Raw genomic sequence first — 243,793 nt, forward strand, 5'->3', positions numbered from 1 at the left:
CTTTTTAGATATATAGTGAAGAGTTTTGGTCAATGATCCACATGCTTGAAATCTTTTCAGAATGAAGGAAATATTAAGAGATAAAGACAAACATTAATGCAGAAGTATACAAAAAACAAAATCATGCTGGAGAAAGGCATCTGTTAAGCAAACAATACTACTGATAACACATGACTGGAAAACAATTGAACAATTAGAAAATGGACTACAAGCTGCATCTTTAAAAGTTGTGTAACTGTATGGTGTTTTGTGGTTGTAGATCAGCACAAACACTTATGTACAGTATATGGTTCTTGTTTTGTCAGCATGTTTCCAAATTAAAGCTGCATTTCCACCCAAACTGTAAAGGCCACTCCAGAGTTGGAACTCAACAGTTTTTATTTAATAATTAAACTGAGAAACACAATGTTTCTATAAACACCACTGAAACCTAGTCAGCTAATCGAAGCCTAGTGTTAAGCTTTTAAGTCCCACACAAACCATGTCTATTTTGGTGGAAAGAATTCCAGAGGATTTTTTTCTGATTTTGTTTTTTTCTGTTTTGTGCTTACTGTTTAGGTTGAAATTAGTTATTTCAACAGGCAGCTTCAAAATTTGCCCCAGATAGTGATACCCAGGCATAATGAAGGATTTTTTTTTTTGTGATTTATTTTCAGAGTGTGACTTACAAATCATTTTAACTCTGAAATTCATTATGATCTTAGACTGAAAAAAAAGTTTCTCATACAGAGCAGTATGAAAGAAAATACCACAAATATATGAGCTAATATCAAATCAAATACTGAAATATCCATACTTTTTCTTACACTGAAAGGCACTTATTTATATTACCACACAAAGTTTTTAGCTAATTGTGAAATATTCCTGTTTGTTGTTCAAGAAATTTAAACAAGAATCCACACCTGTGTGATGAAAACATTAAGAAGTACCATAGTGTGAGATACAAAAAATAGCCGTTGGGTAGTGAAGTGACAGCATGTACAGTATATACATAGACTTGTAATGTACAAGCATGGATATGGATACCCTACAAGAAATGGACATCTGTATTTTGCTATTGTAATATGATTACACTTGGTCAAATCCACCACAGAGAGAAGTGAACTTTATCACTGCCACAAGTCCAATTATAAAACAGACAAGAGCTGTTTTTTCTTTGCTGAGAGAAGCCTGTGTAGAGCAGAAAGGCTACCCTGGGGGGCAGTAGTCTATTAAACAATCAAAGTGCTAAATATATGAACAGAAATGAAGGAGTTTATCTAACTCAAACATCTAATGTTGGAAAAAAATAAACAAGTAACATACTGTATGAAGTCCACAATAAATCATAAGATATTTCATATCAGTGCCTCAAAATACCACGTAGACAGGTCTCTCTCTAGGTTAAGGGCAGCAGAGACTGCTCATCTTTACAGTAAGATCAGCTCTGCCTGTGAGATAGAATCAACAGAGACAGAATCTCCTCTAAGGCAAGATTGCTGGAGTTCACTCACCCTCTAACACAGGATCACTAGAGACAAGTCTGTATTGAAGAATCAACACAGAACAGCACCTCCAAACTATGTCACTGGAGACAGACGATAAACCACAGTAATTGCACCTCAAGTGAGGTTGCTCTCAGGCACACATGGTCAGATGTAACTTAGGTATAATGATCATAAATATTACTGCCAGAATAATTAATACACAGGCTAGTGGTTTTTATACATTGATTTATACAATAAGCCAAAGGCCTATCATATTACAACAGGTAAACATTAAAATGATATACCTCAATTCTTTAAAAACATGCACTATTGAAATAATGGTAAAACCAGAGCAACTGTAACTCTAGCAACAGGCGTTGAATAAAAAGTAATTTAAAAGGTCTTTTTTTACAGCAGGGGTCAACAACTTTTCAGACGGGTCGTGCAGAAAGTAAAAAAGTAAAAAAAGTAAAAATTCATGTACTAGTTCTTTTGCATTTGAATGCAATTGATACATGTCAATAATAGCCCTACCTACAGTTTGACTAATACAGATTATATATCAAAATATAATATAATACATATGATGCACCACGGATATGTAATTCTGAACCATGTCTGGGTGGAATCAAACCTGACAATGTTCAAAGTAATCACCTCAGTGGTTGCTGAGACTTTGAGAATTTCAGTTTTACAGCCAGATATACATTAAAGTTTATGCAAGAACCTCATTTTCATATGTTGTATGTTAATCTTTTCATAAGAGGCTGTATTTCACCAAACAGTGGCCTTGTATTTGTTTAAAAAAAAGCCACAGCAGTTTGTGCAATCAGAATCGACTTGACTAGATGCCTAACTTAACTAGACAACTGTCAACTGTTTTATGGACTATGGAAAAGCACAAGAGTGAATTTCAAGGAAAAGGGATTAATATCAAATTTAAACCTGCAATTCTGAAACAGATTTTAGTGTTTTGAAATGTGCCAAATTTCTAGACAATCGACATTGTTGTTCCTATGATAGCTAAACTTTGGAGTTTGGCAAGATGATGAGGCAGAAATTGCTTTAAATAGGAACCCAATTTTTCCTATGTTAGTCATTACCACTACATGGAAATCTATATAGAAAACTCTAGTTTGAGTGATATATCTCAAGTTTCAATGTCACTGATCAAAGTGTTTATGAAAGAGAGCAGTAACAATATACAGTATGTCAAGTTTCACCAAGTTTCAAATCAATAGGTCAGCTGGTTCTTTTTATGGCAATTTAGGAATATAATTTATTGCATTTGAATACTGTATGTAGAACCAGAAAGGTGGTCAGGCAGTTTGTGTAAGTAGGAGCTACAATTCTATACATACCAAGACAGCTTCTACACAGAAGCACTTTTTGCCAAGGGATGTGTGTCAAGAAGAAAACATGACTGATATCTACAACATGTGGCACCAAAATTGTGACCACACCTTTTTGGAGAAGGGCAGCTGTTGATTCAGAGCATGTTTCACCTGGTGTTGGTGTATAATCCCACAAGATAGATATCTGAAGCAAGCCTAGGAGTGACCAAACTTGCCAAGGTTTTTTTCAGGTCAGTTGGTATAGCTCTTCCCAAGACAATAAACATTTAAGTTCTGAAAACAAATTGGCATCCATACTGCCAGTGTTGGTTCTTCAGGAACCTATTTAATCTAATATGAACCATATTGTCAATAAAATGATACACACTAAATGTTGAGCTAATTGGTCAAACAGTTCTTGAACAGGACCAGTCTGCATAAGAGGCTACATTTTCCAAGTGGTTGATAACCTGGTGTTAGAGGGAAAATTACAATAGCAGCTTGTGAGGTGCAATCCAGTTGCACAAAGCATTTAGACCAATTTAGTTTCAGGAAATCAGCCAAATTCTGATTCAATTGCTGTAGCGGTTGCCAAGACAGTGGCAGTTTAAGTTGTGAGAATAAAATGGAGGTCATGCTGCCATCTTGAATATACAGGAACAACAATGTGTCAGATGTTAATGGAATGCTAAATAGAATGATATCAACCATGTTTGAAGATAAAAGGCCAAATGTTGTTTTAAACAGTGGGAGTTACTGTTAGGAACCGCATATAGAAAATGTTTGAAAGGTTAAGTCCTAATAGTTCATGTAGGAGCTCCATTTTCATACTTGCTGTATGTATTCGCTTGGTACTAGAGTTTGGACTCCATTGTCCAAACAGATGTCCAAACAGCTGAAGCAGCTTAAATGTTTGTATTATGATTCTCAGAACAGTTTGTTGGAATCTGCCAAGTGTCATTTTGGGACTCAAGTTTTTGTCTTCAAACATGCATTTTCAAAAGTGATCCATCCAGCTTCTAACCACTTTATCTAATACAGGGTGGTGGGGGAGCCAGAGTTCATACAGGCAAGCAACAGGCACAAGGTGAGATACACCCTGGACAGGATGCCAGTCCATCACAGGGCTACACAGAAACAGGCACAGACACGCACACACTCACACCAGGGCCAATTTTACCATAAGCCAACTAACTTACCAGTATCTCTTTTGTCTGTGGGAGTAAACATAGCACACAAGAAACCAATTACTAAAACTGCTAGTTAGATGAGGTAGAATGTTTTAATAAATTGTTATGTTTTTTAGATTTAAAATACTGATGTGCCCCTGCTAATATTATTAACGCATGAAAATAGCATCCAGTTATTTGTGAAATGTGATTTCTCATCTCCATGCACTAACCATGAAAGTAATTTGATGAAAACCAATGGGCTACCTGCCAGCATACAAAACCAAGCTGTTCCCAAGGAACTACACAAACCATCACCGTTGGATACTTCATTATTTATAATTCATGAAGCAGATATCCTCTGACAACATAATCTTTTTTTATATTCATCTTTTCTTTCCTCATTTTTTTCTTATTTGCTTTGTGGAAATACAGTGGATTTGCAATGCACTTGAGAGTATAATGGTTTTGAAAGTTTTATTTGCTTGCCGTTTTATTATTATGTGATATTTTGAGCTCAGGTCCGGGGAAATTCTCGAATGTCAGAAGCATTTGTTTTCCTATGCAAATAGGAAGAACATTGTTCATGTAAAAGATGTGACTGAGTCTTTCTTGACTATAGTACAATACCTGGCATTATCAGGATTTCCTGATACATGCATGCCATTATTTTATGATAATTTGCACAATAATGTAGAAGCTGTCTACAGGCACTGGTACTCTATGCATATATTTGTAAAATAACAACTTCTGTGATTCTCAGATTGAAATCTCTGCTTGCAATACTATTTTATAATATTAACATTAAAATGTTTCTTTTACAGAATAGGTTGACACCTTTAAGTGTTAGTTAGGAATGAATGATAGACTGTAACCTAAATGTAAGCAACAGATTGACTAGGTATGTTTTACTTTTTTCAGTATTAAATATTACATACCCTTTTATTTCACTAATAAGACGTACTGTATCAGGCCTTTAATAGAACTCAAGAAGGTATGTTTCAGCTATAATGATTTCCTACTCTGGGGTGCTATTTTTTGTGTATATTTGTGCATGGGCATCTTTAATAAAACTCTTTTTATTCTGTATCCCCTTAACTTACATACTGTTGCAATTGTGCTGCTTTAACCTACAGAAAGACTGTTACAGAAGCTAATGTTTTATGACATAATAATGTAAAATCATGATGTATTTTATACAACAATCCATTAATATCCAAAATCAGGGTTCTTGAAATAATGCCTCCCTGAAAGGGCTGATATAAACATTTGGTTACATCTGAAACAAAACAAATCTCAGTTTGTCTGAAATAAATAAGGCAAAATGAGTTGATAATGGGTACTGAAACCAAATTGCAGATAATCCGTAAAAAAATCTGCTAAATAATTTTGTGTGATGCCATTTGGTCCAGATAGAACCAATACTGAATAAGCTGGAGAACTCATAGACCTGTAGCTTGCTAGATTGATCATGTGCTACATGTGTGAGATGTAAGTTCAGTATGCACAAGAGTGTGAGAAGCCATGCTTCAGTGGCTGTCTTGTCAGTTAGCCCTGATGTTTGTTGTTGCTGGTGACTGGTTCTACTGTGTCAATAAAGAAATTTTACATCCCAGCGTGAGGTTGTCATCTGTTCACTTTGAGCATTGATGTATTAAAAGAATGGTATTCAATATAACTTAAGCTTGTTACATATTGTATGAAGTGCATTATAACTACACTTTAAGAGAAAGTTAATAAATGAACTCCCCATCCACATCTCTTCATTTCTGACTTTTATCTTCCTTCATAGGTGTCACAAACTGCATTCCTACATGTACCTCTCGCCCCCAACACCCACTAATTAATTACTTCTCACGCTCTTCCCTATTTACTGTATACCCTCTCACTCCACTCAGTCCCCGCTCACTATTGAGAATAACTTTTGGCTTTCTCTTGTGCGCGTTTAATACTCTCGACCTGATTTCGGCTACCCAACCTTGTTTTTTCTATGGCTTCGACTTCGTCTCGCGTTTTGGATTTGGATACTCTCAACCTGACTCTTCTGTTACCCGACCTAGCCTTCCAACCTCGACCACGACTTATGCCTTTCGCCCTTGGAATTTGGATGCCAAACACTAGCCGCCTACAGTTTCAGCGCCTCATAGAGTCCAACCTGGTACTCCTAAACCTCACTCTTGACAATAGGCATCCCCCATTCTCACCCCCTCTTTCCTTCCATTCCTGCAGCAGTCAGCACTGTCGTTACACTCCCACTCCATTCTCTCCTCACCCTTTCCTGATGTTCTGGCATGCCCAGATCCAACAATCCCCAAAACATCTGCCACCTCCAAGTCAATTAAACCAGTCTGTTCATCTCCAACTTTTAGTTTTCTTGCCCCACCTTAGACAAGCATCTTTTCAAACGCATCCCCCCGACATCCAACCATTGTTGGCCCCTGACTCTTTTTTTACTTCAATTCAGTTCAAGCATTATTATCCTCTGGAAGAAATACAACAATAACAAACAAATATCACCAACAAGAAACTCAGTAGAACAGTGTTTCAGAGAGTTATTCTACATTGTTTAGGAAAGAGATTGCAGGGGGGATGAAAGATTTGCTATGTCTATCACTATTACAACTGGGGAAAAGTTGGAACTACTAGAAAATAGCTTGTTGAACATCCAATACTTTTCCTTTCTTTGAGATAAAAAAATCTTAGTAGTCTTTTAATCCTAAGAGCTTTTGCTAAACCAGAAGAATGAAATAATATTTTTATTCATACAGTGCCACTAGGCTTGCTAACAAATTTCATAAAACACACATTCAGTGCAATGCAGTTTAGACAACATAAATAAAATCTTCTTTTCAGTCCTTTCCCACAATGATAAAAAGTGCTTTGACACACTCTTTAATTCATTGGAGGGCAGTACCTGAGGCACTAAAAAGAGCAGCATTCGTCTCTCTAGCTTTTGTACATAAAGCAGAATCCAAGGATCCAATTTTCATTTATTTTTATTTTTTTATTGTCTTCATTTGGAATAGTATTTGGAATAGTAGTTAAATTATACACTAGATTTCCACCTTCACTACACTACTAACAGTTCAAGGTGAGAGACAACAGAACTTTATACAATCTTCTTGATTAAAAAAATGAGGTAATATTTGTACCACCATTGTCCTATAAAAGCTATCCAGGTTTAGTTAGGATAATGTCAGAATGAGTGCAAATCTTAAATCAATTTTTGGTCTGCAAGTGTGTGATTGAATGTTCGGTTTTGTTTACAAAATATAGATGACGTTAATTACTATTTGGTTTCAAAGGAGATAATATGATAATTGTTTATTATCTCTCATAAATGTACTGTGTCTTCATGGATGGCCACTTTAACTACCAAATCTTTCTTATCAGAAGGCATACACTACCATATAAGAGTGCTGTGGAAACATTTTTTGCCTAGCCAGGGGTAAGCTACTGCTAGAGTGATTAACTCAGCTGGTGCTTGTTGAGGTACCCAGGCTGGATACTTGCAGCCTGTTTTAGGAGGGATCAGACAGCACAATTGTTAAATGTAGTAGCTTTTGACTGAAACCAAGACCGAGCGAAGTAGACAGAAATAATTCAGAGAAATGTTTGGAAAAACAATACAAGAGAACGGCACCTTTCTAGCACAATTAGTACCCGAGTAATGTAACAACTGCCACTGCCACTCATATTTCCACTGTCACTCATCCAAAGCTCACCACTCCATCAGAGCAACAGAGTCCCACCGTGTGGACATTTTCTTTCCTTTCTGCTTACTGGCTTTTTACTTGATTGCACTCATCCTTTTTCCTTGGCCATCTTGGTGTGTGTCATTCCTTAGAAAGATATTCAGGTAAGCTGTTTCATTTCTGTTTTGGGGCACCTGTAGATACAAGCTTCCATTAAGTTGTAGTAAATTATCAAAAAATATACATGTATGTAACAGGCCTTTTTCTGCCCAATTATGTCTGAACCCTATATTCCTGAAATCTAAGACAGGCAATGGGCGTTAATGCTCTCAGAGTCCTTTCAAAACTCCAAGGTGCCTGTATTGTTGTGAGAGATAAAGAGTAATGCATTTGTCGTCCTTATCAAAAAAAGATGAGAACTATCATCTGATAACAATAGGTCTTCTTTCCAAATGCACCCTTATTCTGTGTGGTGACACTAGGCTTTGGAAGCCAAACAGCTGTTACAAATGGTTTAATAATAATTCATCCCTCAGGCAAAGAAAACCTCTTATTTTTTCCATTATATAAATTGTCACAAAAGCTCTGTTTTTATTTTTTTTCATCGTAGCATAGGATTTTCTGAGGGGTGCTGCATTTTGAAGGTATAAAGAAACCTGACAGCTTGTCAAGTTGCTTTTACAATGTCACAGAGGGATGGTTTTGAAAGCATCTGCTTTGATCAGCTTTCTAATTTAATGATAAAAGTGCAGTCCCCTTTTACAATGATGTTACCATACTTCTATGGTAGGGCATTGTGACAAAAGGGAAAGATGCAACCCAGTCATCTATTACATTCTGTTGCTACATTACATAATTCTAGATTGAACTCTGTAGTACAGTGCTGGATATATAATGCACAGTCCTGAAAGTCTTGAATTGTGGGATAAAAAACCATGGAGGGTTCAAGAGGCCATTTCTTTGTGTATTGCAACTGTGTTTTGCAGATGTTTAATTACAGAAGCAGGGCTTCTCTAAATGTGAAAGGATTAACTGTATTACAAAAAGAGGCCTAGATCAACACCTTGAAAGAAATCAACAATAACATAATAATGTTTATGTCTTGCTCAACAGTAGAGTTTAACAGGTGGGAGAGAGCAATGACAATCAACCGGTAAGTAACCATTCACCATATGTATAAACCTGCAACATAATTGCAGTTTAAGGTGGGATAAGTAAAATTGAAACAAGTATGGATTTGACACTTAGTTTAAATAAGTGGCTATAATTTTTAATTCAAGTAATGCTTCATTTTACTGGAATGAGAAGATCATAGGATATGAAATTACAGCACATTCACAATCAATAAAACTGGATGCTGACATCTTTATAACACAGCAGTATATAACAATATTTGCTTTTGATTACAGGGGACTAAGAGCTGCAGTCTTTATTGATGCCTTTGTACATGTAAGCATTCCCTCTCTACAGTTCCCCGCTGTCACCTGCCAGCCAGCCAGACTATTTGCTGATGTATGCTGTAAATGGGAATTCAAGCTACATTACAAACATCATAAATGTGGTAGGAAATTACCCAATTAAGGGCTGCATTAGTCATTGTGGCTGACAGTGAGAAATGCCAAGATAAAATACTATTTTAAATGCATTTTTGTATCTCCTGTTGTAACTGAAGTATTCTATAAAGTGCAAAGCACATAACTTTAAAAAGTACTATACAATGAAATTGAAATAGTTGAAATAATATTATCTTTATGTATAGTATGTACTGTAGATGGAGACTTCAATAGTGACAATAATACTGTTCTACTATGTAACAACTAAGAATACTAAAGCACTAACCCATCATGGTGATCATAAAAACAATGTAGCAGTATAGTGAAAGAACAGCACAATCATGGAAAATATATCAGGCTAAACTAGTATAAATGTTCATTGAAAGCACTTTAGTGAATTCCTGTTTGTGCCACAGTTTTCATTTTAGTAATTAACATTTTATCATATAGAAAAGTTGTATGAAACTTTCACTCTATTGCTCCTCTGAGAAATATTGCAAATCACAAAACAAATGTAATGCTGGTATCCTGTCTGAAAATTCGAACCTCAGCTTTTGCTGCAATATCACCATACATGTGCTCTTCAAAAGCAAATTTGCACTTCCTTGACAGCCAGGGTTCTTCAGAGCCTGCAGACTGTAAGTGGGTAGGAAGCACATCTCCTGGACAGCAGGCTGAGTTGTTTGGATGAAATGCAGCAGAGAATAATGGAAGAGAACCAAGACATCTACCTATGTTGGAGTTCTAGAACCCTTTTCTCATTCCAGATTTCCCAGGTTAGTCTCCTATGCAATAAAACAGGAGGAAAAAATGGGTGTACATTCTGTCTTTCTGTTTATATGATCTTACATTTACATGTTTCCATGTTTCTATTGCATCATCTTTCCATTGTTGTTTGTTTTTTTATGCACATAACAAAAATTTAGGAACATATAAAGGAAAGAAATATAATTATTTATGCTATTACTAAATATTATTTAAAATGTTAATTAATAAAATAGTATAATGTTAAGGAACAAGTAATTCCATGCTGAAAAGAGAAGACAGAAAACACAACATTTTGGCTGTGGTGCCTTCTTTGTTGACGCAACTAGCCACCTGAACTAATGTTATTAAATATTATTATATGCATATTTATTAAACAATCATGTTTTATTGCCAGCAGCCATATCACCCTGCAACTCACAACTGGCAACCCACTGAAGCTAAGCAGGTGTGAGCCTGGTCAGTACCTGGATGGGAGACCTCCTGGGAAAAACTAAGGTTGCTGCTGGAAGAGGTGTTAGTTAGCAGGGGGCGCTCACCCTGTGGTCCATGTGGGTCCTAATGCCCCAGTATAGTGATGGGGACACTGTACTGTAAACAGGCGCCGTCCTTCGGATGAGACGTAAAACCGAGGTCCTGACTCTCTGTGGTCATTAAAAATCCCAGGGCGCTTCTCGAAAAGAGTAGGGGTGTAACCCCGGTGTCCTGGCCAAATTTCCAATTGGCCCTTACCAATCATGGCCTCCTAAAAAAAAAAAACTCCCCCTCTATGAATTGGCTACATCACTCTGCTCTCCTCCCCACTGATAGCTGATGTGTGGTGAGCGCTCTGGCGCACTATGGCTGCTGTCGCATCATCCAGGTGGATGCTACACATTGGTGGTGGTGGAGGGGAGTCCCCATTACCTGTAAAGCGCTTTGAGTGGAGTGTCCAGAAAAGCTATATAAGTATATAAGTGTAAGCAATTATTATTATTATTATTATTATTGCATTTGCTTGTGGAAAAGTAAATGATTACTAGTCATCCGGAGCCTAAGATTTGAGGCACACTTTATTTACTCTCATTAACAAAACTGCTAGTCATAGATTGCTCTTGGTAGCCTGTATCCCCAGCATGGAAATCATAGAAAACATTAAGTACTGATTCTCACAGTCCAAGGAATTTCTTTTTAATGATCTTAACGTGTATGTGTAATACTATAGCCTGTGGCATGGTGCATTTCGTACATGCTGTTTATCTCTGTGTAAAGCTCTGGACAGAGCTCAAATTAAATTATCACCTGAAGGAAAATAAAGGTAAATTATCACAAGATGTCCATTTTTAAAAGGGTCAACTACTTCAAATAAAAATTATGATTTCTAATCCATTTGATTTCCTGCAGCTACTGTATGTGCAAGAATTAAAATCTACTGACTTATTTCTTGATAATACATTTTTCTTTAACACAAGATGTTAAAGATATACATACACATTTGTTTTTTCTTAAAACAGAGTTCATTTTTCAGTACTCTTTTCTCATTATTACATGTTGTTAAATGCAAATGTATTTCAGACATTGTAATTTTGGACCTGAACAGTCTGTGATTATGTTCCTTCATTGTCCTAAATTGTGTTGTGGTGTCAGAGTCATGTTTCTGTGGCCATTCTGATGAGAACAAAAGAATGTGGACTAAGCGATTTGAAATTTAAATGGACAAAGACCTTTGCACTTAATCAGAATACAATTACATCATTAGAATTTTAAGTAGTAAACAGGCTTTGCTGGTGAATGGTAATTCATGTAAATTTCATTTTGTCATCTACCATAGTTCTCTAAATTAACATTAAAGAATGAACATAACAGAAGCATTGATAACAGGATTACTAATAAATACAAATTTTAGGAATGATCTCTCAATCTAAAATAGGGAAATGCATTTTCATTAAATAACTAAATGAGAAGCCAATTTCTGCTCAGCTATGCCAACATCCTCATTAACAACTTCTAACCTGTATAAGATTTCCTTACACAATCATGGCCTGTCTGAAATTATCTGGAATTCTCAAATGAGAAGCACTTCCTGGAGAATACAGAAACATTTGCTATTTTTAATAACCTGACCCATCTGTCAAAGTTTTTACACTGTTCTTGTTGACAGAAAACGAAACAAGTTTAATTATAACTACTGTATCTCAATTGTTCACACAATTTGTTATCTCAGGATGCAACCATAGTTAAGAACACCAGTCATGTTATAAACATCTTTAACTACTGTATGTATATCAGATCTTGAGAACACACATCTGTTGTCACAGTCTCAAAGCCTGTAGTAAACTGACAATCTGCTCTCTGTAATAGAGCGGAGAGAAAAATTAGTGCTTTAACTAGCATAAAACATACAGTACAGTATAAGCAGGCAAATACATACAGTAATTAATGTAAAAGTAAAATAGGAAAACCTGTTAAAAGCTGTAGAAAACCTAAATTAATTAAGGTGCACAAATGGCAATTACCTTAACAAGCCACACAATTAGTTGAGTGGGCTCTGTCTTATAGTTCTGCACATGTTTCTGGAATAAATACATCTATCTCTGTAAATTTGCTTAGTTAGGCAACGCATTTCAAGAAAATATTCAATCATGAAGAGAAAGGAGATTTCAACACATCTGAGAGATAAAGATGTATAAAGTAATAGATCAGGAAAAGGGTATGAAAACATTTCAAAGACCATCAATTTCTCTGAGCATTTAAAACTCAATCATTCAGAAAGGCATGGGGATCATGACTTCAAACTGAGCATCCAGGTAACTGGTCAAGGATGCAACTGTGAAGCAAACAATGACTTTTAAAGAGCTACAAATTTCAATGGCTACACATAAGAGTCCCACATGCAGTTTGCAACAAAGTGCTTAAGGTTACAGTACTTTAATTGCAAAATTGTAACTTTTTTATCTAAATGCAAAGCATTACATCAGACACAAGACCAACAGAGTAACCCAAATTACAAAGTCAAAGTTAACAGGAGTGGTTTAAGAAAAATGAATGTCCCTGAGGATCATTCAGTCCTAAGATGAGTCTTACTGAGAATCTGTAGAAAAATGTGAAATCTGTTGTTCACAAATAATCCTCCAGCAACTTGAGAGAGCTTGAGCAAATCTGCCAGATAGAATGGGCAAGAATAGTACTAAACTGGTATGCAAAGTTGACACTTAACCCTTTGAAAAAATGATTTTTTTTCCAAAAGTGTTTCCACCAAATTTTATTTGCATGTATCTAAATGCTTATGCAATCATTATATTTCAGGTTTATGTTTTATTTAGTTTTGTAGTTCTATTTAGACATTTACTATAAATGTTCTTATTCTTACAAGTCTTCAGTTTGAACATACATGTTTGAATAAAATATTAATTTGACAAAATGTGTATGCATCATTTTTTAATTTCACAAAATGTGCGACCATAGGAAGGGTATGAATATTTTTGCAGGACATTGAAGGTATAAATATAGTCTGACTTCAACATTCCAAAACAGGTTTTATTTACACTGAAACGTACATAAAGAAACAGTTATCAGGGAAGATTTTATTTTTTCTCACATAGAATAGTGAAAATCATCAGGGATGTCAACTGCTGAGACAGAAATGGTACCACTGAAGCACTTGGAAGAAATATAAACAATAGCATTGGACATCAGATTTAGAGATATCTGAGTGAATATTGCTTGGTCTTAAATAATGCACTACTTATAATAGCAAACAAAGTGAGCTGAACAGTGTTTTAAATACTGCAAGCAATGAAAAAGGATATCAGATTGATTAAACAAACTATTTCAAATCAAGCCATACAGTTTGAGTGCAGCTCCTGGCTCATAAGTGTATCTCTTTTCTGGTGACAGAATTAGTTAAAACACCTTCCATTACTGACAAAGCGTAAAATTAAATTTCAGACTGAGGAAATAACCGCATGAATGTTTTTTTTCATTGATTAAAGACTAAACAAAGTACTGGATGTGTCACCACATCAGTTAATGCTACTATAAAATGGTAACCACCAAAATCAATTAAATATGATATTGTTTACCATATTCATTAAAAGAACAAAATATTCTGTTCTTGTCTGGTATCAAATCAATTACGGAAACTTCAGCACTTCATATATACTGTATAAATATTAATTCCATGAGTGTTGTACAGGAAAAGCAACCAGTGAAAATTGCCTGAGGGGAGGGAATCACACAATCCTGGAGGCAGGGTTTGTAAATATCAGATTTAAAGTAGCCAATCAGGATATGGCTGACAGGAAACTATAATGTCTTTTTGTGAAACCGATAAAAAGCATGAACACAAAAATTAAGTTTGAGGTAGCTGTACAACAATGAAATAATGTTAACAAATATTAGAAGCAGTGTGATTGAACCCAGGTCCCCAGTGCAGCAAGACAGCAATGTCAACCACTGTGCAATCATGCCACCCCAATATAGGCTTATAGCTTGGAAAAGTATAAAATATTGCAATTACAGATAAAATTCTGATATAAACCTGATTTCTTTCTGTGTATAAGTAATTTATTGTTGAGTTTTTCTTTTCCTTAGGAAGTCACAACTCATCTCACAGCTGTAACTCTCAATATTCTAATTCCTTCTGTGTAAACATTTCTTTAACCTTTTTTCACACTTTGTTTATAATCTGTTCATCACAATAAACCTATCTCTCAATAAAACAATGCAATCATGAAGTGCATTTTGATTTTCTTGTGTTAAGTATTGTGCTAATTATCATATTAGCCTTATCATTACAGAATCATTTAAAAGGTGGTGTGGTAATTATCTCTAGACTGCAGGACCATTATCATACCAGGTCTCTGTTTAAATTGGTTTTCAGTCTCTGCATATAAAAACCCCATGATGTAGTTCTTGTGTTTGAAAATGCTTGCAATGGGATTTAATGTTCTAATCAAATGTGGTACCCCCTAGAATATGTAAATAATCGACTGCAGATTCAAGCCATTCATTCTAAAATACATCAGATCCACAGTAACCTGAAAAGAGTTTTAATCCCAAAAGAATCAGAAGAAGGCCAGCTTTCTCTGTTGCAAAATTTAAAGTCAGTAGTGTTGATTTTGATCAAAACTGATAGTGCACCAAAATAATCAAAAACAGGATTAGAAAAGTTTGAGAACATATAACTGAGACAGTTTATAGATATGCAATGTTGAGTCTGTTCAATGAAACAGGGTTAGATTGAGAGATAATTTAAGACAGTGGTTCCAAAGACAAGGCAAACAACAGAGTTGAAACTGCAAACTCAAAAGAACACTTTCTGTTAACCCAACTGATGAACGATTTTCTTAAAGAATTTAGTCATAGTAATGAAACCTGATCTCAAGTCCATATAATCTAGAAAGAGCCTTAGGTATTCTGATTTACCCAATGAAAAGCATTTTTAGAGTCCAATGAAATGTCCTTTAATTCCTGAAGTCTGTCTGACTATGGTGTGCTTACGAAGGTCTGCTGTCAGAATGATATCACCTTAAGATACAATTAGGTGTCATATCAAAAAGACTAAATATTATGTCAATAATATAATATGAAATAATATTATTTCAATAATATAACAGTATATTAACATTCCTCCAAAAAGAGCTTTCATTGATGATCATATATACTGTATCACTTCAATAAATCAGACTAAACAGGGCATAATAATCAGCTAAAAGTCAGGAAGAATACCATAAATACAAAGAGATTTATATGATATTATATATATATATGATAATATATATGCTCATTTCTAAATCAGTAGCATCAAAGTGAGTTGTTGAGTACATGTACTGTATGTTCTAAGAATGCCAAATTGGTTTAAATTTCCATTATTTTAATAGGATGTTAATCCTAGATTACATCCAATAGAAGGCAGGGGGCAGAGTATGAGCCATGTTAAAAACAGGAATCTCCAATTTGGCTTGAAACTTGCACAGGAAATGCCAATATGTGTACTGTATGGCACAATAGTAATAGTGAAATGGGTTGCATATCTGTGGATAAAATATGTGTGTCAGAGAAATCTCCAGTGAGATGGTCACTCTGCCTATATACTCTTGTTCATAAAACCTGAACAAGACAGGCAGTGTCACTCCAAGTCTCAGGTGAGGCAACACAAGAGCTACTCAGAGTTACTACCCCTGTCTGTCATCCCGACCTTACCTCGCTGTGCCTTCCCTGATGTCATTCTCCAGACACTTCGGGTTATACCATCACGCGTAGGGTCCTTAAGAACGGGCTCCATGGGAGTCACATTCGGCCCTTGTGAACAGGTGAACTGGCCCTCACCACCTTCATCACAAATGGCTTTCAGAAAAGCCGGAAGACAGGCATAGTGTTGCTGGAACTCACGGCAACCAACAACACAGCCTGGCACTCTGGTCTTATGTTGAAGCAGTCATAGGCCCTTCCCCACTGGCAACTGGAATAATCTAAACACTGATGTACAGCAGATGATCCAAAGTTCATCTCAGACAGGAAGCTAGTGCATGGAAAAAACAAATGGCTCTCATTCTGTTTAATCCGCACGTCTGTCCGACCTCTCAGAATTTTTTTTCTGTCTTCAAAGATACTTTTTTAAAATGTTTTGGGTCTGCCAAATGGATGAGAATGCTTGTAGGCCTTGCCCTAGGTGTCTACTAGCTTGGTTAAAAATCTGGGACAAATTGATCAATTTTTTAAAAGTTCTACATAATTTTTTGTGAGGACTGAACATGGAATGAAATTTCCCCCCTTCAATTTTAAAAAATATTGAAAGTCAATAAAAATGTGTAAAAGCTATTGCAATTGCTATAAAAGACTTTAGGCACTGCTAAAGAGCCTTTTCTGCTGTTACGCATTGAAAAAAAAACTCTAGAGTGGCCTTCAGGTGTGAAAAAATGACCACTGATAAGAATCTGATTGATTACCACCTGCCGTGTCAATAATTGACAGCAGGATTACAGCCAGAACAGAGCCAGAGGCTCCCAGAGGAAGTCCCATCCCTTAAGGGCTCTGAATGGTTGAAATTATAATGATTGACAGCGTTTTTCACCAATCAGACCAGCCTTTTCGAGGCGGTCAGTTTCAAAGTTCAGTTCCTATAGCCCATACCTCTCGGTTTCCTCCAGGTCTGGAGATGAGTAAGGTTGGCGTTTTGTGGATATATTTCTGGTCTTGCGGATGCCTCAAACAAGGTAAAAACTTGGGATGTATTCTTTTTTTTATTTGTTGGTTTTTGCCTTTTTTGGTCATGTTTTGCTGGGTTATTGATTGCTTATCGACGCACTTTTGGAGTTTGCTGAAGTGTGTCATCAAATAAAATACTGTTATTGTGCTCGATTGCCTCGGTGGATTTCGGTTCTGAAAATGGTTTTTTGAAGCTCTGGTTGGTTTTTTTTCGATTGGTATAAGGTTTTCTTAAAGATTTGTGGGTTTTGTTGGTGAAATAGTATTAAATATGCATGTTGTCATAAGTAAATATTGACTCGCCCCGTCCCTCGGGCGGGTCCTGGGACAGCTAGGAAGAACCTTCCTCTGCACTATAAAATAATATGAGACATAAAGGTTTATAGATCGGTAGCTACAGTAATTAATTAATAATATACCGGATTCACATAAAAGTTGTTGCTGGTGATAAGGCAAAACGACTCAGGAAAGCAAACCTGTAAAACAATTCTGTGAAAAATTCCTTAGCCAATACAGGCATATACAAACAACGTACACACTTCAAGACACTGTTTTACTCAAATCAATAAAAAAAAAGCTAAACGACTGCAAATCATACTCTGAAGCGGCCAAATGTAAGAACAATCTTCAAGTTTGTGCTGACAAGAAAGGTGAAACCATTATCCATTAGACTAATGTTTAAGTGAAAACTAACTTGAACTCCGTGAAAGTTTTATGCCTGAAGGAATAAAAACGTACAAGAGAGACCAAAAACTCATAAAACGTCAAGCAAAGCTAGATAAAAAATAGCTCATGTATAGCCGTTTGTGAGCTTCCCTGCTGTCCGCACAGCCTCTTAAGAGCAGAGTGTCAGCACCACCGAAAAGGGAGCAGCATGGTCTGAGCGACCCCAGCCATTTGTACACCTTTAGTAATATCACTGTCACTAGATCCTGTGCTATGAATGGCCGCTTTTTCTCTTACATTGATGACTGAGTGGAGTGTTTTCCATCTGCTGTAGTGTGAGGAGAGACAGTACCTTTTATTCTTCAGGTCATTGTGCAGTGGAGGTAAGTGAAAGAAAAAGCCATCTCCCATTGCACATCCTGTGACTTTTTCGAAGATATGTTTGTACATAACATTAACTAATTTGTGCCTGAGTTATTTCTCTATTCCTACTGATTTGTGTTTTTTGAACTTTGAATGATTGGAGAAGTAATTCTATGTTGCAGACTCAAGCTGCCAATACAGTGCCATTGTAAATGAAACATCCCCCCAGAACTGTTTGGGTGGAGCAGTGGCTCTGTGGCTAAGGATCTGCACCTGTGGCTGGAAGGTTGCCGGTTCAAATCCCGCAGCCGGCAGAGGAATCCTACTCCGTTGGGCCCCTGATCAAGACCCTTAATCCCAACTGCTCCAGGGGCGCTGTACAATGGCAGACCCTGCGCTCTGACCCCAGGCTCTCTCCCTGTCTGTGTGTCTCATGGAGAGCAAGCTGGGGTATGCAAAAAGACCATTTCTAATGCAAGAAATTGTAAAGGGTTAATAAAGTGATGTACATAATATATATAAATATAAATTATTATTATTATTATTAATCAGCTCAAAAAAATTGGAAAAATTAAGCAAGAAATATGCCAAAAGGCATTGATGTAGGCAATAAACTATTTAAACTGTACAAGGCAGTAGCTTCACCTTGCAGAACAGGACTTGTCCTGATTAAATGCACCTTTGAAGCAGAGTTCTGTTTGTAGTTAGCTCTAGAAAGATAAATGTATATACTGTAGGACGACTTTCCTTTTTGCTGACCATAAAATTTTGGGAGTACTTTTTGCAATGGCTGGAATTGATAATTAGCTGTTTTGGGGGCAAAAAAGCTAAAAAAAAAAAGTATCTCATTAAAATATATGGGGATTTGAAGAATTAAATATAATTTAATCAGTGACAACTTTTTAAATTGAAATTTAAAATATTTTCAGAAAAGGTTCGTCTTAGTAATTCTTTAAGGTATACCTGTCTTGTTAATCAGAATTATTCATTCTAATTTTGAAAATACTCGTATCGCCTTTCGGATATGTCTGTCATGAAAGTTTTTTTTAAAGTTCTGTGATGCCTATATATTCAACATTTGTTGAACTTTCATTTGTTCAAATATGTCGATTGTTTTTATGTTTTCTTGTGCAGTTTATCTAGGAATTATGTAGAAACCACATGGGTGTAGACATTTTTGCTACTAGAAAGATAAAGATATTCTGATTTTACAACAGTATGTTTCCTAATTTTCAAGTACTATTGACCATCTGTATCCATAAAATGATAAATTTCAGGAAAATTTATTATTTTTTCGATATTATTTCTGTACATAAGTAAAAAAGGTTTACGTGCATATTTTATTTGCTAGAGTCCCACTGATAATGTTAAAAGCGTCTGTTAAAATAACTGAAAAACAGCTGATGGATCTCAGCTAAGATGGCAACAAAGTTAGCATGTTTTCACACTTTTTAATTTCTTTTGTAATTAAACTGAAGTTCAGTGTTCATGGCTGAATTGCATGATTCAAGTCTGTGAGAAGTACTGTGTGACTCGCCAGCAGTGGAGCCCGGTGTCCCTCCCTCCAGGGCAGTTCTCACCTCACAGACACCATGACTCACGGGGGGAAGTTCCCTTTCTTATTCACAGTTCAGCTCACTGAGGCATTTTATCTCCCGTTGCCTGAGGGACTCTGAAAACTCATGTCTTTGCTGACATTAAATCTATGCGTACCACTCTGGGGACCATCCAGCCTTCCCTTCCACAGTTGGAGGGAGGATTGCAGCTGCCCTGTCGTCAGTTGACAACAAAGCAAACTGGTGTCTATTCTACAAGTGACATACAGTAGCACCAGACCCCTGAGACCATCGGAGTCAGAGGAGCTCCTGGCCCAGACACCTGCTACCTGAATAAGAGGTGAAAAGCCATCAAAATGGCTTCTACTGTATGTGGTGACCAGGCATAGGTTGCAGAGGAGGACAGTCATATTAATGGCGAGCCTCACTGGCCAGCTCCAGGATCTCTAAAGATCATTCATCTATAAACTATTTTTGCATTTTAAAATTTCTAAACCAGTGACAAAAAGAGTACAATTTAAAGTGGTCCTGAAAACATGCCTCGTTATTTATGCAGGGTTACTAAATGGTTTGGTTAGCGACTATGTATTGCTTATGCTTTAAATTGAAAGAAAAACATAACATAAGATATACCACAGGTCCTGCTAAGAAACTACTATTCTGCAGTTAGACAAAGAACAAAAATGTAACTTCCAGATGATTAAGACTTGACATGTGGCTGCTCTGAAATGACAAATGAAATCCTCATTGGTGTTGGTGCAGAGTTATTAATGCACAAAACTGTAGCTGATCATTTTTCACTGTAAAATCATTATATTACATAATCTTTAGCAAATTATATTGCACTTTTTCCTTGCAAATTGTGAGGTACCCATATTGAAGTCATGTCTGATAAGCACCCAAATGATTTTATTATCCATCCATCTATTTTCTGACTGCTTTGTCCAACACAGGATGAGCTGGAGCCTGTTCGGCAAACAACAGGTGCAAGTCGGGGTACACCCTGGACGGGACACCACTCCATGGCAGGGTACAGATAGAATTAAACATGCACACACTTACTCCAGGACGCCAGTTAAACTACAAGTCTGTCTTTAGACAGTTTGAGGAAGACAGAAACACCTGGAGGAAACACTTGAACACAGGTAGAATGCAACCTCAATGGAGACAGCACCCCAGGATGAAAACCCCAGAGCTGCGAGGCAGCAATGCTAACCACTGTGCCACTGTGTCTTAAAGTTTGTGTTTAGTTACTGTACAATTAAGTGTAGGGTAATAAATGAATACAGGTTTTATACATTTGTTAAAAGTTAACTATCTTTCACTAAGATTTAATGTGCTGTGTATTTTTATGTGTATTGTACTGTATGTTTGGTGCAAATGAACAAGTAAAGGTTTATTCTTTGCGGAATATTCAGCACACGGATGAACACAAGTACTGTTAAAGGTTCAATAAACCCTGCTGAACCTTTTGCTTTCCTGTTCCTCCTTCCTACCTCAGCAACGCGTTTAGGGAATAAGGGAGGATGGCTGCAGTATCATGAGTGGTAATCCTCTGCATGTGATCGCACAACGGCTTAGAAAAGGTGACTTCAAATGCATGTAATATTCAGGTTACGTAAAAACCTGCGGAACAGAACTCTTATGTAACCCAGAAGTGTAAATTAACATTCTCTAATATGGATCTTTTTTTAGAAAGAGCAGTATTTCACAAAATTCAGGCAGCACCACCTCAGGCATGATCATTGTGTTCCATCTTCAGCAGTACTTGTGGGAACATTGCCTCTTCTTTACATTCCAGGCATTTTGAAAATACTTTAGCAGAACATAAAAAGGTGATAAAAACCTTGCTAAAAATGTAATTATTTTGATCTGGTTTACATCAAGGGACAAGAGAGACTTCTAGTTCACAACGTTTTGCAATGATTGCAAGTCATGGTTATTTTTCCCAAAGCACTGCTGTAGGAATTCAGAATAAAACATCTTGCCAAAACAAACTACATGGGCAGCATAATTACTGAGATGAGCATTTGAATCATTGGTACCTTACTGCTTGTAAAGTGAAGCATAAGCTACCTAAAAGAGAATTTGAAATATTCTTCCTTTTAAACACGTGAACCTATACAATATCACTTAAATGAAAAGAACCCTGCTGAAGATGTTTTAATTACAAAACTAGTTTTTCTGCCATTAAATTAATTTTCACTCTATATGCTATTTTCAATGTAGTCACTGATGGGAGAACACTATATGATAATGAGAAATTTAACTCATCACTGGGGAAGCTGTCACTGTTTGTTTCTCTAATGGGATACTGGAATTGAATCTTTGTATTTAAACGTGTTTACTCCAAAGCTGCATTTTCACATTGAAACAACAAGCAAAGAAATCTCTACTCCATGATCTGGGAACAGGCTCGGATGATCAAGCCAGGACACTAACATTACTGACCTTGAACTTCAGAAAAGGCACACATTCAGAGATTGTGCTATCCAAAATGTAAAAAGATGTATTCTTAGGAACACGGCGCCTCTAGTATGCATCACGGTGTGGAGAAACATCAGCATGCGGTTTCCGTGAAGCTGAGGTGACTGACATTGTTTGACAGGTTGGATAGGCTCCTAGTGTGATGGTACAACTCTGCTTATTATACCAGCAAAACAGGAAATCTTGTCAGATTCAAACAGTTTGAAAACAAACTTAAGAATAGGGCATATGTGGTCTTATAAGGAATCCTAACTGTACATTCCAACAATAAATGTGTTAATTCATCAACACAACTCATAGCTTAGGACATGGTGAGTTAAAGATGGCTTCAGCTTTCTTGTGCACAGAGGAAACCTTTCTACAACAGATGATGGATTGCATCTAGGTGAGGAGAGCAGTAATCTGGGGAGCTCCTAAACCAACACTGCGATGCAAAAGCGTTTAAACTAGAATGGAAAGAGAAAATCCAAAGAAAAAAAAAATCAAAGATTTCCACAGAATAAAGCCTAAAAAGAGCCAAAGGAAAACATATAGGACCTGATAATGTCCCACAGTAAATGCGAGGACTTTTAAACAAAATACATGAGATGTAAGTGGAAGCAAGACTAACAAAGTGATAGTAAAAAAAAAAATACAATATTATTGGATACACTGTTCTGGAGAGACAGGGAAGATGGAGACAGGATTCAGTAGCATTACACATAAAAATGAGTACTCAGGCAAAATAATTAATACTAGAATTAAACACTCAAAAGGTACAGTGTTAGGAATATGCTGCAGGACTATGCTATCAAATTGAGATAATTCATTTAATTTAGAATTAAATTAAGAAAATATTTTAAAGCCTCAAATGCCAGAAGCAGAAACTGACATGGCAGGCATGACTAAAGACTGCTTGTTTGAACAGTTTCTCAGAGTATCTACAAGAGGGAAAACTTGTATTGATCTAGTCTTTTCAAACATAGAAAATAAGAATAGTTCACAGACATTGCAAACGTCCTGTACATTTAGAGGAAACCAAACTGCTTTCAAAACAGACCGCTGGCTCATAGAATGTGCACAAGCCAGTATCGGCCAATACTGATGCAGATTGTTTCTGGTCGTCTCTGTCGCAGATGCGTGTTTTGGGAGCATTCTGATTTCTAGAGTAGTTTTGGGTACGAGTTAAGAAATGTACTTTGAAATATGAGTGGTGTGACTGTGCTCGTTTTTATTTACAGTTCCCACGTTAATATGCAATAATCTTCAGGCAAAACCTAGATCTTTAACAAGGGTGATGTTTTAACTACATATCCTTAAATTTGTCCTTATTTGCATTTGTCTACAAAAAATATCTTATGGAAACAGTGTGTCTGGGCTAAATTGTGGTATTGAAAAATGTTTTCTCATTTTTGGTACTTATCCCCTTTTTTACGTCAGCACCCCCTTGTCTTAAAATGTAGATGAGAAAATGTTAAAATGAGTCTCTTTATGTTGTTAAATTGTTGTAAATGGGGAGATTACATTACAAACAGTAATGTAACTTCTTAAGTGTCAACCTTGTTCCAAATCTCACAGTATGTAGAGCTATAAAGAATATCAAAACTAAAAGAAAAGTACCTGAGTACTTCTCGTCTTTCGAGGCAAGGTACGCCCTACTGTAGATGGGAGGCCAATCGGCTGCAGTGGTGACGTATTGTTTAAGCTAAGTACAGATGTAAGGGTCTAAGAGTGCATGTGAAGTATGTTTTTGCACAACTCTAATCCTGTCGTTGCTATACAGTATGTTAGCACAAACTGCAGTTTTCCTTTGAAAAAAAGAAAATTAAAGATCTGTTCTGATGAGATCTGATGAGCGAATAGCGCACTAGTATATACGACAGGTGTTGCATTGTCTTGGCAAATGAAACTGAATCTTGCAAAGCAATCTGTGCCCAAGGTGCTTAGAATGCTCAAATGTATGCCATATGTTTTACCTGCTGCATCTCCAGTTGTTATAGAAATGACCTAAAATAAAAGGTTTAGCCTCCTACCAATTTATTAAGAGTTATACAGCTGTCCCTGCCTGGTTGCTTAGAAATCCAATTATAATAGACTATTAGAATATAGGCTCTTGAATGCAATTTATTGAGCATAGTAGTATCTATCACTGTAAGAGTAAATCCTCACCATCACACATGTATATTAAAATAACATTTACAGTCTTTTTACTATTAAAAACAATAAGTAAAATGGAGTACCTTATCACTATTATCATTAAACTCTACTAAAAGCTTAAATTTAGCTTAGCTTTACCTTCGCTTCTTTACAGAAAACAGCTGGATGAGACTTTTTAATATTTTGTATTAAGTAGTTACTAGCAACCAGACAAGCTAGTACTGTATCTCTCCTTTGTAATATTTCTTTTTCTTTGTTCTTGCATATTAAATAGTCTGTACGGAGAGCAGAGATTATCTATTTTTTTCAGTATCCTACAAATAAAAGCTCTGTAATCTTATAGAAAAGTTGGAAAAAGTAGAGAAAGAATTGTGCATAAAATATAAGGAACATGATTTGGAAAAATTATCTGCTAATAAAACATTTAGATAATAAAAATACTTGGAGGCACAGTGGTTAACATTGCTGCCCAGCAGTGCTGGAGCCCTGGGTTTGTTCCTCCCAGTCCCACATGGTCCAAAGACATGCTTGGAAGTCAGTTGGCTCATGGGAATTTGGGTCTTGGTATGTGTCTGTGCGGGACTGGTGTCCAATCCAGTGTGTCCTGCCTTGGGCCTGTTACTTGCCAGGATAGGCTCCAGCTCCCCTGTGACCCTATAATGGATAAAGCAGTTAGAAAATGGATGAATGGATTAAACTTTTATCCACATGCATTGCTTTTGGATGGATATAATACATCTCATTTATTAAGTGCAATTTTTTTGGTCTGAATGTAATCAATTATTTCAGAGTTTGCGTAAGTTGGTTGATGGTGAAAAACAACAAATGTTACTGGTTCCAATACTGATCTGTTGCATTTATGTCACTTCTCAGCATATAAGCATTCACAGCAGTCAATCTGATTGTTAGCGTTTCTTTGTGGCAATGTTTATAGCAAAAGGAGTATACTTACTAATACTTCCCCTGACCGCCCTCAACAACCATCCAGACCAGGCACTTTCCCTTGCAACAGAGCTTGCTGTATCACCTACAAGTACACATCCACCACCACACTCATTCAAGGCCCCTCAGGACAATTCCGGATCACCCAGACAGCATCTTGTACCTCTAGCAATCTTATTTACTGTATCTCTTGCAGTAAATGCCCAGCCATCTACATTGGAGAAACAGGAAGGAGACTCAGAGACCGCTTCAGAGAACACGTCAGGGCTGTGAAGATTAAAGATCTCTCCAAGCCCATTGTTTCTCATTTCACCTCTGATGGCCATGACCACTCTAATCTCTCCGTCTGTGCTCTCAAAGACGGTTTTCCAAACTCATACATCAGAAAGACCACCGAAACCAAATTTATTCTGCAGCTAGGATCACACATTCTCCCTTCTCTAAAGACAGACTACTGTTCTTTTAAAGTTTCTCCATTCATTGGAAGTTTCATTTCACACCTCTACACCTATTCTGACTTCACACCTCTTGATTGGCCTCTCTTTCTGTCCCCTGCTCCCACCTCTCACTCCTCCTCCCTCCCAGCCTTTGTTCTCCTGCTACTTTACCTTTGCCTACTGCCCTGTCTCTCTCACACCTGAAGAAGGCTCCACGGCTGAAACGTTGTGTTCTCTTTCTTCTTTTTTTCAGCATGGAATAAACCTATTACTTGTTCCTTAACTTACTAATATTCTCTGTTCCTATTTGACAAATTAACATATTAGCACCTGCTAAGATTAATTCACTGAACTGAATCCCAGGACTTCCCTGAATACAACAAGGACTTCTTATGATTGTTTCAAGCTGTTAGTGTGTATGATGGGTGATAATCTTCTCCTTCACTCTTTTCAAACTGATGAGTAAACACATCAACATCACCTTAAGGCTACATTACATCCCTGTAGAGTAAAAACCTTTCATTCCTTTGTTTTATTATTAAAACATTTATTCATTTCATGTTGGAGGGACATTTAACATTATTATTGCTTGTTGTGTTAGTCTGTTAAAATATGGTCAAGGCTGCAAAAGGCTGGTCTTAAATAACATAAGACACAATAACTGTTTACATTACAGTTCGGATTGTGAATGGGATATTGGCAGATTGTCAATGCCAGTGTTTTAAATTATTCATAAACTGCTCCTAACAATGAATATATGGTTGATTCTGAAAATCCATCATGTACTAGTGACTGATGCAATGACTATATGTCTCAAAAAGAAACTACATCCATGACATCACAAATCTACAGACTTGCCATTTTACCAGCACAAACTGAAATGCAACATCATATTGTTGTCCAGCCCCAGAAAGGCTTTATAGGGGTATTTGACCAGCAGATGAAAATCACATTAATCTTAATTGATTAAACCCATAATTTTAATTGAATAACTGTGAGACTGGTTGGAATGAGAACCAGATGACTCTAACTCTTCAGCATCAGATCTACAGCCCATACTGGATCGAGTGACAGTGTATTTTTAAAAGCATCTTAAAAACAGCATTGTTTTTAGACTCAGGTATTCACTAGTGTCTTTATTACAGTTTTCCTTGGGTGATTCTTTTTCATTAAATAAAATCACACCTTTTCACAGCTGTACATGGATACTGCTGACTCAGTGCAATAAGCTAGACTGACGTGAAAAAGGATTAACATCACACATTATTTGACTCCAAAGAGATTGGATTCTTAAATGCTGACTTGTTTTCTTATCTGCTAATTTGAGTGATTAGAATAGCAGATTTTCTTAGTATTGTGTGCAGCTGAAACTAATTATTTTAACATTGGAATTTTAATTAGCTATATCCAAAAATTTCACATACAGCTGCAAGTTTCTTTCAGTAACTGCTTACTGTTAATTTCATATTTGTATCAGAACCTGGAGACAAAATTTTTTTCTCTTTAAATATTTATCAATATTTCATCTTCACACCTTTGTGTACTTGTACTTGTAGAGAATATCTAAGTATAGAACCCTGTCCCTGTCAGTCCTGCGCCAGCACATATGACAGGTGTTGTCAGATAAGAGATGTTCAAATGAATTTCAGTTCAAGATTTTGGAACAACCAGCTCTTTTGTGATTTAATTCATTGATCTTTGTTTCCGACAGTTACAGTATATAGTCAAGCAGATGGATGTAGTACTGATCTGCACTAGAATGGATCTGATATTTGACTATGCCCACCCTATGTGAGATAGACCCAAGGGAAGTTTGTCTGTAATATCCTGGCTCAATTTAATTTTCTTTTTTACAAGCGAGTAGCCTAAAATGTCTGTGAGGGTCCATATTTATATCCCCAGACATTTGTGATTTATTAAAAAACACGTCATTTTTTGAAGATACGAGGTGAAATCGGCAATATGTTTAATCTACAGTAGGTGCCTCTGGATACTCCACATGCTTGTGTTTTTGATCTTGTGTGATCACTTCCAATCCTCTTTTAAGATAAAACATTTCATATTTGATTATTTTACAGCGTTGTCTCAGGCTTCTACTCTTTAAATAATTACTTTGTCCTGTAAATGATGGGTTACAACACACAAATGTTAATCAATCTCCATTGTGTCCACATTAAATAGCTGTTTATATATTCACAAATGTACTTGATACTCATTAATAGATTTATTAATGCTCTACCCTACTTTCTGTGATGGACTGTGACTAATTGGACAGCCTAATTAATCTTTTAATAGCCTCTAATGAGAAGGACTAATATCCCTCAAATTAATATTTTACCATATACATGCTTGTTTTTAATTTTATTGTTTCAGATTAGTTTTACTCCAAGTTCACTTAACATAAAGAAAAACTATGGATCATCTTGACATTAGAGTTGATTTTGGAATATATTATCCAATGCGGGGTCGCAGTAGCCTGGAGCTTATCCTGGCAAGCATTTGGGACAAGGCAGGATACACCCTGGACGGGGCACCAATCCATCACAGAATAATATGAAATGTGGGTAAAATATATAAATATATCACACTCTGTCATTGTATTTTTTATGTTTGTTTATGTTGTTTCAGATGGTAATGCAGTATTGTTCCACATGGAATGTTCTTCAGGACAAGTTCCTCCCTGTTTTCAGGCCAGTTTATTTTATTCTCTAGGTTTGATTGAATTGAGATTCAGACTCTTTGGAAGCCTCAGCATTAGTTTTAATTTTTCACCCTCCATCTTGCTTATTGTTGAATAAAGAGTACTTCCCATTATGTCATAGTGCTTTGAATTATTGCAATTTTTAGTTCCTGTGGGTTTAAGATATGGTAGAGTGTCAATACCACACAATAGTGAATCATGCACTGCAGCTCTCTCTCCAATAGGTCTCCAAATAACTTCTACTTTTCCCCAACAACTCCTAGTGCCCTTCCCCCCTTCTCCCGGCAACAGTTAAAACAGATCATGCCCATAAAGTTAACAGAAGGCCTCTCATGCTTGTTAAGGTCCCACCAATCATGGATTTCCTTGTTATTATTCAAACCTGAAGCAACCCAAGGTCAGTACCATTGACATTACAAGACTTGATCAGTACTTTACCAGTAAAATAACACATCAATGGGGATATGTTTGTGTACAGGTGCAGTTTTTGTCACTGATTATGTGCCTTCCTCCTTTTTCCACACATGGCATCTGCCAGCAACGAATCTGTGATGACAGTGTGACTCAGGAATCAGGTGAGGATGAATTTATTCAGGTGTTTTTCTAAACTTTACTCATATTTCCCCCTTTAGGTAGCTCAGCCAGGGAGTCCGTACATAGACTTCACCCTCAAATGGAGGAGATAACACGGCCCAGGAAACAGCGCAATGTTAATCCTTTTCACTTTCTGTGCAGCAGTAGAAGTTCCCAAGCTGGTCGATTCCATTGGGCCAGTCTCACTCTTAACCATCTTCCTTCTTACCGGCGAGCCGACATTGAAACGACCGAGGCTGTTACTGGACTACCGAGTTGTGTTTTTTCCTTGCGTTTTATTAAGGATCTCACCCTGAGATCTTTTAAGAGCTCACTACCTAAAGTAGCTGTGAGGGTCTTCTTAGACAACCACTGACTTTTTCCTTCATGCTTTTATAGGGAGTTGGCGTCCCCAGGTGCAGCCAATTTCCTAATTCCCTTGTGGGAATGCGAAGTATGAATTCCTGGAACTGGCCCAACGCCGCTCTCTGGCGGTTCGGGCTGGTTATAACTCTTCCGGCTCGTTCGCTTTGCTGCTAAGTATCTTCACATTTCTACTACTTGAGAAACTGTATCTTAGATCCATCTGCCCATAGGTCTTCATTTCAGGCAGAAATGTATGCATTTTCTCATACAAGTTTATAACCCACCCATCAGGCCTATGAAATGGGTTCTTCTCAGCATGACTATGTTGTCCAGTTTCTTTTAGTCTATAATGAACTGTAAAAGCAGATGTCGCGGTTCCATTCAGTCAGATAATTTATAAAACTCTTCTGAGTTTCCTTCTAACTTTGAAACTTAAAGCATTCAGAAATTGTTTTTGAGATTTAGTGGGTTTCCTCAGGCTTTCATCTTTATGGTAATGCTTCAGGATGAGACCATGACTTTAAAAGAACATTTTCTGGGTTTTTTTGTCAACTTTTGTGCAATGTTCTTCTAAAAGGTTTTATGTCTCCATAGCCATTTCTTCAAATATTTGACTTTGGAGCCAAGATTCTTATAGTCTGGAAAACTTTTACTTTAAAGCAACAGTTTGTGTTGAACCTGATTACCTTATCTGATTTGTTAGTTGTTAGTTGTTAATTGTTAAGTAATTATTTTTAAGCATTCCATTCATTACCAATTGCTCATTTTATCCAAATAAAATTTAGCTCAAAAGCTCATTTTCTTTTGTAATTAATAAAGAATGGCTATTTGATCTATGAGTACATGAAATTAATGAATATACTGCATATTGAAATCTATTTTATATACTCTATTATTGCTGATGGTGGCATGATAATGTGTTGCTTACCTGTTAAACAGGATGTGATTTGAAAATAATTAACGAGAAAGGGAATATTCTGGACAAGGGGAAGCAAGAGCTCCAAGCTTATTTCTGGATGTTACACACAATTGAAAGACACCATTTAGTTTAACCAACATGTCTATGTTGGTTAAAAATCCAGAGCCACCAGAAAAAATGACATGGCCACTGGAAAAGCATGCAAGCTCCACACAGAAGACTCAAGGACTGAAATCCAGAAGCCTAGAGCTGTGAGACTGTAGTGCTCAACATCATGCCAAAGCACAGACATGTAATATATATACTGCAAAGGAACAAGTAAAAGTTTATTCCATGCTGAAAAGAGAAGAAAGGAAATGCAACATTTCGGCTGTGGAGCCTTCTTGTCGTTGAGACCCTCTGCTCTCGCCTCCTAGATGTCACACCTGACAGGCTTGGGCCAGACAGAGGCTGCGATGGACTCGTCAGCAGTGGCATCAGGTCCTCTTCACGGGTGAGTCACTCTTCAGCCTGTTCCATGCTGACGGGAGGGCCAGAGTGTGGAGGAGGAGGTGTTGCGTTTTGTTTCCGTTAGTATATATCCTTTACAAACAAATATTATTATGAAATGAAAATTGGACCCAGTCTTTCTGCACAGAAAAAACATCTTATTAGACAAGAAATGAAAAGCCATCTATGAAAATTGATTTCCATGCTTAGTTATCCTGTCATTGGTTAATAATTTCTAAGCACTTTCTTTTTGCTGTACCGTATATACAAGATTATCAGGCTTTGCTTTCCTTTTACTTTAACTTCTCTGTCATGGAAAGAATAAATTATAAAAGCTAAAATGAAAGGCTGGCATGCGATTTGTCGAAAAGATAATTTGTTATTGTGTGCATCCTGAAATGATGATCACAAAGGTGACCTCTGATCTCCTTGATTAACAAGAACCTTCATTTTCTTCAGCAAGCCTGCCAGCTGCCATAACGATATTTCAAACTACATGTTCAGCATAAATCGTGTGCCCTTCAAAAATGCCTTTTCTAAACGCTGAGAGTAAAGAAGAAAATTGACAAAACCTGGGTTGTCCAACACCTGATTTTTTTTAGTAGTAATGCATCATAATTCATAATTCTTTTCCACAAGATTGTGTAATTCTTGTGTTTTTTTGGCAATATTACCACATTAACTAATTAAATTAAGGCAAATTCCCTTTTCCTTTTCATAAATACATTTATAACCCAATAGATAATTAGGCAATTATCTTTTCTCGTGTAAATTTTAATGAGATTGTGTTAATGATATACACCCATTGCCATGTAATGATGAACACATTCAACATGATTCAACACCGTTTGATGGCTAACCTTAGCAAAATGTCTTTATAATCAATTTTTCAAAAATTAACAGAAATATGTGGGACTGTCTGCAAATAGAGAGGAGCTTTGGGTAACAGATTTTTTCTAGTTTAATAACCTTTTTTATTGTGATTTATTTTTTTCTAGTACAAAAAGTGAAATACAAAATTGAGAACCTAGACCATAGTACTAAATTGAGAACAATACGCTAGCTACTAATAATATATATATAATTCTAAATAATATCATATTTGTAGAAAATATGCCTTTAATTTTTGATTAATTTGAGCAGATTATCCGTTTCCTAGAAAACGTCATACAGTTACAGAGCTTTATATTTTCTAAAGTGTAAGGTTTTAAAGCATATTGCACGTGTAAGGCATTAAAAGCAGTCAATGTGTATTTGTATTGAATATTGTGACAAGTTTAGCCATAAAAACATGATTTAGTTTTACTTTGTGAAGTTTTTTTAGTGACTGAAAGGTCAGACTTATAATCAATGAGCTTGTAGAGATTACTTGTCTGGGGAAACATGTCCTCTCTGATGATCAGTCAAAGTTTCAGCCATTTGACTGCAAAACATTTCATTTTGTTACTTCACAGAGAGAAATGTCCTTTCTTTTTTCTCCAGCTTTGTGATTCTTTTACTTCCAGTCCCATTTGGTCTGTCTTAACAAATCCCAAAGTAAAAACTGCCTAAATATAGAGGCAAAAACATGATTTAAAGATTAGTTCCACATTTTGAGAGTTAAGCTGTCTAGTAACGGGTATGTTCCTATTTGAGTCTGGAAGAGATAATGGACTGGCGTTAACTGACTGTAAATCGGAAGGATGGGATGATCTTACCTCAGCATTTCTAGAAAGTCATCCACAAAGGTCTTAGGACATATCAAGTCTGAAGACTTGTGTTCCATACAATGAAACATTACAAAATGGGTACATTCCATCAGGTTTGGGAATGAGGACAGCACTAGAACAAATTTCATTGGCAAATTTAATCTTGTTTAGCTTCCCATTTCTCAGTACAGTGGTACATAAAAAGGGCTCTAGGTGCAGTCTCAATATGATCCTCAGTCATTTAGGTAATGACAGTATGTCAGTATTGTGTTGTAAGAAATGGAGGACCATCTCTCTTCATCCAGCAATTGTGGTAATACCTCCGCTGCTACTACTACAAGGACAGCCTAAGTACGGAGAGGTGAGAATTTGGTGTTGTTGTTGGATTGGAATCTTTCAGGATATTGAAGTGGTTGATTTCTTCCTTCCTATCCCATTTCGGCCTTCCTTGATCTTTAGCACATTGCTGGGAATTCCTGGTCTTGAGAAAAGCCATAAAAGCTCCTTACCAATGTTTTGCTATACATGTTCTGAATAGGGAAAATTTCAGGATAGTTGTTAGTGTAGAATAAATGTATGACATTGGAGTGTTTTCAGTAATTGACCTACCACTTCTATGCTTATGTTAGTACATTTTCTCAATAAGTGGTGGTTGGACAGGATGGCACAATTTCGGTTTTGGGCAGGTTGGATGGGAATCAGTTCTCTGTTTTGATACTCAAGAACACTTGTTCCTGCTATCTGGCTTCTTACAGTACTCCTTTATTCTTTTCCACACAAAATAGTTTTTTACCACAGTACAATTTAACCCTTTAACTGCTCTGCTTTCCTGAAACCATTAAAATGCTTTTAATGATTTTGAATACTTTCTCCTAGTTTTCTCTGTGTAAGAGTAAAAAGGTTCAGTTCATTCATCCTATCAATTATAGGACATTTCCTTAAGCCCCATAATATCTCGTTGTTCTTCTCATTTTTCTTGGGAAAAGTAAGGTTATTGGCTTAAACGTCATGGCAGGGCAGCTTCTTCAATACTCCCACAACACTGGGTCGAGAGCCGACTATTCTTGGATTTAAATATACTTCCATTTGTTTTCCTTCATCTAGACACATCTGAACTTGACAGCTTTCAGGGGAACTATATCTCTGTCACTTTAATGTGAATTTTTAATTAGTAATTTTAATTTTTAATTACTTTCTGCTTTGCCCTTCTCTGGAGGAGGTTCCCTGAGCATGAGGTGGCTTAGGGTGTGGTTTCCTAATTTGTTCCCGTGAAAATGCCTATGACAGGCTGAACAGAGAGGGATCAATATTGCATTGACTCTCTTCTGTTGTTGCCAAGATTGACGGGTGTCTTTTATTGAAATTTATTAAAACTCACAGACTGGGGAAAAAAACTGAGGTTTTGTCCCAAGCTGTGGACTGTCTGTCTGATGTTGGTGGTCTGGCTAAACCTGTCTGTGCAGCATTTCTGCTCCCCTGCATCCTCACAATGCAGGTAAAGCATGTGTTTTAAGTAGACGAGGGCCCATCTTTGGCTTGTCAGGGGGCTTTAATTACCCACAGCTGTGGCCCTTCTGACAGGTGTGATGTCACAATGCCCCATAAGGACTCCCATCTCCCCCATCTCCATGGGTTAAAGAGTGCTGCGGTTAGCATTCCTGGAGTCTGATGCACTGGGGAAACAGAACAGGGCCACCACCCTTTGCTAGCAGTACAGACAGGCATATGTCTCTGGCTAATAGTTGCCTTTCCAGAAGCAACATAACTTTATCAGCTCTCTTTGCATCTATTTGGGCAACACTTAGTCTTGGTTTTGCTGGAAAGTGACATAAATAATGCAATTTCAACCATTCCAGAAATTGGGCAGATGTCTGATTTAATCAATAAAATTTAATTTAATAGTAAAAATTTTACGCAATGGATACTTTCTTTCTATCAGATGTTTTTGCTTTACACTATTTTTGAATACCTATAGCATAAGTAACATAACTTAATAGTTATTTATTCTGCTCATTTTCAGATTTGAGTATATTGTCTATCTTTATATAAAGCACAACTATTCAATTGACACATTATATGTATGTTTCTGATTATTATTTTATTTCCACATTGTCTGTGGTACCATTAAATAAAACAGAAGCGTGATTAAGTTTCAATAGCCATGCTAACATACATTACTGTTAATCTACATGCTTATGCACATACATTGTAGTAAAGAACTGGATAATTGAAATAATTAAAATATTGTAATGGGATGATTGTTTAATAATTATCTTTAGATGACGGTATATTGACATCTTGTCCTGGTGGACTGAAATACGTGTTAGAAAATTGTCAAGAAAAACTTCAAGCCCTAAATGTAATAACATTAGAAAGGTTACATATCAGAGAAGGCCATTAAGCACATCTCGTTTGATTGGCTGCTAGTAGTTGACAGGAGGATATCATCCAGGTTTCTGTCAATTTTTCTTGAAGACTGATTCAGGTACTTCCCTTTACTGTCTGTCTGTCTGTCTGTCTGTCTACAATATAAAGACAGGGAGGAAAACATCAAGGGATCCAAGAGAATAATACAAGAAAACAATAATATTTAATAGTTAAGAATCGGAAAAACAAGGTGCAAGACAGCTTGGGTTCGAATGTGACAACTGCTCAGGATGTTAGTGGTGTCTGGCCTGAAGCTGGAGTTTGCCTGTTACAGGCTCTCTCATCAGATTGACATGTTTCAGGAGGTGTGGGCAGAGGGGAAGGAGCTTTTTGTGTTTTAGTAGAATAATGGCCTTTTTGAAACCTCAAACCTTTTACTGATGCTTAGCAGCTGTTTGGGTAGTATGAAAACTAAGTGCACATTCAACAAATCTTTCTTATTATGGTAAACATTCATTTGCTGAAGGCACAACCAGAGCAGTCAGCTGTAGTCAATCCTTGCAGCAATCTTAAAGAATGTGCTGAATCCAGCAGTTTGTGATGCAGCAAGAGCAGACATATTGATTGTAATTGAATCTGACATTTGTGTCTTGTAATATTTCATTAAAACAAATATGTTAAAAAAGGTTTATACATTGTTTTATAAACTGGGTCTGACTTTGCAAAGCTCTATTTTTTATTCACATTGCTTCAATTGATAGTTTGGTTGGTATTTTGTTTGCACCAGTTTCCTTTTTAATTTACCATATTTTATTTCTTGAACTTAACATAAACCATTCATTGCTGCTTCTGATTTCGTTACTCTCAACAAACATTGTCTGTTGCTTTTTGGGTTGTTTGAATTTTGTGTATTTTATGTCTGAATTAAAGGTCCATCTATGTGTTAATCCTATTTGCATATGTGGGTTAAATTTGTTTTATAAGGCACGGGGGTAGTTTTTCATTTGAAATTAATCTCCTTAAATCTCCTAAACACCTCAAACAATTTTCACTATTAGCTTTCTTTTTGAAAATACAATTTCATTTTTCATGTAATGACAATTGTTCAAACATATTACAGTACAGTTTAAGGTGTGATTTAAGAACCAAGGGTATGATTATGAATAAGATGTTCCTCGAATCGCACAGCTACAGGACATAGCTGTAAATGGCTCCCAACTTTGACTTATGTGCAAGAATGGAGAAAGAAGGTGTAAGGTAGTTCAAACGCCTGTAACATTGTATTTGGACAAATAACTAATTCAATTTTACACCCATGAAAGATACTCCAGTGTGTTTGCGATCTTTTCTCTTCATGTTCTAGGACAGTTTCGGATTACCTTTGGGAAGATTTGAATGGAATTGAGCTAATAATTGTTTAACATTTATAAGATGATGGTTTCCCTCCAAAACGAACATTTTTTACTGTTATTTATTATATGAATATGCTGTACTAAAGAAGCAAGCAGGTTACAACTCTTTCAATGCTACACACTCAAGGAGAAATATCAAATCAAGGAATTAGTTATTCTAAAGACAAGTGACCCTCAAAAAAGAAATGGAAAAACAATTAGTCTTCTCCAGAGGAATGAGACTTTTCAGTTCTTTATTCTGATGTGCTGAAATAGATCTACACTACTGCAGGTGTAAATTTAAATACACCAACTTATAACTGATCATTTGTAGAAGTGTGAGATTGATCAGGGTATACAGTGACTTTGGACAAGGCACAGCAACTATGCCTTCTTTTTTATTGTGATTGGAAGATGGCTAATTAAGAGTTAGAGAGGGGAAACAAAGACAGCTTCAGACAAATGCAGGGAAATGTTTTATGAGGGAAAAAAGTAAATACTATTACAATTCTTTACAGTGTAAGACCTAAATAACTGCAGGATCACATCATTTTAATCTAATGCCACAAATCAGTGGATATGCAAATTAAGAATGCATCCCACTCTATAGTCTTTCTCAGCCATGTTCATTCACATTCCCACATCGTGATTCTGTTTGTTTTGTATTATTTTTATGATATTAGCAGAAGTAGCTCTACAGTCAATCCCATGGTCCAAAATCCACCTGAATTCAAAGATTCATTCTAAATGTAAACTTGAAAATAAAACTTTAATCTTTAATCATAGAGCACAATCAAATATGTATGTTAAAAATGTTTGTATTGGAAAAGAGTCTCTTGGAATATTTACAAACCTGAAGAAAAGGGTCTGGAGAAAGCTGGGCTTTGTAAGTTTGCATTGTGATCAAAGGCAAAAATGAAGGCCCATGGGATTCACACAGGGCAATGCAACATCCTTTCTGAGAAAGAAGCACTGCTAGGTATGAAACACCTTGATTTAAAATTCAGTTATTCATTCTCAGGAAAAAAAGCAAGCAGAGATGCGAATGGAATAAAAGGGAGGATTGAAGGAAGTCTGCTTGATGAACAAGATGTCTTTATTAATATATTTGCGTAGGTCAGAAATTATAATGTCAGAGCGAGGAAAGGCCATGGGAATGTAAATTGTTGTTACAGGTGACAGTGACTAGGTACTAATTATTAATATGAACAGTGAGGAGATTAAAAGTATGTTTTTTGAATTGAGCAAAACATGCATCACAGTGAGCAACATCCTTGAGAATTTCAAAGCCTACACGTGGTACAAAGAAGATGGGAAAATTGGAGGGGGATAGTGATGTCAATAATAGTCCCCATGGTACTGCTCTAGCTTCTAGAAGGACTCGGCAGCCATTTCTAACCAGTTTGGATTTTTGGTTTTATTATAATTATCTCTGAATGAAATAGCAGAATTTGTATGTGATTTAGACTAAAAATAAGTAAATTATTCTGAAGATATGGTAAAGTACAGGAAAGTAAGGTGCGCTACCCTTATCCGTTCTTCACTGGAAAAGCAAAGTATGAGCATTGCTTTTTCTGTAGGCAAATGTTCATAATAGCAGTAGTATTTAATTTATAAGAAACATCTTGAAAGAACTTTGTTTTCTACACCTTTTGATAAATACTGTGTCCAGTTGCTTGGGAGACAACTTTACCCTATTTTTATTGCAACTGTGCATCCATTTCTGACATAACTGCTTTAAATTTGTGATACTCTTTGAAAACTAAATATGTGTAATATCTTTGTTAAAGATATCACTTCTTTTTCTGATATTCACCAGGACTAGCAGACCAAGAATGGATTGGTGTACATTCATTGTACTGAATCTAATTGTTACAGGTTGGAGTTACAACAGCTTAGATATATTTTAAGAACAGTTACAGGGTAGCTATACTCTTTTTAGTTTTGAATGAAGAGAAAAACAATAAAGTCAAATTACTTTTGTACAAAAAAGGAAGGTTTCCTTATCAGTCCTTGATCGATGGACTGTGGTCACAAAATGGATCTTTTGTCATGCTCATTGATCTCAGAGGTTCAGTCTCCATCTCTAGAACTCTGGCTCTCCTGCAGAGTCCTGGTGTGAGGTCTCACTGCGGTCTCTCTGGCTACCTGACACACCTGCTGAGAAGACTCAAGCCATTTTAATAAGGAGGAGCTCTGCTGTCAGTTATCAGGAACATGACTGGAAGCTGGCTTCTCTTAGGGAGTGACACACAATTTATAAGCATTGTAAGTTATTAATTACAAGAGCAACCTGTGTTTATTGTAGAAGACTCCCTAAAATCAATTTTCATGTGAAATGGGACACAATGTTTCCGTCCAAACTGCAAGTGTGACTGCTCTAAACAACACACAGAACCATCTGTCAAGACAGCCTGCTTATGAAAAGTTTTGTGTGCAAGTAAAGTGAGTTTGATTGTGTGCAAAATTCGCCTATAAATTGGGAAAAGTTTCTGATCCATTAAAATGTTTCCGCAAATAAGTTAATAGCTTTAGAGAGGCCGAGATAGTTTGGTTAGCACTATATATGGAATATGAAAACGGAGTTAGAAAAAAGAATTTTACACACTTGTATGAATGACCTTGATCATACAGTATGTCATTGTTTAAGTAATGCAATAAATACAAGAAATTGTATTTAGTGAGAAATAATTTTCAATGACAGTAGTTTCAATAGTGAAAATATCTGATAGTGTTTTTTATTAATTGTATGTTTTTATTTACCTATATTTTTTACTTACTGTATAAGCAGAAAAACAAATGTCAGTCAATTTATATAATTTCTGCTGGAAAGTCTGGCTTCGCATAAGTTGTTAAAAACTATGCTTTGTAAAAAAACACATTGGAAAAATTATTTAAAAGATATGCAGACACGCTACAGAAATGAGAAGAGAGTTGAAAGTGGTATCTTAGTATTCCTTTCTGAAGTGGAACTGTAGCTGTTGCTTTATGGACTTTTCAATATGGCTGTTTGCTGTATTGTATTCAAGTTAAGCAGTAAGCAACAATATTGCTCATTAATTCCAAAAGGGAAAGAGGTTAACTGTATGAATATACTGTAGGTGCATACATTCCTGAATGAAACAAACTCTCCATTCACATTTCTGTGGGAACAGAGAGGCATGAACAAAGGGTTTCACCAAGAGCTGAAAGGCTGAAAATAATAGAAGTGAAGGACACAAATTCCAGAGCCATGAAAGCACTTCAGATAAAGGGAGGGTGCTGAGAAGGTATCCACAACGCTAGTGGCAAAACAAGTCAAGGTAGCTTATTGTTGCACTTGAGCAGGATAACAGTGACTGTCATGAGCACACTGATGGCATGTGGGGCTGCTCATCAGGTATCATCTGTATCCAAAGGCCAGACGCAGCGCAGGGCTGAGTCAGTGTTCTTCATGGCACAATGGGCTGACAGCATGTGTGCTGGTGTGGACAGTGATGACTGTGAATCCACTTGCCAATTGTGCTTGTTGACTAAACCTAGACTGGTTGACCATATTTCAAGTTACAGCTAGTGGGATATAACAAAAAATAAAGGTTATACAGTTGTGTGAAAAAGTGTTTGCCCCCTTCCTGATTTCTTATTTTTTTGCATGTTTGTCACACTGAAATGTTTCAGATCATCAAACAAATTGAAATATTAGACAAAGATAACACAAGTAAACACAAAATGCAGTTTTTAAATGAAGGCTTTTATTATTAAGGAAAACAAAATCCAAACTTACATGGCCCTGGGTGAAAAAGTGATTGCCCCCTAAACCTAATAACTGGTTGGGCCACCCTTAGCAGCAACAAATGCAATCAAGCGTTTGTGATAACTGGCAATGAGTCTTTTACAGCGCTGTGGAGGAATTCTGGCCCACTCATCTTTGCAGAATTGTTGTAATTCAGCCACAAATCAACTGTGGTTTATCACATCTTTGGAAAGCTGAGTTCAATTTCTCTAGCCACACCCAGGCCTGATTACTGCCACACCTGTTCTCAATCAAGAAATCACTTAAATAGGACCTGCCTGACAAAGTGAAGTAGACCAAAAGATCCTCAAAAGCTAGACATCATGCTGTGATCCAAAGAAATTCAGGAACAAATGAGAAACAGAGTAATTGAGATTTATCAGTCTGGAAAAGGTTATAAAGCCATTTCTAAAGCTTTGGGACTCCAGCGAACCACAGTGAGAGCCATTATCCACAAATGGCGAAAACATGGAACAGTGTTGAACCTTCCCAGGAGTGGCCGGCCGACTAAAATTACCCCAAGAGCGCAGTGGCGACTCATCCAAGAGGTCACAAAAAAACCCACAACAACATCCAAAGAACTGCAGGCTTCACTTGCCCCAGTTAAGGTCAGTGTTCATGACTCCACCATAAGAAAGAGACTGGGCAAAAATGGCCTGCATGGCAGAGTTCCAAGACGAAAACCACTGCTGAGCAAAAAGAACAAAGGCTCGTCTCAGTTTTGCCAGAAAACATCTTGATGATCCCCAAGACTTTTGGGAAAATACTCTGTGGACTGACGAGACAAAAGTTGAACTTTTTGGAAGGTGTGTCCCATTACATCTGGCGTAAAAGTAACACAGCATTTCAGAAAAGGAACATCATACCAACAGTAAAATATGGTGGTGGTAGTGTGATGGTCTGGGGCTGTTTTGCTGCTTCAGGACCTGGAAGACTTGCTGTGGTAAATGGAAACATGAATTCTGCTGTCTACCAATAAATCCTGAAGGAGAATGTCCGGCTATCTGTTCGTGACCTCAAGCTGAAGCGCACTTGGGTTCTGCAGCAGGACAATGATCCAAAACACACCAGCAAGTCCACCTCTGAATGGCTTAAGAAAAACAAAATGAAGACTTTGGAGTGGCCTAGTCAAAGTCCTGACCTGAATCCGATTGAGATGTGGCATGACCTTAAAAAAGCGGTTAAGGCTCGAAAACCCTCCAATGTGGCTGAATTACAACAATTCTGCAAAGATGAGTGGGCCAGAATTCCTCCACAGCGCTGTAAAAGACTCATTGCCAGTTATCGCAAACGCTTATTTGCATTTGTTGCTGCTAAGGGTGGCCCAACCAGTTATTAGGTTTAGGGGGCAATCACTTTTTCACACAGGGCCATGTAGGTTTGGATTGTTTTTTTCCTTGAATAATAAAAACCTTCATTTAAAAACTGCATTTTGTGTTTACTTGTGTTATCTTTGTCTAATATTTCAATTTGTTTGATGATCTGAAACATTTCAGTGTGACAAACATGCAAAAAAAATAAGGGGGCAAACACTTTTTCACACCACTGTAGTTTATAATCTGCAAACTGTGTGTGTTCTATTTTACTAAAATAGTATGAGGTAAGTTGGAGTTTAAATTGCAAGGGCTTGGAGAAATCTTTTTGTTGATTTAATTCATGCACACATTCAAACCCAATGTGAGATGTGATCTAAAGAGGTCTGGTACACAGCATGTTGTTTTTATCTAATACACCATGTAACTTAAAGCTGCAACACATTTTACAAATGAGTTAATAGTTATGTTTTATTCTGTCTTGAAAGCTCTGTCTGACTTTTCAAATTGTCATAAGTGTTTTATGGCATGCTCTGTTTCTTATTTTATTTATACGGTATGGTTTTCCTTCACATGACAATGATGCTATATAGTAGCTTAGCTGGTGATAGACGTTTGTGTTGTACATCTAAATAAAGACACCTCAATTGTGTTTTTGTAAAATAAACTATAGCCTACATCTCTCCTTTATTGTACTGAGAAATAATAAAATGGTCTGTCAGAATAGTTTGCTCCCTTGTTCAGACATTCTTATTGCACTGGCAGCCTTTGCTTCAGTGTAAAAAACAAAACCATTGTTTTAATGGATAAACCTTAATATTTAAAGACAGAAAAATACATAATCACAATAGCAGGTTAAATCTTGAAAAACACTTCATTTACAATGTGAAACAAACAGAAAACTTACAGAAAAAAATTACTACAGAAAAAAAGTATTCTAGAATGAATTTGTGCTGATAAAATAAATTTTAATAAAATGTTTTTTCCCAGTTACCAAAAATGAAGAAAAAACATTGATCCTTATGGTAAATTTGGGGTCTATCTCAAATATTAAATTGTAAATTATATTTTAAAACATTGGATACATTCTCAAACCACTTATTTCAGATTAACTTTTGAAATAAACTAAAACTCAAGTTAATGTGTATTCTGTGCACAGTCTTAGTTTTACGACTACACAATTCTCCTTTAAGATGAAATCACTGTAATCCACTGGTTGTCTTTATCCACCTGTAGTACACAGAAACAAATTGAGTATTGTAAGTAGCGTGTACTTGCTAGATTTTTATTTGTATTTAGTCGGGTAAATGCCGACTTATGACACAAAAGTGATAAAAAGCAGTCCATTAAATGAAGTATACCTAAACATCAGAATACCCCTTTCTTTGAACTTGACCCTGTTTTGAATGTTTTGAAAGTCATGTGTTTGAAGTTTAACTGTCTTGCTTCTATTGACCACTGCTTTTCTAAATTTATACAGTATAACTGAATTTTCAACTCAGTCGTTAAAGGTTTAAAGGATATTTGAAAAGTTAATTTATTAAGGTCACAATCACACAATAATTATATTATATCTATTCCCTCAATTTTACCCAGGTTGTTTGATACTATCTCTCAAACAGGATTAAGTAATCTTAATGCATTTTAATCCTATTACTTCCAGGTTCTTTACTTTCCATTGCAATACAGTATCTCAATTTGTGTTGAGAATTGAAATACGCTAATAGTATTATGTAATGTTTGCTATATACAGTAAAGCATTTCATCATCTTATAGTAAACTATTATGCCTAATTTCCACTATGAACAAAATAGATTCTAAAGTGCTTCTACTCTGTTGCTTAAATTCCCCATCTTGCAGGTTATTTTTGACGTATAGACATACCCTTACCTGTAGCAGCAAAGCATATTGTCACACTATAAATAAAGTATTATTAAAGATTTCTGATGCTCTTGCTTCAACCAGACAGTAACCCAAGCAGGTTAGGTCTTTGTGAAAATCAATAGAAATGCAGCTGAAAGAGGCCTCTCTGATGAGCAGCACATCCTGGTCGTCTGTAACTCAGACTCCCACAAGATGGAAGTACTAAACCATAACAGATACGACACCATGTTTTAGGAATAGGCAGTGTGGGCTGAAGGGTTCCTTTTGCTTTCTTCAAACATAAACCAGTCCAGATGCAGGAAAGAGTAAAAAAACAATTACTCATTATACCAGGACTGCTGCTGCAGTTTGACCTTAGTTAAAATTGGTTTCTGAATGGCAGCCCTACCATAAATACCAGCTTTGTGAAGCTCACGATATACTGTTTTTGTTGAGACTGAATCACAGAGCTGTAGGTTATTAGTTAATTCATGAAACTATTGTTTTATGGTTTTATCCACTATCCTGCTAAATGCTTTCCCTAATGATGTACTAACTTGTGACCACTCTTGCTGTTTTCCCTTGTTTGGCATATGTAATGTCATGATTCTCAACAGTTTCCCTTGACGCTTTAAATGTGCTGATTCTGTGACTGACCCACCTGCACTTTAGGGCACCAACTATTTGATGTTTTTCCAAATCTTTTCCATCTCTCATGTTGCTTTAGGAACGTGCATTTTAAAGTGTTGATTTTAAGACAAATTAAATAGTGAAAACATAGTAATCAGTTTTAATATGAAATGCATGGCATCCTTTCAAATGTCAATTTATCCACCCATCTATTTTCTAAATGGTTTATCAAATACAGGGAACTGCAATTCAGTTACTTCAAAATATGAGTCCCTTTTCCATAGGTGTTTGTATCTTTGTGTCCACCTCATGTGAGTAACAAATAAATCAGTATAACTTGGAGTTATAGAGAAGAAAACAACACCAAAGATGCTGCTGTAAATTTAGAAGAAGAGAGTGTTGTTGCTGTTATCATTATAGACTGCTAGCTTTATGTGCGATCTTTCTCCATAGCAAAAACAGTTCAGACAGAGAACATGGACTAGCCTTGTCTGGCATATAATTCATGACTGATCTTTAACTTAATATTTGTCTTTGACTAAAGATCAGTTTTTAATCAAATTAAGACCATCAATGATTCATTTTGATGATGAAGCAGAAGAACCCAACTGAATACATTTATTAAGGATTGCAGTTTTTCAATTTGATGTCTAATGGGTATAGGCAGAAGGCTATAATTGTACATTAATTGGTAAGTGGTGTGGTGTGCTGTTTTTTCCTTCCTCCTTTGTTTTCCTCTGTCACTCTATTTCAGTATTCACTCTATATCTGCCCTGTACCCCTACTCAGCTTATGCACCACTCCTGTTTCTGTATTTAACATCTCAACTGTGAGAGCACAGAAGAGCACACAGAAATGTGAAAGAACATAGTTTGTACAACCCTAGGAACAGGCATATAATTTTATCTTTGCTTTTTCTATGGAACAAGTGTCTTTTGCTAAATAACTTTCATTCAAGTATCACTGGGAAACCAACAAAAAGACCCTTTTGCAGACTGTATGGGATATCCTGGATTGCCATTTATTTTTGGTAAATTTACATGTTTGCCCTCTACTCTGCAAAGTGCTTTTAGGTCATGGAAGTAGGCCTGTTTTAGATTTGAGAGGTTTTATCCGTATTTAGATGTCATCTTTGTGAGATTGTTAGAATTATCTTTATCTGATGTTTAGTGGTACTGTAGTACATTTTATTACTAAGGCAATATTGGTTTACACTTAAATTATCTGTACATTTTTTTTTCTTACTGGAGAAAAATGCCTGTGGGTCTGAATGCTTTGTTCCTTACCTGCTGATGACACCAAATAGTAAGATGACACTGATACATAAATCATGAATTGCAGTTCTTAGCCAGCATCACTTTGAATTTTTTGTGTTTTAGTGGAATAAACCCCTGTGGGTGCCTAGATCTTCCAGTGATCTACTTTCAGGAGAACCTGCAGGGTCCACTGTTAAGCTGTTCTTCACTCAGTTTTTCATGTTACCTTGAAATTTACTTAACCTTTTCATACTCGCCTTCCATAATGAAACAATGGAGCATAATACCCAAGTTCTGCAAATCACTTTATCTTACTTTCTTTAATTGCTTCCTAATCATAATCCTCACTAGTCTTGACTCTTGACACTAATCTGTCTTCCCAAAATCAAGATCTTCAAAACCACCATTTACTTATCATTCGACTAGACCTGCTGATCCTGTTTAGCCAAGGACACAGTTTTCGGACTTCATTAAAAGCCAGTTGCGCCCCTGACACGGCAGTCGCCAGTCTGATTGCTCAAACATGTCACACTTTCTCCCCCATAGAGGGTTCATACCAGTCGGCTGGTGCTACAGTACAGGGAACAGGGAACCATACTATCAAGACTATTTACTCATTACTTTCTAGAGCCTGGTCACAGACCCATTACCTTTTTACTGCTAACTGCTTATATACCATACACCATCTCACTAATCCTTGTATGGAAGTTCACTAACTCTGGTTACCAGTTATTTAATTACACCAGGTGTCTCATTTCAACCTACTTTTGTTATGACATGTCTCACGGCTGCTGACAGCCATGTCTCAATGTTTGCAAGGAATCCAATTGGAGGAGCCCTGCGTTTTCTGGAGGCAGGCGGGGTTTGCCGAGGAAAAGTGAGATGGCTAGCCGGGAAAATACTGACAGGATCAAGAGACAGGGCTGGACAGGCAGGTAAGAACACTACAGGAAAGGTTCTGGTAGGACAGGATGCAAGTAGGTTTTGGTCTTCAGATCTTGGGTTTCACATTTACAGCAAGTGTCTTAACTGGTTGAGGCACTGTAGAACTCTTTTATTATCAGTTTTCATGTATCAACAAATGTCTAATTTCCATTTTGTTGAAATGCCTCACTATCAAAAGCTGAGTAGTATACAATTTCCTCCATCTCGGTATACATTTAAATGTGCTGTTGGGTAGCATGGATGTGTGAAGATTAGTACAGGTGCGTCACAACTCCAGGATCATGTGTTTTTTTTTCCCAGTTGTGAGCATCTATGCAGAGCTTGCATGTTTTCTACAAGGTGAAACAGGTTTTTCTGTATTTCCAAAGATATGCTAACTAGGTTTAATTGGTTATACAGTATTATCTCTCTCTCTCTACAGTCTTGCAATGGACTAATATCCTGTCCAGGCTGAGAGCAGTTATGTGCTCATAGTCCCACCTTGCATGTCTGGAATAGACTGTTTCATTTAGACACTATTCAGGATAAACTGCTTACTGATAAAGGATTATTAATTAATAGTATGTTTATTTTAATCAGAGTAGTGTACATTTTTAACAAATTATTAAAAAGTGTTTGATCAATACTAAATATGAATAAATGTCATGTATTTCAAATGGTTACACTAATTTAAATGAAAGATCACATTCAGTTTAAATACAAAATGATGTTAAGTTTTTCAGAAACTACATATACAATTTTTCAGAAGTTTTAAATACTAGTTATTTTTCTCTTATAACCCCCCTTAGTTAGCAATATAGTTTACAGTTAATCCATTTGAACAATCTGAACACTGCAAAGACCATTGTACAGTATATTTCCAAAATGTGCCTCTTAATAACCTTTCAAATTCCAACAAGACACAGGGGTCTGTATGATAAACCAAAGCTAAGTCACTGGACTCCAATTACGCTTGGAAAATTCTAGGGAATCCTGGTCAGTCTGCTTATAACAATACTCCGACTGCACCATGGGGTCAGCCTGAAATCTGAATGACCAGCTTTACTGGTTGAACAGTTGGAGAGCACAAGGTTAATACTTTATTTCTGATTCTGGTTCTTGATCTCTACATTCGTTAATGAATATCTTTCACCTCTTGAGGAAATCTTACAGGTTTTCACTTTGTAATAAGAATTGTGTAAACAAATGTTTTCTGTTAATTGTTGCACTAAATTGATAATACTCAGACTAATGTATTTTATAATTGTAACCCTGACTGCATTGGTAAGTGTGTCAACAAGTCATTAACGGAAGATAAATGATGTACCTCATTCCCTTTATTATATTGGAAACGAATACTTGAAAACATCGATTCCCAGGAATGTGAAATAGTTGCTGTAAGCTGGACATATTACCCTTTTAATTAGGACTGACTTTTTTTTCCACAATTTGAGTTACAAATATGCTGAGGTCCCACATAGACCTAAAAATAATGTAAGAGAACACATTTTTAAGATGCAAATCTTTGAGCAATGGAGGATATAAAATTAGTTAAAAGTACAGTGCACAAAAGTTTCAATCATTGGCTTTTGAGATGAATAACGAAAATGTTATATCTAATTATTTTGTGCTACTATACTATTTCATATACATGAAATTTTTCTTTGTGATTGGTAAAGAAGTCAAAAGCAGTCTGAAGCAAATGTACCAACACTATGTGTTATTCACATAAACCTAATTTAAATCAGTATCTGTGAATGATTTCTCTAACAATCAGATTACAATAAGATGCATTGCAGGTAGCCACTGAAAATAAGTAGTTCTTAGTATTGTTTGGTTAATTTAGATTGGGTTTCTCTATATTGTAACGCAATGGGGTTCAGGGGGGCGCCTTTGCCGCATTAGGTCGGCCCCGCACCGTCGGGGGCTCGAACCCGGGACTCCCGCGTCACTCAAAAGGGACCCAGCCCGGTGAGCCAAAGAGAGATCTCTCCACAGCCCAGGGGCTGTGGTCCTGCTATTACAGGGAAAGGTGGTGGCGTCACCGCTCTGGTAAGCCGGCTCTTACACAGTGCCTGTCGGCCATAAGCGTTACAATATATTACTGGCTTTGCTGTATTTTTGTGTTCTGCTTTGAATCGTCTCCAGTTTGTCTGCATCGCGGCAGCTGGTGACGTCATCGTGAACCCGTCTCCCTTTGCCGCCCGCTGCCGAATCTGATCAGCGGGAGAGCCGGAGCACCCAGAGTCAGTTTACGAGCTGTTCCAGGTGCTCTTCAGAATAAATACTAGGACCTGAGAGAGTCTGGGGCTCTGTCATTGAGTTTGAGCTCTGGGCCCTTCGAGCCTCGTCTCCGGGTTTGTTCCTGTGTTTAGCTTTGTTTGTGACGCCTGCTTTGACTCATGACGGTGTTCCCAGGTCACCCCCTCAGCTTCGTTGCTGTGTGTCTCTCAGCTTCGACCCTGGCTTTGAACTTAAACCGGCTCTCGACCTGTCTCCCCCGACATCCCTTTGTGCATTCCTACAGTGTCTCTCCAGTTACAACCCTTGCTTGTTCTGGAGCCTGGGCTGTGTTTGCTGCTACTAGTCCCCAGAGTGCGTGTCCCCCACTCCCTCCGGTCTCAGTAACGCACAGCTCAGTGCAATTCCCTGATTTCTTGTGTGCTGTTGTGCAGGCTCCCCAACACACCTGCTTTCTTGTCCAGTAAGTGGGTTTTCTGACACTTCTGATGCACGTTTTTGCATCATGCAACATGTTTGTTTTATAAATTAAGCATCTCCCCAGTGCTTTATGAATGTTAACATGATGTAAAATACATATTTTGTCTCTCCACACAGTTGTATATTTCCCAGTGCCTTTATTTTAAAATAAAGTTTATTAAAGGTTATTTAACCGTCACAAGGTTTGTGATATATTTAGCACCAGTTTTATTAAATAAAAATTGTTTAATTGTCAACAAAGAATGAGCAATTAATCCCATCTCCTCTGAAAAGCATCAAAGTGTCAGAGATAATTCTGCAGACATCCACAGAGCAGGAGAATTAGATCACAGAGAACGAAGCCTCAGGTGAGAGCCCAGTAGACATCCTTCTGCAAATAAGGCACAGATATTCATGTCTAAGTACGTTATATGCTTTGCTAGTACAGATGATGGTTTTACTCTCATGGAAGTCACCCTATGCTGAGGTGTAATCTCTGACTGCAGTTATACATCACCAAGGTTGTATGATTAATTGTTGTTTAAGTTTGTGTTGTCCTTACTGTGTAGTGCTGTAGGAGGCAGTAAAAACAGGTTACCCTTTTTGTAATTGCTCGCTATCCAAAGAGCCACAACATCTTGCCCTGACAATCACAATTAACCTTTTGACTGTAGAAAATGATCAATAATCTTGATAAAATATAAATTATCAAAGGCATTGCCATATCTTTTTCGTCTTATTTTTGTTTTTTAACATTGATGGTGTTATGTAATCAGGAACAACTACAGTATATACCTAAACAATTAAAAAGACACTGCAGTTTCATATCTTATTTCTTATTTTTACAGATTTTCCTTAAGGTTAATTTCATATGAAACTAGCTATTCTTACACTGAAATGGCTGTGACCAAACTGCCCATCCAAGCAGATCTTTTTATGACTGTGATGTCCATTCACCATTAAGGCAGCTTGCTTTGTGAGCAGAAGTTTTGCAGTCAAGAGAGGCAATGCAGTGAGTGCAGTTCTTTCTTCGAGTCCTCACTTCATTGTCTAAGTGGCTATGGAGTAGCTTTTGTGCATTCAGTGACTGTCAGGAAATTAATTCCACATGACTGAATCGCCACTGAAGCTTGGAAGGCACTTTCCCTTTAACACTTATTTGATACAATGATAAAAGTAACAATGCTAGAAAACAAAGGCAGAAAGTCATTTAGTTATACTTTTTTTTTTGGAAAACCATTCCCTTGCTTTTCCACATGTATACTGTTCTTTGTGTCCATAGCTTCTGATCACTTTAATCTGCTTTCTGAAGAAATACCTATCCATGTATCCAGTAAATCTATCTATCCATCACAAGTCTGTGTGTCCACCTACAAATCTGTCAGATGTGATTACAAACATGTAGCAGAAGGCTGGAAGTACTTCAGTGGAAGAATGTTTAATGAGTGACTTGTCCAGATCTTGAAATGGTGTTATCAATCAATGCATGCTGATGTCGTGGGAGCTCAGCCTCACTGAAGCATGAACAACAGAAGTACACACAAGCATTGTAGGCGAACATATTGGAAAACTCTACAGTGAAGAGTTCATAAATTTAATATTTTACTGCTTATTTTATAACGTGTGTTTTTGCTGTATTTTATTATATCCCAGAAGAAAACCTGAAAAGGGGCAAGGAGTTTTTAGGAATAATAAGAAAATTGTTTTTAAAAACTGACTTCTGTTGAAATAATAAACTAAAGCCTTGTTTACTTGAAACGGAACCTCTTTTAAATAACAAACCATAACAGTAAGAAAATGCTTCTTTCAGACATGTTAATTCTGCAGAAAAAAGGCAATCATCACATTGTAATTGGTCATGTTTTAAAATTTACAACAGTGTAATTTAATTGGTTAATGTTTTGTTTTAAGTGAAGAATTTGTTTCTATCTGCTGTATTAATAAAATCAAGTGTAATCAATTTAAAGGATAACCCAGTGGCAGTAAAAAGCTGTGCAAGAGGCTCACAGAGGTTCAGTACACCACATTGATTGTGTTCATTCATTTACAGAGGCAAGTCCGACAGCAGTAATAATTAATCTTTTCAGACACCAGCTCATTCTTTATTTCACTACCCGCTTTCTTCCCATTGGTCTACACAGTGTATGCTGGAATATTATCTCAAGCAGAGCTGTGATGGAATGTCAAAGTTGCCCTTACATTGACTTCACTTAAATGCATTGCCGGTCCCATGTATGGTGCAATTTTCATTGTAATTTTTCACTTATTGGACAAAGAAATCTGCAGGCTGTTTAAAATGATTCATCACTAGATGCTATAACCTATTAATATGTTAAGAGAATTAAGCCACAGTGGAAGGAGAAAACTAACAAAAGTCTAAACAGCCTGTTGTGATTCAGTCTAGAAGATTTTCAAGAGCATGAGAAGGGAAACAGTCCCCACTTGAAGGTAATATTCAAGAAGATGATTTCTCCTCACTATACACCAGGTGAGAACTACCATAAGCAATAATCTGTCCAGGAGGAGCTGACTCTGATCCTCTCACAACCGTATTTATTCATAATCATTATATATAAATAGGCTACATAACTCTGTAGCACAAAGGATGACAAAGGTTTTTGGGTCTACTTGGCATTAAGACCTTGTCAAGATGCATTCAATATTTTCCTTATTTACCCTGCAGTGTCAAGGGTCAGATACAGAAGTTAAAATCTTTTATTTTAGTCTCCTGTAGAAGTGAATAGTACTTGGGGAGTGCACTCTGGTTTGATTCTCTCTGCATGAGTATCCACAGGGATAACATGAATACAGTTGTAAACAATGTTTTTTACAGGTTATCTGGACAGTAGAAAAGCTCATTAAATCCTTTTAGTTTGGAAACCTGGTAGACCTTCACTGTGCTTTGCATTTTAGAATCAAGGGATGTGTAAGATTAGCTGGATTGGGGCTCTTCCAGATCTCAGATGGAGACTTGTTATTGTATTGTTCATTTCCCCATGTAAAAAAATCAGAGCTTCTTATAAATCGATTGTTCATTAATCACATTTCTTAATGTAAAATAAAGTTCTTGATGTGAAGGCAAAAACTGATACAAATTTAATTCATACATAAAGCTGTTCAGTGAAGTTAGTAATTTTATGTGAGCCATAACTCTGCCAGATAAGCATCATTATGTTTTCTTTCAATAAGGAAAAAAATGGGTATTAACCTATATATCCTAATTTAGGTTGCCTTTTCTATTCATTATCAACATTGAATACAAGATGTAAATATCAGCATAAACACCTAAGCTTTTCTCATAAGTAACCTATTGTAGCACAGCATTTCCAATTTGTATTTTTGCTACCTGAATTCAAAACCAAAACCACTTGTCTGCAATAAGTCTCCTACCAGGTGTTTACATAGCATTTAATTTTATCTAAATCATTTTGAATTTTATTGACTTGTTTTAGTGTTTGCTTATACTTCTATTTTCATATCTTCTGCAAACTTGAGTCAACTATAGGAGCTATGTCAGAATCCAAATAATTGATATAAATCAGGAAGACTAGTGGTCCTAGTACAAATACTGTACCTCCAATGGTACTCCATTAACTAAATCACCAAGAGCACAAACCCCTTATCTGTGATCTCTCTCCAAAAGCCTTCTGAAAATCTCCACCATATTGTGTGGGTACTCTGTGTTGCTTGTTTAAAGAACTATGACACATTATTTAGGCAGGATCTCCATAAAGGGTGTTATTTTTATAAATCCGATCCTGTAATTTAGTTCTGATTATATTTCAATAACTTTACATTATTAGTAAATTTGAAGTCAAACGTTTTGGGCTATAATTATTTATTTTAGTTTGGCTACCCTTTTTATGGATGAGTACCACATTAGCAATTTCCCTATTCCATGGATATTTCCCCTGTCTTGAGTGACTTTTGGAAGAGTTACTTCAATGACTTAAAAACATGTCTTCTTTACTTCAGTGGAATGGGTAAGATACCATCAGGCCCCTGGGATTTATTAACCTTAAGTGCTTGAATGCCTGAAACACTTCTGCCTCTTCTATACTAATGCTATTTTCTAAGGAACTTTGTCCTTCCATTGCCTGAGGCATGTTGTTGACTTCTTTCTTAGTGAATACCTGAGTGAAATACTCATTTAGTATATCAGTCATTTCTTTTACTTTACTGTCCTGGAAACTGAAGAGATGCTTGTGTACTGCAACTCATGCAAACAGGGAAAATGTAGAGATACCAGGTAACCAAACTGGCATGTCTTTGGAAGGTTGAAGTTAATCAGACCACCCAGTGGAAACCCATCCAATGTGAATGAACATGCAAACTCCACACCGAACACAATGGACCCAGCCTGGAATCAAATCCAGGACCATTAGACCATTCAGAATTGAGCACTGTTCAAAGGAGAGGATGGACGTGTTCTTAAGACACAGTACAATGCAAAGACACACTAACATAACAGAGTGAAGCAATTTTTGCTTGGAAGTTAAATGTATGTTTTGCTGGGAGCCTGAATGCAGTCATGGCCTAAGATCATGTGATTAATGGTCTTTCACCCTTGAAAAAAGAGACGGTATCATGAGGCAATACAAAGCATGTTGGCTCTTTTACAGTCTGAGCAGCTCTTTCATTCATAAAATCAGGATAATTCTCAAGACCCAAGTAAGATTTTAAAATATTGATTTCATAATACTATTTGACTATTTTAATACTATTTAGGTTTATTTTAGATTAAAAATACTACTTCAAGAATGGGAACTTTTGTTTGTCTGGTATAATCATTTGAAATAATTTATAATTTGTTAAATATTGTACAAACAGCTAAAAGATAATTAATTCCAGGATTTTGTCTAAAGCAGGTTATGGATTATCATATTTTATTCTTGCGTTCTCTTCCTTTTTTGAGATGAGGGCCTCCATTAGCAGACTAGAGATTATTTTGGTATGGAAATACACCATGTTTATAAGTAGCTGGTTATATAAAAGTGACAGTCGCAGTTTATAAAGCAGGGCTGAGGCAAGGAGACTGTTATTTGTTTGAATATGATTTATTTAGCAATGAATAATTCAGCAATCATGAACTCTAAAATGTCACATTCTTGAGATGTCAGATTGAAAATCTACTGAAAGATCTACTGTGTTGCTAGGTGGGAGACATGACTAATATATTAATTTATAGAACTTGTCTTAATAGAAATCAATGGTCAGTAGTGTATGCTTTCATTTGTATTTGGAAATATTCAAATTGTCATTTTTGGTTGGCTATGTACACATAGGTCTGTTTCCTTTGCAAGCTCTCAACAGGTAACAGATAAACAAGTAACGTCTTGCGGGTCTCAGTTCAAAAGAGCAAGAACTTGTCATGATGAAGCAAGGGGCTTAGGTAGTAATAGAATACAATAAATTAAATTATCTACTGTAACTAAACTATTTTTAATCCAATAAGTATTACAAAGTCAGTTACTGCCATATTACATCATAATAATTAAATATAATTTGTTTCAGAATATTTTGGTCAAAATTGGTCAGAAGGAAATGTATACACATAAAACGTTAAAAAATTACCTTAACATGAAAGATTCAGGTAAACCGACACGTTACAGTAGATAATTTAATATGGTAAACACAGCTGCTAATTTTAACATCCTGTATGAAGGGAAGGAGACCTCTGTCCAGAGTCAGCCATACAGTACCACTTACTGTACAGGGAGCTCATAATGGTCTTTGAACGGAGTCCACAGCTGCTCAGTGGGACTGCATTCGGTACTTTGCATCATACATCTCCATTATCCCTTGCCTAATTCATGTGGATGGAAGACACAACTAGACAGGTAATAGAAAAGAGTAATGTAACCTGCACAATATGCTTCAAACACTGCCCAGATAGGTAAGGCATCCATGAGAACCACAAGGTGTTTTCCCCACAGTATGACACATACTGTATGTGAGACCCCAGATGAGAGCCTGTGCAAAGAGTATCTTTATCTGAACATCCAACTTTAGACCACTAATTGTTATAAGAATGTAAGGATAGACGACACTACTATGTTAGAAGACAAGGCCACTGTGCTCATTATATTGTTCGGTAACTAGACAATTGGTAAATCTCATACAAAGTATACAGTAATTCAGCATTTCAGTGTTGTGTGTGGTTCCCAAATAAGACCCATTTCAGTTTTTATTTACTTAAGTCAGATGTCTGTGTACATAAAGCCACATGCATTAGAAAAAATCTGAGTTCAATGGAATTCTATGCACATACCTGCAAACCAACCACACTCTAGAGCTCTGCTCCACTGTGTGTGAGACACACTGTTCACAAGGGGAGGCTCAACTGCAATTAAACGCCTGTCTTCCTGCAGACGAAAGGCAATATCCTGAGACCTCTTGGTTCTGACTCTCTGGCCCTTTCTCAGCGGTTATACCACATTTACTAGTAAATCACACCAATAAATATCAGGAGTATCGGGAGAGTTTTCAAAAATAAAAAAGTCAATTTTCAAGAGAAATCTGCCCACAGGTAACATTATTGACCCCAGTCTTCTGTAGATTAAAGGGAAGGATAAACTTGTTTAACTTCACATTTTATCTGATCTACTTAGAAAGAAACCACAATAACATTTAATGTATTACTAATTAAACGTAAGCATAGGGAATAAATAACTATCAGCAGCAATTAGCAAGTTTTGTGATCAATAATGCATACACTATCCTGGAAGGTTTTTTTTAAGAGACTCATTAAAGAAAATGAAAATATAGTATTTTATAATAATTTTCAAGTCAAACCCTGAGTTTCACATAGCTTGATTCAATTTTGAATATTTTAATTTTGCTATTTTCATATACATCCATTCTTTCATATTTTGAATTGACTAATTCTCAGTTAAATTACTTTTTATATTTATGATTTGTTCTAAAATTATAGAACTCCTAAGGCCTTAATCAACCCTGCAACATCTCTGGATCCTGATCTTTTAACTTTTGCTTTTCATCTCGAGGAGTACTGACAAGGGTGAAGTTGTTAGAAGTAAAATCTTTTGGCTTGTGCAAGAGAAGATCATTCATTTTCAAGAGAAACCAAGTGTAATTCTGTTGTTGTTTGATCTTTTGTGGATAAGTAAGAGTTCAGAGTTGTTGGTGAACTTTTTATGGACATTTTTTTTCATATACTCAAGAAGTCTTATTTTTAACAAATTAATGACAAATAATATACAATAACTATGGAGTCCCTTAAATAGAGCAGATTTCATTTAAAAGCTTGCAAAATCTCTGAATCATAGTTCTGCTTTTGTAAAAACGTTTTTAGTTTTAATGTAATGAAACCTGCCATATTTTATTTGAAGTTGATCAGTTGACTTAATTTGAAGTCTAGCAGTTGCTTATATCGCAGGACTCTGTCATCACAGTCAGGTATCCGTCTTGGTCTCAGCAGGAGCTCCTTTTCTACATACTGTATGCCTATGACTATGTATGGTAATTACATATTGTCACTACTTAACTGACACATTTGTGTAGTTAATTGACCAAACAGTTTTTGTACAGATGTTTTTTGTCATAAGGGATGTGTATCGGGAAAAGAAGACAATGGTGATAAGGCACTAATCCTGGGATATTTCACTATGTTGTTATTAAAATGATACCTACCAAGTTTGGCTTTATTTGGCCAAACAGTTTTTAAAGAACTGAAGCTATAGGGTGGGCATGTTTCACATAGGCAGCGATGATCTAGTGCTGTTGTACAATTCTGGATCAGGACTGGGTGTAAGAAAACTTGCCAAGACTTGCATCAACTCCCAAGACAATGAAAGTTTAAATTTTTAAAACAAAATGGCAGCCTTTGTTGTCTTGTGCAGCAAACACATGTGACTATGCATTGTCACTATAAAACTAGTTTTGGAGCTAATTGGTCAAACAGACCTTTAACAGGATGCTGCTTTTACCAAGAATTCGACCCAGTGTGTGTTGGAAAATTATTATGGCATCTTGTGAGCTTGCAAATCAGAGGTAGATCTATGCACAGTCCATCTTCAATTTAGTCAGTGCAGGGGTTGCCTAGTAATCTTCATATATTCAAAAAAAAATGAATGTTATTTAAATCTAATGTTAAAACCTATTGAAATTGGGTTAATCTATCCACCCTTACACCCACATCACTTACACATCACAAAAGTAAGGATGTTAAACAATCAATAAACTAAATTCCAAGAGTCTTTTCAAGAATGTTGGGATCTGGCATTTTCTTTGATGTCTTGATGAATCATGGCAACCTCTTTGTTAAGATTCATGTGGGAAAGTTCAAATAAATCTCTTGTATGATAATTATGCAATTGTTCTTCTTGAAAAAATAAAAAAATGGGACGGTTTCTTCAAGAATACACAAACTATGAGTTAAACTCTTTACAAGCTTTAAGATTTATTGATGCGGATTTAAATTTAGATGGTGAATTTAGTGGCAGACTGTTAAAATAACATTTCTACTGATACTGTAGTTGTTCTCTCGCATACCATGCATCACTAAAAATAAGAGCAATGTGTTCTGTCTATTGCTTTCACACAGTTACCATTGAAAGGAAAAAAATAAATTCAAAGAAGATTGATATCTTGTCTGACATCTGAAATGTGAAAGAAAATCAGGTGTAAAACTTTTAAAACCACATAATACAGTATAATGTTCTATATGACACAAGCCTCATCTTCTTATGTCACTAATAAGCTTTTAATGAATGAACTATTTTAAGTAATATTGTTTGTGTGTAATTGATTGGTCTTACTTGACTTTGAAATATGACATGATGTAGCCCCAATTGATTCTGGAAAGGGAATAACCAAAGGGCTACCCAAACCTCCAATCAATCATCAAGCCAATTTCTGCCCTATAATGTTAACTAGGTGATAATTAATATGAATCTCACAAAATAATTTTGGCTAGAGGTAGGCTATCGCAGGAGTGGAATAAAATTGAGGCTCCGTGTTTGGGAAAATTCATGAAGTAAAATATGGTTATTGAGATTATATGCAAATATAACATGACAGCCTATTTATTTCTTCTTATGAGTACAGACAATTACTCATTTTCCATTCAGATTACACTATGTCTCTAAATTAATATTTCATATTTATATTCCATTTGGGTTTCAAGAGATTGACCCAATTTATTCAGCAATATAGCGTTTATGATACACTGAAAAAATGTTCTACATCTCTGTCTGTTTCACTTCATTTTAGAAACCATTTGCTCAGTTTGGTGAAGACGTCTACAGTTCATCTATAAGCTTCATAATATAAAGATTTCTAACAAACTAACAATTTCTGAATGTTCCCAGGTGCTGATAAAAATCCTAATTGTGCTGCAATTGGAACATTTTAAGTTGTACTAGACTTGTGCCCAAATAGCACATTCAACAGATACACTGCACTTGCAAATATTTTCACAAAGGACAGGCACACAGTATCATTTTTAAAACAATAATTTGGTAGAGAGGTACTTAAAGTAATTTAATTTCTCAATAAAGCTTACCAAGCAGATAGTGCTCTCGTTCCAATTTATTTGGCTAAGCCGAGCAGTCCCTGAGCACCCAGCCCTTCATTATGGACACAGCATGTGGGATGGCTGTAAGTCAGAGATGCTCCACTGTGAGAGTGAGGCAAGAGATTCTGACACAGACTATACCAAAATAATATCCTGCAAAGAATGAGTAAGATAGTCAGAAATATCTTAAACACTATAAAACTTGCATGATTTAAATTGATACACTTTCATGTATAAGATTTTAATGATATTCTCCAAATGAAACATCAGCTGCAAAACCTACTACAAATAATGCAGACATTTGTCCCACTGAAAAACCTTTCCAGTGAACCTCTGACTATTTCAGCCTAGATATACAGTATTTTAAAGAAAAACCCCATCATGGTTACAAAAGCATTGAATTAAAGTTCTTCATCCAATCGCATTTCTCTACGTGGAATGCAAAGCTGGTAAGAGTTATATTTGCTGTCATGTTTTGATCGGATATAGAATCTAATTGAATTCTAATTGAATGTTTTTTTGCTGTTGAAAAACATTTAGGTTTAGAAGCATTAGTATAGCTAGTTAGATATCTCTAAGCATAGGCCTTGTACACTTGTTATGCTTGCAATTGCAAAATGTGATGTTAGTTGACTCCGATGACTGAAAAAACAGGCTCATGTGTGGAATGGTCTGAGTCTTCTGTCTTTTGTGACTGTGGGATTTGGCATTGATTTCTGTATTTTTTTTAAAAGCCATCATAACTGCCAACTCATGTTCTCTGTTTTGTGATTCAATGTGATGGACCAGTGCTGTTCAGCCTTGTCAGGTGTTGCACTCCAGCTCTGAATAATGACAATTGGAGACACAGGCGCTGTCCTGTGAGGCATGTTATCAGTTCTCAGACAAAATGTAAAACTACCTTTTAAAAATATATTCAAACGCAATAATATAAATGTTACCATGTTGAAAACATGGTAGAAAATAATGTGACCATCAAACAGAGTAATAATATTTTCCTTTACAATACTTAGCATAATTGGCTCCTCATTATCCTCTACAGTCATGAAAAGTGAATTTGAAAGATGAGAATTTCTAAATTGTCTAAAGGTGTAACAGGCAGCTACTGGAGTCACTGGAATCTGGCAAAACAAGGAAACCCCAGCTAACTCTGCTTTCACGCAAACTTGACACCAGTCTGCTGGATGTCACCCCTTCTGTCATTCTTGCATAATGACACAGACTCAATTCAAATTCAATCAGGAATGCACTGAACTGCAGGGCTTAGCTCCTGTTCCTTTTAGAGAAAACGCATCCCATATTACATACATACGTATCTCAGTACTACAGGGACTTCGTTCTCAAGGCTGGACCACTTTCCTGAGAACAAACATTTTAAGGATTTTAAAGATAAATTTTGCAAAATTATGTTGCACAAAATGATTTTCTTGCTGAATAAACATAAACAACCAACACTTCTAATTGCATTGCTCTGATTACTAAAGGTGTACATGCTCCAAGGGTCTGGATGAAATAAAAAATATATTGGTGCCGTAGCATTATTAAGTATCAACTTTACAAAACGGTTAAAATCAAATGTCTAAATTATGTTTACTTTGTAGAAATTAACCTTATTTGTAGAGATAAGTGAAGAAGGAAATGTATTTAATTTGTTTTTTTTGACTGAGACTATAAAGAACAATGGTGACTGGACATTGGAAGATGGATTTTAGATACCAAATTTACAATACCTTTTACTTTGTTTGTTTCAGAGTTTCTTTCAAAATAAGTAGTATTCCATACATGCATTACATTATAGATACACCTTCAAACCATGAAAAAAGTCAAACTGAGGGATAATAAATATTTAAACTTGCTTGGAGGAAAAGGTTTTCATGTACCATACTTTTCTTCATTGGTTTTACTCAGATCTTAGATTTCCCTAATTAATTAAACCCCAGATTATCTGCAAAATACTGTATACACAGTATCTGAGGAAATAACTCTTGTTTACAAACATATGGAACAGTATTTTTAATTTACCCTAACTCTAAAAATAAAAATGCACTTTTTTTTGCTTATTTGATCAACAGCTGTGCAAATCAAAGTGTGCATGTTATTAATTTGTTTAAGGCCGGATAAATAAAAATACTGTAGCTACCTCACATTATGACTAAAAAAATGTTTAGACTACAAGTGGTATGCTGTTTACTTGCCAAACATCTGTAATCAAACCTGCCAGAATAATGCAGTACAGTTAGTACTGAAACAAACACAGACATATGTTTGATCGTAGGTGCAACATACTGTATGTCTCTTACTGCACATGTACTGTAGGTCTTCCTTATAGTGTGGTTCCTGCATTACCTCAGCAGATCCTGTACTTGATTACAGCCTCAAAATGAAAGACATCTCCAGAACCATTTTCCCCAAATCTCATAGTTTGAAAAAAGTGCATGAATCTTTAGCATAAATCCTAGAAAAATATCAAAGACCATTAGATATGCGATTCCATATTACATTAGCAGAAAAGCTTAAAACTACCACTTTTTTACACGCTATTTCACATGTTAGTTAAAGACTTTGATGCTTAAATGTTTAGGGAGAAATGGAATACTGGTGTGTATTTTTTCTTTCAAGTACTGATTCCTGGAATCTGACTGGCTGACACCCTTCTGAAGTGGTTCCATAATATCTGGTATACAGAAAAGAAAGCGTAGATCTGATACAAGTATCTTTTAATATAGTCTTTGTTGTGCTCTTGAGGATCCTTGTGATATTTTGAGCTCTAGTTGAATGATAAGTGTCGCAGTTTAAATAATTTTCGTAGTTAGAAATTATGAAACGCTCTGTTAAAAGCAGGGGAGTAAATGTGCTAAAGAAATTAGCAAAAAAAAAGTAATTCCTTTATCGTATTGGCTAGCTAATGTCCTGTCCTCGTTAGTTAGATCAACGAAATGCTGTGGTGTTTGTCAAAGAAAAAACTAAAAGTATTTTCGTTTAAAATGACGGTTAGAAAGAATGTGGACCAGCGTAATACTTTGAGTTTACAGCTTGTCCAAAGTCATTCATTATTTATACTATTAGTAATATCTTCGGTAAAGGCTTTGATGCATAAAATATTTCTGCAGAATTCAAATATTTCTGATAAAGGTAGGTTGTGTACTTTTGTCCAACTGAGCAATCTTGCTTTCATAAAATATACCAACTTTTTAATGACTGATGATTAACATGCTGTAATACACAGTTTAAATTTAAAAGCTCAAATGCTGTACATGAGAGGTTAAGCTTTATTGGCTCCTCTTGGCGGTTTTACAAGGTGATTCTGGATACTTTCCGGCATGGCGTCAAATGACGCGATATGCATCTGTATTAATACATAAGCATTTAAGCTTGTATGAAAATGTTTATGTTTTGGAACTATTCACAACGCTAGCAGAATGAAAAGACTGTAATACTGCACTACTGCAATTATGCAAAGCAGCAATGAGTTCACAGATGATCTGACAAACAAACACAGTCTTTGGGATGGTAGGTCATATTGTGACGATGTGTGCATGACAAAAGTCAGGTCCAAGGGTATGGATGGAGGTACTGACCATGGCCCAGGTAACCCGCAGGACTGGTAATTAATCTCTGGTAATTAAACCAGTAAGATTACTGGTACATAATCTCTAGACTACGGTGAAGACCAGAAAACCCTGTATAACCTCGACTCTCTATCTAACTTTGTACTGCACTGGCAGTGTGAGTTGAGGGTATTGTCTCCCATAAAAATACTGCCCTCTGTGGATGGATGCCAATAGGCACATACTGTACAGACAGAAGCCCCTTCTAAACTACCTAGATGTCCTGAAATAATGATTTTCCAATGGTCCCATGATAGATCAATCTGTTCTGTAGGGGGTACAGATGTTTTATTCACAATTCTTACATATACTGAATGTGCTTCCACATATACAAAGACAAGCATATCTACATATCAATCATTTCGAAAATGCACAATTTTGGAAAAGCACATGTGGTAATGAAAACATGGAAACGCAGGTGTCATTAATAGTGTTTAATGTCATGTTATTAGGTCACCGTTAGAACAATAAATTCGCGACTTGAACTGCTGTAATGACTTATGTTACTTGAGAAAGCGCACAAAAAGAAAGGTTACGAGTTCATTCATTAATAAAAATTAAATGGTCACTTTTGTTTTTCTTTAATACTTTCGATATTTAAGTACATTGTAAGTGAAGAATGGAGGAAATAGCTAAAGAGAAGCAATACTTGCGAACGATTGTAAACTGTGTCGTTCAGATAAGACCTTCCCATGCATATAAAGCATTCTGTCTAAAAACTCCAACTGAAAAGCATATATGTACACATTTTGAAGAAAAGAATCAAGATATTTATAGGTTTTCAAAAATGTAACAGCTCATGACACGACTAATGTTATTCCAGATAGAAGCAGCTATCTGGAACAATCACCGGCACGTATGTGACGCCTTCTGTACGAGGAGAACACCGATCAGCAATAATCAATGCCATTGTTCCGTGTTACAGGATTTCCAGGAGCAATCAGTATTTCGTGACTGATATTAATGCACGTGTTGAGCCTCAGTGTTACACACTCTTGACTAGACAGGCAGTTACACGTTTGCCAACCGCACAGCTGAATGACAATTTTGTTTTATACTGAATCAAGAAAACTGGAAAAAGCGCTAGAATTTGGTGAAGACAGTACACGGTGAGGATATTTTGCACTGAGTTAATAGCATTTGACTGACTTGTAAACTATTTCATTTTCCACAATCAATGTTATTAAAAATTAAAGTTTTATAAGTTATTTATTTTGTACAAATTCCTAAATTAAAATAATTATCATCTTGGATTGTAAGTATTCCACATCTGTTCTAGCACAAATTAAGCTCCTTTTCGCAGACCAAAGTGTTCTTTTCAGGGTGCACCAGCACAGGGGAATGAGATAAAACCTTCATGTCTCACCCTTTGCTAACCTCATGTCTCACCCTTTGCTAAAAAAATTTGTTTGTAAGCCTGTGTTTCGCATATTCTGAGATGCGTAAAGTGCAAAATAAATAACGTCCGTACTATTTTATGGGCATGGAAAATTTCACGTTGAGATAAGAAAAGGAGCTCTCCTTTCGTGGCATAAATCTGCTCTTTCCAATTGAGAAGTCTACATACCTTGTCACAATGTCAAAATGTATAAGACCTGCATTGAGTAATGTAAACCTGCCCGACATTAAACACAGCAGCACAAATATTCATATTTTACTCACAGAGAACACTGAATGCTGATAAAGCGCAATGTGGAATAAAATTAAAGTGGCATTTTTTAAATTAAAGCCTTCTTCACGAAATTCCAACAAAACGGGAAAAAACACATAACCATAACCTTTGCCAAGTGAACTGAGCCTTGAATCCCATTCCAGGTCTCATTAAAACTGAAGGATATCACAAATCCCGCACACCGTCTGCAAACCTTATCTGAAATACTGTACACCAAAATAGTCCAGTCCTTTAGGGCGACCATGAAGGTACCGATGCTCATTTAGGTTCCAGAACCGGCAGGTCTGAGGGCGCATACCTCTGCCTTCTACAAAATAAAATGAAAACGCTGAATGAGTGGCAAAAGGGGGAAAAGAAGTACCAGACGCAGCAAGTAACGTCCATGCGTGCTTTATCTCACTGGCTGTGACGTGATATTGCAGCCCCGGTCCCGGAGCCCGGAGAGCGAGCTGGCGAGAGCGGTTCCCTGTCTCACTCCACACCACAGCATTCAAACATCTCCCCTCCGTCAGCCAGGGGTTTCTCCTACCTGCTGCCCGTCTCCTCATTTCTCTGGAGAAAATCGGAGAGAAAACAAGCGGGGATAAAAGGTCCATCCCTTTTAGTTTCATATCATTGTCTGTATCTTTTGGTGAAGCCGAATGATGTTCTCATTCTAATCACTTTTAATTCGAGGCGCAGTTTTTTTTGTTGCCTTTTTTGTGTCGGGTGATTCCTTTTACTTGTGTTGGTGGCGTTTTGGGTGAAAACGTTAAAGGAAATGTGCCAGACTGGAGTCTAACGCATTTTTCGCCTCCTGACCGTCTTCTTGTTGGCACTGGACTTTTATTGTGGGCAATGGGAAGTATTCATTCGCACGAAGGCTGCTTATTTTGTTTTTATTTCTGAAGATTGTGTGCAAGTATGTTGGAGAAATAGCCATAGCTTCCGGAGTGCAAGGTAACATTATTATTATTATTATTATTATTATTATTATTATTATTATTATTGTCGGCCGTATGCGTTACATTATTATAGAAAGCGAAAACCTTAAGCTTCAGACAAATGTTTAGGCTCTCAGTCGTGCCAGTAGATTCAGACGTAGTTTGAAAGTTCAAAGTCTGCAATAAAGGAAAAAAAACACCTTCAGAAACTGGACCTCTTTCTTCTCTGTGCAGATAGTTTAAAACTAACAACTGCGATGCAGCCTATGGTCACAAAATGTACTCAGGCTAATGGGAAGTTAAGAGGTGAAATTCTGTGCGTATTCTGTTCAGAATTCGCTAGGAATGGAGTTATGGCGCCGTCTAGGTTCCATTCAATCCTCCTCTGCCAGGCAGGAGAAATTATCACTTTTATTCTTGTGATACAGTTTTCTGGAAAACTTACCTTCGATTAACAACTCACCATAATTTTACATTAGACTTTTTTCTGCATCGGTAAAACAATAGACCTGTATTAATGAAGTAAAATATTTTTAAAAATGAGCATATCTTTATTAAAACGTAACTACATCTAAATGAAGCTAGCCGAATCTTTTTTAGATTCCGTACGGGATATTGTGTGCTGCGTCCCAGATAAACTAACCTCGCAATACACGCAGAAAATTGTCGGCCTTATAGTGTGATAGTAAATGTTCTGCCCGTGCTGTAGATGATGAAAGCCAGCTCCTTCCAGTAGAGATAAAGATGCAATTTTGAGGATTTGACGAGTCTCAAGACACCATCTTCTTTGCATTGGATTTCAACGCCTACACACCACTGTGACACTGCATACAACTGCATTGCCTGCAGGATTAATACAATCAGGGCATCGCATTACTATTTTTTTATCCGGCCAGATTTGTTTTTTTTTTACTCAGGAATATTGTTGAGCCAATATGCACATATGGATCCAGCTAAAGGACGATGTCCAGTGACAACTAACACAACGAGCTTCACAATCCGAGTTCCTGGTTATTTAGCGTTGGGCGTACTCCGGGGCCCGGCGGATTAAAACGTGAAGCTACTGTATCATTGAACTCTTCCCACTGCAATAATTTCCATTATCTCAGAAATAAAACGAAATTAGACAACGCTGTGCTGCGACATTGAACCAGACAGTCAAGCTGTGTTATTTCTTGAGTTTTCTCAAAGATACATGTTGCGGGGGCCTCAACATTTGTTCTGCATCATGGAGCAGTTAACAGCTGTTTAGAAACCCCATCTCTTAGCTCCAGGCAGTTTTAACATTTTTAACAGACAACTCATTTATATTATTACTTATTAGTGTGGATGCGTTCACTTACAGACTTCTAGAATGACGCTTCTTAGCTGTTTCCTGTACGTGTGATGCTGTATGCGTGTGTCTGTACAGGCACCTTTCCATTTTTACCTCGTGCGATGTTCAGATGAAGTTCAACGCTAGTCCGAGAATGATTCAAACTGGAATGCCCTTTTCAGCAAAAATATGGAAGCAGTTGGTAAAAATTCTTATTTTAATGTGTGCGAGCTCGTCCCATTCGATTAAAATTCCTCACAGAATGATATCCTATACTTAGACTGATTCTCAGTGCTTCTGTCTAGCGTATTATCAAGGTTAAGAAACACAAGTTGTTAAGATATTGACATGTTTTTGACAAGCAAAGTGATACAGTACGTGACCAGTTTTCCAGATTACATAAACCATTTCTGATGGAACCTACAGATAACTCGTTACCTGCCGATTTTTACATTCTAGATTTTGCTCCCTGCGCAATCTAGTCTATTCAAAAACTCTTGAACTCCTAATTACTTCACGGTGATATAATGCAATTGCAGATTCATACTCGTTCTGGTCTATTTTAGGCAGTGAAATGAAAGGTGTTAGAAGTCGGGATTAATACAATAGCAGGACAAAAAGAACCCTCAAATGCAGCATTTTTTAGCTAAGCAAATCACACATTTTAACTCGGATGCTTTTGATTTATTTAAATATATATTTTTAACCAACGCATAACATTCAGTTTAACAACCAATATCTCATAAAAAAATTACACAACTTTCCTTATGTGGTATTCGGAGACTGAAGTTTTAAATGACAAACCTAATTTTACATTTTTTAAATTAATTATAGGGAAGCTTACATAACAAACATTTAAAACGAGTCTCATGGATCTTTTAAATCAAATTCTTTATGAAGTGATTTTTTTAAGAATAGGGTCCACGAGGTGGCACTGCTTGCCCAAAATTAGTTTTATCTTTTTGAAAAAAATCTATATTAAAATAGTGTTCAAACATTGTATTACATTGGAAGCATTCGGGGAAGATAGTTTTTTTTGTTGTGTTTTCCTGGAATGAAGCCTAAAGATATTAGCTCTCTTAAGGAAATAGGATGCTCAGCAAAATAAACTCCAATCTGAAAAAAGGACCAAATATTCCGTTTAGTGCGATGTCTAAGATTAGGTTTCTTGAAATCCGTTAGTGTGTTACTTGCATTTTTATTTCCATCTTGCAGGCCAAATGACATAGGATGAAGGCTATTCGTAACCTGCTGATTTATATATTTTCCACCTATCTCCTGGTTATGTTTGGATTAACTGGTGCCCAAGACTTCTGGTGTTCCACTTTGGTCAAGGGGGTCATTTATGGATCTTACTCTGTAAATGAGATGTTTCCCAAGAACTTTACCAACTGTACTTGGACGTTGGAAAACCCAGATCCTACCAAATACAGCATCTACCTGAAATTTTACAAACGCGACATGAGCTGCTCGAACTACGCTCTGTTGGCTTATCAGTTTGATCATTACTCGCACGAGAAGATAAATGATCTTTTGAGGAGCAACGAGTCTATCGTGTACCTTTGCGATTCCAAGAATATCTACATATTTTTGCAGTACGACAAGAATTTTGTCCAGCTTCGCCGGGTTTATCCTTTTGATTATCCTGGAGTGACACACAAGAGAGCGGAAGATCAGAGGTCAGAGCTGGAGTTTTTGGTTTTGAACAAGGTGAGCCCCAGCCAGTTCGGCTGCCAGGTGTTATGTTCGTGGCTGGAGAACTGCCTAAAAGCGGAGAAGGGAACCGTGGAGTCGTGTGGGATAGTGTACACAAAATGCAGCTGCCCTCAGCATTTAGGAGATGGCGAGTCGGAAAATGCACTTGTGCTGAATAACGTGGTCCTGCCCTTGAACGCCCAGACTGAGGGGTGCCTCACTCCGCAGCTCCGAACTGCGCAAGTTTGCAACCTTAGCGCTGAAGTGAAACGACCGTCTAAGGAGGGTAAGTGTGATTACGTTGATATGTTCAACATCAAGTGAGAACTTAAGTCATTTTTAATTTATATTAATACATAAGCTTTGTTTTTCTTTTAAATATACAGTACACAATCTACTAGTATCTGAACGCAAAGTTTTATATTGCTGTTTTTCTTTCCATCTCTACTACCCTTCCTGCCGCCGAGTGTGTGCTGAGTGCTTTTGAAAAAGAAAAAATGCGTCATTAGTAGAGCAGATCTGTCGCTGAGAAGAGGAGCAGATCTCAAATTCCTCCTGTTTCCTTATACAGTGCTGTGCACAGAAACCCAATTGGAATCGAACAAGATGAATTCTTTGGTGTATACAGAAGAATGTCACGACGTCTCAGTGTGGTCTTGAAGCTATGCATCCTATTCAGTGTAGCTGGACTGATGTTGTTGCACCTCCTCAAAATTATGATGCCCGCTGTGCCTTTTGAAAGAGTTTTCTTAAAGTCATTATTTGTATAAAGGGTCATTGCGGTGCATGGCTTTTAGATCACATTAACATTATCATTTAAAATGGCAACAACAATTTAACAAGCCTCTCTCTCATGGATTTGTTGTTGGCTTATTTTAATGGCTTGTTTCTTACAGCCTTCTTGCTAGAACATGAACATGAAATCTGAAAAATATGTATGCAAACTTTCTATTATAAAAGCCTTAAACAAATATACAGTATTTGATAAAAAAATATTTTTTGCCTACCAAAGATATACTGTAGAATACTCCCACTCTGTCAGAAATGTTGGAAAATAAGAGGATTTTAGACTATTATGATGCATTCTTTATTATTAGCAGTTACTCATTCTTTCTGACTGTGCAGACACGTTTATTTTCTATTTCCCCCGATAAGCTCATCGTTCTCTTGCTGCTGTTGAAAAAGGGCAAGCCACCATACTGGAACAATACAACATCCCACTGACCTCCCTTCTAGAGGAAGGCACAGTACAATAGGCGGTAGGACTGGGACTAATGCTTTGTTATATAATACCAGATTTAATTAAACCATTAAGACCGAGTTTATGAGGTAGAGCCTGCGAAAAGTCCAGACCTGTCTGTCCCCACCAGCTGTGCTTTCCCCTCTAGCCTGCGAAGCTCAGGGAGTCTTTGGACATCACATTAGCATCTTCCCTCCCTTTTCATTTTGTTTTGGAGTATCCTTTAAGCTGAACCGGTCAATTTAAATTAGATTTAAAAGCACTTTATTACTTTTTATTAATTGGTTCCAAGAATTCCTTCAGAGAGACAGATGGAAATGGCGTCTCATTTAATGATGTGCACTCTTGAGTACTTGTGCTTGTATCACCTGTAACCACTTCCATGCTCTAGAATGCGGTTTAATAAGCCCAAAATGGAAGAGCCCACATATATATTTTTTAAATTCCAGTACAATCAGCCATAGATAATAAAACACTTAATAATTACTTGCTGCCAAGCAATGACTCTGGAATTTTGTTTCCATACATTTGCTCACAGTTGTGAAATTAAGGCACTCTTGGGAGTAGTTCAAGTCCTCTGATCAGATGGAACAAGGGCATCACAATTACTCAGGTTCACTTGAGCTTAGCCTCCTAAGCTTTCTCTGTATCTGTCACATTCAAATTCAGCATTTAGAGTGACTGGCAGAATGAATTATATTTTCAGAAATACCTACAGCAAACATCAATCCAGGGTTTGGAGATTTTCACTTTTTTTACAGTAGAATCATCAGATATAATCTCTTTTCATTCTGTGGTAGAGCTGGAGTTAAAGTTAACATTTTGCAGTCTTTTCCATAATGCTATCAGGGTTTTAAGAACAATCTGTCATGTGATGTGACATACAGTATGAATGTAAGTGATGTAGCTTTTGATCGTACATTAAAACTATGTGTTGGAAAAAAAACAAAACAAGATACCTGAAGGCCTCTTTTTTATCATTTTCACTGTAAAATAACTGTAAAATAGTAATGTATTTTCTAATATGGAGTATTGTTATAGCATTCTTGTTCATATGCTACTGGCAGCTTATGGGGTCCAACAGTAGCTTATTTATTTTATAAAGACTTTACTCCAAGCTTCTATTTTTAGCTGAAGGTTTTAAATCCTTGTTTTTATCTGGATAACCACTAGATCACCAGCAGCTGAAATGAACACTCTATCTCTTACTGCATCACAGTTTCAGCATAGAGTTTTTCTGATTAGAAGGCTGTGACTGCTAACAGTTCACAGGACTGCTGCTTGATAAAATGGTTGACTTTGATCTCTGTTAAGCATAGCAACAGAACCTGCCTTCAAAAGCCCAACAACGAGATCACTATGGGTCACTCAAGTTTTTTTGCATGTGAAATCCTTATTTAGGCAATCAAGATTTAGCCTTAAAATTTACCAATGTCTTACGAGTGTGATTTGAGTAAAACATCAGTCACAGCCTTTTGTTTGTACTCTTGTGTTCAGCTGCAGGCGAAATGCAACACAGTGACCAGTCCAGCCAAGCGTAGTTCAGCCATTTTTCATTGCTACTTTACCTTTGAGTTCTGTATAATTTATTTTGTGTATAAATGCATATATAATATGTACTGCAATTATACACAACTGTACTCAGTTATTATTAATAATTTTTGAGTTGCTTGCACTGACAGTAAGCATGGATTTAGTCAAACTATGACTTAATATGTAACAAAACAAATTAAATGAAATATGGGAAGTTATAAAGCAAATTAATAAAAACCTACATTACTACTGAATAAATCTACCTTGTGATGAAGATCACAAAAGCTGTTTGTTCTTGTGAAATTAGTCCATTTATTGACAGAGATGGGCCTTTATGAGAAATGAAAGCAATGCATTTCCATTTTGGACATTGGTGTCGGTGACTGGATTTTGAATAACATTAAGTTAATTAATTCCCAAGTATTCAGGATTTTTAATGGCTTTTAAAATGCATATTTTGTCACATTTTATTAAATCGGTTGTGACTTTTCATGAATTATGATCTTAAAAGGCGGAAATAATTTAAATAAATTTATGATAAAAACACAAAATTCCCCATGAATTAATTTTGGTTATGTTAGTAAACATATTTTTTTCTTTTGAGTTTGTAGCCACAGTGTGTTTTAAATAAAGCTAAAAAACATGCTAAAAAGTGTTTTTAGATAAAGACTTATAGTAGCGTCTTTCAGCAGTGTGATTTGGTCTTGCAAATACCATATTGTGGAAAACTGTAATATTCAGACATGTTTTTGACTTCTTTGGCAAAGCACATGGTATACAAGCAGGGGATCTCAAGTCAATGTTAATAAACCTTTAAGCAGACACACCTACAGGTACATAGCTGTACCTTATGCTGCTGTCTCTAGCACTGCATTGCAAGAGGCAATTATTCAATTACTTGGCTTGATAGCCCAAGGGTAACCAGCTCTGACACCAGTCTGGAGCTCAGTGGAATTGACTTCTGTTTCGAATTGGTATTGATTCCTGACAGAAGGGTTTGAAGAAAAGATACTATCCTGTGGTACATGATTTATTTATATAATGTTTAATATAAAATTGAGACAAAAACCCTACTGAATTTTCAAACAAACAAAATCACCAACTCACTGAGTTGCTTTCAATATCCATAGAATTTGTATCAACACAGTGAACCCTGTCTTGCCCCAAGCAGGAGTTTATATTCAACAATTATAAAAGTGTTTGTGTAGTAATGTTTTCAGCAAGCAGATAGAGCAGAGGTGCTGCTGTTCTTGCATTATTGTTTAACGCAGCTGGTGCAGAGCAGCAGTCAGAGGATCACTGTTTATTACTGCTCCCCTCAAGTTCCTCTCCGATGCTGCCCAAATGGATTTAATCATTGCTGATAGACTCTGACGATCGATGTCTTGGAGCAACCTAACAACATGACTGGCCTTGTTAGTCTGCCATCTGCAGCATTATCATTTCTCTTCTGAACATTGTTAGACCCTCGCCTGTCGCTCTGTCTCTTAAACCTGTTTGTTTTTGAGGATTACACTGCTTTATCATGCTGGATTGACATGTCACATCACATGATCAGTGCTATTTTCATTAGGGTTTTGCCAGACTCGACAGGAGGACAGGCCGTCCTTATAACATCTAATTTCTCTGGCAACGCGTGGTTTGGCCAGGAGCAGGACAGGTCTTTCCCTGAAAAGTGTTTTGTTTTAGCAGGTAATGTAAAAGGGTGAATATTTAAAATTAACACATAAACTCAAGTCCCGTATAAAACCTTTTTTTTAATTACAAGCCATGGATTATCTTTTCTATTGTGTTTTATGTATCAAGGAACTATTTTACAAGTCTTAAAACAAGACTGGTAAATGATTTTGAAGGACAGTTATCCATTATGCAGGGTTCTTCTTATTATATTGTTTTGTTCTTTTGCCTGGTTGCAACTTGTTAAAAATATAGTCTTAATGGAAAACTACAGTGCACTGCATTGCCAAATGAAGAGTGTGATCAGATTTCTGATAGCTTGTCACATAGTATGGACGTTTCCCTATTGCGCCTTGCACAAAGTCAGGGCTTGTTTTCAGGGTGGGCCACTGGTAAGCCCAATAGTTACACTGCATTAAATACAACCATATTGACTCAGAGGCCATCTTAGTTTCATTAACACATTCAGGAGAGGAGGAGGTAGTTGAAAATTAAAGGCTTAGTGAATGGGACATTTTTTTGGGGTGATTTTCTTCTAGACTTGCCACGGATGGTTCTTTTCTCTTAAAAGAGTGACTGTTATATTACATGGCCTTTTTTACTTTTAAAATTATTAGAACAATTAATATTATACTGTATATATATTTCACATCCTGAATTTCTTGTGATTGTCTTTCTAGAGTTGTAGATGAAGGCTGAGGTTAAAGTAATTTCTCAAGGCGTTAGATTCCATTACAGCACCAGCCTTATCTTGGATGCTTTTGATTAACATGTCAGAATTACAGAACTCCATTCATTATTTAATGAATGTTGTATAACGTGTACAGAATTTACAGTTTCATTATGTGCCCTGAAATCAATTAGTTGAATTCACAAGCACATTTATGAATGGCATGAAACCTATGCAGATCTGTGTTGAAATATGACACTCCATTACCATAACAAGCATTTCTGTTTATTCTTTGAGCCATGCAACACAAAGCTCATTTACAAAATCAACCAGTTGTGCACTTTGTGAATTGCTTAATGTATGCACAGCGCAGACAAAGCCTGCAGTGCCTTATCAATGTGATTCAGCCCTGTCCTGAACATACCATCCAGCAGGGAGTTATAGAAGATCCATTCCTTGCAGTTATTAATATTTGAAAAAACACAACTGAAGCTGCCCCAGTTCACTCAAATGTGAACTGCTTTCTGCAGTGGTGAACTGTGTCTAGAGCTAAGATGGGAGCACTTAAGTCATTTCGCCAGTGACCTTAAGTACATTTAAACCATTTATGCAAGTTCAAAGAATTAAATGGATAATGAGCTCAACAACAGGACTATGTTAATCCTTTCCAATGTGCTTTCTCTTTATGTTTTCTCTCAAACACCTAGTTGGATTTTTGGTCTCTATATCACAGTTTATTGTGTTTTATTTTAAGTATGTGGAATGCAAATTAATTTAAAATATTCCCTCTTTAACAATAATTGTATGTAGTACCTGTTTATGCAAATCTGTCACAGAGGTGCATCTCAGTTATCTAAATCCCCAGCTGTTGGGTAGATAATAGTGGTTTATTTTGTTGAAATCCTCTTCCAGATTACATAATTTCTCAGGGGCAAAAGAACGGCTTTTACTTCTGTGCATGACAAAACATGAAACCTACTGTACTTTACCTCTGTGACTGAATTCATGGAGGTTATTATTATCCTTAATAATAATAATAATAATACATTTTTTAAGTTATACCAAAACTAAATCTAGCATACCTAAAAATGGTTTGGTTTCAAATACCTTTGCTTGAAAAAACAAATCATCTTAAATATGAATATTAAGATGGGTTTTCTCATTTTTGTAGTTTTTTTTTTAGTTTTTCATTTTCTCACTATGAGCTAAAAATGCAAAGCACATATTTTTGTGACTCTCTTGGTAAATGATTTAAATTACAGTAATTTAGCAGTCCAGCAAAGAAAATACCAGAACTTGCTCTGATTCACCCAAAGGATGTTCTTCTGAGCCCTGGGTGTTTTATAAACATTTCCATTAACAGGTGATTACAGCTTAGTGGAGTGACGCACTGTGTTTGATCATTTTTCTGTGGATAGTGCGCATTGTGGGTCTGTTTGTGCCAATACATTCCAGGTAGATAAACATGTTTAAATGTCAATTATTTGAAAGGGGAGTTACATGTCTCTTGAAGAAAGTTACAGTTACATATTACACTGAACGTGTAATGAAGTAAATGTTTGAAGTAAATGTTTAACAGATGATTGCTATCAAACAGCATGCGCTTTAAATCTGGCAGCTGCCCAGGACTGAAATTGTGCACTACTGCACTGTGTGTGCATGCATAGAGGTGCTTTAATTTGCAGATAGGGGTGGTATGTATCTGCAAAGTTGAGCATTGTGATGTGATTGCCACCTGCTTCTATGGATGGTAGAAAGGAGCATGCTTCTGCTTTGTCAGGTGATCCAGGTCTCCTGTTGTTAACAGATCTTTGGAGGCAGTCTTTGAGGTTGCATTTGCTGGCTTAGATTACCATACCTATTTCTCTAGCATTATGTTACTCTTATACTGACAACGATTGCTGTCATTCCTGTAACCAAAATATCTCACACACATACTGTACAATACTTAATGCTGTATGTTTAAAGTGGCATGTTGGTTTTCACAAACTGTTCTTTATTCTTCCATGATCTTGTATAAAACCGCACATTAAAATACAAACACGTTGGTATTAATTGCAGCATTTACTTGAAACTTTATGGTTTGTTCATTTTTATAGGTATCTTAAAAATTCATAGATCTTGCCATATTACAGAGGAGAAGGCTGATTTGTGTACAGAGAGTTGAGTTTTGACTTCAGTATTAACACTTCTAAACTAAACTTCTTTAATCAAATCTAACCTAAGCAAGGTCAAGCCTGGTCTGTACTGGGAGAGGAAACCTCTAAGACTAACCATGATGCTGATGCATGATGCTGTGAGCCATAAAGGGTCATCCATCTGATCCAGAATTTCTCCAGTGTGCTGACAGGGGTACTGGGCTACTGGGGTACTAGGAGGTGCCGTACTTTGAGATGCTGAACAGTATGTGAGAGCAGAGGTGTAAAAGTTGACTAAATTCCAAATCGTGTGTATACAATCTGGCATTCCTAAATTTCCCCGTAAATTCCAGGAGTAACGTCACTTTACAACCTGATCTGCTGGGTACAGGGACTGCTGTAGAATAATAGCTGCTACATGCCATCTAAGTGGGTGCTGTACCTCATTAGTAGTTGAAGTAGATTCCTTCATAGACCTCAAAGACTCTGTGATCCTTTGAGATAAAAAAAAATCAAATCACACTTAAAAGCACAAGGTATTTATTTTATAATGGAAATGTCACAGCTCAGAATCAGCAGTGTTGAACAGGGCCAACATCTGCCATTAGTGGCTTATGACCTGTAGTGTGGTGCTGAAATAGGCCAAACAAGCAGGCAGGATAGATCTGCACACGTGTCACACAAATTGAATCATCATTATTTTCTGATGACAGATTTAGTATGTTAACTTAAGAAAGGTTACAAACGAGAAGAGGCCTTTCAACCTAACATGCTTGCTTGGATGCCAGTGGTTTATTCAACCAAGAACCTCATCCAGTTGTTTCTCGGTGCATCTCAGGGGAGCTTCAACAACATGATGGCAGCTTCGTTTTCTGAAGGGATGTTTTCCACCAAATGGCTACGTGTTACAGCCAGTGGAACTGTAGGAACCCCCACTGCCTGCTTTGGCATCATGAAAATTTGCTGCTGGGTTTTGCTAAGGTTTTCTTAGTTCCAATTCTAGTTGTGTGCAAATGCATTTCAGCCATTACCTTTATTGTGGCTCATCTGCAAATAGAAGAACATTTCGTTATTTGTAACAATCATACCTGCCACCCTTGATTGATGGTTCACTTAGGGACACTGCATGGCACAAACTACAGGATCAGTTAGGACACGTTTTCACAGCATGGGCACGGATGACAAAGTATTATGAATAGCTTCCCTTTTGTGAGTTTACAGGTGATTTTTCTTCTAAGATGTTCTCTTCGCAAGAAAATATTTATTAATTCCAAACTTTCTCTGCACATCCGATGTAGATTTTATGCTCATTTAAAATTAACCTCAAAGTATGTGATTCAAAATTTGGATTACTCTAAAAAATTAAGCCTACGTAAAAATGCATTAATGTCTTTATTTTTCAGACTTTTCTTTTTTTCTTTACAGATTTACAGTTTGATTAAAAAAGCTTAGATTTTGTGGGAGCACAAAACAGAAAACCCAGACAAACACAGGGAGAATATGCAAACTCCTAAAAATGCCCATCTAATGTATTTACTGTGGAGTGTGAAGCTAGCCCACTAGTAAGAAAGTATAATTCATGAACAACACTAAGCAGTAAACAGATACTGTAAAAAATAGTCAATATGCCATGGCTTCAGGAAGGATTTTTTTGTGCATATACATTGAAACGTATATCAGTAGCAAATAAATGCATGTGATCAGAATATTTGTGTTGGCACATCAGAGGGTTTCTGACATGCTTGCATTAGCATGAGTTATGTAAACAGTATGACAGTTACTGTAAATACTGTGCTGTATTAATACAGTGTATGTTTTTCTGTTGTATCTCTATATGTAATAAATGTGAAAGCGATTCTGGTTTCAGTGATGTTACAGATAATTTCACTTTGGTTGGTATCTTTTGTGTAATAACAATTACAACAGTTTTCAAATTTCAGAGATATTGGTCAATCAGTCATTTCTATTAGCAGAATCTGAAAACATTTTACTTGTTGTGTATGTGAAGGTGGAGCTTAATTATCAGTGTAACAACGTACTAATGTATGAAAAAAAGGAAATTAAAAAGACTGAAATATTCAGTAGTTGTACGAAAAGAAAACTTCTAAATTATTTTTCTTAGTTATGCAATCCAATAAAAATCAAATCATCAGATTTTAAGCTTGATGCATTTACTTTCAATTTTATTTCTGAACAAGCTATCATATAAGTAATTCAAATTAAAAAATGAATAAGCACTAGACGTCCTCAGATATGAAAGAAAATGCTGTATTGTATGTATATTGCTACAGTTTGCTATGAAGGCAAAGTGCGGACATAGTCAAATTCGAATACTCTCTATTTACCTTTTCTTTTGCTGAAGAAAGATAATAGTTTACAGTATAAAAGCATAGATGATGCAGCTGTGTGACGCCATCTAGAAGCACCTTAGATATGGTTGTTCTTGATGGTATTCTGTTAATTATACTAAATTATAAAGGGAATGGTATTTATAGACAAACTCCCTGCAAGAGACACTCTACTGTAGATCAGGGTAATATTCATAGACTTTCAATTTGCTAATGTATCACCCTTCCATAAAAATTATATGAAAATTAAACCAACAAATCATAGACCAATAGGTTCTATAGTCTTGAAGAGACAATAATTAGAATCGAACTAGAGCATTTTATGTACTGCAATAGGATTGTAGGGGATGCATAGCATGGATTTAGAAAATGTACAGTAGGCCTTGCAGCAAAGATGGATACAAACAATATATTTCATATGGATTATTTCAATTTTAAGAAGTCATTTTATACAGGATAAAAGGTATTTGGTCTGAGAATTAGGTAATGTAGATTAGAAAGAAAAAGGGGTGAATGCTTAGATTGTGGTGGAGTATTTCTTCCCTAATTTGTTTCAATGATCTAGATAAGAATACAGTTAGTAACTTAACTTTTCTAATGAACAAAAATAGGATTAATTAATTGCAATTACTTAATATGTTTTATACAAAAATAATTGTTCCCTAATACTTCAATGTCATAGTGGTCAGGAAATCCATTCGTTTCTGTTACCTACTGTATACAACTTCTTCTTTTGTAGGCCATGATATCACATTGTGACTGACAACCAGTGACATTGTTGCATGTTATTTTAACTGTATTGAGTAACATTTTATTTTTATACAAATGCTATTGATTTATGATGCAGAATTTGTAATGTTATACAAAGTCTTTCTTTTGTCTCCCTAACTATTTCCAAAACTGTTATGCGATGTAAGCAGACTTTCAACTTCTCACAGATTCACACTCAATTTTATGTCTTAATTAGCTTAAATACATTTTGAGAATGTTATGCATTTGCTACTGTTCTGGTGTGAATCATAGTTCTGGGTCAGATGAAGCTGGGGTTATTCCTTTATATGAATTATTCAGTTTGCAGAGCAGTACAAGAGATTACAGTAATGTATAATTTAATAGGTTAAACATTTTTATTCATCAATAAATAAAATATATGAACCAGATGTGAACTCTCTGTGTTTTAAAATGAGCTTAAGTTGGTTTGAGTTCGCTATCCAATTGATAAACTATTTTACTGATTTTAAAAAAAATGTTGTATTCATAAGGTAGCTCTTGTATTTCTTTCTTCCATGTGTCTTTTAAATATAATTAATGTTTAAATTAATATAACCTATGTCTGATCATTGTTATTTGTTTGTTCAAGGACATTGTTTAAATAAGGCTTGTCAAATTTGATTTTTGTTTCTCAGTGATATTTTGGAATTTTCTAGATTCATTAATTTGTTAAAAATAAATGGTAAAGTTGTTTGAGACCTTTAATTTAATTTATAGACTGTTACTTTGCTGTAATTGATGCATTTGGAAAGATTACCTGTTTCTAAAGCAGAATTAAAGATGCCCCCACAAATACTCCAATACTTCGCTGTGTTGCTCATCTGCTATGAAGCACTATACTCGGCTGATTGATTTGTGGGTGTCTTGGTTGTTATTTGGGGATGTAGATCTACTTTTAGCACTGTTTTTCATTTCCAAGAAAATCTCCTACTGTTCAGCAGTTAGTACTGCCCTCTAGTCTTGCTTTAGATTGAAACAATGCACCCATGTGGATTTCACCAACGTGGTATTTGAGTGTTTGTTGGTGCAAAGCTCTGAAGAGGTCCTTTCAATCCTTCATGTTTATTTAATACTGGAGCTGTGCTTAAAAATATTAGGGTTTTTCTATTGAAACATGTTCAAACATTTTAATGCTATTAGAATTGCTAGAAATGTTAACATAACAACTAGAAATGTTAACATAAATATGAGATAAAACAGCATATAATGTCTTAAGATACCAAAAATATACATTTCATTGGAAATATACTGGGAAGCACAAATTAGAAGAGGAATGTCATGTCACTTGCTAAACCTCTTTAGACCATATGGTGTCACGGGAAGCCAGAGCCTACCCGGCAAGCAACGAACGCAGGGCGGGGTACACCCTGGACAGGACACTAGTCCATCGCAGGGGAAATACGAGCCAGTCACACATAGGGACAATTTGGAGGCCACGGTAAAGGTTGAGGGGGGAAATTTGGCCTGGACACCAGGATAACTCCCTCACTCTTATTGAGAAATGCCCGGGGATCTTTAATGACCACAGAGAGTCAGGACCTCGTCTAACGTCTCATTTGAAAGACAGAACCCACTACAGTATAGTGTCCCTGCCACTATACTGGGGCATTAGGACCCATACAGACCGCAGGGTAGGTATCCCACTGGTCCCAATAGCACCACTTCCAGCAGCAACCTTACCTTCCCAGGAGTTTCCCATTCTGGTACTGACCAGGCTCAACGCTACAGCTTCAGTGGGTCCAGTTGAGAGCTGCAGGGTGATGCCAGCTGAGCAGATGAGGAATGTAATCTAATCCCTGTGTAAAACTATGTAAAAATGTAAAACTGATCCCTAAACTCCAGATGTGCTTTATCTTTCATTAGAAATACATGTCTAAGAACAGACCCAGCTTTGAAACAACACTGAATTTTTTAAAAATATTTGTTAAAACTAAAGTGTTAAATTCTGTAAATTAACATCACAATGACATTACAATGATGAGTTAGCGCTGTGATTTTTGAAGTGACTGGGGCTGTTACAGTGTGTGAAGTTATGGATAAGTGGACATTCAGAATCTAAGCAACAGTCAGGGCTGCTTTGTTCTCATTTGTTTCCCACTTCAAAGACAAAATGAAGTGAATATATTCAATTCAATTCAGTTTATTTTTATATAGCTCCTTTCACAACAAGGTTGCCCCAAGGCGCTTAACAATACAATTGATGATACATTTTGTCAATACAGAACAGAAGTCCAGAAGACAACGGAGGAGAGGCACCAAAAACTCCTTATTTAGGAGAGAAAAAACCTCTAGGGGTCCAAGGTCAGCTGGTTGCCCAACCCCTTTGGGCATGCTAACATTATATAATTTAGAGAAGGAAACGATGAGGGTATTAATCCATCCAGCCATCATGTCTTCTGTGTGCAGATCTCTGTAGACCAGTAAATTCCTCCTAAATGATAGGTATATCCACGATGTCCCTCTTGGATCCATGGCAGTGATGCAGCATCCAACTCAGATGGTGCCCGGACATGTGGGGAGGAGAATAGGATAGTATACAATATACAATCATTTATATTAAGCAGGCTTCTGCTTCTTTATTATACAAGTAACAGTTTATACCATAAGGTTTCTAACGTAAGGGAAATGCCCTTCCTATGTATTTAGCTAAATATATGTATATATATCACTTTTCCAAACAGGAAAGATGAATATAAAAAAAAAGGAATCATTTATAGAATTCTACATAGGCCACTGTCTTTTTTTTTGTATCTTTTGCATGAGTTACAGGTTTTTTAAATTCCTTAGTCACGAACCAGTTCTCATTTACAATGGAGACTCTCTGGACTAGAGACAAATTTACACAGAAGGGCATTTACTGCGGCAATTGGAGTGAAGTACCTTGCTTAAATGCAGAACAGCCGAAGCATCCCTCCCACAATGCTCTGGTCATGGTCTGGCCAGATCCCCAATCACTACTCTTCATTGCTGCCTAAAGCTAGTTTTCACAATACAGTCCTGTTAGTTACCTCTCTCCTGTGCAAGCCACAGTTGCAGTGTCTGTTGATTCAGCTGATCCATCAGAAGCGGATATGCTGCAGAGAACAGAAAATATTGTGATGGTCTCTCAGGCTGTTCTCCTTTCAGATAGGTGGCTTGGGGTGTTTGTCTTGCACACTGCACTGGTCATTGTGACTCCACTTTGTGTGAAGTGAGCAAGGAGTGGTCTGTATAGTATAGATATGCCCTTTTCAATTGCTGCCTCTTTACACTCTTAAAGACCATCTCCAGGGTAGAAAATTCACACAACGATAACAAGTTTCAACTGGTCATTCAACTGTTGCTCTATACAATAGAAATTGTATAAAAAGAGTTGTTGGGTATCATATGTTGCAGGGCAGGATACTGTGTATAAAAGTGCTACAGTCCAATGTATGACTCCTAGCTGATGGTTTAATTATGAATTTTCTTTATTTTCTGAAATGCCATTATGTACAGTACTCATTGTGTGAGTGGGATAAGCTTCAAGACTAACTTTAAAGATTCTATGCCAGACTGGCATTTTATAGTCCAGAACTCCTGATCTCACCACACACACACGATGGAAATGTGTTTCTGCCTTTATGTAACATAAACTACCTATATGTAACATGTTTGTTACAATAAAGAATTACTTAAGGGCAGCATTTGCTTCTTTTAAGTAAGTTTGACATTGTGAGACACTACAAATACTGCATTTGTCTGCTGCCCTTTAGGAGCCCCATAGTAATTATTATTGTATCAGTCTGTTCATTGCTGATATTGGCACATCAGCTTAATAAAGATTCATCTGACAGGCACTGAAAACAGAGACCTTCCTTTTGCAACATATACACCTATGCGATTGTAATTTATTCTTCTAGATTTTACACGTTTCCATCTTAGTGGAAGTCACACTATCCAGTTTCAGGGACAAGGGGATTTGGCTGAATGCTATCAGGCTTTACTCAGATCTTGTGACATTTGGTAAGGATCATGTTGTTTGTGGTATACAATATTCATTCTGCTGCAAGAAAAAGCATTCCTACAGTGTAATTCACTGAAGTTCATACCTGAAGTGAACTTCAAAAGTCTTGAGCCAGAAGTTGGAAAGATTTGTGTGCAGTGATGTAGTAGCAACACTCTGTCTCCCACCCCTGTAAAATGTGTTAAATGTTTTGGGAGTGTACCGCAAATGAGTTATTGATGCTTTATGTCCTTTGAATACTTCTGGAGCGGTACTGCAAAATGATGTATTATATTCACTCTTGCCATTTTGCAGGTTTACTCAGTAAATAGTGTGAAATAGGTAAACATTAGTAACAGGAGAGCATGTACACAATACTTGTAGCAACAGAAGGTTTTTGTGTTTACATCTGTTGATTTCTTGAGATACAGTACCTTTTTGATAGTGACTTAAAACTGCAAAAGATACTAAATAGTGTATTGCACATCTGCTGTTTATACTGTATGAATTTATAATCATGTATACAATTTTTAATCAAAAGCTTCTTAAGATTACTAAGGTTATGAACTAGAGGTGACCATTTATTGCCTTTGATGAGCAATGTGTCAGGCAAAAGCATTCCACACAAAAGATTTGAGTGTTAATTTTTTTATGTGATCTGTAAGTAGTAATTATACAAGCTGACAACAGTAGAAAAAAAATGAATAGTTCTCCTAAGTGTCTTGTCTGTACTTTAATTGGCATCCAAACAATTTAGAAACAGTATTTGTTAATATAATATGAGATCTTGAAGGAAAACTGAAATGGACATAAAGTAATGAATACCATATAGATATTGACTTTCATAACAGATTAGTTTAGTATTAGTGTGATTTATTATTTTTTTATCACAAAAGCAGCAAGAGCTCATTCTGTCTCAAGCTTATTTTGTTACTTTTTTTAATACAGTATGATGTCCACAATGAGGACAACCTACCAAAAAACAACACTTGAAACAGTGTTTCACCATTAATAAAGAAAGGTAAAAAGGGAAACTAAAAAATAAATTGGATCTGAATTTAACTTTTATATTCATATTTTTCATAGATTTACAAGTATACCTTTATAAAAATACTCAATTCATCTGCATAAATATAATGCATACATATTCATAACGTTTACAGTGTATTATGGGAGTCATAATAAATTAAACCCAGTAATTAAATTAAAGTTACAACACAGGGACAGACACACAATGCAATTCTTCAAGCTCTCTGTTGCTATAAACTTCAGAAAGGATAAGCAACTTACTAATATTAGATGAATAATTATATATACACTGGCATATGTACATTTACATATATAAGAAACATCTCAAATATATGAGTCATGCAGAATATAACAAATATAACCGCGAAACATTTACAAAATATGAGAAAAATCGCAAACATTTTTATAGCAGATACATTGACATTTTGTTGAACAGACATAATACAGGTTCATTATACTTAGTAACATGATCCAAAAGCAGTGATGGGGGTCTACAGTAAAAGTCACAGACTGGAACCATGTATGGCCACTGTTTGTCACAATCATCATCCCTCTAGAGGACGCTCCTACCCTTTTTCGTTGTGTTCCCAGCTTTATTTGTCCCAGCTGTGTCCTTTCCCCTTTTCCCTATTTAAGCCCGGCGTCTCCGTAGTTCTAGGCTCAGCTTTGGAAAACGGACGCCCGGAAGCCCGCCTACCACCGGACACAGGAGTGGCCCGAGGGCACAGGCTTCACCACGGCGTCCTGACCTACTGAGTCCGGGGCTCAGAGCGCCTGTCCCGCTTAGCTTTTAACTATCCATGTTCCTAGTTCCCTTTTCCCGAGTTCGTCTTGGATGGATCTCCCGGCACCTGGACCTTGGACTGCGCCCTGATTTTCCCTATTGGACTTCCTTTGGACTCGTTCACCTGCGCTCCCCCCTGCACCAGTTCACTGCCGTCACCACCCCAGTGTTTCTACTGACCCGATCCTGCTGTGTCTTCCCTGATGTCCTCCTCCAGTCACTTCTGGATCATACTGTCTCGCATAGGGTCTTTAAAAACGCATTTCACGGGAGTCAGAACCGGCTCTTGTGACTCTGTTGGCTGTACATCTGTGACACATAGTTTGGATCAGGTTGTAGATGCTGTCTTGTGAGGTTCTGTCCCATTGCTCTCATACAGCCTTTTCACAGCTCTCTGAGCCACAGCCTCTACATGCTGTTCCAGCTTATCTCACCTCATGGAAACCTGTCGTAACACAAGCAGCAGGAGGAAGTGTGCTGGCCTGCAGGAGGGGCAGCGAGTGGGCGAGTTGGATTAATGTAGAGCTGTGCAGTCAGGTTGCCATCAGTCACTACAAGTGCAGTTCCCTCCCAGTCCTGCCCAGTCCAAACACTTGGACCAACTGATTGCTCTTTTGTAAAGAAGAAACAAAAATGGTTTTGAATGTCCATGCCACGCTTACTGGTGTCCATCAAGGTCTTGATTCATCACTGATGGAGAATTCACCTTTCATATAGATTGGTGGACACAAATAGCACATTAACCAGAGTTTCAAGGTCATTGCTGGGGACACAAATTAGGAAGGATTGGAAAAATACATGCAGCATTATTGTGACCCTAATCTGAAACAAGCCTCTAAGAATGTCTTTGGACTGGGGGAGGAAACTAGAGCACCCGGGAGAAATCCATGCAAACACAGGGAGAACATGCAAACTCCACAAGAATTGAACCCAGTGCCCCAGTGCTGCGAGGCAGCAATTCTAACCACCCCCTGCATGTACAAGTGTGTTTAATAAAATACCAGTTATTTATTGAGATGTGCTATATATAGATACTGTATGTACCATTCAATATCTTGTATCAGAAGATGGTCGTCACTGCAGCTAACTCAGAGATATCACCCACTGAGCATTTTTTCATGCACTTCTTCCTCCACCCAATATTCAGCCTTGCATTGGATCTCTTTCCCCTCAAAATTACTTCACATAAACTTTAAATGAGCTGTCCTAGTATCCCAATAAATCTCACTGCTCCGATTAATGCTTGACCAAGCTACTGAACTCAAAGTTATTATCAGGAGAATGTAAGGTTACAGCATGACCGCATTCAACTGGACACAAAGTCAGGATGGGATTTTAAAACTGACCTTACATTGAAGAACGTTAATTTGTGAATTTCAACACCTTTAATGATTGGCAATTGCCTGTCTAGTAAATGTGTGATACTGATCAGTTGTTCGCTCTCAGTTCCAGCTAACAGGCCATGTGGGCAGCTGAATAGTGTTACTCATTGGTTTGAAAAAGTTTCATAGTTTTATTGTATTAGGTTTCATAGAGAGCAGTAGATCAGAATTACAGCATATTGCCAATAATGACTATTTTAAAAGCTTGAAAATAAAATTACAGATTAATGCAATTTAAGGCCTGTTTTAAAATCCATTCCTGTTTCAAAGTCCCAGTGAGAACAAAGTCAATTTTGTAGTACGTACAAGGACATTTAAACAGACGTGACATGAGTGAAAACATTCTGCTGATTAACATTTTTCATGGACAGGTGGACTAATGTGAAAGTAAGACTGGGGCTGCCATAGGGAGCAATGCCAACAAGACATATTTTTCCTGCAGGAATATAATCTCATTGGGAGAACATTCTAGCATGTAGAAAGGCCCCAGAACATGTAGGAGTTTGCAGTCAGACTGCAGTCAGTCCTACAAATACAGATCTGAAGAGACGAAAGACTCCTGCCCAGACTGGTACACTTATACCTCGTCACTACGTGGTCTTATACAAAAACAATTAGTGTTTCATTCTACAGATCTGTGCCACCTTCAAGTTCCATCAGGTTGGTCTACACAAAAGCTTGATTCATTCCTGAAGAGCTGCTGCTGAACCTACCTGAGACCATGGTGTCAGTGAACATTGGTCAGTAGTCGTCATCTAGACTGTAAATGACCATTTAGCTGCCTCCTCAAAGATTAACTGCTGATGCAAGGATTGTTGTAACTTTGTGTTTCTGATAGTTGAGCTGGCAGTGCAAAAACAATCACAAAGATGGAACATGATTATGTGTCAATCTTGTTTATGTGTCACAGATTGTAGCTTACTGTATATTGATTGACCATTTGGCTACAACATCTTTCCATTTTACAAATTGTTAGCTGCGAACACCCTAGGTAGTGAGTGAGGGTGCACAAATTTAGCCCAGCCTCTAACACATTAATGGCACAAAGGCATTGTTCTCTTGTTAAGCAGGGAATATTGGTTCCTTTCTACATTTTTAACCCTTTGAATGTCAAGTTTGGTGAAATGACTTCATCACCTCTTAGTACTTAGACATACTTTTTCATGGTCAGTCATGATCAATTTATGATCAATTAATCAAAATTGTGCCAAACATTGATCAATATTAATGTTCTGAATTTTATTTTTCTGGGAACATCGCTATTTATGTATGTACAAGTTTCTTTTGATGCCGATTATATAACAATACATTAAAAACCTAAATTAGCTTTGAAACTAATGACACTTATTGCATTTTTTATTCCTCTCATCATATATAAATGTTCTTTTTTCTTTTGGAGTCTCAGAGGAGATTATGATTAGCATTAGTAACAAGTTCTCAATATCATTAAATATACTCACATTCTCTTGGAAAGGGTGAGAGATTTTGGGTTACAGTTCCCCAGAGATGTGAAAGGACAGAACCTCAAAAACAAACCCAGCTGCAGGTACTGTAAACCAAAAAACCAAAATCCTAAAATTAGTGGTGTGAACCTCTGGTTAAATGACACAAAAAATGGCACAGAAGCTAGCTCCGTTACAAATGTATTTAAAATTCCCAAAGCACTGATAAAATCAGTCTAGTGGACTTCTTTAGAACCTAACATGAAACACAAACCCAAGGATACAAGAGAAAACTATGTGGGAGTGAATTTAAAAATGGGAACAGGAGGCACTTACACAAAAGCTTTTTTATGTTTTAATGGACTGATAACCTGAAGACAAGCATCCCTTACAGATTTGTGAAACATAGTACAGATGTTTTGCTCAACATACTGTATATTAAAGAATTCATAATAACCCATGTTGCTGTAATCTACATTTCAGTTAATTGTAACACCAAATTAGTTGCATCTTTCTGCAAATTTGAATTGTCCACTTTAACTGGAAGTTTATGTAATCTGGTTGAAAAGCTGTTACTCTGCCGCAGACTATAAAGTCACATGCTTGAGCTCCACCTATTGGTTCAGTAGTTTGGCCAATAAATGTGAAGACTTCTCCTAAATCCGTGACTCGCATTAGTTAAATCGGAGTTAATTCACTTGGCTGAGGGAACAGTTGTAAAGACGAGGTTGGCAGAACACCAGATTTTGTGAGGAATGAGCTAAGGAGCAGCTGCAAGGGTGGTAATGGTGTGGAGGTAAGGGTGTAAGGGAAGATGCTTGAATGGGAGCTCTGAAGTTGAGATATTTTTGAGCAAGTGGAAGAAGGCAAGATTTAGGTTTGGCTTTCTCCTGAACTTTTGTTTAAAACTCCTTGAGTACTAATAAAACATGAAAAGAAGATGTTTTTAATTGTGACATTGGATCAAAGAATCGGATACATTGCTGAATATTTTTGAAGTTCTTTTTTAAATAGGCAGATAATTACATTCAGAGACTTCAGCAGTTGTAATGTTTTTTTGCTTTTAACTAACTCCTAAATCTATAGTACTTGAATTTTTGAAAGATATGCTATTGAAGTCTTAATCACCATTGACAAGTATGTTGAGATTTGGTAAACTCATTTTAATATTCTGAGATGGCAATGTTAAGGTGATTTTTATACAAAAATATCTTTTTGTGGAAAGGAAGTGAATTTTTTGAGTAATGTAACAGAGCAAAACATTGAAATATGAAATATTTTTACATAAAATGTTCTATAGCCAGCAATTGCTTAACATAAATTCATCTGATGAAGTATTTTATTGGAAAATGATTACAACTGACTAATTAATGGAACTAATCACAAGTGATTGATGACATAGTATTTGCTTTTTTCATCTGCAAATTAAAAAAACCTTAAGCACCCCAAATCCTGGCTTTCTCAAAACTGTCTTTTACAATTGTCCATTGTTAATAGTTTAGACAACCCTGATTAATGTTTCAGTCTTATACATCTCTAGATCTAGTCATACATATCAGCATCCACACATTTATTGAGTTAAATAAGCCATCTTTGGAAACTAAATTATATTGCGCACACTTTATTTTAAAGAATCATTTCCTATTTACATTTTTTCCTGAAAGTGTCTGTTTTTCTAAACTTTAATTAGAGAAAATTGAAAGTGGAAGGCTCTACCTCATAAGTTGCCTGACACAGAGCTGCCTTTCATCTACACCACTTTGTATCTCTTGTTTCACTGCATAAATGAGTTTGAATTTGAAAGGAAGTGCATTTAATTCTCTGCTGCGGTAATCAGCTGCCATTTGAAGAGAGAACAAACAGATGTAGCTTTGATTACTGTTCTCAGATTTATGAAGTACAATATTTTATCCATTCATCAGGCTCTCTCATCTGTTGTCCCCCTGTGTAACACCAGGGAGTGCAGTGTAAAGACATGCAATTTGAGAATCAGTTAAACTAATCAGATTATTTGAAATAGTTTGTTCCAAATGACATATTCTGAATTTTCTGTATTGTTAATACTAAAGACATGCATGTTATGACAGTTTTGCAGTGTTCTGCCAAAGTCTGTGTTCTGTAGTCCTTTAAATGTGTAACTTAAAGTGGCTAAGGAAGTCTTCATTCACCCATTTATTTCAGCAAATCTGAGTTTCTTCACATGTACATGAGGTTTTGTTTGTTTTTTAAGGTATTGGTTTTAAGTAAAGTGTTGATCTTGAGTAGAATATAGAGTTGCTTTAGTATTATAGGATTTAATCTGTTTAAATTTTGTTCTCTGTAAAACTTACTGTATGTACAGTATGCTGTATTCAATAAAGTTTTTTTTAATTATGTCACATGAGGTCCAAAAAGCAAAGGCAAACAAATGCATATATTCTGATTATTCTCATTTAATAAAAGATGCCCTGTAGCTTGTCATATATGGAAAAATATCATGATCTTATTTTTTGCCTTCCTTTTATTTTTCCATTAACTTTTTTTAAATTGTTTATTTTATACATTTTGCTAAGTGGAATACTGGTCACATCAATAACTCTTGCTTTGACAAGTCTCTGCACAGCTAGAAAAAGCCTTTACCATAAAAGCACTTCAAGTCTTGAGGCAGTATAATATAAAGTACTGTGCTGTGCTGAAACACCTTCCCTGTTCAGCATTCTTTTTCAACTCTTCAGCAATTTCAATTAATAACTTAAAGAGGTGTTATACATCACCTAAACTAATGCTGTTGCACTGTGTGTTATCTGTTGTCATGTCCTTTTTTCTAAAAAGCTTTTGTAAATATATACAGTATGTACTCCTTTTAGTCTGTATGTGTGCTGAATGTGTGTGTGTGTTTGGTGGGGGTCATAAGTATTACATGTATTGTTTAAAGGCCAGTGATAATCTAGCTTTTGCTACTGCTTCTTATTTAAAAATATTTCTTTACTCATACAAGCTGACTTTCACCAAGAAAGTAATGTCTATTTAATGTCCCCATTAAATTTGCTATCTATCAGTTAATAGATTGATAAATAATAGTATAAAGGAATTAAAACAGAGGGTGTGTTGATGGATATACATGGATAGTAGTGAATGTGTCCTGCAGCAAATGCCTGGTTTTATATACACTATGATATTCCGGATGCTTGCTTCCTGCCTGATGTCATTCAGCAGGAGTTTATTTAGTTGGATGAAGCTATATTTTCACTCAGACCTCCCCTGAAGTCCTGGCTGGTATAAATATCCATATGCCCAGCTACACTGTAAGGTTTTGTAATTATTTGCATAGAAATAAGAAGAATGTAGCTGACAGCCTGTCTAAATTGACTGAGAGTGACAGAAAAAATCAAGCAGTTTCTTGTGCAGTATTTCGGCAGAGTGCAAGATGTTTCCAACAAGAAAATGTAATGTAATGTGACAGACAACTCTGAAGTATTCTGGAGTTGGACCCAGCCCACGGAATCAATATGGTACCCCCCTCCCACCCCCAGACTGATGCTGCTCTTTATGCCCTTAGCCTTTGCATCCTGAAAAGGATTAAACACTGTATATAATGATTTCCTTTGAGGTGTCTGGGAACTGTAATTACTTTGTTTGTCAATGTGTGTTGTCATGCTGTGTTTCTGTAGGTCGTATCTGTTGCTTTACATAACCTTATGAATCTGCAGGTTTCACAGCTTAGACACTTTTTCCAGGACCTGTTAATAAATTTAAACCTTTAGAAATTCATTTTTAATAATCTCATTAAATTAATTAGATTAAATACAAGCCATTCGCTTCGTAAGATTTACCGATACTAACTGTAACATTTTTTTAATTGTTACATCAGCCAATCCTTGTCTGACTGGCTTCAGAGAAAATGCTTGTGGTCACTACATTCCTGATGCATATGACTAATTAGAGTACAGGAGAAGGCATTTGGATTGAAGAAGATGGTCATGATAATAACCATAAGAACCATACAAAATGGAGGAGAGAAAAGCACCTTTTAAAAAAGGCAGTTAAGAAGATATTATATTTATTCCTTAGTGTTGCTCTTCAGAAACGCTTTGAAGTATTTTCTAGCCTGGTACTGTATCTGCATAGTTCATTGTAGTGACCAGAGCTGTCATAAAGAATTAAAACTTGTCATTTTTGTCAGTAGGGGGATTCCAAGGACAAGATAAATGATTCATTCAAACCACATTTTCACTTAGAAAGGGACAGAGGGGAGAGCACTCACAGAAAATATTGCCAGTCTATGAGGAAATACCACAGAAAAAATAATTGACCAGGATAACTGCATTTTTTATAGCATATTTTACTAAATGGTTTCTCTATTTTAAAGATTCTTCAATTATTCTGATTTTGAAAATTAAAAATGCTTTCCAGTTTCAGATTGAGTGTTTTCTCTCAGTTATTCATGTTATTGTCAGCCTATGCTAGATCTCTTCCTTAAAGACACGTTTTATGCTCAATTGTTTTTAGAGCTGGAATATTCAATCTCATTGCTGCATTACTCCCTTTCTGTTTTCCTCTAAACCTCAAGTGACAACTCATTAAAAATAAAAGATGAGGCTGCCGAGAAAGCCTAGTTGCACAAAGATTGACAATATTTTTTTCTAATTTAACCCCGTTTCACATTAATGCAGCTCCATTTCACCACAAGAGCCACAGTTAAATAGCTCTGAGTTACTATTAATATCCGTGTTTGATATACTGATAGAATTCACTGAGATTGTATTGTAAGTTATTACAGCTCTCAATTTTGTGTGTTGTAAAGATTGTTAAACGTGCTAAGCATTTTATAAGTTGGTATCTAAATTTAGAGTATTTTCATTTGATGTGCCTTTTATTTTGTTGCTGTGCTGTTGCATAAAAGCTCACTTCAAGCTCACATCATTTCTTCTTTCAAAAAATGGCTGGCCGAGATCAATTAGGTACAAACAACCTAATGTGCCAGATGGGCTGAATGCCCTCCTCTTGTTTGCAGCTTTTCTTATGATCAAAATGTTGGGCCCCTGTGGATCATATCAGAAACAAGATCTGTAGCAGTTATTTTTCAGCCAATGAATGTGGCAAACACATCAATCAGTGTTGTGCCGAAGAGCTTTTAATAAACTCAAAAGTATTTTCAGAATAAGCGAAGACACAAGAAAATAATTTTTTTTTGAGGACACAGTAACACAACCTCATAGCAGCTCAGTAGCAGAGGGCTGCTACAGCCAGTGTGCAATTATGTTAACAGCAGTTTAATTTGCAGCTCCTATCAATCCATTAGCACAGGGCGCAAGGCAGGACTGCACTGTGGATGGGTCGCCAGAAGAGCACAGGCACCATGTAGACATATTGATTAACCTAACTGGCATGTCTGTGGTTGGTGAGAGGAGCACTCTGCAAAACTGCTTGCTAACACCTTGTACCCTAGTTCACACTGGAAACCAGGACCCAGGAAGTGTGAAGCAGCAGTGCCAAACCAAAGTCACTGCGCAGCTCTAATCTGCAGCCTGCCAGCTACTGTAAAAATCCATCGATGATGCTGAAGGCTGGCGAAACACTGCTGATCCCAGGTGCTCTTCTACCGTGCACATCTTGCCAGGGGTATTTTATGCTATATTGTCATTCTGTCTTGAAATGCAGTCATTCGCATGTCTAGGGATCGGAGGCTTCTGGTGTGCGTGCTGCTCTTCATCATTGAGAACTTCTGCTGCCTCTCTGAATATATGCTTTTCAATAACAAAACAAATCGGCAAGGTCTTTGAAGCCAGTTCTTCTACATTTTATTCAAATTCTTTTAACTATAGAAGTTACTCTAGCAAAGACTCTTACCTCATTGGCATTCACTGTCATTATGAATTTTGTTAACAAGTCTACTTAGTTATATGTACATTTGAATTCAGTTCTACATAATGCTGTTTTTTACTTCTGCAATACAATAAACACTTGAATTTTCTATACACTATTCATGCTATACATGTTCTATAAGGGTTTCGAGTAATAATTGAGTATGAATTAAAAGAAATATAACCTAAAGCTTCAATGTGAATTTCCACATAATTATGATTCATTTTATTAAACAGAATCTTTTTAAAATCCATCTGTGTTTTATTTCACTCTATAGAGATGTGTAATTTATGGTTAGTTTATTATCAATTTCTGGTGGTAAACATTACAATTGAGTCAAATATCTTTTCATCATCTAGCTATATAGATATAAATGTGTGGAGATAAATATTTTTAATGATTATATTAAATATATTTTAAGACATGCCACCATGTACAGTAGCTCCCTGCTGTGGCATTAGATATGAAATACATTATGCTCAAACTGGTATAGCTGAACAGCAAAACAGGCTTTTTTCATCTGCTGTTCCACACTGCTGCCCAGAAGCTACAAAATTAAGTAGAACTGCTCTTCAATGATTCAAGAGTCTGGCAACCTGGCTTTCCTACATGTGTCAGAGCCAGGAGAGAGAAAGCAAGTTGACAGTGTCTGGAAAATCACACAGGCGTGACGAGAAAAAGAGAAGACAATGAGGAGGAAAAAACAAAAGAGTGATAGTTAAGAAAATGCAGATAAAAGCAATTCCATGTGTATTTTGTGCACTTATCAAGTAACTGAATACTGGTAAGTGGTTACTTTTAAACTTAACAGGAGAACCAGCCTTACTAAATCAAGAGGTTAGCCTTTCCTTTAACTGATCATGTGTGATATTCTGTTCAACCAAAGAGCTAAAGCAAACTCCCTTATATCTCACACTGTTTGGTGGCCTGAGGTTTTATCTGCTGTGTAGGGGGGCTGTACGTAATATCTCCACATACTCAAGGTGGGCACCACACTTCAGTGGAAAGACTGTGTGTGAAGGCCCATGGGTACAATAAGGTCTCCATTGATGTAATTATTCAAATAGAGGACAGTCATGATGCATGGAGAACATGTGCTGCTTATTTAACTAGAGTTCTTTGAAAAAACAACATCAGTAATAAACACACAGAGCATACAATGTGGCATTATTTAGATATTCAGAAGGATTTTGATAAAGTCCCTCATAAAATATTGATTATTCACAGGTGATAGGCATTTAGCAACAGGTGATAGTGTTTGTACTGAAACTCTGTTAATGGAAAACAGAGCACAGATAACAAGTGACTGCTGAAATTGCGCTGATTTAATTAGAGAAGTACCACATTTAAGTACAAAAGAATCATAATTAAGAAATAGTTAAAGTCTGCAGCTCATATCAAAACAAGATAAATTTTGATTACTTTTTGAGAAAAAGATGTTGCTCTACTGGAATCAGTCCGTGCTGGAGGTGAAATGTGGTGACCAAAGTTGTGTACAATATCCGTAATCTAGTGAATTAGAAGATCCTAGAAGATGTAACAGATTTGTCAACTTAAACACCTTTTTCATGTGCAGCCTCTTGTTGAACAGACACTTTCGAGTTCCAATATTGACAGAACTATTAAAAATATTGAAAGGTATTGACAAAGTCAATTCAGTGGAATTCTTAGGAGTGAAATGTGATTTTGGAAATGTAGATATAAAAATATACAATTTAGGGCTATTTTCATATTAATATCAAAGAATGAAATGTAAAACCAGTTCACATAATCGGTTTATGTTTATTCTGGGATAAAATGCTTTGTCTGGATTTGGTTCCTTTGCTCCTGTTTTTATTTTTGAATAACTCCTTTTGCTTCATGAACCTTTCAGTGTTCCCTTATTGCATTGTATGAGCAATGCTTTCTGTAACACTGGTCTGAGAAAATAATAAAGGAAAGCCATGTTTCACAACTTCTCATGGCTTTTACTTACGGTATGATTGTTTAGTATTGTTCTAATAAACCCACTTACTGTATACACTATATTTTTTATTGTTTTTTTTAAGTTTGAAATAATTTGTTATATATAGGGCACAGAAAGAGAGAAATCGGTAACATGTCCTGTTTCATATTCCTCATATTGCTTATTATTATTGCAATATAGCTACAACTATAATTCTATAATATATGATATAATATTGTATTATACAATTATCGTTATAGTATTGTTATATACTGTATTGTGTTATATAACTATAATTGTATAAATACAGAGGATTTTATTAAATGTTTGTGCATTGTCTTCAGATTTTTTTTTTCTTCTCATTTGATACTACACAGGAAACTGATGGTTTGCATATTGATTTCAGACTCTTAATTCTGTAAATTGTTACTGAAAGAAGTTGCAAAAAAAGACCAACAAATATATCTTCCATCATTGCAATGCATGTGTTACTGAAGAACGCGCTTACAGTACATGTGTTCTGTTAAAGTACGGCTTTCTTCCCACTCTTTCCATTTGCTATTTTTATTTCAATATGGTTCTTAAACAGGCATCTATTAAGCATATTTCTGCAAGCCAATCATTACATGTTTACAATCTTGCAATCAAGTTGATGCAGTGGTTGAAGGCTTTAGTGTTTATATAATGTGAGTTGGGTGCCAGTGGAGCACAGTAATTTGCAGTATTTTATTGTGAGTTATGGTAATAAGAAATGGGAATAAAAGATTAAAGCTGACTGCGATTTCTAGTTAATACTATGCCATTTGGTGTGATTAGCACTAAATACAGTATGTTGTGTGGGTAAAACATACGGTATGACTTGAACTCTTAGAACATAGACCTTTTATATGAATTTATATATCATTTTAAGTTGTAGATCTTCACCATAGTTTGGTTCTCAGATGTTGGTAGCACCCTTCTTTCTCAGCTAAAGAGGTGATGTAGATAGCACTCTGACCGTACCGTACCCAGAAACACACACCTGAAAGACTTATTTGGAATTATGGTTTTCAACCAGCACTAGTCTGTCTGGAATATTTAAAGTGGATTTTATCCTCCATTTGACAGCGTGGCTTATCTGCGTCTGTTTAGGTGCACTCCTTTAAATTATATCGGGTGTGACATATGTTGCTGGCACAGCAGTAAAATATGTGTTATGGAAAGTAATGAATTACAGCTTATTGGAGTGTTGGTTAAGCACAGCAGCGGGATGAGGTGGCTGTATTAAAGGAGAGAAATCAAGACACTGTAGATGACGAGCTGTGATGCACTACCCTTACTTCCACCACTTCTTCTGGTACTTTTTAAAAGCACTCTGGAAAATTTATGTTTTTTAGTGTGTCCTTTGTTCCTATCTGTATCTGCACATAAAAGAACAGACCTTGTTGTTAGTGAAAAGTTTACCAACGGTTGTCTTTTTTTACTGAAAAGCATAAATTCTGTTCTTTAGAAATGGCTAGTTACTGTAGTTTTAATTTATTTTCTCATACTAGCAATCCTTGCCAACTAATTCAAAGATAGTGTCAATTCTTTCTCAGTAGACATATGGAGAACCAGCAAACCCCTAGAAATGTAGAATAATACAGAATTCATAATGTTTGTTTTGTTTCTTCATGTCTCGGACAGGTCTGATTTGCCTTCAAAACCATCTTTGTGTGCCTTGCATCTCACAGTTGTGAAAAAGAGAGCGTCTCGTGAAGAGAGAACACTGTTCGTGTTGTTTGCTCATTGCTATGCACCATAGCAACCTGTAACTGGTGAACCTTACTAAAAGCCTTTTCAGAGGCGCAGTGAATAGTGGCTCATTTTAAATTCTTCTGCCATGCTGCTCAAGAAGTATCCACCCTCCTTTGTTGTGCTGTGTTTGTGCAAATTTATACTCTCACAAAAATTACCTAAAGATTTCTAAAGAAATGTCTTAATTATGTACCCAGGTCATCTGTAGGTTAGTTTCATAAGGATTTACTGTCACCATGGGAAAAAAAAGTTAACACTTATTTTCTTTTTAATAGAATATAGAACACTATTTGTACATTTCTTATCAGGAATGTGGTAAGGGCTGTGGCAAACTGAATAATGTGCAAGGCAGGACTGAGAGTACATGGATGCTCTCCCCCAGACGAGACCCCAGTACTTCACAGGCTAATAGAGATCATGCCAGCTCCACAGGGACTGGTGTTGAAGGACATAGTCAAACAGAGGACCCTGGAGCTCTGAGGCAGCAATGCTAAGAGTCACACCACTGCACTGCAGTATTGACTGTATAAAGTATTAACTCGCCCATGTGTGTAAAGGCAGATTGTCCTGCGGAATATCTTGGGTAAAGCATGGTAACTGTTAACTAGTTGGGTACCTGGTTCCAAAGGTTTGTGTGGGTCCTAATGCCCCATTATATGGATGGGGACACTATCCTATAAAAAGGCGCCGTCCTTCGATTGACACATAGAATGGAGGTTTTGACTCTCTCTGGTCATTAAAAATGTTTCGAAAAGAGTAGGGGGTGTTACTTTCGGTGTCCAGGCCAAATTTCCCATTGGCTTTTACTAATCATGACAATCCCCATCTATGAACTGGTTCTCCTTCCCATTGATAGTCTGTGTGTGGTGAGTGTACTGGTGCACTATGGCTGCTGTGGCATCATCCAGGTGGATGCTGCACATTGGTGGTGATGAAGGGGAATCTCCATTACCTCTAAAGCTCTTTGAGTGGAGTGTCCAGAAAAGCATTATGTAAGTGTAAGGAATTATTATCATTGATACTAACTTTCTGTTTGTGTGACTGTGCGAGTTTGCTTGTTCTCCCTGTTTGTGTGGCCTTTGGCGGAGCGTAAAAATTGGGTGTTCTGGGTGTTCTGTCATCCATGCTATGTGCTTCACTTGGTATCCTGCCTAGAGGAAGGCAACTGAATACACTTCATCCCGCTGCTAGCAGGACAGACTGCAGCTTACTATGATCTTCAGCCAGTGGCTGCCTGGATGTTAAATTGCAAGAAATATATTATTTTCCCTCGCAACAAAAAGAAAAACATACAGATATCACAAAATAAAATGATAACTTATTCTTATTTTACTTTTGGCAATGAATCAGCTCAAGTTGCAAAGATGAGACCTGATTTATAGCTGCCATGATTCAGAAGAACAGTGAAATTGTGTTTTAATGCAGAGTTAGCCATGCCTTTTCATAATGTTCTCTGTGGAGAAGCTGTTTGCCCGTATAGTATTTATGAACGTGTTTTATTGTGTGCTGACAACTTCTCAATATAACTAATATTGCAGGTATAAAAACGGATATGTTTTCAATAAACTCTGTATGTGTGGATTCCCAGGTGAATCTTCTTGAAATCCTCCGTGCACATTTCTTATTGAAATAATTCAGGCCTGTCACTTAGGCTTTTTTTTAATTTACAGCATTTTGAAATGTACGGTGAAGGATAGTGAATAGGGATTGTTTTCCTGAATATTTCCAAGTAATCTGTAGTAAGAACCAAACATTGTTACATGCTGTCAATCGTTGCTCTTCATATTATTTTCGCCTCTGAAAGAAAATGCATGTTGATGGGAAATGGTTGTGAGGGTTTTTAAGTTATCTGTTTAGATAACCTACAGATGAAATGAAAAAGGCTGCATGTTTTTTTTTCTTTCATGCTGGGGATTCTGTTTAAATCAATACACCTCCGAGAATACACCTTTTTACTTTTTCTTCCAAAGAAGTAGTATTTCATTCAGTTATTATATAATAAAAAAAAGTTTTTCATAATAGACTACAAAATGTATCTGGAAAAAAATGTTTTATACTTTTCTGTTAGTACTGGTCATTTATATCTCTGATTGCTTAGAAACATTTTTTTTAGTAGGAGTGACATATTTCAAAGCAGATTATCCCCATTTAATATCTCCCCACTCAGTTGTTTTGCTGGGCATTTTTGATACATTGAGGTACGTGATCTAAAAGTCCCCAGACAAAACACCTGGGGAGAACTGTGTGATATGAGATTGTCAGTAATGAAGTGTACAGAATTGTTTAAAAAGTTGTTTACGAAATGCTGTCGCCCAGAATAATGCCGATCAAGTTTGAACTTTGCGCCACAAGCTGCTATGTGAACTACATTGCAATGACATGTCCTAAGCATGTCTCCAGTGTGTTCAGGTTCATCCCCAGAGTCTCAGTGTTGTGTGTTTATCTTGAAATATCTGTCCAATCCTTGAAGTAATGAGTGGGAAGAAGTGCCAGTGATAGTGCTGGTGCTAAAAGTGAAAAGGCATCTTAGTATGGATGTCAAATTAGATTGATAAAGAGAAATATACAGTACATGTAAAAGGTGAACTGTGTAATATGAAATTGTCAATAATAAAGGGCATAACTATATTAAATGTTGTTTACTAAATGATTGTATTTAAACTATGTGTTTTTCAAGGTGTAAGTGACAATTCTTACCAAAACCATTTCATATTTATGATCTTTAATACATTTCCATGATGATACAGAAACTGAAGTAATGGTTTTAAATGTATTGATGTACAGTACTTTACCCTATGTACTGTAATTGATACAAGCACTGCATTACTATCTACACTGTTCATGTTTTACATTCAGGAGCAAAAACCTGCTATATTCCATTATCCCATGGTAAAAACATTCCCGTTTAAGGTGTATTTGGCACAATTTATGTCTATATGGTCCCTAACTCCACTTTATTACTTTATTTCTTATGGGACAAAATTACCAGATTAGTGTTGTTTCGATTAGCATCACAATTTTCTGGTCCCTAACCCTGATGCTTAACAGGAACCCCCTGTACATTTACACATACTGAAAGGTATTAAAATGCAACATGACTTTTAAATAAAAAAAAATCTAAACTAGAACATATTATATTCTTGTAAATTTGGTATAATGTGAGGGATAAGAATATTGTTTGTACGGCGTTCTCTGAAACATCTATAAACTATTTTTAACTGTGAATTCCATCCAAAATGTATTGCAGCCTACAGTACTGTATACCACCTATATGTGTTTGGCAAGTTTCTGTTGGAATGTGCTCAAACATAACACATTGCCCTATGTCAGTTATTCAGCACCAAGTCGATGTGTATGGTAGGCTCTGATGTCCTCATGGTGAAGTTGTTTTTTTATTATATGGGAGCCGATCTGGTTATGGCAACGTCTAGGTGTGCCTGCAGCAGTCTGGATACAAGACGATGGGAATCCCAAAGATGCATTAATAAGATAGACCAGTCTTGTGCAGGAGTGATTGACATATGTCTGTCTTAACCACTTCATGAGAGGAACCCTGTCTGCATGTATTGTGTCGGCAGGTGTGACTGTCAGCTGGTACACACCAAAATCTCTGTGACTCCAGTCACCAAGACCTGTCGCACTTTCTTCTTCCTGCTCCATCGCTTCTTCCTCCTGTTCATTCACCAGAGTCTAAGAACACTGTACATATTCTGGCACAGAGGGCAAATTGTCATCACCTTTCACCCCCTCTTTTTCACTACTGGGGGTATGTTAGGCAACCCCTCACCCTCTTCCTTTGTTGATACAGGGTCCTCTAGTCTGTGGCAGTTGTGCCGGCCTCAGAGGGTTTTGCTTCAATCATTCTGGTGCCAGGGTCTTGGCAAGGCAGTAGTGTTCAGTATTCCTTTGTCATTCTGGTTCTTCTCAACTGTTGGTTCATCAATCCCTTCTTCAGCGTTGCTTAACCTCTTTTAGCTCTGTCCTTTCATGTACAACAAAGATACTGACACAATGAACTCATTTAACCCTAACACATGGTACATTATATCTATTATAAGCATAAATAATTTTTTTTTTTTAAATCCTCTTGAAACTCTAAGTCTTTGAAACCCCAAGAAGACATTCTCACTTTTGTTGGCTTTCTTGTGCTTTTTTGATCTCTCACAGAAGCCTGCAATTAATCGCTCCACAGTTAATCAGGTGATAGAAGGTGCCAAGTCATTCTTCACCATTTCCTGGGTATATAGTAAAGATCAGATTTATTATCTTGTTTGACCCTAATGTACTCTTACAATATATGAATGAATGGAATGAATGAAATGATCTTGCTCTTTTGTATGCAAAGGTGAATTAGATGCTTCACCCCACATTTGCAAAGAGAATACACAAACTCATAATGTTTCAAAATAATGTAAAATAATTTAAATTACTCCTAATTAATCATAGATTAGTATGCTTAAAGATCACATGCCACCTTTTTATTGTTTGTTTTAAGGAGAAAACAGGTGTTCAATTAGTACAACCATAACATAAAACAGTTGTGTATGTTGAACCCATCTCTGGTATTTTTATTAAAAATTGTAGCCATTTCTTTAATACAGAAGACAACAAACAGGATCCTCTCAGCTTCTTCTGTTGACGCATTCATTACTGATAAAAAATACAGTTCCTCCTCCATGGACAGGATAGTTTTTGAGCACTTTCCTGGTCGCAGAGTGCCTGAATGAACCAGCTCAGCAGCAAAACCAGCCAACCATGAACACGTGCGGAAACAGATATGGGCTCTTCACAAATCAAACTAACTGGCTTTCCAATAAGGCCATTCAGCACTGAAAGACAATGGACAAAAATACAGCAAATATCTGTAGGTGTGTGCACAAATACTGTGCATCTCTTAATATGGGCACATAGTTTCACCATAAAAGATTTTTAGATGGTCTTCTACAAATTGGATGGAACCTCTCTATTGAGCTAGGTTACAGAATGTTGTCGTTTAATCCTTGTTCAGTTTTTTATCACTAGTGTGAATTAAAATTAAATATACGTTACAATTTTATAAAAAACAACGAAGCTGCAGAGGATTAGGACTCTCTGTGTATCTTAATATTCTGTCAGGACTCAGAAGTGCAGCTTCTGATGTTTTTTCAAGCATTTTAGTGTCAAAGGGTGCCAAAGGCAACATTTTTTGGCAGTCTGTTCACTTGCCTGATCAAATATTTAAGACTGATGGATTTAAAGGTTGTTCCGCTTAATATACTGATGACTTCAAACCCTGTCAAACAGTACTACTGTGGATTAGGGCACAGAGTAAAATCTTGCCTGAATGACACAGTAGTGCTAATCAAAGCTAAACACTGTGTTAGATGCATACAGTGATGTGACTGGCTCCCATTAAGTGTGTTTAGAATTTATATATGGCAGTAATACATCTGGAGAATGAAGCTTTGGCCATGTACAGCAGTTTCACAGAATATATAATAGATACTTGGCAATGCTGAAGTACAATGTAATCATATTGTTTTTACTCTGTGACCTGACATTACTGACTAACCTTTGTGTCAGATTTTGTTCTCTGATTCTAGCAGCATTTATATGCTTCGGCAAGTTAAGTATATAATATGTTTATTTTATTTTTTTAAATCAGTCAGTACTTAAGTTCTGTGCTTGATTTTGGCCTGGTGCATTCAATGTGGAGTTTGCATTTTGTCCTTAATTGGGTGGGTTTCTTCTGGTTGCTGTGGTCTCCCCCTGAAGAAATGCTGGTTAGGTTAACTAGTTGTTTGGGTGCTCTGGGAGGAACTGAGGTCCCGTCAAAGATGTAGTGCTTCTGGAATAGGTGTAGTGTTGCCATGACCCTTACTAGGAATAAACAGTTTTACACACAGAACACATGTAAGTGGAAGAAGGGTAAATGGAAATATCTTACATTAATCAGTTTACTGCTTACAGGTTCATCCCTTTTTTATAATCCATTACTAGTTGCAGATCATTTTGACAGTTTTCAGAGACAGTGCTAAACTTTTTTGCAGTTGTTTAGAAGCACTGGATTTTATGTCACACTGTCCTTTTAGATCTAAATTCATTTTGTTTCATAAGAATTTTCTTATCTCTAAATGACTTGGATGTCACTGTGTACATAAAAGCTTAACTAATCCCTAAAAAGGGGCAAGACTTGATTCCTAAAACAACAGATTATGTTAATTGCTTCTGATAGGTCCATTGATTAAAAACAAAAGCTAGATTTATAATAGGTCTATCTTCCCCACTGATCTCCAGAACTGTCATGTTCAGTGAAAGGAATGTTGCTCTCATGAAGAACCTTTTGATATGCATTTTAGGTAATTGCAGTGAAGTAGCTGATGAAATGTTATATCTTAATTGCATCTTTTTGTTTTTTCGAATTGAATTAGTTAGAATTGTTTTTTGTTTAGGTAATGGTGTCATAGTACAAAGCGCTATAGATTTGCTCTATTATACAATGTGCAGTGTAAAGAATTATATATTGATGAATTTTTGATTGTGGCTGTAGACAATTACTTTGGCAATAGTTGCCTATTCTGGTTATTGGTTATTTTTATGATGAAACCTTTCTGGATCACCGAAAAACATTTATATTTACAGTGCCAAGGAAAACAGTATAAACCCCCAATAAAATTATGGGAAATATACATTCTTACAATGATACACTTGTTTAATGGAAACCTATATTTTATATTTACCAATTCATTGTCTTACAAGATGCAATGATGTATGAAGTAGGAAAAATGAGTTAAGAATCTTTGTATGTGAAGTAATAAGTGAACCTGTAATTTACTTACACAGTAAAGAGAATCAGGTGCTTAAATAATAAACAAATAAATGAGCAGTATTTTTGGCCTTTCTGATGATGCTGTAAATGGAGCAGCTTCTTTTATCCAACTCCTATTTTAACAGTGGATCCAGTTACTCCTTTGGGTAGTTTTTGCATTATTTCGACATATTTTGCTATTTTGACCTTGCGTAATCAAAGCTCAATACTGAGAGACCATCTGAACCTTACGCATGTTGAATTCAGTTTATATTCTGACATTTTCCGGAAAATACAAATTCCTTTTAAAAATCCCTTTTTAGCTTAGGGCATGTAATTCACTAATTTAATGTCATCTGTTCTAAGACATTGTTATCTGTCTCACTTTTCAGGTAAGCTTGTAATCAGGGAAAAATGTGATTTAATTGTATTTACAGTAATTAATGATGTAGTTTCCCATTCAGTTCCTTGCAATTCTTTACCAAAAAGCAGCAGCAGCCTGTGAGGTAAATATTAAATCAGATTTTTAAGACAACAACATAATAATCAATATGTGCTACTTCTCCTCACTGGCCTGCCACTCATTCTCATCCCATCTATAATAAAAACTTTAGTTTCCCAAAGTATTCCCCTTTACTGGCTTCAGAAAGCACAATGTATTACCCAAGTACAGCTAAGCTTTATAATTAGGTTATGAAAATGCTTTGAATCTGTAATAAATAGTAAAATCTTGTATAGTTTCAAAGTATATTTAATCTACAGTACACACCGAAAATACGGTTGAAAATATTAAGCAAATGTAAAAAGGTAGCAGTGGTGTACTGTGCATATCTGTTTCCTGGTTCTCAAGCAAAGTTGGTTGGTTACAGTATATTTGTGATTCTCTTCATGTCTGTATTCAATAAAATTAGATTATTGTTAAAAGCTTTTATATAAGCACTGTACATCCTAGTTAACTTCAGAAAATGGAAGATCTTGCACAAATGCAGAATTATGCTGTACTAAAACCTGTTAAATAGCAGGGAACAAAAAATGATAAAAAGGAACATCAGATTGTGGTGTAAAATAATACTTAATGTTCTACCTGATGAGTATTCAGCCCTGTAGAAATCCAATATACTGAAGAAACAGGAAAGTCAGGCTTAAAGAACATCTGAAAGATTTTATCATTTTCCCATTATGGGTAAGTGTTACAAGATTAATGTTTTTCTTGATGAATCACATTTGTCAGCTCCTACCTGGAAATGCCAAATGAGATTTATATTGTTTCACTTAATAAATAAAACTCTGTATCTTAAAGTGAGGAAAACAGCTTAGTAAGTGACAGCAACTATAAATAATTCTCAAATTGAGTTTTGATGTGACTTTAATGCACATGCACAGTCTTACAAAATACGTTTTAAAAGTTAATGGTTAAAATAGTAAAGCCCTATAAACCCTACTGTGTTTTTTGGGAACAACTGTCTTATATCCTCCATGCATCCATGTGTAGAAAAACAGCAGTGGCACTAGAAACCAAATGTCATTAAAAATAGCATTGTTCATTTGAAAACCCTGTGGCTTTTATGAGATAAATTAAAATAATGAGTTTGTGGCTAGCTGCACTCCAATAAAATTTCCTTACATGAAGATATTTGCAGACTGGTGACAAGCTGCAATATTTGTTAACCTTCAGTTTTGGAGTATCTTCTCTATGGGGCTGATGGATGCCACTGAACTGTTTACTTTTGGTGAGGAACTGGAACTGTTTAAGTATTTGAGTTGAACCAGTTTCATTCTTGAACCAAGGCATACTACAGCCCAGTTTGTACATAAATGCTGTAGTTGCCATGTGCATTTGTAATCTCCTAATCTACTGTACAGTATATACACCACAATAGACACATATCTTTTACTTTTCTTACATTGAGAGTAGAATTCAATATGTAGAATGGCAGGAACTGTTCATGAGAATGAAGCAGGAACTAAAGTGGGCTCTGGCATTAGAGTTTAGCTCACAGTAAATAACTGTAAAACATGTTAAGAAGAACAGCTGTCACTGGATTCTGTGTAGACTGGCATCCCTTTTATATTACTGTGACATTAGAACAGCTTTGTGGGAATACTCCCAGGGGCATTAGAATAATTTTTAACAAGGAAGGATGTTTCATAAAGTATCACCTTAAGAATTCTGCATTGAAAAAATGTGAATGAATGGCTTTAATTCCATTAGCATTAGCAGAAGTAACGTGACAGCTTTTCAAGTGTCAAAGATTAAATGACAAATGCCATACGCGTACTTAACAATGGACTTTAATAATGTAAAAATATATGCTAGGGAACTCTCCTCTTTAAATGGTATGCACTACACGCTAGCATTTTGGGAAATAAAATGTTTTGCCAATGAATATTGGATGTGTTTCATGGGTAGCCAGTATTCTTCTACATTCTGATAAGCCTCTGTGAAATTTGTTTCTCTGCATATTAATGCAGTTGTTAAATAGACGTTTGGGAGGAGGTCAAATTATTATCCTTCACTTCTGCTCTCCAATGTATAAATACCCAATTGCTATGCAACCTTTTGTGTCCAATGTTTTTCAACCCTCCCCCCCTTCCATCTTCACCCTTATAGCAGCCTCCCTGGTTCATTCCTTACGGGTGAGGCGGTTTTGTCTTGACCTTAGAGCCAGGGCTTTCATTTCATTTCCAGGTGAGTTTAAATTCGGACACTTGAATTTTAATTGCATTTATTTTCTATTCTTCATCTCATCTTGTTAATTGTAAATAGAATTTGAACTTCTGAAATAAACAAGTGATTCAGTTGCTAGTATTACTTATTTTAAATTGGAATATTTGCTCTCTGCAAAAAAAAAAACATCTGTAGGGTAAATAAAAACAACAATGACCTCATAGAGGCTTCACGAATTCTTAGGTTTATTCCATTTGCTTATTCATTGCTTTTCTCTTTAAATATGGCTGAACAGCCTCCACTCCTCTTTTTAATTAGACCTGCTGCTTAACTTTTGTGATTATAGTACTATAAATATTGACATTTATATGGACATCATTAGTGTAACATGTTCATTCTGGTAAGGTTCTGTAGAGCATTTATTATATTTTATCTTTGACATTTTGGCATGTTGTCAGGGTACTAATTTTGATTAATTGGTGCATCATCTGGCTGACAAAGAAAGCGCAGCAGTTCAACTTGTTTGAATGAAGGGTATTTAGGGGTCATATTCTGCATAAACTATGAATTCGATTCAGTTTGAACCTTGTCCCCTAAGTTTATTCTTCCTTTTCGTCTTATCATTCAATCCCTGTCTGCAAATGGATCAAAAATAAGCATGAATTTCATTTTGTCTCTTTAATAAAAATTCAATTATTTATATGCAGTATGCTCCTGCACTTTTGAATAGTCAACTGTGTCTTTACATTGTGGTTCACTGTGAAGACTCCTCAAAACCACCCCCTTGAGTCATTCATCTTATGACATGCTATAAGCTCAGCAGTGAAGGAGGATCAGTGCAGAATGGAGGAGAGGTGCATCCTTCACTGAAAGCACTCAATGGCTTCAGGCACATATCCATCCATCTTCTAATCACTTTATCCAATATAGGGTCACGGGGGAGCTGGAGCCTATTCTGTCTGCAGCGGGCGCATGGCAGTATACACCCTGGATTGGACACCAGTCCATTACAGGGCACACACAGACACACTCACACCAGGGCCAGTTTTCCCAGAAGCCAGTTAACCCACCAGTACGTCTTTGAACTGTGGGAGGAAATCAGAGCACCAGGAGGACACCTGACAGAACACATGGAAGATACTATATATGTAAGAACCTCCATGCAGACTCCACACAGAATTGAATTGAACCCAGTATCCAGCGCTGGGAGGCAGTAATCCTAATCTCTGCAGCACCATGCCTCCCCTATAAAATATTTATGTTGTTTATTCCTTTCAAGTATAGCAAGTATAGCTGGAAAGGTACAGTATCTGCTTACATATAAATTTAAATCATGACGGCTGTGGGCATGAATGTGATCACAGGGGATGATCCAGATTTGCCAAAGTCAATTATAAAAGTTTGAAGATGCCACTTAGATATAGATATGGGATTTTAAGTTATCTGTATTTGGAGAGCACTACACCACATTGATTAAAAACCTTTATTTTTTGATTCACGTTCTGCTGCTTTGTTGAGTTTTCCTGTGTTTTTCAATTAAGGTGGCCTGTGGCAAACGTAAGGGCAGCTCCTGCTCCCACACGCCCTTCAGTGAGCTTGACACGGGGAATTCTAGCACAGGTTGCCAGGCTCTGCGTTTCCAATGAATAGCCCTTTTGAGTCCCATTCTCCCAAGGACTCCCTGCTGTGTTTCCCTGAAATAAATAGAACAGAGCTGTCATCCTCCCCTGCATTTGGCTGGTGTGATTTTGGCTGATGCCTACAGCCTCTTTGTCTTCCACAGCCCTCTTCTGGAGATTCCTGTTTTGTGGCCCCTGTTTTCTGGGAGCTGGCCCAAGCCCCCTCCCCCAGTTCGTCTCTCCAGCTCGCCTGGTGAGCCTGAGCTGGCACGGCTCAGGTTGTAGGGAAGCTGCTCTCTATGCCTGTCACACCCGCCTTGAGATGGGACGCTGCCTCTTCCCTGTTGAGCTCTCTGTTGCTTCAGCCCTTCAGACTTGATCTTTGGCTCTTTTTCCCAGTCATCTGTCCTTCTTGACTGCAGACTTCTAAAAACTGACAAATAACCCCTTCTCTGCTGAGGCAGTACAGTGGAGGAGGAGGCCTGTGCGCCTGCTGAATGTTGTTGCCTAGTAACAGGGAAGTGCCCATGAGAAGCGGCAGTATGTTTTAAATTTCATTTTATTTTATTTTGCTACAAGATCCATGAATCTTGTAAGTTGATTGATAACAATCACAACACAATTTTACAATTAATGCAGTACCACAGTAAATTTAGTTTCTCACAAACACCAGCCGCAGTCTTCAGTAAATTCAACTGGCTGAATCTTTCACAGATAAGGCATTTCATTTTGATGGATGGCTTAGATTATTTATTCATAGCTATCAAACATTTATTCAATAAAGGTATACATTTTAAGATAAATTGCACAAGCCGTAGATATTGATCTACCTAACTTTTGATTGATTGACAATGATGTTTTATTTTTTCATTTTTCCAGAACTGTGACTACTGAAGCTACAGTATCTGGTGATTGTAAATAAATCACTGTTAAATTGATCATTTAAAAAATACAAATATCAATGTAGAAAAAAATATATAAATGTTTCAGAAAACATGTATTTTAATGAAAATTCTAAACAGTTTTGAGCTAAAATGAGTGCCTTTTTTAACCTTGTTAGGAGTAATTTGAATTGTTGTTATATGGGCACTTTTCAGACATTTACAGTTAATTGGAAATAACTGTATTAATGGATTTCCATTACACTGTTCTATTCTGTTCATATTCAGTGGAATCTGTTGCATTTTGAAATACATTAGCAGACACCGTTTAAAATTATGATTTTGATAATAACTGAAGCATATTGTAAAGAAAAAGAAAAAGAGAGCAAATAGCTCATTTATTAAGAACAATGCTACAAGCCTAAGAAGGCAGTGATCTTGAATTAGAACCATTTATCAAGAGATTAACGGGTAGCTCACTAAAGGTCTGAGTGACTAGTGAATTTGAAACGTTTAAGACTCCATGCTTTGTCCGTGCACAGTCAGATACATATTACGTTATTGAAAGGAAAGTCACCCAATGACACTTAACAAATGGTTTCTTGCTCTGAACAGTTGGGAAAAATGTGTGGATCCAGTGTGTTCTCCACAGGACATCAAGAAGGTCAGCAAGGTCCAGGAACGATGGACGTTCCACACTGTCTTCAAGCTCTGAATTCAAATTAAAACATTAAGATATAACAGATGGCACTTGACCTCTGCTCCCGAGTGCTGCAAGTTTTAAAAATGTATTGATCAATTAAATTGCTGCACCAGTTCTGAAAGAAATGGGTGATTTTGGGCCAAGGCCTAAGAGCCAGCAGTGAGGATGGAAAGACATTTGAAGACAAAGTGTGTAACAACGACCTGGCAAAGAAAAAAAACTCATTGTACACTTTCTGCACATGACACTGTGGATAAGCAGGGTGTTAAAAGAATTCTATCATAATGTAGATATGGAACTTGAAACACTAAGGCTAAAGCTTCGAAAGGGAAGGAAAGTACTTGCAATACAATTCCTTTTAGTACCGTAGTAAGTAGTGGCATTAAAGGAGTTCTTCTCAGGGTTTCATACATGCATAATTGTAGCTGATAAAGTTTTATTGTTATTGCAAATGCAGCCCATTAAACAACCAGATCTTACATCCCTTTGAAATACTTTTCTTGAATTGAAGCTATTGTCTCTCCCTTGAGTCTTTGTTATAATGTAAAGACTTCAGAATAAAGGTTTGGAGACAGGCACTTTTGGCTTTTTAGCAGATTTGAGAGAGAATAAATGCAAATTAACAGAATTCATTCTATTATCCCTTTTATTTTTCTTTACAACAAAATCTTTGGGAATGCACCATTTTTTACATTTCAAAAATCCTATCTGTATTGACAGTTTTTGAAGAGGCTTTAAAGTCAGTTGCCCATTTGAGGCCAGGGAACGAAACTTCACTTGTATATGGTTTGTTTCTCTCATGATATAGATTGTATAAAACCAATTGCATAGCAAGATTACCCTGTTTTTGCAGAAAAAAATTATTCAAAAAGTAAATAAATGTAAAGAGTGACAGCTGGGTAAAAGCATACTTTAATTTATGTGTGTATTGCTGTATATTTACTCATATTTATTGTAGTCTAACAGGGCAAAATAAGAGGTGTTGACTTGAACATTGCCCCTAGAATTTAATTCCATACATGTATAATTTCCAGTGCAGGAATATTCATGTACTCATGGTAAAGGTTAGGTATGGGAAACATACAAAGTTAATTAAGCTTATGTTAATAATGTATGTGGATAAAACAAATAAAAAACCCTGGAAGCATCTTGGGGAACATGACTTTTTTCCCTCAAGTCTAATTTGTCCTTTATTAATTTCCACATAACATACTTTTCATGGAACATTAACATAACTAGATGAAAATAGATGCAACAGTTTTTCTGCTGTCTGTTTCATCTTATTTTCTGGTTTTGAGAACATCAAATGTTTATTTTTTGGAAAACTCATATACCTTTCAGAAAACAGTGTTTTCAACAGACGTGTTTCTTGCCTACTGTATGTCCCTGGTATCAATTACACGATTTTCAGCAAGACATACTGTTCTGTCTGGTGAGCAGGTTGCAGGCTTAACAAGCATGCTGTGCAGATTCTCAGTTCTTACTCTGGTGTCCTCAAAATGCTATAATTTTTCTTCATTTTTCAAGAGTAGCACAAGAAGCAAACAAAAGACGTAGATGCATTAGTACAATGCTGAAGTTTTTTAAATATTGCTGAGTTAATAAGTCTAATCAACTTTAGAAAATGAAACCAGACAAATTTAACCTACTTTCTTAAAATAGATCTGTTGCCAGTCAGTATCGTTTATTCCCGGAGTATTTAATATAATGGTGCCCGTTCTAATCGTGTTTTTTTTTTTCAGAACAGCTGCACTGAAGTCAGTGAATGTGGCGTGTTCATATTGCAGTGAGATATTACAGTGTATGACAATTTTTCATTGTACTTGCTTAAATATTTTAAAGTTATTATTTTTTAAGTTTATATTTGTGAAGTTTTTATTGCAGTTTTGATCTAAAAAGAGCTTCAGGAAGATACAATAAAAAAGATTGTGAAAGATGATTAAAAATAAACAGAATTAAAAAGAACATCTGGGATGCTCTACAAAATAAAAAAAAATATTTCCATTAGGAAAGATTATTTTCGCCTCCTGTTGCAGCTCTGCCAGCTGGACAGGAGAGACTGATTTAAGCCTTTCTACTGACATGAGAAATCCCTCTTCCCTCTGTAATCCTTTAGCAATAGAGTTTCTGCCTGGTGGGTAAACTATTTAAGGTGGAAGGGTGCGTATTTTGGGCAGCATGGCAGTAAGCATTGCTGTCTCACAGCACTGGGGCCCTGGGTTGTATTCTGAGGGTGCTGTCTGCATGGAGTTTATATGTTCTCTCTGTGTTCATGTCTGGTTTCTTCCCACAGTTCATACAGACAGACTGGTAGGTTAACTGACTTTTGGGAAAACTGGCCCTGGTGCAAGTGTGTATCCTGCCTTGTGCCCCTTGCTTGCTAGCACCGGCTGTTGCTCACCTGCGTCCCTGTATTGGACAAAGTGGTTAGAAAATGAATAGGTGGACATGCACCTTTAAAAAAGGCAGTCTAGACCTTTGCTACATTTTGTTTTGGTTTGAGAACTTGTATAGGCAGAATAAAAAAAAATTCAAAACACTGAAGATTTTTATAGTCTTTTCAGATGGTGATTATGAATTTGAAAAATAATTTCTATATTAAGCATAATAGACGGTCTTCATAGAACTAGTGCAATAACCGCTGTTGGGAAAATGGATTAAAGGTTGACTGACAGGCTGCGATACTGTTAAACGCAGCCATGCCATGAGTGAGGTGGGGAGAGGATTAGATAAGTGCTGCTGACTGGCAAAAAGTCAGGTTTTTATCATTACACCAGAAGGACGTAGGGTTTGGCAGAAGAACAGCTTTGAAGAACTGTGAAACGGTCTTTATGGTAAAATCTTATGGGAAATTTGTGATAGTGCTATCCCTCCCCATGGGTGTTAATACCAGGAAAAGGACAACGCCATGTTCTCACTTCTTTGTTTGAGACCTTTTTACAGATACACTCATGTATATGAGTGTATTCTGTAAGAGCAAACACAAACAAAAATATGTAATAAAAAAGCAAACTTTGCACAAAAAGCTGGCTAGACCACGAAAATGAAAAAATGTACAATACAAGGTGTTCTCATAAAAACTTGATATCCATGAGTTGAGGCAACTGAAGACAAAAGTCCGTGGATTAATGAGGAGACAGATGTATATGAATTAAATTATAATGATGACGATTGTAGTTAAGGCATGAAAGCCTTTTCTCTTTGTTGTGCTCTTAAAAATAATGTTAATTTAGATACAGTATTACTCCTCAAAGGGAAGTCCATAAGCTACTTGCTGTAGATGTACGGCTTCCTTAACCACATTCAAAGCACTCGGCCGTGGAGTGTGCTGGTGCCTGTGTCAAGACTGCAGCAGGGTGTGCCGCTCTGCTGTCGTCATGACCGAGTGCTATTCTGGGGAAGTGTAGCCTGGGCTCAGGGGCTCGTTCAGATCTGTGTTCCACAGTACCTCCGGGCTCGGGGCAGAAATATCCATGTCCCACAAAGCCATCTGCATCAGGCCTTAAGCTATAAGCCACTAAGCCAAGCTACCAAATACAGATGTGTCTAATTCTCCATTCTGTGCCATTAAGTTTATTTGAATGTGATAAATGTATTTGTCAAACTACTGTGTTAAACTCTCTACATACAAATCTAGGTGCATGTGCATGCACTGTTGGTAAGTGGAGGTACTGTAGGTGCTGTTATGTTGTGATGAAAACATGATCTAATGGTCTGCTCTGTAAGATTTTGTAAATCAATAATTTAATCTTCTTAAAGACACCAAGCGAAACAATATTAAATACACATACTGTAATCAGATATATGGTGCTCGAGTAGGCATCCCTGCTCCTGGAGATCTTTATCTGTTTCGGGGTTTCATCGCATCACAGACCTTAATAACGGAATTGAACACATTAAGTGGGTGTTTTTCCCAGGTCTTAATGATGTGCTGAGTGAAAGGTGCCTCAACACCTGCTGGATCCCAGCACTCAAGGACCTGGGTTATCCAGCCATGGGGTACTGGGTACTTCTGAGCCCTCTAATTGCTATTACCTGTAAAACAATACAATTCTGTGAAGTTCACGTAGTAGTTTGAAACATATATTTAAAACACTTTAAAAATAAGGAATTATTTCCATATCACATTTTTGGCAAATATACAGTATATTGTATTATAGCTACTGTATTTCTCACTCTTGTTATTATTGTTTCCTAAGAGAATAAGAGCATAAAATACTATATTTCTGATATAGGATCTGCTAATCATTCTCAAATGCAAAAGATCTAATTGGCAAAATTGTTTAGATATGATTAATTATTGGCTTAATGTGTCACTTATTGCCATCTGGAACCCATTAATTATTCAGCTCCAAAATGCTCAGGCTAATGATCCATTGTGCAGTCTCCAATTTACTAAGAAACTCCACATAAATAAAAAATGTTTCCTATGTTTTACTAATATTGGTCTTTCTGAATCTCAGAGCCTGGAAGACTGGCAAAAGATTAAACAAGTGATTTAAATGATCTCACAGATTGCTCGGTCCACAATTAAACTCACACTAACACAAGCACTTGCAAATATACATCATGTCACATTAGAATAAGCAGCTATGTTTGGAGGTCACAAAAAAGAGCATTATCATTGGCAGAATTCTTCCCTTAGCCCCTGTTGGTGGCTGAGCTCATGCAGGTTGCCTGTTAACATGTTGTTTCAATATTGCCATCTTACAGGAAGTCTTCGGGTTGTTTTCTCTCCTGGGATCCATTTCAGTATTTCCTTGGCACAGAATTGGTTGATTCTTGTTACTATTTGTCTTGCCAACTGGCTGTTCATCTCTTCATGCTTCATGCATGGCATTGTCACACTCTTATTTGTGTTGTAAAGTTCCTGTCTTTTCTTTGGATCCTCCACAGTTTCTGTATCATTTTTTTGGTTTTGTGTGTCTACTTCACATTTACTGTATATCTTAACCCAGAAAGCATACATTAGTCAAAGACTGTACACTTAGACTTTCTATTGTTGATCCATATTTGACAGCTGCCCACCTCCCTTTATGCTTTATTTACCTGCTGAAGACAATTGAGCTCCTAATTTCAAAAAAATCCACCCAAAACTAAAATTGTGTAACTGCAGAGCTGTGAGTCAAAGGTTCTCAGGAATAAGTGATCAGTGCCACCTGTAAAATCAACTCAAGGGCTTGATGAACATCAGTGATGTTCAGTGGAAAGCAGCTTGCCTTGCTTTGGAATGAGCAGAGTTTTAGGACTTTAAACAGGAAATCAGAATCAGCTTATAGTACAGTAGTTTAAAAGAATGGTATGTGATTAAAAGTACAAGTACAGTCAGTTTTCAGATTTAGAACCACACTTCCTTGATCCACAGGCCAGGCTGGCTCTTTTAGACCTGTGGTTTTCAATTGATTATACTGATTGAACTCCTCTTACTGCCATTTACTTCACTTCTTCATATTTGTGAAAGTGTCCCTCCAGACAACCCACCGTTTTGGAAACACGCTCTTGTGTATTTGAGAGGTTTGTGTTGTATCCTTTTTACGGACACTTTCCTCAGTGTAGTTATATTGTTACGCTTGTCTGTCATTTCTGCTCCTTCATGCTGTTTATATACTATACTGTAAGTGGAGGCTTCTGAAATCTATCAAAGTGTGAAAAATACTTTTCAAACTATTGAGGTGCTTGCGCTTGAGTACAGTTTAATAAATTCAAATTAGATAGAAAAATACCCTGAGAAAAAATAGCTTTAACACATTGGTGATTAGTGTGAAAAATATGCATACAGTGGACGTCAGTGCTTCAGAAAGCTCATTAAGGCACTCCCTAAATAGAACTGCTGTGGAGTTTTCAAGGAAGAAGATGTAATGCACAAACCAAGTAATAAGTTGTACTGGAAATTTCTCTGATACTGATAACGTTTCTGGATATTTTGACTAATATTTTATCATGTTAATTACTCCTGTGACGTTTTTATTATAAATATACAATCTCTACCTCATTATAAATACACTAAATACACTATAAAAAGCCTCACTAAAGCATACAAAGCTGATTCGCCTACCCATATTCAACTGCCACAAAACTATAGAACACCACTGATATTCATGCCTTCTAGACCAATTTAAAGGTATGCTATTCAAAAGATGCCATTTATTTTATTTTGCATTTTACTTAGATTTCTCACATATTTGTCTAATTTTAGTGTACTGTACTGTGTTTTTTGTAAATACATACAGTAAAGCAACCACTGTTCAGTACATATACCTATATAACATTATTATACTAAATGTATATTACACATCATTTATTTTTTTCTTCTATTTTGCACTTTTTTAAGAATTAAAAAATAAGCCCATTGATCGGACTAGCTACTGCTTTAATTTATTTTGTTAATGGGGGGAAGAGCTGGTATTTCTGACTTCCATCCTTCCATTTTCTAACAGCTTTATCCAATACAGGACAGGGAGGGAGCAGGAGCCTATCCTGGCAAGCAGCAGGCACCAGGCAGGGTACACGTTGGACAGGCTGCCAGTCCATCGCAGGTCACACACAGATACAAACATGCATGCAACCACATCTGGGCCACTTTTCCCAGAATCTACTATATAACCTTTCAGTTTGTCTTTGGACTGTGGGGGAAATCGGGGAGAGCACCTGGAGGAAACCCCCAGGAACACGGGGAATATACTTACTCCACACAGACACCGGGAACTGAACCCAGGGCCTCATCACGAGGCAGGAACGCTCACCACCGCGACACTGTCCACCCTACGTCTGATTTTACAGACACAATTCCCCTTTTACAGATTCTGTCCATTAAATCTGAAGTCTGTTAGAAAAATAAACCAAGGGTTTACTGCACAGTAGGGTCTTGACATCTGGAAATTTAATATCCGTGGCTTGTTCATGTTGAGGTGTTGGATTGAAGAAGAGCAGAGCGGGATGAGACCAAGCTGAAAGTTGTTCTGCACATCTTTCAAATTAGTGAGTGAGCCCTTCCCTGCCCCCTGCAAAAAGTTCCCACTACCTGTCTCGCCGTGGTCTTGGTTTGGTATCGTAAGGAATGCTCCTGGTTCTGTGTCCATTCTGTGTAAATGACCGGCTTGAGATGACTATACAGGGTCACTGACAGTTTTACTGCGCTTTTCATTACAGTTGGTCTCGCTAATCACAGAGTGCAGTGCAGGCAGAGAGAAAGGGAAGACACCTGCTTTTTACATGCTTGTTCTAGCTTTTTACTATAAAAATTGTGACTACAGTTGTTTTAATTGATTAGTGTTAAGTAACTTAAAGCTAATCCATTTAGACTTATTATATAATGAGGGTTACTTATGTAACTTAGAAGCTCAGCAGGTGTGAGCCTGGTCAGTACCTGGTTGGGAGACCTCCTGGGAAAAACTAAGGTTGCTGCTGGAAGAGGTGTTAGTGGGGCCAGCTGGGGGCGCTCACCCTGCAGTCTGTGTGGGTCCTAATGCCCCAGTATAGCGATGGGGACACTATACCGTAAAAAGGCACAATCTTTTGGATGAGACGTGAAACCGAGGTCCTGACTCTCTGTGGTCATCAAAAATAGGGGTGTTACCCTGGCATCCTTGCCAAATTTCCCATTGGCCCTTACCAATCATGGCCTCCTAATAATCCCCATCTCTGAACTGGTTTCATCACTCTGTTCTCCTCCCCACTGATAGCTGGTGTGTGGTGAGCGTTCTGGTGCACTATGACTGCCATCTCATCATCCAGGTGGGGCTGCACACTGGTGGTGGTGGAGGAGAGTCCCTATTACCTGTAAAGCACTTTGAGTGGAGCATCCAGAAAAGTGCTATATAAGTGTAAGGAATTATTATTAAAACCATACATACGATGTATGTTATGGCACTTTACTATTACAAAAAATTGTTTAAAATTGTGATGGTTCTCACAATCATGGATTTTTAAAATTTTTACAAAGTTTTTTACTGTTATGTATTCACAACATTGAATACTAATAACCTTAAAAACTATATTTCAAGTAATTTAAAAAATGTATTGATTATTAATTTTGTGTCTGGGTTGGACTAATGACTGTTACTCCTTTATGTTGACAAGAGGGGCAAAAGACTGTTTATCAGTCTTAATTTTCTGTACTTTTGGACAAATTCATTGGCCATGTGGCCCAAGACAATGATGTGAATATTACGATTTCTTTCTTGCCTACTACTTTCAAGCCATATGTTTTGGAAAATAAACAAATTAAACTTAATGTTCTGCAAATATGGTCTTTTACAGACATGTTTAATTCACAGCTATGATTTTAAACTTGGATAATTCACATCAGTCTTTTAGAATCTTGTCACTGCAAACATTTCAGGATGGCACTGAGATCTACAATAGCTTTTTTAAAGCTTTTGTAATGAACATTTGAATATGTAAATATTGTCTACAAATCTGTGTATATGTATGCTTTATTTATACTTCAAACAGGTGTTCTGCAACCTAGAGCATTAAATCCACTGCTCTCCTCTCCACTGAAAAAATATTTCATGTTACTACAATAGAAATGTCTATCTGGGCCAGGGAACAGCCTTGTGGTTACAGAGCTGAAGGTGTCGACAGCACTTTCCATTTACTGCAGTTACCTCTTACTTCATGGTTAATCTTTTAAACTTTCATTGTTGGTTTACACTGTTTTCTTTACATTTACTCATATCTGTTATGCTGACCATAACTTTTTCCAGACTATATTGTTATAAAAATGCCTTTCAAAAAGATGTCTCAAAACTATTTGTCAAGAAATATAAAGGTATTGCCATACTACTAGTCTGGGAATAGATTTTAAGCTGCTCCACTTTTTATCATCACAACGTGAGCCTGATTTGCTTCTTTTAAAATGCTTTTTAGAAGGTGCATTTATCAGTGTGATGTTCTATTTTCCTCATAGAGAACAATCCAAGAAACATGATCAAAAGACCCAACTAATAACATTATTAAATCACAATCAAGAATGAAACTAAGTATCGAAACTGTCAAAAGCTTGCCTTGCTGCTGTTTAATGCACAGTAAGGCAAGAACTACAGTAAGATCGTCATTACATTTGCATTACATTGTAAAAATACATTCGTATTGCATTTAATTTTGTACAGGAGAAAAGTGTTGGATAGTTAATTGGATGCTTTAATGGTGCATGCACATTGGGGGTGGGGGGTGATGGGTGAGTGCATTAAGAAACAATTAATTCTTAATACTTACGGCACTCTTCAGTGACTTTTGCCTTTCAATAATGAGTAAGTGGCATTGATAACTCATTTCACACTTCATTAGGAAAGTGCATGACAGGCGTTTTGGTTAAGAGCATGAAGGAATGCTGGCAACAGGAGAACACAATGCAGATTTTTATCTAAGTGTCACATCTAATGTGAATACCAAATGAGCAGGGTATGTCTGATTTTTTGTTTATTGTAGAAAATTGTTTGTTTCATTATATATTCTTTTTAAGAAATACTTTGTATTTGTGATAATAAAATAGTTTGTCTGAATCACAAAGTTATTTACATATCTGTACTTTATTTGAAAAAATAAAATGGAGACGAGACCATGTACAGCAGGGAAGTGGCTCGTCTGGTGGTGTAGTTTGGCAACAACAGGTCTCAAAATGCTATCTGACTTTCAGAAAAACACTCTAAAACCCATCCCCCTGGAAACTGACAAGGCCGTAGTGAGTATTGTGGAGTCTTTCAAGTTTTCCAATTTTCAAGAATAACCATCTCTAACACCCTCAGATGGGATGCAGATGTTATCAACATCACAAAGAAAGTGCACCAGAGATTGTATTTCCTGCGTCAGCTGAAAAGCCTCTCAATGTTTCCCAGTCCATTCTTGTTCAGTTTTATAGAGACGGTATTGAGCGCATTCTCATAGCTCCTATAACTTTGGTTTGGCAGCACATACAGTATGTTCATTCTGGAGGCAAATTACAATGCATTGTCTATTATGCAGAGAGAGTCATTGCTCCCATTTGACATCTGTTGAGACCCTGGGGCGGAGCAGTGGCTCTGTGGGTAAGGATCTGCGCCTGTGGCTGGAAGGTTGCCGGTTCAAATCCTGTGGCTGGCAGAGGAATCCTACTCCGTTGGGCCCTCAGCAGGGCCCTTAACCCCAACTGCTCCAGGGGTGCTGTACAATGGCCAATATGTGAGCCGCTTACTCTCTGGCAGGTTTTGTACATGTAGTTTCCTTTTATGCTTTGCTTCTTCATTCTGACAAGTCTTCCTCCATATGGTTTGAGATTTTTCCAGTTAAGGTCCATGTTTATCCACGTGATCATATTGATGTCTTATTTCTTCAAGTTTGCTTTAACCAAATCTTTAAAATTTTCTTCAGGACTTCTCTATTTATGACTTTAGCAATGTGAATATCCCAGATACACGAGCATGGTAGTCTTAGGTCAGAGCTCCTGGTACCACCCTCTCCAAAATTTGAACCTGGCTCGTGATAACTGGGACACTGAAAAGGTTATTCTGACTTCCCACATCTCCTCCAAACAAAACAGAAGAAGAAGTTATTTTATCTGCTCTGCTACCCCATTGATGACGTAACACGATTGGTGAAAAGTGATCTTCCTGATTGTTGCAACTTAGAAGAGCCCAGATGATAATTATTCAGATTTAATTTGCTCAGCTGGACTTTCAGCTGAACAATGGGCACAAAAAAGATACTGAATGCCTTCACAACAAAGCTGTAAATTCTGGAGCACAAAGACACAGATCTTTTAGATCACTCAAACTGAGATTATGGGCTTGAACTGTGGACATTACTGTTGGGATCAGAAAATGACAGCTGGTTCCTGGTCAAAGCAATCCCTCTGCAGTTTTCACATTTGGCAGAGCAGGACTTATAGAGGACAGGATTTATTGAGAGGACACTTAAAAATATATACAGGGATGATCTCTCTTTGGGAGGCCACACCTGGCTTTGGGTATTTACTGTATTTTCAGGGGTTTCTGGAGAACAGACAAGTCCTTCTGGAATAAAGCTGGCAGTTTGATCCCATTCTCTTGGTGGAAGGGTCTGTGTTGCACTTATAACCTTATTATAGTCTAACAAGAGCCCCTCAGAGATCCACCTTTGTAGGAATAAGATCAATAAAGGGAGGGGTCACTCTTTCCTGGTGTACTCCACTAGGCTTAATGTCCTCTAAGCTAGTGAGCAACATCTTTTTCACTTTGGTGAGTCTGAAGGATTTTTTTTCCTGTGATGGTTGCTGATCATATATGCCAATTATTAATTTGTTTTTCTTACAAAGAAAACTGTTTATTGGTTGGCTAATTGTGGGGGTCACTGGCACTTTGCCATTGGGACTTAGGCTTTACTTGAAATAATTCTGCTGTATTTGCTTCACAACTGTAAAGATCTCACTTGTGAGAAATTGCTGAATTGGATTTTCTAGAACATGTTCAGCTACTATATGTCTGACATCATGGTATTGAAAATTAAGCTTCTAAGAAACTGTATGTACTGTTTAGATAGTGTGCCAAATTTCTTATAAATATAACTACATGTAGGCAGAATTATTATTCTAATAGTAGTTGACCATATAACAGTTCTGAGAATCAGCAGCAATCAGTATTTTTCTGGTATTCTTGCCATTAAATCAGTATAAGGGGCATTGATGTCATCTTCTGTGCAGTTAAAATCCACATTTCTCATATTTCACATATTTTATTCTAACTTACTCAGTTTAATCACAGAAAGTTAATTTATTGCAAGTTTTTTCCAATCTCTCTTCTCGCCTAGTCTTTCTCTTCCAGAAAGAAAATGACCTGACAAGGGTAAATCTCCTGGCATTGATGGTAATTTTCTTTATCTTTATTTTGTAGTCCCAGTATGTCCTATTTTGCTTTACATGATAATACAGTTATTGAAGAAGGTTATTATTCATTGAAGCCAAGAGACCTACAAGCATGTTTTTGGACTGTGGGAGGAAACCAGAGCACCCAGAGGAAATCCATGCAAACACAGGGAGAACATACAAACGCGTACCACAGTTTGAGAACCACTGCAATAAACTTATTTACAGTAAAAATAAAAGTATCTCTATGCTGATGATATATTGGTACAGTATATGTAGACAATGTCACTCTATCACTCCCTCATTTGATAAAAATTTCAACAGCTTTAGTGCTCTATAAGAGTAGATAATCAATCGGTCCATTACTCCCATTATCATTTCACAGTGGACAGCTTGTACGTTGGTCTGCCTCCGACTGTGCCACTGGTCTTCATATGCCATCTCAATCAGCAGCTTCAATAACACTTTTAAAAGGGTAGAATGTGTTCCCTTATCCAAATACTTAAATAGTTAATCTCTCTCCCCTTTTAGTCTATTAGGATAGACTTCACACTTCGATTTAAACATTCATATAGAGAGGAAACATTGATCAAATAGTACACTCTACTGCACGAAAGGCCTGGCTTTGACAACAGTCAATTATACTTTAACTCCTTTGTTTTGCAAAAATGTCTGGTTTACTCTGACACACCTGCAACTTAGCATCCACCTGAGGAAAGTTTGGTTTTCTTAAGTTTGATTTATACTGGGTAATTTTGGCTGATGTTTTGGCCCAATAATTTAGTGAGCAGTAGCAAGACACAAAGATTTCCCATATTTGTATTTTCTGCACTCAAAAACGTCTTGCAGTACATGCAATTCCCTTTTTCCACGTTGGAATGACAAAGAGTGCCTTGAGCACCTTTTTACATATGTCTTGAGTGTGTAGAGGTGGTCATACCCTAGAAATGGGTGTCTTTGCCATTTGTACCCAACTACTGTATAATGCTGATACTATGGCAACACTCAAGTAAGGGCTGGATGAGATCCTTGGATCAATTAACTACTAAAAACAAAATGACTAGATGGCCCATTGGCCTCCTATCATTTGTAGCGTTTCTTATGTTCTTGTGAGTTGAAACAATATTTTAAGAATTAAAGAAAAACAAAACTCTTCTGCAATTTAGAATGTGTCCCCAGTCTGTTACATCAAGACTTGAAGTAATTTCCATATCCAAGCCACATCAGCCCAGAGATTATCTGGTTTGTGTGTCTTTAATGAGATGAGAGAGCACATCTCCCTCCTGATGGGGACACTGGTCTATCATAAGCATCACTCCCAACAAGTCTGGTTCCCACTTCTACAGCTGACTGTGCTGGAGCAACTGGGGTGAAGTACTGAGACTAGAAAATTAGTCACTGCGCTACACCACCCCCATATAAATGCTGTACAGTAATTAACAAAAATAACTTAAAGAAGGCATTTTTTTCCTTTGCCCCAGAAATGTGAAAATCCAGTAATTTGACATAACTTGTTAATGTTTTATAAGTATTTAAATCGCCAAGAAGAACATCCTCCAGAGGACTAGAATTTAATGAACCTTTTGGATTCCTACAGTCAGCATTTTTCTGACCTGATGTGGAGGTTTTAATAAAGCGTAAGGGAGGTTTGTTATGATTTCATACATATTTGATGTACTTACTTAATTGTGTGCGGTCTCCAGAATGACTGAAGCAGGCAGTGCTCACCTTGTCTTTCAGCAGATTGGCAGCTTTGAAAGCAGGGTCACATGCATAAGTTACATAAAAGGTGCATGTCTTCATGTTGCTACAACCATTGCTGTGGTCCAATTTAAAAAAAGCTTTTAAACAATGGAAATTACATTCTAGAACATTTCAAGAGATCATACTGATGAAGCATTTTTATATCAAATGATTTTTAATGATATAGAAAATTATATGTCCCGAAAATTTCAGCTGAATTCTTGTAGTAATTGTACATGGAAATCTATTTTTCAAGCATACACACAAAAGCCGTGATAGAAAAAGGTATGTTAAACCTAGTGTCCTCTGACAAACTGCTCTTCATTCCAATCTAAATTGCAGTGGTAGGAAACAAGTGGTCTTGTGTCATTGAACAGAAGAGCGATAAGACTAAATAAAAGGCCCAGACAGAAAAAAATAAATTGTATTCCACACATCAATCAGCATAGGAAGTACTGTATTTCCATGTGCAGTTCATAGATGAAATGTTTAAATATTTTTTTCCCTATCTCACAAGGAGAGGATGTTTAAGTGCTTCAGCTATGGCTGAGGTTGTTTCCATTAAACTGCAAAGCATTAAGAAGGGGGTGATAGCACATCTATGGATTTTGTGGTCAGACACATCACTTGGTTTCTCTTCCACTGAGGGAGAGGTAATACAATCGGAGAGATGCAGGAGTAGCCATTTTTAATCAGAGAAATTTAATGAAGTGTTTAAAGTGTTTTCGTTTTTTCTTGTTTGTTAAATGTTGCAATCATGGTAATCACCAGCAAAGTTCCTTGTTCAATAATCCGTGGACAGGAGCAGTGGGAACTCTGTGCCCTTGGTTCTAAACATTCATTAGCTGGCAGTCTTGTCCTGCCGAGACACAATAGCTGACAAAATATGGGATGCACAGAGACATGAAATTAGTTAAGTTCATTCTCGGTGACAATTGAAAACAATTAAAGTTCTCCCAGAACATTTTTACCCAATCTGACAAGATTATGAAGCTTCTGAAATGTGCAAATTCAGAAATTCTCTTTACTGTAAATCCAGATATTTCAAACATATAACTTATAACATTTTCTTTGGCTGACTTTTGAACATGTCCCTGGTTAGAAGGATGAAGGCCGGCTAGCAAAGAGGATTGCGCTGCAGAGCGCGCTGTAGTCAACAGGTTGTATTGTAGGGGTTGTGTCTGTGTGTCTTTACTGTAGGAGCTCAAGGTGACCATGTCAGCTTTCCACTGCTTACCAAAAACATGATACATTCACTACCCTACTTTCCACGGCGTGATCTTAGTTCCTAGTCTATAATCTATATCTAAAGTCCTCGAGTACTGTATGTGTCTCACAGTTTCATAAGAAGAATTCACAGTACAGAGATGTTTCAGCCAGAGTTCTAATGTTCAAATCTGGTAAGTGCTGAAGTGAGTTTAATTTCAGTGTTGAAAATGGACATGAAGTGCTCTCCATTCTGGGTGTAAAAGTGAAGGTGTTAAAAACATGTGGCATGCTTCACATGTAGCACTTGGCAGTGTGTCTCCGTGCTTGGCTGGCACCACAAGCGATCTTGTGGTGAGTGATTGTTCCAAGCCAGAACCTGGAGTACTCCAGCTTTTCCAGGCACGGCCATAAGTGAAGAGCTCACATTCTTATCTTATGCTTTTGTTTTTAGTAATAGACAAATGACATATTGACAAAATGGCATCTTTTATGTAAATATTAAGTTTATTTGTCGAAAAGGCTCTAATTTGAGCAGGAATTGGAGGCTGAAGGGTTGCACAGAGCAAGCCAAGACGTGCAGCTCTGGTTGCGGCACAGTGGGGATGGTCTGCAGAGCTCTCAAAACCTGTTGAAGGGTCTGTCAGTGGGGAGAAAATCCGACATCTGATACTAAAATAAATGAAAGGCTCCATAATGATAAATAACCCAAACAATCATCTCTACCATCTACCATCTCTACACAGAAAAAAAACCTTGCAATATAATTTACATGTATCATTTAAGAAGTTTTAATTTAAGCCATAATGTCTGTTTAGGGGTGAGTTTTATTAAATATTAATTAGAGGGTTCCGTGCATCAATGCCTACAGTGTTAATGCACAATGCTTTCACTGTTGTGTTTGATTGCTTGTTTATGTGCTGTAATTTACCTTTCAATGTCAATGCCATGCGTCTTCTACAATATTAATAACTTACACAAAACAAGCAAAGGTACCAAAACATTAATACACCTGACCAGTTCTGAAGAACTGTTAGTGTGATAAATGCACAAGATGTTGGAAGTATTCGCTGATTATATCATATTTTGTTGAAAATTAGACGTTCAGTGATGTTTTCTTGAATGTATCCTGGTAGGTTAATAGTAATAAAAAATGAGAGAAAAAAAAGTTCCCCGTGACAGAGAAAGCATACTGGTTATTTACAGTAAGTAGAATAGAACATGGTTTCTCAATGCAGCATTTTGATAATGTGAGAGCTCCATCTAGGTTGTTCCATGTGGTACTGCAAAGTATTTATTTCCAGAACCAACCAAATAGATTTCCCCACCCCCATTTTAGATGAGATGCAACAATGCAGTGGTAGGTGGTTTCTTTATCTCACAGTATAATTTCCCACATTTGCTATATAGTGTACAATGTGCACTGTAATGTGACTGTTTCATCAGCTGTTTAACTTGACCCATTCATTCATCCTGTTACTCTCATGAAATTAACATGAAAGTACTTAATGACTTTGAACATGACTTAAAGACAAGTGAAAATGATTTTTTTCTCTTTGAGAAAGGTGTGCGTGTGTAGTGAGAAAAAGTTATTCTTTTCACGACCGCTATCAGCTATCAAGACTAAACAGAAAATCTATTGTCTGTCATTTTTCAGCCTAGAAGGACATTCAATGAAATGCAGTGGAGCTCTAAGGCCATTCCAAAGTATAACCAAGACAAATCATTATGCTTGAATGTAATGCCCCCCTAGTGTGCTTTTTCTGTGCTTTCATTTTCTTAAAGCTCCCCTTGGAAGGCAGTGACAGGCTCACCAATGATTTTCTTCCCTCCTTTTTTTTCTAAAACAGCTGGAGAACTGCAAATGTAACAGAGACCCTGTTGAACTGTGTTGACTTAGCAGCTCGAAGTGCAGTAGCTGTAAAGGCAACATGGATTGCAGCGGCACTTGTTTAGGAAGCAGTGTTCTCTGTTTGCAAACAATGAATAAATACATGACAATACATGATAGGGAGATCAAATGGAAAACAAAATAACATAACATCACTTTATTATCCCTATACAATTTCTTGCATTAGGACTTAATCTTTTCACATACCCCAGCTTGCTCTCTGTGAGACAGACATGGAGAGAGAAGCTTGGGGTCATAGCGCAGGGTCAGCCATTGTACATCACCCCTGGAGCAGTTAGGGTTAAGGGCCTTGCTCAGGGGCCCAATGGCATAGGATTCCTCTGCCAGCTGCGGGATTTGAACTGGCAACCTTCCAGCCACAGGCACAGATCCTTAACCACAGAGCCACCACTCCGCCCATGAACTGCTTGGTGTTTACTGTTAGTTAAATTTTAATAAACTATTAACTATTTTAGTTTATAAGTATATTAAATAGTAAAGCAAAACTGATTTATGTTCAAAATTAGATTTTATGTTTTTCTTTGGTACAGAAGATAGAATAGTGACCCTAAAAACTCCTTTGTGTGAACCATATATTTTTTTGCTCTGTTCATCTCAAGAAGTACTTTATTCTGAATTATTCAAGACGGTTACACTTCTAAAAAATATTGATCTGCTTGTTTTTATGTTTTGGCCTTACAAAATAATTTATGAGTAACCTGGGGAATAAGGAATTAAGATTGTTGTGTACTTTATAAAGTTAAAGTAATGACACACAAGGCCTTAAATGATTCATACATAAATGTGAAGAGAGTACAGTGGTTTGATTATAGAGTTCCACTTGCAGTACAACTGAAGTAAAATTGGTTGGCTTGTAAAAAAAAATCTTAGGCCTGGATCTTAAAACCCTAAAAGTAAGTATAAGTAAATATGAACATATTGATATAATGGTTATAGTCAGTGACATGTTGCATTTTCAAGTTTATTTTTGACTTACCCATGTTGGTCTTTCACATCATAAAAACAAAGTATAGTTAAGGGTTTGAATTTAAGACGAAGAAATTAGCAGTTGAATTGAAAAGGCAGCTTTCCTGTTGTCATTTTTTCACTAATTTGGCATAAAATATCTTTGGCTTGTTTTATTACTCCCATTTTGCAATCACCAAATTATTAATTAGCACTGCCTTCCTAGTAGCACTGAGATGAAGGCAGCATATGCCTGCATGCAACTGTGGGGCTGTTGCCACTTTCTCACATGAGGAAGGAGAGAGCTGGAGCTCTAGGGAAAAGGCAGATGGACTGCTCAATAACTGTACAAGCTCACTAGTGACACCACTGTGCAGAACAAGGGGACAGGGGACAGGGACCAGCCCAGGAAGTGCTTGGCCAGCTGTGTATTGCTGCTTGAAAAGTCACTGATTCCGACCTGATTCCAACCTGCAATGCTGGGGCTTCATGGCTCAATCTGCTCTGCTGAAGTGCTGCCTTCAGAGGCCAAGATACATGGAAGTCCCATTTAGTAAGACTGAGAAATATTCTCTTAAGCCTCCACCACAAACACATCTCTCCATAAGACATGATGGGATGAGCCAAAAGTTCAGTTTTGTGTGCATTCAGCATTAAACATGATGTTTATCTTTCTTCTGTGTGTGAATACAGTAGACAATATTTTTTAGATCATAAAAACAAAAAGGACACCATGGTTTGTGTATTGTACAATACTTTGTGTAGGAGTCTAATGAGAATAAATAAATATCCACTAATTTATAACACTTCTGTGGTAGCTCCTTGGATGTTAGCAGTCTCAGATTTAAAAAGGTAATAGATAAGACTATATTGATCCCGAAGGGAAATTGAGGGGTTACAGCAGCCCAGCCCAAGACAGACATCAGAATACACATAAATTAAAATAACTACAGTAATACAAAAATAAAATAAATAGGGAAAAAATAGGTCTGCAAAATATACTGCTAATAGTCACTGTAAAACAATAAAAGATGTGCAAAATACACAAGGGTATATACAGATTGAAAAAAAACCCCACAGTATAAACAGTATATTAATTCAGTGTCTAAAAAGTACATGAGTGCAACATGCTGTCCAGCTGTCCATAGATGAGCAGATGAAGGGCTAGCAGTCCTAGCCTAGGGCAGTGTTATACACCCTGACAGCCGCCAGGAGGAAGGACCTGTGGAAATGTTCCCTTGAACACCGTAGCTGGAGCAGTCCGTTACTAAAAGTGCTCCGCTGACTAATAACAGTCCCATGTAGCAAATGAGAGGCGTTGTTCATGATGGCTATGTGTTTGGTCAGCTTTCTCCTCTCCACCACCACCTCCAAGAACTCAAAGCTCAGCTCAAAAACAAAGCCTGTCTTCTTGATAAGTTTATTGAGTCTATTTACATCTCTTGCCAAGATGCTGCTGTCCCAGCACACAACACCATAGAAGATGGCTGCTGCCACCACTGATTCATAAAACGTGTAGCAGTGTTCCACATACTGTACATCAAAGGACCTGAGCCTCCTAAGAAAACAGAGTCGGCTCTGACCTTTCTTGTACAGGGCATCAGTGTTACCAGACCACTCCTGCTTATCATCCAGGTGTAGCCCTAGGTACTTGTAGGACTGCACCACCTCTATGTCCTCACCCTGGATGGAGACAGGGTTCAGCAGAGACTTATTCCTCCAAAAGTCCATGACCATTTCTTTAGTCCTGCTGGTGTTGGGCTGGAGATGGTTAAGATTACATCACTCCACAAAGCTGGTAATCAAGCTCATATATTCCTCCTCCCTCTCCTAATACACCCCACAATAGAGGGTGTTCAGAGGACAAGGAAGATATACTGTATGTACAAGACATCGGAGATGAAAGACTGTCTATGAATTATTGTGTCCATTGAAGTCAAGCCTCAAAAGTGAAAAAAAATAAGTACAGAGCATGATGAGTTTCCCTGCTATTGTGTAAGAAATCATGAGTAAATCTTTCTTTGTGACTGCATATTTTAAAGGAACTATTGGAGAACATGAAAAATAATTTTAAAGCCCCCAGAGACAAAAGTAAAAAAAGATTGGGAAGGAAGCCATCGTTTTGTGGGTTTTTTTTGGATCTCTGCTTTCAAAGTGCAGAACTAGAGAGCATGGTAACGAAGAGCAACTCATTACAAGCTACATGTGTGACATGCTTGCAGGCAAGCATGCATGAGAAGTGGTAGATTCTTGATTTAAATTCTCTAGAGGTTTCTAAGTATAGACTCATTTCATGCAAGGTTAGACATATCAGTCATTTTACATGATATTTTTTCTTTAAATACACTTCTGCTCAAAAACCATACTGTGGTTGAAAGTAGTACTCATTTAGGGGTTAACTTTAAATAAAAAGGAATCCTTTGAAACTAATATAATCACCAACACTTGATCTCCTGTTTTCAGAATTTGGCAACACACATAGAAATTAGAGAAGGAGCACATCTCTGTAACAACTGAGCCTTGTTACTCATTTATTTGCACCATTGTTGGTGATGGCATGGAAGTTAACACCACTGTGTCAGCTCTAGGGCCCTGGTATTAACTGTTGTCTGGGACATCTTCCTGTATAGTATATTACAGTATGTCTGTGTTCATGCTTGGTTTTATCCATTTTATACTTGGAGAAACATCTGTACCCTTTGCCTGCACGCTTTAGAAAATAATTAAAACTGTTTTCAGAAAAATAATAATGTATATGCAAAGCCATGCTCCTTTTTCAGGAATTATTTTAAAAAAATCTAAACAAAACCTATATTTTATAGATTCATTGTGCTCCCACATAACCTATTGTCTTCACTTAGTATTTCACTGTTTTATATAAACAAAACTTAATGAATGTACTGTACCAGCGAGATGTCCTCATTCAAGATCATCAAAAAGGACAGAGCTAAGTATTTGAATCTTGCTGAGAGAGCTTGCTATTCTGTAACTTCTAGGGAACATGCCTGAGTGAACAATCCCTTGGTTTAAAACAGCCTTCCCTGCTTTGCGGGTGCATTTTAGAATAAGGATATAGACTCCCGTTTATTTTGCGGCATCCATGATTGAGAAAGTGATTTAATCATAGGTTGTATTCTAATTAGGTTAGATGCCAGCTTATCTCTTCTTTAAGCCTCTGTAGGCATTATTTAAGAGTCAAATACTTGGTAACAGTCAGGAGTTTTCCCTGGTTGTCTAGACCTAATGCCTAGTCTGTAGGAATTTAGTGAGGGGATGGGGAGCATGTACATAAATGTGTTTATTCCAGTGTGCCTGAATTATTACTCTTTTCACCAAAGTTGTGCCAGAGAACAAATAATTAATGTGCTTCTAACTACAGTATAGTTTGAGAAATTCTTAGTTGGGGATTATGATTATTTTATTTATTGATTGAGCCACTGAAGCAGTTCCTGTTATTCATAATTTTCATAACCACCCCATTTGTAATAATATTCCTATCTCTGAATTTAGTTTTTTTTTTCAGAGGCTTATATATTAAGTATTCTTCTCCCAATGTAGAAAAGGTGAGGTCTCAATTGAGTCTCTGCAGCGAAGAAAATCTTAAATTGTCGGAGATATACAGTACAGTATTTGTATAAAGTCATTCAACTGATGAGGGGGTGGGGAGCAATACCTGTTCAGTTGTGTGACTGAAATAATTTTCAGACAGTTAAACAATTCAGCCTACCGAAATAACTTATGATATCTGTGACCTCAAAGTCAATGAGGTGCAATTTACGGCTGTAAATTGACTGTCTGTGCTCTTGATTGACTAGAGTCCTCTGCAGGGTACCATCCTGCCTAGCTCTCTGTTTCTAGGATAGGCTCTGGGCTGCCGCAGTCTTTCTCAGGAATAAACAGCTTTCTAATGATGACTGGATGGATGGTGCAGTACTGTATGTCATGTAAAAAATAGAAGGTAGTACATAGTGATTTTACATACAGTATAACACTATTAACTACTGTATAGTAATTCACCAGTTCGTACATAATATAGTATGCTTATACAAAGCCTTCTTAAATAGGCTCCTTACTCGTTCGTTTGTTTTATTTCCTTTGGACAAAGTTTGTAAATTAAAAATACACATCCTTTATATCTTCATGTACCCATTTATGCATCTAATGTATGTTTCTATGTAAGAAGGAGAAAAAGGAGGATATCTTCATTATTTCACTAATGAAATAGAGATAAAAAACATACAACAAAAAGATTGAAGACTGTTTTTCCAAAGGACACATCATCCAATGTCAAATTGTGATCTTAATTGCTTTGCACAGACCACATCATGTCTGTCATAAATAATTATAGTCCAGAAAATGTGATGGCCAAATGTATTCATGCTTCTGTAGTTAGTGTTTTTTTAAATCCTGCTCTGGCAGGGATTATACTGACAAGATGCCTCTACTTGTGAGCTATAAGCTTCCAGCATCGAGAGGGGATTGATGGCCATTCCTTACAGCAGAACTGCTCTAAATCCTTTAGACCCTTCTGGAGATCCTTTTGTCATCTTCAAACCACAGATGTTCAATGGATTGGAGACTAGGGACAGAGTTATTGTGTGCAGGTAACCATTTTGTTGTCTGCTTGGATTTGTTTTGGATTGCTGAAATGCAGATGTTTATTTTTAGCTGAGCTTGAGCTTCTTGGTAGAAGGAACCAGCTGTTTGACCAGAAGGTCCTGTTACATTTTGGAGCTTGTGATTTTCCCCATCTTAAGGGGCTTGAGAACCTCTACAACAAAACACCCCAGAATAAAACAGACCTCCTTCGTTTCCCACAGTGATGAAAAGCCGATGTTGGCATGCGTTTACAGCTTCATTTTGTAGCCTGATTTCAGTACATCCCAGAGGATAAGCAAGACTATACCTGGTCAGCACTAAATGGAGAGATCTCCAGCAAAAACCAGGTCGCTCCTGTAACAGGTGATGGAGGACCAGTAGTTGGTGCTCTTGCAAACTAATTCCCTCACCCCTTAAATGCTTTAGCTAAAATCTGCTTGTCTCGCATACGCAGGCTTAAGTTAACCCTTAATTCAAGTGGTGAACCAGTATCTTATTTCTCCACTTCATACGCTGTGTAGTGGAGCTGCAGAGATATAATGCCTGCTATGTGTCAACCAGATGTTGTTTTGGGATGAGAAGTGCTATTAACCATAAATGCAAGACATTATTTTTATTACTTGTTATACTTAAAATAAGTTTTCTTTGATTCTCTGACCAATACAACAACAGTAAAAAAATGTAAGAACTGCCCTTATATTGATTTCACTAAAAGTACTTCCCTTTCCACAGGCAAAGTTTAACAATTTTATGGATCCCCCTACTCTATCAATCTTTGGAAGCTAATAATTGATCCATAAAATTGTTAAACTTTGCCTGTGGAAAGGGAAGTACTTTTATCCATGCTAGTAGACACCTAAGGCAAGGCCTACAAGCCTTTTCAGCATACTGGCAGGCCTAAAACGCGAAAAAAAATTGCCTGCTGTTTTTTGTTGTATTTTCTGTATATTTTTGTCTGCTGAGTGGGCACATTAAGAATAAAATGTAATGCCAAGGGGGTTAGCTTCAATTTAAGACCTGAACCAGGCTTCTGCTACAGTATGTTCTGTTGCAGAGATATAACAAAAAAAGAAAATTCTAGGCGGAACTAGGCTCAGGGGGCCTGTATCATTAAGGCGTTTAATAACCTCCTTATATAATCATTTTAAGACCTTCAGGTTTGCTACAGTATATTACTAATATTTTGTTGGAGTCGCTTCAAATCTTAGTAATTTTTAAAATATTTACTAAGACCTCTCATCTTAATGGTCTATTTTTTGCTTTTGTAGGCTATACAGAAATTAATATTAACAAGGCAGCTGTTACACCATGAAACAACAGTTTGACTTTTAACCACAGATTTACTCCATGTAATCATACTTACAGAGTCTCGCCTGAAAGCCATGCATGTACTGCAGTAAAATGTCCCAGTAACCCTTGGTCACATCTTGTCGGAATTCAGTTCATTTGCACTTGCCTGTATTATGTAATTAAATTCACCAGCCCAATGAAGTGTTTCTCAGCTCAGTTTTTTTTTCACTTGTCTGTTGTTCCTGTTTGGTGAGCAGTGCAATGTGCTGTTTTTATTTAACGCTCTCCAGCTGGATCAACAGCTGGGCCTTCCTAGTTAGGCTTGGAATGAACTCACTGAGCTTATGACTTATTGCCTAACATTGCCTGACAGTTTCTTGAGCAGTACCTGGAAATTACTCACACTTTACAGCAGGAAGCAAACACACAGAGTAACATAATTTATCTGACAGATTGTGCTCCAGCATTTTCAGGACTTCTAGTTAAATATTCATATTGTGATTTCTTCTTTTATATACTGTATATTCAATTTAATTTTGTTTTATATTATTTTGTTAGATTATTAGAGTTTAGATATTTTTTTCTCATGCAGATGCATGTATTGGTGTTTGTGGACTTGTGGGTGGCACTCCTTCATGTACACTAGAGCAGAGTTTCCAAACCAATGTCCCCTGTGCTGTGCAGGAAGTGACTGGGGCACTGCTGCTGGAATCTCCGTCCCGTGGACAGACATTAAGCTGAGGTCCTTATTACTTGGTTATTAAACATTCCAATGCAGTGTTTCTAGAGTAGAAGTGTTAAGACCAGTGTCCTGACTAAGCTTGTACGATCTGGCCTACATAAAGTTCCTCTTAATTCAATTGGTGAAGGAGGAATGGAATGGAGGAGCTGTTAGCTCATACTGTACAGTAATGGCTTCCACACGTCACCGGAGTGGGTACTGGCTTTCAGTGGGGAATGTAGAGGGTACCCTACTATATGTAAGCACTTGGGGATTGTTTGGGGTGAAAAGTACAAAATGCAAGGAATTATTTTTATTTTTATTATTTCTATTTATCGACTAACAATATGTTTACTCCAAACAGACTTTATATTACTCATAATTTAATAATATGAATGATATTACTTGTGTTATTAATCTTCAGTACTAATAGACTGGTATGCTATAAAATGTAATAAGATCTGTAAATATTTTGATACTTCTGCTAGGTGTTCAGATTTTGGCCCTTTCAGATGACAGCAGTTGACACAGCTCTGCCTGAGGTGTGGGTAATGGTGGCTCAAGAATGTTATCCAGCTCCACTGTTCCCTTTAGCAGAGCCTGCTTTCCCATCGCACAGCTCCTGGATGGGAAGTAAAACAAAAAAAACAAGCTAAAGCTTTACAGTCCTCAGGAATCATCAGACAACCGTACCAAGTGCTCTTGATTGTACATTTGACAATAAAAACAGAATACAGAGTATGCCCCGGTAGGCAGTCCCATCACTGTCACTGACATCTCTGAAATGAAGTGAAGACTGCTGCTGCATCAGCCCTTGCCGACTTGATGTGCTGTTTACTGTTTGTTACATCACCCATAGCAACCCAGCTCCCTTACGCTGCCACAGTGGAAAGTGACTTTGTTTTACAGTAACGCTGCAGTGCTAGTCCTGGGCTGCTTAGAAAACATGATGAATCTCATGAGGAAGTTTGAAAAAGGAGAAAATCTGCTCATCTGGGTACTCCAATGACTTATTCCGATGTGAGCATATTCAATTACAAGAAAAATTTAAAAATAAAAAAGAGTGGACAACATGCATCACACTTAAATGTGTATTTTGGTCTGACACAGAGAAGCAAATTGAAATATTTGTTCCATTCATTTTCCCATTAGTATTAAGCATGTCTCGTGAGTTTGTTCCCTATATATATATATGTCACCACAATTGTATCACAAGCATTTGAAAAGAATTGTCATAAAACAAACTGTGTAAAGAATTTTGACGAGTTGTAAATGTACATGTGTGTCTCTGTGTGTTTGTGGGATTCTCCTCCATGCTTCTCACAGGGAAGAGTCCAGCTGTGGAACCGTTCCAGAAGGATTTTCAGTACCTGCAACTGGCTTCCAAGAGATATGTCATCTCTTATAAGACATGCAAGCCTGTAGTTGCTTTATCTGTGAGGAAAATAGTGATTGGCCTTGCTGTCCATCTGAAAGCAATGTACAGAAGCTGGGAGGATATACCTGTTCTGTAACAATAGAGGAGCAACGCCTGGTATCATCCCCGCTACTGTCACCCGTGTCTGTCAGAGATTCTAATGAGTCAGTGCCGTTCTTTTAGATACTGCTTTTGACTTGTCCTTATACTATACTGTAGATCCCTAGACACTGAAACAGCATCAGAAAAGCATAACATTTCTTTGCAACTGCTAACATACTGTGCTAGTTGAAGAAATCATTCCCAATTAATAAGATTCCATTTTTGTGGAATTAAACATTCCAACATGCTGGGGACTAAGGTCTGTATAAATAAGGACACTTGGAAATGAGTGGTTCAATGTTTTTCTTTTGATTTTTTTGTTCTTTTTAGTTTTCTGTTCCCTAAAAGCATTAAAAAGCGCTCTATTCGTCCTTGAAGAAAATGTGTTCTGGAGAATTAAAATGTGTATAGGACATTTTACGAAAAGGAAAAGAAATGCAGATACAGAATAATGATAATCCACCCACACAACCACAATAATTCTGTAACTGACAATTTAAAAGGCATGGAAAAACATATTGGATCAGTTGGTTGAATAGTTACTGAACAGATGTAAAAATCACTCTTTCATTTCAAACACTGTTCAGATGGAAACCTTTCAAGAAATAACACGGGTAAGAGGTGTTTAAAATTCAGACTAGCTTTTATTTCTAATTGTTTTTGTACCATGGAAGTCACTGTCTATCTGTCACCGATATTCAATTCAGAAATATAATTTACCTAATATTAATGCAATACTTTTTCCATGCTTTAAAAATGTGTCCAATATATTAAGGGATACCTCAAGGTTCAGGCTGTGTATGTATATGCCAAATGTGTTTTCTAGAGTCTGTATACAGTATATAACATCTTGTTGCCTCCTCATTTCCGATGCATGGTTATATAATTCCTTTTTCCCTCCTTCAATCAAGTGCAATGTGTTTTTTTCTGCACAGTGGCCTAAAAAGAGAAAGCTGCAACAACATGCATGTAAATGGATGCTTATCCAAGCTCTGAAGCTCACTAAAGCCTAGTGACTTTGTTAACTGATTTATTGTACAATGTTTGTATTCATAGTACTTCATGAGAATGAATCAGTAATGACTTAATTTATGTCATTGGGAGTATCTAGATAAAGAACCCACACAAATTTTCTTCCTTTCCTGTAAGTAACGTGAAAGAATAAAGTGTCAAAAATGAGAAGATAATGTTTTATAATGCCTGTCTTTCATGCATTAAAAGATAAGGAACTCAAATGAGTGAATTATTTTTTTTCTAGTTGGTGATCCTAGGGTGAACCTGCTGGAAGATATGTTTGGACTACCAGTATCTGAAACATTTCTGTAATGTACTCCACATTCTGCTGAATCAGTGTGTGCTGTTCAGTGAGTTTTCCTAGGATTGTGACCTTTGATTGTAGTATGTGATGGCATGGAACATTCTCATGTTCTGCTTTGTTCATTTAAAAGACATCTTTCAGCAGCATAGGACTTACTTCACCACAGTATTTCATGGTTTTGTTTTTTCAGCCTCTCTTTTTAGAGCCACTGGTGTAATCTCTGAGAAATGACCAAGAGATACTGCACTGTGTGACAAGAAGACTTTGTGTCATGTGATGCAACCACCAAATGCATTTTGAATGGCCCTGCCTTAATTTGAAAAATGACACTGTCAGAATGCAACATTCAGATTTGTTTTTAACTAATTGGTTTTTACTCTGAATCTGGGCCAGGCAATGTTTCAGTTTTGATGTATTAGACATGGCATTACATTAGATTTCCTTTTGCAAATTATGTGTTATTTAAAAATCACTATCTTAAGACTTGTTCAGTACACTCTTTAAGGCACATAACAGAAGAATTTGCGATGTCCAATGTGTTGTGTTTAAAGATAAAGGAGAGAAATCAAGATTTAAAATCCACAGCTCAGAATACATTTGTCAAATAATAGATCTTATGATACATTTAAGTACCACAACAACTTATAATTTAAAATCAACCAATGCATTATCTGCATCCAATCTCCTTCATTTACAGACTACTGAAATCCTGAGTTTGTTCCAGAAAGTGGATCAATAGGATGTCAAATTCGTGAAGCTCCTCTTCTATGGCTTATTTTAGAAATTCCAATGATTCCAGATGATTTATACATGTTTAGAGGTGGGGGATGGGGATTAACTCCTTGTTAAACTCTTTGTGGGTTGGTTTGCATGTGTGCTATGTGTTTAAGCTGTGCTTTTAATCCCATTTAATATTCAACTCACATGATAAACAGTTTTCAGCAATGCCAGTAAACATATGTGTGTACATTTGTTTTAGCCATGTACTGCAGTTCTTAAACCATCTTGACAAAGAATTGTAAAACCTTGAAGTTCTTGTCCAAGCATAGCTTTCATAAACCTCTATTCTGTCTTTAGAATTTGGAATGATCGGAGAGCATACAATAAAAAGTCAGCGGCCAAGATCAGTTCATGAGACACAGGTCCCTCAGGAGCAAGCTGATTCTGCTAAATTTATGGCACAAACTGGTAATACACTAGTTATATTTTTTCTTTTTTGTTAAATAAAGTTAATTTAATCTAAGGCACTGCATGCTTTCTCTCTGTAATGCACTTTTTCGTGACAATGCTTTCGTCATTTTGTTTTTTTCTTTTTTTATTGTCGTCACCAGTTAAAGTCCATATATAAAAAGTAAAAGCTGACACGTTTGAGTAAAGATAAATATGGTGTTCACCTCAATTTATTAACTTTGAATCAGGGATTTAATTGGGGTTTCTAGTTTCACTTTGTTTAATTATAACACATTTAAAATGAGTTTACTGATATATTATTTATTTTTCCCGAAAGCATTAAAACATTAAACTGATGGGCAAACTAGACCCCTGAGGCTTGATGCTTTAATGACTTCCTGGAAGAATTGTTCCATTAAAAGCTAAACCATTTGGGAGAGAAATAACACTGCACACCAATGAACAATATACAGTAAAGCTGCTTCAGTGAAGTACCCAATATGCAAAGCCAAAATATGTACATATTTAAATTGTTTTAATAATCTGATCTAATTAATTAAAATTTAGTATAAAAAATAATCAAAACCAAATAAGAAAGAAACAATCACCCTTGACAGTACGACTTCTTTGTACTGTACGAGATATTTGGAACTTTTTTGTCCAGCTTATAACAATGTTATGAGTGACACATACAGTACATGCATGAAAGCTTTGCAAACAGGGCACCCTTATAATGCATTGATACAGTGATTGGTCACATTTTAGAAACTCATATGTTCCATCAGCTTCCCACTTGAAAACAAAATTAACATTCTGAAATATTAGACTTTTAACGGAACTATAAAGATGTATTGTCAATTTCAATAAGTGATGTTTTCTCTTTTTTTGGATTGTTGATTAAGATTGTTAGTTACAGTAAGTTTCATTCTTCCACTAGTATTAAGATCAGGATCCTTAACAGTTCTGGGGTAGAGCTGCCATGACTATTTGCTTTTTAGTCATCGCTTTGACAGTTGTAAAACTGTGGTCATGACAGGTTTTTCCCTTTTAAGTTCCAAAAGGATGTTTTTTTTCCACCAAATCTCTTTTCACATGACATCCTTCATTTCATATTACGTAGCAGAGTTGAGCTGTTAGCTATTATTTGCCTTGTTTGAAGCATTTATTAATATGCCTTTCAGTTCATTTTCTGTTCTGATTTTTACTAATTTACTGTTTCCGTCTAACTTCATATAATAAATTGATCCACATTTCAGTCTGGTGCAGTCTAATTTATAACCAGCTAAATAAAGTTAGAGCTTTGATCTCTTTTAGATTGAGTCATTTTGCCCTCCAGCCTTTTTATTTCAGAAGCAGCTTGGTAACTCAATGCTTTATAAAGCTTCATAAGATTTCAATTAAATGTGAATGTATTCAGAGCTGAAATTACAAATAGAACTTAATTTATGAGTGCTGCACTGGGCAATGCATGTCACTTTATGCATATGAAACCTATGCATGAAAGGTGAATTTCATTTTTTTAAATGTCCAACGAATAGCATTGCCCAGACCTCAGACAGGAAATCTGTAGTAATGACATATCTAATTACATTATCTAACACACTGGAATCTTTGGTGACTACCATGACATTTTTCACCTAGAATTAAAGGGAAGAATAACTGGGTTGTGTGTATTAGAGAATAAATTGCTGCAGTCTCATGCAGTCACCAAATATTTCTTGTTATGAGTTCATTTTTTTTCTATTGCTTTTTTATTGTGTATGTAATTACATGACATTCAAGCTATGAGTTATTAAAATAGGTGTTGTTGGGACTAGTGGGTAAAACATTGGGTTTTCAGTTCTCATGAAGCATCAGTTCTCCCTTTATTCAGCATTTCAGTTTCCTAATAAAAATGAGTGGATTTTTAAGCCCATTTCAAAAGGGATATTAGTGTATGAATTATATACATATTCATTTAATTGAGGTTGTTATTCTGCTGACAGCACACTCTAAGATCTGACTGCAACAGGATGTTATATAAAATATATAATCTGCTTTGTTAATGAAAAGAGATAATTGGTATTCATTTAGAATTATTTACACTTACACTTTCTGTTGCACTTAGAGAATGTCTTGTTAATGCTAAGTTCTTCATCGTAGCCACAGAAAGTGTAATTCCAGTGTAGAGGGAGGACTTTCCAGTATATATTCATACAGTATATTGTATGACCTCTACACACTTTCCACCATCCATTTGTGTAACAATTGAGGAATATAATACTGATGGTGAAAAAAACTTTACATTTTATATTTTGGGTACTTCTATATTTTTTTTTATTTTCTCAATATACAGTACATCCATGATAGTCTACAGTAATTCTTACATTCTGCAACGGTAAATCAATTCAAATTGCTCCTGTCCTGCTGAATATAATGGAGGATTTTTTCTCTTTTCTTTCTTTTTACTGATTAAACTGGTGACTGGGTTTGAGAAATTAGGTCAGATGAAACAGGTGTTTTGTGATCGGTTGATCATGTAGTAATCAGCTCCACTAAGTTAATGGTAGTTCCTTTTGCTGTTGGTTCATGTGACTTTCTAGAATTTACCATAAACTAACATTAGCTGTTTCATTTTTAACTATTCAGTGTCCTCTTGCATGTGGTCTACATTTTATGTTTGTTTTGTTTTTTGGCTTTTTTGGTATTTCTTATTTATATTATTAATTGCCAAAACCACTTTGGCTGTTACTGCAGGACAAAGAGTCATAATACGTTTCAGTATTCTCTGCGTAAGTGTATGATGTACTGTATAACAATTAGAAATGTTGCAAAGCAGCCTTAGAAATATTCTCAGTAAACCTGAACAAGAAGAGTGCAGCTGATCTGTGGCAGGTTGGCTAGGCATGCAGCACCTTACTGTCTCTTCCTCTCAGAGCGCGTAGCATGCTGCTCTTGCTGTGGTGTCTGATTAATTGGTGTCGCCCTTCTCCCACGCAGGTGTCTCTGGTGCAGAGGAGTGGTCCCAGTGGAGCTCATGCTCAGTTACATGCGGTCAAGGGTCGCAGGTGCGAACAAGAACTTGTGTCTCACCTTACGGAACACACTGCAGCGGCCCTTTAAGAGAATCAAGGGTTTGCAATAACACTGCCCTCTGTCCAGGTAGTGTTAGCAGCAGATGGTTGAATGTTACATCATTCTGTGTTACTAATGAGAGGAAATAATATGCCAATGATTTAATGTTTTTCTTTTTAATTCCTTTGTTTTGTCTTTACCCCGGTATGTTTTGTGTTCTTATTCTTATTATTATGCTATTTAAAAATTCCCTGCTTCAGTTCTTTGTTTTCCTTCTATTGTTTTTCTTTTGTAAAATGATTGGATTTCATCTTCATCAAACCGCTGTGCCATATCTCTTAATGCTGTGCTCTGAGCTTTCTGGCATCACTGTTTAAAGCGCTGAATGGGGATTCTGCTATATTGATTAGACCTATTGTACCTGCTTAGGTAGGCTGGTGCCAAGAGAGGAATCTCTCTCCTCTAGCAATAAGTGTGGGATCATCTCTCATATGTCCTTTTTAACCTTACCTCTTCTAATCTCAGATGTGATTGAGGGTCCTAGCAAGACAAGAGTAAATGTTTCATAAATGTACAGTTCTTTTTATGCTTGTGTGTGTGCGCATTGATATGTGTGAGAGTGTTTAACAATTTATCTGTTTCAGGAGTCTCAGAGAAAACTACTGGTTTGGTTGCCATTTTGTATCCTGCTTAAAACAACGGCACCCATTCGCTTGCTTTCCTTTCCCGCAACCTCTTTTCAGACCTCAATAAAATAAAAAAGGGGGTTCATTAAATAAATTGAAAAGTATTATCAAGGCATAGGAGGAATATCATTTTTACTGGGAAGGAAATAGGAGAGTGACAAACATTTCCCTCTCACGAGGTTAGCTTTGCAGCACTTAAGAAACAGTGTCCAATTTACCCTTAGGAATGTTTACCGCGGTGAATTTATTATAGAAGATGCACACAGTTTTGTGGTTATACACTGCATTACTTTAAACCGCTTTACCAAACTTTCACTAGTTACCTATGCGTATACCCTGCCTTCACGCTGCAGCACAGTAAAACTTTCTAATGAATGTTAGAAACTAAATTTTATGATATGTCTTGATATTCCAATGTGCAGTACAGCAGAGTACAGTAGAGGCATGATAATATAATTCGCATTCATAGCCAAATTAAGGTGAAAATACAGTATACATATGGAGTGCATGGCAAACCTTCATGAGGGCATGTGTTTCCTTTATTTTCAAATAATCCATTATGAGAAATAAGTTTGGAATTCTCTAATATTTCAGTAGGAAACTGGCCCTTTGCATGTGCTACAGAGATGCTCTATTGAGCTGTCCCACTGGGTCATGTCTTTACAGGAATTCTAAATAATTCCTTTGAAATTTTCTCATAAAAAAGACACTCCGGGTGAGGTTTCCTTAACTATAATACTAGTTGTCTTATTTTCACATTGTCCAGTTATTTCAAGAATTCAAGATGCATTATTTATTATACCATCCCCAATGTTCTTTTGTGTTTTAAAAGCAAGAAAAACAGTGACAAATTATTAAAGCCAAAACCTGAAGACATCAGTAAAATATTTTGTAGTAGTTTCAGTAAAATGTATTATTGTCTCATTGAGTCTTTTTATGATTGTTGACTTCTGGAATCTTGAAACAGAATCTCACCATCATTTTTTAAGAAGTAGAATATGTTAAACATGTTTATTTATAAGGTAATACAGATGATCACAACATATTAGAAAACATTATTAGACGAATACAACATATAAAATGTGTTTGTGTTTGTCATGCAAACTGTAAATCTCTCCAATAGATCGTATAAATATACTCACTTTACAGTATGTCTGTAAGTTAAGAGTTTCAAAATTCTGATTGAAGTTTTTCTTCATGCCCAATGGGCCTTGGAACTTTTCATCTCGTCTCATTTCTTCATTTGTTCTTCAGACTTTTCATATTTCCAGTTCTATGGATCTTGAGCCATAGAAAGGGGGTTTGTTAATCTTATAATTAATCATAAAAACTACAGCAGATGTTTAGATTGCTTGTTTCATGTTTCTGAAGTTTGTATTATTCATATGTCCGGAAGCTTTTCAGATAGTGATGCAGATTGAGATTCTTACAGCTCTTTCTGGGAGAGAGAATTAGTTTTCTTTTAACCTCAGCTAAATGCTATTCCACTGGTTTGCGTTATATTTAGTGAATGAAGTGTTGCACATAAGAATCTAGTAGGATACAGTGGAAGGTTAATCAAAGCTTGTGAATCTAAAAACAGTGATCTGACGCTTAAAAGTGAAGAGAGTTAACACATGACAAGCAATCCCCTGCATTGCATCACAAAACAATCTTACAGGCTACAATAGTTGTTTGAAAGCTGGAATAAAAAATAATAATAAAGCATCATTTTAAATTACTTGTCATGCTCTACTGTTCTGGTAGTACTGTATGTAGTTTTAATCATTGTATAGAAATAACGATATGGAAAAACGTTAACATTATCTTAGTATCCTTTCCCGCAGCCTGTTATATGTGCCTGGGGAGGCATCAGTGACAGGCTGAAATGACTGCAAGCATCGTTTACAGACCTTCAAACTTTATCCATACAATCTGCTAAAAAATGCCTCATGCTTTCTCCCAATCCTGATATGAGAAACAGCGAACTCCATAGTACAACTATTGCAAAGTGAACACAGAAAAAACATTGAACTTTTGTTTGTGCTATAGAAAACTGTTTTACATTAACAAAGGAGTCCCGTTAATTTCTGGATTTATACATTGTTGAGAAGTTAATACTCTTAGGCACAGAAACCAAGACCATGATGACTAGGATTTTGCGGTGACAAGAGTGCAGCATCAGGCCATAGGATATGGAGAACCGTTTCAAACATTTTCAAATGCACCACATATTCTGTCACTTTGTATATTAATTTATTCTGGATTTGTCAATAGTTTTGCAAAATCATTTTTTTTTCTTTTTGTTAAAATAGATCAAATCACATATTGTCAGATGAAAAACAAATATTTTTGTCTTTTCTAGCTTTTACTGTACATATAAAGTGCCAAGTTTGTTTTTTATGTTCTTTAGTAAAAATACAATATAAACTGACCTTTGTTGTGTAGGTCCCTGTTGTCAATCATTTCAGAATATTTTTGCGTGGGAGTTAAGAGCAACAGAGCAATGTTTAATGGTGTGAATATTGCTTAGCTCTTTATCGAATCATGATGCTACGTAAGACACAAATGTCTTACAACTTGTCATTCCTCCCTTTTGCACACATTATCAAAGTTAGCAGCCACGCACCTGTTGTCCCTGTAGCATTATGATTGTACAAAGCTAATTAAATTTCATGTAACCCGATCTTTTTGTGATCTCATAATATTTTAACATGTTATTTCTTAGAGATTAAGCAATAATAGCTAAATAATCTATTTCCAGATTTAAAAACTATGGATCTTATAGGATGATAAACCTTAATATAGTAGTTTTAAATCTTAATTCAGGATTGTCAGCGACTTAAAAAGAAAGGGGTGGGTTTGGCAACAGAAAAAAAGTAATTACTCAACTCCTTTTATGTATGGTAAGTTTCTATAAAAACAAGGAGATTTTTTCCCCTAATTAATACTGTCTGTGGAAATCATTTTTTTTTTCATGATGCGATTTGAATATCAGTCATGCAAATTCACAGTAAAGGTCAGAACAGGCCACCTTCTACTTACACTGGTGACCTGGTAATATCTTATTTTATTATTCCTGAATTCAGAGTAAAATCAAGCCTGATTGTGTTACAAAGTACCGTGTGCAAGAACATACCATATAGGATAAGCAGATAAAAATGCACAAGAGGAGTTTACAGTCCCAGTGCTATAGATAAGTCAACACTGTAACATCGTGGTATTTTGACTAAGACCTTAAACTGGTATTGTTGATAAGGCACAAACAGCATATGAACTGAATCAGTCCTAAAGTAGCCCAAGGAAGTAAGCACACGGTGAAAGAGGATCGTCCTTGGTTTTATTTCTCTGGGGTTCTGGTCTTTCTTCAGCGATGCACTTGGCAGAGAAATTACATGATCCCGTTTTCATTTCCCAGACGTATACTGGCAATTACAGCAGTGCAATCAGGAACTCCACATGTTCGCAGTAGTCTTGTTATAAGCCTGGGGTTTTTTGTGCTCTTGGCAAGCCACACAGCCTTGTTTGGGTAATCATGATCCTATTTGTGAATGAAACCCATCCCTCAAGCCGTAACTGTAAGGTCTGCTCATGTCTGTTTGCAGTGCATGGGGTTTGGGAAGAATGGTCTCCCTGGAGTTTGTGCTCATTCACGTGCGGCAGAGGCCAGCGGACGAGAACGAGGTCATGTATTCCGCCCCAGTACGGGGGCCGAGCTTGTGACGGGCCGGAAACACAGACCAAACTGTGCAACATAGCGCTGTGTCCAGGTTTGTATCTGCGGTTCTTCTCTTTTCCCTGCGGAGCTGTGCTTTTCTCAGATGTGTGGAACAGAGAGAGGAACAACAGCTATGCATGATCTGTTTTTATCTTTTCAGACTAAAACGTTGTTTTAATCTTGGCAAAATACTTTCATTAATAAGATTTGAGTTTTAAGATAATATTGAGTTTTAATAATACATTGTTAATATCAGTATGCTTTAAATGTAAAAATGCTTGTACGAATTTAATATTTAAATGATTACCAGTGAATGGTTTAAGCAATATTGTACACATTTTGTACAGCAAAAAAAAGGTCTAATACTTTGATCACTTGAAATCAAAGAGAAGATGGTTGGGTTGTTGAGATTCCTGTGATACTAATAATAGTTGTAGCTGGAATCCAGTTTTGCTGCACAAATGTTAGGCCTAATAATCTTAATAATCATAAGGATATGACACCCCTCTTGAACATCCTAGGACACAATCATTCAGCTGGGCATTCACTAGATGCCCAAGACTAGAATCCTTTTTTTCAATACGTCCTTCTGATAGGGGTCGGGCAGTTGTGTTGACCTCTGATCCTGGAGGACCTTCAAAGTCTCTTTGAAGCAGCAGCTTTTGAGATCTTAGCAGGTCAGAGTTATCAGGCTTATTGCATTTAGAAAGCAAGCCCAGGACTTGGAAGCAGTCAGTGAAGAGATGTAGGAGTGATGTCATGGTACTATCAGTATTAGAAAGAAAGTTTATCATTTAAGCCTGCCAGAAAACTGCAGAAATCTACAGTACCAGACAGTTACTACTCCAAAAGTGTATTATAAATGCCAGTCTATTTTTTGCCCTTTTTTTAGAAATGGAATATTGAGCGTTTTACACATTAATTTAAATCCAATACTGCAGCTCTAGGATTTTTTCTATAAGAAATTACTTCACAAATTTCTAAAATTCATTAACCACATAAGAGACTTTAGCATTCCATCTTTTTTCCCTCTGGATTTCTTTCTCTTGTCAGCAATTTAAAGGATTTATTCAGAGATACTGTACCTCATGTTGAAATATTGAAATGTTCCAGCAGCGGCATCAGTCGTGCTATTTTAAGTACCAGCAGCCCGCAGACCTGTAAGTCGTTTTAGGAGGATGGCAGGGACAGATGAGAGGCTGTGAGCTGCAACAGTAACTCGTTCTTTCCCCGTCTGTTTGCCTCCCTCTTGTAACTCCTCTTGGCCGCAGTGGATGGCCAGTGGCAGGAGTGGAGCCAGTGGACCGAGTGCTCAGTGACCTGCTCCAACGGGACTCAGCAGAGGAGCCGCCAGTGCTCAGCGGCAGCACACGGCGGCTCGGAGTGTCGCGGCCACTGGGCCGAGAGCAGGGAGTGCGCTAACCCAGACTGCACCGGTACGCCAGGCCCCAGCGCTTCCTGCACGGGACACCGCCCTGCGTGGCACTCAGTGGGAAGCCCACACACTGCAGTCCTGGCACTTCTGTTACCAAACCAGTGAATCTAGGTTTTGTTTGCATTTCAACACTTTCATTCTTATTATCTAATGAAGTGTTATATCAGTTTAGCATGTATTGCAGGTTAGTGAACACCTCTTTGTATTTTATCAATCACTCCTACAAAGGCATATCAAAGTGACAGGACCTGTAGCCCTTCTAGAATATTTGCCTGTGGAACTGACTGTTCATTTACAGTGTAAAAATAATGTAACACTGGTCCTTGCGTTTTTTCCTCTTTTCCTTTCTTCACACTGCATAGCTTGCTTTGTTTCAACAGCAATGTCCAAGAGTTATTTGGTTTAAACCTATGCAGTGGTTACATATTGAGAAAACATATTTTTTTTTACATTTTCTAAAACAATAGCAGGGTCAGTCCTTGCATGGAGGACTGTAACAGTGATAGATACGCTCATGGATCTAGATAGCTTGCTTTTCCTTCTTGCTTGATGGTGGTACTGCTGGGATAAGGACATTCAATTTACAGTACAGAGGAAGGACAACATCTGTTTTTTATGCAGAATTTTTACAGTATTCATTACAAGCTAATAAAAAAGCTACAGTGCTTTATTATAAAAAACTTTAAATGTATAAAATTAGTTCAACAAACTTATATAACACTCTAAGACAACCTGAGAAATTGAGAAAATATTTTCCAACCAAAAACCTAGTTTAAATTGTGAAACAACTATACATTTATTAAAGAGCTACAATATATCCCTAAATAGTGTGTAGCTATGAAAAAAATTAAACCCACAATTCCCCTGAAATTTGGTAATAATACAACATAATTATAATAACATTGGTTTCCAGCAGTGGTTCTGCAGAATTACAGGTTCTTATGCTTTCAAATGTTAGCTAGTTAATTGAACAGAGACTTGCCTAAAACAGGATTATAGGTATCTCTGGTTACTGACTGAAGATCAGTAAAGTCGAAGATGTCTGCAAGCACTGAAAGAAATGGTTCTCCAGCACTAGAGCTGGCATTTACTTGGTGCACATTCTGTAGTACATACTGTACTTCCAAGACCATAAAATTATTTTTTTAAACGGGACACTGGAGAAATTGATTTTCAGTATTTTGTAAGATTACCCCAGCACTGGTATTTGTTTGAATAAATGGTAATCAGTGCAGTACACTGTGATTGTTTATGCAGCAGCGTCTGTGATGATCCAGCCAAGAGGAGTGATCTAACGCGTGCTTGTTCTCCAGCCAACGGGCAGTGGAACCCCTGGGGGCACTGGAGTGGGTGCTCCAAGTCCTGCGATGGGGGCTGGCAGAGGCGGAGCAGGGTCTGTCAGGGTGCCGCGATCACAGGGCAGCAGTGCGAGGGCACCGGGGAAGAAGTGCGCAAGTGCAGCGAGCAGCGTTGCCCAGGTATCCCTGGACCGGCTCTTAACAATCAATTATCTTTGAGTTGGCAAAGACTGTGGAACCAAAGCCTAATGAAACAGTTGCAATTAGCTTTTGTTTCTAGCAGCCCACAATTTTTGCTTGGGATTATTAATGTCTACAGCAGTGTATTTCACACCTATGTTGAGAAAACAGGCTGGTACAGGGCCTCCATACATATGAAAGGGTGGCTGTGCAATGAGGCTTCTTCTCTTTTGTCTGTTTGAAAAGATTCATTGCTGTCAGCTAGTGATGACATTGATTTTTCTACTTAGTTATTGTCTCCATGGAGATTCCTACTATTACCTTGGTGAGGTTCACAGTGAGGAATGGTCACCTTTACATCTTTGTACAGCACAGTTAGAATTTGCTTTAAGCTAGGAAGGATAACATTTTAGGTCTGAGTGAAACTGGATAGGATTTGATGATCTACAGTATAATGAAAATGCAGTAGTTGCTTTCAATATGTAAAAGACGTTAAAAAGCAGAAAACAAATTACTGTATGGGAAAGATAGTTTCTTCTCACTCATTTACATAGGTGATTAAAATGAACAGTACATTTTTATGAATGTATTTTTATAGATTCATTATGCTTTTCAGTCAAGCAGACTATTTGGAAAAATCACTGCTTCATTGGAGGTAGTCCACTTGCATAAGGGCAGGTATTGGACAACTCACCTCACATTTCTTATTGGGAGCCCAATTTTCACTCATCTTTAGCAAAATCAGTGTAGAATCTGAGTCCTATTTAAGTCATCAACAATACAGTAACTACTTTATTTTATCCAAAATTCATTGATGCCATAATCAATTTTACAAATAATTCTGAAAATATTAAAGACCATAATCTAAATTGTTATATAAAAGAATGTTGGCCCTGTTGTTTTTAACATTTTTTATGGATACAAGGGCATCTATCAACAACAGTGTGAAGCCTATAAATTTCACGTCTTCATTTTTACAGCACCGTATGAGATATGCCCAGAAGATTACGCAGCGTCCATGATGTGGAGACGAACCCCTTCAGGAGAACTGGCATTTAACAGGTGTCCATCAAATGCAACAGGTAAAGCATCAGCAGTTGATAAGCATAGAGGACAAGAGGCTGGGAATACTAATGTCAAACTCAGAGGCACACAGACCATTCTCAATTGAAAATCAACAACGTAGATGACACATTTTAATTTTAAACAGCAATCTGTGTACTTTCATCTGCCTTGTACTGTTAAAGGACTCAGATCATCAATCAAGCAGTCAACTAATGTGCTCCTGAGCTTTGTAGAAACCAAAACATTACCAGGACTTCTTTCCTCAAGAGAAAGGCTTGGGTAGCAGGTTCCATTCATATCTTCTGCAAACAGATCCAAGGTCTGTGTATCCCAAATCTCTGCTTCTGAACCTGACATACTCAAGTAATCTTCTACATTACTGTTACATCGTATTTGACTGTAAAATACTTATACTTCAAGTCCAATATGCATATAAAATATTAAAAGCAAAAATTAAGTGCTAACATTGAAAACATTGATTTATAAACACATTTGAAGTGCTTCTGCCATTATTCTAATTTTAGATTTGATTTACAATGCCTTTGTCCCTAAATATTAACTAACATCTTAAAATGTGTTTCAGACACAGAACCAAACACATCATACCATTTTCTTTACTAAAAAAATAACGGATATTGCAGTTAAAACCTCTTTTAAATGTGCTGTAACTAAATATATCCCGACATCTGCAAAATGAGATCACCCCTACCGCCTGAAAAATCATCTTTAACAGCACAACAAAAGGAGAACACTGATGTGACACTGACTGGGATGTGACAATGCTGTAATTACAGCTCCGCCTTGGACAATAAGTGACGGGACCCCCCCTCTCGCGGCGCTCTGCTGTGTGGTCTCAGTGTGATGCTCCATGCGGAGGTGTGCTCTTGTGTCTGTCTTTGTGCTCCACAGGCACCACTAGTAGACGCTGCTCTCTCGATCACCGCGGAGTGGCCTTCTGGGAGCAGCCCAGCTACGCCAGATGCATAACAAATGAATACAGATCCTTGCAGCAATCAGTAGGTGCAAAGTCAGCTTCCTTGCTCCGGCTCTGTCTTGCAGCGTGCAATAAATTACGCCATCCTGTGTAGCAAAGATTAACGGTTTTAAATAATGAACCAAATTAAAACACTAATATTGCAGTTTTCCATAGGTAATTGATTTTGTTGGAGCCACAAGATCCTCATTCATATAGTTTGTACTGTAATTTATGATGTTATTTTTCTTCATTTTAATTCCAAGTCCATGTTTTATTTTGGAAGCTTTTCTGATCTCTAGTATTATGATATGATTATATTTGTAATGTGTTATTTCTGTGTTTTGGGAATTAAATAAATTAAACCTGTTTTGAGTGACACCCATAGATAATCTAAGCAGACGGTGATTCCTTTGTTAATGGAAAGGGACCTGTGCTTTAATTGTAGCATTTGACTTTTAAAACAAAACCAATTAATCCCCATTTGTCAGCCTCAATAGATAATACATACATTATACTGTCAATGTGGTCTAAATCAATGGTTAAATACCTGTACACAGAGGTATTCAGCATCAGTCCTGCCATTGAAATTGATCTGTTCTTTACATGACTGAAAACATCAAGTGATGTAATCTGTATGCAGTTACAACCTTTTGGTTGGTTTGGATGTTCAGAAATTGTTGAATTCCATCCCTCCACTTTTATTAAACTTAGAAGGCTGTGGTGAGGCAAGCCTAGCGCAGAAGGCACAGGGCGTCATTAGTAATGGGGTATCAGTCCAGTGCATGGCATATACACACACTCACTCATACACACTGACAAAGGACAATTTAGGAGACATGATTAAATTGTACTGTGTTTTTTGGACTGAAGAGGGTAACCGCAGTACCTAGGAAATCATGAGAGCCCACGTGCCATAGGCAAGTCTCAAATCCAGGACCCAAAAGCTGTGGAGCAGTAGTGCTACCACCACCCCTCCAGGTGAATATCTTCACCACAACATGTACTCTATTTGTGTGTTCAGAAAACAGCCCTAATCCTCCCCCAGTGGTAGGGGTTAGGGAAGATCACTCTTTGTTCTGCCTAATAATGCTGTACATGAGCTACACACTTTGCAGGGTTTTTGCTATGCAGCCTAGACACCCCCCCTCCTTTATATTCATCAGGCTGAATTATATTTGCAGTCAGTGCTTGGTTATGGTACTCTGAAACATGGGGTTGCGGAGGATCTGCCACCAGAGTAATTTAGTAACTCCTAATAGCCAGCCATTTTTGGGCATCACTAATCATGTGCAGCAGATGATATACTGTAACATAAGGTTACAAATAAGAGAAGTCAATTTGGCTCATCTAACTCTTTTGCCAATTAGCAGCTACTTTCTGAAGGTATTACCCAATGTTTTCTTAAAAGAAGTTTAATCCCTAAAAACATAGCTTTTAAAAGGTCTTTTAGTACTCAAGTTTTGTAATTCAGTGAGTAAATGTACAGAGCATTCTGTGCCTTTCTAGATAATTGTACATTTGTACATTTTAACATAACATCCCTTGATTTAAGTTCTATTTTTTTTAATGCTGGTACTCCCCAATTTACAGCATGTAAATCCAATGAGTAATGGAAATGTACCATTCAAGAGTGTGTTCCAACTGCATGTAACACTCTACAGTTGGCTATATGAAATGTCATTTACCGGGTGATTCCCAGTTCCCAGTTTTCTGTGCAGTTTCTTCAATTTGCAGATACTCATATTTTGATATAATACTGCCTACACTAGAATCTACCGTAGGTCATTGATATGAATTAAGAAGAGCAGTGGATCTAGTATAGATCCCTGTGGTACTCCACTAACTGCATCAACCAAATTGGAGCTTTCACCCTTTATCTCTATTTTCTGTTTTTACGCATTGGACAATTTCCTACTAAAAATGTGTACTAACATGATACCTACTGCCCACAATTTAATAATTTATTTTTTATGATGAACTCTATTCAGAGTCTTCTGAAAAATTGAACATACAGTACCATGTCATGTGCTGTATCAATATTATTGCTGTGGTTTCTAGTGTGTAAACTATCCCCTAGAATCATAGTACTTTACAAATAATCCTCTAGTGTAGGATTATTTGTAAAGCACAATGTCTCTCTCACACCTAAAGAAGGCTCCACGGCCGAAATGTTTTTTTTTTCTTTTTTTCAGCATGGAATAAACCTATTACTTGTTCCTTTGCATCCTCTAGCGTAGCTGTAATGATCAATTCCTTAATCTCACCACTTCTACCACAGCAATGTGAATCCCATGTGTATGCCAGAGCTGCTATTAAGCAAATATGAGCTTTCACACCCTGACCAGAATAGAAGCTCCAACACTTGTCACACTCTATGTTTATATGTTTAAGGTCAAGACTTAGACCTTGAAATGACAGTGTTCATCTAGTTTAGTGTATCTTTCAGCTGGTGTACTGCCTTGTACTTGAACAAGCCCTAAATTCTTCAACGTTCCTTCACTTCAGGATTATATTATGACTTTGAAGCAATGTCTGCCACATGTTAACATATAACTCTGTTTATTATAGATTAAGGGGTACCTCGCCAAGGGACAGAGGATGTTGGCAGGTGATGGAATGTCTCAGGTGACCAAAACCCTCTTGGATTTGACCCAGAGAAGAAATTTCTATGCTGGCGACCTTCTGTCCTCTGTGGAGATCCTCCGGAATGTTACAGATACATTTAAAAGAGCCAATTATGTCCCATCCTCTGATGATGTGCAGGTAAGCATGCCATTGTCAAGAGGCAAGAAAAAAAACTTAATCTCCTGAGACAGAAGTTCCTTATAAAAGGAAAGTGGATTTTAGTGAAATGTCAGATGTCATTGCATATAGGTCATAAATGGTTTGAAGAATGTGGCTTTCTTCATCTACCGTCTTCATTTCTTTTATTTAAAAAGGAGTCAGTGACATTTTTTGTTCTATGCAGGCATTTTACTGCAGGTTTTTTCTGCAGAGGAATTACCACCAGAGGGAGCAAACACATACATGGTGAAAGCAAGACAAACTCAAGGGAGAGCTTCAACTCTTAATTGTTTGATGTGACTTGTATCAAAGAAGCATCCCCTGATTTTTTTTTAAATTTCAGTGATCTACAATAGTTCATAGTGCGAGCAGATTTATATTGTAAATTATTTTCCTTGATGTGGTTACACATATTGTATAATATTCACAGCATGTTTGGATGTTCCAAGAATATAAATAAAATAAATGATGACTAGGTTCTCAGAATGTAATATTTTTTCCAGTCGAATAAGTTAGCATACATTTAAGTGTAGTTCATTTGTGCTGTCCTCCCATGTCCCTTAATTGTGTTTTTAAGATTTCAGAATTTGATTATTAGTGCTTTATTCTTGTACATCCTAAGGAAATTCTCAGTGACAGATGCCTGTCGTTCCTCATTTTAAAATTGGTCCAGGTCAACTCATGTCTGTAATAATGCAACATTACATCCAAACGATTATTTAAAAAAAACTGCTTAGCTGCACCCACTGAGACTTCAACTTTTGACTTGTGTGATAGGATTTTAAGAACTGCAGTGATTTATCTCATGGGTTAAAAACTCTTGAGGTGTTTCTGTCTATGAGGCATCATCCAGCAAGTCATCTCTTATGTGTAGCAAGACTCTCCTGGGTCCATCTGAAGCAGCAGAAAAATATTTTATTCAGCAGAGAGCATTCAGACAAGAGGTATCCCCGGAGAACAGCTTGACGTATCTCCTATTGTTTGTTGGAATCCAACAACAATGCAGGGAGGATTATTGATTTGCTTTATTCCTAAATGGTCTTTTGTGATGCTTAAAATAGGTCCCATAGACATTACTGCTTCACAAGCATATCTGTTTTGAGATTGCTTACAAAAGCTGCACTTTTTTCTCCTCTTGAAATTCAGAAGTGTAACTTGTTCTCTCTGGGCAGTGTGACTAGGTCTTATTATTCCAGACAGCTCCCTCCACCCACCCCACACCCAGCTGTCAAGGGATACGCTGATGAAAGCACATTTAGTGCAGTTAGAGCACACCTCAGTACACAAATAATACTATAACAGCAATTAAGTGCTGCACACCTGTGGTCATATAATTATTATTTCAAGGAGAAAAAGGAAGACAATTAATGACACACCTCAAAATGTGGTTATTTACAGCATGTTACTTACTACAATGTTGTCAATTTCTTTGCCACAGAACTTTTTTCAAATTATCAGTAATCTTTTGGAGGAAGAAAACAAGGAGAAATGGGAAGATGCCCAACAGGTATGACAAATTTAATGTTTTTCCATTATTCTTTGATATTATCGATTGCTATTGAATTTGGATATCAATACCGAAAACATATTTATGTTCAAAATGTTTAATGGTTTATTGGAAATATTTGATTACTACAGCCCTTTTTAAAATGCATATAAAAATGTTGATTTAACTATTATTTAAAATAGGCACTTTTTGCAAATTTGCATTATATGAACTATATACCTAAACAAAGGACACATTACATAAATTCAAGGCTTAAGCCTTCACCTGAACAAACCAAAGATGTCTGTAGCTGAAAGTCTGTAAAACTGGAATTTGTCACATATTTCAAAGAAGCTGTGTTCTAGGTACAGCTTTGCCATGTTTTGAAGCTTTAGAAACTGTGCATTAGTCCAGGACAGGGAAAACTAATCCCTGGATGTGAATTTCTCTTAGCCTAAATACCCCTGGGATCCACAAGGGGGCAGCAGCATCGTCACAGCTGATTATTAGTTGCATTACAGCTCTCAGTACAAAAGATTCGCCATTGCTCAGCAACAATCGCTCAAAACCTTGGCACTGACATTTTTCACATTCTTTTCATATTTTCATAGAGATTCACAATTTGTCAAACTCAGAAGCTTAATGTTTGAATCATGTATTCTGCATATTAAAATTACATCTGCAACACCTCTAATGAATTTTAGGTAGTTTATAAATAAACTCCCTACAATTTTAAAATTCCATTCAGAACTTGGCATCTGTTAATGTTGTTTTTTTAAACTGATGAGTTGAAAACCTTTCTTTTTTAAAACAACTGAATGACCATTCTTAGTTATACCCTTCCAGTTTAGAAGACAAGATTAAGTTTTTCACATCTCGACTGTCAGCTATGAGCTCTAAGGTGCCACACAGGGGAGAAGGAGAAAGCGTAGGCAGGCACCTCTGTCTCACATCTTGTAACACATTGCAGGCAACACAGCCCCGTGCGGACCGTTCAGTGCTGATTGCAGGAGAGGCCAGGGAGCCTGCAGGCCTTGCTGTGTCGCTAGGGACCATGGTGACCAATCCCAGTTGCCCTCAGTTGGGAATCCCGGTCACAGCTGCCTAGTGACGTGACCCAGGCTTGAACCTCCGGTCACAGAGCTCACCCTGAACTTGGGCGAGAGCTTTGGTTGTTTGAGCGACTGGTTGGCCTTCAGAAGTCTTCTTGAGCTATTGTTTCTATACAGTATATGAGAGTATCTCGCTTCTTCTTCTCATGCTCTAAAACTATGTAATCAAATGAGGTAAATATACGGGATCTGTAGTGCCACATTCATATGACATTTGAGATAGCTTTGATCAGGCTTGAGGTACTGATATCACAGAAGTTTAGAGGTTTGACTTTTAAGACAATAACATAACAATGTATCTGGGACACAGAAACTGCACATAGTCCTAATATTGGCAGACTGTCTTAAAATAGCCAACAGATTAAAAAAACACACACATTGTAGGTATCTGCTGCATGTGTGTGCTGTACTTTTCTTAAAGCACACATTAAACCAAGGAACTGAAAGAATTTTCCAAATACAATGTGCATGTACAGATGGCACATCTGTTAAGCCCTTAGAAATGTGTGCAAAACCAAGGCATTTTTTGCAGAATCTCTCCATTTCATATCCTGAAGCAGCTGTGTCGGTAATTGCCAGGGGTTCAAGTGTGTTGTCATAGACATTTCCCATTTTTCACAGTTCAGAAGCCCTTTCTTTTGCTCTGCAAACTGAAAAAATACAATTCGACCCTGAGCATCCTAGAGAGCAAGGAGAGAGAGGCTATCAACAGCTTCTTTGTCTTACAAAGTGCGACAAAAAAGTTAAACATTCATTAGTGGTGGATTTCTCTATGGATGTGGGACCATCAGGTTAAACTATTCTTACCCTTATAGGTGACGACATTGGATTTCAGCCAGTTTTTCCAATAATTTTTATACTTGTCCTTTTCGTCCTTTTCTTTCATTACAATACTATTCAGCGCTCTTGCGGTGAGGTACATATATCACTGTCTGTACGGAGATGTCCACTGAATGACTTTAGCAGAGTATAATACCAATGTCACATGGGAGCTAAAGTGCTGTTCTAGTGGTGGTCTTGCTACCGCCTCCTTCTGCAGACTTTACCCATTAAAGGGCTATTCTTATGAGAGTATAAAAGTATTCTGTTACCATGGCAAGTTATTTGATAAGAATTGTACGCAGTTCAGTCTCTCAGTGCCTGAAGGGCAATATGATACATTATTCTTCCAAAAAGAGCATACTGCCTGCTGCCTGTGTGAAACTTTTATGGTACACTCCAATAACAGAGCACAGGGCTAAGAGAAGATTTGCCGATGTTTAGTTTCAGTTTACACATACAGTATGGTGAAAGTTAGAGTATACTTTCTAAACATGAGACTATTTATACTCACAACAAAACATATATGAGTGTTAATAATTGAATGACTCCTGAAAGTTTTACTTTGCTCTAAATTGCATCATGCAGTGTAGTGTCATTTGAACACTCATTAATTTTAAAAACAAGGGCAAGAAGGGCTGCCTTTTAGTCAGGCTAGAGGTATTATGTTTTTATTTTATTTTCCCATAGACCTTGTTTTGTACTGAAGAATACAAGCTTCAAAAACATCAGCTCTACTATGTGTTAAGAGCTTACATAAAAGCATCTGAGACTGAACATAAAATAGACAGGTGAGAGGTAAAACCATTGCACTAATAACACATTAGCCCTGTGTCTGTGGTTCTCTAAAGTATGTTGCCAATTAGCCTGATGATTTTTGAACGGTATACAAACGCTCTAATAATAGTAGGGCAAACGTTTTGGCTAGCATTATGTAGTAAACAGTATAATCTACACATTAACAAAGAAATTAGCAAACAATAATCTTAAAGGGGAATCACATCACTATTTTTACATTTCAAGGAATCAGCTTCATTCTTCATAAAGAATCAGCATTGAAGAGTTCTTTTCAAACCACAGTGAAAGTACAAAGAAGATAGATTTTTCCTGTTTTCCTATGAAGCAGTGAGATCACCCAGTCAAGTGTTCTCGTGTCATTGGTTGCTTTTATGGGCAAAAATGGTAGCAATGGCACCTGGTTGAGTACAAGATTTGGTTCAGTATCAGAAATCAAAATATATTTCATATTACAAACTGTCAGGCTTCATAACCATGTAAACTCCTCTTTAACATATCGACCTTGAGACAGTTTGCTGACAAATACTACTTGCTTGTTAACTCTGCTTGCAGATCATGTTGGAACATTTCTGCAGTTGGAATAACTTGCACTTATTTTCTCATAAATTGAGAAAGAGACCAAGACCAAGATTCCCTTTTTGTTCTCAAATGACTAGTGAGCAGGAAAGGTTGATTTTATGTCACAATTCTGGCGAACTCTCGATCTCGCCTGTGGCAAGACCAGTGGTTTGCGACAACATGGCAATTTTGTGCAGAATCTGGAATTTGTAAACGTTTGAGATACCATCAATTAATATATTTTGTTACAGAGACTTAATAACCAGTCTGAGGAATTAGGATTGTAGTTCCCCTTTAAGAAGTGCATGAAAACAAACTGCAGAAAGGTGCCGGTGACAGTAAATTATAAGTGAAATGAAATGACGACTGTGATAAAAACTTCAGGATCTCAATATATATGAAATGAGATAGATGATCAATTCTGCTGAATAAAGGTCTTCTTAATGTGTGTGCCAATGTGTAGCATTAGGGGAGCCAAAGAATTCTGCTGATGAGTTTCTTCATACAGTACATTGTAAAGTCTAATGTTTGTCTTAGTTTAAACCTTGTATTTTAAAATAATTGCATTTTAGCATCGTGCCTTTGGATTTATTGAAAGATGGCTGCCCTTATCATGGAGGTTATTATTTCTACAATGATGTTTTGATGTGCTCTGACAGACGTTCTTGATAGCTGAAGTACCTTCTGAAAATAGTCGCCTGATCATAACAAAGCTGTCAGTCATTTTTTGTTTGGTTCCATTTATATTATTTTTGTGAAACATGATTTAGACATTTAAATGACGTACAAAAAGAGAACTAAACAATACAAGACACCCCCCACGCACAATTTATCAGTAATCACCTCTGAGGTTCTCACAAAGTACCCCTTAAATATACCACAGAGTAAGAATATGAGTGCAGCTGCACTTCAATCCTTCCATGCAACCCCCTGGCACCGCGTGTCTGAGCAATTGAGAGCTGTATATAAATCACATAAAGTGGTAGCAGGCTCCCCACAGAAACCCAACATCTTGGTAAGAGCAATCAACCAGCTCCTTTCACGCCGCTGTGTAATGTCCAGATTGGCATTATAATTTAGCATGAGTGCTAGGCGAGAACAAGGAATGTGCTTGTTTACAAGGACACACTGGAAACGAACTAAACAAGTTTTCTTAGCTTAAACGCATCCAGACTCTTCCACAATAAATAAAATGGTGCCCAGAGCATACATAAAAGATTAGGAACACGTTTCATATGATAGCATCTGAATGAAATTAAGTGCACTCTGTGATACAAAATTCTGTGAATTTGATGTCTAGAGTGATACAGTGGCACAGAGGTTAGCTTTTCAGTGCTGGGGCCCTGGGTTCAATTCCAGGTCTGGGGTTCTTTCTGTGTGGAGTTTGTATGTTCACCCTATGGGTGCTCCAGTTTCATCCCACAGTCCAAAACACATCTTGATAGGTTTCTGGGCTTTTGTATCACACCTGAAGAAGGCTCCACAGCATGGAATAAACCTTTACTTGTTCCTTTGCAGCCTACGCATACTGACACCCCTACCTACTTGACGACTAATAAATTTGGATTCCAAAAATACATTTCAAATTCCTTTGTTTTGCCCCTGCAATCCGGCAGATTATGCATTGGTTGCACAGACATTCTTGCTCCCCAGGTGACAACAGAAGCACACATTGCAGAGTGGAGATGTGTGCAACAAGGAGAGAGGAGTCAGGTACCTTGTACTGAGATTGCAAGTACTAGAATGAGTGAAGGCCATTCTCATTAAAAATATTGGCTAAAATATGAATTCCTTTATTTCTCCAATGTGGAAAAGAGAAAAAGGAATTGCCTGAGTTTATGATTCACAAACAAGAATGTTGTGAATCTTTCCACTAAACAAATATAATCTCCAGTGTCTAAGGGTAACACCAATAATGTATATACTAAACCTTGAAGTGTATATATGGGGAGAAACTAGACTTTCTTCACGTACAGAAGATGACAAAGCAGAGCAGTATCAGGACGAAAACCAAACAGTGATCATTTATCAAATTATTAATATGTCTTGGCTGAGCCCCTCAATGCTGCAGAATGGAGAATACACCTTTGCTGGGGTTCTGTATGAATTCAGAGATTGTGGTGTGCAATCTATCCCACTAACCTAATGGAGAAGGAAGAGGAATCACACAACTTAAAAAGCAGCGAGCGCGTTCTTTTCATTATGGAGACACATGAAGCTTGTCCAGTTAGCAACTACCCGTTTCGAAGAAGCACTGCTGCCTGTTAACACCACTGCTGAAGGCTAATAAAAATATAACTCTATTAATATATCAAGAAATTTCCACGTCAGCTCATCAAAACCCTTTTTTTTGTGTCCAGAAAAAGAGCAGCACAAGGAGAGACAATGTGCACAGAAGTAGGGTCTGTATAACACAGTTAAACACACAAATGTTACCAGACAAACACCCTGTGAAAAATATCTATGATCATGGTGTGCTAATTTAATCGTTCAGGCCCCCGGCTGGGATGATAACACCTTAGGATACAGCTCGGCATTAAAGTAAATCAGAGACATAAGACAGTTGCTCTCTTCAAAATATGAAATCTTTATCTTTTTTTAAACAAAGTAAAGATGTAAGAGCAGTATTAAAATCCCTTAGAAAAGAGCCTTCCACAGTTGTCATACAGTGGATATATCATATCAAGCACAAGAGGAGCTAAAGGGGCCAAAATGTTAGATAAAATTCAAGAGCAATGTCATGAATGTCAGGTTTGTCATGTCCTGGACCACTTACTTTCCATCTCAGATAGGAATATACTGTATAGTAGGTACCTCTTCACTTAATTAATCTTTCGTCTGAAGAGAAGGGAGAAACCTCATACAATTTTTCAGGTTAAATCGATTTTTTAAAGTATAATTTAGAATAACAAAAGCAAAATGTGGTGTTTTTCCATAAGGATTTCGACAGTGCTTTCGGAACTGTGCTTCGTAACTAGATACATCAGCATAAAGCAAATTAACCTTTTTTAACAGTTCTGTTCATCTCGCGTTTCAGTTTAGAGGAGTAGGAAAATGTATCTATAATTTATCGGTTCTCTAGCAAATTACAAACGCTAAAGCGAAAATGAACTAAAATATATAAAGAACATTTTACCTTACCTTGAGAAAGTGCTTCCGTTTACTATTTTAGTATGAGAATTCAAGAGTTCCTATAAAAACATCTCAACAAAGCTGTCTGCTGAAGCCCTACACATTCAAATCGAGCGGCTCTGGACAAAAAGCTAATCTGATTGGTTCAAACAGCTGTCATTCAGCGAATTCTGACCACTCAGGGATTAAACCCTCCTCTGTACAGCAGGCAAGCATGTTTTTTATTTTGCTAAACCTATTTATTCTGAATAATGTATAAGACCATAAATACCAGAAAAGTGCAAAAAAATTAAGAAAATATATATAATATATAAATACAAATATATTAAAACATTTAGAAACACTTTTTAAACTGGAAACATCATAAGAGGCCTCTCTGGGGCTGCTAAAACCGAAATACAACAAAATGTATTCTTTTCATTATTTATATTACTTATTCTGAGAAAACCAATTAATGTCCTGTCTTCATAAAAAAAATCATGCATTTTTTTTGTATACTTGTTCAATCACTTTCAACTTTTTTCCACAGTACTAGACATTTTAGAGAAGACCTGGAAAAATACATTAACATCCTACATTAAGTGTCCCACCACTTCAGTTTGAAGACAAATAAATGGGAAACAGTGGCCCCAGCTCAGCGATCTGTATCATATCTCAGAATGGCCAGGATCACCACAGCTCATCCCACACTCCCACTCCATTCTCAGCCCGTGACACTCCCATCACTGAGACAGTCTAGCGTACCAAATTCAAGGAAAAACATTTATAATAAGTCCTTTGTCCCCTCTGCAGTAAAACTGCTCAATGAATGTATGTAAATATATATTACCTCCATTACCTATTTATTTAACCATTCGTTCATGTTTTACATACTGTTGTTGTGTTTCCATGTACCCCTTGTGATTTTATGTGAGGTGTTTAATACGTTTATGTGAGAAGCCAAAGACAAATTTCCACAGTAGTATATTCCACAGAATATTTAAACAACCAGGATGTTTGGCAAGATACTTTAGCCTGTATAAAACATAAACATTACCCTCTTGGTATCAGAAACCTTATTTAGTTTCAGAAGACAATAGTGTCTGGAGTGAATAAAGTATACACACCAGCTACTATAAACGAGAGATGATAGAAATACAAATTTCTAGAAATAGAAATGATATACTTACCTATATTATCTATATTATATTAGCTCAACAGAGCACCACAGTCACCGCCCACTCCCCACTCAGTTGTTCAGTTTTTGACACTTGTACCATTGTATCACCATGATACAAAGTCAAAACACAAGTGCAGTCCCCCCACACACACACAATTCAGTCCACAAAAATTGAAAAATAATCTTCCTTAAAAAAGGCATGTCAAAAAAATCAATTTAAAAAATCAGTCAATAATCAGTAAAAAAGAATAGGAAAATCCCACTTATCTCGACCACAAGAAAAAACAATCATGATATGCAGTATGTATCCAGCAACCAAAAAAAATAAAATAAAGCTAATCAGGTATCATTTTGAATTAAAAAATAAATGTAGAGGGAAAATGTCAATGAGTACCCAACACAATCACAACACACAGATCACAATGTTGATGGGTTCCCATTAAGTACAACACAACAACCTGACATCAGCCCATGCAACCAAATCACAACAAAGAAAGTCAGCCAGAGGAGTCTAGTCACATTGTCACAACACAATACAGTACCGAACATTAGCTCTTTATCTGGGTTATTCTATTCAATCTCAGGAAGCAAGCCCTTTAGGTCTGTTGAACTCCTCTGCTTCCTTAACTTACATAAACATTCATTGCCTGTCAGCATGGAGAATTATGAGCACCATGGGATATAATAAAAAGGACTGTATGTCATCTGCCATCAATGACTTCCCCTTTCCTGAAAAGGCACGGTTCGTCTGGCAATCAAGGAGATGAATTTCACCACACTCAATTCAGCAAGTGAACAGGGCCAAGTTACCTGTTTTCTCTCTGAAGGAGGTCCCTGAAAAGAAACGTGTTCATGATTCTGAAAGAGCAATCTCCATACATTCTGTGGAGTTGTTCAAATTAGGATTGTATCTGCTAAAAATGTAAATCCATTAGCACAACACATGGATGGGGACATGGTGTACAGAAGAAGGCTTCGTTTTTGGCCATTGGAACCCTTTCCATGACAAACGCCATCTGTTCAGAGACGATGGATTATATGTGAATGAAATGGGCAGCAGTTGTCTTGGCACAAGGATCCACAAAGAAATACAGAAACATGCAAACGACTAGAATGGAAGAGGGGAGATGAGAAGAAAATCCAAAAGAAAGTAAAATAGAAAAGAACAAAGGGAAAAAAAAAAAGATTACGTAATTAAATGCTAATACCCAAGTGTTAGGAGCTTTGAAACAAATTACTGTACATGAGATAGAAGCTGCCACATGAGCAGGTGTTTATGATGGACAGTAATCCCATGCCAGCCACAAGGGTCACAATTCTTAAAGCCCTCACAGCAGGAAAATCTGAGGCTGGTGAACTCAAGAGCTTATGGGGAAGATGGGTTTAGAGTACTGGATCTTACCAAGCACCTTCTTGGAGTCCAAGTGCCATTATACCTCAAACCAAGGGCTGCCACCACAACAGGTTGATCAGAAAGATGCTTTTCACGATGGGACTCGAAGCTTGAGGTTAACAGCCACACTGTAAGAGGTGGCTGTGAACACCACTGCGAGTCTGCAAACCTCTTTGTGCTTGAGTGGCTTTGAGGAGATTTTGTTTAACCCAGGACCACGTCCTGCCTCATCCACAAGTAGAGCAAATGTGCTGGAGGAGTCCAGGAGCTGGAGATGTGGCTGAAATCCATCAGCATACTGAAACACTGATGTCCCAGTGGAAGTGTTGGTTAGGATATTGTGGGAAATCTTGGCCCAGGCGAGAAGTTGGTACTAATTATTCTGAAACTCTCATACATGACATTGCTAGTTCTTTTCAGGCTCCTCATCAATTTTCTCAATATGACCATAAGAGATTGATTTTCATGCAAGGTTTTCTGCAGAATGCACACCAGAATCAAGATAAAAATTAAAGTCTCCAATAAGAGTTTTCTGTGGGTATGCCATGAAAACGGAATACATGCCAAGCAAAACTATCCTTCATATACTGTATGGTGCAGTGGGGAGTTTCTTTAAAGGAATACAATGTGCAGCCTTACAGAATATGTCCACCACCACTAATATAGAAGTGTAACCCTGGGATTTCAGCATGTCAGTGATTAAGGCTGCAGAAATGTGTCCACAGCTTGTTGGTCACAGGTAAAGATGCCAAAAGCCTCAAGGCAGAGTTCTGAGTTCCTTAGGCTGGTTGCATTTAGGGCAGGCAGTGACACATTGGGCATCATCCTTGCCCCACGAAGCCCACAAAAGTATCTTCTGAGAAGAGTCTGTCTGTGTTTGATGCCAGGATGACAAGTAATTCTGGAGGCAGGGGTCATTTGAGAACCTCTATTGTGAATAAAAATCACAAACCAGGTGAGAGACAAAGAGAGCTCTTACCCCAAAATTCTATCCAACCATGCATGCCATGTAATCATGTAATCTATAATACTATAGTATATTATTACTATATTATTGTAATATATGATTAACAAAAGTTCAGCTTGTTCCTTATATTTTGTATCAATATTTGTCTGCTATTTTGTCCAGCAACCAAATCATGTCACATTCTTGGCTGCTAATGACCTCATGTCTCAGTCTGTTAGCAGACTGAAACAGTGCATAGAGGTCAAAACATTAATTCTAGAAATAATAACATACATTTCTTATTGGGGTGGAAGAGGGGGACTGTCTCGCAATAAAACAAAGTGCATCATTTTCAAAAATGGCTGCGTGCAAGTGGAGAAACGGGAACTCTACATATCACGTGATGCAGCACCTTCGCAAGGACAAAAGAACAGACTGGAACAGGTGTAGGCAAACCTGGTCCTGGAGCATTAGAGTCCAAAAAGTCTTAAATGGCACCTTTAAATCAGCTGATTGTTAAGGCTTGAAAGAACTTGGGAGCTTTGATCAATTTAGTAAGTGGTTCCGTTATGTCAGAAATGGTCACAAGAGATCCTTTAGAGCTACGGAGTGTTGTTATACTGAACTTAAAAAACTTGAAGCTGCAAAAAATCTATATTTTTATAGCAAGTGAATTTACATAGATTTGGTTAGGTAGATAGGCAATTGTATTATGCTGATTAACAGCTAGCATCTACAAGCTTTATCAACAGGGGTCTAGTGTAAAGGTCACAGGATAGTAGCATGAATGGCCATCTCTGGAAACAATACAAGCTCTACATGTACATCTGCAGCATAGGCTTTGACTTGATTACAGATGCTGTCTTGTGGAACTGTTTACTGGTCTCTGGGCCCTAAATGCCACATTATCCTAGCTCATCTCACAGAGGGGCCCAAGTCTGGCAAGCAGGACTGCAATGGCATAACTGTTACACGTAAAACCATCATGAGGACATGCATTGTCTTGCTGAAATGTCACATGATCCCATAGGAAGTGCAGCAAGTGAGATTTATGGTGTCCCAGTTTATGCCCTACTATTGACAGACTGTGTTTGACTGTAAGAGAGAGTCTTTATTATCCCCAGGGGGAGCAAGTTGTTTTACAGCAGCAGTGTTGGTGTACAGACAGAAGAAAAAAATACAAAGTTGGAGTTGGAGTTTTACCTACAGTATACAGGCAGAGCCTCTTTGGAGTATTTAGCATCCATTAGTGCATCTACTATCTTATCTTCTGCAAACTTTGTGATTCACTCAAAATAGTTTTAGAGGTTTCTATATTTCAATGTGCTATACTTAGAGGAAACAAATATCACTTTCACATGAATTAGTTGTAGAGTTTAGTTTTGGATGCCATGGTAAAATGTGCCATTTTTAAACTTCCAAAGCCACTGTTAAAGTAGAAGGTTTACTCTTCATTTTTTGCCAAAATTCTCTGCTCTTGAAGTTCATCACTCCATGTTTTGTTCCACACAGATCTACCCTGTGTCTGTTGAGCTAATGCAGGTGATTGAAGACTTCATACACATTGTGGGCCTGGGAATGAAGGACTTCCACAACTCCTACCTGATGACTGGAAACCTGGGTATGTAGAACAAGAGATTTTTTTTTGCTGCTTTTGCTGAACTCTAAATCATTAATTCAGACATATAAGCATTAGGTCCTGCTCTAATGTCCCGTGTCAATTACCTGACGTTAATTAATTCGGAATTAATGTGCATAATGTCCAGGAAGTAATTTGCATAAATCAATAACATTAATTAAGCTTCATATTAAAATGTGCTAGATTGTTACAGAAATACTTTCATAAAATATTATACAATTTATCAGCTACTTATGAGTGTATAGAAGAAATGGAGTCTTTGTAAATGGTACGTAATGTATGACCAAGATTTCTCAAATGTAAAATACATTTAATAGTTTGATTACTATTAAACAAGATGAACTGAACAAGATGCCATGTGTAATTGGTACAGTAGTTCAAACAAAGATAAGCTTCACCTTCTTCAACACTATAGCATGTTTTTAAATAATCAAAAAGAGAATTACACTGTGCTGTGGATTCTTTGGATAATGTAAGTAAAAAACTGATTAAAAACTAAACTAAAATGCACTGAAAAAAACTGTGAACTTTTTACATGTAAAGCTGGTACCAGTTTTTGTTTCCCAACAAAACATGGTAATTGTGGTAATTATTGCCCTTTTCCAAGAGATGACCAAGAGATTTAAAGTTCTGAGGTCTTTATTCAGAAGGATTCTAAGAGGAAAAAAATTTTTAAATTTGTTTTAAGAACCGCTGAAAAAAAACACTGTCAGTGAGTTCAGTTAAGCCAGAACACAGATGAAGTATGATACTGTTACTTATATGTGATTTTAGTTGGTAAATACTGTATTTTAAAAGGTATACTGTATCTTAAAATGGAGAGACATAATAAAATATAATCTATAAATGTACTTCTAGCAGGTCACTTACTAAAATTGCTAAAGATATTAAGAACTGCAGTTAAGGAAAATCTAATGAAAATCTGTATAGTGTCCAGAACAGTATAATTCTCTGAAGACTGCCCTCAGTAATATGTCTTCTGATTTACAGTGCAGTACGCAGCACACTGATCAAAGCTGGACATTGTTGTGCGGGAATTCACATTATTTTCCTGACATTTCTGAAATGTGCAAATATGACTGAAACCTTGGATAAAATTTTAGAGTTCAATATTTTTGATTGTTTAATAAGTTACAATGTTGATAAGGTAAGCAAAGTTTAATAAGTTTTGAATAATAAATTCCTGACCCCTTGCGAGCTGGTCCAGAATTAATTTTTGTAGTGGAGTGTTATCTGCTGCGTTGTTTGGTGATATGTCATCAAAATCTAAACAGGAATATTGAAATTGAAGACAAAAATCTATCCTTCAATAGACGTCTTCTAGTCACATTGGCAGAGCATTTCTCTACATAGCTATATACTGTACATCTACCATTTTTTCCCTTCCTCTTTCAAGTCAAGCATTTTGACAAACACAAACCCTCATTGGCTACATCTGTCGAGAAGATGCCTTTGGGTATCACCTTCCTTAGACCATTCTCACTTTGTTTTGCTGTTTCAGCACTTAAGTTTTAACATTGTCCTGCTTTCATTTTATTAGATAAGATGTGCTGTAGTTTATTTCATAGTTTAATAAAGATACTGTAAAACAGTTACTATTGATTGCAAGAGAACTATTTTTCCCTATAATGTCTCATCTCCAAGACTCATAAAGAATCTGCCACAATCAACAAAAAAGGAAGTCATCATAATGATTTTGTTTCCATGAAAACAAGAAAGGCAGAAAGCATTAAGCTTTCCTCCCTTTCTAACCAAGAACATTTTGACACAAAGAATCCTTTGTCACTCTTACCGCCTGCTTGTCCTTGCTCAAGGGTTCTAATCAGAACACTATTAAGATCAAACACTTCTAATTAAAAACAGAAAATGCAGCATTGAATTTTCTGCAGACTTTTTTCTTATTCAAATCTGTTTCATCTCTGCTTTTTTCTCACGTTACAGAAAAGTGCACTTGAAACTAGGCACTAAATATTAATAACTTGTGCATTTGTTTTATTAACGTCGGCAGCTGAAAAGGCAACAGTGAAAACAACAGGGACAAACAAGTCAGAATGCCATGAAAGCAATGTTCTGTGTTGATGTTTATTTTTTGTTTTGATTTGTAATGTTAACAAAGCTGTGCACGTTACATATTATCCACATAAATCAAGCTGTGGAAATGTAAACTTTAATTGAAGAAAAATATATGGCAGTGTAGGTTCTTTAGGTTCTAAATAAGATGTACTGTATTCCCATATACAGTATATAGATACTCCACACCAGTTTTGTCAGAGAAATCCTCTTTACTCCTTAAAAAAGGTGGTATTAAATACGAGTCAGAACAAATCTGCAGCTTTTAGCTGTGCTGTTAAATATTTCTGTACACATACTGTATGTGAAGGACTAAATTTGGATTTTTAATGTTAGAAAATAAATGGACTGTTTGCATTGTCAGTATTAGTCTATGAAATGTAATTAAAGAATCACACATTTTAATTTGATGGGTGGAACATTTCAACATTTGCTTTGTAGCTTTCACAGTATTTTTTCTGCAAAGTTAACAAGTTACCATAATATTAAAAAGCAAGATGAAGTGAAAATTATTTCTGACAGATCATCATTAATATGAAGCTGTCTCAACAGTGTGATGCATCAATATAGTTTTTTCCCTTGCCCTTCTAGCTAGAGGCTTTTCACATTTCTGCCTTTGTGATGGATGAGCAGAATCCCGTACCCACCAGAAGTGGGGTTACTGCTGTTTATCATCTTTATTTTCTACTTATTCCAAACATTTCATTAAAATTTCAGGAGGTAAAATTACATTGTATTTTACATTGTATGAAAGTGTATGCTGTGTGGGAGAAATGTGAAAACATTAAAATAAAAAATAAATTAAACACAAGAAACTGTCAGAAACAAAAAACATCTTTAGCCCTACCTATATGAAGTGCAGAAATAGTTATAGCTACAGTATATGATATCAAGAACTGATTAGCTTCGTTGGAATGTACAGTAAACTATGTACCCTGCTGATTAGAGTCGGTACTGTGATTGTCTTTGAGCAACACAGTGGGTCATCAGCCCAGAGCTTCTCCTGGTTTCTAAGCATGAAGTGATCACAGTGATTCCTCCCAGCGATGGTGAGTCCCATGTACACAGCTGGGTAGACTGGAGCAATTGGAGTGACCTTACTCAAGCTACATCAACAGGGACCTGAACACACAGCCCACCAGGTGTAAATTCAGATGTTTGGCCACTATGCTGCACAGACCCCAGGGTGTTCAGTAAGAAGAGGATTGACTCCTGTAGTATTGTGCACCCGTGAAGCGTAGGGGCGTGACGATATTGGCAGACTAAACAGGGGGCAGGTAATAAACTAAAATACTAAAGGGTCGGAGCGCACTCAAGAGGAGGCATGATGATCATGACATGTACTGTACAGGTAAAAAATAGGACAATGGAACTGTATTCAGTTTTAATTAACAAAGAAGAGTTTATTAAATCAACTACCAAAAACTTTTTTTTCTTCAGTAATTCTCCTAACAGAAAACTTGACGAATATTTGAGAAACAAATTTAATTTACTGAATTGTACTGAAAGACAGCATTTATAGAAAGTTTTTCCTCACTCAGAATCAAAGCCCCATAATCTGTTGTTGTAATCTGCTCATCTGCAGCTCTGCTCACTGCTGGCAGCCAAGTAATCTGAAAACATTAGGCAATTGTCTAATGGACAATCCCTGTGGGATTTAGTGACAAAAATGCCATCTTGAACTACAATTGCAAATTGAATACTCTTGCAATATCCTTATCAGAAAAATGATTTTCTTTCTTCTTGTATAACCAATATATGTTTGAAATCTTAAGTATAAAGTTCAGTGTACTGTATGTGCCTTTGTCTGTCTTCATGCATTTGAAAATCGCTCAACAGATTTGGCACACAGGTACAGATGGGTAGGAGGAGGGTGTCAGAAGTTACATTTTCCATTACATTCTTGGCTTTTATTTTCAAAGGTGCAGAACATTTATACTATAAAATAATACAAAGTTATACTCCAAAAGAAAGGTGTTTCCAAATCATATTTAGATTTTTTTGTTATGAACATTGACTAATATTTACTGCAGCATATGCACATTATGGTACGTACTGTACATTTTTCATATTAATGGTCATACTGTCCATTGTTATTTTTCAAACAAACTGTACCACATTTCGTGAATAGATGCAAGATTTTATTTGTTACTTCCAAGGATGGCTGCAGTATTGTTATTATTACACTGTATTAACTTGAAAGCTCATGATACATCATTTTTAAAACATATACTGCATTTTTCATATCCTGAATATTAACCAGGCAGCCATGCTTGCATATGGCAATAATTCCATTTCTGACATCATTTACAGATTAATGGCCTAACCATTAAATATCTGGTACCTTCTCTGCACCAAATGTAGCACACAGGTGCAGCATTAACACAAAAAGATGTGTTTTTTTAACTAAAACTCTCACATTAACAGTTATACATTTTTAGAACTCACAGAATCTGCAGTAAATTCTGAAAACAGATGCAGGTTGTTTTGTCCATTTTCTTTCATGAACATTGCTGGATACCTCAATTATTTTCCTTATAGAACTAATATGCTTTCATCTGATAACACTGATCACAGATTATTCTGTCTTTATTATGAATGCTAAGTAATGACCCCTGAAAATTCAGTTATGCCAACATAACTGACCTGACTGCCAAAGAAACGTAAACACTTCAATTCCCATTTTAATATTTTCACGTGAATAGATTAACCTCTATGCAATAACAGTTTTTTGCCGAAAAAAACCTTTTACTTCCGTTTGAAAAGTGGAAAGCAACTGTTGGACTAAGATGTTGAAGCATAATTGAGTGAATTACGGCACTTTCCAGACATAGTAACAAATATCCTGCTGTCGCTACTGCACTGCCCTCAGTGGGGTACTTCAGTAAAACTGCCAGCCACTCTTTCCCTTCTCAGTGCATTAACCTTTCACTCAAACAATAATGCTAATAACTGTTCTAACAATAACTGGAGCAGAGCAGCTTATCTAAGATGAATGCACAATACGATATAAAAATACATACTTGCATGTAAAGGACTGAAGGGAACAAAAATAATATGTCTAAAAGCAAATCTGTTCCTGGAAGATGCAGCTAATTGTCAGGTGCAAGCTTTATTCAACCACTAATTTAAAATCAAAATCCACTTATGTTATTTTTTAAAACCACATTACAGCATACATTTCTCATTATAAGCTTCAAGACAGATTTTGGTTAATGGCATACCAAGTCTGTCAATGTATTTCAGCAAGCAGAGCATTATTCTTTAGGCTTATTTACAGAACTTCCATGTCATAACTTTGAGTATGGCTCTATGAGCTGGCTTCTGTTTACATTGCTGCAGCTTCTATGTGTCAGTGTTGTTCACCTCTTTGAATGTTTAACATTATTCATACCTAAATGATTACCCATATTAGCTGCATCTGATACAATAGATGGATATTCATACAAAAAATATTTTTAAAGAAATTCTATCAGCAAAATTGCAAGGACAATTTAGGCTGGTGGTGGTCATTAAAAGTCCAGGTGTGTTTCTTGACAAGAGTAGAGGTGTTTCTCTAATTGACCCTGACCAATTTTTTTTTTTTACCAATAATCATCACTCTGTTCTCCTCTGCATTGACAGCTGGTGTGTGGTGAGTGTACTGGTACATCATGCAGGTGGGGCTGCACACTGGTGGTGGTGGAGGAAATCCCTATTAACTGTAAAGTGCTTTTAGGAAAGTATCCAGGAAAGCACAATATAAGTGTAAGGAATAATCATCATCATCATAATAATAATAAAATATGCAACCTTAACAATGAAAACATCACTTTTCAATGAATTCTGGGTCAGGGTTTTTTAACATTAATGTAATTCCTGGTAGGCCCTTATACATTCAGATTTTCATTTGAAAAGCACATTTTGTTCACATTGTAGGAGATTTTAATGGCCAACTGCTGCCGTGGTATCAGACCCACTATGACTGTAGAGTCAGAAGGTACTTAGGAATGAGGGGGTGGGAAAAAAATGCTGCATTGAACACATTTTTACACATTTCCTGACAGCCTGTGGACAGTGGGTTTGTTGGAATTAATTGCTTAAACTAGGAATCTAGTTTTTTTTCTTGTATTTCTCTGTGTGGGATGCTGGTAATGTTCTGAAATTATTTTCATTCTGTTATTGAAGAGGCAAGCTATGAACAATTCCAAATATGACACAGCTTCATGACTCATTGCATAGTTAGTCATTGCAGAAAGCATATAGACAGCTTAATGTTTTTTGTGTGGTTTTTCCCTTTAAGGATTCAGTAAAAGGTATTGCTTCTGCTACTCCCCTCTTAATAGAGACGTTCAGTTATTCATGAAAGAAAAAATCAAAACAGATGAAACTGATAAATTTAGGCCTATCAGGATGCTGTCAATAGGTCTTTGTTGGAAAAGGAGAGCACTCCTGCAATTCCTTGATTTTTAGTGTTCCGATGTGAAAAAAAAACTGTTATTTTTTAAAGGTCACCAGTGCTGTGATTGCGAAAAGTGACTCATATTTCTGTGAGTATTTCATTCCTTGGGCTATCAAGCTCTCTTTATGAGTAAGTTTATCATTTTACTTCTTCTCGCAGGTTGGGTTGATATAATAAGCCAAAGAAACTATTTGTTTCACTTTTTTAATTTTAATAATTTTAGGGATACTCCCTGGAATAGGCTCTGGCACCCCAGTGACCCTGTATTTTTTTAAATGGTAAAACATCTAACTTTAGGGACCGTCTAATGTTTTAGTTCTGTGTACCTACTGTACTGTGTGTTCGAAGAGGTTTTGCATCAGTACAGTATTTTACATAAAGAACAAGATCGTTAATTACTGTCAACGTATTTTTTTGGGATTTCCAGCCTTTCCAGACTGATAGTGAGTCTCAGGTGGTAACATGATAATAGTGCTTGATCTATGCAAACTGTTTCTGCATTTAATTGCTTTTACCTAATCCACTAATTTTTGGTTTTGTTCTATTTGTTTGTATTGGTTCAACATATCAGTATCTATAATTCAATTTTCTAACCTCTTTATCCAATACTGTGGGAGAATCCTACCCCATACTGCAAAGCAACAGGCATGAGACAGGATACATCCTGGACAGGACGCCAGTTCATCACAGGGCGCACACATGCAACACTAACATGTGATATCTCAATGTAATGTTTTGATTTTGTTAAAAAAGGTCCCATGCAGGGAGTAAAACATCAGGTACTGGCTTCACTGCAAAAAGTCTCCAGCCATTTTTGTTTGTAATAGAATTGTGTTGCTTTGTTATGCAGGGAATATAGACAGGTAAACCACTATAAACCAAACAAAGAAACTACTTATTGCAACAGGGTTCTTTAGTTGTAGGTACTGTATTCTAATCTACTTGCTTCTTTTCATCCTGTTCATCCACGCCTTGCAATATACTGCTCCAAAGCTAACTTTCCTATTGTTATTCCTGAAACATTGCTCTCTGACAGCATTCAGTGACCTTCCCCTTAAAAACCTCCATTATTTGATCTGTGCTTCTGCTCATTGGAAATTAAGTTAGCTCTCTCTTGAATCCTTAGTCTTAATACATTTTAGCTTTCCAGATATCTAAACACCAGTGAAGGCGCTACCACACCTTTTGGTGATTTTTGAAGATTTAATTCCAAATACAGATTGCTTTCTGAAAAACTCCAATCTAGAAAAGACTGAAAAACAATGTGAGAAAGTCCTGGCAAAATTAAAGATAACCCATTTATTTTTTATAATCATATTTCCCAATAATGATTGCTTTTTAGCTTTTTACCACTAGCAATAAATACAGCTCATTTACCTACAGTCACCCTGAAAGACACTCATTTTTCAGATGCACCCCCTGCAGTTTGGTACAATATGCCTGCATCTAATGCTTTTGCAACCATGTGTCAGTGAACATCTGGTGCTTTGAACCTCCCTCTACATAGTAAAAGCATCCTGTATCTTTATAATATTCAGACTTCAATACGATCCCCTGCAAAACATTCCCTGGGTTGAAAATGAATGCTATTGTGGCATTACTGGAGACAATATTTTTATTTTTTATTTACAATAAATTGAAAATTATTTTTGTTATAACCAGTTCTGTTTTTCACACCTTGACTTACAGCCACAAACCCCTCATCCACACGCAAGGGAGAGTGAGGAGATGTAAGCAGGCTTCTCTGGTCTTACTTTGCATCTCTTAACCCAGCTCTGTACCAAAGGGTCAATGACAAGTGAAGTAGGAGCAAATACTGTACCCCTCGGGCAGTAACACGTGCCTGTAATCCTGGCGCCTCCAGAGGGGTTACTGTGTTTCTGAGAGCTTTGGTTACACTTAGCCAATTGTGTGCCACAGTTGAGGGAATTCTGATCACAGTCGTCTAATAACATGACCCAGGCTCGAACCCATGGCCACAGTGCTCAACCTGTATCCAGGGAAGCAAACTAACTGGTTTAACCACTTAGGAAGATGCAGAATAGGGACAATATCATATTAAAATGAACCCTAAGAGCTTCGCTTTCAACATAAGGAGCACTGGGAAATGAAAATACTTGTTATGGGAAAATGAAGACATACAGTAGCAGTTGTACACTGATATTTTTTGCCTAGGAGTGAGAGTGATTGAATGAATCACTCCGAGTTCGACAGTTTTCTCTTCCACACAGGCAGTTTATAGTCTGCAAAACTCCAAACACCGGCCTGCAGACAACTCATAAATTCTGTGCTGTTAGGAGAAGCTTGTATGAATCCCATTAAACCCAGGGCAATCCAAACTGTCAGCTCAGTGGCCTGCGCTGCTTAGTGGTCTCAGAGGGCGGTAGTGAAGATCATCAGCTCTGCAGCCAGTGCTCTTTTCAGACTTCTCTTCCATGTTTTCCAGCAAGCAATTTTCTCCATAAATATACCGTAATAGTTTTTGAAAGGATGCTTCTAACCTGTACCGAAACATTTTTTTAAATGCAGTGCAAGTATAATTTAAAAGAAAACATTACATGGGGTAGTTAAAATAAACTTTAAATTTAGGCAATGATGTTATGTTCTTTAAATGCTTCATATGAGGCATTTTGAAATAAGTATGGGTGACATGGCGTGTTTATATGGGATACATCTTAGAAGGTGAACTGTAGCACATGTATCCATCATGTTACAGTGACATAGTGTAGTATGAAAGAGATCATCAGAGACATTCAGGCGTTACAATATACAGTTCGTACTGTACATTATAAGAAAGTCACATTGAAGAGAATCTTCGAATTTTTGTTGACAACAATTGAAGATAAAATGTACTGTTCATAAGAAGGTAATGTGAATTGTTGTAGTAAATGATATTTACCAGTTCAGTCTGAATCGCTCATTCACTCAGGACTTCATTTATGTAATTTGCCTCTCTCATTACATCCATAGAAGGCAACAGTTTTTATTACAAAGCACAGGTCTCTCAGGATTAACAAAATGGCTTCATGTTATAGTTGAAAATAGAATTATCCATAGCATTGTTTCTGTATAAGGAAAGAATTAAGTGAAAGTGTAGAATGCACAATACACGGAATATTCTTTTCTTTAATCTGTAAAGCGACAGGGATTACCATTAGCATTTGTTTCTGCCACCAAGAGAGCTTTGTTTAAATACACAGACCAAAGCAAGCATTATATGGATTCTTCTACAAGCGTGTATTGTGCAATTGTTAAATAAGACCACGACCTAGGATTTATCAGAGAAGCTCAAGGCTGTCATTGCATTGATGTGCTGTACAGACTGAAGCACCTTTTACGCATGTACACGTTATGTTTGCTCATGTGCTCTAACAGGTACCTCTAACAACCATTTGTCATTTGCCATTGGCAGTAGGTGGTGCTCTTACCTCTAGACCAGACTTTCCAATTCAATGCCCCCATTCAGATGGCCTGAGTAAATTCCATTCTGGGTTTGTACAATCTGGCTTCTCTAAATTTTCCCAGTAATTCATTTCATGAAGCAAATGTATTAATGTATCATTTTTGCGTGGAACAGTATGTATTCAATCCTATGTGTAGATTGCTTTGAGATTCTTTACGTCGGAAACATATATACAGTTGCTAGGATTTCTTCTTATTATTGTAAGGAGATGTGACAGGGTGTAGTGGGAGGAGCCGCGACGAGCACGGGTAAAAAGTCAACTCCCCGGGTAGGGGGACTGAACCACCGGTGTGCAGTTAGCAGGGAGCAAAAAGGCAAAAAGAAAGAGTACCGTTGTACTGCGTTACCTTCAGTCTGGTGAACAGGGTGCGTAAGGTAAAAACAAAACAAGAACTTATTGCGTAACATAAATGCGTGTGTACGCCTTCCCAGGTGAAAGTGCGTGAGGGGACTGGATACGCCCCCGCGTACTGCCGCAGAGGGCTAAGGAAAAGAGATTGCAAACTGCTACATCTTCTAAGCATGTAATACAACCTCTCTATGTCAGGTTAGGCCAGTACCCTCATGAAAATGAGTTCTACTTCTGAGCCTGTTTGTAACAACATTTCAAATAAACATTATGTTTGTGTTACATGATTAATAAGGCAAAAAAACGTATTGCTTTTCTAAAGTTTTGCGGAATATAATATACAGCATAATGTAAGTTCTGTGGACATTTACATTTTTAAACAAATTGGATAGAGGTACTAAAAACAGTATATAAGGCTTCCTTTTCCAGAAAATTAATTCCAGAGCACCTACAATATCCTTATTTTATGTAGAGAGAAACAGCGATTTTAATAGCGTTTCTGAGTGAGATTCTGCCACATTCCTCTCTCCATTTGACAAAGTTTGTAATACTGGAGGGACAATGTGTCGGTGCATGAATATATTGTGAATGCGTAAAAGTTAGGGTCTCTGTGTCTGAATTTAGGTGTTGACCTGGTTGTGACAAAGGGACCTCTTCCGTTAAAGGAAGGGAAGTGTCAGGAGGAGAAATAAAGCAGAGATAGTCAGGTGGAAGACTGCAACATGTACTGTAGGGAAAGTGCTGTATTCCTCCGTGCTGCAGGTTTACACTGAAACCATCTGCTAACACCTGTGGTACTTTTTTTCAGTGCCGCAGGCACTATGTGAAGCAGTAGCTCCCACTATCTTGGCATAGAGAACATAAATATTTTTGTTTCTCTCTTATGTATCGGTTGTGGAGAAGAGTAGTGTTTGTGCTTCGGACCATATTATATCTTTCTTTCTACCCGCCCACCGATCACAAAATACAATTCCAGCACTTGACGGGCACTGTCTGTTTTCCTGTAACGCACAGGGTTTGAGATTTGGCAGTGTGGTTAGTGTTGATCTGGACAGCCTTTGCCAGAGTCTTAAAGGTGCCAGCATCAGAAATACCCCTGTTGATGTAAATCTCTTCAATGAACTTGTATACGGGATACTCTGTGTGATACACAATCCCAGTGATTATTGATGAGCATGTAGGTTTGTTCGCAGTGATGTCAGATGTTTTAATCAATGTTTATTATGCAACGTGCTGGTTGTAAATATCCTGGTTGTGCACCTCAGTTTGTGACAGAGCTAATTCATTACCTATACAGTAGATAACTAATTAATCAAGTGTATTTTTCAGTGGTAATTATGGGTTAAAGTTGTGTATCCTAAATTTTGTTTTCCTTTATTATGCTTGAGAACAAATAAGCATGTAGATTTGATACATCACATTTTCTAATCACTGTGTCCTCTTGTTTTCCCAGTGGCGAGCATACAGAAGCTTCCAGCAGTGTCAGTTTTGACAGACATTAACTTCCCAATGAAAGGCAGGAAGGGTATGGTTGACTGGGCAAGGAACTCTGAAGACAAGGTTGTTATTCCAAAAGGGATCTTCATTCCACAGTCTGAAGGTAACATGAAATTACTTTCCTGGACACATTGAAAATACTTCTCATGCAGTGCAGTTATCTCACCCAGTCTTACTGTTTTTTTTCTTTTTGCAGAACTCGATGGATCAACAGTGTTTATTCTTGGAACTGTACTTTACAAAAACCTAGGTCTTATTCTGCCATCCCCAAGGTAAGGCATTTAAGATACAGCAGAATGTTAAAGTATTCAAATATACTTCATCACATATGACAAAGGGTGGCAATACAAAAATCATTACTTCTGACAAAATGCAAGGAGGATTTTTATAGAAGTGTGAGTTATCCTAAAATAAAAAAAAATATTCTAAAGTCTTGTTGAAGCTGCACATTACATTAAAATTATGGCAATTCCTGCTTATAGTGTCAATTATGACATGAATAGATAAAGAGGTTACACCATCCTGCTGTTTTTTTTGTCCTGCTGAATTTCAACAGACACAGCGATAGCACTGATACTGGTATATTTTTATATTATATTACTTTATAACATAGTAGTTTTTGGTCTGATTTATGTCTTAAAGCTAAAATGTTGCTCTGAAATTTTAGTAAATGTTGTTAGACTTAAAGATAATTATTTTTGTTGTTGAGGGTGAATGATTAATGGTTCATGTAATTTGCTCAGAGAAACAGGTTGCTAGATTTAAATTAGGGAAAAAGCACAGAGCATCATTTAAGTTCAGAGAAAAAAAAACCTTGATTTAAAAGAAATTAATCTAAAATCAAATGTTGTACATTTTGCACAATATGCATTAAATGCTTATTTTTATTAGACCTACTATTACAGCTTTAACAGAATTATTTTTTTCAGTGATGATGACAAGTGTTCATATCTGTATATGATATCTAGTTGCTAATTTGTTAAAAACACCTATTCATTGCTAGACTTACTGGCTAGGCATTTGTAGTAGATGCAGGAATATAGCGATAGTGTAATGGCTGTCTTCCTGAAATGGAAAATGAAAATTCTCTAGGGAAGCGTGCAATGTTTTGAGGACAAGCCAACTGTCTGGCCTAATCCTCATGGCTGGACTGTCAATCCAGTTTTCCCGCCCTGTGGCACCAGCTTGTGAAGGTGTTAACTCAGAAAGGGCACCCTGTGCTGTTTCAATATTAACACATTCCTGTAGAAACCCAGAGGGATCACATTGACATTCTGAAAATAATTCTAACTTCAAGATATTCCAGGAGTGTCAGGAAATACAGAACATGTTTTGTGAAATTAAGAAAATAGTTTCCTTCCTAAAGTGAAATGTAAGAGAATAAAAGGATGTTGAGATTTCAGGATTACAAAGAAGCATTCGGTATATACTGTACAGTAGTAATGGCACCTTGCTTTTCTGTTACTTTGTTAAAGGCTTATCTTGGTCTTATCTATTCAAAACTCTCCTGTCTTATCTTTGTACATCCAAAGCAAAGGAAGGATATGCTTCCAAGGAAGCACAAAGCATGGTAGAAGCAATATTATGACCTGGGTATACTTGGTAGTCTCTGTGGAACAATTTTACTCAGTCTACATTATTCTAGACCATGATTAAGATCACTTAATCTGTCCTTTTAAGGCAATCCCCTTTGAACTTTTTTTCTTAATAGTGCATTATAAACATTAAGTGTAACGTTCCTGGATTTAAATTCTTCACCCTTTGCTGAATACCACAGCATTGCTTTTTTTATTCCTTTTCAAAATTCCCTTGACAAGCATATAGAAAAATCTACAGAAACACCTAAATCCATTTTATGTGTAGCTTTCTGCAATTCAGAATAACTAATATGATATGTTTAGTGCATGTTGTAACTACCAGTGTGGATCATTTTGCACTTATCAATGTTAAATATCATGTTCCTTATGTCAGCCCAATTCATTATGTTGTCTAAGTCTTCTTGCATTTCCTTAGCCACTCCTATTTTATGTCTTGTCTATTTTTATCTACTTTGCTAAGTATGTCAGAATCTAGTCTATTATCAATGCCCTATTATCTTGTTAACTATATATTCCCTCTTTTTAATAGTTCTTTTACTGTTCTAGCATTGGTGAAAATGCATTAGTTTTGTTTCTGATGCATTATTCTTTTCTGTCTCTCTTGGCAATTCCAATGTATTTTTCTACTCTGCCTGCAGCTCAGTATACTCTTCTATTCAACTGTGCCCTTTTACACAGTCTGCAGAGCGTTCGCTTCCTTTAAATGTTTCTCTCAGTATGTCGATTAAACAATTTAAGCCATACGTTTCTCGGCATGGATTTCTTTGTTATAGGAATGAATTCATTTTGAGCCTTTAACATTATGTTTTTGAAGCCTTTTTTAGTAAATCTCTATCAATCTTTTCCCAATTCACTTTCCATAAGCTCTACTTCATTCCTTCAAAGCCCTGTCTAAACTTATAAACCCCAATTTTAGATTCTCATTTTAGACATTGAAAGTTTACAACAACAGATATCATACTATGGGCACAATTCCCAGTGACTCTAAAAGGTCTATTCTTTAAACTGAATCCTAGTTTGAAAGGATTAAGTCTGTAAAACTGTTCTTCCAAGCTTTTACAATCTGGATTAATAAGAAGTCATTAAGTATCTCTAACATATAAGTTTCAGTTTCTGTGTATATGTAGAAAGTCAAAATATCCCAGTAATATAATTTAACTTTTTACCAATTTCATCAGCCTTCATTAGATGATCTGCATGCACCTATTCATAAAGCTTTAGAATTTTTATTTTTCATTGTTGTTATAAAGGGTTATAAAAATTATAAAGTTAAAAGCAACCTTGCATGTAATAAGTAAGGTTTATTGGTTTAACAATTATACAGTCATTGGGCTTCATCTTTGTCTGGCACAACTGCTGGAAGTGTTATATATTAGAAGCATAATATCTCCTTAAGTACAATTGGTAGAAAACATGGGAATGTACTGTATGTACAGCATCTTACATCATTTAGCTTACATGAAAGAAAAAGCATTTTTTATTTCCTTTAAATGCTTTTCAACACCTGTAACAGTTCTGCCTCCTCCATGCTAATAATAATTAATAAAGAACATTGTGTTTGCTGTGCCTAAAGCACATTGTCTGTGTATCCTTGGTAAACACATGCATGAAATATTCATTTCATACTTCAGCTGTGCCCTTTCATCATCTTAACATTTCTCTTTTTTTGTAAGACTCAGTGCATCTTTGTGAGAAGCACACCTACTGTAGATGTACAGTGTGTGTACTCTTGGTGCAGACTCTTCATTTTCACCACAGCCATTTGGTTACAGTGCAAACCGAACAAAGAGTTTGCAAGATGAATGTTCACGTCATCATAAAAAGACATCACTCAGAACTGCACAGAATTGCACTTTATCGCCTTTAAATATATATTGCGTATTAAGCTACATGTATTTGTTAATGAGATCTTTTTAAAAGTCAAAACTACACTAGTGTGAAGGGGATATGACGAGAATCAAGGGTGCCAATACAGTATGTGGAAATGCATGTACGGAACATAGTTTTGTTAAAAAGGAACATACAGTATGATGCATGATATTCTTTATTATCATATTCATTCATTTTCCTTCAGATTCTATTTAAGAATAAGAATCTTTTTTACACTACATATTTTTGTAGTTCATATAGGATGGTGAATACGTTTTCTATGACTGTAGTCTAATGATGGTGATTATAAAATATTAAAGGGAATCTAATTATTCTTAGGAAAGGAGCTCTGGGATTTTTCTCTGCCAGTGCCTGTCAGAGCTGAGCTACCTTATACCATCTGCAAACATCCACCTCACCTAAACAACAGCTGTTGGATTTAATTGGTGTAAGATGAGACAGCAGTCCAGAAAATTATCACATCATTAGATTAAATAAGAGGCTGGGTTGTGCTGAGAATTCTGGAGCACAAGCTCCATTAGATGTGTTTGCATCCAGAATTACCATAACACGGTGTGGGGGGTATGTCTATACAGTAGATGTGTGCCTGTTACTTTTTTGCAGTCTTATCAAGAAATCAAATCAAATCTTTCAAGTTAGTAACTCCATTATCAAACACTATATTGTTATAAAATATGATTAACTCTCAAATATGTTGGATGAAAAACAACTGTTATTTGTACAAAATGCAAAAAGTAAATAAATTATACAACTTGGCCAAATCCTATTATCTGAAACTTGATAAGGTGTGACAAACATCATTTAAATCACAGAATTGATCAAGATTCTCCCCTTTTTAATAGAGCAGATTTTCTGTGTTCTGAAGTAAAATACCAAAGTGGTAAACAATGCAGAAGATTTTATACAGTTTTTAAAACTACATGTAAATAGAAACATTTACATATAAACTAACATAAACATAAAATGTCAAAACTGTATATTCAACAGGATTTACAAAGTTGTGCCTTTGGTACTTTTTACACATGTACACATGGTACTTTTTAACTGCTTGCCTCATGATAAACCATCCAAAAATGCAAGCAATTATCTCGTGTGTTTCAAAATAGGGCTTTTGGGGAATAATTATAATTAATTATAATTGTTTACGCTTATATAGTGCTTTTCTGGACACTCCACTCAAAGCACTTTACATGTAATGGGGACTCCCCTCCACAACCACCAATGTGCAGCATCCACCTGGATGCTGGAATGTTAGTAAAAGAGCCCAGTGATTTGGATGACACTCCTTCCAGCCTGGGCTGAGTCCTGGCCAGCTCACCACAGGATTCCACAGGGCAGCAGACAGGCCAGGCACCAGAGGGGGCTTCAGTAACAGGAGAGATATCAGTGACAGGTTGCTCCTGTAGCTCCTGCTGACACTCCAGTACACCGCTGTGGAGTGAAATTGTGCAATGAACATTTTTCACCAAACAAGCTAGGCTGCCTGTCCAGTAGCAGACATGTGGAGCTGTGTGTTTTGTGATTATTTGTGTAATTGAAGGAGGAGTAATTGTGTTTCCTCATATCCATAAAGGGTTTATGTTTGTGAGGAAAGCATATAGTCAGACCAACTAGGACACTAGAAAACTTTTGTTTCAACTAATTAATCTATTTTTGGGGAAGTATTTTTCATATGTTGCATACAGTACATTAAAAGTTCAAGTGAACAGGAATTTATTTTAATCTTTTCCTGTTCACAGTCTATACAACTCCCTTCAGCAAGGTTGTTTAAGGTGCCTTTAAAAATATTTATTCCGTAAATATTTGACAAATTTATTTTATGGAGCAAATTGTCTTTTAATGGATAGTCATGGTAATGCATTTTTAACTATGAAAATGCTTCACATAAGAGAAACACGCTTTATTGTTTTTTTTATACAATAATGGTTTTAGAGCCTCCTGGACATTTTTTATTAGCCACAAATAATGTTAAAAGTATAAATCTGAATTTGATTATTATTACCATTATGGGTTTGCAATAAACAAAATGAGTGCTGCAGGCGTTGAGTTTGGTGCAATATTATAAAGAGTAAAAATCTATTGAAATTCTAATTGAATAGAGAATTATACATTGCTCAAAGACATTCCTGAAACTGTTTTCTTTCACTGTAACTCAGACAGCACTAGCAGGGTGTCATTGGTGTGCTTCATAAATACATTGAAACGTGTTTGTGGCTAACATCAACTGTTTCAGACCTGACGTTAGGCCACACACAAACTACACAATCAGAACCCAAGATCTTGTTCAGCCATGATTATGTTTGCCCATCTAACTAGACTATTGCATGATGTCTGCTTCATCAACACAAATTTCTTGCATAGTTTAAACTTCAGCTTTTCTGTATAAGACTCTGGTAGCTTTGTGTTTCGGATTATTTGAATTACACATCTGGTCATTTGTGTAATTGAAAGTAAAGCACATTGCATTGTGTTTAGAAGCTTAAAAGAGTAAGTGTTCCTCCAGGATTTGTATCCGTAATGATTTGTATTTGTTGATTTCATGTAAAAGGTTATCCATCCATCATCTGAAATCCGCTTATTCTTGGGATGGGTCAAAGCAACCCAGATCTATCCAGAAGCAGAGTGTGCGAGGCAGAACTAAGCCCTGGATAGGACGCCAGTCCATCTCAGGCCACGGACACACACTCAGACAATTTACACACATCAATGAACATAACCAGCAAGTCTGTGGGAGGTTGCAGGAAACCGGATCACCTGGAAAAAGTCACATAAACATACAAATTCCTGTCATAGAATAAATAAATCTGCCTTTTGGTAGCCCATTACCAAAACTTAATTCAAATTGTAAAGTTCATCACTACAGGGACAGGACTCTGAAATTATTTTCCTTAAGATTTTAGAATCATATTTATAGGATTGTTCTACAGTTGTGACTACAACAGTTAAAAGTTATCTTTTGCCAAACAGCCATTCCTCTTTATGCTAAGGACAGGTGTTTCATATTTTGTGTCATTTCACTCTACCTTGGAAACAAGTCTAGTTTAATAACCATGAAAGCATAAAATAAAAAACAGAAGAGCTATGGGTCTAGTCACTGCTATTTTTAGAAGGTTGGTCTTTTCCTTTAGCTGAGTGTTGGGGGAGTTGAACCTTGTGATGAATGACTGAAGTGTACTTAAGTATTGCTCTTGGGTTCCGGGTGCCTGGCAGTGCACTCTGAAGTGAGTCATACGTCAGACAGTTCCCGGACTGCTTCTCTTTTCCAATCTTGTTTATTTCCTTTGCATGAACCGTGAAACCATGTCCTGCTCAGGTCTGTGCAGTAAACATCAGTCAGGCTGCTCCTGGCTGAAGCTCAAATCTGAAGTGCTCTCACCTGTGACACATTTAAAACTGTGTGATTGAGCCACCTGCTTTCAACTGCTTCTGCACTTTTGAAGGTATTCAGTAGGAACCCCAATAAGTTTGGGAAATGTCATGGTTTTCAATGTCTAAATCAGGAGAAGGTTTGTATCTGGATAAGCATTACATGCTTAAAGCCTTCAAGGTTTCCAGGAGTCCATTCATGCCAAATGTGTATCAGTGATTTTTATTATTTGAATTAAATGGGTCCTTTTAGTTATCATGGGTAGCATATTTATTTGCTTTATAATGTATTCACAAATATTTTAGGAGTGTTCTGGCATTTTTTTTCTTTTTCACAGAAACTACACGGTTGTGAATTCCAAAATCATTGCAGTAACTGTGAGACCTGAGCCCAAGATTGCTGAATCACACCTGGAAATAGAGTTAGCTCATTTGGCTAATGTAAGTATTGTGATTATTATTAATATTTTCAATAGTTATAGTGATAATAATAAAATGGATTGTTATAGCAGACACAAACCACCCTTGGAAATGTTTAATTATATTGTGTTCTGTGGGAGTAATGCGTCCTATTCAAAGTTATCCAAAGTAATGAAAGGGCTCAGCTTTTGGTACTGTACTGTACATTCCAGTGGCCGTCTGTGGGCTGCGGGGCTATTGCTTGGTTATCGTGAACTATTGGTTCCCTTTGGCTGCTTGTCAGCATGAGACTTCAGGCACAAGTCTCTCTCTTGCTCAGTCAGTTCCGGGGGCAGGATGAACAATTAACCTGTTGGGTAAAGTTTGAAAACAAAGAGTGTTTAATTTAGAAAGAGAATAGAAATCTCAATTATGGAAATTTTTGTTTTTATTTCTTTTGTAAATAAATTCAACTTTTTTTTTCTGATTTGACTGAAAGGATACTGATCTTTAAGTCATATGTGGCCCAGCCTGGCACTTTGTCCAGATTCCTGAAGGATATAAAGTAGTAGCAAATATGTCCTTCTCAGTACTGTAAAATGTAAATAGTCAATAAAAATCAATAGTCAATAACCATTTTATTTGGGATCATGTACTTCACAACACTTTTCTGCTGAGCACAAATTATACTGTATACTTAACAGTACTGTTTATCAACAAAAACTGCCAGTGTGTAGAAAATAAACTTCTGGGGTCCTATGTCCAATGATTGCCCCCTCCAGGCATGATTATTATTACACAGGCCCCCAAAGACACAAGTCCCCTTATTTTAACAAATTACTTGCTTACTTAAGTAAACAGCCCCCAAATTTTACATCTAGGTAATATATAGTATGGTGACCTATAAAATTAACTGGATTGGGTCTCTCCAGGATCAGGGTTGGAGACTCCTGATATAGTGAAATTGATACCATGATGGAGCATATTTTTTAGTGTTCACTTGCTTTCTTTACATTTTATATTATTGTAACATTGTAGAGTCTTTTATCATGGTACTACAATCAATAACTGAAGTTATAATAAGTATATAGGGTATAGCAACATGCAGTTTTATACTGCAGTGTTAACAAAGCCATCAAATCAAATCAAGTGTAATATAATTGGCAAATTATAAAGATTATTTCTGTTGCAGTCAATGTTTAGAAATCCCAAAGAAACCAATCTCAGCATTTCTTTGGATAACTTTAGCTTGTGATAATAAAGTTTTCTCAACTTTCCCAAGAATGCTCAGCATCCCCTTGTATTCTGGAGGACAAATGACTTTAGGTTTCTTTTTCTTCTTTTCTCTCATTATTTTATCATCTCTGCCATAACATACCTGACAACAGGAGACGATCAATTAAAACCACATTAATCAATGAACAATGGACTTTAATTGGTTCAATAATTAATATACAGCTGCTAGGGGTTGGGCCTTTCTGTCAAGAGTCTTAAAAGCACAGAAGAGCTTGCACTGATAATTAAAAAGGTAGCTCTTTTATGATGTTGCCCTTTTGTTAATCTCTTAGATAAAAGCCCATCAGTCGGGGACATCTTTCAAGGTTATTTTAAATGCTAAGGATTATTTGGACAGACACTTTAGCTGTATAGACATATCTGTAACTTGTTTGTTATTGAAAAATATAGTTTTTCTTACACCTTTAAAAAGCTGCAAAAAACACAGATTAACTTTTATCATGTTTTTTTTTCAGGGATCTATGAACCCTTACTGTGCTCTTTGGGATAGCTCCATGATGTAAGTTAAGAGATTTTATTTTTGTATGCAAGCAGGAATTTTGATACAGCATGTTAAATGAGAAAAAAATCCTGTTTTTATAAGAAGAACCTTTACATTTATGTCAGTTAAAACATAGAGATAGATTTTATTTTTTGGGGCATTAATTAAGTTTATCTTAATTTGGAATCTATGACTGATGAAATGATTGTTAATTGGCTACTGAGCTACTTAGGAGGAAAGCAAGTGCTTCTTAAAATAAGCTTTGGTAATGCTGTAATAGTATATCATCTCAGATTTACTGTTAAGGAATATTATGTTGTTTTTTTTAATTACTGCAAACCGCTTTAAGGTGATAAAATTAAAGCTTCTTTCAGAATATCATCATAAAATGAATGTTCTTTATTTTCATCCAAAGCTTTGCCATAGGCTATGCTACCACTTCCATGATCATGTCCTCTGGGCCTGCCATTATTTATCTATTAAATTATTTTATGGCGATTATTCTGCTGTGAATAATGCTGTGAAAAGCAGTAGAGCTATGGGTATAGTTGCTGTTATTTTTAGAAAGTTAATCTTTATCAAAAAAATAAAAACACAGATAAGAACATTTAAAAGATTGATTCTGAAAATTAACTGACAGAATAGTTTATTTTGTTAGTAGGGGTAGGGATCTCAGTTCTAGTGCTCTGCTCCCAAGGAGAATATTCTAATGGCCATCAGTGTACTTGTTTTATTCTTCCTTTAAAGTTTTGCTTATATCCTACAATAAGTACAAATGCTGGTATCTAGTCGAATCTGCCTTAAAACTAAAGTGAAACAATTGAGATCAAGAAGTCAGATCTCATTCTGAGTCATTTCCATCTGGTCAAAATGGGCACTTTCTTAATTTAGGGTTTTGTATTTTTAATAACCTCTTGCAGTCCATTTTTAGCTTCCTCTGAAAGGCATGCCAGAAGAAGTGAACAAAGCTGACCCTCAGAAAGGCAGTATCCTGGAGTTGATCCACTGTGGTTCATCTCAGATTATGAACAGGAGCTCCTGTGTGTAGGTCCAATGTTTCAGTAAGATGGGCAATGTAAGAATTGCTCATTTAAAAGGTCTTTAAAAGTCTGTTTTAATAGATATATTATGAAAAACAAACAAAATGGGTTTAAATAGTATATTATTACCTTTTCTGTTTATCTTGATTTGATATTGCCTAAAATGACCTTTTTCCCCGTATGATTCAGGTAAATGTTTATTTATAGACCACAGCCTACAGCTACAGCGCTGAAAGTTATCACACTCAGGAGTAAATTATTGTGTTCTTGACTTACAGATACTCTCAAGGGCAGAAAAGTTAAAGGTTGCCTTAGAAGAATACAGTTTGTGCAGAATATCCACAAGAAGTATTTCAATTAAAAGCTCCAAGTTCAGGGCACACACTGATCCCTGGAGTATAGGCACCCTCAGCATGACTCTTAGCCGACTATGTCCAGACATCCCCAAGCACTGATTTTGCAGGAGTTGATGTTCACACTGCTGTAGGCATGGTGAGGCTTGATACTGTATGTGAAAAACAAGGACTGTTCAATAGGCGCACATTTTGGAGGAGTGCAGGGTGTTCATCTCTTACATGTGTTACATGGGCTGTAGGGGGTCAGCTAATTAATTTATATTTAGGTATTAGAAATTAGGTGGAATCTTAACAATATTAAACATTTTAAGATGTTTATTAAAAAAGCAAGCTAAGCCCCCCAGAGGTCAATGTCCTCATTGAGGTGGAAGGAACAACACACTTGGAAAGACTTGTGCTTTAGGACTGGAAGCCAATAGTGACCAGTGAACCCCAGAGTAATGTTCTCTGAAGTCTAATGCTGCTGACTGGGTCTCCTTTGACTAAAATGACCCTCATGCAGTTTCATAACTGCTCACATACTGTATCCGGTACCCTGGGAAACATCCTTGGAGCCAGACCTGGTGATGTAATATAATCTGGCCATTTCTCTGAGGAGAAAGGAGTTGGAGTTGGCAGAGGAAATGGAAAAGTACCTCTAGATCAGCTCTGGTACAAGGGCAGTCTTTTTCCTGCTCCAGAGTGTTCCTGTAGGAGCAGCTCTGGGCAGGTGTGAAGGCACTTCAAGACCCTGGACTGAGTGCTGTGTAGCTGGGACGTGTCCCAGTGGATGAGGAGGTTGCATTGATGATTCTGGGTCTCAGAGAGTAAAGGTCTTACTGCACATTTGCACCTAACAGCTGTTCAGAATATTTTTTCTTCGTGGAGACGGTTTGTTATGTGTTGATTGGATGCTACCAACCAACCCTGTAATTATACTGGGTAACTTCAATTTTCACAGGGGAATGATTGAGATTCCTCAAAGGTGTGATTGGGAAGAATATTCTCTCCAGTCTGAACCTTGTTATTACAGGTATAAGTCCTAATAGTTATAGGATGTTTTTGTTATTGTCTTGTTGTTCATAATTGAAGAAAACACTGAGCATGTGTTTACATGATAAAAGAGCACCTCGGGCCAAAAGTCATTTTATATTTGATAGTTCTACCTTTAAACCTTCATAGACTTTATATTTAAGACACTCAGGCGAAGAAAGTGGCAAAGCTGTCATCACTGCTTGACAATGAGGTGGACACTGGCTGGATAGACATGGGAGGCCTAACCAATCAGTGCGGTTTGCTTGGGAACATTTGGCAGAAGACCCTCTGTGGAAAAGGAGAACTTTTCATGTGTCCTGGTTGAAGTCTTGGACATTTTTGTCCAAAAAGAAAATAAAGGTGATGCACGCTTTAATGTTTTGCTGCTACTATATGTGTGAGGAGGCAATGATGAGTAAATTTAAATCTGAGGTGATAGCTCTCTCTTGGAATAAAGTAGTTTGCTTAATCTAGTTGAGGGAGGAGTAGCTGCCCTTAGTGGAGGTGTTAAAGCACTTTATGGTTTTGTTCATGAGACGTGGCAAGTAACAAGAAAGGCTGGCGCTTTTCAACACTGCTTCAAGACTGTGGACACAAGCAGTGTAATTAAATGTTTCCTCAGCAGGTTTGCTACCGTGAATTGAGAGAAACAAATTGAGCTGTAGGGCACCTGGTTAGGATGCCGCTGGGAGCTTCCATTGAAGAAAACTTGAGGTCATCCCAGCACATGCTGGAGGAAGTATAACGCTCAGCTGGCCTTGGGAAGCTTAGGGCACCTTAGAAGTACAGGTGATCCTCCCAATGTAATCCTTCTTAGCTCCAGTGCCGTTTTTAATTCGTTTTCTCTGATTTATGTAAATGCATTGATTATTTTTATTTATTAGACTTAATTTAATATGACTGCTATATAATTCATAATATCTTAAGTTTATCAAAGTGAAACAGTGCTGCTGCTGAAATGTGATATAGACAAAAGATGTCTCCCAGCACAACAGATGTATACTGATAAGCAACTAAAGAAAGCTCATTTAGTCTATTTGTATTGAATAAACCTACATTAGCCTGGGCGACCATGTATAATCTGAGCTCTTATACTGAATTTCAAGTTAGTGGATCTACTTGCTTTAGGTTAGAGGCAAAGTACAACAGGAAAATCAGACAGAAACCTGAAAAAAATCAGGTTTAACTATGACTTTTTATTGGATTTATGGTGCACATCTCCTGTTTCATGACTTTGATAGCTTTAATATAACAGCAGGATTTGTCCGATGGTTTTAATACAACAGTGAGACTGGATTATTGAAAATGTCTGATCCTCACTATTCTTTTCTCAGTTTGCTTTTTGTAGTTTTAATAATTTAATCCACAACAGAGGGCCATTACGAAACATAACTATTCTGCCCCATGGATTGATTTTGCAAGGATTTAAATACTTTTAAGCTTAACGTAATAAATGGTGTGAGCAGTTTTAAGCAGCCTAGGTTAGATAAACAATGTAAGGGATTGAATGTCTGCCAGATATAGAATTAACGGATTTCAAGATAAAAAAGCCCAAGGAGGCAACAAAGAAATGAAATGCCTAGTGAAACGACAAGCAGTTTCCTTTTTCTAAGTCCTGGAAATGCAGGGGATTTGAAAGCTGTCTAGTTAGATTACAGAAAGACTAGCACTGAATCTCTTTAACAACATGCTGGCATTTTTTTATTCCCAGAGTGAAACATTAATAAGACATGGAAAAGTGTGTTCTTCCTTAACTTAAAAGGCATGAGGCCCTGCTTGTGTTGAGAAGAAAGATACTGTAACATGAGCTTGCTCTTTTAGGAGTTTTCCCAAGCAAAGAATGTGTGCAGCCTCTCGACAATTCTGCATGGTCCTTCCATCGTATTCTCACACATGCCTCCTGTCAGGAAAGAAAAAGAAGGAATAGGATACTGATCTAAACCAGAACCTTTTCCTTTAACCAAGCCTTGTTTTTATTTCTTCATGAAATCAATATCATATTAATAAACACTTAAGTTGATCTAACTTGGTCTTCATAAGGAGTGCCTAATTGTTTATGTAACAGTGCTTCAGGGGGATTAATGATGTATACCAGCTTGCAGCAGACTACTCTTTAAAATGGATTCTCCTCTACGACAAGTGCCGACACTTCCATAAAGCACCATTAGGAAACTAGCAAGACTGGTGACTTATTAATATTCAGTGTGAATGCTATCCCATTTCCCACTGCTCTCCAATGAATAATCCGGCATGTCACAGAGTTTGTTTTTCTATTCATTTTAATTTCTTCAAAATCATTGTTACATTTTTATTGTTTCTCGAATGTTTTACATTCCAGTGTGAAATAAGAAATCATAAAATTATACTTAGAGGCATATTTTACTGTTCTTAAAAATTAATCAATGAAACGTGTTGGAGTTCCTAAGCAGTAGGGTAACAGACACTATCGGTTCTGTCGTGCTATATTGAAACACCTACCTAATTCATTTGTTTAAAGGCAACGTTCATGTAAAGCGCTCACTAATAATATCACATTGAGTTTTACAAGTGATTAAAATATTTTTAAATACACAAAGTTCCAAAATATATCAGTAGTACTGTTTTTGAGTTGAACAATTTTATTTTAAAGATTTTAAGTGATTTTCTATTCAGTGTTTTCTGTAACAATTTAAATGTAATTTAATTTGTTCTGAATAACCATCTGATGCTAAAGGCATTTTCTTTTTGTAGCATTTGGTAAATTACAAAATTGATTACATACATTGTGATGTTACAATCACACTGATTGATATTCTCTGTTATGAAATTTGAGGTGAATTCTAGTTGTCTGGGAGTGAGGAACACATACAATATAGAGCGATAGATATTCTTTCAGATTGTAAATAATTTTCACACAACAGCATGTAGACCACAGCCTTTGCTCTTTATGAGAGGCACTGGCAGACAGTCTTAATCAAAGTGGAAACTGAGTCATTTAAGTCATTTGTTGGATTAAATGCTCTTTATTAAAATCTTGGTAATTTTATTTGCAGGGTACATGATTAATATTAAGGCCGTGAAAAAAAAATGAAAAGGCAAAGCTGACCACCAATGGTAGAAATATAATGTTTGATACAACACAATCCAATCTGACTCAGGTTTCACTGGGATTAAAACAGAGATAAATATTTTTTAATGAAGACTTTGGCCACTGCAGGGCTAATTTGAGGTTAAATTAGTAGACATGAGCATGTAGTAAAGAGTTAACTTACATATAGAAATATATTTTCTGTGGGGATACTTTTATACCTCCTGTAAATATAAAAACATGTCAAATCTTAACCAAGTCAAGGTTATTAAAATATAAGTACAGGTACAAATCAATTCTAATCTTTTTTTAAAATATGAATATGTCTTATCTCTTTTACTTTTCTATTTAATCAGGTCTTTTGTTGCTCAATTAACCATTGATTTTCTTATTGAAGTAATCTGCTTCAGATTTCATTTTATAAATGAAATGTTTAATTTTTAAACAAAACTAAGATGATCCTCCGAGTCCTTTTGCCGAGTTTTCCATCATATTAAATGAAACATTATTTAAACGACAGCAGAATTCATTAAATATAAATGCAATAATGGTGCCTGGCTCAAAAGATCTGTGATCATTTTTCTCTTTTAGAAAGTATTTTTCCATCATTCTTTTTGAACAGTTTCTTTAACTTGTGAACCAAAACATTAAGAACTCCTTTAAATTTTACATTTGATTTACCAAAGAGTAACTTATCTGCTATGTGATTAGCAATAACACAAATGATGATAACTTTTTAATTTCCTGGAGGACTTCCTCTTAAAGTTCCATTTAAATCATACAATACAGTATATGTTATTAAATGTATAGATTTATTCATCCTCACCTGTTCATTTATTCAACACCTTCAGTTAAAATCCCAGGTTGTACATTTCAATTTGTTTAGCTAAATGTGTATTATCTCCACCTACAACCTGTATTTTTTCAATACATTAATAATCCATAATCAAAACAAACTGATGGTTTCAAAGAGGGCGCCAGTCCTTAGCAGAGCTATGTCATAATATACAATATGTGTATATGATGTACTGTACTATACACAGTATATCACAAAAGCTAAAGTAACACTACTGTATGTATTATTTTTGAATCAATGCATGCTGTAGAAGAGCTGTAACATGCACAGTAGTATTGATATGGCTACACACTGAAAGCATAGTTAAATAATAAATATTGTTGGAATGGAAGTTCATTCTTTCATTTCCCCTGTAAGCATTGTAATAGTAGTTCAAGTAGGTAGCTGTGACAGCATGTGTAGGTTTCTTTTTTTCTCTTTTCAGCATGGAATAAACCTTTACTTGTTTGCAACAAGTGTTAAGGTTGTGTTAACTTGTGTTAAACCTTTGCAACATTGTTATATGGTTCCCCACCCTCTTGCAGGGTGCAAACAATGCCAACATAGGAGGCAGTAAACTTTCCTTCAGTATAATTACAAGTAACTTTTTTGACTTTTTTGTCAGTTTTCAAGGCAAGTCTGCTTTCAAGACATAAACTCAGAAAATTATTTTTAGAAACTCTGAGAGGCCCAGAAATAGTGTCAAACTTAGGGGTAGTTTGCCTGAAGATAAGGCTTGGGATTTGAGGGGAGATACAGAAAACAGCATTTACAGCATTAAGCAAAACTGCCTTGGAGACAAGATCCATTTTCAACATGAACATGCAGGTAACTACGGTATGTATCTGTCTCTCCTGTTACAAGACAAGTGCCTTTACGAGGAGAGAGAATAAGAACACCTGATCTGATTTGATTCATTCAGTCATCACAGTGTTTTGCCTGACAGAGACTGACGGGGCATATTCTAGAGCAAGATGTGTCCATGTCTTTCATCGACTTCTGTCTTTTCTGTAATCCCTTTCATGTCAGCTAACAGCATGAATCATGATGCTGGGCATTATGCCTTATAAGAGGAAGAGTTCTGAGAGTTGATGAGTTGAAAGTGCCAGTGGTTCTTTCTTATGTGAGCTCTTTGCTTCTGTTGTTGGTCATTTGAGGGTGATGGAATTCTTTACAAAAATTAAATTTTCCTCCATGGGGCATCAGCCTGAGCTCTGCAGCTTGCGGAGCCGCAGAGTCTGTGGACTATCAATACCAGCACATGGCTGCCAAAGTCTCGCAGGTGCCTTTTGACACCTCCCAGTGACACCCAGGGGATGCTCAACCGCCTTTACTGAGCCTGTCAAGGTACAGTACATCCAATGACTGTGCAACAACTTGCAGTTTCGATGTTTTGTATAAGAATATCCATTTTGTTGATCTAGGGTATAAAAGCCATACAAAGAAGAGTCGATGGTGTTTTCTTTTCTCCTGGCGTTATACACGTAAATAAAGGTTTCTTATGTTGTCCACAATATTTAAATATTTGAAAAAATCATTGTTTTCAGGATGTTTTGAACAAAAATCCTCATATCCATAGAAAGAAACAGTTTTTCAGCTACCCAGGCATGACATTTCTTTCAGAACAGCTTTAGAAGTACTTTAGAAGTGTTCTAAAATAAATGCTTTTAAATGAGGTTTGTTTTTGTTTTTCAGAGTTTTGTTTTGTCATTTATTCATACAGCATTTGAAACCCAATGCAAAAACTATGTATGTACGTATCATATACGTATCAAATGTATCATGTACATTTATATTTACAGTAAATATTTGGAACTGAATGCTGAGTAATGATCAGTTCATTTTATTGCTTCCTTAGACAGCTATCAAGATAGACAGTATTAACATTTACCATTTTTCAATTTTTTCAATTCAGTTGAAATACTGTATATAATATAATATTTATCAGCCTACATTTTTCTCACCACATTTTTACAAATTGCAAAACTAAGAAACAGTAACATCCCATTCAATAAATCAGCAGTTATACTATGAACGTCTAAAATTTTAGGCCAATTCTAGAAAAATACAGTATGTCTATGATCAGTCCATATTAAGTAGATAGAAATATAAAACTGACAGCTGTGCATATACTGTACATATTTATACATTATATATGCACAGTTGTCAATTTTATACAGTGTACTAACCTATAAATTTTCAGCACTGCCAGCCTTCAGTTTTTTATATACATTACTTATATTGTAAATCAGAAAGAAGAAAATCAGAAGTTCTTTTTCTGTTCTTTATTCTTTATGCTCTGTGTACAGTACCTTAAGGAATTTGTAACAGTGGCAGATCTTTTTTTGTTTTAGGGATATGAATGCATAAACAATTTGCATAAAATGTTTTCTTAAATGCTGAAGGTTGAAATATTTCTGAACATGAGAAAGCAGGTATGATAGAATTTTCGGTGCTGAGAAAGATCTTTGTCTGATATCCTGTGAGCTCCCAGTGGGATGTTTGTACAGCAAGACAAAGATAATAGTGAGGAAATTACTGTACATCCCTCATGGAGCAGTTAAGATTTTAAACAGGAACTGGCAGATAGTATATGCAAAACAGTTCACAGTGGACAATATAATGTTAGCTACTTAAAGAGTCCACCTTACAATTAATGCTAATTTGGGTAAGAGTGCACCAATTAGCAACAAGTGGCAACAATCATAAAGCATAATTTGCATAAATTTAGTTATGATTTGTAACAGGAACTGGCAAACAGTACTGTATATGCAAAACAGTTCAGAATGTAAAACACAACATACTAGACTTCAAAATATCTTGTATTGAAACTGGAAACAGTGGGAAATTAATACGAATGGTTTACTGGAAATATTTACATTTACATATAAGAGTAATGTAATGTAATGTTTACATTAGCTTGTTTTTTGGGGACAGTAGGCCTCACCATGCATTAGCAGTGTCTGCTGTGACTGCGTTATATGAGCTAAGCAGAGTAACTAATGCTCATCGACAGGACAGGTGGCACTCAGGCCACTCTTCTCTAGACAAGGCCAAGTCAGGCCTGCTGCAGGTGGGAGACTGGGCAGCTGGGGGACCCGAGCGCAGACACTGCAAAAGGGCAGCTTGTGAGGCAGACTCTGGAATTTGATGATCGTGTATTTGAAAGATTGCAGTGTAAGACAGACAGACAAGGAGTATTGAAATAAATACATTTTATAACCTTAGTTGCAAGTAATTTGTAAAAAATGCACTAAATTTATTTCTGTTTTTTTTCTTTTCTTACATTTGAGTGTACTACACACATAATATGTACTAAGCTAAGATATGCACTAAATGTATTTTATAAATATTTCACGTTTTAATTTAAGATGTGCTCTGAATTTAAATTTAAAATGTGCTTTGATTGAAAATTGAGACCACTTCACATTAGGAACCTTCACAGCATGGTATCTTAAGTGATGTCTTATAGTATGTACCTAATAAATAAGGAGACAACACATTAAGTCATAAGGCTTGCTGACATCTCAAGGCACTCAGAAGGGAGGGAATTAAAAGGAATAGTCATAGTGTTGATACAGTTGTGTAGATCTCTGTATATTTATTATCTTCTTCCTCCTGAATAAACAACATGTGTGTGCCTGACGTATACTGTAAATTATTTTAAAGGTTTTGTACAGTATGTGTTAATGTAGAAATAACAGCAATTTAATTAATTGAATTCATTTTTCTGAATAAAATATGATAAAAAGTATATTTAAAAAATATAAACATAACATTTTATCATAAAAATATGATAGAAGTCTATTGTATAACAATGCATTCGATTATAAATGCAGTGCCAGCACAGTATAACTCTGTTATATCAATGTGATTACTGTTTGTATGAGGTTATGTTGTTAAAATGTTGTTAAAATAAAACTGATATTAAGAAATGGGTAATAATATAGAAGACATCCTACATCAGTCCTTATTAAGATTTAAATGTATTTCTAGAAAGTAAAAATTTAAATAATGTTCCCAGTGACATTATATAGTGAAAAGCGTAAGGACTGGGATTGTGTTATTTTTTCTGTTTACTACTGAAAATTGTATTTCAGACCACGTTAGAACAAAAATGTTTTTGTGTTCACCTCCCCCCCAAAGGCTGGAATCAAACTGTACAATCACAACTGTTTTTTACAATTAATGCAGCATGGAGCACTAATTAATCGTTTGAAATACAAATGTTATTAGTCCAAAGCAAAAATTACAAATGTCACTTTATTACACTGATACTTATGCTTTCCAAAGTCTATTTTCATTTCTTTAAAGTAAGGAAGTGTGTGTGTGTGCAGTTCCAGCACTGTCATTTTCCCTATGTGATGAATTTCAAATAAGAAATGTCTTTATAATTGAAAATTCAGGACTGGAAAATTAATATTAATATATATTTGCAAATAAAGGATACACTTACCTTAGTATACAATATAGTTGTGGAAAAAGGATAAATTGAAAGGGTATCTGTAAACATAGAATGAATATTTATTCCCTGATGGTGTCAAAAATGCCCTACAGTCTTTTGTTGGATATTTAACTGCAAATTGTTTAGTCACAGCAAAGAACTGCATGTTATGAAGTTGTTCAAGGTGTAGTGCAAAGACAGAATAATGCATGTTAAGTGATTTTACTTGGTACTGTATTATAAAGAAACCTTTCTTGTTTTTTCTTGAGGCACTTCTGTGTGTATTTCTGCCACTTATCAATGTGTTAGTCAGCTCATACAGGGCCGAAGTCTTTGAGCCCACCAGGAGGTGTTTGTGGGGGAATTGTCACAAGTGATTGCAATCATACAGTATGTTGTGAGTTTGAGTTGTTAATGTTGTGATATTTCGGACATTCTCTTTTGGGCAGTATTGTGTTTTAATATTGGACTGTCGAGTGAAAGTATAAATGAAATGATGGAATTTTGCTTTGCATCGTGTTCATTTATTAAATGTTAAATGAAATACATAATTTGGTATGAATTCTGAATCTGTGCTTGCAACTTATTTTATAAGCTTGTGTTGCTGGTAATGACCTTTTAGAGCATATCATGTGATGTTGTGTGTTCTAAATAATTTCAGAAGATTTATATTGAGCTGAGAACCTGTGAAAATTTGTCAGCACTTACCTTGAAGTGGATTCTGGAATAGCACTATTATTTAAAGTGCCAGATAGAAGTTTGTGAAGTCTCCAATTTGGCACATACAATGTAATCTGCTCACATTTTTTGAAGAAGTAACTTGACATTTTAAAGTAATAGTGCAATATAACAGTATATGGTACAGTGCAATTGGTTACTACATTTTTGCATGGGTGTACTGTATACTATTTTAATACTTATTTAACTGTTGCCAGAATTTGAATTACCTCTGTAGTAAAAACACGATATCAATCATCCAGCTGTCCATGAACCTTATTTTTCATCTTGAATTGTACCAGTGTTTTGCATTTAAAACGCTGTAAATGCTGCTGCTTGATTTGGGGGTTGGATTAAATGAGTGTGCTATTAATAATAAACTAAAAAACGTCTAAATGTCTAAATCTTCAATAAAAGTCGGTGGCTGTTTCTGGACACCTTTTGTACTGAAGAGGATTTTAGTCTTAAAACTAAATTTCACATCACATAAAGTCTGAAGACATAGCATTGCAAAGCGATATGCCATATTTTATTTTAATGGAGTTATTTTCAGAGCAGTGTATGATAGATTGTATGTCGATTTTTAGATGTTCTCACGAGAGTGCAGAATTTTAAAGGAGGGGAAATGATGCTTAATTGAATTTTGTTCTTGTGTATCAGAAATTTATAACACACGGTTAAAGTCTGTACAGCGCCAGGTGAGGATTATCTGTGTAGCAGTTGTTCAGACATATTTTCTCTGCGGGGTTTCGAACTGGAGAAAACGTTTCTGTAATAAATAGAAGAAACGTGTTTTTCTTTCATTTTGCGTTTGCTAGAGAGGAAAAAAACGGGCTGGTACCATCCTCACGGATTCGGTGGGGTGAGGTATAGTCACGTTCTTCGGCTTCACAACGAAATTAAAAGTGACGGAAACACGGGGTATAAGACATAACTGAAGAGATACAAAACCCTTTTAGAATATGTATATATTATAGCAGATTATAGATAAAATAATAGATTAATAAAAATAAAAACATTTGTGCTTGATTATGTTGTTAGAATAGCCCTCCCCTCTACTGTAGTTTCAGCAAAAAGGAACAGAGTATCAATCTGATGCTGTCCGCCGTTTCCAGGGTGAAATTTTCCCTCAGGAAGCATCCGAAGGCTGCTAATTAGAACAGCGAGGGGAAAAAAAGATCAACCGGAAAAAAATAAATAAAATAAATAACAACACTACATCAGGTGTGATATTCAGAAGATTTCACTCATTTTGCAGCCAGAAATAATGGTATAAATAATGTCTTCCTTTAAGGAAGACTAGATACATTTAAATTTTCTGTTGTTATTTCAGGAAATGGGTAGGTGTTGCTATGAGGACGCTGTATGGAGGAATTTAATCAATCAGCACCGCCGGAGCTGGACAGCTCTTTGCCTTTTCCTTCCATCTCTGGAAGCCTTTTCTCCCGTTTAAAATTAAAGCTTACTGCATATCATTGCGTGCTTTTTTCTTCTTTTCTTTACTTTTTTGATCTCGTATTAGATAAGGTGCAACGATGTAAATTATTTTAGTACAGGTAGATATTCGGAAGTACCGTTAAATCAAGCCGCCGTCAAAACTAAAGCAGTCTGCCTTCTTCTTGCAGTAACGATTCTTGGGGATCCTGGTCGACCAAAGGATGTAAGACTGTCCTTACCGATGCATCCCATACAAAATGCTTATGTGATCGTGTATCCACCTTCGCCATTTTGGCTCAGCAACCAAGAGAAATAGTAAGTATTATAAAATGTTATATTCGTTTGTAAAAAGGCTGTGAAAGGTTGCCTTGTAAACGTTTTAATTAAATGCTTAAAATAAGGTAGCTAAGCTGCGTGAAATGTATATTATGCACCGATATCACAGCAAAGAGGGAGAAACAAGTTTTACCTGAGATATTTCCTTCTAATTTTACATATGATTTGAATGCTGATAAATGGTTGCGTGTTTATGTATTTTTATACAAATGCCTGCTAAATAACTACAGCTATTATGGATGCATCTTAAGGGAACATGCTGTACACTTTTGCAGTGAGTCGTGGAAATGTGAGATATACAGTTAATAAGCAGCTGTGTGGGAGTGTACAGTATGTACAACTTGGTTTGATAACAAATAGAGCGGTTTGCTATAGAAGTTAGAAATGGCAGAAAAGGCCGTTCCATGCATTTTGAGCATCGGCTATAGGCAAGAGCACACGCAGGGTGATATTGAGGCAGAGGTCTGCAGCACCTCTGGGTCAAAATACTTCTTAGATGTTGTTACTGATGCTTTTGTTGTCTACCATCAGATAATCAAATCGTTTTTCAGGATTCTGAATAATACTGATTCTACTATGACATATTTGAACTGTTGCTACTTATTTAATTTTTGTTTTATTCATTTAAGTCCTTCTGATTTCATCACCCATTTTTTCAAAGGCTGTAATGTTTTTCTAGACAATGCATTAATAAATTAAGATCAAACAAAAGCAGTGATGACAAATTTACTTCAGATGTGATAACAGTAATTGACAGAAGAGAAATTAAAAACAAATTCCATTTAATGCTTCACCATTCAGTAGATCAGACATACTTATTTCTCTGAAGAAAGATATAATCCTGACAATATACAAAACCAATTAAACCTCTTTTTTCAACTGTTTTTAATTTAAGTTGCATTACTTCTTGTATTGTTATACCCATAAAATGATGTATAGGATCAAAGTACTAGTGTGTGATTTATGTACATTTCCATGGATCATGATCTTTGCTTAGAGATTCCAGTTTGGGGTAGGCCTTAAAGAGTCTTGTTTAAATCTTTTGGCTAAGTTAAGTTAAACCTTTCGTTGTACGTTTTTTTTTATATATATATGAAAAGATTGTACACAGAAATATTTACTTTCTACCAAAGTAATTTAAATTGTAAACAGAAGTTAGAAATGTATTTCAATACAATACCATTGACTTTAGAATACATTTTTGGTGCTCATAGTTAAATTGTATCAGGATTATTTTTTATTGAACTCTTTCCATAGTAAAACTGATCATCACAAAGTGAAAATGTAATATAAGTGGTGTCTTTTTAATTATAGTAGTATAGTATATGTCTTTTACCAATGATATGTCTTTTTGAAAAAATATTTACGAGGCTTTAATTAATATACAGTATCATAATAGAATGTTAGCATCGTACTGAAAGTGGGACGTTTTGTGAAATATTAGCCCTCATTAATTTTTCATTGATTGAAATGTTTTCAATGATTTAGGCAGTGAGTTGTCAATTTTAAGTTTTGGTCAAGTTTCCTTGTCCAGTACATAAATCTAAATCAAGGCCTCTATATGGCATGAAAAGTCCTGACACATCAATCTGCACAGATGCTAAGATTGCCTTTGTACACTCTGTACATGTTTAAAATGTGCTGAGTGTATATTGAGTGGTAACGTTGTGCTGGTGTATTCACAAGGCCAGAGTCACTGCTTTTCCAGTTCCCCTATAGGAGGAGGGAATAGATACAGTGCTGTATTTGAAATTGGCGAATTTGGTATCTAGGCTTTACTAGTATGTGATTCTTGAAATAATACTTGAAGCTTTACATTTATTTACAATCATATGATTATTAAAAGATTGTCAACCAAGGTCTCATATTGTTTAATGTTTATTGGAATACCACAAGTGTTTATGTCTGCGCCTGAGACTGTAGCAGTTCTTTGATGCTTGTATATTTATTTCCTGAAATGAGCTGCTCCAGACACTCTCTGTGTGTTGCGTTTGATTTCCAGACCATGGAGTACTCAGGTGTACCTTCGGTGACGCTGATAGTAGGCTGCGGCCTGTCTTGTATGGCCTTGATCACACTGGCAGTTGTTTATGCAGTGCTGTGGAGGTGAGTATGTTCTTTCACTGCACATTATGTCAAGTGCCTTAGAAAAAAAAGAAAAACATTTATATTTATTTTACCTCTTAATTATATATGCATTATATATTTATTTGTTAAGAAAAGATTTATAAAGTGAATTAACATAAAATTAGTAAATTAACACATCAGATAATTAGTTCAGTTAGGTAGCTGCGTCAGCATGCGTAGGCTGCAAAGGAACAAGTAATAGGTTTATTCCATGCTAAAAAAAAAAAGAAACATCAATACGTTTTACATTCCAGAGATTCATGTTACTTAAAATGATCCCTATTTATTGTCCTTAGTTTTACTTTTTTTCTTATTATGTTGTTTCAGGTATATCAGATCAGAACGGTCAATCATCCTAATAAACTTCTGCTTGTCTATCATCTGTTCTAATATCCTGATACTGGTTGGACAAACGCAAACACACAACATGGTAATACCTGAAAACTTACTTTCCTTTTCAAATGGCAAATTTATTGTGACTTGTTTGTTATATATTTTATGTAATTATTGGAAATTATTTCCCCAGCAAATATAGCTGGAAAGGGTTAGCATGTTATATTGTCTGCTTCCTTGACATTTAAATTACTGGTGTTTACAGAGTGTTGTATTTTCAAATCTAGTACTTCCCAGATTTTCTTTAGTGAAAGAGAAAGTGTGATGTTTAACAATGATGGTGATGATGTAGTGTCTTAACAACTTTATCTAACAAACTGCTCTTCTGCTTAAACATGAACAATGAAAATGCAAGTTACTCATAATAACTGTTAGCATGTCTGGAGAACATGAGCAACTTTATTTCCATTTTTGAATGTACATGACAAACATAATCATTGTCTCCCACATAAGCCACACTACTTTTAAGATTAACTTTCGCATCCTGGACTGAAGACTTTCTTCTTTCTTTTCCATGTTTCCTATTACAAGCTAAATGGCTCTTGTGTAGATGAGAAGTGACAGTAGAGGACTGGCTTGAGTTGCCTTATCAGAAACTGACTGCCTATTGGAACTTCTTTTGTGCAAATAATTCTCACTTTCATCGTGTGTTCATGAGAGTTGGAGATACTGCATTCATTCTTGGCTTAATTTCATAGTGAGAAACTCAGTTATGTCAGTTGACAGTTCATTCAGAGACAGAACCTGTAGATCTAAAACAATTAAGGTAGAGGTAGATGGACGAGGCAGAGACACAGTGCAGAAGGACAAGCTCCTCTGGGTTAACAATGCTTCTCTCTCCTCATCCTGGAAAGACACAACCCTTCACTTTTTCAAGGGAAATAAATCCTTCATACCTAAAGACTTTAAAACAGTGGGCTTGTCATCCACACTGTGCTGTCATTCTCAGCTTCAGAAAGTAAGTCCCTTGTGAACACTTCATTAAGGCACCAGTGGAAAAATGGTTAGAGCTCTGGACGCTGAACTACGGGGGATGTAGGTTCAAGTCATGTAGGATATTGCTGTTGTACCTTTGAGCAAGGTAGTTTGATTGGTGTGATAAATTTCTTGTTTTATAAATAGGTTCTATTCACGTTTCTATTATAAATGACAATTTCATCTTAATTGAATACTGGCTTGTTTGATTAAATAAAGGATCACACTTTCAATCAATGAAGCATCAGTTATGAATTATAAAGCAGGTGTTCGCTTGTACAGTGGAGTGGGGGTTAGAAGTGTTGCCTTATACAGTATAGAGATATAGATCTTGGATCTCTGTTTTGGGATCTCTGTATGGGATCTCTGTATGGGATGTCTTTGGAAACTTTAGTTGTATACCACCTTTAAAAAGCATGCAGGCTCTGTTTGACTGGATACTTTAAGTGGTGCCTTTCAATGGCTCTCTGGTTCATTCCTCTACCCCCTTTCAAGACAGGAACTGGACACTGTCTTATATCTCTGACACCAAACTGGCTGACACCTGTGGCTCAGGTGTCTCTCTGTCCTGTGGAAACCAGGCAATTTCAATATATAGAATAGTTGCTTAGAACTGACAAAACTATTCTTAGAGTGTTTTTATTTTCGTAAATATATGTACTGATGAGCAGACTTTTGGTGTACAAATCAATCTCAGCTGCAAGTTGATGCAGCTGATGAGGCTACTAGTTGATGAGGGTGAGACAGAACAGCAGGATAAGCTATTGTAAACCGAACCACACAACAACCCTTACTACTTCCAAATTTTTCATAGTGTACAATATACTGTAGTTAGAATGATACAATAATGATTGATATCAAATGCAACCAGAAAAAAATATTACAGAGATGTGTGAATGAAAGATAAAATAAGATTGTATAATACAGTATGTCCTGGGATAACAATTCCATACATTCTTTCACAGAGAATGACTTTTATGTAACAGCATTTATTGTAGGCTGCTTACCTTTATACTGCATATGCCCAAAATGATATGTTGATATGATATGATATGAATGGAATGCATGTGTTGCAAGGGCAACAGTTGAACTGGAAAAACATGTTGATCCTTTCTGTCCCTAACTGTGGCAAACCCCACACCGAATAAAAAAAGCAGCAAAGATGCCACATGTCCTAAAAATTACAGCCTAGCCTTTATTATTGTTTAAAACACTTATTATTTGGTACAGAAAATATATGAAAAGCGACGTAAAATTGTTAAAAAAGGACAAATAAGTCATAATAGAATCATACCTACCACCCATACCTGAATTAAAAGCTGCAGCCCAAGTGCTTGATGGCGGGTATCCACTGGGTAGCTGGCACAGCCTCTGTTGAACAAAACTTCACTGGGTTTGTGATGGAAAGTTGTATGGAAATGATTATGTAACCCAGCCTAAATGTCAGAGGAAAGCCAGTCTTCACCAGAGCTTCTGCTGACACGATGTGAGGTGAACATACTTACAGTAATACCACTCCTAGTTTGAGAAACTGGGTTCATCTCCAGTGCAGCCGGTGATGTTCCTCATACCAAGTGTTGTTACCTATAAATACAAACTGCATCTACCTGTTTGCAGACTGAGTTATTTTACACATAACTCCTTCTGCGTTATCTTTTAGCTGTCTGTTCAAATGCCATTGTGAAAAGTGTAAATTTATTTTATACCTTGGATTTGTGACTATAAATCTTTTGATTATGTCTCAACTAACTTACTGGAAACCTGTCCTATAGAATATGTCTCTGGATGTTTTTGTCTTGATTCAATTTTCACTATATTAAATAGGACGCCTCCATCATCCCCTCCTGTTTTTAATCTGTAACGAAAAAATTATAATCACTTATAACCTCTCCCTTCTCCATTCCTTGCTTTGTCATGTTTTCATTGCAACTTTTCCTGATTGAAAATTGCATTTCAAGGTTTTGGAAAGCTGTAGAACTTCTTTATTCTTTTATTTTATTTGATGATTAATCATCAGTTGAATTGCTTTTAAAAAAAATAGTTTTCCATTTGAAAGCCTAAAAAAAGGGGTTGCTTGTTTCTTCTCAGGTGTCTGCTTCAGCCAATCCATCATTAATATTTAGATCTGCTCGGCACCACGTTGATTGGGTTCTAGTCTGGGTTGTTTCGTAAGAAGGGCCTGGGGTCAGCAGGGCGCCCTCTGTGTTGCCCTTGACTGGGGACGGTGTGTTGTGCTGTGACTGTCATAGATGCTGATAAGCCAGGGAAGGTTAAACAGCAGACTGCTAGACCCCGCTGGGTTTCATTAACTCTGCAAGAGATGTCCTTTAGATTCATTCAATCAATAAAGATGACGGGCAATGAGGTGATGAAATCAGAGGATGTTCTGCAATCTTTTGTCTTCCTGACTTGTGGGCAGCTTTCCACAGTACAGATTTGGACATCCTTGCAAAGTTACACATGAAATGAGAAAACACAAAAGGACCCGTGACTCAATGAAATAATGCTGTACTCAAATATTTATTCAATTTTTCAAATTAAAGATACACAGGTGCATCAATTGATGTATACATGTGTAGTGACAGTAACCTCAAGTGAAGTCTTTTTTTTAAAAAGCCTTTATCGTGTTAACATACTGTAATGGTGATGTTTATATCTTCACAGTTCCAAGGCAAACATTTGTCACAAAAATCAATATTGTTTATTCATTTTTATTTAGCCCTGCCCCAAGTGTAAATTGAGTAAATAAAATTTTCTGCTGCAATAAGCAAAATAAAACCAGAAAAACTAGCATAGATGAAAATAAAGTCCTATGTATACAGTAAGTGCCTTAGTAAGGCTGTTTTTAATATAGTAGAATTTTTGCACTTAATAAATAAGAGTTATGAGCTGCTTGCTTCACACATTCAGAAGTTAAGGAAATTATTTATGTTTCTGCATTTCCCTGTTGTAGAAGTCCCTGCACAAGAGAAACATCCCAATAGAAATGGACCATGGAAAGTGCTCTGAAATCTATGTGCAAGTTAAGATTGAACAATTCTCTGAAATTTGCCAAGGATCTGCCCAAGATACTGTATTGGTGCAGTACTGGGTGGCACCGTATACAGTATATCATACCCAGAGAAGTGAGGTTACTTCCATTTCAGCTTTGTGTTTTCAGAAGATGTGTGTCGCTGACATTGTTCATTAGCATGTTGAAAATATGAAATAATTTTTTTTTAAGAATTTGGAGTTGCCAAGTATATTTTTATATCTCCACAATTCAGAGTTTGCAGTTTGCTAATTAACTCACTTTACTGTAGTATCCCTCCTACACTAGTTTCAATGTGGGAGAAATAACTCCACTCTCAGATTGTGCAGCCTTTTCTCTGAAATGAAGCCATCTGCTTCTTATTCACACTGTGGTCTGACAGTCCCAACAGCATCAGTTAGCATCAGCTAAAGACGTAATGTGTCTCTTCCTCATAACTATGAACATTTATGGCCAACCATCAGTAGCAGGGTCTCTGTTCTCTGACAAACCAAGGGAATCCTGGTAACCTACAGTACCTGATGCTGGGGGCCCTTCACCACATGTGCCCTAACCTCAGAGACAGCTGGCTAACTTGTAGTTTGGATTCAGAACTTCCCAATATGGTCTATGGATGCTCCAGTATAGCATTTTCTCCCCTTTTCCTGTCTCCAAATGAAGCCCATTTTTTATTGTAAAACTCTGTAAAAAAGTGTCTCTTCTCAGTGCCTTTTGCTGTATTTGCATTCTTAAGCTTTTAAAAGTTTAAAGTTTTCACTATCTCTCCACCTCATGCTGCAGTTTTCAGTTTTCTTGAATTTTGACTGAAACTATCAGGACCCTTTTCTAATTTAAATTTACCTGCAATCTGCAGCTTTGATACAAAAAAAATACCCAGTTTATACTTGCTTTCTTAAATCTGTGTTAACAAGAGACTAACTTTAGGATTCCCTCCTTGTATTCTGTGATTTCATTCAACAGGGTATTTGTTATGTGATGGGTTTCTACCCAAAGAATACTGACTGGTTGGTGTGAAACCTGCCTGTCAATGAAAAATAAAACATATTGATGCTCTGTGATAGGTACAACTTGTAGTTACATTACATTTTAATGTATAATAACGGCACATGATAGTGTTGTGGTATTGTAGTCTATTGGCCGATTTTAGTCTTATCTTTGAAAACACAACTAGTGTAAACCTGATACCATCAGGAACTATTAACTATTTATCTTCCAGCGGGTTTGAGCTCCTTGTTCCAGACATTATAATGGTTGTAAAAAATAACAAAAATAAAGGTAGTGAGTTTACTATGTGAAGCCCATGTTTCGTACAGTACTTTAGTAGGGCATGACTAGTTGTACGGTATAAGTATTCAGAGTGTTATTTTTCATTTTTATGTATCGGTTGTTTTGTGGAATTACAACGTTCTCTTAAAGGCACTCCAGCCATTTTGTGTTTCTGGCTTTATTGTGGAAAGCTTATCAGTGGATTTAAAGTAATGCATAATTCAAATAATAACACTGAATGTAGCTGCCAAAACGAAGAAGTATATTTACAGACAAAAAAAATACTAAAAGTGCTTTGAGGTGCTGCAATCTTGATTCATGAGTCTTTCATCTCAGTAGATGTGTTTTTTTGTATGATTGTGCTCTCCAGCAGCATTTTTGAACTGCTGAAGAAAGCTGAACTGTTGACATTTTGTTATATGTCACTTGTATTCACCCTTGAGAGATTTCATTTCTTTTATCTGATGAGCATGTTCACTGCTAGATGAGGAGAGATGTTGCCAGAACATTCTTCGAATTCAACGGTTTTGACATTAGATTCAGCAGCATTTTACTTCCTCTTTCATTCCTTTGAAGCCCTTTCTCTGAAAGGAGCTCTGTGCTCACAGTCCTGCCATGTTCACGTTTTGACTCAGCCAGAGGGCTGGATTGGCTCAGGAGCTCCTGAGGCATTGTGGGTGTCCGTGCACAGCAGGGTGATGACAGCTTCATTGTCCTCACCTTGTCACCATTCTCTGCGCTGCTCTCTCTCTGCAGTCACATATCTGTTTTTGTATGTACAGGACTCTTGTTTCTTAAAAATGGTCGGAATGTTTCAGGATGAAGGTTGTTGTTTTTTATTTGGGTGCTTTTGATAGGAAACCTAAGGGTATGACTTCAGAGAAGAAAAAGCTTATATCACTGTCATTTGGAATGCTGACTTGAACTGAAATGTTGTCTTTGTTTATTAGATTCTATGTCACATTTTAGAGATTTTCTTATCTTTTGGGATGTTTTGGATTTCCAGTGTTTGTGTGAGCAGTGAAGCAAACATAGACTTTAGAGGGTACTGTATGTGAACTACAGTGATATACAGTACCATTGTTTTTAGTATTGTAATCCTGTTACATCAGAGAGACCCATTGTGTGAATGTCTGCAGTTTGTTTCATGCTAACATAAACATTTTCAAAGTTTAAGTGTTAGGAAAGCTTGTTTTTTTTTGTATGCTACTCAGTCTTATTAGGAGTACTGTCAAAAGGAAGGTTTTTGTAGAAATTCAATGCTTAGATATGTAATTTAGTTTTTAGGGGTATGTCCTGAAAAACTGATCTCCTGCTATTTGAAGAAACATTCAGTGAGGTCTTCATACAGATCTATAAATACCCCCTAATTCCACTCTGCTCTGTTTACACACTTTGTTTTACTTTTAAGACTGGAATATTTAAACATTCTGAGCAACTTTCAATGCAAGCATGATGTGTAATCATACTACTGCCAGTGCTTGGCTTTACAGGGCCTGCTGTGACTCTTTGCTTTGCACATATTTTATCTTTTGGCTCAGAGCAATTAGCTTTTGTTTTCGCCTGTCTCTGTAATACAACAGCTTAGAATTCCTGGGCCTTCTTTTCTTAGCTGCTATGTTGTAATAATAGCTGTATAAAATGAAATATACCCGCATGTATGTGCTTGTCAGCCTGAGGTTTAGCTTCAAAAACATTAGTTTGAACCTCCGGTTTTATTATTTGTGCTTCGTGTACCATACTATTTTTTGTAAAACCACCATTTATATAATTGCCTTCAGTGTTTCTAAATTCAGAACAGCGTGTGGTTTATTAGAATCCATCTCTTTGTTGTCAAGATATCCTGTGGGATTGGAGTCTCTGAGCTGTCATGTTCTGCTGTCATTTGTGTTTTCTTAATAGTGAACATGAAAAATAAGAAAAATAGCTCAGAAGCACTGTAATAATAATGGTGGATATTTTGTATGGTATGCGTATAATATCAAACATCAATTGCGACAAAACAACTCAAGATGATAAACTAAAAACAATTACTTCTTGCAAGCTTCACTACTATTCCAGTAAGTACTTCATAGTTTCTCATAGTGTCTCTTCAGTATTGGCCAAGAACTGGTACATGATGTCCATATGTGACTTGTTTTTCAAATGTTTTTCAAGATCCTTAAACAGAAGGTACTGTATTTAGAAGGTCAGGAGTGCCTTAAGTCATACTAGCATGAAAAATTTTATCTGCCCATTTTAATGGTAAATTTATCTTATATCAATCTGCATAAATGCCTGTATATACTAAAGTTATTAAGTGATCCAGAATTTCTGTAATAAAGCAAGCACACAAACCCAAGCACATGCATTGTAGATTCATGATGCCATGTGGTGATGCCATCATGATGTCAGTATAGAATGCTCATTCCAAAAGATTCTAAAGACCCAGTCTGAAGATCAATTTTTGCTCCTTTTTGTTTGAAAGAAGCATTTATGAAAGCAGGGAGTCACCTACTCCAGGTTTTTGCTTTGCTCAGTCTGCCATTTTGTCCGCTCATCAGTAAACATCAGCCAACATTTACTCGCTGCTGGTGCCTGCACCACTTCCACCTCAGGCTAACCCAAGCCAACCTCGGTGCCAATAGCTTCACGTTACTCCTTCCACGACAGTGCAGCATCTCCCACAACCCATCATGGAACTCCAGTCCCTACCATCAATCCCTAGACTGGTGCTACTCCAAAACCCTGCATAACCAAACTTTCCCTATTAACCTGGAGCTTGCACACCAAAATCTCCTTTAAAAGACTCTGCATTGATATAACAACATTCATTTAGGAATCTTTTTGGGGTTCTTGTCAGCCTCACACTTATGGTCAGCCAGGCAAGTTACACCAAGTTTTCAAATGCTATCCCTTTAATCCATTGTCTTTACACGATTATTTAAAGTTTGACCAAACTATTGAAGATATACATGTCTGGGTGTGGCAACAGATCATTTAGGGCCACAGGTAGGACATCTTGGTCTTTTGCATGGAAATGTACCTTTTAAAAATAGAAACGTGAGTGACCATTCTCACTGCAGTGTATTGTTTTTTTTTCCCTTCATTTAAAATGAATGGAGGTGTTTTACAAATCAGTGCTGTGGCTTGGTCTTGCACTGTGTCTTGTAGTTTCCTGTTGGTTGGATGTTCTTCTACAGCAAACAGGTCATGATGATAAAGTACAGAGAGTGGCAAGGGAAACACAGAAAAGTCATGGACTGAGCCAAAAGTAAAAATAAAACACACTTGTAATATCACCCACAGTTTAACATATTATATGAGTGCTTCTGAGCTGCAGGAAGATACATAAGAAAGTGATGTAGGTGTTTATGTAGAGAATACAGTGTGGAATGTGAATCTAAGGACACTTTAGCTATTGAGCCCTACTGGTAATACCCAGCTCAGTCTGGGTTACCATACCGCAATAAAGATTGTATTGGCTTAGAAAGAATTCAGACAAGTGCAACCAAAATGGTTCATGGTCTCAGAGCATGTTCACTGGGAGAACTAAATCTCTTTAGTCTAGAACTGAGGAGATTTAGAGAGGATTTGATCTAAGTATATAAAATCCTATTCAAAATGGGGTACTTGTACAGTATATAGCTAGGTTCAATCTCGGGCACTGTTTCACATTCAGCAGTGAAGCAAGGGTCACAATAAGACCTTTAAGTGTAACTATTTAGAGCAGAGAATTCAAAACACTTTTAAACTTTTACTCAGAGAATAGTGGGTATCTGGAACAGACTCACTAGCCAGGTGGTTGAGGCCCAAAGTCTGGGCTCCTTTGCGAACTGTTTGGATGAAATATTTAGATTAAGTTAGATACTAAACCACCTAACAAGTAAAATGTGCCAAACGGCCCACTCTCATTAACAGACCTTTTTTATATACTGTTTTCTAATCGAGGAGATATTTTAGTGCATTTACACCTTCGGTATTGGAAATAAAAGTGTTTTGGATTATAATGTAAAAAGAATGAGATTTTCACAGTAGTGCTCTTCTTTGAAAGATTCCAATATTTACAAAAAAAACATAGAGCCCTTAACATAAGGGTTTGGAATTATCATTAAGAAAACTGGATTTCAGTTCAATAGGGCAGGAACAGGTGAATCTAATGGTATCATAGACACAGTTAATATATATCTGACAAAATAATCCTCATACTTAATCAGTCCCTGTGTACATTCATGTAATGCATTCATTCAGTATACAGCATTTTTGATTTTGACAGTTGTTATTTTCAGGCCACTTCTGCCCTTATTCTGTATCTGCTAATATTGTATCTTAACCTAGAGCTATGGAATTCTGTAAAATAAGCATTGCTATGAACTTTCCTGTTATCACTTCCTCTTGACAGACCTTTACATGTTTTCTCAATTTTTCTGTTGGGACAATATCTGTGTACTCTGCATGTACTGTTAGTACATTTAGTCCTTACCAATTTATGTCTTGTGATCCATACATGACCATATAATAGGATCATGTGGGGCACATTTCTGTTAGTATTTCAGCTTTTGCTGTAAAGTGTTTTGGTCTATTGTTTGTTAGCCTACACTGTATGTGGTCCTTGTGGTGGAAATTGTGGCACTTTGAACTATTTTTTTAAAACGTCCTGCGTAAATGATGTATCCATGGAAAAAAAACACTGTTTTATACTGTCTTTAATATTTGCAGCATTTAATTTTTACAGTTTAGCTGATGCCGTTGTGTAATTTACATTCAAAATATGCAAGTTAACAAAAACTGAAATTGGTCAATAAAAGACACTGATAGACACTGAAAAAAGACACTGATAAATGAAAACCTATAAGTATACAGTGTACAATAAGTGAAACAGAGGAGACACAGGTCAGAGTCTGATTATGGACATAAAAAGCTGTCATCTAACTCATATGTGTGATATCCCATTGAGAATGTTTCCACAATGCACATCTACTACACCAATAACAAATGATAAAACAGCACCCTAATGGGCAACCCAGGGATCAGCAGCATTTCCAGTGTATTCTGAATCATATCAAAGTCAATGTAAATTAGGTTAGTAGTTTGTTGTACATTATTTTCCCTCATACCCATATCTCAGCACTGATTTCCAGTGGTGATTTTAAGATGCACTGCTTTGATCTGTGGCAATTAAAGCTTTGGCAGGGATAGTGGTTGTTAAGTGCTCGGCTCCAGTCAAGCTGGGCTATTAAGGAAAGATTCAGGGATGCTTCTAGAATGGTATACCCAAGCCCTTGTGGTCAGCACGGACGATGAGGCAGAGGGTCCTGCTGTTGCTGCAGCTGCTGCTGTTTTCATGCTGGGCATGACTCCCAAACTAAAGCCATCACAATCCAGCCACCAGAGCAACACCTTCTCTTTGCATTTGTGAGATGTCAAAAGAGAATACAAACAGGATTTAATTGCACTGAGAAAATCGCATCTGAATTGTGGAGTTAATTTAGCCGGTGTCAGAGTCGGGATGTTTGTCAAACATGTGCTTGCCCTAGGGTGACACATGCTCCGCTGAAATGTTCTTGCTAGTTAAGTGTATACTCAGTCTTTCTGGAGCTATATTTCTCCCAGATGGAAATAACAGCTTAGCTTGAAACAAAGCAGGAGACTGATTCAGAACATCTTGTCCACAATTAATCAACATTCAAGCAAGAGTTGCTTGGATTTCTTTTCCAATTAACATTGCAGAGGTGCTGTATTTAGTGTGAAAAAATTACAGTGCTGGTCTTCAGCTAGATCAGGACTACATCCTGCTGGTGACACCTGAAGCTTTGTGAGTGCTGGGGGACTGGACATCCCAATAAGCTCTTATTCTGAATCTTGGAAGCACAGCCTTGCAGAGTTTTCAAAGGGCACTGGAACAAAGTAATATTTTAATTTATGGCCCAGCTTGTAAAACATTTCACAAAAATGACTGGTGTTCTAAAGTGTAGTAGAAGACAGATTGTGAGAAAAGGGTTGTGATTTCAACCTCCTATCTCTGTTTTTAATGAAAATGTATTCTTGCAGATGTCCTGATGTTTTTATACAGGTATATCATATCAACAGTATTGGCTATAGCATAAAAAGCCAATACTGTTATGTTTTTCATAGGTTGTATATTAAAATAAAGGGCTTATCAGATCCAGCTTTACATGCTCTTATTGTAAAAAACTTTATCTTAAGAGAAAACAGTCATTAAAATGTCTCTCTTATCCTGTATTTTATTATAAAATGTAAAGGTGTGTAAAAATACGGTTTCATGCACATCTGTATTCTGTGGTGCTAAAGTTAGCATAGTCACTTTATCCCATTCTAACTTGAATTGAATTAATAATACTATAAGGACTATCATTTTGTTCCAAAGTGGACGTTTCTTAATAATGGTGATGTCATAGCATGTGAGAATCACATTTATCAAACTACTTACATCATGTTTTAGAAATGTGCAGCTGTTTTAACAATTTCTCACCTCTTGTTTATGCAAATAGTAAAATCAAATCATGTGAGAACTAAAAGAATGTTGAGAGTTAAAATATTTGTATTCTTCTCAAAAGACGAATTAGTAAAAGGATTCACAATGCAAGTAAGTAAAATGTCTGTAAACCATTCAAAACGAACATGCTGTTCAATAGATACATACTGTAAATGTGTAATCTATGCTCTTTTGTATTTTGTATCAGTTGTATTTCTTGTTTCCAAACTTCCTCTTGCTTCAGAGTTTATTAACAAACAAGCAGTTCTGTTTTTCCCACAGCAGGAGATACAAATAAGAAATGAAAAAAACATAAATTCCCAAGCACCTTCCTGCTTCTGTGATTAGTAGATTGTAGTAATCCCTAATTGGACATTAATACAGTGATTGAAGTAATTAAGAACCCCTGACCTATGGCACATCTCCTACTGCCAGGGAGCAACTGCATGCTCTGTTAATTTTCAAGAAGCATCATGCTCTTTATACAGTATATAGAACCCTAAAACATTTTACTTCTTGTCATTGTAAATCATGTACATAGAAAATTAGGCCAGTTTTCATGCTATATCCCAGTGCTCAATGCAGACCAACAATGGTTTAGTTAATGCTTTTGGTATTTATAAAGAGGGCTTATATGTAGAATTTTGCCCCAGGTTTATAATGTTGGGAACTATTTACAAACTTTAGAAAAGAACAGACTTTTTCCAGAGGATAGGTCCTGACATCAAAATCAGGATTAGAGTAAGTACAATACTTTAGAGAAAACAGCAACTTTATTTCCTGAAAATGTTATGTTGCAATTTTGATAGTGCTATGAGAGATACTATTAAAGTAGTGTTTCTCCTGGCAGTTGTTGTGTTTATTATGTTTGTAAACACCTGCCATCGACTATCAGCATGCACCTGACGGCCAATGTTTTCATCAAGCCTGCTTCATGACATGCAGATCAGTTACTGTTCTGTGAAGCTGCACAAGGGTAATCTAGGTATTGAGTGGATGAAAACAATTAGATTTGCAAATGCAAGATTAAGATTACAGCTAACACTTTGAGCATATTTTCTAGAAAGACACATTATCCAATCTGTAAATCTTTTCTGTTGTATGATGATTTTATTTCTATTTCATTGAGGGTGTACAGTACTGTATATACAGGCATGTCTGAAGTGTTCTATATTGTATATACAACTTGATGACAAGGAATTTGATGTTGTGAAAAAGTATCCGTATCTCAGGCAAGGAATTTGCAACGATTGGTAATCCAGAAACAAAGGTACAAAATTAAATTCAGACAAATCTGACCTTTTTTAGCTTTGATGAAGCAGAAAGATCTTGTTTGCCTTGTCTTTTAAAAGCAGTCAAAGTACTAAAGTTCATAAAGGATTTGAGTAATGAATGTAACCTTTCTGAGGGAATCTGCTGAGAAGGCACTGTCTCGATTGATACTCAACTGCAGGGCTGTACTGACCCACCAAGTTATAGACTCTGTAGCTGAATGTGTATAACTAAATTAGCAATGACACTGACAAAATCATATTAGTGTCATATTAATCCAGGCATTGTCTAAAGGGACAATAGTTGGCATGAGTTATATAGGTGTGATATATGACTAAATGGTCATATAAGATAAAACATATTTTCAAGGTTGGTTTTATTAATGGTTTGAATAAAACCATTAATGGTTTTATTTTTAGAAAACCCTTTGGCAGCATACTTCAGAGATGATCAATGCAGAAATGGAAATCTGTAAGAATTTTGAATTTTTTGTGTAGGAAATTAAGATAATTATTAAGAGCTACATCATTTGTTTCATGTAAGCAGTCATGCAAGTTTCAGTGTTAGGGCCATTCCTACCTGATAAATAACTCTTAGAAATAGATATTGTAGCTAGTAGAGTGTGCAGATAATAATATGGGAGGCCAGCATTCTCCAGTAAATAGTCTTGATGCATTGTATGTAATATTATATTAACATTATTTAGAAAAGATTTACAAATGGGCAGAATATGTTAAATTATATTTATTATAAATAAAACCTAATTTTGTTATATATAGAAAAAAACAGTGCCTGACAGTTGACAGTTGTGCCAGCTTTTCAAACTTTTGGGGTTCCTCTTCAAAAAATGCATTCCCATTAACATAACATTCTTCTGCCCCAACCCTTGATTAAACTAAGAGAATAAATCTACAATGCCATTATTGTAGATGATTATTTTTAAAAATTAAAATCTAACCAATTGAATTTGTTACATTTAATGGTTGCAAAACAGAAATCAGCTTCAAAACTTCATGCTGTTGTTAGGGAGAATGTGTGTCTTTAATGTTGGACTCGTCAGAATAACGTTACTTACATCGATGTCAGTGAAATAGAGCCTTCTGAATATGGAGCACTGACATGAATTAAATATATTCTCGATAAATGCAGATTCCACCTTTTCAGAAAACTCTATTAAGCTCTTACCTCTTAAACAATAGATCAACAAATAATAATCATCAAAGTTGACTACAGAATCCGGGAAAATAAATTGTTAATGTTGCATTGTAAATGTGCAGTACAATGGTAATCTTCCAGTCACGTACAAAATAATAATACTTTTCCCCTGCTTTAGCAATAATATAATAAACAAATTGGGGGAGCTTGAGTTGGCATCCGTGATGTCTGATAAAAAATTAAAAAGGACACAGTGTTTAATCAGTGTCATTGTCCAGACAATGGACAAGCACAAAATAACAATCGGATACAAAGAAAATAGCTTTGAACACACAACTGGGTATGTTATATTGATACTGTTCAACACCCTTATTAAGAATAATGTGTACAGTCTTAATCTCCATATCACATAAAACACAAGAGCAGTAGTTCTCAGTCCTGGTACTAGAGAACTCCTGAGGCTATGGTTTGTGTTTCAACCGGACCTGTAGTCACTAGTGCTAATTTATTTCAATTGTCTGTTTAAAGCCTTTTTAAATTTGCATTCAGCTCTGAAAAAGCTGAGATTTGTAAGTAGACCCTGTGCTAATTAATGCATTTCAGGATTTTTACTATTCAGGTGTGCTGGCTGAAATCTAACCAACTTGACTTCAACAAATAGAAAAACACTCACTGTTGGATTTGCCTCACTGTCCTTCCCACCTGTGTCTGTTCATCATCAATTAATCACCTGTTGTGACAGAAATAAGGGAGCAAATTCTTAATTAATTAATTAGTTGAGGATAGACTGCATTAAGTTCTGTGTGCTGACATTGTTGTAAATAATGAAGTGTAACTCAAGTTTTTGTGAAACCCAAGACTGAGTGCAGTAAGTTTGAACCAACAAGCAGATTGCTTACTGGCACCAATTAGCACTGGTGATTAAGGACCCAGTTGGAACGAAAACCAGCAGAGTCACCCAGGAAAAGGACAATGAACCACTGAGATGGAGGATTCCAAATAACTTGAACCAGAGTCACTCCAGGTCTCAAGGGCATGTCTCATTAGTGCACTTCGAAAGAAATTATTTTTTTTAGACTAAGTGAATGATAGCAAAAGACATTTGTTATTGTTGGATTTCGAAATTATTTTAAAGGAAAGAAATTGAGTTGTTGTTTAAACTGATTCTCACACAGAAAGCAAATAGAACCTTTTTAAAATCATTTCCAATAGCTGTGTTAGAAAAACACATTTTATCTCCAGAGAACTGGCAGAATGCACAATAAACATTCAAGCCATGTTGTAGAGGCTAAAACACAAATGACCTGATGCCATGACAGAATCAATTAGGTCAAATGAAGCTGTCTGTCTTGTTCCTGTAATGAAATATTGTTAAGCCCCTATAGTTTGTACTGTATCTGATATCCCTCGGAAGATGTTTGGGGTAGTGCAATTGATTGAATAGAGACAGACCTGCTGTAGCGACATTCTTTGACCTTTTAGACCATCTTACACCTCATCAACAAACACCCAAACCCCATGAAGCTCTGCAGTCTCCCAGCATTATTTGTCTTTTCTTCCTTTTGTGTTTTAGATTTCAATCATTTTATTTTATATATATAATGTGACTCTTAATGCTTTATAATTCAGCATTGCCATGGTAATACATTGTGTAATCTCTAAGCAGTTTTGCATTAGTCTAGCTAATTAAATTAATGACTGATAGTCTTAAAAGCCAACATTGCTACTGTTTTTATAAGCCAATACTGTGTGAAATATAATAATAGAGATAAATGTGTTTCATATTAAGATTAAAATGTATTTGACAAAAAATAAGCACGAATCTCTTAGGAACATTGTTTAGTGCTATGAAATTGTATTGGATAATACTATAAAATTACCAAATTAATTTGTTTTTTTCTCTTCTGCTTTTTGCTAATAGAAATAGATTGAAATTATATTTTTGTATGTAATGCTTTTATTTTATGTTCCAAAGTACAACAATTAAAGAGTCAAGATTCAAGAGTGTAAAGCAGTTTTTGCAAACAAAACAAAAAAAAACTTGGAACCCAGTGTCAAAATGTGTGCTTTTGTCTTCTGGATTCCAATTGCTACTGAGAATCATGCCATCCCACACACACCAGAAAAGCCTGCAAGGTCATAATGCATGGCTACATTTTAAAATGTAAAAGACGAACAAGCAGAAAAACTCTTTAAGCATATGTATATTTTAAATTTTTTTTTATATCATTGACAGTTTCCATGATTAATGTGTCATTACAATATAAAAAATCTTTTATTCATTTACTACCAGTTTACCTTATACAGTAAAAGCTCTGTTAAGGGGCATTTTGTGCTTTTAAAGATTTAATTTATTCTAGTCTTCTAGTGATTGCTAATGTAGGAGATGGAAAAATACGTGTCCTTTACAATAAAATGTTTGTTCATATGGCGACATGGGTTGTTAGCATTTCAAAGCCTTATTTAGGAATGACAGCATGATGAGCACAGCAGCACAGTAAAGATTTAAGCGGGTGAATGTGAAAGACTTACAGGCTTTGTGTTTGTTAAAGCGTTCTGGAGTCATTGCTTCTGTCTAGCAGAACTGCTGCTATTTGGTACCGGTATTTGGTACTAAAGCCAAAACCTTTCTGTTGTTGTTGTGGCTTTCATGTTTAATTCCATTATGTAACTGTTTACAAGCGTGAATCAAACTCATCTGTCATACCAGTTTTTGTATTTAATTAATGCTTTTAAAAGAACTGCCTTATCAGGAATATAACATTTAATTTTAAAAAATGTTTTATTTTTTCTTCTACTGACGTCAGTTCTGTAATATGTTGAGGCAGTTTTTACCTCAGTTCCTGGGTTGCCATGGAAACTGAGACAGTGGGCTCAATAACAGCATCTTCCAGCAATCTGCTTTTACAAAAGGCACAATGCTGGGAGAATTTCATAGGAAAGTTATTTCAGTTCCACCCCTCCTCTACTGGCGTATATTTAAAACTAGCCCTGATTTGGAGCAAGATGTCAGTGGGGCTCAATGCCAGTATGACTTTCCCCAAAGAGCATGTAATGTACATTTGTATATCTCTCACACACAGTACTGTTGCGCCTGTGACATCACTCTTGTCTAAATTGTTCCTGGAAGAAGTCCGTGGGCTTAAGTGCTGAAATAGGAGAACTGAATTCCAAAACTATATACAGTAGGGTAAATGCAAATTTCAGGGCTATGTGGTAAGATAATAGTGGGAAATAACAGGATATAACAATATAAACAATATTACTTTAGATATAGTAAGAAATGAATGAATTGATTAATATAGAGCTATGTTAATATGGTTTTGGCTATGCTTTTTGTACAGAATATTTGTTTTTAGTATAGTGGAAGATAAACTCAATGAAATGCCTAGTATCTCAGTAATAGCACAACTTCATCATTGTCTGCATGTGCTTGGAGACCTCTCTGCATTTACACAACTGGCAAGTTCACATGCATCATCATGATTCCTTTGCAGTCTTTACCATCCAGATCAATGCACTAACAGAACTAATGTGTCTTGCAGTGTTCTTTTGTGGAGTTGCTGCTACCTGATACCCAGCAACTTTCCTGCCTGCAGCCTCACTGCAGTTTTGCTCTGCAGTTACAGTGTGTACAGTATATACTGCATCTAGAATATGTAAAGAATATTAAAGACTGTGCCTCTGAATGTTGTCACTCCCTGATGCTTTATCCTGTCCTGTCGCCAGGACTTAACTGGTTTGCTGCTATGCAACAGAATTCCAGCTTTTTGATGAATCATTGTAAACTTTAATATAATGGAAGTGTATACTCAGGATCTGAAAGCTGTGGTCAGCCTGATGACTTTAGGTTTACTGCTGTGAACCTGGGAAACTAAAATCAAAGTCAAATTTAACTTATTTTGCTCTACTTTAATATTGGCCTGCGATTTTGTTTTACTCCGCTAAACACCTAGTAAAGTACGACTTATTGATCTATAATTACGTGGTTCTTGGTCTTGTTTCAAAGATGCTTTAAGAGGACCTGATTCATAGCTCAGTTTTGAAAGAAGGTGGGATACAACTAAAGTCTGGAGATTTGTTTATCTTAATTGCTTTTAGTACTGTAATTGTAGCTCTTCTGCCTGTTATATTCATATTATTTAATTTAAAACTTTTCTTAGCATGAGACATTTTATTTTTTTCTTCTTTGGTAAAATCTTAAAAAACTAATACATAGCCATTTCTCTTTCATCAACTAAATGTTTCTCATTCCTTTGTTTCCAAGATCTTTGAATGTTTCATATGGAAAGTTTGCTTCACCTGCCTTTTCTTGGAGCTGGTCTGCTCTTTGGCTAATGTTCACCACCTCCAGGGAGAAAACACACTGCTGTTGACTCAGGGTGCGTGAAAGGGCCCTGATGACTCATTTGTTAGGGGATGTTATCTTAAGTTCGGTGCTCATGACAGACTGCTGTATTCTACTTCTCAGGAAAGTTGGATAACCTCTTCTCTGTGCTCTCTGTGTTGTTACTCTGATGGTTTTAGTAAGACATGGTGTGTACAGTATTACCAATTCCTGCAGCTCATGGAGTTAAGCATTTCTGAATCCTGGACATTGTAGGAAACATACAGTTAAGCTTTTATTTTCACCTATATTCTCATTCTTACAGCAAAAAAGCAGAAAACACACCAATAGCTTGTAAATAGTTTAAAGAAAACTTAAATGTAATGAAAAATGCCAAAAAATGAATGCCAAAAATAAACTTATATTAACAAAGTATACAGTGCAAACTGTCCTTCTATTTTAGATGTATGAAAAAATTGTACATACTGCATGCTCCAGTGCCTTCTTAGTTTGCTATCTTAGCCATTACCTAATTGGTGGTGCAGAGGTTTGTGTTTGTGAGTTATAGATCTTCACAAAAGAGTCGTTGTCTCAGGAATGTTCATTATTGTTGAGCAGATAATGGGAGTCACTTCTCCTCATTAAGCACTGATGAAATCCACAGACAGCAAGAGAGACCAGACAGGGAGAGGGAACCACAAGGGGGGCAGGCAGGTGGACTCTGTCCAATACTCTTTATGACCTGAGGTGAAGCAGTGGAGAGTCGTGTTGAAACATTTAAAATACTTGATTACTTGATCAGAAATCAGTCTAGAGTGTATATACAGTATATATATTTGAACCCTTAAACAGCAAAGATGGTAAGAAACTAGTTAATTTAACAGGATTAACAAAAAGTGAAATATGTACTGTTACATCTAGTTCAAAAGGAGTGTCATTTTTAATTGGATAAGTTATGCTTAAGCTTTTAGTACACAGTTATACAGGGTCAAAGATGCTTTAGGAGGACCTGATAGCTCAGTATTCTTTCTTTGTGCTTCTTTACTTGGATCATGTCAGCTTAAATTTCAAATATGTCATGTAGGAAATGACTTGACTGGTGGATTTTAAACTGTTCATCATCTATTAACTGCAGTTTAGAACAGACAAGCTATTTACGATCATCACTCTTCATTATTAAATCCATTCAAGGCTAAACTCGTCTGTATTTTAGTCAGTTAGTTTATTTAGCTGTCTGCAATTGTCAGGCTTGAAATTATTTCCTTCCACCATCAGAATCCTTTTTGAATTGCTCTGCCTTGATATAGTTGTATTCTCTGGTCTTATCTTAATGAAATCATGCTTGAATAACCTTCCCCTTGTAACACACAACTCATTAAAATGCATCCACTGACCAGTGAGCAAATACAAGCCCTAGCAATCTCCTGAGCACACAAACGTGGTGTGGTCTTTAAGGAGAGGCAGGCCATGCTCTGTATTTCTCTCAGGAAACGTGCATATATCGGTTTGAAAATCTGTCCCTCTAAGATTTACAGATCAATTTTAGATTAAGGGCAGGATGTTTATAAAAGCAAATTATTGAAAAAAACTGGTGCAAATCTTCTTTTTTTTCTCAAGGTGTTATCTAAGGACGTAAATGTAAATTTGGAATTCATATTTCTACCCAGGAAGCATGTTATTATTCCATTATGTACTCCAATTATGTCATGTAAAATGCTTTTATTTAGCAGCATGCCTGAACTGTGTAGGCCCTGGAATAGGGAGATGAAAAATGCTATTATATAAAACACTGTTTCGTTTTAGAAAAAAACACTTCTGAGCTTCACTCACAAAATGTCTGCTTTCTGTATAAAATGGCTGTATAGGAGGAATGAACTGCAAGAGAAGGAACATACAGTACCTACAGTAGATGGGCTATGTTTTAATTGATGTACTGTATTTGCTCGGAATGCGATCAATCAGTGTTATGATGATCAAGTTCATGTGGTTCCTGTTATGTTCCAGTGATATTATTGTACTCTGTGTTTCCTGTCATGTCATGGGTCCTGTAAACAGAATCTTCTATCATGATGCAAGCAATATGTCTCTTTTTCTCTGCTTTATTGACAGGGTGTCTGCACCATGACCACAGCATTCTTGCACTTTTTCTTCCTGGCTTCTTTCTGCTGGGTTTTGACAGAAGCTTGGCAGTCTTACATGGCTGTGACTGGAAAGGTGCGGACACGACTTATCCGGAAGAGATTCCTGTGCCTGGGATGGGGTAAGTGCCTGGAGTCTCTTCAACATGGCTCCTTGCTTTCTTAGAACAGGGAGTTTATTTGTAGTCAGAGCTAATGAAAATCCTCTAGAGCTGTTACTCCTACAATAGTCTTACTTAGCTTTAATGTAAAGAAAACTAAGAAATAAAAATCAAATATGACACTTCACATTATTCTCACGATAGTTTCCTCCTTTTCTCTTACACTCAAGATTTGTTCCATTGAGAAGAATAATAGTCTGTTGTGTAACACAGGTATGGAGGAATCACGTTATTCACTTCAAAAGCAGCATTAACTTACAGTAAATGAAAGAAAAATACTTAAAAGCGAATATCACTGACACTGCATAAAAAGTAAAATCACAAACTGAAAAAAAATTGCCAGAAGCAATGAAAAGAAGGATCAGCAGACAGTTCCTCATTTAAACTGTATTGTTCTCCATGAGGACTCCAATACTTATTCTTACAATCCAGTTGAAACTTTTAAAAAACTCTATGTTTCTAGATTGGACAGTCCTGATGACACATCTAGAAATCTAGACAGTAATGATAATGATATATTTGAGCATCATGGATATCATCTAAGAATTGAGAAATATCAATTATGTTTTTTTGTATAATGAAAGCTAGATAAAGACATTGCACATCCTCAGCATGCTTCCAGCATCATGCTTCTGCGTCACACACATTCTCAAAACTGATGTAGTGGAATATCTTCTGTTAGATAGTGGTTCATAGGAAAGATTCCAAATTAAACAGCACATCATGCTTTAATTGCCACACATGCGAAACCATCGTGTGTCGTGCATCAGCAGAAAGCACTTACAAGACACCTGCAAATTATGTGGCTCCTGTGAAGAATTTGGCCCAGATTTCCTCTCTCCACACACAGCCCATTTAGAACTTCCATATTTTTTTAACTTAAATATTAATAATAATTAATATAAATAAATATTTTGTTGTTTTCTGCATCCATTATGTGTATCTTTATCTATTATTTTTTAGCTTCATTAGCATTTGTGAACTAATTCAGTGACAGCAAAAACCTTTGACACAGGATTTAGTGTGAAAGTTTTTTGTTTGCAACTTCATGAAACATATTTTAAAAAGTATAGGGACACATGAAATAAGTAAGATGTGACTAGTGAAAAACATTACTGACCAGTCTTTGAGTGCCTAGCTTTGAGGGAAATGGACTGGGCATTTTAACATTTTCAGCCACTGAGAAAGTATCAGAGAAAATATTCTGATTTGAAGTAGAAATGTTATGAAATCCAAAAGGCAGTCTTTTCTGCAAACGTATAATATCAAAAAACAAGAGAACGTTTGTTGTTCACTTCAATCAGTCCAGCAAGAAAAAGGCAGACCCGCATTCATTTGTAATGCATTTTCAGTCTTATACTGTATGTTTGCTTCTGTTTGCTTCTGTTAGTGTCGTTGTGTGATGGCTGTGCTTATTATTTTAGCTTTTATGCTATTCCACGAAGAGTAAAAACCATACCATAGCACAACTCCTTTGAAGTTTTTTATTGATCCTTCTCACTTTCCATATTCACTAGGAAAAACAGTCAGGATGAAACTACTGTTCTTTTTTCAGTACTTTAAATTATCTTCTGGGTCACGTGTGTTTCAAAGAAAATTGGTGTTTCAAAGAAAATTATATTTGAAACACCCCACCTATTGCATCCATCTTCTGAACACCATGATAGGAGCCATATTTAATGGATTGTGCAACAATAGAGACACACTCAAGGGTCAAGGGATTGCTACAAAAATTCATAGCACTTTGTCTACCCTTTCTTTCCTATTCCTTACCACAATGCATAAAGATGCATCTGTTAAAAACACTGTAGAACTTTTGTGCAAATTTAAATGATCACTTGGAGATCTGAATCACTTTTCTCGTTGCCTAGCAACATAAAGGTCTTATTTGTGCTTGTAGCCCTCTGAGGCACACAGAAAAATACACACTTAGGCAGACAAAGAGAGACAGGCAGTAGATCATTGTAGAATAGTAGCTTATGTTCATCTGCTAATTTCTACTGAAGTGTAGTTAACAATGGGGCTTAGACCATGTGGTTGCTGGGAACAGATAAACTGGAATGCAGTTAAAATGTATTCTGCTCAGAGAAAAATATATGCAGTAAAAGTGCAATTCTACCCACTTGGATTGATATTAAATATAATACTTAACACACCATGCACAAATTGCCATTAGAGAGTAAGGCAAGCTTCACAAAAGGGCATTTTTAATAGGCATTATCCATCCATCCATTTTCTAACCACTTTATTCAATATAGGGTCATGGGGGAGCCAGTCCTGGCAAGCAACGGGTGCCAGGCAGAGTACACCCAGGAAGGGACACCATCCATGGCAGGGCAGGCTACACAGACACGCACACACTTGCACCAGTCGTTTTTCCTTCAGTGTTGCCATTATCTTGCCTTTCCAGTGGACGTGAATAGCTGTTGTACTCTTTATGCTGCACTGTGTAGGTGCACAGTACTGCACTTCCCTTGTCATAGTGAATATGTTTGCTACTTTGTGTAATGACCTGAAATCTGGAGGCCTGGTTAAAATTAAAACTTCATGCCAGGATTTTTGACCATTTGTGTCAACAGTATATGGATTGAAAGAGCTCCTGATGTCTGAGATAAAAGCTTCCTGTCTGAACTCTCTGTCTAACAACAAAATAATTATTTTTCAGGATTACCAGCATTAGTCGTTGCCATTTCAATGGGATTTACAAAAGCAAAAGGCTATGGCACTCCTCAATAGTAAGTTCACTTTATATATATAAATACAGTATACTGTATACTGTATAAGATTTCAAGGCTCAGCATAATATATTGCTAAAGCATTGCTTTTGATTTTGATTTGCAGTTGTCTAAAACAAGGCTATTCACTAATTTATACTGTACATATAATCAGAACTCTACTTTTGTCACTTTGTCTATGATACACCTTGAAAATGTATATAACACTCATTTATTCTGGAAACTTACTATTCTAATGGATTGACTAATATTTGATACAAGAAGATACTTGCATCTCCCATGTGTCTCATGAGAGAATAATTATTGAACTGTCAAAAGGCTTCTTTTAGGCCCATGGAGCTATTGGTTTAGAATTTTTTTTAAATTCATAAGTGTTAAATGACTAATAGTTGAAGATATTTAAAACCCTGCAAGAAGAACAGGTTCTGATAGAACATTGAAAAGTGAAAATTTTTTAGTTGGAGCCAGAAAGAACTTAAAGGAGTAGAGTCATTGACTGAAACGCTCTGCCTCTGCACTCATTGACTTCCCTCATCTTTTATTGCTAGTCATTGCAGCTGACAGCCAGCTCTTTAAATAAAGCTGAAGAGCTGGTGGTAGAAAAACACAAGATTTTATAGTCTTGTAGAAAGTCAGGAAGGTATCTCTATTCAAGTTCTATTAAAGCAACTTTTCTGTGTGTTTTACAGTCCCTAATCTCTTGTTATTTGTGTCCTTGTTAAATAGGAATGTATTCAATACGTTTTGTCAGCAATGTGGTCTCTTGTAAACCTTTTCATGTAGAACTAGACCATATGGCACTGTCCCCCAGATAGTAGATTATAGTAAAACTGTATAATATACTTGGTCCCTGCACCATTAATTTAATTCTTGGTGTTAATTTTTATGAGAAGGTTGTTGATGCCTTGTGTTCTTTCCAGCTGCTGGTTGTCTCTTGAAGGAGGTCTTTTATATGCGTTTGTGGGACCTGCTGCTGCAGTTGTTCTGGTAATTATATATTCAGTCTTGTCAGAAAGTTTTGTTTAATATAGTTTGATGTATTTTTTCAGTCACGGACACAAACACACCTTTTGACTACTTTTTCTTGGTTTGTCTTCATATAGTTTGTCTTTTATTGTATATTTCATACACTTGAGTACATTTTTATTTTTCAACATTGACTACATATTATAATAACATACTGTATAATGAAATAACTGCTCATCCAGATGGGACAGTCATATCAAATCATTTTAGACATTTTTGATGCAATTTATGTAAAATTATATGGCTTCTTGTTCTCTGGCAGTTTGGTAATAAACCAGCCAACAAACTTCAGAAGACTATATTTATTTCAACATCAAACATCAAAACACATAAGTTTCAGAGCCTTGCCTTGGAATGAAACAGAAAAACAGATCTCACCCTTTAACCAAAGCATAAATAGGGAAAGAATTTATATACAGTAAATATAATATATAAATATACTATATGTACATTTCCCTAAATATATATGGGATAAAAAGGGAATGTGTATCTTATCAAATAAAATCCACTCAGGACTAAATTACTCCCCATAACTGATGCCAAATGAATGAAACCTCTTTCTCCATTCCAAACAGTGCATCACTAAAGCAGTAATACAATTTAGATACCACAAATATGAAATATGTTTTTCTCAACCATAAGGCAACAGTCTTTTACTTTAAAATTCTTCAGTGTTTAAATTACCTGGAAGTTGTATATTATCTGATCTTCCAAATCGGGAGCCCTCTCACTGTGCTGATTCTTCTCCTATCTTTTTCTTCCTCTGTTGTGTCCTGTATTGACTGTATTTCTCAATTCATCCTGCCTTGAGGCCCAGTGTTCCATCCCTGAGAAGGCAGGCTTGATTCTTCACAAAGAATTATCTAGTCATTTTTTAATTCCAGTAAAAGTGCTTGGCGACTTGGATTTTCAGTGCTCATGTCACAAGATAAGATAAGGGATAAGAAAAGAATGGGGTACTGTAAGAGGTGAAATATACAAGTAAACATGTCAATTTCTTTTTATTGCTTCCAAAAACTGTTTTGATGATGTACTGTAAATGATGTGACACTTAAGTCTTTTTCATAATTAGCCTCTTCGAGATCATTATTTCCTAGTTTGTATTTATGTTTATGTTTTTGTTATGTAAACATAAATTAAAATACTATTTACTTGTGTACATTAAATTTTGTTTTCCAGATGTTTGTCCAGGCTACATATGATATGTTTGTCTACATATTTTTGAATTTCATTAGCTGCTTCTGAAGTGTTTGTTAAATATGAGCTAGCATTTGGTGATCATATGAAATGTCCAAATGGTTAGTCCTGATCATTGCTCAAAAGGTTCAGAACAAGAGGAGGGCTTTTGGTCCCTCTGGCTCTCTTGGTTGCCGGTACCTAATTGATCCAAAGATTGAAATATATCTTGAAAAACCCAGATGTCAGCTTTGACAGTTGACTACGTACTGTAGTTTGTTCCAGACACTAACAGCTGTTTGTGTAGAAAAGTACCCCTCTTAATTCGCTTCTCCTTAATTTCCTCCTGTGTCCTGTGGTACATTTTTAACAATAGAATCTGAAAAAAATAGTCCATTGATTGACTTTGTCAATGCCTATGAGGAAATTAAATATTTGAATCTAGAAAGATACAATAATTCAATAAGTTGTTACTATTTTAACTTGAAGCTACAAGGAATTATATATACACTTTATATTCCTGGAGGGAAGCATGAAGTAGTGACCTAGACTGCATTAACAGCACAATAAACATACAGGTCAGATGTTCAGGTTGGTTGCTCAAAGCTCTAGTGTAATACTTCTACACTGGAAGATGACTTCATTGTGGGTGGTGAAGAAAGATATGAGATGTGAAAAAAGGGTTAACTGATTTCTTTGTGCACAAAGACATTCCATGCTTAAGCACTTTTGATTTATGTCAGAGTATGGGAGTTACTGTAACTGATAAGAGATTCCAAGTGCCAGATAGAGACTCCCTAACTTAGGAAAGATAAGACCCGGCCATTCAAAGTGTTCAAGGTCTTGGGAATGTCCAAACACAGGTGACCTCCCGCCATTACCATAGTTACAATTTGCTTCAGAAATGGCTGAAGTTTGATATATAAACTGGAGCTTTGTACCTAAATCTTTAAACAATTCTTTGATCATATTGTTCCTTGCATTCAATAAACTCAGTTGTTCAACTTCATCTCAGGGTCCCAGAACGTATTTGTGGTATCTGAGTAAGTAATATAGTGGTTGATTTTTCAGTAGCTACTTTGGTTAACTTTGAGTATTTCTTCAGTAGGTGATTTAACACATGTGAATATTACGGTTTACGGTTATTTTTCCTGTTATTTACAACTTTTTACCTATTACTAGGTCAGCAATATTTTCAAAATTGATATAAACAACATCTAGTTTAGATCTGGTCCTTAGCCATGTAATGCAATTTCATTAGTCCTTGTAGTGGAGAATAGGCATCAAAGCTAATGTTTGGAGTTGTTGATGCCTCTTTTTTCCTTAGTGCTATCAAACAATTGCCTTTATGAATATAAAATTTCATTTTGAAACAGAATGAACTGTGTTATTTTTAGATTGTAGTTTTAAAATAAGAATGTTTTTCTATTCAGTTTTCTTTAAATATTCTTAGACCTGTAATACAAGACAAAAAAGTTTTTTTTAAATTTAGAAACAGCAGTTTATAAAATAGCAGCTTAGAAGCAGTTTATAGACGACTGGGACTTGTGAGATGTTAATTCCAAACCTTGCTTATTGTAAGTGGCGAGCAAGTTCACTGCCAGTTTTGCCTGAGAAAGGACTTGTTACCCACATGGATATGTTGAACCTGATAGTACCTTTGACATTACTGCACCAGAGCATTTTAACATGCTTATGCATGAACATTTCTGGTTTATTGATTCTTTATATTAGCTTTATATTAGCTAGTGAAGGGAGGTTTCAAAAGGAGCAACCACAAGCATACACAAATCAGTAATGCCAGAGAATTACCTGACAAAGTTGCACACGCCTCTTAGCCTCTTTTCTGCTCTTCATTTCTTGAGGTTTCATTTATTTGTTGCTGTCTTAATTCATTTACAATAAATAGAAGTTAATAAAGAAGCTTTTATTTTGATAAAATAAAAATAAATGATTTATGATTTTATTAACCAAATTACTTCATTCAACAGGGACTGTAGATATCTTGAGATTATACTGTATTTACCCCATTCCCTGCCGTATTTATACTAGTGTTTTATAATATTATGATATGTACTGTATCTTTTTTGGGTTTTGCAGGTAAATATGGTCATTGGCATACTGGTGTTCAATAAACTTGTTTCCAGAGATGGAATCTTAGACAAAAAATTGAAACACCGAACAGGGTGAGTAGATGGCATGTAATGGAATAAATAGGGGATTACACAGCCATTTTCTTTTTTAAACCTGTTGTGCACTTTTTGATCTATTTCCTTTTTTAAATGGAAATGAGGAAGATGCCTTAAGCTCTGAGTGGGAAATATAGTATCAATAGCTTTGCTTCTTCTAGAGGCAGAATGAGTTCATGATGAGAATACTTAACAGCTTCTTATTGAATCTGCCTGCTAATATTTACAATCTGTTGTGGGACCTTAACTTCAAATGACAGTTTGCCAACACGTTGTTTTGTCTTGTTCGCAGGCAGATGAGTGAGCCCCACACCGGATTAGCTCTCAAATGTGCCAAATGTGGAGTTGTATCAACTACAGCTCTATCTGCTACTACTGCCAGCAATGCTATGTAAGGGTTCATCAGCACTGGAATTAGTCAGTAATGCTACAGGGCAGATAAATGGTGGGGAAAGCTGTGACTAGAATGCCTGGCTTATATAAATTCACATGTGTTTTCACGTGTCCATTAAATATTGTAACAAACTATAGGTATAGGTACTTGTATTTTCCAAAATATTTTTGTTGGTGTGTAAATACTGAAAATGTTTTTGATACCAATACATTCCAAACGTGAGCTGAATAGTTGGTGTTAACAGAGATTGTACATTTCTGTTGCAGCAATTGTAAGGTACATGTCTCTGCATTTGATTTCTTTAACTGTACACTACAGACCACAAAACAGTTTCTGAAACACTTTTTCTCTCTGTGTGTGCTCAGGGCTTCCCTGTGGAGTTCATGTGTAGTTCTGCCACTCCTGGCTCTAACCTGGATGTCAGCAGTTTTGGCAATGACAGATAAACGATCCATACTGTTCCAGATTCTCTTTGCAGTGTTTGATTCATTACAAGGATTTGTCATTGTGATGGTCCACTGTATTCTCAGAAGAGAGGTATGGATGAAAAAAAGAAACTTCAGTGATACTATTCCTTCACAGATGCACCTCACCAGCCAGACAAATATGTAGGCACTGTAAATCTCTTTTGCTGGGGCTTCCCCATTCTAGCTAGACAGATTTACCCGAGTTCATTTGTTTCTGGAGAAACCAGCACTTTATTTCCAGAGCTATCACTTACTATTATTATTTTACTCAACTAAATTGCTAAAGTCTTAGAAATAAAACTGTTGAGGAGTACTGTAAACTCTCCACCCCAGCTCTCTCCCTTTTATGAACTTGCACACTGTATCACCGTACAACATATTATCAGCTTCTGTTTATTTTTAGCTTTATATAGACTGTCCATGCATATCAATATCTAGTGTTGAAATAAAAAATGTCTGAAACTACCATTAACTTTTAAATGCAATGCAATTTAAAGGGGAACTACAGTACAACCATCTTAGACCGATCATCATCGGTAACAAATTAAATTCATTGACATTATAGAAATATTATGCCAATTTTTAATTAAGCACAAAATTGTGAACTTTGCGAAAATAAATTGCGATAAGATGCTGCCCTTCCTGCTCACTAGTCATTGTACTGAGTAATGTACTGTGATGTAGAGCGAATAAGAAGGTTGTGCAGCAGACATTTCACTGTAGAAATGTTCTGTGATCTACAGACAGAGTGAACAGGTAGTATTTGTTGGTAAAACTGTCTTGAAATCAAAGGCAATATTTCTATTGGATTAAAAGAGAAGCCTGCTTGTTTATAATGTAATAAGGCCGCAACATGTCACCGGAAGTTTTGTTGCCTCATTCTGAATCACAGAGCATGGATCTGCATATACCTGGAAATTTCATCGATTTTGTTACTGTGTACTTTTATTTTGGTTTGAAATGCAAGAATCAATGCTGATTCTTTCTAGCCCCTAAAATAGTAGTGCAGTTCCCCTTTAATGTTGCAATTTTGTTTTTGCTGTTTACCAGTAAATTATGATATCTAGTTGTTAGAAATAACTAGTTACAAATAAGCAGATGCACTGAAGGATCACCAACATTCCATCTGCTTAAAAGAAATGATCTCATGTCAGGTTCAAGATGCTTTTCGATGCAGACTCAGGAACTGTCAGGATCCAATCAATGTTGACACTACTGGCACATTTCCAAATGGCCATGCACAGATAATGGTAAGGATTTTCTTTAATTTTATTTACTAACTTACTGGATTTCACCATTTTCAAATCAGAGCAAACACATTTACTGGATTTTGCAGTTTTCCAATCAAAACAAAGAAAAGAGAGTAGTATTTTAATAGAGATAATAACAGTGACAGAGAATACTTTCTCGCTTTTCCAGATTAATCAAAATATTACAGTCTGAAAGTCATATTTAAAATCTAATAGTGAGTTTCCATTAAGGTAAAGGGAGAAGCCTGTGCTGGACTAAAGTAGCCACCAGGTGTGCACTTTGTGACTGGGAGGAAGGTCAAGATCTGGTTCAGTTTACAAGTAGCTCCAAGTCAGAAAGATTTGACACCAAAGGCAGAACCTGGAATCCCAGGATTGAATCTGCAAGCAGCTTTCAACTGTCCACTGGCAATGTCCTTGGGAGTGGAGGGAGAGCAGCCCAGAGCTGCCTTACTCACCCTGCACAGCTGACAGAGCTGACAGCACAGGGTGGTCTGACGGCGCCTGCTCAGTCAAGTACATTTCCTTCTCTCAGAGAAAAATATGTTCGTAGGGGAATGAAGAGAAACACAATGTTTTTAGAAAGTTCAAATTCAGTACTGCTTTAAAGCAGCTGTCATGTCATTACAACATTAATTAATGAGCTACCGATTTTTTCACTGTTGTTCCTTTGACCTTGATCTTATATTGATCTCTTTCCTTAATGTATCCATAGCTTTTGCTCAAACTGAAACTATACCTTCAGGTTAAGAATTTTTTTCTAAGGGTTTTATATCTTTTAAAAAATCTTTTATACATACTGTAACACTTGTGTGAATGGTAATTGACAGCTATTTATATGCTGCTCCAATAAAAATAAACCTAGTTTTAGTCTGTTTTCTCAGTCATTTATGCTAATGTCTAAACTACAGTTTGATTGAAGTTATTCATCATATTTTTGTCATACATCCTCACTCACTTTTTAATAATGTAATGTTATTTAAATGGCCTTTGAAATGAGATGCCAATCTCTTAATCACAAGATATTACACAGGCTTATGGCCATTACTATCTGCTAATCATATTCGAATTTTTCTCTTATGGTTTCACATTAATGGAATTGGAGATACATTGTAACATAGTAGTTCAATATGCTAATTTACTAGATATCCTTTTGCTCCACAGATTAGTGTTACGATTCTGTGATCACAATTTTATATTGTATATTTAGTTGTTAAAATTAACTAATTAAAGATTTAAGCAATTGCAATATTAATTTGTCAGACTGTGTGAATTGTACATAATCTTGTGTTCTGTGGAAAAGAAAAAAATGATAAATGTAATCCAACAGTAATAGTAGAAAAATAATGCAACTATAGTATGCAAATTTGTCAAAAAAAACTTTCCAACAAGGTATCTTACCAAACTTTTAAAATACAGCTGTCTGACCAGTGAAGCAGGAGAGTGTACACTTCTAATGATTATATTTATCTTCCAACAGACAGACTTTGAAAAAGATGTGGATATCGCTTGTCGGTCAGGTAAGGATTAGATGTTTTTAATTAATGATGAGCTCTTTAAAGCAGGTTTCAAATACCATTAAAGTCAATCCATTAAATTGTATTAATTTGTTCGAAGCAATGTATAGAATATTACATTTCTTTGCAGTGTTACAAAAACCTGCTCCAAAACATTTGCCGGTAATACTACGAATCGCCTGTGTGTAGCTTCATATAAAAACTCAGTGTGAGTGAATACATTTATATTTGTGTGAAATTTAAAAACAAAAAGAACAAGAAAGTCTTTAAACACCAAAAAGCAGAAATTTTACAAAGTAGGTGTGTGAAGAACTGTTCTCAGTCTAAAGCACAATAAGTTCAGTTTTTAGTCTCTGTTTACAAGGTTTCCATAATGTCTGTCGTGTTAGATTTTTTTTCCGAGAATGCAGACCAATTTCTCAGCCTAAATGAACTGGTCAAGTAAACAGAATGAACAGTTAGATACACTATAAAACAGCATGGTTTATCTGTAATAAAACCTGCAGTTTATTGTTATCAAAATCCAACTGCACCATTATTCTCTTTATCCTTATTGGTGTGCAGCTGTAGAGCAGAGTGGCTCATTCTTGTCGCTATGGTGATTTCTCAGTAAGCCTGCAACCTCTTCGGTCAAACAGTCACTGAATGTAGAAGAGGTTTCGTTCCAGTCATTATACCTCCTCTGTATATCTTTTTTATTATTTCTTCCTCTTTTTCATCTTTTTTTTAGTTTTAAATATTTTGCCAGACACAATTTATTTGTATATAATTGTCAATTTCCTGTGTTCAGCTACAGTCATGGCTGAAAATGTCACCTTGGATCAGGATTAATATGGTGTAGCTCTTTAAAAGTGAGAAAATGCTGTTTGTCCTTCTTGATATCCTCTATAATTATTTTATTAACTTGCTGCGTCAAAGGATTCAGCTGGGCAGTTGGGGGAATAATCTTGAATTAAAATATCATATATTTTCATTACTATACTTGTAAAGGGTATAAGATGCAAAAAATTATTATAGCTGTTTGTATATTTACAGTGGAAAACAGTTATAGTCCAGAACTATCTTGAAGATTTGAAATACTGTGTTTCATTGTTTTCAAGCATCAGTTTTCAGATCTGGTTTGAACAAAATAATCAAATAAACTATTGTGTAGTTTGTGCTATTTAGTAGGCAGTAAATATACTGTGACATTCAGCTCTTACTGAAAACTAAGAACTTCATGATCCAGAAGTAATTTAAGCACACAAAAAAATGGAAAAAGAAACTTTAGTAAGTCCTTGCTTTTAATGAAAATCATTAATTCCATTAGATAAGTAATCTCCAGTTCTGGTTTAGGAGGGCTTGTGTGTTTCTTCAGCTTTTCAGCCCATCTCAGCTCTTAATGACCTAAATGAGTTCATTACTGGATTAATTCCCTTGCTGGTGCTTTAAGGAGATCTAGAAAACCAACAGGCACACCAGCCCTCCTAAGCCAGGAGAAGAGACCCCTGAATTAGATCACCAAAGGCACAGAATGAATTAATCAAACTAACTGGAAAAAAATGTTTCATGCCGTAACATTTACAAATGTTGCTTAAGTAACATTTATATGTTTCAATGTGGATTCTTGTTTTCTTCCATGTTATAAGAAACAATATTTCCATCACTGAACATTTCAATTAAAAGACTAAGGGTATGATTTGTGTTTAATATTCCCTGAACTACTGAATTCCTTTAATAATATGTAATTGCCATCATTTTGGAATATTCATTAAGCTTAAAACTATTCTGATTCACAGCCCTGTCACACCAGCTGGAGCTCAGCATAATACCCTATGTGCTGCAGGAACTGGTCGTGCATTTAAGAACATTTAATAGTTTCCCAGAGTACTTATGCCAGGTTTAATGATCTTGAAAATGAAATGCTCTTCTGTATGTTTTTGTAAGAAAAGAAGCAATAGGTAAAACACAGTTCCTGACTAGAAAGCTTCTTTATACTACTTACTGATACACCTACTGTTGAATTAATTTGTCAAAGGCATCCCATGGCTTATTTTTCATTTCAAATGGTAGTTATCTGAATGTTTGGGAGGTTTTCTACATGACTTCCAAATCTCAAAAATAAATAAGCAGCAGAAATTGTACAACATACAGTACAATGTGTACTAATATAAAATGTAATTGTTTTCACTCATCTTTATTGATGATGTTACTAATGATGGCAGCAGCTGAATTAATTTGGATATTAATGGAAACATTTTGGCTGCTTATGAAGAAAATGTTACAAATACACATTATGCATCATACTTGGAGCCTTAGACGGAACAATAAAGAACACGTCAATCTCCAGACTTAAACTGAACTGAACATGTATTTTACATACTGATGAAGTCAAGAATAGGCAAGAACTCAAAGTGACTGTGTCAAAGACTTGGCAAAGCATCTGAAATATTTCTGAGTTTGGTGAGCTCAGTGGGTCACATGTGTCATGTAGGTACAGCCTCAAAGGGATAGACAGCTGAAATACAGACTTTTACACTTCAAAATCTGCTTAATGTCAGTGTGTCCTTATCCTTGTGGTCAGTTGAAAACACCTCAACACATGTGTTTTTATTAGTATAATCAATTATATGCATGGAAGTACCCAAAAATAAAATGTATATTATATTGTACTTATCATTCCTATTAACCTCAAAAATAAAAATTGCTTGACTGCAAAACAAAAATAACAGTTTTGACTTTGCTGTCCCAGTATTTTGGGAGGGAACTGTATGTACTCTGTGAAGACCACTCAAAGCTACTGCTACAGTGGTTTGTCATCTACTATGATCACAACAAAATACTTTTTATTGAAATACCAAGTTATATCAAATTCTTCACTGAATACTTAAACTACTTTAAAACCTTTTTATTAGAGTAAGGAACTGATCCAACTTGGTACACACTCTACCTCTTCTTCTATATAATAAAATACATATTTTTGAAGTTTTATTGTTATTTGGTTTGATAAATTGTAAATAATTACATTTTTAATTATCATCGAAATTTCCAGAAATATAGTTTGGTCTGCATTGTGGTGTTACAACTCATGAGTTCCTTCTTGTAAGAAGGTTTGGTAATCGGGAACTTTGTATTAGCTGGTATAATGACCATTCTGTAGAACTGACTGTAATGTACTCTAACCCATAGTGTTCTGTTGCTGCTTCATTAGGTATTTGCTTTGGGAAGTTTAGGGCATGTGGCATACAGCACACGACCTAATTCTTGGCCTAGAAGTTACTACTGTAGCTATATAAGGAGCCTGTCTAGGGAGAAATCTATTCTCAGTTCCCATTCTAGTTGGTTAATTTTGGTTGTAAGCTCTGTGTTTGAATGATTTGTTTGTTAATTGTGCATTAGTTTCCTGTAGTAAGTAGCTTGTATATATAGTAGAACTACAACTGCAGTTCAGTGAAGAGACAGAGCAAGGAGAACAAGTTAGAAATTATGCTGGAGTTTTTATGGCTTTAAAAGAAGATCCTGAATTAAAGGCACAGAAGCCTATCTTTGTTTTGTATGTATTAATATTTTTTAAATACGCTTTAATTGAAAATCTCAACAGCTCCTAAATGGTCAAAGCAGTAGCATTTTGCAAATAGGCAAAGTGTGAAAAGTGTGCACATTAAGTCTTATGATATTACAGGTGAGACTTTGAACTTTACTAAGCACAAGGTAAAACAGCTAATGTAATATTTCCTTCAACCAGTTTACAATGATACAACATTGGAAAAGCGTAAATTGTAATATAGACTGATGCAAACTGTGGGAACCATTAAAAACATTGAAAGTGAATACAATGCTTGGAATATTTGTGAAAAAACTATGGGTATGCATTTCCACAGTCAATTTTTATTCATGTCTTTAGCTACACAGTCTTGCTTTTTGGATGGTTATTTAAACCACAGTCCTAATCCAGCTATACAGTAAATATGGTACTTTACTGGAAGCCTTACAGATGATAAGCTGCTGACATATTCTGGGTAAAAAATGAAAGTAATCAATAATGGAGAATTAGAGTTAGGTACGGTGTGTTTTTATTTTGTCGAGGTGAACAAATATTGATGCTTCTTTGCTGTATAGCTGTCGTGTTTCTTTGTCACCCTCCGCAGTGAGAATTCAACCATCTGGAATTTGACATGCTGGTAGAACTAATCAATAAAATGCACATATCTCAAGAAATCTCATCTCATATTCTCAAGAAACCAGACTTTCCATGTAAATTTCATTATGGATCTTGTCTAATATCCCCATAATTACAACATCCATTGTAATCTCTTCACATGCTGGTTTATTTGTCCTGTAGGGACTGGGGTTAGTTCATCATACAGTATTTGTGAAACAACACCTAATTGTTCAGACTATGCCTTTGCTTCCTCATCATTTCTATTTTTTTATCCATGGAAAATGCCATATTTCACTTTCACTGAAATATGAAAATTGCCCATAAATTGAAAGACATGAGTGAGTTAAAATTCAGAAGTGTGCTTTTGCTGAGATGAAAATTGTTTTTGAATACGTACAGTATGTGCAGTAAATGTGTAATCAGTGTCAGCTGATGAGTAGGGGTAATGACAGTTTAAGGAGATTTTTTCTTATTCATCCTGTTTTAAATTTTCAAATCTCAGTTCATACCAGTAACTATAAAAGGTTTAAGGTCACCAGAGGTCAGTCATCAATTATTCTGTATCCTGCCAATGAGCACAAACTCTCGTGTTTTTATCACATCACTACTGTCTTGTGTGCAGCACTTCTAGTCTCTCCTTGAGGAACAGAAGGAAGATTATCAAGCATCTAGCATAACACTTTACCACAGTGAACCATAATACTCTAAACAAGACCATTGCAGAACCTTTATTTCTCTCTGATTTCTTTTTTGCATCAACCATAATGCACAACAAAGCAAAGAGGCAATATAGTTTCTGCTGTGAACAAAACCCATTTAAATCATTTTGGTCTCGAATTTACCTTTTAACATTCTTTCTGTACTTCAAGCCCTCCCTGCAATATTCACAAACAGATGGATTTCAGCCAGTTTAACCACCTTGTCTGTGTATTTGAGACATAGTTCTGAATAGTTTATTCTAGTTTATAATAGTGTAGTTTCCATTGGACTTGGGAATGATTTAAACAAGAAAACACTGTTAGGGCACCTCCACTGTAAAGCACTATATCTGTAAGTATGCTGGGAACAGAGTATCATTTTAAAATAAATGGAACCACCACAGGACCCAAGACTGGTGTTTCTCCTTTTAACCCACAACAAAAAATCAGACTATATCTTATACAGACTTCAAGGAGAAATGGTCTAAGCTTTGAGCATCACTCTTTTTTATTTTTGTATGAGTCTGTGTGTACAGTACTGTATATTAAGGTTAGTTCCAGTATTATACGTACTCATGAAGTGTTATGATATCACTAGCTTATGAAAAAATATCAGTCTATACAGGTTTTTAACTTCTAATTCAGTAATCTTTTTTCTTCTTCTTCACTATAAGCTCTTCACAAAGACATGGGGTCCTGCAGAGCTGCCACCATAACAGGAACTCTTTCACGGATTTCCCTAAATGATGAAGAGGAAAAAGGCCCTGAAGCCATGAGCTACTCCACATTGCCAGGAAACATTATGTCCAAAGTCATGATGAAGCAACCATCCGGGCTGCACATGCCCATTGGAATGAGTGAACTGAGTGACCAGTGCATTAACGATAACAACAGTGACATGAGGCGAACTGTCTATTTATGCACTGATGAAAACCTGAGGGCAGGAGATACAGAGATGCTTCACCCACAGGGCCAGATGTTGGAGAGTGACTACATTGTGATGCCAAGAGGGTCTGGCAATGTTCAGCCCCACATGAAAGATGAAAGTAAATTAAATATTGGCATGGACTCCTTGCAGCATGAAAGGTTAATGCACTATAAAGTAAACCCTGATTTCAATATCAACCCACCTGGAATGGATCACATCAATGTGAATTTAGATCAGCAGTTCGCAGCACAGGAACACATGCAAAACATACAGTTTGAACCTAGAACTGCAGTAAAAAACTTTCTAGCAGAAATTGAAGAAAATACAGGATTGTCGAGAAGTGAAACCGGTTCTACAATATCTATGAGCTCTTTGGAGGTAATTAACAGCTTAATTTTGAATTAAGATACATTATCTGAAAGTGTTCATCATTAAGCAATAACCCGAAAGGACTGTTCTGTGGATTTTTATTTAGAAATTTAATCCCATTTTGTAAAAATTTCTGAGAGAACAGATGGGAAATGTATTTTCCTGTGCACAAGAAGTTACTGTATATAATATGTTCTTTTTTGTTTTAACAGAGAAGAAAGTCACGTTACTCAGATCTGGACTTTGAAGTAAGTGATAACTATTAGACGTGTAGTCCTATGAAAGACATTTAAATATTCATTTAACCAAAATAATGATGAAAGGTTTCCACTATATAGTATGTTAATAAAAGGCAACTTGGTGATTGGGGTCACAGGCTCACGAAAGCCACACCTCAGATTTATTAAGTAGCTGGTTAGGAGAGATGACTTCAGAAACACACAGTGTCTCTTTAAAAGACGTGAGCAGGACAGACCTCTCTAATCAGACTGGCATCTAATGTAGTTTGCAATTTCCTGATAGATAGAAACAGAGAAATGTGACACAGAGAATGACCACTCTCTCAAGAGTTACACAGATTATTTTGCCCTTGAAAACATGCAATTCAGTCATAATTGAAAGCTTACTTCCTGATCTGCTGTTGTCTGGTTATAATATTACAGAACTGTTTGTTATGCTGAAAATTCCATATAACAAAATAACTGAAACAGAAGATTTATCAAAAGTCTTGAAAATCTTAGGGAAAACATTTTAGTGTCAGGTTATTTATCAGTAGTCTCTACACTTAAAAAAAAGGAAAATATGTACTGTAGCTAATTTATAAATTAAAAGCCTAATTAATTACAAAGTACATAGAAAGCATCAAGGGTTACTAGTACAAATCCATTAACTACAGGCATAAACCCTATAGTAGTTCAACAAATAGGTTTTCACATTTTAATTTTAAACAAGAATTCATTTTCTATTGTCTTTTCTGGTCAAATAAAGAATTTAAATTTTAAATTTCCGTAAAATGTCTCATCATATACATCACATGCATTATATTATTAATATCATTAATTATACAAGCTATTTAATGTGTTTAAGCCTTACAGCCTTTTGAATGTACATGTGGCCTTTCCTAAAAACAGATGTGCTTCCTTTAGACTGGTCTGTTGCTCTGCTGCATACTGTGACTGAAAGATTTCCTCTACTTTTTGTAAATCTTATACACCAAAGCACACCTCTTCCCTTTACAGTTATGTTTTTGTCATACTAAAAAAGAAAAAAAAATTCCACAGTGCATTACAGCTTAAGACAGTAGGTAAAGGGGGAATTTGGACAATAAATTCACTTGTAAAGCTTAGAAGACAGAAGCATTTACTAGCTTCTCAAATATTCTCATTGCAGAAAGTGATGCACACAAGAAAACGACACATGGAGCTGTTCCAGGAGCTCAATCAGAAATTCCAAACCTTGGACCGATTTCGGGACATACCAAATATGGCCAGTATGGTGAGTGGAAGGAAGCTGCTTCTGGCAGAAGAAAAACAAAAATCCAATTTAAAGCATCTGCTCTATGCAGCCTTTATTCCTTGTACAACAGAGCAGAGGGATTGAAGGGTTTAATAGTGGTTTCACTAATGCACTCAAACAATAATGTGCACCTAACATGGTGCATTGTAGCATCTGAAAAGGTGTAAAACAGCATGAATATGGAGCTGCAGGCGATCACAGTGACAGGGGCTGTACAGCTGTCCAGCTGCATATGAAACCATCTTTTCAAAAACAACCGCATTAAAATGTTTTTTTTTCATGTGACATCTTTTTTATGGATAGAGAAAAGTGCTACAGTACTTGTTAAACTGTAGTTTATTTAAATGTGTACAGACCTCAGTGTAACGTTATTAACTCGTTTCACCGTTATTTTGTTTTTCCATGATAAACTCTCACAAGTTAATTCTTCAATTAAAAAAAAATACTTGTTTTTTTATTGTTTTTGAACAAAAAATGTTGAAATCATGGTAATTTATCTTCCTGTCTTTATGTTCAACTGTTTATTCTGCGATTATCTAAAACATGTTTAATTAAATCATTATCTAACAGTTTAAAATACATAGAAGTACAGTAGATAGAAGCATTAAAATATCTGAATGTGACGGATTTGTCCTGTTGCTAAGACAATCAGCAGCTCCCATGTTTTTGCTCCATCCTCAATTCCAGTTTAACAACTTAGAAGTAGATACTTTCTACAGACACCTGAGTCCCTCAAATACTATTTTATTGCCCTTTAATTTACTCACAGACAAAACTAAAATGTATGTTTCTTTGTATTTCACCTCCCTAGATAGGATTTGGATGTAAACAAGTATTTTGTTTTACAAAATTGCTTTCTTTCGGGGAAAAAATCCTACTGTAGCTCCTTTGAACAACTGTACAATTATGGATGCCATCTTCTTTCAGGGCACAGGGTATGATATCTAAGTGTAAATTATTGCTTTCATTTACTCTTAGGACTGTGCCTAGTCCTTTTCTCTCACATTTCAATCAGTCTTTCGGAAAATGTAATTTAGAGCCTGTTGCTTAGTAACCACTGCAAGGGCATTTGAAACAGAACTGATAGCCATGTCTTTTTTTTTTTGTTTTTTTTCTGAAGAACTCTGCAGCAAAACTATGTGTGGACACGATTAGCATCTTTAATGCATTCATGCAGGTTGCAGCATCTTTGTTTTCTTTCTGTAAAGAGTGTTACATTTTCTTAACGGAAACAAATGGGGAAAGCATTGGCACAAGACTGAGTCCAACCTTACTGTCCACATTACGACAGGGAGCACCGTCCGACATCGTTAATGTTGCCCCTTTCTGCTGCTTTTTGCAGGACAAGCCAACACCGAACAAGCACCCGTGGGAAAGCTACAATGCACCTTGTGAATACCAGAATTACGCCACAATGAATGTATTAGAAACAGATGCAAAGGATTCACTAGAAATGACACCAGCAGAGTGGGAGAAGTGTGTGAGTTTGCCTTTAGATGTGCAAGAAGGTGATTTTCAGACAGAGGTTTGAAAGCAGGGCAGTGGAATTGTTTGCACTGACAACACAAAAGACTTTTTGCAGCCTGGCATACATATCTGGACTACAGGAATATGGCAGGGGCATAATGTGCCATACGTAAATGTCAGTGTTCTTTTGTATTCTCACTAGTGTACTTAGTGGGGCTACCAGGTGTACAATATTTACCATCATGTGTTTAAGTACCTGTGGAATGAATTGGTAAGGTAATATTTCTAGATGAAACCTCAAGCAACAGCTCCTGTTGTTACAGCTTCATTGGGTTCAGTTTTTAAGGAACTTTACCCTGAAGCACAATGTATATATTTATGCAGGTTTTTAAAAGTTTATAACAGTCTGTTTGGCCATTACTACACTTTTTACTTTATAATATAAAAAGGCAAAGGTTTTTTCTGTCATTTAAATGAATGTTTGTTGAGCTACATTCTTCATTGCTTTAAATGCAATAAAGGTAATACTCACTTTTATATGAATAATATATTTCACATCTTTATTACTGCAGATTTCGCTTGAAAGCTTCAATAAGCTTTCTTGACTGCAGCCCTGTATAAAATATTTAAAATGTTGTATGGTGTAAATAAACTTTTGTCTACATATGTTTTACTTGTGCCATTTATTTTAATTAAAATGCAGACCTGATGAAATATAGAGAAATGTTAACATTTGAAAAGGAATGTAAATAAAAGAGAAAATATGTTCTTACTGCTTCAGAGGTTGTGTCATCTCAATGCCGAATTAATCTAATTCAAACTACTGGTAGGAGCTACAAGTGTTTAGGTACAGAACAGCTGAAGATTTGCTATATTTTTTGTTTTGTGCATTCGTCATCCTAACTAGTGAAACTGGCAAAACGTGTGATTGGTGAGTTAGGCATCCAGGTGGTGACTGATTGGTTCTGCTTCAGACATGCTGTTTTTTTATTCTTGCTGAGAATACGCTTCAGTCCTCAGTGTTCATACTAGCAATTGTTTATTTGCAGATGTGTTTCAGTAACCCCACACAAATTAAAATAACCAGTACGACCGAGTCCCTTCTTAAACTAAAACGAGTCACATGTTCAGTCTTCTAATTTCATTTGCCTGAATATGTGGCAAATGAATTGTGATTCTCTGAACACTGGAGACAGAAATGGTAAATGAGAAATGGACACAGTTGTCTTGAATAAATACCTGAATCTATCCATTGTTCTGTATGTTTTCTTGCCCATAAAAGGGCTTTGTATGAGGTGGTGGGGTTGTAAAGTGTCACAGTTGGAAGCAATGAAACTTTCATTATTGATGTAAATAGCTGAGTCATAGCTGGGAAAAAAACTTTTT

At 36.4% G+C, this 243,793-nt stretch overlaps 1 protein-coding gene and 3 long non-coding RNA genes across 7 annotated transcripts; 2 read left to right on the plus strand and 2 right to left on the minus strand.

The window, feature by feature from the left end:
* Positions 1-17,065: 17,065 nt before the first annotated feature.
* On the plus strand, positions 17,066-30,230 carry LOC148646458 (uncharacterized). 2 transcript variants are annotated; one of them, XR_015927917.1, is made up of 4 exons: positions 17,066-17,178; positions 28,386-28,855; positions 28,997-29,033; positions 29,431-30,230. It is a non-coding gene; the product is annotated as an uncharacterized LOC148646458 (long non-coding RNA). The 2 variants fall into 2 exon arrangements; XR_015927918.1 differs by lacking the exon at positions 28,997-29,033 and having other exon boundaries at positions 28,386-28,451; positions 29,095-30,230.
* A 33,397-nt stretch (positions 30,231-63,627) lies between these two features.
* Positions 63,628-243,182, plus strand: adgrb3 (adhesion G protein-coupled receptor B3). 3 transcript variants are annotated; one of them, XM_088609774.1, is made up of 31 exons: positions 63,628-64,466; positions 66,981-67,746; positions 136,810-136,920; positions 139,882-140,043; positions 144,227-144,391; positions 145,611-145,775; positions 147,088-147,252; positions 148,233-148,334; positions 149,227-149,333; positions 151,862-152,056; positions 153,516-153,584; positions 164,993-165,101; positions 176,896-177,042; positions 177,136-177,211; positions 184,132-184,234; positions 185,944-185,987; positions 199,068-199,194; positions 201,218-201,321; positions 201,670-201,772; positions 222,346-222,496; positions 225,201-225,270; positions 226,191-226,257; positions 229,573-229,658; positions 229,954-230,052; positions 230,421-230,592; positions 231,677-231,772; positions 233,253-233,292; positions 238,803-239,434; positions 239,638-239,673; positions 240,815-240,919; positions 242,283-243,182. In XM_088609774.1, the coding sequence occupies exons 2-31, from the start codon at positions 66,996-66,998 to the stop codon at positions 242,469-242,471; spliced, it is 4,548 nt and encodes a 1,515-aa protein (XP_088465900.1). In that variant the 5' UTR covers positions 63,628-64,466; positions 66,981-66,995; the 3' UTR covers positions 242,472-243,182. The 3 variants fall into 3 exon arrangements, with proteins under 3 accessions (XP_088465900.1, XP_088465901.1, XP_088465903.1); XM_088609775.1 differs by lacking the exon at positions 136,810-136,920; XM_088609777.1 differs by lacking the exons at positions 136,810-136,920; positions 139,882-140,043.
* On the minus strand, positions 201,081-204,211 carry LOC148646460 (uncharacterized). The gene is made up of 2 exons (XR_015927894.1): positions 204,018-204,211; positions 201,081-201,358 (listed from the first exon to the last, which is right to left on the minus strand). It is a non-coding gene; the product is annotated as an uncharacterized LOC148646460 (long non-coding RNA).
* LOC148646461 (uncharacterized) lies at positions 211,692-217,412 on the minus strand. Its single transcript, XR_015927895.1, has 2 exons — positions 216,583-217,412; positions 211,692-212,386 (listed from the first exon to the last, which is right to left on the minus strand). It is a non-coding gene; the product is annotated as an uncharacterized LOC148646461 (long non-coding RNA).
* Positions 243,183-243,793: the final 611 nt, after the last annotated feature.

Source organism: Lepisosteus platostomus, chromosome 17, assembly GCF_059453375.1.
Source record: "Lepisosteus platostomus isolate fLepPlt1 chromosome 17, fLepPlt1.hap1, whole genome shotgun sequence".
Taxonomy (NCBI): domain Eukaryota; kingdom Metazoa; phylum Chordata; class Actinopteri; order Semionotiformes; family Lepisosteidae; genus Lepisosteus; species Lepisosteus platostomus.

Excerpts from the sequence above, each read along its gene's own strand:
- adgrb3 (XM_088609774.1), top strand. The coding sequence starts at position 66,996 with ATGAAGGCTATTCGTAACCTGCTGATTTATATATTTTCCACCTATCTC. Across the intron at positions 177,043-177,135 it reads CTTCATTCCACAGTCTGAAG|AACTCGATGGATCAACAGTG; the intron begins GTAACATGAAAT and ends TTCTTTTTGCAG. Across the intron at positions 226,258-229,572 it reads CTGCTGCTGCAGTTGTTCTG|GTAAATATGGTCATTGGCAT; the intron begins GTAATTATATAT and ends TGGGTTTTGCAG.